The sequence below is a fragment of the Equus przewalskii genome, chromosome 2 (genome assembly GCF_037783145.1).
Source record: "Equus przewalskii isolate Varuska chromosome 2, EquPr2, whole genome shotgun sequence".
Lineage (NCBI taxonomy): Eukaryota > Metazoa > Chordata > Mammalia > Perissodactyla > Equidae > Equus > Equus przewalskii.
The window spans coordinates 30,446,930-30,734,062 of NC_091832.1; the positions used below are offsets into that span (position 1 = coordinate 30,446,930).

Genomic DNA, 287,133 nt, shown 5'->3' on the forward strand with positions numbered 1-287,133 from the left:
GCAGCCCCACCTTGCATAATCCTCCTTCACTTCCATCCTTCCTGCAAACCCTAATAACCCTCGGCGTCAAGTCCAAACTCCCTCCTCTGGGTTCTGTCCTTCACAAATCTGCCTCTGGCCCCATGTCCCCAGCCTTGTGTCCTTTATTTTGTAAAGTCAAGCCCTGGCCAATTCAGTGACTGCTCTTTGTTGCTGTTTAGGTCCTCCTCCTCTCTGCAGGATCCTTCCTCCGTCTCAACTTACCCGAGGCTCACCTCACTCTTTCCTCACAGCCCAACATGCTCTTCTCTCTCCTGAGGACTTTTCTTGCTGAGTTCATATCTCGGAGATCTTTCCACCTTCAGAATTTCCATGGCAACCATCCTTTCATCCATCCATCATCCATTCATCCATCCATCCACCCATTCATTCGTCATCCAGACCTGACTGACGTGAGGCACAGTCTAGACACTGGAGATAGAGACGTGGCTCTGACTCCAGAATTATGAGCAGTTAATTACAATCCAATTCAATAGCACTTGCAGATTTCAAGTGAAGACAGTGTGCCAAGCGCCACAGGAATGTGGTGATGAACGAGAGAAACATGATCCCTGTCCCAGTGGAGTTCACAGCCTGGTGGGGGAGGCCATTAAATGGGAGGGGCCCTAACCTGGACTTAGTTGGGGAGGGTCAAGTCGAGAGACCTCTTGGTGGGGAGAACCAGAGAACGTATCATCTAGCCCTGCCTGGATGGTTCTGGAAAGATTTCTCAGAGTATATAATATTTAAGCTGGGCACTAAAGAGGAGTTTGTTAGGAGAAAAGGGGTGCAGATGATCCGCATACAGGGGAGCGGGCATTGCACAGAGAGGGGCCGTGTTTGCAATGCGTGGGGTCAGGAAAGGGCTGGAAGTGTCCAAGGCCGGCCTAGCTGAGTGTGGCTGCGGTGAGGCATAAACAGGAGGCCAGGGTGAGAGATGGGGTGAGTTCAATTTACAGGGAGCCTCAACTAGCCTGCTAAAACACGTGGGCTTTACCTTGTAGGCCAGAGGGCTAGCGGAGGCCGTTTGAACCGGGAAGTGATTTTCCAGACTTGCCTTTGAGGAGAGCGACTTTGGTGGCAGGAGGGAAGATGCACAGGGGTGGAGGCAAGGAGAAGAGTGTGGAGACTGGACCTGGTTCCCAGGTAGTATCAACAGGGATCAGAGATGGTGCAGACAGCCAGGATTTTGACACAGAGAGAGAAGCCATAATGACTGACTCCCACAACACCTAGGTGTGGGTGGGTGGTATATTAGTTTTCTAGGGCTGCTGTAACAAAAAAACACAAACTGAGAGCTTAAACAACAGAAACTTATTGTCTCATGCTTCTGGAGGCTGGGAGTCCAAGATCAAAGCGCTGGCAGGGTTGGTTCCTGCGGAGGCTGAGAGGGAGAAGCTGCTCCATGCCTCTCTCCCGGCGCTCGCTGGTTTGCGACAATCTCTGGTGCTCTGTGGCCTATAGAAGTATCACCCCCATCTCTGCCTTCATCTTCTCATGTTGTTCTCCATGGGTGTGTGTGTCTGCATCTACATTTCTCCTTCTCCTAAGGACACCAGTCACATTGGATTAGGGCCACACCAATGACCTCATCTTAACTAATTACATCTGCAATGAGCCTGTTTCTAGATAAGGTCACAGTACGAGGTATTGAGAGTTAGGACTTCAGCTTAGGAATCTGGAGGGGACACAATTCAACCCATAACAGGTGGATAGTGATGACATTAAACAATATTGGAATTACAAAAGGAAATGGTTGATGGGTGGGAAAGTGGTGAATTTCTTTTTGGATAAGCAGAACATCTACTCCACATTCGTTGTATAGTTACTGCTAATGATCTGAAAGGATCTTAGATGTGAGAGATACACAGAATGTCAATGCGATGGAAATCGGGCGAAGTCGGTCCTCTGCTCTGGCATCTGCATTAGGAGGCAGATTCCTCATCTCAATTGCTTTCAGGAGACCAGTGGGGGCTTTGAAGCTGCTTTAAGACAAAATGAAATAAAGGCAGCAACTCTAGCAATTAAAAAACTTTGATCAGGTTTGTCTAAGGTATGACTACAATTCTTAAGTGCAATTTCTATAGAAATAGCTGTCATCTGGAAAATTACTCCAATGCTTTTAGAAAGTTCTTCCTGATGTACAGGGTTGGCTTTTGTTAAACTTATTCTATGGGGATGGAAGTCACCTTTTCAGGGACACACATGTGTTAACTCATTTAGCCACATGTGTGAATTCACTGAAGTAAACGTGTACCGGGAGCATCCAATGGGCAAGAAACCAAGCCAGCCACTGTGAGAGACGCCCGATTACATGTTCTCCGCGTGCCAGGAGTTAGTGTCTGGAAGTGATAATCGTTTATAAATGTGCAGTGCTTCACAAGTTATAAAATTTCTGCACATCTCTCTTCTCACTTGAGTCTAACAACATCTTGAGACACAGGGCAGAAGTTGCATCTCCATTTTAAACATCAGGAAACAGAGAGGTGAAGCCACGTGTTCAAGGTCACGTGGGAAGTAGCAGGTGTGATGGGGGTACTACGTTTTGAAGACTATTAATGTGCTTTTCTCTTGTGTATTTCCTTACCTGATCTCCCCCTATTCTGCCAGGTTATGTGTTTTTTCCGTGTGTTTCATCCCCCACGCTCATAGTTCCACTACATACTAGGATAGTTTTTCTGTCTTAAACTGGTTATACGAAAGCCATGTTTTTAAAGCGCTCCCTCCGTGAAAATTCTTTTAGTTAGATTGGTTTGTATTTTTACTTTTTGACTATGTTTTTTGGGTTTTTAAAAAAATTTTTAATTAAAAAAATTTTTTTTAAAGATTGGCACCTGAGCTAACAACTGTTGCCAATCTTTTTTTTTTTCCTGCTTTTTCTCCCTGAATCCCCCTAGTACCTAGTTGTATATTTTTAGTTGTGGGTCCTTCTAGTTGTGGTATGTGGGATGCTGCCTCAACGTGACCTGACGAGCAGTGCCATGTCTGTGCCCAGGATCCGAACCAGCAAAACCCTGGGCCGCCGAAGCGGAGCATGAGAACTTAACCACTAGGCCACGGGGCCAGCCCCCTATGTTTTTTGTTTTATGGCCAAATTATAATCAGAAAATATATAATGGCTAAATATCTTGCTTTGCCTGAAGCAAGACTCAAATTGGCGAGGCTGTCTTTTAGCCTCTTCAGATTCCAGAAATCCCTGCGTTTTCCATGGATGATCCAGAGTCAGCAGGCTAGTGATACCAGCCGATGGAGTCAGGCTGATACTAAAGGTCAAAAGAATAATTTGGTTTCAATTTGGTTTGGAGGATGTTCTTATCCAGGAAAAATGACATTTGTATTTTGGTCCTGCTCATGGGTAACAGCCAGCCTTGATGGTTGGGTGATTAAGATTCAGTGTGACCTGGTTCGCTTCCCAGTCAGGGAACCACAGCCCGCAGCTGTCGGTGGTCATATTGTGGAGGCTGCATGTTGCTGTGATGCTGAAAGTTTTGCCACCAGTGTTTCAAGTAACAGCAGGGTCACCCATGGTGGACAGGTTTCAGCAGAGCTTCCAGACTAAGACAGGCTAGGAAGAATGACCTGGCCACCCACTCTGAAAAAACTGGCCATGAAAACCCTATGCATAGCAGCAGAGCATTGTCTGATAGAGCACCAGAAGGTGAGAGGATGGTGCAAAGAACGGGCAGGGTTCCGCTCTGCTGGACACAGGGTCACTAGGAGTCAGAATCGACTCGATGGCACTAACAAAAAAAAGGGTAACTTAAGATAATTCTACTTTGTTTACAGATCAGGCTCTACTACTGAAAGGCAAACCTTTAAAAAAACTTTTTTTTAAGAGATTAGGCTTCCAGTACTAAAGAGAAAAACAGAAAAAGTGCAATAAAACTAGCTTTAGATTATAAAATATGTAAAGTATGATTTAATTTTTACCAGAGAAACAAGCCATATTTACACAGAGAGAAAAGACTGGAAGACTTTACATTGAGATTTTTATTATTACTATTATTATTCTTTTTTGGTGAGGAAGATTGTCCCTGAGCTAACATCTGTGCCAATCTTCCTCTGTTTTGTATGTGGGATGCCACCACAGCACGGCTTGATGAGTGGTGTGTAGGTCAATGCCTGGGATCCGAACCCGTGAACCCCAGGCTGCTGAAGCAGAGCGTGTGAACTTAACCACTACACCACCGGCCCAGCCCCTGAAATATTTTTAATAGTTATGTCTGAATAGGGGAATTACAGATAATCTTTATCTTCTTCTTTTTGTTGATACCTATTTTTTACAATGGACGTGTAGGTAATAAGAGTTTTAAAAGGTGTTAACAGTTAATAATAGGGGAAATGAGCAGAAGGAATGAAGGGAGATATGGAAATTTTCTGCTCATTTTTCTGTAAATATAAAAATGCTCTAAAAAAGTCTATTAATTTTTAAAAAGACTATTAAGACAACTACACTAGCTTTAAAGCTTAGTGTTGAATTCAACACACTAATTTTAGTGAAGGAATCTAGAAAGGGGAAAAGTAACTGTCTTAGTCCATTTGGGCTGCTTTAACACAATACCATAGACTGGTTGGCTTATAAACCACAGACATTTATTTCTCGTAGTTCTGGAGGCTAGAAGTCCAAGATCAAGGTGCCAGCGTATTGGTGTCTGGTGAGGACTAGCTTCCTGGTTGGTAGACGGCCATCTTTTCACTAAACTGCACATGGTGGAAGGGGCTAGGGAGCTCTGCGGGGCTTTCCTTTATAAGGGCGCTAATCCTATTCATGAGGGCTCCACCCTCAGGACCTAATCACCCACAAAGGCCTCATCTTCTAATGCCATCCCATGGGGTTAGGATTTCAACATAGGAATTTTGGGGGGACACGAACATTCAATCTATAGCAGTAACTAACTGTGAGTGACAGTGAAGCATCTGTTTCTAGGTCTGGTTTCCCCCACTAGAATACACACTCAAGGGCAGAGTCGATGCCTTTGTCATCTATTGAGAAGGCATGCCATAGATGCTTGTTGCATAAATGAATGAATGACTACGTGTGAGCCAAGAACAGAGTAAGGCATTGACTCAAAGGAGCTCAGCTACATGCATCCTCTCTGTCTTCTCTCTTACGTTTCCTGATAAATTGACTTTTCCTGACAAATATAAGAACATGTGCTTAAAGTCATTCCACGGATAGGAGACCAAGTGGGGAAAAAATAAACATTGAGAAATATGCACATATGTAGCCCTTTTAAAACCAAAATACAAAAATTCGCTTTTGAAGCTAGTGATATAAATCAGACTCTTGTTAAAAAATATAATTGTAAGGAAAGAATTTAGTCGTGCAGTACGTTCTGGCTATAAGTTGAGTTGTGAATAAAAAGACAACCCAATTTAACAATGGGCAAAGGAGCTTGTAGTAGTTTCTTAGGGCGGCCATAACAAAGTACCACAAACTGAGGGGCTTATAACAACAGAAATGTCTTCTCTCACAGTTCTGGAGGGGAGAAGTCTGAAATCAAGGTGTTGGCAGGCTTGGTTCCTACAGGGGGCTCTGAGGGACCATCTGTTCCACGCTTCTCTCCATGGCTGGCAATCCTGGGCATGCCTTGGCTTGCAGACACATCATGCCAATCCCTTGTCCTTCTTCAAGGGCTGTTCTCTTTGTGTATGTCCAAGTCCAATGTCCCTCTTCTTATAAGGACACCAAATTGGCCTTCAATTCATCTGGAGTCCATCTTTGCATGGGGTGTTTGATGGGAGACTGATTTTTATTTACTTACATACGTTAAGCCAGTTTCGCCAATCCCATCTACCAGACCGGCTAGCCTCTCTCCATTTATTTATGAGGGCACTTTATTGTATATTAAATTCTCATATAGACCTGGGTTGGTCTCTATTCTTTTTCTTTAGTTTGTCTGTTCTTGCACCAATCTCATTTGACTTGGAGGTTATCTTAATATTTGGTAGGGCATGTCCTCCATCCTTTTTCTTTTTTAAGGTCATCTCAACTATTTGTTTCATTCTTCCATCAAAGTTTTAGAATAAGTTTAGTGAGTTTATCATAAAAAATGCAACTGAAATTTTGAGAGATTTCATTGACTTTATAGATTCATTTGGAGAAAATTTGACATTCTCAAAAATACTGTTATCCCATTTAAGAGCACGTACTCAGGCAACGATCCGCGTCCTCACTAGAGTTGGAAAGTTTGAACTGACACTTTGTTGCAATTGAGTGGTATCTTACTGCTTATATTTTGATCATTGATGGCGTAAGGAAATGCTACTGATTTTTCTAAATTATACTTGTATTTGGCAACGTTCCTGAACTTTCTTACAGACTCTAATAGTTTAATCAACGTGGTTTTCGAGAAGCTCATTAAACCAAGAAGGCTCCTTCTGATGCCCCCAATCTAGTAAGACTCTTCTTAGAGGAATAAAGGAATTTTAATTCACAAACCTATCCTTTCATCAGATCCCAAATCAAGATTTTAGTAGAATGTTTCTCTGAATGTTCCTCGAGCATGAGGGCAATGAAACACTTCTGGGCAAAAGAGCATTGTAGTTTATTAGATTTGATAAACACACTATATCCTCTTGGAGACTCAGAATGCACAAATTAAGAAGTTCCTAGAAGTATTGCCATATAGAAACCGTTTAACTTTTCCAAATATTTCAGACCACAAAGCTTTCCCAAACAACATATTTAGAGACACCCTATTTAAACGTATAATCCACAAATTACTTATTTTACACCTTCCATGTCTCAGAAGATCAGGCGAAGTTTGGCAAGACTTGAGCTCTTTCCTATGTGCTTAAGAAATTAAATTTTCTCCTCCTTCTAGATTAGAACCGTATTTTGATGGGTTCAGCGAAGGCAGAGTGAGTGGCTGCTCACTCCTGTTATCTACTTTAAACATGTTTCTTGGTGATAATAGAACTCTGATACATACCTCGCTGAATTAACTTTTAAGTCAGTCTATTTTTATCAGGTAAATTCCTTAAACCTTTATTATTGTATTTTCCATTCTGCATTAAAGAAAATCGTTTCATCTTTAGGCTATCTGCAGTGGTTCTCCAACTTGCCGTTTTAGCCAAGGAATTCTTTGCTCAAGGGAAATCTTCTCCTAAGACCATTATGTCTAACAAATAAAAGTTGCGAAGAAGTGCAAGCCCCGGGAAGCTGGAAGCTCAGCTCCACCTGGAGGCGGCCCCACAGAACACAACCTGGGAAAGAGCTGTTAAAATGGAGATGTCCCCAGGGACTCTAAATCAGAGTTTAACAAACACATGAACAATTTTAAGAACCTTTGAATCCTAATACATTTTCTCGTGAAAAATTAAAGATTTCAGTGTAAGAGAGTAGTGGAATGTGGTAGAAAGAAACTGGGACAGCGGCAAGAAACTTAGATTCTACTCCCAGGTGAGCTACCGTCCAGACGCGTGAATCGGCACTGTCTCTCGGGCCATTGACTTGAAGGGTGTGACCGGGGAGGGGACGCTGCAGTGGATGGATCCCTGTGTTCTGCACTGTTCTGTGAGCTCTCACAGGGGTGGAGGTCGGAGGGGACTTCGGGGCCCCACTCCTCCCCGACCCCCTTCAAAAGGAGCAGCTGTTTCCTTTTTTTTGTATTCAGTTTTGCATAAGCTTTCATTTGAACAAAGAACAGACAGAGTTCTAGGGCTTAAAAAATGGCTCTACTAGATAACCTCTGCAGTCATTTCCTCAAAATTTTGGAGACTTTTTCTTTTTTTAACCAAGACAGAAAATAACCCTTTACCAGGAATAAATCACTTTTAACTGAGGAGCAAATCAGGGTAAAAACTTTTCTTGGTGAAGAACACGAACCAGATGGCTATTTCCAGAGGGGGCAGAGAGCCCGCACCTTTAAGTTGGGCACAACACAGCGCTAAATTTCCACTGGAAGCCAGTTAAAGGCACAAACATAATATTCCACTTTTCTGTCTTTTGTTTTGTTACCCAAATGTGATACTCACTGAAAATACTACACACAAAAAACTCAAGAGACTGATTAAAAAAAAACCTTACTTTATTTTTATTAGCTTTAAAAACAAAACTTGTTACAATTAATCACGAAAATTCCAAAAAAATTACATTCTGCTTTTGTCACCTTGATAGGACAAGGAATGTTTAAATGTCCTCAAAACAGAGAATAGCCAAAGTTGACAAATAACAAACTACTACAAACTATGGATTGCCACTTCAAGCACACTAAAATATGGAATGCATACATGTTAATTACTGACCAGTTTCTGGAAGTACAATGAATATTCACTACAGTTTATAGTACCAGAAAGGTAACATGCCCCAAATATAACGCAAGATCACAAACATGTTCAGATAACATAATAAGTTCAATTAAGATAGAAGAGAAATGATGGAGAAACTTTTCTTACTCGGAGGATACGCGCAGGACAACAGAGATGTAACTCTACACGCACTGGGCCCCCGCTTTGGGCTGAGCAGCAGTGGGAAGAGTATGGCACGACGACAGATGAGCCACCTTCTCTCTCCTCAGTCCCCAGTTCAAGTCAGGGAGATTGGGGACTAAATAGAAAACAATACAGAAAACACAGATTATCTGCATAGATAGAAATCTTCCATCACGACAAGAATGAACATTCAGTCAAAGCAATGCAGGAGGTTCAAGGGTTTGCAGGACACGATTTTGTTTCAAAAGGAAATGCAGATTTGCAAGACAGACCACACGGCGGACTTGGTAAAAGGTCTTCACACTGTTGATTAAGTGGGCAGAGACACTTTGACTCCGGCCCAAGGTTAGTTCCTCTTAACCTTGGCTGGAAACGTCTATTTTGAACACAACCCTTTTTATTACAATCTTTTTGGTCAGTGACCCTAGCAGCCGTTGCAATCCTCAGTGGCTTTGTTGCTTGTACATTTGGTAACAATAACAAGACTCTCCAAATGATTAACATTTCCCCTGATTCATGATTAAAGAAAACAACAGCATTCCACTGAAGACGTTCCGGCCGACCCACACTCCAAGGGGAGTTTAAAAAGCAAATGAGTATTTATCAAATTCTTGGGCAAGGTTCATAAATCTTAGTCTTTAAATTTATGTACCTGTTTAAAAGGTGAGCTTCTACGGCATGGACTCACCTCCCCAGCTGGGACACAACTATTTCCCTAAGTCTTTTGTTTTATGATGTTGTCACAGTAAGTCTTTCGTTCCGTTATGTTGTCACACTTATTATATAAGTAATTTGTTTCCTTTCATACAGGAAGATGTAAACACAAATGTGCAGAAAAGGAGCCCATGGGAAGGAAAAGGAGGGTGGACCAAGCTCGCCTGTCCAACAGGCACGGAGTACAGGGCACTGGAGAAGAGGGAGGGACCCAGCGCACGGCGAACCTGACGCACTGAAGAATCCCGCACATCTCCCGGTACTCAACGGCGTTTGACATTTTCCCTTGAGCAATAAAGCCATGGTCTGTGAGAGTCCATATAAAACTACGAAGCACAGGGCAGTCTTCGATCTTTAACAGGAGTCTGTCTCACAAGCACTGAGGGAGAGGGTCACTCCATCGTGAACTATTTCCAAACCGTATTAGATCTCACGCTGCTTCATTACAGTCCCATCTCAGGATGACCGTTTACATCTTACTCTCACTACTATTAAAATCTAGGACAGCCCATATAAAATGTCAACTCAATTGCTGGCTACCAAGATAACATTATTTAAGTGGATTCCAATCCCTATGGTACAATGATAAAAACACAAAACGTGGAACCTCAAATACATTAATTAAAATTACTAAATCACTGCCTTCATCAGATGAGATTTTCCTTACTCGTTATATCCCCATCAGGGTAAATGAATTTTTTCCCTCTTTTTTGTTTCTTTTCTTATTATAGGGATTCATTGCTTCTGACTGTCTTTTAGAGCCAGTGCAAGAAAAAGTAGACAAAGCACCAGCCTGGGAGTGGGGGGCACCAATTCTAGTCCTGGGGCAGCCTTTCTGTGGCTTCGAAACCAGTGGCATCACCGTAGTTTTCTAATTTGAGTAACATGAGGATTAAACACTATATGATTTCCAAAGTCGCCCTTGCCTCTGTAATTGAGATTGAGAAAATAAAATCTTTTCACTTTATATCACATTTTTAAAAGATGAAAGTAATGTGAATGGGAACCAAAAACAACTCTCCTAAAAGAATGAAAAGTGCTGTGCCTGACCTCTGCCTCCCGGTGTCTCTCATTCAAACGTGCCATAACCCACCATGTTCTATTTAAACCTTTATGTTGAACTTAAAGTTCCTAGCAGCTTCTCTTTGGCTCTTAATCACTGACAGGCTTTAGTATATAAAATTTTGAAGGAGAATGTGAAAAGACGACTTCGCTTCCCACCTGTTCTTCAGCTCTCCAAGCGAGGGGACTGCTCTCACCATGTCTGCCTCTTAGCACCTTAGGCTAGCAGATGCTCACACTTTGTAAATGGATTTATTTCTGGTTCCATCAGGTGAAAGAACCTGGAACACACGAGCCAATGCATCACAGGATCTGTCCACCATCCTTATTAAAGGTTATGGTTTTCCTATCCCTCACAAATGTTTTTTCCTAACACAAAGCACTGTTTTCTTTCCTCTCAATTTTCTAAATAATTTGATTCCCAAGAAGAGGCTATGATTTCTGAAGAAAAATGGCTACTATACTATCAGAGTTAAATCTACTAACACAATTCCAAAGAAGAAAAAAATATAAACTTATTAAAAGGAACTAAAAAACAAAAGATACACAACACTCATCTCTTGTAAGATGGGTACAAGAACTGGATATAAAATAGCCAAAAAGGACAGACCATAATACCTGCTGAGATCTTGGTTGATTTCACAATATTAAAAAGTTAATAGGCATTTGGTAGTTTTTCTTTTAGAGTTCACCTTTTGGAAATATTACACTAGAAAGAATGAAAATATTAATGTTCTCCATTCAAAAAAGTTATATATACATATACACATATATATGTGTATATATCTAATTTAATATATATTTAATTTTGGTTTAAGTTTGTCTTCAATACTCTCAAAAAAAAGAACAGAGAAAAAGAAAAACTTGGGTAATTTGCATTGTTTGACTGTAAAAAATAATTTTATGTTAGGGATAGAATATTATTCAATTGGAAGGCAGAGAATGAAAGCTAAGCCAAATAATAAAACATCATGAATTTTGATCACTTAGAAAATTATAGTGAATAAATATTACCTAAAAGGAAATTCAAAAATTCCCACCGAAATGCGTACACTGGAAAATGAATACATTTCCTGACTTACAGGGTCCATTCTGCAATGATAAGTTAGTGCAAACAGGTAAGATTAAAAACTGGCAAAATGCTGAATTTCAAACTGCAAAATAAATTTACTAAGTGGCTGTCAGTTAAACTGCCAAATGACGATCTGAATTCAATAAATTGCTTATGGAATGACAAATTTCAACTGAATTTACATGGAGACTTAGCAGTGGTGGGTACATATAAATAGAAGAGTTTACCACATCAGAGTATTTGAGGGCAAGGGAAACACAGAAAACTTTTTTTTGCAATATAGTTTAAGTCCTCCGAAGTAAATTCTACCATAATAAGAACATCTAAACCACAACATGTTATCAAAAATGTACAGGCCTCATGGCCTGAACTTCTGCATTTTTCTGTCTTTGTAGGGGCAGCCACAGTGGTTTCTTAGTCCAGATTCACGGGTAACCCCTTCCCAGACACAGCAAGGATCTCCAGAGACCTGCCAGCAAAGCAAGCAGAGAATCAGCGGAGTGGCCGGACCAAAAGCACAGTGCGCTCAGCTCTGAGGTGCTCCCATGAAAAGGACTTCAAAGTCTGACCAGACCATGAAGAGTTAAAAAGACCCTTGCTTCTACTTTACGCAGTTCAAATACACACTCTGAAACATAGGTGAGAAACAATTGTTTTAAGGAAAAATGCCACCTGGAAGGCAGAGTAAAATATTCCACCAAAAAGAAAGTCTGGATTGACTAAACGGTCTCCCCCATCTTTCCCTAATTCATAGAGGTAGACTATATGCGACTTTTCTTTCAAAGCAAGCTGACAAACGTTTAAATGGACAATCTTAAAACGGTCTTCAGAAAATCTTATCATCACCTTTCTAATTCAAAGTCTATAAATGATACACACAATTATGTATAGCGTAGAAAAACTCAACTGGCAGCTGAAGACAGTTTGGTACGCTCTAGGCTAGGACACGGTCACAAATGGCAGACTGCAGCAGCCACCTGAGATCGTAACCAGGCAAGCTTACCGGTGACAAGTCCCACTTCCAAAGTAGCAGTTCTTTCTCTAGGAGAGACAACAGCCTGCATTATTCTCCTCCAATTTCCAGGGAAGAAAGAGAAGGACATGCACACAGGTTTGCGCCACTTGATTCTGACAGTCAAAGGGAATTTGGCATTTCCTCCCCAAAGGTAAAGAAAAAAATACTTGAGAAACTTGATTTTCTACGAATTATTCTATATTTCAGGTTTCTTTTCATGCAAAAAATTTCATGTATACTGAATAACAATCAACCTTTCATCAAGAGATTAGTTAGAAGCTATTATACCAGTACAAAAATACCCACACTAAATTATTAAAATTGTGAGACTATTTTTAAATTCATAAAAACGGTGCTGCACTCAATGACTATAGCTGTAGTTTCTGGGTACCCCTGCTAGACGGAATCAGGAAAATTAACATTGCTGGAGGCAGCCATTTTCCTAATTTGTTACTGTTTAAAAATGGTCAAGAGTTGCTGCATGTTGGGGATAATTCTTTAAAGTGCTGTTCAGAATCTCAGTTACAACCGTGAACAGGCAAGATCAGCTGCTCCTCTACACAAGCACGTCCACAGTGCAGGCTTGGGGACAACACACCGCCCTTCCTTAGCCCCGGCCTCGCCACACTGTCCGCAGCGGCGCCCGGCAGGGAGGCCCGGCCTCCACCCCCGGCCTCCAGCCCCGCCTGCACCCCCGCAGACGCAGGCACCTGCCCGCCGCGCCGCCGCGGCCTCACAGCGCACGCGCGAGGGTCTGGGGCGCGCTCAGCGCCGCGGCTGGAGGGTCGGGGCGCCGCGTCTGGGTAATTTTCTGTTTGGGGTTTTTTGTTTCTTCTTCCTCTTCAGTCTCACTCTCACAGACGTGGACCACCACGCTTGGCGTCGACTCCGTTCCTGCGTGAAGTTCGTATTTCTCTCCTGTGGACATAAACGGCAAAAAGGAGGGTTTCGTCTCTTGAAACTTCTTGTTCTACGCATGTTTCAATCGCTGATTATCAGTTTTTAAGTCTTTAAATCCTATGTCAGAGTACTTTTCCTTGTATTGGCATTAGAGCTCTGATACTCTAAGGTTCTTAGAAAGTTTTACCATTTCGAGAAATTAGCTGCTGAGGACTACTGAGGTCTTGGGGGTTAAAATGGAAACGCTCATTACTGTTCCATGAACAACAGGCATGAACGTGCTTAACCTCCGAACGGTTTCAGTTTTCCCTGGGGAGACAGGTAACCTCCAGGCAGCAGGGGCGATCGCCTTAGTACAGGACCCCAGACATCCAGGATACAGCTCTGATGTCTAATGACACCACCAAGCCACTCCCCTCAAACGCCTCTTGTATCCCCCATAGGACACATAACGTTACCTTCAGTGGACAACTAGTCTGAACCAGCAACGGCACTGACTTCTTATATTATTTTAAAGGGAGGAGAGAGGGAAATTAAATAGCAGGAAAAAAGAAATGAAAAATAAATACATGAGAAAAATTTGGAAGGGTTGATGTGGTATCACCACCAATTTCTTGAAATACTGTTCAAGGCCGAGGGTGTTGGTCTGGTACTTACACGGGGTGAGGAGAAGGCAACTAGGACTCACTCAGCGCCTGTTCCGTGGGAGAACTTGTAGCAGTAAAAACTGGAGTACATTTATTGAATATCACATATCTATCATTTAACCCCTATAACCACACTGAAAGGTAGCTATTATCTTACAAATCCCTATTTTATAAATGAGAACCCAGAGGCTCAGAAAATTGAAGCTAAGTAACTTCCTCCAGATCACAAAGTCAGCAAATGCTAGAGTTTGAGCCTGGTCTGTGTGACGTCATCCTCCACGCTGCTCATGCTGCCACTAGGTGGCTAGAACACAAATTGCTGAATATGGTCTTGAATACAAAAGTTTCCTGGGGGAAATAACAGGAAAGACAGAAAAGTTTGTTACCTGGTCCGAGTTTGGAAACGGCGCAGAGTAAATCGTAATTGATAACAGGCATCGCGTCTTCGCCCTGCTTCCACCCCACCGGAGGGGACGCTGGGGGCGAGATGAGGAAGTGCTTGGCCGGCTGGGGCGGCAGTAAGTACGATTTGTCCCGTGTTTCACCGGACACCTGCACCTGAAGGGAAGGAGACACTCAAAATTTGGGACTGGGCTATTTCCTCCTTTTCCTCTTTATGTTAACTGTTACATCTCTTTGAAGAAAATCAGAAACTCCTCTTTAACCGTTTCCATCTCTCGGTGGCTGGGTTGGGGTCTGTTCGGTTCACCACTGGACACTCAGTGCGCAGCACAGAGCCCACACGGATTCGGTGCTCAGTAAATATTAGCTGAATAAAAAACCGAATCGATGAATGAACAACGAACAGTACTAAGCGCTAGATTCCAATTTTAGAAGAGATTAGGTTCTATCGTCTCCATCTCGATCGACCCCACAAGAAATGTCCAGACGTCTCTTACTCAGGTTTTCATTTGGAGTGTGAGACAACAAACCTCTTTTTTTCTTTTTTAATTTGAAAGCTAAGACCAAGAAAAAATGACTCTGTTGAAAATAAAACAGTGTACTTAATGCAAGAGTAGAGCTCTAATGCCTTTATTTCACCAATTCTTCCAAGAAGAAATCGGTTTCTGAGTCACACCAGTGCGGGATTCGAATAGTAAATACATCCCATCCTTGGGAACCCACAGGGTCCTCTGCAGTTTCAAAGTCCGAGAGAGCCTTTCTATACAGAGCTGTGGCACCCCGCTGGCCACCCCTCAGGCCAGCAGCCATTTTCTATGAGGTGTTTTAAATGAACCCAGAACACAGAAATGACTTCAGAGACTGTTTCCTCAATTCTCCCAAGGATGTTACAGCACCAGGGCCACTGCAGACGCACGGCAGGAAAGCTAACCCACTGAGCGTGAAGTGGTGGGGCTTCACCCGCACGGGATCCCAGCTGAGGAAAGCCGCCAGGAAAATGAATTCCTTTAACTAGTAGTCCAAGCAAAATGAAGTCAGGAGGGTAAATATGCTCAATAAATAAATTTATATAGCTGTAAAATAAAGAAAAAATGTTTTTACATTATTTGCTGATCAGGATTGTTCATTTCAAAGATCTCTGACATATAGAAAGTGGAGAACTGGTAAAATTTTTGGATGGGGAAAGGCAAGTTTAGAGAACAGAGCCCTTTGCACCAGAAATACCTGTGCAAAATACAGCTTCAGCTTCCTCCCGTTGAAGTCTGTCTCGTGGAGTTCTATCCGAGCCCTGGCTGCTGCTTCCGGTTTGCTGAAATTTATTCTGACTCTTCTAAAGCTTTTAAACAACTGAAATGTAACTTGGTCATCGTAGACGGTGAACAGTGCTTCGAATCTCTCCTGTAAATTGAGGAGCAGCAGGGCCGAGAAAATGGGGGGAAAAAGGAAAAATCTTTAACAAAAGGAAATTTAAACCCTTAAGCATAAGTTATGGGATAAGTAATTCCCTAATAATAAAGGATTAAACATAAACTCATTATGATTCCTCCTCCCTCCCGCCCCCCAACTCTGAAAAAGCATATTTTTCCTGCAGGTCTACAAGAACAGGCAACTTGTTATTCATATGCTAAATTTTGAAATTTGCACTTATTTTAAAAGCAATTAACTTTATTAAATATTATATAGATTTAAATTATAAAATAAATGTAATTATAAAATAAATGTAAAATACACAAAACGATACAAACATGCCCAAGTACAGAACAAGGACACTTCTACGGTTCTGAAGTCCCAGTGTGCCAGAGTTGTTTCTCCCCATCCCATTCCCTCCCTCCTTCAAAGAAACCATTTGAGATTTTGTGCTTATCATCCCCTTGCTTTTCTTTAGTTTTACATTTATTTGTATCCCTAAAGATTTAATCACGCTACATGTCTTCTTCTATAACTTGTTTTCCCTCCATTTTCTCTTTTTTTTTTTTTTTAAAGATTTTATTTTTTCCTTTTTCTCCCCAAAGCCCCCCGGTACATAGTTGTGTATTCTTCGTTGTGGGTTCTTCTAGTTGTGGCATGTGGGACGCTGCCTCAGCGTGGTCTGATGAGCAGTGTCATGTCCGCGCCCAGGATTCGAACCAACGAAACACTGGGCCGCCTGCAGCGGAGCGCGGGAACTTAACCACTCGGCCACGGGGCCAGCCCCTCCCTCCATTTTCTTCCTAAGATTCTCCGTTGTTGCTGTAACTCTTAGCCATCCTTTTTCACTACTGCATAGTATTCTATTGTAGAGTCGCAGCAGGATTTCCCTAAAGCTGTTGGGATTTGGAGCCTCCAGGTTTTTGCTACTACTGTGCTGCTATGAACATTCTTGGTACCCATGTGCATGAGTTCCTCTGGTGTACACACCACAAGTGGCTCTCCTGGCCTCAGTGTTGGCACATTTTTAACTTTAGAAGATAAGCCAAATAGTTTTCCAAAGTGTTTGTACCAATTTACTAAGAGCGGAAGCATGTTCCGGTTGCTTCCTACCTTTGCCAGCACTTGATATCGACTTTTACATTTTCATCAGTGTGAGGTAGGGAATATGAAATGGGCTCTAATTTTGGCTATAATTCCCGTTTCTCTGAATAATCACGAGGTTGAGCCTCTTTTCATATTTATTGGACATTTGGAGTGCCTCAAAACGTGATATCCCGTTCATATCATTTTTTGCTCCTTTTTCTATTGGGTTGTCTTTTTTTATTGAGTCATGGGAGTTCCACAGAGACACTAATTCTTTGTCAATAACATATGCCATAAATGTTTTTTCACAATTCTTCTCTCTGTAGTGGTTTTAGGTTTTTTTTTTTTTAACTGAGAAATGTCAGTCTTTTTATTTTATTTTATTGAGGTAACAGTGGTTTATAACATTACACAAATTTCAGGTGTATATCATTATATTTCGATTCCTGTGTAGGTTACATCATGTTCACCACCCAAAAACTAATTACCATCCATCACCACACACATGCCTAGTTACCCCTTTTGCCCTCCTCCCTGCCCCCTTCCCCTCTGGTAACCACCAATCCAATCTCTGTTTCTATGTGTTTGCTGTTTTTATCTTCTGTTTATGAGAGAGATCATATGGTATTTGACTTTCTCCCTCTGACTTATTTCACTCAGCATAATACCCTCAAGGTCCATCCATGTTGTCACAAATGGCAAGATTTCATCCTTTATTATGGCTGAGTAGTATTCCATTGTGTATATATGCCACATCTTCTTTATCCATTCGTCCCTAGCTTGCTTCCAAGTCTCGGCTATTGTGGATAATGCTGCAGTGAACATAGGGGTGCACGTACCTTTACGCATTTATGTTTTCATGTTTTTTGGATAAATACTAAGCAGTGGAGTAGCTGGATCATATGGCAGTTCTATTCTTAGAGAAATGTAAGTTTTAAATTTGAATGTTACTAAATATATCCATTTTTTCCTTTGGTGTTGTGTCTTAAGAAACCCTCTACACTCTGAGATCATAATGATGTTCTCCTAGTTTGCCTTCTTGAAGTTTTATGGTTTCATGTTTAAGTCTTTAGTCAACATAAAACAGATGTTTATATATGAGGTGGCCCCACCCGTAACCACTATCTCACTATCTTTTTTGCTATCACTTTAGATTAGATAGCATTTTCTAGAATTTTATATAAATGTACTTTTTCGGAGGGTGGGTCTAGCTTCTTTCACTGAGCATAAGTATTTTGAGATTCATCCTTGTTGTTGTGTTCCCTTTTTTGATCTTTTTTATTGTCAAGTAGATTTCACCGTATGGATGTTTATCCACTTGCCTGCTGATAGACATTTGGGTTGTTTCTAGTTTTTAACTATTCAAATAAAGGTGCTATGAACATTCATGTACAAGTTTTGTGTAGATATATGATTTTATTTCTTTTGGCTAAATACCTAAGAGTGAAATGGCTGAATTGTACGACAGGTATATGACCGATTTTCAGAAACTACTCAACTGTTTTCCAAAGTCATCATACCATTTAACATTTCCACCAACAGCGTATGAGCGTTCCAGCTGCTCCACATTCTCATCAACACTTGGCATGGCCAGTCTCTTAACTTTCAGGTGTGCAGATTATCTCACTGTAGTTGTAATTCACATTTCCCTAATAACTACTGATATTGGGCATCTTTTCACAGGCTTATATGCCATCTCTATAACTTCCTGGGTGAAGTGTCTCCTCAAATCTCTTCTCATTTTGTAACCTGGGCTGTCTTCTCATTAAGTTGTAAGAGTTCCTCTGTGTATTCTAGATATAAGTCCTTTGTCACACGTATGCTTTGCAAATACTGCCTCTTGCTTCCCTTTTTCATTTTGAAAGTGTCTTTTGAAAAGCAAAAAATTCTTTATTTTGACGAAGTCCAATTTGTTCACATTTAAAAAATACTTTGTACTTTTTGTGTCTTATTTAAGAATCTCTGTTATACCCAAGGTCACTAAAATTTTCTCCTATGTTTTCTTCTAGATGTTCTATAGCTTAGTTCCTACTTTTAGGTCTATGATCCACTTCAAGTTAATTTTTGTGTACAGTGAGACAAGGGCCAGAGTTCATTTTCCTCCCCATATGACTATCCCTTTGTTCCAGCACCACCTGTTGCAAATGTCCTTTCCCCTGAGCACTGAAAACGTAATACACAGTTGAGAGAAATTAAAGGTCCGTTAACTGGAGAGAGATACCTCTGTCTCCCCTGGGAGTCACTTTGAGACAATATTGGCTCTATGGATATTTATTCCCCATCTCATTAATTTCTGCTCTTACCTTTATTCTTTCTTTGAGTTTGTTCTCTATCTCCTTAGATGGATGCTTAGTCTATTAATCTTTCAGCTTTTCTTCTTTTTAATTTGATTTGTATTTTTGCTGAGGAAGATTAGCCCTGAGCTAACATCTGTGCCAATCTTCCTCTATCTTATATGCTGGTCGCCACCACAGCATGGCTGACAAGTGGTGTAGGTCTATGCCCAGGATCTGAAAAAGCAAACTCGTGCTGCTGAAGTGGAACGCACTGAACTTAACCACTAGGCCATGGGGCCAGTCCCATCAGCTTTTCTTCTTAATGTATGCACTTAAAGACCACACATTTCTAAGTATTATTTTAGCTGCTTCCCACAAGTTTTGATATTCATTATTTTCATTATCATTTGATTCTAAATACTTTGTAATTTCCATTATGACTTCTCCCTTGTGTCATGAATTGTTTAGATGTCTCCCAGTTCCAAAGAGATGGGAGTTTTTGTTTGCTATCTTTTTAATATCTAATTTATTTTCACCTTTATCAGAGGAGGTTATCGATAGTGATACCAATCCTTTGACATTTTTGAGACTTGCTTTTTGTCCAAGAGGTCACCGTAAATCTTCTATGTGTACTTGAAAAGCATGTGTTTCTGCAGCTGTCAGGCACTGTGTCGTAAATATGTCCAGTATGTCCAGCTTGTGTTCTTGAGAAGTTCCATATACTGATTTGGGTGTGGGTGGGGGGGTCTATTTGAACTGTGATTACCGAGAGAGGTCTGTTAAAACCTCCCACTGTTAGATGGCTTTATTTTTCCTTGTAATGGTTCATTTGTATTTTGTTCATTTTTTTCTTCATATATTTTAAGATTATGGTATGTTGTTGTGTGCATACAAACTAAGAATTGTTTTCTCTTCCTGGTGAACTGAACCTTTAATCATTAGGCAGTGGCCCTCTTTATCTTTCTCTCTCTAGGAATGCCGTTTGCCTTAAAGTCTATTTTGTCTGATATTAATACAGCTGGTGTAGCTTCCTTTTGGTTATATATTCCATGGAACTCAATTTCCATCCGTTACTTCTAACCTTTATGTATCCCATGTCTGAAATATACCTCATAAAAAGAACGTGTGTGTAAACAAGTCCAGTTTGACCATCATTGGTGTTTAATTGAAGGAATTAGTGCCTTGTTGTGATTACTGATATTTTTGAATATCTGCCTCTTATCTATTTGTCTCAGATTTTCTGTGTTCACTTCTCTTTTTGCCTTCTTTTCAATTGATTTTTTTCTTTCTCTATTCCCCCCGAATGAAATTTCTATGAAAGATGCTAATGTACATTTAGCACCTTCTTTAAAGATGCGTAATATCCTATAGCCATGGTTCCTCTTTTACAAAGGCAAAACAATAAAATCTTCTTCTCGAGGTTCATTTGGGAGTACGTAATTCCATAAAAATAGTATTTTTTTTGGTAAAAAGGAAAATATATGCCCTAAGTATTTTGAGATGGAATAGAACGGGAAAGAGTGAGAGCAATATTTGAGTCATTCCATGAGGCTGAGAAAAAAGTGGTTCTCTTCCCATTTGTTAATGAATTGGGATAATGAAAAACCTAACTTCAATTAGCAGAAGAATAGCAACACTAAATTTTCTTTACCGGTTACTTTCATGCAATAATTGAATAAATGAAATGTAACAAAACAGACGTAAGAAAATCTCAAGCCCTTTCGAAATATTCTTTAGGCTTGCCAATGGTAACACGATAAAAAGAACCTGTGAACTAGCTTTGTTTTTGGACTACGTGAAGATCTTTCAGTTACCTGTTGATAGTGAAGTGAAAATCACATATTCCTTCATTTATTAACTTCTCTTAATTTGAACATTTACCTACCACTTGGCAATATTTCTCCAACTTGATAAAATATACAATGATTTGTGCACCAGTATTTATTCTTCTGATGTTCAAATATCATCCTCATTATTTAGGAAATGTCATTTATCCTAAAAATTATATTATTTTTGTTTATTCATTTTAAAAAACTATATTAAGCAACCAGCTGCATGCCAGCCCTTGCGCTAAGTGCCAGATTTCCAATGTACTACAAAAGGAAGTGAACTTTAAGATCAATCCTGTTCTTATTTACTACAGTATTTCCACATATTAAAGTAATATGGACAAATAAATACTACAGCGATAGTGAGGATTTTAGTGCTTAAAAAGAAATACAAACACTTAAATATATTAAATACTAATAATTATTAATATTTCTAGGCACATTTCAGTTTCCTCAGCATTCACTTCAAAGATGGCTGGCTTCACTTTGGCAGCTGGGATTCGGTTCCCAGGAACCACATCGTGGAACCACACCACCTGTCTGTCAGTGGCCATGCTGTGGCGGCAGCTCACATAGAAGAACTATAAGGACTTAGAACCAGAATATACAACTATGTACTGGGGCTTTGGGGAAGGGGAAAAAACAGGGAAGACTGGCGACAGATGTTAGCTGACAGCTCAGGGCAAATCTCTCCCAGCAAAAAAAAAAAAAAAAGACAGCCGATTTTATCACTTTTAAATAAAACTGAAGTTGAGATTTTGTGAAATCACATTCCATTTAATTCTTGGTAGATGCTTACTTTAAACATATTTTGAATACTTAGTAAATATCCCCATATGAGATAATTAAGAAATATCAACACTGAACACAATGGAAATGGAAACTAAGGCAGAATTAATTATGGTTTACAAAATATTAGCGTTTTGGAATTCTGTACATTAAATGCTTTTCCTTGCCCAGGGTAAAAGGACCATGTATTTATTCCTAATTCCCCACGACGATGACTTGTCGTAGTAACAATAACACAAGCTATCTTGCAAACTAAACAGCTACTTGCTAAGCACATCCTTCTTTCCTTCAAAACGATTTTTTTCTCATTCCAGGAATACAGTGTAACTGAATGTAGCCTGCAGATGACAGCAATGGGGTGTACGGCTCTTTCTCTTCTAAATTCCAATACCTGTGAACTGATTAAGAATTATACAAAAACGAAGTCATGGAAGTTTACTAAGTAAGCTTTTTCTAAATTTTGTTAGTTCTTTCTCTCTTTTTCATACTGTTTCCCCCTTGATGTAGTATAAATACAATTTATTAAACGCGTGACTCCCAGCTGTGAGGTGCTGTAGAAAACACGAAAATTAATGTGGAGGCGAAACTATTGTTGTTTCCTACTTGAGGTAAAAGGCAGGACCCCTTAGCTGGCAGCTCTGCCCTTCTGTGAATCCACAATATCAACAGGTAGATTCCCGAGGCTGTGTCCCTGACAGCCTGGCTTTAGGACAGAAGGGATTTAGAAGACTGGAGACAGCCATAATCTACGACACGGATGGAAAATGGCTTGTGACAACTATTAGGGACGTGCAGCTGTTCAGAGTGCATTCAGAAATCAAATTATTATTTTTCTCCTTAGAACTGTTTTAGAAATAATTCACTTTTATACATTTCTGAATTCTCTAATAACATAAAAACTAACATCATCCTGTTAAAGGGTGATGGTTACACACTTACTTCTGGTAAGATAAGGGCGATCTCATCAAATCAGAATCGTCATTGACCACCCTACTCCTCCAGCGGTCACTTAGTATTCCCTTTTGGCAGTACAACATCTATGGGAATAATATGAATAATTTAGCCTCAAAACCAATCCATGAGGCTTTTCCTGTTATACAAGTTTTCCATCAAATACAGACCAGAGGCTGCCTTCATATGCTGAGACCACTGTGCAATCAATCAGCAGTAAAAATGACACAAATACCTAGCACCTGAAATGTTAGGATAATGTGTAACCAACAACTTTCTTGGGAATTCAAGAAGAGTACTTTGTAGCTGGGCAATAGACATACAAAAATCATAGAAGGAGGAGAGTGGAAACCACGCTGTAGGAAGGGAGGTTTCAAGGAGCACCAGGCGAGGATGGCAGCTAAGTGCATATTTCCTGACCTTTCCGGAACTACCCCTGCTCTACTCTGTTCCTCATCTCAAAACAGAGAAGGTGAGGTTTGTCAATTTCACTGAGGAACAAACGATGAAAATGATTTGGCCTTGGCCTTGGACTAAGGAATCCCGAGGGGCCCATCAATTCTGCACATTAGGAAGAAGAGGAACAATGTCACTGCTGATGAGAAGCAATACTCCAAACCATTCAGCAGTGAAATTATCTCCGGTGTCCTAAGGCAAGAGATTTTTTACATTCTATGTCTTCCTGTAGATCTGAAACAGAAAGTTCCATCTCTCCAGCATCCAGAGGCTGCAGGTTGACCATAATCAGAAGCATAATCAGAAGCAAGGCCCCCATTTCCGCCTGGGGTAGGCAAATGCCTCTGGTTCTCCTCAGTGTCCTGCTAACTACAGGCAGAGGGATGGACCTCACTGACCAGGATAAAGCACCCACACGCCTGGGCATGGCAAATTTAAAAACTTCACTGTGACAACCTGAGCACTTGTAAAAAGTTCTGGGACCTAAGTTTAGAAGGCTAGAGGGGAGCAGAACACATAAAAATTTAACACCTTCCATAACCTTGTTCTATAGCATTTATGTTGCCTTCAACACCTTTCCAGATCAGAAAGAAACATGAAACTGAATTAAAATTCAAGAAAATATGGAACATTATCTATTCAATATGGATTTTCATTTTAATGGTTACTATGTCTATAAATACATACTCTGCCTTATTGGAATATAAATCCTTAAAGGACTATGATTTTTTCCCCAAATCTCTACAAACCCCTATACCACATACAAGAAAAGTATCATACCAACGATAAGTCATTTTTGAGGGAAACTACGGATTGGTATTAGGGTGGGGCTGGAAATATTCTTGACTGGAGTGTTGGTTACACGGGTAGATACTGTCAAAACTCATCAAATGGCACACTTAAGACCAGTACATTTCACTGTAGGTGAGTTTTACCAAATTAAAAAAAAAGTATCAGGAAACAAGAGAAGGGATGAGATGAGGTGGCTACAGCAGCCAGCTGTGAAGACAGAGGTGGCACCTGCACCCCACCATCACTGCACACAGCCTGTGGGGGCTCACCAGAGCCCTGCAGGTGAGTGTCAGCCATGGACCTGGCCAGGATCACAGTGAGGCTGGCTTTGGTCAGCCACTGCTTTCCATCTTCAATTAGGACAACACTTCCTTACTAGTAATTCTGGTTATGAAAAGTCTCCCATTTTCTGTGGTTAAGTTGGAAAAGATCTATGACTGTGATACAGAAGATGGGTGCACAATGCAGAAGCCATTTACAAGCAGTTTGGTGGCCAACTGCTAACCTCAAAACACCTAAAAAACACAGCCTGCCACCTAAGGAGGGGAATGAGATCCACAACCACAGCCACATTAATACTTACGCTAACCAGGCAGCAGTCAGGATCTCCACCGGAAGAGTCTACACACACACACACACACACACACACACACACACACACACACACACACACACACCCCACTTAATTTTCAAGGTACAAAGGTACCGCCCTCCATCAGCGATACTCAAACTCCACAGGCCATTAATAAACAAAAGCACTTTTTATTTGGCTTTTCTGGGGAATATCTATTGGAGAGGCACCATCTGCAAGACCTTAACTGTGAGAACTTCTAATGACATCCCAGCTCTTGACAGTCCTTCAGCAGCAGCAATGGCTTTTGTCTTTTTTCTTTTTAGCCTGTTTGGTTGTTTACTGAAAAGAAAAGTGCAGAGAAGACAGAGGAGCAGATTACAAGGCCCCCTGGAGGAAAGAGAGGATGGAACAAAATTGGGGAGAGAGCAGACAAATGGTGAAAAGCAAAGAATTCTGTCTCCCACTCTACAAGGCCTCTGGCCATCCCGCCGAGCGATTCTGCGGTTGACAGGCATCTTGAAGAGGCGGTCAGATTAGCACGGGGCCACTGTCTATCCAAAGACTCAAGATGGCCTACGACACACTTCATGTTTGCAAATTCATCCTGGGCTCAAACATACGGTTTTGATCTAAGACATGAGAGGTGAGAAAGACCACAAAAGTGAGTTCTTCCCCTGAAAACCCTGTGAATTTTCCCCAGGAACAAGGAAAACGGCTTCAGTTGCCCAGACAGCTGTTCCGAGTACTCAGGCTTCAGTTGTCAAGGTCAGTATCGTATATCCATGCCAGCTGCAAGAGGAAACCATGACTCTGCTCTCCAGGATGTCCACTCGAATCTTTACTTCCCTTTTCTTGTGCTTCTCGAGCATGAAGTAGGAAAGTCCAGGTTCAGCCTGAACTTCATGTCCGGCCTCGGGCTTCTGTCAGTCAGGAGAATGGCATGTGCCAGCCTGCAGATGCTCTGATGGCCCAGCCAGAGACACTGCTGTCAACACAGCGGCTTCTCTCCTGTGACCTCAGTGACTAAGCACAGGCTTTGATGAACAAGTACCAAACCCACCTCCACATCTGAGAGGGGGACAGGAATAGATACTATCCACTCCTGAGGACCAGAAGCTCTCCGCTCCTTGGCCTTTTAGCATGGATAAAATATTACTTTCTGCATCCATTAACAGAGACTGCTCACTTCTTCAACATGAGACCATGGAAAGAAGACCCGAGGACTCCACAACCTGGACAGATAACTTTAGGAAGAGCGTATGGTTTCTACCAGCCACTTATCTTCTCAAATAACAGAACTCTGGAGCTAGAGTGCCTGGGTTTGACTCCTGGCTCTATCTTATAGCTGTGTGACCTTGGGCAAGTTACTTACTTTCGCTGTGCCTATAGTTTCCTCACCTGGTGAACGAGGACAACAAAAGTACCCACTTCACGGGGTTATGGTTGAGACAGAGTGAACACTTAAAGCTCTTAGAACAAAGTATAGGCAGTACCATTACTGTCACTAACAGAAATAGGGCAGAGCTTTCACACTAGCCCACCAGCCATTCTGTGGTTACAAAAAAATAGCTGCTCTTCTGGTATGATGTGGATTCCCCAGGAAGGAGGCGAATGCACAGTGCTAACACAACGTGAACTAGACAGCAGGTGCTATCATGGCTGCCAATGGAAAATTAGACTCTGCCCTTCCTAATAGTCCTTTAGTAATTTATATGCCTCTCACTGCTGGAGCAGTTGCCTAGGAGACACGCACTCCCAGGAGACTCGGTTGCAGTGGGTGATACAGAGCGCCACTGATTAATGAAATTAATGAAATCAGTGTCCATCCTCCCAGGATTCTTCAGATCCCTGACACTGGGGCAGAGAACACTGCTTCTCTGTTATGACACTGAGGACTCTGCTACTCTGCTATGAACCTGGGCTTGAACTGAGGGAGATCTTTCTTTATTGCAGCCACAAATTCGACATATTGAAAAAATACATTGTTTTCACTTCAGCAGCCTTTATCTTGCTATTAATTTTATCTTTTTTGTTTTGTTTTCTAGTTCTTAAAATAACTGCTGCTGATGGCCTTGAACATGCTTTACTAGGCATGTATTCAGGGTGCCGAGCTAGCACAGGAGAATGAAAAGCCACTTAGAGCGGAAACGGCTGATATGAAGTTATCAAAGTATATACAGAAAACATAGAGCGGTAAGACACGACTCTTCTTCACTAAGGTCAGTTATGCGCAAAGATCAAGGACTGCTTCATTCGTGGGCCTGCCCGTGTGCTTAGTGATTGACAGGAGCCTGCAGTCTATTTCTGTGGTCTCCATCCAGACCCGTGTGTGTCCTCACTGTTCATCCACACTCCCTAAGGCCAGCTACTATCCTAGGTCCAGAGGCGACAACAAGGAACAAACGTTGACTGTGCGTGTGATTTATTCCAGGGCAGAAGTCTGCCTTCCAGTGCGGTTTTCTCCATGGACCTTCGAGGATGAAGGTGATTTTTAAAGCCGGAGCCCCATCTTCCCAGACATGTACATCTGAAACAATGTCAGAAACCCAGGGAAGGACCTTAAGGGTATTATTTGTTCTTTTAAAAAGAATAAGGCGTCCTTCCTCTTCCTGAACATTCAGTGCAGACGCCTTGAGGTGAGGCCAAGGAAGGCAGGTGTGTCCACGCTGACAGAGAGCGGGGAGGTGCAGTGGCTTGGAGCACGGTGCTGGAGTCCAAGTGCGGTGAAGAAGGTGGTCACCCAGGAGGGAGGCCTGGCAGGGGGTGCTGGAGCCCAACAGGGATGAGGACAGTGTGCCGAGGGAGGGGCAGCCCAACACAGGGTGCTGAAGCTCAGCGGCGTCAGGGGAGTGTCCAGGTGGAAGACTGCCGAGAGCAGGCCAAGAGGGAGGGGATCCCACAAAGGGGCAGGGTGAGGGGGTGAGGGGGGTGAGGAGGGGGATGTGGGCAGGGAGGCAACCCGGTGAGGCACTGGAGCGAAGAGGGGTAAGGACGGCACTGTGGGAGTCTCAGAATCCAGGCGGGGTGAGGACTTTCGTTGGGTGGGTCCAGGTGAAGGGTGGGACCTGGCATGGGTGTTGGAGCACGGGTGGGGTAAGGAGGGTGTCCTCATGGGAAAGGAGGGGGTGGAGAGGGAGTGACTGGATAAGTAAATACAAGATAATGGAAGCTAGTTTCCTCTCAGTCAGAGTAAAGAGTTGCAAATCTGAAAACGGAGACAACTAGAAATAATTCTTTAGTGTTGCACTGGAGTTGGAAGTCTAAGGTAACATAAGCAGGTGTGCAAACATACGTATATATCTATATGTTTCCTGGTTCTGTCTGCTGCGAGGCCTGGAACAGTGACACTCCAAGAGCAGTGAGCACAGACAGCTAACTCTCATATCTCAGTTTCTAAACACTGTTCCCCATCGAAAGGAATCAGGGCTCCTTGGAGAAACGGCTGATTCCAGAGCTGGCGCAGAGAAAATACAAGATAATTCTGGAATACCTTGCACTAGAAAGTAAAGAGATATTCAAAGAATGATGGGCACATGTCAAAGGACAAGCTATCTTGAAGGGACAACCACAGGCCAAAACCAGGACAAATCAAAGCATCAAGATAATGATCAGACGACAACCAACAACAAAAAGAAGAAACCATGACTCCTAGTGATAGGAATAAATCAGTGAGTTAAAAATTTGATGGGGAAACAGGATATTTACAGTTTCAAAGTACCTTCCACAAAATACTTATAATTACGAGGAGAAGACTAACTTGACAGTGGAGAAACCTGCTGACGCCACCGTAGTGAAGAACTCAAAGTGAATTTCATCAGTAATAGGACAAATAAAAATCGCACCACTTGACAGGAGGCAGTGAGAAGAGAATGGTGTCACTTCTGTGACATTCCTGCCAAAGATGCATGGAGTCTCATCCTGAGGAAACATCAGACAAACCTAAACCGAGAGACATGCAACAAAGTAACCAGCCTGGAATCAGCAGGAGCGAGCATCGTGAAAAGCCAGCAAAGACTAGGATTCCTGCAGACTCAGAGAAACTACAGACACCTGACACTAAATGCAACACGCGATGAGGGATTTTTTGCTATAAAGGACATTAGAGCAGTCCCCCCTTATCCACGGGGAACACGGTCCAAGACCCCCAGGGGATGCCTGAAACCGTGGATGGAACTGAACCCTATACGTGCACGTCTTCTCCTATACATACGTATTTGAGGAGCGACAACAAAACCAGCATGAACTTCTTTTTCCTTCTTCACAATTTCACAGATAGAAGATTTGTGCTTACCATAGATCTTAGTAACCTCAGCATGTGACTTTTTTTTCTTAAGTTGAGAACTTTTACCTTTTTACTTAAAGGAGGCACTTCATGGCTTCTCTTTGGGATATCCGAATTGCCAGCATCACTACTCTTGCACTTTGGGGCCATTAGTAAGTAAAATAAGGGTTACTTGAACACAAGCACTGCCATCCCGTGGCAGTTGATCTGATAATGGAGACGGCGACTAAGTGCCTAACGGGTGGGAGTGTAAAGAGCGTGGATACACTGGACACGGGGATGATTCAGGTCCTGGGAAGGACAGAGCGAGACTTCATCATGCTACTCAGAACGGCGTACAATTTCAAACTTATGAATTGTTTATTTCTAGAATTTTCCATTTATTATTTTCAGACCATGGTTGACTGTGGGTAACTGAAACCACAGAAAGCAAAACCATGCATAAGGGGGCACTGCTGTACTGGAACAATGGGCAAATCTTGAATGGGGTCTGAGGATTAGAAGGGCGTAATGTATCAACATTAACTTCCTGAATTTTGTCTTTTTCTCCTAGAAGGCCCTTGTTTGTAGGAAACACATATTGAAGTATTAGGGGTGATAGCCATCATTGTTGGCAACTTACTCTTAAAATAGTTCAGGAAAAAACGAGTTCTTTGTTTTCTTGAATCAGTAAAAGTATTTTGATTTGCACTCCTATTTTATTTATGTACATATTTATTTATATACACACACATACAAACACACATGTACATACCACATTATGAACATGTTCTGCTGTCCTAATATGACCTACAAAACTTATGAAAATAGAAACGTAAATCAGATTAGTAAATAAAACAAACAGAAATGACACGGTCGTTGAAATTAATTTGAGGGTTCAAGATCCATGCTGGAAGTACCAGTGCCCTGCCCGGTGGATGATCTTCCCAGTCTTTCATTCAGCATGGAGTTAATGAGCAGCTGGGCTCTGTGCCAGGCGATGTGGAGGCGAGGCACCCACCTATTCTGAGCTCGCTGGCTCCTGAATTACCTCGTCCGCACCCATGGGAGCACCCTGCTTTGGACAGATTAGGCACATATGCTCATGGGTGATCTAGCTGTTTCTTAGAAATTAAGAGCTTTGACTCCTACCTTGATTTGGGGAGTAGCAGATCTTTTCCAATTGAAACTGAGATTATTGGGGAAAAAAAGCTTTGACGCAGGCTAGGTGCCATTATGCACTTTGACAAAGATAAAAAAATTATAAGCCATTTTGACTATATGCACACATTAGGGAAAAGTTATTTAAATTATTTTAGGATAAATTTCAATTAAATTATAGGAAGCTGAGGATTATTAAGTATTCTTCTGGTTCTTTCTCATTACTCAGGTCTAATCAAATGCTGCTTCTTCAGACAGGCCTTCCCTGACCTCTCTAAATAAAACTGCCACTCATCAAGTCGCTCTCTATCCCTCTACCATTTTCTTCACAGTACTTGTTATTATCTGAAATTCTTATTCATTTATTTGCATGTCAACTATCTTTCTCACTCTATGTTCTAGAAGGGCTGGCACTTCATCTTGTCCACCATGGTCTCCCTGGAACTTGTAACTGTGGCATAATGCTCACTATATCCTTACTGAACATGAATCAAGATGGGGCGTGTAATGTGTAAACCAAAGATCTCTAAGAACATGACTGCCAACCTTATTATTCAGTGATATCTCAATATTGCTGATAACTAGAATACCTACCTACCTAACTAAATGACCCAAAATCCTTTTTAACTCTTGTTTTTGAGACAAAATATTCACAATGGAAGCTACAATAGAATTGAAGGTAAGTGAAGATGGTTTTTTCATTTCAAAATCTTGTAAGATACTTGAAAATCCCTAAATGTTATATATACTGTGGTGTGGTCTGAGGACCCAGTGCTACTAGCCCATGAACTTTGATACCAGTCCATGACAAGGTTCGGTACAGAAAAGGAGAGGGAGTGTTTACAAGTGTTTTAGCAAGTTACATTGCTGTGACATTCCTATTGCGTTTGACAAAAGCATCAGTCTGTGACATGTGGGAGAAAAAGCTGGTCCTCCACCAAGTGATAAGTTTGCGAAGTGTTCACTGATAGTTTACCCAAAAGTGCATTAAAAAGTAATACAAATGTTAATGTTCACCAGACTGGCAAAAAATATAAATTCTGAAAATATACAGTGTTGATGATGCTATGGAGCAATGGGAACTCTCATAGACGGCTGAGAGGGATGCAAACAGGGGCAGCAGCCTCACGGACTCTTGGAGTTATCTGCCAAGATCGAAGAAGGGCAGCCTCACAAGCCAGCAGTATCATTCCTGGTTACATACTCTGAGACCCAACCTACCCCACGACATATACAGGACACGGACAGAACATTTACAGCATCACTGTTGCAACAGCGACGTATCAAAAATAACCTAAATGGGGGGGGCTGGCCCCGTGGCCGAGTGGTTAAGTTCGCGCGCTCCGCTGCAGGCGGCCCAGTGTTTCGTTGGTTCGAATCCTGGGCGCGGACATGGCACTGCTCATCGGACCACGCTGAGGCGGCGTCCCACATGCCACAGCTAGAAGAACCCACAACGAAGAATACACAACTATGTACCGGGAGGGCTTTGGGGAGAAAAAGGAAAAAATAAAATCTTAAAAAAAAAAAAAAAAAAAAACCTAAATGGGGGCCGGCCCCGTGGCCAAGTGGTTAAGTTCACGTGCTCCGCTGCATGCGGCCCAGTGTTTCGTCCGTTCGAATCCTGGGTGTGGACATGGCACCACTCATCAGGCCATGCTGAGGTGGCACCCCACATGCCACAACTAGAAGGACCTACAACTAAAAATACACAACTATGTACTGGGGGCTTTGGGAGAAAAAAAAGGAAAAAAAAAATCTTAAAAGAAAAAATAACGTGAACGTCCAATAACAAGAATGGGCAAATACATTATAGTATATATGTAAAATAGGATACCTTTTACAAGTGAAACTGAACACACATTTCAACATGGATTAGTCTTACAGATATAATGTGGAGCAAAAAAAGAACTTATACAATTATGCTATTTATATAAAATTTAAAATGATGTAAAATACTATCTACATATTTCATCAGCGCTTTACAGTTTTCAGTGTACAGATCCTACACATATTTTGTTAGATTTATACTTAAGTATTTCACAGTTTCTGGTACTAGTGTATAGACATACAGTTGACTTTGTATATTACCCGTGTCCCGTAACCTTCCTAAACTCACTTATTAGTTCTAACAGCTTTTATGTAGATTCCTTTCTAGATAGACAATCACGTCAACTGCAAATAGAGAAAAATTTTAAAAATGGTGTATGTACATACACACAGCACTAGGCTGAACCACAAGAAATGCCGATATTTGAAGATTTTGACCCACAAATACAGCAATTTCATATGGTTCAACCCAAAAAAAGTTAAAATTGCATGGGAAATGATAAACACTGAGTTCAGGATAATGGTTGTCTCTGGGAGGAGACTCAGGGGGTTCAACTGTATTAGTAACATTTTATTTGCTAAATTGGGTGGATACCTGAGCGTTCTGTATATTAGTCTCTCTCCTTTTCACATAACCTAAAAGTTCTTTCTTCTTGTTGAGAGCATGGGATAGTGTCTTCACACAAGAGGAATAACCAAACTTGGAAGTTATTCACCTGTCTCCCCGTGGGCTCCTTGGGAAAGCAGAAGCCAAGGCAAGGACACACACACAGGAAGTGACCCCACGGGGCAAGAGAGGGAACAGGGAAACAGGGAAACAGAGAAGGAAGGCAGGCCAGTCCTTCTTCCTTCCAGGTTCTGTCATCAAGCTGGTCACCTCTGTGGGCAACTGGGGTTTGGTCGTCCTAGGAACCCTAAGGAGCCAGTGAGAATCTGCCTCAGGATTGTGGGTTTCAGTGTCAGAAAAGGGGGACTTATTCTCTGGCTTTGGTCCCCCACTGGTCAAGGGTTGCCCTATGGAATGCTAACTCCCCCAGACTTCCACATCTGTGTCTCCACCAATATGGCCGAGCAACTTCACCAGGCAGCAAAGAAATGCTGGGACAAAAAGCGAGATATCCAAAGTGCAGTGGGGGCCAGCTGCTGTGAGGGTAGATCTGCCCACAGCTGGGCGCTCTAGCAACAGCTGGAGGGAAACGGTGGGCCAGGAGGATGGAAAGTGGGGCAAAAGAGGTGTCCAATACATATACACATCTATGTTTACAAATAATGCTAAACCCAAGAAAAATGGGTTCTTTTTTGGTATTTTTTCTATTGTGGCAAAATATACAAAACACAAAATTTACCATTTTAACCATTTTTAATTCAGTGGCATTAAGGATATTCATGCTGCTGTGCATCACCACTATCCATCTCCAGAACTTTTTCATCGTGCCAAATTAAAACTCTGCACCCATTAAACTCTAACTCTCCATTCTCCCTCCCCCAGCCCCTGGCAACCACCATTCTACCTTCTGTCTCTACGAATCCCACTACTCCAGGCACCTCTAAGTGGAGTCATACAGTATTTGTCCTCATGTCTGGCTTATTTTACTCAGCATAATATCTTCCAAGGTTCATCCATATTGTAGCACACATCAGAATTTCATTCCTTTTTAAGGCTGAATAATATTCCATTCTATGTTTACACCTCATTTTGTTTATGTACCCATAAACAGACACTTGGGTTGTTTCCACTTTTTGGCTACTGTGAATAATGCTGCTATGAATATTGGTGTACAATCTGAGTCCCTGCTTTCAATTCTTTTCTGTACATACCTAGAAGCAGAATTTCTGGATTTTATGTGTAATTTTTTGAGGAACTGTCATACTGTTTTCCACAGCAGTTGCACCATTTTATATTCCCACCAGCATTGCACAAACACTCCAATTTCTCTATATCCTTGTTAACGCTTGTTTTCTGTTTTTATAACAGCCACCCTAATGGGTGTGAGGTGGTATCTCACTGTGATTTTGATTTGTATTTCCTAATTATTAGTGATGTTGAGCATCTTCTCATGTGCTTATTGGCAATTTACATATCTTCTTTGGAGAAATATCTATTCAAGTCGTTTGCCCATTTTCAACTGGGTTGTTTGTTTCTATTGTTGTTGAGTTTTAGAAGTTATTTATATATTCTGTATATTAATCCCCTATCAGACATACGATTTAAAAACATTTCTCCCATTCGGTAGGTTGCCTTTTTTACTCTGTAGATATTGTCCTTTGATGCATACATTTTTATTATTGATGAAGTCCAATTTATCTATTTTTTCCTATTGTTACCTGTGCTTTTGGTGTCATATCCAAGAAATTATTGCCAAATCTAACGTCAAGAATTTTTTCGCTGTTTTTTATAGTTTTAGCTCTTACATTTAGGCCTTTGATCCATTTTGAAATAATTTTTGTATATGATGTCAAGTAAGGCTCCAACTTCATTCCCTTGCATGTTGATTTCCTGTTTTCAACCATTTGTTGAAAAGACTGTCCTTTGTCCACTGAATGGTCTTGGCACCTCTGTTGAAAATCACTGACCATATATGCAAGGGTTCATTTTTGGGCTCTCTGTTCTATTCCTTTGGTCAAAATGTCTGTCTTTATGCCAGTACCACATAGGGAGGTTCCTTTTTGTCATCATCGTTGTTTTTTACTGAGATATAATTGCCATATAAGTACCACATTGTTTTCATCACTGTAGCTTTGTATTAAATTTTGAAATCAGGAAGTGTGAGTTCTCCAACTTTCATCTTTTTCAGCATTGTTTTGGCTGGGTGGGGTCCCTTGAGATTCCATATGAATTTTAGGATGTTTTTTCTATTTCTGCAAGACACGCTATTGGGATTTTCGTAGGGATCTCACCGAATCTGTGGATCGTTTTCAGTAGTACTGACACCTTAACAATATTAGGTCTTCCATTCCATGGAAGACTTTCCACTAATTTGTGTCGTCTTTAATTTCTTCCAGCAATGTTTTGTAGTTTTCAGTGTACAAGTGAAAAATGGGTTCTAAAGCAAGCTCTATTACTCTGAGTCTACGGGACAAAATAGAGAGTTGACTAGGATTTCTTCTAGCTCTAAAGGTTTATGATTCTCCAGCATTTAATCTAGCCTTGAAGTTAACTAAATTTTACCAATTCTTGGCCAGAATGGCGCTATAGATTCAATTAAATAAATATTTACCGTAACATTATGTTCAAGGCACTGTTAAGAACAGTTCACCATAACAGAAACCTTCTTCCACTGAATCCCTTTGTTCAATTCCCAAATTTAAAACAAATCACATTCCTCAAAGGATTTCACTTCTTTTGGATTGAAGGTTGTGTCAGAACACCCCACAGCTGATTTAGTCTGGAAACCAGAGAATCAGCTCATTCAGTTAACTCCCAAATATCATCTGCTTTTCTTAAAAAATATTTCCTATTCTTCTTTAAATTGAGGGTGTAGAACGAAATCCTTGATAGGAAGATGTATATTGTGCATGTGATTACACAGACCCCGAAAGAATGTGGGCCAGTGTATCTGAGATCCTAATTTCAGATTAAATCTTCTATGCACTATTTCATCTCACTCAGCTCAGAATTCTGTTTCTGCATCACTAACCGTCAACAGCCATCTCAAAGAATCCAGTCATTCAACATTTAACAGGTGTTACGCTGTACTGGGAACTCTAGTAGATGCTAAGTGTCACTGACGGAAAAGCAGGACCAGGAGAGCAGGGAGAGATTTCTCACCATACCCCAACCATTATCATTAGAGAACAACTCAAACCAAATGTCGGATGGTGAGCGGGTGAGCAGAAACAGTTTTATATACAAAGGGCAGTACGTGAAGGGACTGTAATCCAAAAGCCATGTGCAGTCCTTTATAAAGTCAGTCCCACCCACGACACTGCTTTGCATTAACATTTACTGAGTTCCCACAGACACACAAACCTGAAGCAGAAAGAAGACACAGTCCTATTTCTTACACTATAAAACCCAGACTGTATTTTAAAAACCTCTCACGTTCAAATCAGAAGCCTGCTTAATTTTTCCTTATTTCAAGAAAGGGACAACTGGAGTTGAAAACAACAAACAAGTAAATAAAATCACACTAGGAGAAATGCAAATCTGCTATAGAAAAATTAGGTCCTAAGCCTGCAGTGTCCCTGAGGGAGCTTGGACCAGCTGGGCATGTGCAGAAAACTCGCAACCATGTGGGTGCAGACACGGAAACAAAAGATAAGCCTCTTCTTCGGTGTATTTTTCTTACAGTTTATTCTACTCTTCACTGCCCTCCGACCTCACACACACTATTTTCAAGAAATACTGATTTTGTAGAGCCAAAATCTAGAGATCGGAACTGACAATCCACCTTCACATGAAAACGGTGCCTGTGCTATTTAGTCCACTATTCAGAAGAGGGTAAAACTCCTGCAAGAATTATAAAGTTATAAAGACAAAAACCTTTTCAAGTCAAGAAATAAAACTAAAATTCTTTTGAAAATAAAACACTTAATTGCAATCAGGATTATTCTGTGTATAATCCATCAGAAATGGTTTGTTTTGCTTTGATTTTTGTACGCATGTGGATGGCCTGCATAAAGACGTTATTCCAGGAGAAACGAAAGCAAAATAAGACACTGATAGTGAGAATAAAAATGTAAAGGAAACATTTGAGTCTCCCCACATTTTATATCCAATTGATGAGCCACATATAATTTTATTACATAAACATTTTATACTTTACAGTTTTGGATACTACCTCTAAGGCTTTTATATAAAATTTACTATAACCAAGAATCCTATATAACGTGAGGTGCACTGAACTACTAGAATTTCTGCTGATATGATCTCCAATATAAATTTAGGCTAGACATAACCCCAAATGGTTTTTAAAATGAAAACCAACAAGAATTCACCACTTTGGCAAATTAAAAAAGAAAAAGTTGGAACAGATAAGATTGTGAGGTTTCTTAAAGAATTCTTATCAACATAATTTTAAGATAAACTAGTAATACATGCAGTTTCTCACAATAACAAAGTTACTGTAATTATTTATTATACGAAAACGTAGAGCTCTTATAAAGTCTAAGAAAGTTAGGAAGAATGAGTTCAAAATTTTTATATTACGACTGAATTTGGGAAAGAAAATAGTGTTTGTAAATGAAAAGAAACCCAAAAGATACAAAACTGGCACTGTCATCCCTCTCCCTTGCTCCACTTCTGGTCTTCAGCATCTCCAGGCAGGTTTACTGCAACAGCATCCGAACCAACGGGCTCCCTGCTTCTGGCTCTCCTTCCACCACTCTGTGCTTCCCACGTTGTCAGTTGATCACACGAACACGTAATTCTGATCGTCACTCCTGTGCTCAGAAGACGACCACAGAAGGGCAAGCTCTTGAGCTCTGCAGGACGCCCCACACTCACCTTCCCAGCCTCATTTCTTCTGACTTGGGCTACATTTCACCTATGTACCAGCCACACAGAACTGCAGGCTCCTCTCTGAAGTGGTCCACGCTCTCCTGATTCCGCTCTTTTGCTCATTCTGCTCCCTCTGGCTGTAAATCCTTCTCCCTTCCCTGCCGAACTCTTCCCCAACTCCACAGCTCTTCTCCAATGCCATTGCCCCGGAAGCTCTTCCATTCCAGCCGGCTGTGATCCTCTCTCCCCTTGACACCTCAATGTGTCTCCAGAGTCAGTAGTCTTCCATCTTCCATCAAATTACTTATCATCTCGACTGCAAACTGTCTGAGGCAGAAGCTGCTTAATTCCTGCTCTGTGCCTGAAGCAGCCGGCACGGTGCCTTACACACTGGAGGTGCTCAAGTATGTACTGAGTCAAACATACCAAGTTCTGCTCCACGAGAGGCAGTGGAAGGAAAATACTTTGAGTGCACGGACAGAAAATGAAAAGGCTGGTGATGGTATTTTGAGAAAAAGTCTCAGAACATGCAAAATTTATATCAATGGCAGCAATATTTTACTTCTTTAGGACTAAGACTTAGAGGCTTTTTTGAGGTCAGGATGGAAACAAAAACCACGCACACAAAACCTCTTTCTTTCCAGGTAAATAATAAATGAACCGAAGGAGAGTAACCTTTAAAAAATAAACTCAATCATTTTTCCCCAGTCAAGTTGTAGAAAGTAATACAAGAAATATTAACAATTCTGTTACAATGAAATCACAGATAGTCTAATTAGGTAACTAGCCCCAGAAAAAGGCTTACAATATTCCTTCTTTTGTGAATCTACCCAAGTCATAGGAAGCCAGGCTAAATAGCACCAGCTTTTTCTTTAATCTTGAAGAACAGGCTCTAAAAGTGAATGAACAAATAAAGGAATAGATTTAATAAGACTTGACTCAGAGTTCACCACAAACCAGAGCTTCTTGAAATATTTGTGGGAAAGAACTAGTTTTTAAATACTTTCTATCTGTTGCAGACTGATACCCTCATAAAACACCATAAAAATGCAGCAGCAACGTCTAAAGGTTGACGTGCATTTTCTGTACATGGACCAGCAACAAACTTTGCAAAAGAGCCATCTACCCTGTTTCCTCAAATCCACACACATTCAACACACCCCCAAAGGTCGGCAAAGGCGGGATGCGTGCCTACCTTCTGCTCTTGCACCTCAAACACTGCTTCATGGACGCTGCAAGCAAAAAGCGAGGTAGGCAGGTCACTTAAATCCATCATCTCCTCCAAATCATCTTCATTTTCACCAAAAACCATCTCTTCTTCCTCTTCTTGGTCACTGCTGCAGAGATCGGACTGGCTGTCATTCCAAGATTTCATAGTGTCCCTCAGAATTTTCCCCTAAAAGCAGGTCTTCTCTGTTTTTAAAGTTCTAAGATGTCTACCAGGCATCTACTGTTAAAAGAGAAAACAAGAGAGAGAAGACTGAAGCCACGTCCTGTTCCGATCAATTCTCGAGACAGCAGTTCACCAAATGAAGCAAGTTTACTCAGGAAAGATAAATCAGCATCCAAATCAACTCATTACAGTCCTCATACACCAGCTCTATATATACTAATTTGATTTGCTTAGCATACTTTATGTATTTCACTGGCAATGATGTATCACAAAAAAAGGCAGAAAGTTTTCTAGTAAAACTGGGGGGAGAAAAGGATAGTACAAAATGAGATAACATCAATATGTACACGAGTTTACAAGCAGTAGGAAGGAAAATGTGAACCAGAACTGCCTTCACAGATTTGTTTTGGGTTTTAGGTCCTCGACGCTGAAACTGGCAGAGCAGAATAAAACCCACACAGACTCAGTCACCATCTGCACTGTGAAATACGCCCTGCGAGGCGCTGACTCTACCTTTCTTAGCCAATTTGTTCTTTTAGAATATACCCATAAAGAATTAAGTTACCCAGAACCAAAAGCCCTCTACAAAGGCAGTCTTTGTTAATGCAGGAAATATTTACAGTAGGCAAAACTTGACATGTGACAATCAAAAAGATACCGTTTTTCTGAACTTTTAAAAATCAACAATTTTAACCCCAGTGCACAGAGCCGACAGCGTTCCTCTGTTAAATAAAGGAACCGAGGCTGTCTTATGGGGACAGTTTACGTGCATGTCTGTCTCCTCCGATGCACTGCACCCTACACCCACCAAGCATCATGCCTCGAGCAAGACATATTCCAAGATGCTGAAACAGGGTTTAAGAAATACCCATCAGGCACAGAAAAATTAAGTGACTGTGATTATTACTATCTAAATATTACCTAATTTGTGATTTCCCTTTTATTTCAAGGAACACAAGGCTGTGAATATACTGCTTATATATAGAATACATTGCAAAATGTTAATGGCAGGATAAAAATAGCAGGTTTTTTTTCATCGTTATTCTACTACATCAATCAGGAAAGACTCATTCTAAAAAGTAAAATCTTTACTCATTTTTACAAACATTTTCTTGCATGCCTATTGCCTGCCAGGTATTGGGGGATATTAGATGAATAAGAAATGCTTCCTACCCTCAAGGAGCTCCCACCAAAGCAAGCATGTCTTCTTCTCAACAATACTAACCATTCCAAGAGGATCTTGTCCCATTACCTGGGCTCCTATACTTTCAATTCCTCCTCCTCCACCTGTTCCTTCTCCTCAGTAAACGTACCTATTGGAAGATTCCCCGCCCCAATCGGGGGGAAAAAACCCAGAAAACTTCCATTTGGATTCTACCTTCCTCTCTCTGTCTCTCCTTACCTTTCCTACCAGCTTCCTGGAAAGAGTCATCTGTACTTGCTGTGTCCACTTCCTCAACGCTAGTCACTTCTGAACTCAGTGCGGCTGGCCTCCCGCCACTGTCTTTTGGCTGAAACTGCCCTCTGTGAACAGCAACGGCTTCCTCATACTCGAACCTCACTTCGGGCCTCAGCCTCCGTCTGCAGCACCAGACCCCGCCACACACCTGTTCACGCTTGGACCTCCCCGCCTTCTCGGTCTCCTTCCTCACCAACTGTCTTTGTCGCCAACTCCTTTCTCCACTCACGCTTTACAACTTCATCTATGAGGTTTCATCTCCACCCTCTTCCCCATCTTACTCTTACTGAGTGGTTTTCTCCACACCGAAGCATTTAACTACTTAACCACCAGTGCTTCTCAAATTTGTTTCCTGCTTCCCTGTGGTTTGCACGCACAACATGTGTGCATCAATACCGCTTCTCGTTTCACACAATGATTCTTAAGCTGGGAAGGACGTCACTAAATTTGAGGGGGAAGCAAGAACAGAATCCTGGGCAATGAAGGGGATGGGCAGTTTGGAAAAAGTACATGACCCCAAGAGATTCTGATCTGCGCTGGGTCTTTCCTGCCTACGCACACTGAAAATCACTGATCTCTCTGATTTCTATATCCAGACTCAACCTCTCCCTCCTGCATTCTAAATTTATATTTTTAGCTTTCTACTGTATATATCTATCTGGGTAGCCCAGAGGTACGACAATTGTTTTAAACTTATTCTTTTAATTAGATTATTGTGCTGGAAATCTCCAACCTGGAAGGGGCCTGGTAGGGGGAAATGGTATCTCACTGTGGCTTGTAACCTTTTCTTCAAAACTAAGTTGTCAGGTGGAGTTCACAGCTTTCACAGCAGTTTCTTCATTTCTCTGTTACATCCTTAGGCTTATTTGTTTACAAATCACTCCTAGCACCAGACCATGAGTGTCTTTGATTCCCCAGTCCCTGGTCGCTTCTAGCTCACAATACATGCTTAATAAAGATTGCTGAATGAAGGCAGATAGCATTGTGTTTACCCCACTGATATGGCAGCACAGACAAAGGAAAATTTAATTCTGCACGAGATTAGAGACAGCTTCCCAGAGGATGTTATGGTGAGACTTAAGGGATGAACAGAATTTCAGCAGGAAAAGAAGGGTGTATGTCCCGGGCAGAGCCAACAGTTCATGGACAAAGGCGGGAAGACACAAGGATCAGTATGCACAGAGGTCATGTGGTCTGTGTGGCAGGAGTGCTCGAGACAAAGTCAGAAAGGCAAGGACGGGCCACGCTGCCTTGAAAATAGCATTTCAGAGTTCTGACATAAAAACCAGTCAATATCAGCAGGCCCTTGAGGGTTTAGGCAGGGAAATGATATAATCAACCCAAATTAACTTTGAATATCACCTAAAGAGGATTGTCTTTCCACCTTATCTCTTAGAGGCACTAATGTTTTTAATATCTTCCCTCCCTCAACCTATTAAAAAGAGGTGAAGGAAATATTGTGCCTGGTTTTTTAGAGGTTGGAGAGTTGGGGAGCTCTCAATGGCTAGATTTTGAAATTTGAGAAAGTCAAGCTACTTTTGATAAGATTTTTTTGTTTGCTTCAAGTTCCTTCCTCCAACACCTAAAAAGAAAAAAAAAATCAGAGCACAGGAAACAATCCTTCACCTGACTTAAAAAAAAAATTCTTAGAATGTTACACCTTCATTTCCTGTTTTCTACCTTCATTTTTGGGTAACTTTTTCTTTTGACATAATTTCAAACAGTTGGATGCTAATTAGTCTTCGGGTGGTGAACACGATATAGTCTACTCAGAAGTCGAAATATAATGATGTACACTTGAAACTTATATAATGTTATAAATCAACGTTACTTCAATTAAAAAAAATTTCAAACAGAAAATTTGTAAGAATAGTACAAGGAATTTCTGTATACTCTCTACCCAGTTACCAATTACTTACATTTTTGCCCATTTTTAAATCATTCTCTCTTTATTTTTATACACATACTTTTTTCCCCTGAACCATTGAGAGTAAGTTGAGTGTGCCCCCTTTATTTCCAAATATGTCAACGTGTAAGAACAAGATCATTTTCTTACCTAACCCACAGGCTAATGACCAAAACCAGGAAATTTAACAGTGATAAACTATTGTCTAAATCAGAATCTATGTTCAAATTTTGTCATTTATCCCAATAAAGTCCTTTATAGCTATTTTCTCTTTAATTTCTTTAGATTATTGTTAAATTATTTGCCTTTGCCCCAAGATATTTCAATAATCTTTACAGTATTGCTACATTTTCTTCACTTATACAGTACTGTATCTTTGATACAGTTTATTTTTTTATTTTTTACTTATTTATTTTTTTTGAGGAAGATTAGCCCTGAGCTAACTGCTGCCAATCCTCCTCTTTTTGCTGAGGAAGACTGGCCCTGAGCTAACATCCATGCCCATCTTCCTCTACTTTATATGTGGGATGCCTACCCCAGCATGGCGTGCCAAGCAGTGCCATGTCCGCACCCGGGATCCAAACTAGCAAACCCCAGGCCACTGAAGTGGAACATGCGCACTTAACTGCTGTGCCACTGGGCTGGCCCCTTTGATACATTTTAAAAGGATGAATTAATGAAATATTACAGTAACTGCCAACAAGTCTGAACAGTCTTTAAGTATATCCCAGGAAGATTTAGGCTCCATAATCAGACTTTTCTAAATTTAAACTATGGCTCCCCCAGTTCTATATATTAGGTAACTTACTTTGCCTCCCTTTCTATTTCCTCAACTATAAAATGGGGATAATAATAATCCTTACCCAATAAGGATGTTACAAGGATTATAAAAATGAGAGAATATATGCTAAGTGCTTAGAATAATGCTTTGCATATAGTTAGTGCTCAATAACTAATTATTTTTACATAAGCACAATCTATGTTAATGCATTTTTGGGTAGAGAGGACCTCAATATCAGAACCATCAGTGGAATTGATAGTAAAACACTGGAAACATAAAACATTAAAACATAAGGAAACATTCACCTTAAACGACACATTAGACCAGATGGACTTAGGAGATACACACAGAATATTCCATTCCCAAACCACAGAATACACATTCTTTTCAAATGAACATGGAACATTCTCCAGGACAGATCACATATTAGGCCACAAAACAAGTCTCAATGAATTTAAGAAGACTGAAATAATACCAAGCATCTTTTCTGACCACAAAGGTATAAAACTAGAAATCAACTATGAGAAGAAAACTGGAAAAGCCACAAATATGTGGAGAGTAAACAAAATGCTACTGAACAACGATTGGGTCAACGAAGAAATCAAAGGAGAAATCAAAAATACCTGGAGACAAATGAAAATACAACATGCCAAAATTTATAGGATACAGCAAAAGTGGTTCTAAAAGGGAATTTTATAGCAATATAGGCCTACCTCAACAAATGAGAAAAATCTCAAATAAACAATCCAACAGTGTACCTAAAGGAACTAGAAAAAGAAGAACAAAGACCAAAATCAGTAGAAGGAAGGAAATAATAAAAATCAGAGAAGAAATAAATGAAATAGAGACTAAAAAAAATAATAGAAAAAAACCAATGAAACTAAGAGCTGGTTTTTTGAAAACGTAAACAAAACTGACAAACCTTTAGCTAGACTCACCAAGCAAAAAAGAGAGAAGGCTCAAATAAATAAAATCAGAACAAAAGAGGAGAAATTACAACAAACGCCTAAGAAATACAAAAGATTATAAGAGAATACTATGAAAAGCTATATGCCAACAAACTGGATAATCTATAAGAAATGGATGAATTCTTAGAACCATACAACCTTCCAAACTGAATCAAGAAGAAACAGAGAATTTCAATAGACCAATGATCAGTAAGGAGATCGAAACAGTAATCAAAAACCTCCCCAAAAATAAAAGTCCAGGACCAGACGGCTTCCCTGGTGAATTCTACGAACATTCAAAGAAGACTTAATACCCATCCTTCTCAAACTCTTCCGAAGAAGTGACGAGGAGGGAAAGCTTCCTAACTCCTTCTACAAAGCCAACATTACTGATACCAAAACCAGACAAGGACAACACAAGTCCTCAACAAAATACTAGCAAATCGAATGCAACAATACACTAAAACAATCATACACCATGATCATGTGGGGTTTTTTCCAAGGATGCAGAGATGTTCAACATCCAGAAATCAATCAATGTGATACACCACATTAACAAAATGAAGAATAAAAATCACATGTCATGTCTCAATAGATGCAGAGAAAGCATCTGACAAGATATGGCACCCATTTACAATAAAAACTCTGAATACAATGGGTATAGAAGGAAAGTACCTCAACATAATACAGGTCATATATGACAAACCCACACCTAATATCATTCTCAATGGAGGAAAGCTGAAAGCTATCCCTCTGAGAAGAGGAGCCAGACAAGGATGCCCACTTTACCACTCTTATTTAACACAGTATTAGAAGTCCTAGCCAGAGCAACCAGGCAAGAAAAGGAAATAAAACGGATCCAAACTGGAAAGGAAGAAGTGAAACTGTCACTATCTGCAGATGACATGATTTTATATATAGAAAACCCAAAAGAATCCACAAAAAAACTTCTAGAAATAATAAATGAATATGGTAAAGTTGCAGGATACAAAACCAACACACAAAAATCAGTTGCATGTCTATACACTAACAATGAAGTAGCAGAAAGAGAAATTAAGAATACAATCCCATTTACAACGGCAACAAAAAGAATAAAATACCTCGGAATAAATTTAACCAAAGAGGTGAAAAGTCTGTACAGTGAAAACTATAAAAAATTGCTGAAAGAAACAGAAGACGACACAAAGAAATGGAAAGATATTCCGTGCTCTTAGATTGGAAGAATTAACATAGTTAAAATGTCCATATTTCCTAAAGTAATCTACAGATTCAATGCAATCCTTATCAAAGTTCCAATGACATTTTTCACAGAAACAGAACAAAGAATCCTGAAATTTATATGGAACAAAAGACCCCAAATAACCAAAGGAACCTTGAGAAAAAAGAACAAAGCTGGAGGTATCACACTCCCTGATTTCAAAATATACTACAAAGCTATAGTAACCAAAACAGCATGCTACTGGCACAAAAACAGACACACAGATCAACGGGACAGAATCAAGAGCCCAGAAATAAACCCACACATCGATGGACAGCTAATTTTTGATAAGGGAGCCAAGAACATACAACGGAGAAAGGAAAGTCTCTTCAATAAATGGTGCTGGGAAAACTGGGCAGCCACATGCAAAAGAATGAAAGTAGACCATTGTCTTACACCATATACAAAAATTAACTCAAAATGGATTAAAGACGAATGTAAGACCTGAAACCATGAAACTTCCAGAAGAAAACATAGGTAGTATGCTCTTTGACATTGGTCTTAGCAGCATATTTTCAAGTACCATGTCTGACCGGGCAAGGGAAACAAGAGAAAAAATAAACAAATGGGACTATATCAAACTAAAAAGCTTCTGCACAGCAAAGGAAACCATTAACAAAATGAAAGACATCCTAACAATTGGGAGAAGATATTTGCAAACCATATATTAGATAAGGGGTTAATATCCAAAATATATAAAGAACTCATACATTTCAACAACAAAAAAACTAACAACGCAATTAAAAAATGGGCAAAAGATCTAAGCAGACATTTCTCCAAAGAAGATACAAAGATGGCCAACAGGCACCTGGGATGATGTTCAACATCATTAGCTATCAGGGAAATGCAAATCAAAACTACAATGAGGTATCACCTACTCCTGTCAGAATGGCTACAATTAACAAGACAGGACAAGTGCTGGAGAGGACGTGGAGAGAAGGGAACCCTCATACACTGCTGGCAGGAAATGCAAACTGGAGCAGCCACTATGGAACATAAACAGTACGGAGATTTCCTCAAAAAATTAGAACTACCATATGACCCAGCTATTCCACTGCTGGGTATTTACCCAAAGAACATGAAAATACGAATGTGTCAAAATACATGCAGCCCTATGTTCATCGCAGCATTATTCACAATAGCCAAGACTTGGAAGCAACCAAGGTGTCCATCTAGGGACAAATGGATAAAGAAGATGTACTATACATACATCATGGACTACTACTCAGCCATAAGAAATGAAGAAATCCAGCCATTTGTGACAACATGGATGGCCCTTGAGTGTATTATGCTAAGTGAAATAAGTCAGAGGGAGAAAGTCAAAGACCATATGATCTCACTCATAAATAGAAGATAAAAACAACAACAATCACAGAGAGACAGAGATTGGACTGGTGGTTACCAGAGGGGAAGGGGGAGGCAGGGGGGCAAAAGGGGTGCCTAGGCATGTGTATAGTGATGGATTGTAACTATTCTTTGGGAGGTGAACATGATGTAACCTATACAGGAATCGAAATATGATATACACCCAAAATTTATAACGTTATAAACCAATGTTACCACAATAAAAAATAAAATAAAATGAGAAAAATATATACTCAAATGATCTAATTCCAAGCAACAAAAAGGCTACAGAAATAAAACTAACAGTTTGTAACATTTCAAGAAAACTGTTCAACATCAGATGTATCAATAAAATGGGCAACCAGCAGCAGTAATAATATGGTCCCAGCATAGAAACATTTAAAGATCTAAAAACAGAAAGCTAGCTGAAGAAGGGCCTTTTTTATGGGCCTCACAGAATTTTATGCTGTAATGCAGTGCGCCCAGGCTCAGAGACATTACCATTCAGATGACGGTTCTCTCGCCAAAGGCAAAGCCACAAGATTTTTTGGATATAACTTACATCTACACTTGTCAACCATTTCATAATTTTCTGAGATCATAAATACAGTTAAATCTGAATAGAAAGAGGGATGATCAAAGTCAGCCAGTGGAAATGACAATCCTAGCACATGTGTAAGAAAATCATCTTATGAGGTAACATAGCTGGAACTTAAAAAACTAAATCAGTTTTACAAAGGCAAAGAAAAAAATTACAAAAGTACATTGTTTCTATGCTATTATTACTGGAATTGTTGCTAACTCTGTCCCACCCCAAGTGTTACCAAACTGAGCCGTCCCTCAGTTTACTAACCCGGGGGAATACTGACTGGTTCCACAGAAAGGGCTAACCAATATCCTCCAGCTTCTGTAAGCAACAGCCCATGCTAATCAGGATTTAGCATCATCTCCAGCACAATTGTAGCTGTGGCTGACTTCTGGCAAACTGTTTCTTCACGGAATCATCAAACGAGTGGAAAACTCCAAGTAGCACGACCATCTGCTCTGCTACAACAAGCCTTGTGACAAAACTGATCCTTCAAGGCAAAATGTCAAATGCGGGGATTTGATTTTGCATTTTAAGTTCTGATCAGAAAAAGGTAAATTCCCCCTCCTCTAGGATTTTTAAAAAAATAATTTTTCAAAGTAATGTGCTTTTCAACTTGGTGAATACTTTACACACCTTAGCTAGATGCACTTCATTATTTTTTGATGTGTTCAAAACGCTACTGAGCGATACTGGAAGCAAACAAGTGCCCCCTTTCCAGCTCGACAAGTGCCCTGCTGAATCACCTTGGAAAAGTCATGCGGCTTTTTGTTTTATGTTTGTTCTCATATATAAAATACGGAAAATACTCACAGATGCCGTCGAATTACTAAATTCTTTTTAAAAACTTCTAAATTATAAATTTGGACCCAATTTTTAGAAACCCTCAAGACTGTCAATGTGGGGGTTCTGATGAACTATCACGCAACCCTTGACCCTCCACTCTCTCCTCGCTCACCACTCAGGGGGAGAAGTTTACTACTTCTTAGTAGCTGTGGTAAAAAATAAAATAAAATTAGATTTTTGTATTTTGTATGTTTCAATGACCTGTGCCCTCTTTTCACAGATAATCTAGAATTGGTCCTGCTGTAATTATTGATATTTAGTTCTCCACCAGGAGGAGTGGTATTTGTTAGAGAGAGGACAGAAACAAACAACAAAAAACTCAACTGTCAGAACATATGAAAATAGTAAGTTTTAAAGACTAATTGAAGTAGAGATATTAAAGACTGATGCTATTTGTTTTGCTGTATATAATTCATTTTCCCTCACTATAACCTCAACATTCCAGGCGAAAAGCGGAAAGCCACTGTCTGACCTCCACCTTCTGCGGTTTTTTGGGATCTAAATAACAAACGGTATTGAACTTTAGAGCTTCCATTATGTCTCAGGCTACTGCCTAATGGATTTCCAAATCACACTATTTTTCAGGATGTTTTGCTTAAGTTTTTCAATCAACAACTCCTCTAGCACCATACGAAATCTGTTCTCATTTGTAACCTTTAACATCCACATGTTTACTAAAAGCTTTACAATTCGATAGTGGGAAAAATCTTGTTTTCCCTAAAAGCTTTGAAATGTCTTCCCAAACTAAAAAAGAAAAGGTGCTGCCCACGCAGTAAAATGCAAAGCTGATGGCACGGCTAAAGAAGGGGCGCTCCGTTTCCAGGCCTTTCACTGTCTTCCTGCATCAAAAGTCCGTTTCTAGAATACCAATATAAAATCTCCACCAAAAGGTACGAATTTGTGTGATGTGCAAACATCTATATCCTGAGTCTCAATATTGTGTTTTTATAATTTAATATATTGAACCAGAGCTAATGAAATAGTCTTCAATTATTTTAAATCATATGTAATCACAGCTACAAATAAGCCAGTTGCTTCTCTTACCACACAGTACATCCGAGACTTCAAGGAAATGCAGAGTTCTACGAAAAGTTCAAATCAATGTGGCGTGACAGGTCATTTTCAGTTAAGAGGGAGCAAATAATCCTCGTGCGTATCTGAAACACGGATCTCAACTGCTCCCTACGCTAGACTCCTAATCCCTGAAGGAGATGAGCAGATTTTGCACGGAGGCTGGAACAAAGCAACCTGCCACCAGACGCTGCCGCTCTGCCAGGCAGCGGATGAGAGCGGAGAGACAAGTTTGAAGAAGTTCGCGAGTAAGGACGGCGCCGGCTACCCGGGCATCGGGGAGACGGGGAGCAAGAAGGGGCTTCCACCTTCTGCGCGGCCCCGTTTGACCCACTGCACCTTTCCCGCCTTCAGGAGCAGGCTAGGCCTGTCACCTTTTCACAAAGCCAGAGAAAAGAGGGGAGAACAAGCGTCTTGGTTTTGTTTTCCAAAACATCACCCCAGAGCTGCCGGAGGAGGCGCCGGGCGGGGACGGGCTGGCCGCGGGGGGCGAGGACGCCAGAGCATCTCTAGGGTCTCGGGCACTGGAGCGCCCACCCTCCTGGGCGTCCGCAGCCCGGTTACTGATTTACTCGCTTCTCACTTCCCGCACCCCGCCCCAGCGCCGGCTGCAGCCTCGCTCGGAGAAGCCGGGCGCCGGCCCCGCCCCGCGGAGGGGAGACTCACCTGCGCGCTTGGCCGCGGCGGGCGGGCAGGGGAGAGGCCGCGCGGCCCGACGGGCTACGCGGAACCGGGCGCCGCGACGAGCAGAGCCGGGGAGACGCGCCGGGAGGCGGACGGCGGGCGACGGGGCGCGGGCGGGGCACGGTGGGAGCGGCGCCGGCCGCCCGCAGCCTGGCCGCCACGCCCTCGACGCCGGCGGGAGCGGCCGCGAGCGGCGACAGGGCCCAGCCCGGCTGCCGGCGTCGCGCGCGCGCTCCCGGGCCGCGCGGCCCCGCCCCACCCCACCCCGCCCCCTCCCCGGCGGAGCGCGCGGCGCAGGCGCCCGAGGCCGGCGGCCGGCGGCAGGAAGGCCCCGCCCCTCGCGCGCGGCGTTGGGGCGCGCGCACGTGGCCCGCCCAGCTGGGTTTCCGCGCTCCCAGCGCGTGCGGCGGGGCTCTTAGGCACCCCCGACGGCAGCACCCCTTGGCGTCTACCCACCGGGAACGGAGACAGCTTATCTCCTTTTCCTGCTGAGCCCGTTAATGTCGCCCACAAGAATAGTTAGTGGGAACGTCATGAACATTTCCTGGGGCCGGTGACTGTGTACACTGCGCCGCGTGCTTCACCTCGTTCGACCTCGCGGTTCCCGGCGAACCGGATGTTCTCCTCCTTTTATGGAGGACGAGGGCTTCCACGAGCTTAATGGCCGCAGGAGAGGCGGCTCGTCGGGAGCTGAGCTGGAGGCAGCGCGGGCTGCGCGACTGCTCATCCTGAGCTCTTAACCGGGATGCCTCCTCCTGCTGCTCGTCCTCCTCTCTCCCTCCACCTTCTCCTCCCTTCCTTTCTCTCCTCCTCTTCACCTTATGTACAATAGTGATATTTATATTTTTAGTGCTTTATTTTCCGTTTACAAAACACTCCTCACGCACCGTCTTGCTTGATTCTCTTAGAAGGCCCTGGCGACACGGGGGGCATAATTACGCTTATTTTACAAAGAGGAAGAGCAAGGGCCTGAGCTGTTCGATGAGTTTCCAAAGTTACAGCGGTAGGATTGGGGCTTTGAGGCGCAGATATTAATATTTATTTTATTATTATTATTTTTACAAGGCATCGGAGCCAAGCTTGGAATGGAGACTGTCTCTTCCCTTAGCTCACTGAGAGGGAAACAGAGGCAGAGAGCAGGAAAGGAATTTGTCTTCAGCGTGTGCAGCTGGAAGATCAGCTTTGTTCACCCGCGCGTGGCCCCCGAAGGCAAAGTGAAGCAAATTGAATGTGGAAACCAAGGAAGCAGTGTTGTCAGGCACTCAGCACCTGGGTCGCAGGCAGGAGAAGGATTCAAATGTGTGGAAGACACCCAATCTCCGTTAGATCTAAACTAAGGGAGCGGGGTTGGATCATGGCCGCCATCACTCTTTGACAGCTGGCACTGCGCCCATCGCAGAGACGCACCAGGTGGATCCCCGCCCCCTTGCTTCCTGCTCGTTGCTTCTGTAATGTGTGCTGCTTCTAACCCTGCTGTCCCTGCTCCCCACCTTGATCTAACCACGAGCTTCCCTTTCGTTCATTTAACAAATATTATGAAGAGTCACTTCTTTCAACAAGGTCACCCTAAGAACCTCAGTAAGTTTCTTCTCTAAATTCATCTAACACAGCAACTTGGGTAAAAAGTTGAGTTTTCAGGTCCGAGGAGTTTGGAATTGTTCACCCTGTAGCTCCGCTTGAGGATCCATAATGCGTGCTCCCACAGAAATGGCCCTCCAGGGTCCTAGCGTGAAAGACTGGCTTAGCCTTGTCTCACTCAGAGTTTCCCTGAGGTCTTAGGCCCTACGCCGGGCACTGGCTTGCGAGAGTAAGGCCCACACAAAGCTACCCCTCCAGGAGCTCACAGATAGGGGAGACGGATAAGCCAACAACTAATTGTGATACAGTTTTATACCTGCACAAATACAGGCATTTGCAAAATGCTGACAGAGCAGAGGAAAAGAGGGAGCAGTTCTACCTGGAAAACTGAGGGAAGGAGTCACAGTTAAGAGGCTATTTGAGTAGGAGTTTTCTAGGTAGAGAATATGGAAAGGGCATTCTGTAATAATAACAGCATATTAAGAGACATATAGGTATACCGTCGTGTTGATCTTTGGGCTAAGTATTAAATATCATTAGAGTCTTTTTTTTTTTTTTTGCATGCAATACATCAAACTGGGTTAAGAAACAAATGAACAGAAAAGTTGTGGGCTTCAGGCATGCCTGGATCCAGGGGCTTAAAACTATGACATCAGGATTTAGTCTTTCTTCTCCGTTTCCTAACTGTGTTTTCCTTTGTGTTGACTTTTCAGTCTCAGGCTGCCCTTCCCAGAGAGACGGCAGAATGACTGCTTACAGCTTGAAATCACATCCTTACTGACAGAGTTTCTTTCCCTGGATGCTGTCAACAAAAGTCGTGGGATTGCATCTTGTTGGTATGAGCTGGGTTACTTGTGCATCAGTGAACCACTCTCTTGAGAAGGGGCGTGGAATATTCGGACAGCCCAGGCCTGGGTCATGTGCCCCCTCCAGAGCTGAGGTGTGGTCGGCAGCTCTCAAATCTCATGGACTAAGAAGTGGGAAGAGGTGACTTCCCATGCAAGTTGTTTTCTGTTGGTTCATTGAGATCTATGCTCCACCCTTTTCCTTCCTAATCTGTGCCTCAGGAGGCCAACCTGCACGGACTGCTTCTGTGGGTCCCTTATCCTCTGGCTCACAGTTGAATTTATCCAATAGAAGACATTGGAAGGAGGTCAGAGGGTTGGAGGAGGATGGAGTCAGGGAATTATTCCACACGTCCCTTCCCTTCCAGGTCACTGCAGGTTGGCTGCATACATCCACTGAGCCTTCCGGCAAGGGACCCTCTTCATACAGGTCTCTGTCTGGTTATGTTAAAGTCTCCCTTCTCTTGGCCCAGATATGGTAATGGCTCCCTACCCTCACTCCTTCTGTGTCCCTCAACCCTAGCCACACATCTGTAAATAACCTTTCCCAAACTCACCTCAGGTTAGCCTTTTGCTGGAACCCCATGGTTGCATTCACCAAGAGCAATTCAAGTTTCTATTAGCAAAAGAAAGGGAAATGGTAAGGAGCAGGCAAGAGCAATAAGATAGCAATGCCGGTTTGGTAGAGCTGTTGCAATACTGAAGACTAGAGATGACAGTGGCTTGGGCAAGTGTCATAAGGGAGGAAGTTGTGAAAAATAGCATGATCCTGGCTCTGTTTTAAAGGCAAGGGTAACAAAATTTACTGATGAATCACATGTGAGTTATGAGCATTAGAGAGGAGTTGAGGGAGGAAGCAGTTGGAAGACAGATCTGGAGCCCAAGAGTGAGCTCAGATCAGGCAGTGATTCGGGAGGGAGGCATGGTGGGTAGTTGAAATCATGGGCTCAGAGGAGATGACCCTGTGGACTAGAACACAAAAAAGTGCAGAGGGCAGAATCCAGCACAACATCAGTCTTTCCATGGTGGACAGAGGAAGAGCTGCCATCTCATGTTCATCAACTAGGTTGTGAGCAACTGGAGAACACGAAGGGGACCTTCCACGTCTTTCCTCTTTACCATCATGTCCAGCAAGGCTCTGGGCACACAGTGTGTAAGAAACACTTGTTTGATGAACTTTATGCAGTTTCACATTTCTAACCCTCCCTTGCTCCTCACTGTGAGGTTTGAGTTACAGGCAGAGAGGAAAAGAGAGGGAGAAACTGATCTCTTGGGACTCAGTCCATTGAAAGTCGTGGCAAGGTTGACAAGCATTTTGCTCTGCTGGAAAACTCGGTAGAAACTGTGAGATGATGCTATGGATCCTGAGCCGCTCATCTCTTGCCTTTCAGGAGAATTTCCAGACAGATGATTTCATTTCAGATTTTGTTGTTTTTATTTGAGCGGACTTAAAAGTCAATACTTTAAAAAGTCTTTATTAGGTTTGTGCTATGGAAGTAAGGGAAGTGGTAAAAGATATCTTTCTCACACTCAAATGTTGCTGGTGGGAAAAAGGATACAACCATTTTTGGCGATTGTTTGCCACTTTATCAAGCTAAATGTACACCCACCCAGAAATTCCACTCCTAGATAGATTTCTCAAGAGAAATGTAAGCAAATGTATATACACACATACATAAAAGGCTCATGCAAGAATGCTCTTAACATCTTTATTCATAATATCCCCAAACTGGAAATGTTCTATATGTCCATCAAAAGAAGAATGGGTAAACTATGGCATATTCAGAGAAATACTACACAGTCATGAAAAAGAACGAACTACTGATACACCTAACAACATAAATAATTCTTGAAAGAAATTGTTGAGCAAGAGATGTCAGACACCACACAGCTGTAAATGTATGACTCCATTTATGTGAAGTTCAAGACAAGGCAAAACTAGTCTATGTTGACAAGCATCAGAATAGTGGCTGCTTCTGACTGGTGAGGTTGATTGGAAAGGGACACAGGGCACATTCAGGGGTTATGGAAATGTTCTTTCCATGTTGTACATTTGACACATATTTATTGGATGTTTGCTATTTGCCAGGCACTGTTCTAGGCACTGGGAATATAGCAGTGAACAGACCAAGGCCCTGCTCTTATACAGACCTACCTCGGTTCTTTTCATTGCCTGCATAGCATCAATGCTTTTAAATAGGAAAAAAGTGGCCTTTCTTTAAATATAGCCAATGACAAGTCTGAGGAACTTGCTTCTCACTCATTTTTTAGTTGCTGGTGGGAAGACAGCAAAATATACTGGAAAGAGCATGAGCTTTAGGGGGTCTGCTCCATAATTAACTGGTTGTGTGATCATCCAGCAAGTTCTTTAAACCCACTGGACCTTACTTTTCTTATCTGTTAAATGGCATTGATGATACCTGCTTTGCAGGGTTCTTTTATAAAGTGCCAGACACACTACAGATCTCAGTAAACATTAGTTGGTTTATAATCAGTTTACAAGTAAATTTTATTCAGGGCAGCAATGTGCTGCCTCCCTTGCAGCGAGATATGACTTAATTTTGCCTAGTGAGATGTGAGCAAAAGGAAGCTGACTTAGCTGAGAGAGGTACCCTTTGCCCTTCTACTGTTCCTACTTCTTCTAGCCTGCAATTAAATATGATGGCTGGAGCTCCAGCAGCCATTTTGGAGCAGGAGGTAACCTTAAAGATGGAAGCCACATGCTGGGATGGTGGATCAAAAAGATGAGAAACCTGGATCCCTTGTGACACTGGAGCTGCCATACCAGTCCTGGGTTGCCTATATCCAGACTGCCTTTACTTGGGAGAGAAATATTCTTCTATATTGTTAGATGTCTGTTGCAGCCAAACCTAATCTCAACTGATATACCCTGTTAAGTGATCCCACAGTTTCCTGTACTACTTTTCATAGCATATATCACAATTGTAATTAAGAGAATAAGTATGCAAATACTGTGTAATGCCTAAGTCCCCAACTAGAATATCAGTTCCATGGGGGCAATCTGTTCACTGATAGATCCCCAGCTCCTACAACAACATCTGGTTCTGATATACAGCAAGTACTCAATAAGTGTGGAAGAGAGGATGAAGGGGAGGAAACAGCTGCTTCTGATTGTGAGAGAGCGCGTGAGAAAGGAAGAGGGCTGCACATGGAAGCTTGCCTGCCAGTGATCCCTCCCCACCCCCACCCCGGCTCATTACTGTGCATCTGGGTGCACTAGATATTTTAATTCATGATCTGCCACATACTCTAGATCTCCTATGGGATTTGCCTCACAGATGACAGCCTTTTTTTAAGAGCCTTAAGTTAACCTGCCTCCCTGGTAACACCCTCATTTGTCTCCCACTCCTGGAAAATCAGTCTTCCCCCACAAGTGAGTTGCACATGATCCAATCCCTCGCTGGAGGAGTGACACTTCTTATCAGCACCACATTCAACATTGGTTGGGAGATGAGTGATGTCAATTTTTGATATTTTTTTATTTTATCATTATAAAAATTAGAGTTGGCCTATATAGGTCACTTGAAAACAAAAGGATAAATAAGAAAATTAAAATCACTTACAACCTCATGGTTTAGAGATAGTCACTATTCAATAATTTGATATATTTCCTTCCAATCTTTTTTATTCTTTTTTTTTTTTTTTTTTTTTTGGTGAGGAAGATTGGCCCTGAGCTAACATCTGTTGCCAATCTTCCTCTTTTTTTATTTCTCCCCAAAGTCCCAGTACATAGTTGTATATCCTAGTTGTAGGTCATTCTAGTTCTTCTATGTGGGATGCCACCACAGCATGGCCTGACGAGTGGTGTATAGGTCCGTGTCCAAGATCTGAACTGGCGAACCCTGGGCCACCAAAGCAAACTTAACCACTGCGCCACAGGGCCATCCCCCTTCCAATCTTTTTTTGTAAGATTAGGTATCATTGGAATCATTCAATTTGGATCTTCCATTTATTTTGGTTAACATTATATTGGAAGCATTTCCTTGTGTTTTAAAATACTATTTTAAAATATGCCTTTTAATGGCTACATAATATTGCATTGTGTGTATTCTATTATTAATGTAATCATTCATTGTTGGAATCAAGATTTCTTTGGAATTTTCTCTTATATAATTAACTATACAATGGATACCTTTATATAAAAACATATTGTTGCATTTATGGATATTTCCTTAGCATAGATTTCCAGAAGAGGTTACTAGGCAAAGAGGCATGAACATTTAAAAAAACCCTTATTGGAAATTGACAAAATGCATTTCAGAAAGGTTCTTCAAACCATACACTCCCACATCTTCAGTGTATGTCTTACCACATCCTCAATAATATTGGGTATTGTGTTTAATTTTAAAAGCCTTTCCTGTTTGATAGGCAAAAACAACCCCATGGCATCTTGATTACAGGAGAGGATGAACATGTTTCATGTGTACTTCATTTGAGAACTGCCAAAATTCTTTCTCCATTCTTCTATTGAGCTATGAACATTGTATGGTTGTAAGAACAGCTTATACATTGTAGATGGTAACCCTGTGATTATTATATTTGCTGAAATTTTCTCATTTTGTGATTTCCCTTTTGAATTTTTCTTTTTTTTGATATACAAGCATTTAAACATTTTTGTTTATGTAAATGTACCAATAATTTACTTCATAAATTTTTCACTTGCTTTTCCGCCTTGCTGACATTTAATTAATAGTGACCTTCATCTTTTTGATGACTTCTATCTTCTGCATTTACCACTTTAGTTTAATTGAAATTTATTTTAGTATAAAAATACGAGGTAAGACTCTAACTTAAATTCTTTTTCCAATGATTCTAACATCTAACATTCTAACAAGAATCCATTTAACCCACTGCTTTGTATATATACAATTTAGTATATATAGAGACAGTATATAGATATTTCTGGGTTATTTCTTTTGTTTCATTGATCTAGCTGTTCATAGAAACTGTTTTGATAATTTAGTTTTATTATCTGGAAAGGAATGTCAGGGTACACGTATTTCCAAACACTTTGCACAAAAGTTTTACCAATGTATGCTGCCTGCTCCCCACCTCCCCTTCCCACGACCCTCCACCTTGAGCAGTGGATGAGAGCGCCTCCCTCAGGGCTGCGGGCGCTTTACTTAAAAGTCTTCAAAAAACTGCAGGCTCACATCCTGGTTGTGCTACTGACTAGTTGTTTAACCGTGAGCGAATCTCACAGGCATTAAGCCTGGGTCCTTTTCGACTTAATGGAAATAACCGTGGTACGTCCCTCATAAGATGGTTTTGAGGCGCAAATGAATTATGTTTTGAAAGCTCCCGGAAAACTATAAAATCTTAATAAAAATGTGGACAATTAATAAGTATTACATTTTTATAAAGGGAAATATGTCTTTAAAAAACCCACTCCTGCATAGTTTTGAGGATTGGGTATGGATCTGTGTTCTGGAGCCTGGATGCTGCATTAGAGTTCGTCTTGCTGTGTTGCTCTGAGTTGCAAAGAATCACTTCTATTCGCTTGCACACTCCCAGGCTGCAGCACGAACAGCAGATCCGTTCGAGAGCAGCCGTGCCACTCCACGCTGGAACGAGCTGCTCTTTAAATGCTGCAGTCCTTGAATTTGTTAGGAGGAGATATTATTTCCTGATTAATTTGAGCTGCAGATGGGTCGGGAATAATAAGAGGGAGATGACCATAATCAGGAAGTGGGTGGGGCACAGAGAGCAAAGGAGAAAATGGAACATTAAAAACGGGCAGCTGCATGAACTGCCCAGGGATTCAAATGATTTTGATTTTTCTTGACTATTCATCAGGGCTTGATCAGGAGACAGAAATCACACCGGTGATTTGAACAGAAAGCATTATAAAAAAACGTTTCCTAGATATAAACTTGTTGACTAGTAACTGCACAGGGTAAAAAAAAGTCCAAGGGAGCATAGAGGCAGCATGCACAGGAGGCAGCTTCCATTCCTAGGGCGAAAGGAACCAAGGGCAGACATTGTGAGTATTAAAACATAGAAGATAGGATATTCAGCAATAAAAAGGGACGAAGTACTGATACATGCTGCCACTTGAACGAACTGTGAAAACATGCTGAATGAACGGAGCCAGCCGCACACGTCCGCAGGTTGTGTGACTCCATTCATATGAAAGGCCAGGAGAGGGAGATCTCTAGAGACAGAAAGCAGAGCAGTGGTCGCTGGGAGGGTCGGGATCGGGGATAGGGAGGTGACAGCTGAAGGGTATGGGGTTTCTTTTTTTTTTAAATTGTGGCAAAATATACATAACATAAAAGTTACCATTTTAGCCATTTTTAAGTGTGCAGTTTAGTGGCATTAAGTACACCTGCACTGAGGTGTGACCATCACCATCACCCACCTCTAGAACCATTTTCATCTCCCCAAATTGAAACCTGGTACCAATTAAACAATAACTCCCTCCCCCCGCCCCCCCCAAGCACCACTCTGCCTTCTGTCTCCGTGACTCTGACTACTCTAAGTGCCTCACACAAGTGGAATGACACAGTATTTGTCCTCTTGTGACTGGCTCTTTTCACTTAGCATGATGTCTTCCAGGCTCATCCCTGTTGTAGCATGTGTCAGAATTTCCTTCCTTTCGAGGCTGACTAATATTCCACTGTATGCATACAGCACGGTTTGTTTATCCATTCATCTGTTAATGGACGTCTGATTAGCTTCCACCTTTTGGCTGTTGTGAATAATGCTGCTATGAACACGAATATCCAAATATCTGAGTCCCTGCTTTGAATTCTTTTGCACATGTACCCAGAAGTAGAATTGCCGGATCATATGGTAATGCTGTTTTTAATTTTCTGAGGAATCTCCACACTGTTTTCCATAGCGCCAGCATCATTTTACATTCCCACTAGCACGAGGGTTCCGGTTTCTCCACAGCTTCACCAACACTTATTTTCTTTTCCAGGTTTCTTTTTGAGGTGATGAAAATGTTCTAAAATTGACTGTGGTGATGGTGCATGTATCCGTGGTTCTACCAAATCCATTGAATTATACACTTTAAAGGGGTGAATTGTATGGTATGTGAATTACGTCAATAGAACTGTTAAAACAAGAGATAAGAGGAGGGAGCCAGCCCTCTGAGGAGGGTGCTGATGTCTCTGAGGGGGCCTGTGAAGCTGGTTGTGCAAGAGCTGGAAAGAACTGGAAAACGAGACGGAGCTGCTGCTTGGCGAGAGTGAGGAGGTGCTGCTGGGTGACGTGCCTAGGACAGGACACAGACGGGAAGGAGCGAGTCCCTTCCTCCTCCTGCTGCCTCACAGTCTCCCTCACAGGCCCCGACCAGGGAGCAGCTGGCAAAGCAGGAGGGTGGTGTGCAGAGTCCGGCCCCGGCATCCCAGAGCCATCCCCTGGAAGGGCGGGGTTGGAGCTGAGAGAAAAGAGCTTAGTGACTCGCTGTCTTGATCAGTTCTGGCTGCTGTAACGAAATGCCGAAATGCCGTAAACTGGGTGGCTTATCAACAACAGACATTTACGTCTGGGTTCTGGAGGCTAGAAGTCTGAGATCTAGTGCCACGTGACTGGGTTCTGGCGGGTGTCCTCTGCCTGGCTGACAGCTGTCTTCTTGGGTGTCCTCACATGGTGGGGAGGGAGGGAGCCAGCTCTCTGGCCTCTCCTTTTAGGGCACTAATCCCGTTCATGGGGGCTCCACCCTCATGATCTAATTACCTCCCAGTGGCCTCACCTCCTAATACTGTCACATTGGGATTAGGGCTTCAACATAAGAATTTTGGGGGGACACCAACATTCAGTCCCTCACACTTGCTCACCTTGGTGACTAGAAGACATTCTCCTCCAGTATGACTAAGGCTAGCTTTACAATCTGAGACTGTCTGCAAGAGGGTCATCAAAAAGATACCCACAGGGGGCCAGCCCAGTGGCACAGCGGTTAAGAGCACACGTTCCACTTCTCGGCAGCCTAGGATTAGCCGGTTCTGATCCCAGGTGTGGATGTGGCACCACTTGGCAAAAGCCATGCTGTGGCAGGCATCCCACGTATAAAGCAGAGGAAGATGGGCATGTATGTTAGCTCAGGGCCAGTCTTCCTTAGCAAAAAGAGGAGGATTGGCAGTAGTTAGCTCAGGGCTAATCTTCCTCAAAAAAAAAAAAAGAAAAAAGATACCCACAAGCCTGGAGATAAGGTTAAACTCGTAAAATCCATTCCCAAGTAGAGGAGAGACATGTCTTTGGAATAGCAATCCCCCTTCCTCCCTGAAGTGACTGAAGTATGGCCTCAAGATCAGATGAGACGCAGGAAGCTAAAATCTAAGCACGAAGCTCTTTGACTTCGACCTCGTGGCTCTGTGCCCCCACTTAATACTGCTCCTTCGCTTACGGAAAAATAATAGCAACCACTAACATCGTTGAGACTTTATCGTGTGCCAGGCATTGTTCCATGCTACATCCTTACAGCAGCCTACAAGGGAGGCAATACTATTATCTCAACTTTACAGACGAGGAAACTGCGGCTCAGAGGGGTTATGTACTTTCCCAAGGTTGCAGGAGAGTAAGCCCCGGGGCCTGCGCTCTTAGCCCCGATGCTGTGCTGCCTCCCGGTGCCCTGCCTGGGCTTCTCTGTTCTTCCTGGACAGCCATGTGGTCTTCCTTCAATCAGGGGGCAGCATCACCAAAGATCTCGATGACATGAAAAACCCACCTAAGTGATCAAACCAGAGATCGTGGCGCGTGGTTGTGCTACAACATGCGTGGCCCCCTGAGTGGGTTTCAAATGCCACCAGCATTCACCTTGATGTTGCCAGCTGTCTGGACGACTAGGCTGACATCATCCTCTCACAGAGTGTAAGGGGATGCTTGGTGAAGACCTAAATAGACATTCTGAAGCCGGAAAAGTCTACCACTTGAAATATTTTCTGACTCCCAGGGTGGAGGCTTGAGTCGCCTCAGTTCCTGGAGGGCCCGCTGAGTTGGGCTTTTTGAGGAAGCAGATGTAAATCAAATCTTGAGGAAAGACTTGCTCTGTCTGGGCCTGGTGGGCTCAGTCAGGTCTGGACTCTCAAGTGCTCAGGGGTTCCTGGTGGAGGAGAAGCGGGTGGGGAGCTGGCCCGGGGTGGGGAGGCCCACCTGGACCCAGGTGACACTCCTGCTGATGAAGGGCCCCTGAGGTTCTGTCTGGCCCTGTGGGCACACAAGAAGCCTTTTCCAGGGGCTGCTGAGGGCCTGTCCCACGCTTTGAAGGGGAGGCCCGTGGGAAGGACTGCCTCCTCTCTAGGACCAGAGAGGGTGAGGGGTGTGTATATCAGCTGGAGGTCACCAGCAGGGGACAGCTGACCATGCTGAGTGCGGTCTCAAAGAGGCTACAAGAGCAGATCAGATGGGTCAGAGTGGAAACCCCAACAGACGTGGCAGAGCACACAGTACGCTGGAAACATTTTCTGAGAATCTCTCACAAAAGCAGAAGAGGGGGGTGGGGGAGGGAATGTCACATGGAAGGGAGTTAATTTCCAACTATTAGAAGCCTGGGCTAACATAATCTGGGTGTAAAAAGGAAAAGTACTGGTAGCCAAAGTCCTGATCTAGTGAAGCTGGGCTGTACGGGTTAAAATTGAAGCATCAATTAGATAAACACATTTATCCAAGGGGACCATTCCTCTGATCAAGCTGTGGGTTTTAGGTGATTTGGCTTAAGGTGGAATGACTCAGAATCCTGACGTCTCTCTTGCCTTTTTACTTCAAAAGTACCCCATGTCGCTTTGAGCCTTTTCTGAACATCCAAGTTTTCAGATTTTAAAATGGCAGCAGCAGGTTGGAGATGCCCACAGAGTCTGTTTTCTTTCTCCCTTTGAGTCACTGTGATTTATTTCGATCCGAATGGCCACCCACACCTTATAGGAGTTTGCTCTCTTTCACAATGTGAGGCACAGACTGAACTGGATTCGGAGCAGCTTTCACACCGAGAACCTATCGTTACTTTTAGCCCACCTGAGCGGGCACCACGTGGGGGCACCTGGAAAGGCCCCTCGGTGGCCAGGGCCTGCTTCCTGGGCACGTGCGAACTGTGCACTCGTGCAGGGCCCCACCCTCAGAAGGGCCTCACGCTTGGCTTAGTGCTCTGCTTTTGCCATCTTGAAATTCTTAATAATTCCATCTTTGAACATCTTTCTGTTTGTAAACGAAGTCTGATGGGACAGTGCCACCCGTGCATGAGCAGGGAAGGGAAACACAGTCTGAGTCCAGCATTTTTTGCTGCCACATTTGCATATAGCATTCTCGATGCCCCCATGAACACAGAATTCTGTTGGATCCACGAGACGTCCGCAAAGCCAATAGAAGGTAACTGTGATGTGTGTAAGTCAGCAGAGGGCGGGGGGTGGGAGTGGGGAAGGACTGACATTCTGCAGAGGCCGCACTTTCCATTCCAACCCAACCTTTCTTCAAACGCAGAAAGAAGGCAGCAAACAAGGATCCCCATCGTGTCCTTCTTACTTGTGTTACTTCCCTGTGTCGGCCAACCCCTTACACTGAAAATGACGATCTAGAAGGAAAGGGAAAGATGGGGGCCACCCACGATTCCTTCTCTTTTCAGTCCCTCTTTCCTCATCAGTAAGCTGAGGCAGAGACTGTGGGCAGAACGTGCTCGTATCAATAAAGAAAGAAAAACAGTTGAGTTAGTTTTGTGTAGGGTTTCCACTCTTCTGGTAGGAACAAAATACATATTCATGTACAAGCTACGAACTATGAATTGTATAATATTAGTGATTCCCATAGGAGTTAAGTGCCTTATATAAAGAAAATGAGTGGTAAAAAATTGTCACTTTAATGGCATTTTTTCCTGCTTTTTGAGCAAGGGGCCCCTGCATTTGCATTTTGCACTCGGTCCCAGAAATTAAGTAGCTGGTCCTGCAGATTTCCTAGTTTTGACTGAAAAGTCTTGTCTCTGTCTTCTCTTGAACTCTTTTCTTGCCTCGTGGGCACCTGGGGCACCGGGTCAGGCTAGGCCAGCCCTGGGGCAGAGAAACGTCTGTCCTCCGCCCCTTCCAGGGCCGCCTTCCATAGCTTCCATCTCTTTTTCTTGGTTCTCTTACTTCCTACTTAGTCCTGACACTGAAATTTCACCATCACTGCCTCACTTATAACATTCATCACACTTTGTATTGTTTGCTTCATTTTCTGACTCCTTTGTATGGGGTCTCTCTTTTGTTCATTGCTGTATATATAATAAGTGCTCAAAACCAGCTTTTTTTTCGCTTTTTATTATGAAAATTTCAAGCATACATAAAAATAACGATGATAATTTAATGAACCCTGTGGACCACTGCCTTCTTTGTCTACATTATCCTGCCATTCTTGTTTCATCTCATTAATTTTAGTCTTTCTCTTTTATGCTTTTGCGTTTCCTCAAATGCCTTGTGGTTCTTGGCAGACAACTCCCATTAATGAATGAAGAGCTGTGTTGCTTACTGTGGCTGGCTGGTTGGATTTCCTTTGCAATTGCCTGGGTTTGTTTACCCAAAAGCTTACCATCCCCCGAACAAGAGGGGTGCTTTTTGTCTCTGAGGAGGGTCTATCCATCATCCATCAGCTTCCCCTTAAGGCGTGCTAGGGACATGGGCAAAAGTGAGCAGGACTTGACTCTAGCGACAGAGTGTGTGAATGTTTATCACCCCCGCAGAGCTGTCTTTCCTTATTTTTCCTCCTGGTCATTATGGAGGTCCATTAGCTGCTTCAGCTCTGTCTTGCCTCCCTCTCTGCCCCAGTGTCCTTCCCATGGGCCCTTCACAGCCAAATCTCTCCCACTGTTCAGAGTAATCCTTAGGGCTCCACGTGGGGCAAATGCTGCTCTGAGTCTGTGGGGTGTATAAATAGTCTTCCAGTTCACCCCTCGGCGGCTGCCCAGAGCACACTTATTCTCGGTACCCAGCGACTCTGAGCCCAAAGCTGCTCTGGGATGAACGTGGGTGCTGAGGCTCCATGTTGAACACGAAGCTCTAACAGATATTTTTGGCATGACTAATTTTTTTTTTTTCTCTCCCACTTAAGTTCAGGGAGTGTGTCTTCTTCATCTCTGGTCTTCGGACTTACGCAGAGCCTCATGGATCTGAGTCCGTTTTATACGGCCTTGCCTCCAAACTCAGAGACACAGCATCAGCCTGTTTCAGAGCCTGAGCTTCAGCTCTGCAGGGTGCTCCTCCACCCAGTAACTCCAGCCTCTTCTCTGGCTTCCTCCAGCCCGCAGGTGGTAGCTACTTCTTACAATTGCGACCTGAGCGTTCTCTTTTGACCCTTTAAGTTGCCTAGCAAACCACTTTATACCTGGTTACCAATGCTTTCTATTCAGTTTTCTGTTCCAATAACCGGTGCGGTTTCTGTCTCCAGACTGGATCCTGAGTGATAAATAGCTGCCTGAGAAATTATATACTAAGTGTACTGAGGGAAAGAAAGATGGCTTGTCTCAGGGCGACTGCGAAGACTGACAAGCTAATGCTCCTAGGCTACCCCAGACTCAGAGAAACTTGCATTCCATGCTAAAAAATGCATTAAAAATTTAGAGGGAAAAGAATTATTGTCTGCTGATATAACAAAGGTCTAGATTTAAAAAACATACAGACTTTGGAGTCAGTTTTATCTGAGTTTGAATCCAGGCTCTGCTGCTTACAGACCAAATGGCTTTGGGCAAATGACTGAAATTTGAGTCTCAGTGTCTGTATTTGTAAAACAAGGATTGAACAGCTTCCTTGCAGGGCTGTTGTGAGAATGAAATGAGATAATGTGTGTAAAGTGCTTAGATAGCACCTGGCACGGAGGAAGAGCTCAGAGGATGTCGAATGCAGGATGTAGGAGCACTTCACGACGCGGTGGAAAGAGGATGAGACTAGAGATCATAAGACCCGAGTTCTAGTCCTGTGTCTGCAACTGGCCAGTGGCCTCCCCTTCCGTCACATGCGTAACACCAAGTTTGAGTTAAATCAAAACAAGTTTGGTTCCCTAACACTCGTCTCATCTTATGGGCCTGCAGCAAAATGAGGCAAATAATGACATTGTCCTAAATTTTTCATAAAGCTAAATTATCAGTTTAAAGAATTATCCTTTATTGTGAGATTTTGCCCTTCTCTCTATTTTGGTGTTAATGTCCTGTTTTAATGAAATGATGGTATAGTAGGGTATTGTTTTCTTTCAATGCCCTTATTTGACAAAATAAGAAGTTTGAGCAAGAGCAATGGGTGGAGACTTGCCCGACCACATATTAAAGCATAGCCTCAGTTAAAAGCCTCAATAATTTAAACAGTGTGCTACTGGTGAATGAATAGGCACACAGTCCTATGGAACGGAGTGGAAAGTCCAGAAAATACAGAAATTTAGCATATTATACAAGTGACATCTCAGTTCATTCAGGCCAAGCTGGACTATTCCACAGATGGAACTGGGATAATGTGGTAACTATCTGGACAAAATTAAGTTGGCTCCATCCTTTGCCTTGTACACCAGGACAAAGTCCAAGAGGCTCTCAATATAAATGTAAAACAAAACCATAAAAAGACTAGAAGACACAGGAGAATTCCTTTGTAACCTTGGCGTAAAGAAGACCTTTAGAACTATGATTCAAAATCCAGAAGCCATAAAAGAAAAGATTGATACATTCAACTATGTATATAAAAATGTTTGCATATATAAAGAACATAGTTATACAGAAATAATTGAATTATATGTAAAACAAAACAAACAGATTTTCTCAGAGCAAAAAAAAAATACCGTAAGCAAATAAAAAAGCAAACAACAAACTTCGGGGAAATATTTGCAGTTCATATCACAAAGGGTCAGTCAATGCAAAATACAAATAGCACCTTCAAATCAATGAGACACCAACAGAGCCATAGAATAATGGGAAAAGAATGTGGACAGTTCACAGAAAAGGAAACACAAATGGTACGCAAATACATGCAAAGATGCTTAGCATCATCCATATGGAGAGAAACATCTGTGACTTGAAAATTCTGATAGACGGTTATTTCAATAAGTAGAAAACAATACAAGACCAGTTTCCTGAATCATCCTGGGATGCTTACACAGCCGGGCTTTATGAGATCAGGGTGACGGACAGCTGCATAGCTGTATTTCTGGTGCTGTTTCTTTAAGGACAAACAGGCTTTTGGAGAGTTAAAGACAGACTTTGTGGGTTTTTCTTTTTTTAACTTATGAAGGAATCCTGAGAATTAAGTGCATAAAAGTTTCTAGGGTGCAATGTTGAAGATTCACAATTCAGGGTAAACAGGAGAAGGCAGAAGATAACGTTCTTTCTGCCACATGAACCTTCTCCCTTTATACCTGGTGTCTTGGTCCATTTAGGCTGCTAGAACAAAAATACGGTAGACTGGGGGCTTAAACAACATGCGTTTGTTTCTCACAGTTCTGGAGGCTGGGAAGTCCAAGATCAAGGTGCCAGCTGATTCGGTGTCTGGTGAAAACCTGCTCCCTGGTTCCTAGACTTTTCACTGTGTCCTCAGCTGATGGAAAGGGTGAGGGGGCCCTCTGGGGTGTCTGTGATCAGGGCACTAATCCCATTCATGGGGCTCCGTCCTCAAGACCCAATCACCTCCCGAAGGCCCACCTCCAAGTACCATCACACTGGGGATTCTGTTTCAGCGTATGCGTGTGGGAGACACAAACATTCAGTCTGTAGCAACTGGACAGTCTTCACAGAACTAACTGTGTTCTCACGTGAATATTTTACAGCATCACAAGGAGAAAATGTTTGTTTTGTGACTTGCATTTGTTTATAACTTTAATGCTTGGTCCATTGTTATATTTAATAAGGCTATAAAAAAACACTAGTGCTGCTGTTCCCAAGACAATCTTTCTCTTAAACTGGACTTGGACTTTGTTTTCCTCTTGTCTTTTGTTTGTTTAGACAAAGAAAGCTGAATTTATTTTTTGGTAAAGCTAATAAAAAATGAAAAATATTAAAAAGAACAAAATTAACTACAAAAAAAGTTAGTAACCCTTTGTCAATCTCTATTTAGAAATTTTACAATTCCATGAAATCAAAAAGTAAAAACAAGTAAACAGTAAAAACCATTAAATAACAAAAAAAATTGAGAACCATTTTTGTAGATTAACTACAAAGGGTTGGTAACCCTTTGTCAATCTCTATTTTTAAATTGAACTGTTTCATGAAATCAAAAAGGCTGAGACTCGTGGATGATTCTAAAACCCCCTCCAACTCTATGATAGCTGGAATTTTATTTCCTTGTCTGGTTAAGAGTTAGATGGTGGTGCCATTGCAAATGGGGCCCTTATAGTCTCGGTTGATGAGCTTCTGTTTTTCCGAGTCTGCCTTCTACCTCGACACGGTGCTTCCCTCTCCTTTTCAGACAAAGGTCACGCCCTAACGTGTGGTGGACCCTACCCCACTGAAATCCGACCACACCAGGAAAGGCCGCACAGCAGAGGGGTGACGAGCTCAGGTCTGGGAGTCAGGCAGATCTGGGCTCACATCCTGGGTCTGCTGTTTACCAGCTATGTGACCCGAGTCTCAGTGTCTTCATCTGCAAAATTGGGATAATATTAAAACTCACCTCATGGAGTCGTTATAAAGAATTGAGATGTACATGGGTCTAAATATAGTGTGTGGCATATAAGTGCGTTATTAAATGTATGAGTATATCTGTATGACTCTCTCTGTGCATGTGTGTATAAATAAATATTTAGGCACTATATCACACCTGCCTTTGTAGACTGGAAACCTAGAATGAGTGCTTAATTAAGGAAAATCACAAGTGTTCATTATATAATTTTAAAAAGTATTTTGAAAATAAATAAAGAGGGAAACCACTCCTTTGATATAATGTCCTGATGGGATGCTGGACTTCCAAGACTTTATATCTATTAACTCATCTGAGCCTCATATAATAACCCTTAGGTAGATACTGTTATTATTCCTATTTCCCAGATGAGGCACAGAGAGTTTAAGTGACTTGCCTAAGGCCACACAGCTAATAAGTGGTGGAGCCAGGAATCAAACCTAAGCAGTATGGTTAGAGTTTATGTTTTTAACCACTGTAGGAAAAAAAAAAAAACCTTAATTCAGTCTCCACTGCAATTATGGGCATCTCTAGATCTGTATCGTCACTACAGCACCCACAAGCTATGTGTGGATATTTAGATTTAAGTTAATTAAACTTAAATAAAACTAAAAATCCAGTTCCTAGGTTGCATTCACCACAGTGAAAGTGCTCAACAGCCGCAAGTGGATAGCGGCTGCCTTGTTGGGCAGCACAGACATACGACATTTCCATCATCGCAGAAAGTTCCATTGGACAGCCCTGTTCTAGATAACTCTAAAAAATATCAGCCAAACAAAGACTCAAACTCAGTAGGGGTCACATGGATTTTCTTTAATTAAATACCACTTCATAATGTTATTTACAACTAGCACACACATTTTTGGAAAAATAAGACATGCCGTATCAGTCATGGGGTTAATGAAATATAAGCATCCACACAGAATACATATTCTAAGGTGACTTCATTTACATAGCTTCTCACAAAAACAGTGAATTGCTCTGCCTCTCAGCCAGGACAGGACGAGATTTGGAACTCACAAGGCCGAGGAGTGGAGGGTCCCCAACACTACGCGGACGGACGTCTTGCATCTACACCGCACCGCCAAGCCGGCTGGTTCCCCCGGAAGAGCAATGGAGGCGTCAGTCCTGCCTTCCCGCCCAGCATTCATTCCACGCTGCAAACCCTCCCATGACCCGAAGCCGAATGCACCCGACGCATCATCAGACCTGCAGCTTCCCGGGAGGGCAAGGGGGCGCCGAACTTTCAACAAAGCCCGCAGGCACCAGTCTGCGAAGAACTGGTGCTGATGTCCGATTAGGGAACCCCAAGTCCCAGCCTCCCAAGAGGGGGACAGAGTGGGGTGCGGAGAGGGAGACCAGGGAACAACTGGAAAGTTTAAACGCAAGTTTGGTGACGCTGCTTTAGGTGCTGCTGCTGGGAAGGAGAGAGAGGCGGGTTATTAATGTTGCCCAGAGCATTCGTGAGGGCTTGTGGGGGGCAGTGAGAGCCACGAGGAAAAATAGACTCAGGGCTGTGAGTGGAAAGCTGATGCCCTCCCCCCCGGCCTAACAGCAAGTGCTGCTCACCCGCCACCAGCAGACAGTCCATCTACACCTGGCGGCAAAGACTGAGAAGCCAGTCCAAGACAGAGTCAGAATTCCGGAGACCGCAGCAGTCCTCCGAGTACCCAGGTGACCTGCCCCTGCCTTCCACTCGGGAAACCACCACGCAGCTCTCTGATCATCCTTCCTAAGTTTAGGTTCCTAGGACGACGCCACCGCCCCAAACCTGAAGCAGGGGGCTGCCCAGGCCCAGCCGCAGTTCCTGGTGGCATTGACCCCTGATGGTCAGCAGACCTGCACTCTTATCCCCTCCTATCCTCCTCCACTGGCTCGAGGCTGAAAGGCCCATCCCAAAAACAGGGGAAGAGGGCAGAGTAAGGTTGGGGCACGTAACATGCCAAATGATCACCCGGTTTGAACATTTAAATGGCCTCCCTGCTCACCTACCCTTTGTCCACTCTGCCCTGACACCCCCACCCCGCCCACCTTAGAAAAATCACTTCGCAAATCTGAATAGCAGTGCAACTGGATTTTAATTCCCCCTTTGCGTTTTGTTCTTGCAGACTTGCAGCTTGACCTTGAAAAGTGACTTATCCCTCAGATTCTTCCTCCACGCTGCATAAGGCCTCCTTTCAGATCAGGGCTGATCCTGTCATTCTCTTCCTCGTGAACCATCGATGGCTCCCGTGCCCTCTAGAATACACTTTAAACTCCTGGGCCAGGCATGCAGGGCCCTCCAGGATTCCGCCTCCACTGCTTATCTTTCCAGCCTCCTGTCCCACCACCCTCCCTGGCTCTCCTTTCTTTGCCATCTCCCCCTCCCTATCTCTGTGCCTTTGCAAATGCTGGCCCTTCTACCTGGCGGTGATCACTCTACTTTCTATGCTTTGCTCAAATCTTAGCTAGGTTTGCCACCTGTCAATGAGTGGGGCCAAAATCATCTTCAATTCCGAACACCCCATTCTGGGCTCAGGGCCTGACCTTAGCAGGGCCTCATAACTGTCACTTTCTGTGGTTGGCTAATGCACTCAGCCTGCCCTGCCATAGTTTCCTGGCTATTCACGTCGCCGCTGGAGGGCAGGAACCATGTCTTATTTTTGTAGCCCTCACCATCCAAATGCTTAACAAATGCCTCATAAATATGGTTGAACTGAGTTGATACCTGTCCTAAAGGAAAAAAAGCTCACTGTCTGTTGCCTTCTCAGGCATGTAAGACACAATACAGAAGTGGTCAAGACACAGTAAGGAAGTAGTTATCACAGGCGACAGACGTCAGTTTTTGAAGTCAAGGACTAAATCAGTCCTAAGCACAATCCACAAAAGTTAATGATCTATCAACACTGGCCTATTAACACTGTTATCCCGCCTATCAAAGGCTGCCTAGGGAAGCAGTTAGTGTGGTTTAAGTAGTAGTCGTTGGATGAGAAATGCCTCAGATCCTATGGGGATTATTCAACGCGCCCAAAGAACCGCAAAGAGGAAACAAGAAATAGGAATTCCAACTTTCCAGCAGGGGTGTGTGGGCCCCCGGGGGTTTAGCAGCCCATCTCTTTCCATTATTAGGTGTTCAAGGTGTGAGATCCTTAGATTATCTGACTCAGAATCACCTGTGCTGCCAGTTAAGCATGCAGACCCTTGGGCCCCGCCCCAGTCCCCCTTAATCAGAGTATCTGTGGTTGGGGTGTAGGCATTTGCATGTCACATAAACCCCCTAGGGGAGCCTTATGCTCATTAATGTCTGCAAACCTTTACCTGCCATTCTCAAGAGTATACAGTCAGTCTAGGGGAAGACAATCACGGACGCAGCTGAAAAGAAAGCAGCAGCCCCCTTTCTGAGAATGCTTGCTTCTCCCAGACACACGTGCACGGGGATGTGGACCCAGACTCTCCATCGACTCCAAGGACATTAAGCAATCACTCAGGCTTTGTTTGTTGCTCTGTACGGGAGAGGATGGAGAGATGAGCGAGACTGTCTCTGAAATGAGCACACCCAGTCTCCCCAGAGGGCACTGGGGTGCAGGAAAATACACAGAAAACAGGCAGGTCTTCTGTCTCTCCTCTTACAAGTGATGTAATCACCTTTTGGAAGATGAATAGGGAGTTTTTTTCCTTTATAGGCTGAAGTATCATCTCCCCTGCTTCTGTCCTTTTTATTCTCCCCTTCTCTTAACCTCCCAGTTCCTTTAGGGGGAAAAAAAGCAATCAAGCAGCTCAGAGAACCAAAAACAAGTTAGTTTTCAGAATAGATCCAATATAAACACATCAAGCACATTTTCACTGGGAGGGCACAGACAATTGGAAGACAGGAGTGTATTTCCCTACAGGCCAGTGACAGAATGTTCCACCAGGGCCAGCCCACTCTGCCATGAGAGGGTGACACAAAGGTTATCGCGAACACAGAATCAGGAGTAAGATGGGTAGACATCAGGCCTGCACGTGAGGTGGGGGAAGACTAGAGTTAGCAGTCTCCAGTCTTTCACTGGATTTGGAAAGGAAGAGCAGAATCTCTGCCTTGCTTTAGCTCTGAAGAATGTGGTACCCTTGGGTCATTGACTGACAAAGCTCAGTTACATCCTCAAGAATGATAAAGGCTTTCCAAATCCCGCTGGGCTAAACCAGGCAGAGGCTGCATTCGTACCACCCAACTGGAATACTGCTTTCATCCCCCACCCCGCAGCCTTAACATTTGAAATTTCCAAGACCAAGATAACACACCCTTCGCCAGAGACAAAGGCTTTTCAAGATCCCCGTCCATGGAGTTCTTGGTTTAAAAAAAATAAGACTTAAAAGGTGAGTTTTAGAATTAGGGGTTGAACCACGGTCAGCACGGCTTGAGCAGTTACAAATGGAGGAAGGTGAGTCTCCTTCACGCGGCTCACTCCTTCTTGGTGTGTTCCAGGACTCGGTAGGGAACCCCAGAGGCACTTCTGGAGCCATGTTCTTCTTGCATGATGGGCAGTGTGGCAGGAGCGTAGATCTCAGAAATGTTGTCGTTGTTTTCCAGGGCCCCATAGGAAAAAGAAGCTTTGAGGTCAGGCTGGACTGTCATCCCCTTGTCATGCATGTTTTGCATACCTGAAATGAAATCATTTTTCCCAAATCATTCTGTGGTAAGGGGGCCAAAGGAGCCCGCATCTTCCTCTATCCCACCACACACTAATTATAGTGCTTGGGAGCTAATCATGTGCATTGTCAATTTCCTGAATGCTTTAGATTGAAAAAAGCACACCCATAAATATACACTGGAACTATTACAGTTGCTAAGCAACAAGGGATGAATCTTCAGGAAATATGCAAACAGACCAGCCACTGTCAAGAGAACCATCGGCTGGCCTAGGAGGAGGTGAGGACGTCTGTTTGGGCCACAGGCGGAGGGGAACCAGCACTGTGCTTTGAACGTGGTAGATGCCAACGTTTTTCTCATGAATGAAATCAGGATCCAGAAAACTTCATTATACTGTTGAGAGATGAGGGTGACTTTGTGTCACAGACACGTGATGGTGACAGATGCACCATGATGCTCAGAGGGAGAGTCTTGACCCTTAACATTAACATCCCTGAGCCACGTAAAGGGTAAAGTGTGATTTTGCTTATTACTTCTGGGCACATTAATGCTGGATTTCTATCTACATTTGAGGGCAAAGAATTTCATCATTAATTCCTTCAACGTGATGCTACAATTCTCCTCATCAGGTGGGACCTGGCCTTCTCGGAGGCCAGCTCTTTTCCTGGCAGGGAATTAAGACCCTTCAAATTCTCTTGCCCCCAGGTTGAGTCATAAGACATCGAATGCAAAGTGTCTTCCATGAAACTATGATGATAACAGCAGCTGACGTCTGACTGCTTCATACGCCCTGGGCCCTGGGCTGAGTGCTTTAAATAGTAATAGTAACAATAACAGCAACAATGATAATAGCTCATGTGGACTGAATGTTCCGTTGGTGGCGGGCACTGTTCTGAACACTTATGAAGTCTTATCTCATTTGATGCTCACAACTGCCGATAAGGAGAATGAGGCAGTTGGAGGTTAAGTAACTTGCTTCAGGTCACAGAACTAGTAAGTGGCAGCGCCAGGGTTCAAACTCAGGTGGTTTAAACTCTGAAGCCCAGACTTTTAACCCGAATGCTGTGTGGCCTCCCATATACACTTGCATTTATGCCCAAAAATCCTATGGCAGAGATGCGCTACTATCTTCATTTTCTGGATAAGAAAGCAGATTCAGAGAGGTAAAGTTGTCCAAGGTCACACAGCTAACGGGAGACAGGGCTGGGATTTGACACCAAAGCCCATACTCTTATCTACTCTGCAAACGACCCAGCACGTGGAAGGCCCTTTGCTTCCACATTGCACAAGACTTAGCTGATGGTCCTTTGAAGGGTACAGTTTAAGAGTCTGTGGTTTGGACTTTTGGGGTGGGGGCTGGAAGAGGATGAGGGCTGCCTGCTCTTCAGGGAAGAGAGCTGGCTTTCCAGGCAGGACTGAGCTTTCGGATTTTGTCAATGTTCTCCAGCCACAGACCACCAGGAATGCAGCTACAGTCTAACAAATCTGGGTTCTGGACTCAACGCAACGAGGGAGACAGGCACCATGGAGCGCTGTGGGGGCCTCAGTAAGAGGGTGTTAGAAAGGCCTTAGAGAGGATCTGGGCTCATGGGAGGTGGCTCTGGGGAGGGCTTACGGAAGCAGGGCTTTGCTTTGAATCATATGCTGTCAGGAAGTGGGGGTCATTCTGTGACTGGGGATCCTGATACGTCTTATCTAGAAAGAGAGGAGACTGGAGGCCAAGGCTGCGACTGGTAAAGAGCAGCTGTCACTCGTGCCAGGGGCACGGCTGGCCCTTTTGTGGTTTGGACAATGTTCACATTTTGTCTGTGTTCACACGTGATCATGGAGTGGACCTGTTTGTCTTAATCCACCATGGTCGCAGAGTGGCCTTGTCTGAGGCTGAGGTCCTGTGAAACTGTGAATGGTCGGCAGGGAACACCAAGGCCTGGCTGTGAGTGCCAAGCCAGCTGCTAACCATCAGGGCCTGCTTTTCTCTTCCTCATTTTTTGGCAGTCTTTCAGGTGCCAGAATTATTTAAAGCCTCTTCGAATTGTGACAGGTAATGAAGTTTTGGATTTTGGATGCCTCTGAACAGCAGCTACTGGTCTGTTGTAAAGATAATCCAGGTAAACCACAAGCAAGGTCCCGACGCTGACGGGGAGGCCACGGAACTGGAAGAGACCTCTGTTCAAGCGGTTTTATCCTTCATGGTCTACCTGCCGTCAGGGCCAAGGAGTTTTTTCAATTTTCAAAGTTTTTAAAGAAAAGGGATGTGAAACCAAATGTAAGCAGGCATCTACCATGTCCTAGACACTGTGCAAGGGGTCTTGAACATACTAGCCCACTCCCCTGAAAGAAGGATTCCCAACTTACAAGTGAGGGTCAGAGGCCTGGGGAGGGCCAGGCACCTGCCCAAGGTCACACAGCAGGCAGGTGGTAGAGCTGGGATTTGAATCCAGGCCACCTGAACTCCAAGCCCGTGCTCTTCACAGTATAGGACGCGTGTCTACTCAGAAGAGCCCTGACACGCCACCGCAACAGGGTAGGGTCTCCTTTATCTGACCTCCCACCGGTCACAAGGTACAAAGAGGAAGCGAGAGCCACATCCACAAACAGACCACAGAATGTTGACATCTAAGATTACCTTGGGTTACCTTCTATTTTCTACCAGAAATTACAGCTATATATACGCATATAAAAATACTTATATAGATATATACACATACACAGTTCATAAACACACAAACACACATATACATACACATACTTGCACACACACAAGAGTTGACACCTCACCTATCTGGAATTCAGCTATCCAGCGCCCTCATCTATCCGGAACACAGCCGAGAAACAAGGAAGTAAGCAAAAAAGGCATCTGAGCAGCCAGATTAGATGTTTAAAAAGTCCATGCACTAAAGCTCATGCACTTAACTCCTAGCAGAAACCTTAAGGCCCCAACTCAGAGCTTATTTATGTTACTTTTACATACCATTCGAACAAGTTGGGTCAAATGAGAAGATGGACACAGGGTTGCTATACACAGGCAGGCTGGTGACAACAAGAATGACAGACAATAGCTTAACAGCAAGAGATGAGGAAATAATATAAAAAGTAGACACACAAACCCTGGGGCCATTTAAAGCAGGGGCACCTCAGTCAGCCCTGAGAACACACCTGCATCACAGAGCTATTAACAAAGTCACTGAGTAGCACTCTCCGCCATCAGTGGGATTCTATGTTGCTCATTAGACTGTCTCAATGAAGGGTGGGCGATCATGTTTTGAAGGGATTTCTATCTTACATATATAAAATAAAATTAACTCTGAGTTAAAGAGTGAAAGCTAGTGGTCACTGGCAATCTATAGCATTTAGGTCAGCAAACCTAGATAAGGCAGGTCCTGTGTCTTAACCTTTCTAATCTGAATCCCTTTAGGCTGGACAGGCATTCTCCAGTTCTCCACAGGCCCCACCATTCCCTAATGTGTAGCACTCGGCTGATTCACACATTTATGCTACTTCACGGCTTAAAGGCCTTTGAGCTCATGGCTTCTCAGTGTGAACCCTTAGCTCCCTGGGAAATTATGCTTTCCAGAACACTCCACTCCCTTGTGGATCTAGGGAATAAGGTTATAGTATTTGAATTTCATTCATCCTATTTTCCTTCCCCTCTCTGATCATTCCATTCCACCTGGATGAATTCCTCTTGCAGGCGTGAAGCCTGGTGCTGCAGACCGTCATCACGTCCAGCGTGAATCAGGGTCGTCTTTAAGAGGCCCCACAACAGACATGGGAACAGGCAAGATGTGCTCAAAACCAACTGAGGCGCTTCAGCCATTGCCTCCTCTTTTGCACACCGAGATTAAAAGAAAAAAAAAAGACAGTCACACCATAACGGCACAGCACACGTTCCCTGGACCAAACCCAGTGGCTGTCTCTTTTTAGACAGGAAGTAGCAGTCATTCTGTACAGATGGGCTGGCCAGCTGGACACGTGGGTTTAACGTTACCTGGCATGGCATCCATGGAAATATAGGGCTCGAATGGAATCGACTTCTTCCTGTTACGTGTAATTAAGAAGACGCCCAAGAATGCAATGAGGCACCTGAGGAACAGAGATAACGGGGGAAGAAAATAAGGCCAGAGTGAGGTCGCGAGGGGGATTTTTCAAAGCCAGGCAACAGGAAAAAGGTGAAGAGGGTTTCAGGCTGCAGCGGGGCTCGCTGGTGAGCGGCCCTGAGAAGCTGCTGGGCCTGGGGTCAGCAGGGAGCCGACTTGGGACAATAACAGGCTGTGCAGCCCACGCGTCCTCCGACACTCCACACAAGCCTTAATCAGGGTAAATTCGACTCTCCTGGGCGGAACTCTCACGGTTCTTTACTTCCACTTGGCCCGTATCTCAGAACCCTGCCTTTAAAAAGGTATTCTTTTAAGTTAAAAAATTCTGTATGGCCTAAATGCAATCGATAGAGGAGTAGAGAAAGTAACAATGAGAAGGTCCCTGTACTTCCCCCAGGTAGCAGTATAGTCTTCCAGAGTCTTTTTTGTTTTTTGTTTTCTTTTCCCCAGAGCTTAGATAAACAAGCACACTTTCTAAAAACTGAGGTATAATTTACATGCAGTAAAACGCCCAACCCTTCACTACAGAGCTCGATGAATTTTGCCTGTGTATACACCCGTGTGACCACCACCCAGGTCAACGGAGAAGACAATTCCATCCTCTTCATCCCACAAAGTTGCCTTGTGCCCCTTCCCAATTCACGCTCGCACTTCCCCAGAGGAAACCACAGGTTCGATTTGCCTGTTCTTGAACTTGTAAGCTCAGTCATACAATGTTTTTTCTTTTATGCCTGGTTTCTTCCACTTGAGAAATGTTTTCAAGGTTCATCCACTTTATTGTGTGTATCAGTAGTTTGTTATTTTTAATTGTTGTGCTGAATCCATTGTCTGAATATACTACCATTTGTTTTTCACTCTCCTGTTGAGAAGATATTTGGGTTGTAGCCAACTTGAGCATGTTATGATGAAAGCTACTATAAATATTCATGCACGAGTCATTTTATCAATATATGTACTCACTTCTTTTGGGTGTGTATCTGGATGTGGAACTCCTGGATCGTAGGGTAGACTATACATAAAACAAATGTCACTTTTTCCATTCAACGCATCCTCCACTTGGTTCCACGTCAGTACCTATCGACTGGCCTCAATTTTTCAAAATGGCAGCACGGTCCTTTATTATATGGAAATACCATCATTTATTTAACCTGTGTTCCACCGCTGGGCATTTAGGTTGCTTCCAATTATTCGCTTATAAAATTAATAAATAATCTCATACATGTGTCTCTGTGTCCCATTTCAATGAGTTTTCTAAGATAGATGATTAGAAATGGAATGCTGCATCAAAAAGTAGGCTCATTTAAAGTTTTTGCCGATATTGCCAAACTGTCCCCTGCATTAAAGAACTTCTCATGGTTGGCAGAGAGCTGCTCTCCTCATCCTCTTGCCACTTTGGAATATTATCAATATTATTAATCCTGTTTTTGCAAAATGATGGCATCTCATGTAGCTTCAATACGCATTTCTTTGATCTGAGGTGAGGTCGAGAATCTTTTCATGAGTCAAAATGTGCTATTTTAGAAATGACAAGGAGATTAAAGCTCAGAAGAAAAGAAAGGGGAAGGAGATGAAGCCCTTTGGAGGCTAAAATGCTCACCTCTGGGGACAAAACTGCAAATCTCAGATGCTCCACTGGCTCTAAAGGACTGCCCGGGAGGCTGAAGTAATAATGGGGAGAGAGTGGCAACTGCTGGAATTCTCCACGCAGTGCCGGGGCCAGAGAGCGGGCGGGGCGGAACTCACCCCAGCGCAAACATGCAGATGTGCAGCGCGTCCTCCCCGAGGAAGTCCAGGTAAAACACTGCGCCTGCAGCAGCAGATAAGAGGAAACAGGGTGAGCTGGCGTCACAGCTCCTGCTGGCCAGTCTGTCTAGGACCTGCCTAAGCTCTCTTTGCTGCAGGAAACCAAAGTGACCAAAAGTGCTATTATGCCTGTGCTTAGCAAAATATGAGAAGAATGGAATGAAAGCCATTTGGGGGAACAGATTGTCTTCTCTCTCCCACTCCTAGGTCCCTCATATCTTCATTTTTTTCCTTAACTTTTTATTTTGAGATAATATTAGACCCAGAAATGCAGTAGAGAATTCCCCTGTACCCTTCACCCAGCTTCCCCCAATGAAACAACGCTATGAACTAAACCACGGACCTTACTCGCCAGTTTTTACACATGCTCCTCCCCTCATCTTTCTTAAAGATGGATATACAGGGCTTCATGTTAAGCTGTCAGAGCTTTCTCACCTCACGTGGCCAGTGGATGTCAAGCCTGCAGGCCGACTCCTATGGCATGGGAGTGACCCGCGCCTGCCCCCCTCACCCTGCAGCCAGCCTCTGTCTCCATCATTTCACCTCCTTGGGCTTCATGCTGTATTTCTGAGCTGCTGACTCCTTGCCTCAACTTCTGTTTCTGAGGTGACCTTAGTGTCTGCTATTCCTGTCAACCTTGACTGGGCCAAAGTTCTTGACCACCACTCGAATCTTTGCATTAGGTTAGCTTTCTGGCTGCTCTGGGGTCAATGCCCCATTCGATTCCTGGTACTGCTCCTAGCACAGGCCTGGCAGGTTGTGTGCCCTACTTGTTCCCACCTCTGTGAGCAGGATTTGGGCAGCACTTGTTTAAAAGGCAGGACAAAGCAAACGGCTTTATGGCCAGACCTTCTTCAAAGGCAGGCACATTCGTCCCTATCGGCCTTTTTACTTTGAAGATGTTAGTCACCATTGCCACTCAAAAAACAAACAACAAACTGATATACTTGTGGCCCTTAAAGCCACATCGGAAAGAAAAAAAAAATTTAGGGGTGGGGTAGAAGAAAAGAAAAATATAATAATAACGGTGGCTTACTGAGCACATATTATGACACAGACACTCCATATGCTCGTGATCTCTAAAACTTATACAGAAGAAATTTGTGGTCACTTGGCCAATGGAGGCTGTGAAGCTAGCAGATGATGAACAAAAATCATTGAAGAACCCTTATAGCACAAAGTAGGGGACGTTTGGAGTGTACATATTTCAATTCTAGGAGGTAAGCGTTACTACTCCCATTTTATGAATGTGGAACTGAAGCTCAGAGAGGTTAAGAGATTTTCCCAGAGCCACTCAGCTCTGTGTCTGTGCTGGGATACAAACTCAGATCTCTCTGGTTCTAAAGCTTGTACTTTCTCCATAAAACCATACACAACTCTGATGGGCAGAACAAGTCAGCGGACTTGGCCTTCTGACAGACGCAGGGCCTCCTCCCTCCACGCTGGGGTAACGTCCCTGCTGCGAAGGTAGAAGACAGAAATCTGGTGATGGGCCACCCTTACCTGCTGTGATGGCAACAGTTGTGGAGAGAATGTAGCCCACGCTGGCAATCAAAGAGGAGTCGTACATTTGTGAGGCTTGACTTAAAAACCTTCAACACAAAAGCACTCTGGTCAGGGGGCTGTGGGGACGTTGGAAAGGCTGAGTGAAAGCTGATGACAGCAGACTTGGTCTGGAGTATGACGATAACGCACAAAGGAACATTCATCGCGTTTATAAAGATGCCATCCTTGTGTCTCTCTGGGTCTGGGGTCCACACTTTGCTCCCCTTCTTCCCTTAGACACACAGCCTGAGGCCCACGCCCATTCCCTGAGCGGGCCGTGCCTTCTTGCTCTCACACCTTTGCCCACATGACTGTCATCACCGGAAATCCCTTCTCCTTACCTCTGTGTCTCCTGCACTCCCAGCCCACTAAAAAGAGCCATTCCTGGTCTCTTAGACACTCAAGAAACTCTTAAAGCACTTATCACATTCTGCCTATTGCTGCCATTATTTTTTTAAACAAATTTTCTTCTTAAGTCAAAAATACTTGCTCACTGTAATAAATATAGGAAAAAGAGAGAAAATTAGAGTCATTCCTAATCACTCCATCTAGGATGAACACTCCATCATTTTGGAATATATTCTTTTTTTCTTTGTTTGTTTGTTTTGGTGAGGAGGATTTGCCCTGAGCTAACATCCATTGCCAATCCTCCTCCGTTCTTTTTTTTTTCTGGCTTGAAGAAGACCAGCCCTGAGCTAACGTCTGTGCCAGGGCTCCTCCACTTTGCATGTGGGATGCCTCTACAGCAGGACTGACGCGGGGAGTTAGGGCCGTGCCTGGGATCTGAACCCACGGACCCGGGCCGCTGAAGCTGAGCGCGCATAACTTTAACCACTCGGCCATGGGGCTGGCCCCTGGAATATAATCTTTGTCCACCTTCTGCGTGGTATTTTCGTTACTGCACAGTTGCTTATACCATAACGTATGGCCCACTGGGTCATAATCGTCTGCTTACCAGGCTGTCCCCCAACCAGGGCTGGGAGCGCCTGAAGACAGTGACTATTGTCATGTCTCTGTGCGCAGTAGGCCCCCAGTGGAGTGTGCTGAGTGGGTGAGCAAGAAGCTCCCCGGGAGGGGGCTGGCCATCTGATTCGTCCTCTCAGCCCCCGGAAGGCACAGCACCTTGCACACGGCAGATGCTCAGTGGCGACAACTGGACTTGTTGCAGTAGGACTAAGAATAGTGAGAATCGACACAGTAATGGCAATAATCATCACAAAGGCAGCTGCTGTTTCCTGGACGTTATCCTGGGCACTGCACTGAGAGCCTCATGTGATTCTCTTAGGCAGGGGCTGTTATTCTCATTGGCGGACCAAGAATCGCATCTTAGAGAAGCTGAGGGGGAGGCGTGGTGGGCTAGGGGGCCAGACGCCTGGGTTCAAGTCTCAGTTGACCCACTTCCTGGCCCCTGACCCTCGCTCTGCTGCAGGCCCCCACATGCACAATGAGGACAGCATCATCTGCCTCGAGGGGCTGCTGTGGGATGAAACGAATGCACCAGTTCCTGTGAAAGCAGCGAGAGCAGAGCCAGCTTGCACTGGGCACTCGGTGAGCAGTGGTCACTCCTTCGATCCCCCGAGGCCACTGCTGGTGGACGGTGAGCCCAGGCTGCTGGAGTCCGGGACCTGACCTGCCCAGGGGGTACGACATTGAACCCTGTGTGGTTCACCTCCCCTCCCCACACAGGACTGTCACACGCCCTCCCAGGCCCTCTGCGGGGCACCAAGTCCCAGATGGGAACAAGGCCCAGGCCCACCCTCAGTACTTCTGCTTTCGAGAGAGAAACAATGACCTCACTCTTCCACTTGGGAAGATTTCCTGAGGACAAGAAATGATAACTTTCTGTTTTCTATCTAGCAGACAAGTCGATCCCTCCTGGGGACACACAGCTTCGCGTGAAGTCCCTGAGACGGACGCCTGCCTTGAGCAGGTGGGAAGCGAGGCTGCCTCTGATTGCTTGTGCCTCTCGTTTTGAGGCCGAGGGAAAAAACACATCCACTTCAGGCTTCGTCTTTCAAGCGGCACAGAACCCTCCACGTGACAACTCAGCAAATTAGCAACCCCTCTCTCTCCACAGTGGATGCCAAACCCTGGTGACAGGCTGCATTTGCATGTTCTGCCTTCCCTACAGAACCAGATGCAATCGGGCCCAGAAAACAGAAGAGAGCCCCTGGCGAGGCCCAGCAGGAAAAGAATTTGCGACTCACGCGGCTTGATAGACGGCCGTTGCCACCATGCACACGAGCATCACGTAGAAGATGGGGTAGTGGAGCTGCAGGGTCCCCTGTATGGACAACATGAGCATCCCGGCCACAGCCTTCACCGTCACCACCGTCATCGAGCCTGCAGAAGGTGAATGAGGACGTGTGGGAGTCTCAGGGACCGGGAGGGATTCGGAACGGGAAGTCAGTTTATAACCCCCAAGGACTTGGCAAAGAAGATGGAGGGAACACTGGCAGAGCCAACCCAGTGGTTTTCAGACAGGAGATGCCCTTTACGTCAGATCTCTCGTGCTTCTCCCATGAAGGAGGAGAGGACAGAAAATCCCAGGAGGTATTTCCAAACGTCACTTCTAAACTCCACCAAGAAAGTGCACGGGGTTTGAGTCTCTGAACCCCAGAGTGGCAGTGCCATGCCTGGAACCTGGTGCGAGGTCAAAAAAACCTTTTTCGTGTATGTGAGTAAGATCGGCCCTGAGCTAACATCTGTGCCAATCTTCCTCTATTTTATGTGAGATGCTGCCACGGCGTGGATTGATGAGCAGTGTGTAGGTCCGTGCCTGGGATCCAAATCTGCAAACCCCAGGCTGCCGAAGCAGAGTGTGTGAACTTAACCACTGCACCACCAGGCTGGCCCCTAAAACAAGCTTTGAATGGATAAATTAACCTCTTGTGAGTATCGTTCTCATGGCAATCACAGGAAAAACGTGTGGTGTGTAAAGAGCTCAAGAGGTTTTTTTTTAATGCTTACTCATTTATATGTTTAAAAACATTTCTTTAGACTAGAGGTCTCCAAATGTTCAGAATGCATGCCCCTATGCATATGCACATACTTTTCAAATACATGTTTATTTTAAAATTACAGTCACGTAACACGGTACTTATATGGTATGTACATTATAAAATGTGCAGGAAATATCATTTAAAAGGTGGAGATAAAAATAAACATCGGTTCTCATATTTTCTTCCTGCACACCTGTGGACCATCTTGCCCGCCTCACTGTGGAGACCACTGCTTCACGGCAGAAACGACTTCTGACTCTAAACGGCCCGGTCCCCCTGCCTAAGCAGGAGTTAAAAGAACAACTCCCAAGGAAGGCACAAATGAAGCCCGTTGTTCTGGATGAGAAGCTCTGCTTTCCTGTTTTTCTCAGCTTCTTCTCATTTTGTCTTCTCCTGCCAACAGCCCATCACACTCAGGGGCATCTGGGTCCCTCGGCTACTTAGACGGCGGTTTTCAGACACGGCAGCCAGTGAACACAGCCGGTTCATCAGGCTGGCCTTGTTAGTGAGGAGCGGGCAGAGGGGGTTGGCCAGCATGCCTCAGGACCTTCTGGCCTTCCTACTCACCAGGAGGGAAGGCTTTGGGACTGTGCTCTTCCATTCCACTTTGAAAACAGCATCACCAAGGAATGGGCTGCTGATTCACGTGGCAGCATGCACAAACCTCTGAGACATTATGCTCGGTGAAAGCAGCCAGCCACGAAAGGCCACATATCCTGTGATTCCATTTATATCATAGGTCCAGAAAGGCAAATTCATAGAGATAGCAAGTAGACGAGTGGTTGGCCAAGAGCTGGGAGGAGGGAGGAATGCGGAGTGATGGCTAAGGGGCACAGGGTTTCTTTTTGGGGTGAAAAAATGTTCTAAAATTTGATTATGATGATGGCTGCATACTCTGTGAATATACTAAAAACCAGTGAATTGTACACTTTAAAGAAGAGAACTTTATGGTATGTAAATTACATCTCAATAAAGGTGTTTATAAAAACAAAATCATGGAACCCTGTCCTATGGTGACTCGTGTCTGTGTGGTTCACAGCCTCTTGCTGGAGTGGGGGCTCGAGGCGGGAAGGACAGAAGGGAAATAACACCGGTTGAGCCCCGTGCACGTCACATTGGACCCCTCTCCCCCTGAGGTCTGGGTGTTCTCTTCTGCCCACTTTGAGGACAGCGTGGCTTAACCAGGGAGAGACACTAGGATGCAGCAGTAGGGTTTCACCCGCACCCCCTCCACTTCTCCTTCAGGAAGAACACGTATTGCTCCCAGCTCTATTTAGTATACCAAACACTCTGCAGGCCAGAGCCTTGCCTGAATCTGATTTAGGAGCCACTTCCCCCATTGCACCCATATCTTTAAAAAGAAAGAAAACGAAAAGAGCAAAATCAGCTCTTGCCTTTGACTCCAGGATGAATTCCAAACCTCTGATAGGTTTTATGTGGACCCTGAAGGACTCGGGTGTTGGGACCTGCTCCACCTCTGACTTCTCTGGAACAACCTCTTAAGCCCCTCACACTTCTCTCCTCTTCTTCATTGTAGTTGTTACCACCTAAGCTTCTATCATCTGTGCATCTGTCCCCCTTTACTGCCGTCTCCTCCCTTGAGGATGGCGGCGCCCCGAGGCAGGGGTCTGGCCGTCTTGCTCATTGCACAGCAGTCTCCAGCACTGCTCCTGGCCCTCAGGAGACTTGGGATCGGAGCAAGAACGCGCAGTGCGGTCAGTGGCGTGACGTCACTGACGGGAGCCGCCTGCAGTCAGCAGGGACCCAGCTCCCGCAGCCACCACTGGGAACCGAACAACCTGAGCCGCCTCAAACGGCTTCTGGGTTCAGAGCCCACGGCTCTGTAAACTAAACCCACATTCCCTTGGGGTGCTACTTGGTGGTGGCAAAACTCCACCAGCCAGACCCCCGCTTACCAAGCAAGGCCACCAAGAGCAGAATCACGACGACGCTGTTGGCGTTCTTCTCCTTGTAGAAGTAGAGCAGCAGGCAGAACAGGACGATCTCCACCAGCTAGGAAAAGCAGCAAGGGGGCAGGTCAGCGGGGCGGCGGAGATACGCAGGGCCGGGAGACCCTGGCGGGCTGGCCCGGAGTTTATGCTGCTGATTTCATCAGTCGCAGACCCTCCGAGTTGAAAGGGAACTGAAACACCCAGCATTTCCCAAACTCCTGATAGATGTCCTGTGAAAAGGAGGGACCACAGAGCGAACCTCTCTAAACCCCGAACAACACTGAGAACAGTTCCCCTCATGGCAGGGCCGAGGGTGACGCGCTGGCCTCATCTCCACCCTGTCTTGGATGGTCAAGGTTTCTTCCCACCTCACTGCTCCCTGGGTAACCCCATTAAAACCGGGGGTCGGTCAAAGAGGGAGATGCTTGTCCACCGAGGAGAAGAGCTCTTTGTTTAAATCTACAAGAACACACGCCCCGTGTCCCCTATCCAAGCCTCCGATGCGTGGGGCTTGATAGAGCAGAAAGAAGAGAACGTCTGGAGTCAGGGAGGCCCAGGTTTGAGCTTGGGTCTGCTTCTCCACTGGTTGTGTGACCTTGGGCAAGTCACCTAACTTCTCTAAACCTCGGTTACCTACTCTGTGAAACAGGGATGGTAACTGTTCCCTTCCAGCGCCAGAAGCACAGCTCACGCTTCATGAGCTCATAAATATGCCAGGCACTGTTCTAAGCATTTTATCTATACCTGACTCATTGAAGCAGGACAATAATTCTAGGAAGCAGGCACCGTGGCAATCCTGAGCTAGCAAAGGGCAGAGCTGGGATCTGAATCTAGACAGTCTGGCTCCAGGGCCCATGTGTTTTCTGCTAGTCTACACTGCCTGAAGCCAGGGGGCACGGGGCATGGTGTATAGAAAGCGCTCGATCAGTAGAATCTTACTATCAGACAGTGGCAAGTCTCAAGTTTGAGAAGGTTCCCCAACTTGCACCAATGACTTGTCCTTCCCACTCCTGAAAGGCCCAGACACTTGGCAATACTGTCCCAAGAAGGGAAGCCAGCCCCAGCTCCCAGCAACACAAGGGCAGAAAAATCCGACAGTGGCTCTGCTCCATGTCCACCCCCGAACTTCCTCCCAAAGTTTATTTATTATAAAAACCAATTCTGAAACATTAATGGGCATTCTGAAAATTTTTAAAAATTCCTCATAATTAGAGACCATAAAACACAGCTGTTTTCATTTTCCTGTTTCTTCCTGTCTTTGTCACAGTGAATACATATTTTATCTACTTGTTATCATAGTCAACGCACAATTTTGTATTGGGCCGTTTTTAGCACCATAAACAATTTCCGTGTTTTACGAAGTTGTCATAATTATCTGTAATTGCTGAAGAATGCTCCATCAAGCAGCTGTAGACCTACTCATCAACATTCCCGACCAGCGTGCGCATTCGGGGGGCCCAAGTTTTTGGCCATTCTTCATGCTGCTTACGTCAGTGCTGGAATAGCACTCGACACTCTATCGCAAGATGGCCGTGTAGATGCTCGCGCCTCCTGAGAGACCGAGAGTTCTGCGAGCAGGTCTCATTTATGTTATATCCACAGTGTCTGGCACACAGCAGACACTCAAGAAATATCTATTGAATTTGATTTGGCCAGATCTCTCCAGCTGGCAGCATGGCCGCACAGTGACGATGAAGGAAGACAAACTGAGTCGGTCACTGAGCACCTGTCAACTGCTAGGTGGTTTCTGTGCCACCTTGTGTCTCTCCCAACAATCACTCCAGGTCCAGTGACTCTGCCAGTTTACAGAGGAGAAGGCAGAGATTCCAGTTAAGCAACTTGGCCAAGGCCACAGCATTGTACAGACTCGAACCCAGGATTCCCTGGGAGAAAAGTCTGTGTTCTGGGGTAAAGCATCTCCTGCCGACGTGGGTCTCTGGCTCTGTCCTGCGGACATCTCTCCGCCCCCACCCAGTGAACGCTGGGGCTGGCTGGGGGTAGGGAGATGGCATAACCACAGTTGGGGAGCTCTATCCTCTGCCTTGTGGGCAATCTGAGGAGAAAGGATGTTCTGGGGCTTCTAGATCAGCCCCAGGCTGCTCGCGTCAGAGGGAAAACAGAGCCCGCCTTTGTCAGCAGGCCGTGGTGAGGGAAGGTGGCTCCTGAGGACAGGCAGGCCAGGCTTCCAGTCCAGCTCTGCTCTCATGGGACTCGCAACAAGCTGGCTAACCTCCCTGAGGCCCAGGGTTCTCATCCATAAGATGGGGAGAAAAACTGACTTTGGAGCGTGGTTGAGAGAATCTGAGATGATACACAAAAAGGTGTTTAGCATGGCGCCAGGCATGAAACAGGAACATCCCAGCAGCTTTATCAAAGACCTCAGATGTCTTCCTTGATCAGTTTATTCGCAGACCTAACATGGGATATAACTGGGGATCTGGCTAGGGGTTTAGGGACAAAGTTTCCAGGGTCTCCCATGTTTCTATCAGCTGTGTGATCCTGGGCAAAAATAAATAAATACGATTCTATAATTATTTCAGATTTTAACTTTTTTTCTTACCATAACAGTTTGAAATGGTCACTGTAGGAGTTCTGGGTGATACATAAAGACAAAAACAAAATAAAAACTCTATCACAATTCCATCTCCCAGAGAAACTACTGATAGAATTTGAGTTTTTCCATCCAGGCCTTTATAGGTACATTATATGTGCACACCTACAAACACCTCTAAAAACTAAAGCTCTCATACTATATAGCAGTTTCCGGTCATAAAAAACACCATTTCCCCGTGAACTACATACTCTCCACAAGCAAGGTCCTCGGTGCTATGAAATACGCCACGATTCATGGGATCCCCTATTGCTGGCCATTTGGGTTTCTGATTTCTAGGACTCGATCCCCCCTCTCTCCATCTCAGGTGGAAGGACCAGAGGCTTCTCTTACCATGTACAAGAGAAAAGGCCAGCTCACGAGGTGCCTGGTGATGTTCTCGCCTGTCATCTTCTCGTGACTGTTGGGTGCGAATGTCACCAGCAGGTAGGTGCCCACGATGGCCAAACCGCAGCCAACAAAGGACAAGACGTAGCGCCCTGCGGGGGAGGGGAGGCTGTCACAGGGTGGGCCCCAGGCCAGGACGCTCTTCTGGAGCAACACATCATGGATGACCTCTTGGTGCCTGTATTTTTGGTTTTTCTTTACTTTAAAACATAGATTCGTTTCCTCAATGTTATTAAAAAAATAACATTTAATGTTAAAAAAATTTATAAGGAAGTGTAGCATGCATACAAAAAAGGGCTCCATGAATTCTTACAAAGTGAACACACCCATGTAACCAGCACCCTGATCAAGAAAGGGAACATGAGCAGGACATCAAAATCCCCCTTCCAATCACCAGACCCCCACCCCCAGGGCAACACTGTCTTGACTTCCACCAGTCCTGACAGCGTGCCTGGTTTTGTACTGTATTTAGGTGGGTTCATACAGTATGTTCTCATGTCGGTGTTCACACAACACGATGTGTGTCAGATTCACGTCTCCTGCGGCGTGCAGTGGGAGCTCCCGCATGCTCACTGCCTGCTGTACAGTGGGCCATGTGTGGCTATGACACAACTGATCCATTCTGCTGTTGACGGGCATTGCAGTGGTCTCCAGTCTTGGGTTGTAACAAACAATGCTGCCATGAGCATTCTTGTACACGTCATTTGGAAAACATACGTGTGTGTTTCTGCCGGCTATGAGCCCAGGAGTGGTGTCCCGCGTCACGGAATTTGTGGACGTTCACTTTTCTAGTTCCTGTCAATTGGTTTTCCAAGGTGGTTGGACCAACTTCCACTCCCACCAGGAGAGTCTCAGAGGAAAACCGCATATTTTTTCTTCTTCTTTTTAGCTATTCTGGTATTGCACTGTGGTTTTAATGTGTATTTTACAGGGACTATTTTAAAGCTAGAATCACTTTATGAGCAAGCTACAAAACCAAATTTAAAAAAGCTCAAAAGCAAACTTTCAGAGCCTACCTCTGTACCTTGTCAAAATGACCTCATCCTTTCCCAATTGGCTATTTAACTCACGCCCGAGGGAACTATCTAAATACCATCAATATTCTCCTCCCGAGACCTGTCAGGGACCGCTGGTGGCCCAGGAGGCACGTCCCTGGGTGAAGGACAAGAGTCCCCACTCCGGCTCAACCCTGTGGGGTTGGAGAAAAGCCTCTTGAGGTGCAGCCCAGGCCCGAGCAGGCTGAAAAGGGCTGTGAGATCTGAGCTGCATAGACGGTGACCACAGGCCTCTGGATTCTTCTAGGATAGAACTAACCACACCTCTTTCACTCCACTGACTCTAGAAAATGTGATATGATATAAAATGTGTTTTATTTTCACTACAGGCCTCACAAATGTAGGAGATGCTCAAAAACTGGCTGTTCAATTGTTCAATAAATGAACGAACCGTAGTTAAACTCGACACAGTAAATTCTGTGCTACACAAGTCTGCGTCTTAAGTTTTCTTCAGGCAGATATAGGTCTTCCTCATCTCTCTGCCTGCAGTGTCCAGCACAGGTCTAACAATGAGTGAATGGCTGCCGAATTTAATGGAACTTTAGGCATGGCAGCCATGTACAGCTGTGCAGGTTGTTCACTGCACAGGGCCCCTAGCTGGAGTGGTGAGGAGGCCTAACATCTAGCCCATGCTTTGCTCACCAAGGCATGTGCCCACTGAGCAACAGATGCCCAGAGGGGCCATCTTTTTCCAATTCATGGCTATCATTCAAGGACTACCTAGAGTGACCCTGGAAGGGACATAAACTTCTACACTGGTCTCAGAACCAGCCCAGGGACCAACCCCGCACGTCGCCATCAGGACTACTGCAAATCAGTCTGAGTCTTTGCTCTTCCTGGCATCTTTTGTTGGCATCGTCTGCGTTTTCAGCTAAGATTCTTTTCTTTTTCATTCTCCTGCCCCACCTTGCTTTTCTTCTACACCAATGATTCAGACCAGTGGTTCCCAAACCTGGCTGTGTGTCCACAGCATCTTGGGAGCTGCTTCTCCCTGACATTTTGTTTTAGAATTTTTCAGATGCACCGAAAAGCTGAAAGAGTTGTCCAGTGAGCACCACAGTGCCCCCAGCTACACGGTAAACATGTATGACACTTGCTGTATCACACATCCATCCACCCTCCCCATCTCTCCATCCATTCATCAAGCCATCTTATTTTTTTGATACACTTCAAAGCATGTTGCTGACATATATACTTCACCCTGGGGAGCTTTATAAAAATGCAAATGCTCAGGTCCCAGCTCAGACTTCAAAATCTCAGGGGACAGAGTCTGGGCCCCCCATCACGTCACTCCTTAACTCCTCAGCATGGCTTCTCAGGCCCTCCATCATCCAGTCCTCCACGCTGCTTTGCTCTCCTGCCCTCCTTCCCTTATCTATCACCCTCCAGCTACACTGGCCTTACTGATACTGGACACTCCAAGCTTATTCCTGCCTCAGGGCCTTTGCACCTGCTGCTCCTTCTACATGGAACATTCTGCCCACAGACCTTGGCATGGTAGTCTCCTTAGTGTCATTTAGGTCTGGGCTCTTCATCTCTTCAGAGTCTGATCCTGACCAGTCTAGGCAAATGATCCCCTTCTCTCTAGTGCTACACCAAGAAGTATTCCATTTTTCTGAAGCACTATGATCTAAATTATTTTGTTTTTAGTTGTTTACTTATTTATTGTACGCCTTCTCCCCCAACACACACATTAGACTATAATCTCCATGAGAGCAGCAACCCCATCTGTCCTGCTGCTATGTTCCCAGCACCTACAACAGAGTGTGGCCCCTGGGAGGCATCTTTGGGGAACACTTCTTCCCGCTCCCCAGGTTTCCATGTGGAGGGACCACCACTTCTGCCTCTTGCCCATTGGTCTGCATTTCTCAACTGAGTGGAGCTAATCTATCAAAAGAATTTAAACTCTGAGGCTTTGCTCTTTTTCCTTCCTTCTTCTCATAGCCCCAGACCATGTGAGGCAGCAGTTCTGGGTAAGTGTTCCAAGCTGCAGACTGAATTTTTCCCTGGGACACTGGCCCCAGGTCCAGCTGGGAGCTGGGGCATCCTGGTGGAGAGTGTGAGCTGTCCATTTGGCTGAACACCTGGGCTGCAAGCTCTAATCTAGCTTTTATTAGTAATAAAGCTAACTTCTGACTTCCATGTCTGACTTCCACGTTTACTCCCCACTGCTTTAGAACTTAGTTAGGGAAAGAAGGTGACTTTATTGGGGCTCTGAAAATCCCCTCAAGAGATGCTCAATAAACACCGATTGAAGAGAACGAAGGGAAGTCCATCCTAAAAAGCCCCACAGAGGATCCTGATGTGTAGCCAGGTGTGGGAACCGCTGATTTAAAAACCCAGCTCTCAGGAGCCTGGTGAGGGTGGAATCTAGAACCACAGAAGGGAGCAGGAGACAGAGGATGTCTACATTGGGCTGAGCTGGTTTTATAATGAAAAAAAGCACAAGCGCAAAGTTAAGGACAGGGCTCAGATCAGTGAACTTACTCAGGAAGTCTTTCGGTTTCCATTTTTCCTTGATGAATATGATTCCTATGATGGCGCTAGCTATAAAAAAAGCACAGGGAAGGGAAGTGAGGCTGCGCCAGTCAAATGGGTGGGTGCGTTCCTCCCCCATGCCCTCTGGGTTGGCTCATTTGCACTGGAGCTTGGTCCTTCCTAACCGCTCACTCCTGCTCCCAAAAGCTCAGTGCCTCCTGGTTTTCCACCTCCCTCAGCCTTCCTGAGGATTTCTTACAAGGCCAGGAGCACTGTGTGCTGGGGCCGTGCTGTGAACAGGTAATTTATATAAGTTATTTCTAGCATGTTCATCCTTTGAGGTGGGTGCTAGTACTATTCTCATTTGAAAAGTGGGGACACTGAGGCTAAAGAGGTCAAGGACCACTCGAGATCATGCAGCTGCTGAGGGAAGGCTGGACTTGCACGAGGACCGTCGGAGGCCAGGGCTCCTGCTCCTTCCACTGCAACACCGACCTCTGACATCTCCCCTGGTTCGTTTCTTCCCCTGACTCTTCCACGTTTGCTGATGTACCCAAACTTCCTTGCGACTGCCTAAAGGATGGGGCTGGCATTCACCGTGAACAGACCTGGACTACTGCCTCTGTTCTGCCTCTTCTGGCGTGTGTCCTGGGGTCAGTCACCTCACCTGGGTCTCAGTGTCCTAGTCTGTGAAATAGGGCCCTGGAACCAGCGTGCACCAGCTTGCTCACTGTAAAATATTCAGGAAACCACTGGTAGCCTGAAATCAGCCGCAGTGGGGGTGTTTACACCACACAGACCAGAAACACTACAAATCAGGTCTTCCTTCTCTCCTTTCTCAGTTTTCTGTCCCTTCCCGCCTTCCTTTCCTCCTGCCACCTCCTCTTCCTCTTTGTTTTCTTCTTCTCTCACTCTCTTTCTCTCTCTCTGAGTCAGTTTATCAGAACACCACTGAAAATACTGACCTCTCTGAATTACAGGGGCAATTAATGAGATGGTTTATGTAAATCATTTGTCACACAGTAAATGCTCAATAACTGAGCTGCTATTATTATTATTTAAGTAGTTGGGACAGTGACTGATAAGTAATAGGTACCCAATAAATGGTAGTTATTATTTTTAATATTAATTAATTATTTTTTAAGATTCACGCCTGAGCTAACATCTATTGTCAATCTTGGTTTTTTTGTTTTTTCGTTTTCTTCCTCTTCTCCCCAAAGCCCTCTAGTACATAGTTGTATATTCCAGTCGTAGGTCCTTCTGGCTCTGCTCTGTGGGACGCCGCCTCAACATGGCTTGATGAACAGTGCTAGGTCCGTGCCCAGGATCCGAACCCTGAAAACCCTGGGCTGCTGATGCAGAGTGTGTGAACTTAACCACTCGACCACGGGGCCAGCCTCTAATTTACTTTTAATATTAGTTTTCACTGGGTGACTTAAGAAGCTCTAAGAACCCCTTAATTTGCCGTAACTGATGCCTGAAGGCCCATCATTATAGTTCAGCCTCTTATTTTTAAGAATTTGATTATTTGATCCTTATTAAAATTCAAAGACTAACATTTACGTCACCCAGCCACTTACTCCTCACTGTGAATAAAGGTTCTGAGAGCCCTTTGCAGAGATCAGCAACGGGCAGGGGGCAGATCTAAACACCTACGGAAGCTGGGCAACAACACAAATGCAGACAGTGGGCCAGATGTGGACAACAGGGGCAAGTTGAGACGATGGCAGACGGCTTGCCTCAACTAACGGCATTCCAATTATATTTAAAAACCATACTGTGTGTGAAAGAACACAGCCTATTTTCGGACCTCACTCATCTTGTGGGCTGCCAGATTACCAACCATGGTCAAGGAAAGGAGGGGCTTTCAATACGATCAGGGAACACAAACAGGTGTCTGCTCCTTTGCCAACTCCTGGTAATCGGCAGTGACTACCTGAAGCTCTGGGAATTCTAAGGCCCCAGCTAGGCTAGCTAGGAAGAAATGCTGTGACTGATTAGTGATGTCTGCCTTGGGTACAGGAGGGGCACATAACTGCCACGCATATGCCAGCCCTGGTGTAGAAGAGGCCCTCCCTCTTAATTCTAAGAGAGTGAGACTTGAAATACGAGTTTCTCCCTTAATTGCAGAGAAGAGCCTCTAGGCAGTGGTGCCTGGCAGCAAGACGGGAGGAAGCATTTCACAGCAGTTCATTGTCCCTGCTCCTCTGTATAGAAAGTGATTGTTCGTTAATCTACTGACATCTTTTATTTAAGAAGAAAAGAACTGTTTTCTAATACTATTTTATTTATGACCTCATGGACATAAAGCTCCTTTGTCTTTTCGTTGGTTCAAATGATCTGAAACACTGGCTCAGTGATTACCAAAATCACAGAAAAATGGCAGATGTCTTTAAAATGGTATCTGTTGATGTAAAAAGATCAGAGAGGGGCCAGCCTGGTGGTGTATAGTGGTTAAGTTTGCGTGTTCTGCTTTGGCAGCCTGGGGTTCACGGGTTCAGATCCCAGACGTGGGCCTACACACTGCTCATTAAGCCATGTTATGGTGGCGTCCCACATACAAAATAGAGGCAGATTGGCACAGATGTTAACTCAGGAACCACCTTCCCCATCAAAAGAAAAAAAAAAGAATTAAAAAGATCAGAGACTAAGCTGAATGTGCATTTCTTAGAGGCATAAGATATCTCAACTCTATAAAAGCTTAGGTTATCTTGATGGTGTCAGGATGAATGGGTTAAGGTTTATCCTTCTTCTGCAGTAGAAATAAAAAGCAATTCTGATAAACTTCCTGAATCTTAAACAGATTCTGGAGCCTGACAGCCTGGTTTGTTTCCCAGCCCTGCACTCACTAGCTGTGTGATTTACGGCAGTAACTTCACCGCTCTGTGCCTCAGTTTCGTTATCTGTAAAATGGGGATATAACAGCATCTCCCTCAAAAGGCTGATGGGAGGGTGAGAAGAATTAAGATCCGTGAAGTGCTTAGAGCAGGGCCCAGTGTGTATGAAGCCCTGTGCAAGGGTTAGCTATCATTATCAAAGTAAAAGCTGCTTTAACGGATATCTTTGATCCTGGGGGTGACACTGTGGTCACACAGGGAAGCGAATCCTGGGGGAGGGGTGGGGGGCCCCAGTCTCACCTATCATGGAGACCGCGCTGAGGGGCACGATCAGCGAGAGCGGAGCGAAGGCGTAGGAGGCAAACACACCGAGCTCGCCCAGCAGCATCAGGAACAGGCCCAGCCACCACGTCTTGGTCTTGAAATAGGCCCGGGGGTCCTTGGAGCCTGCCAGGCGGATGTGGCAGTACTTCTAGAAATCCAAAAAAGAGTGCAATTTGCCCAGATGTTTGGGGAAAAGATGCTATGATGGATGTATGCTAAATCTACCCCACCTTTATTTGGGAAGATGTGTCAGGTTGTTGTGGCGTCCTTCCTCCGAGAAGAGGGAAGCAGTAGTGATCTAAATGCTAGAAGGCTATTCTAAGAGAGCAGTTCTCAAATGGCTGGGAAGCCTTAAAAATTCCCTGGGAAGCTTCAAAAAATACACGTGTCATCCTTAGAGTCGGTCTCAGGGGAGGTGCGGGTGAGGCCTGGAAACGTGCATTTCTAAAGCACATCTAATGCACTGCACAGGTGACGTGCAGTCTGGGGTGGGAGCCACGGTCTAAAGACCTGCACTTTAGCCTGGCCTTGGCTGACCTTCTCCCTCTTACTGCAATGCCCAGGGGTCCCCATTTTCGGGACGCCCACTCGGCCACACTGCCATCTGTGGAAGTGCTGGGAAGCCCTATGAGTATTCATGGATCCTGCTCTCCCTCAGGTGGATCCTTGGCCCAAGTATGGCCAATACTCTTTGTTTTGGAAATCTGAACTGGGGACACAGAACCTGAGGCAGTGACTAAGGAAAGCTAGAAAGTCATGCTGACTTAGACGACCAAGGCTGCCCTTTGGAGAGGATCCTGATGGGAGCTGCACAGAGGCAGAGATGCTGGTCTGGAGAAAGAAGAGCATGAACCAGACAAGCAGCTAAGAGACCACGTGGCCTCAGAAACACAGGAAACACTCCCACACACGTGTGTGCATGGCAGCCAAGATGAACCACATACACATGTGTTCATGCGTGTGCTCCAGGGAGGCAGAGCAGTCCACCCTTCTGGAAGCTGGGCAGCGCCCGCAGAGAGGAGCTGGTGAGCGTGCTTAGGATTTATCCTGTCCACAGGTGTCAAGTCGTAGTCTGGGTTTCCCAGAAGCAGCCCCTGAGACAAGGACCTGGGAGCAGGTAGTTGATTTGGGAGGTGATTGCAGGAAACACAGGTAAGAGAGTAGGAAAGTGAGACAGGAAAGGGAGAGGAACCAAGGGAGGCCATTAATGGGTGAGTTAAGGCCTTGGGCTTCTGGGCCTCCGTTCTACTGGGGACCCTCCGAGAAACCCTGTGAACTCACCTCAGAACATCCTGCCCAAGGACGGGAGCCTGGGACTTTTGTCCACTGACTCCCATCCCCCACTGGGTGAAGGCATTAACAACCACCCCCACCCCCCAATACACACGCCAAGCTTCCTAGTTCACCTGCACGCCAGGTGTGCTCTCAGGAGAAGCTCTCCAAGCTATCAGCTTGCTCCAGACCACAGCTGCTTGTGAACTCTTGGGCCAAGGGGATTTGGGGCAGGACCCCGGCAGCAGCTGCTCCAGGCACCCCCAGAGACTTTTAAGTAATGGAGAACACTGTCATCAGAGTTGTGGAGTGATGGGGGTTTAAGTGGAGGCAAAGAACCAAGGGAGATTCTGGAACAACCCACAAGGTAGTGTCTCAGGCCCAGCCCAGGGATGGGGTAGGCAACATCCCTCAGTGGGGAAGCAGCTGGGCCTGCACCCTGCACCCTAGCTTATTGGCTGTATCTCTGCCCCAGACAGAGCTGGTAACTGAAACTTACCTGGAGGTTAAGTGCAATGCTGACCACAAGATGTCCGAAAATCGCCAAAAGGGCGCCGATCAAGTTTTCCTGTAAGGAAAGTTCACAGGAGCAGATGTGAGCTGGGCCTCAGTTAAAGGGCCCCCAGACACAACTGAAACCCAATGGTTTGCTGTCCCAAAACAAAACCAGAGAAGCACCATCACAAAGCCACACCACAGACCCTCTGTTGGAATTTTACCGCCCAAGGTTGATCTGGCTGCCTTGACGGTTTACAAAACACGGCCTCGAATTAAACTCTTGCAGAAAACACTATCCTTCGTCTGCCGGTCAAAGGCCTAAATCTGCTGGGCTACTCCTCTTAATGTATGAACCGCTCATGGTCTTGCACAAGAAAGCAACATTCAGAAATCAGAATTTACAAGAGAAACACAGGCAGGGATACTATCTGCCATTTTATCAATGCCATCTTCACGTTCCCAGAGGGGTCCCAATGAGATTCTTTTGCTTTTTGTTGAGGAAGATTAGCCCTGAGTTAACTACTGCCAATCCTCCTCTTTTTGCTGGGGAAGACTGGCCCTGAGCTAACATCCGTGCCCATCTTGGGACGCCTGCCACAGCATGGCTTGACAAGCGGTGCCATGTCTGCACCCGGGATCCGAACCAGCGAACCCTGTGCCACCAAGAAGCGGAAGGTGCGAACTTAACCCCTGCGCCACCATTGCAGGCCAGCCCCCAATGAGATTCTTTTAACTCGCTAAGTTGCTTAGGGCATTTAAAATTATTTCATTTACAAAAATTTAATTTCCATCACCTTAAGAATAAGGTTCAGATTCCTTGGCATGGCATTTTTTTAACTCTAAAAAACAATTATCAAACATATATTTATTGCAGAATAGTTAGGAAACAGATAAATGAAAAGAACAATAACAACAAAATAGAAAAGCCCCCTGTAATTCTAAACCCCAGAGATAACTACTATAAACATTTTGGTTCTTGCTCTTGTCAACTTTTTTTTCTGTCCGTAAACTTAGATACGAACGGCAATGTTAATTTAATTTATAAAAATAAGATTACAATCTGTTTTATAACCTGTTCTTTACTTAAGATATTAGAAACACATTCCTCTGTCAGGCATATTTAATTCATCATTTCTAGCAAACGTCAAATAAGTGTCAAACTCATCGTTTGGATGCACCATGCTTTGTATCATTGCTTCTCTATTATTGGATACTTGGGCTGTGTCCTTGTTTTTAAACAACGCTGTGACTGAATATCCTAGTACACGCGTTTTTGTGCATTTGTGAGGATTATTCCCTCGGGATAAATTCCTAGCAGTGGGACTGCTGGGTCAAAGTGTACTTGGCTCAGCATTTAAATCACACTATATTATGTCCCCAACACACCCCCCAGCATTATTCCACCACTAAATGCCAAAGAAATGTTCTGTTCTAGCCAAATATCAAGCCTCCTTTCCCAGGACGGGCCTCTCCCGAGTCCCACTCTGGTCAAGCGGTTTCTCCCCGCTAGGTGCCCTCCCGTGTGAAACCTGCCCGTTCTTCAAGGCCTGGGCCAGGCCCTGGTGAGTCAAGCAAACAAGAAAAACACAGTCCATCTAGAAGCACAGATCATTAGCAAGCAATAAGGGATGAAGTCAACCTGTCTGTCCTCCCTTCCCTGTCCTGGAATGCTGAGTGCCTAGACAGCTGAGGGGCTTCCCCAGGAAGGGGCAGTTGGCTGAGGGACAGAGCTGGAGGAGGGGGCTGGAGAACTGGTGATGGAAACCGCCACAGCCGTCCTTGACTCTTCCCCACTAAGAGGGAGCACGGCAGCAGAAAGGAAAGATGCTGAGCTGGGAGCCAGGAGACCTGGGTTCCAGTTCCAGCTCTGCCGCCTTGTCACTGCATAACCTGAGACAAGTCCCTTCCCCTCCTCGGCTTGTGGGTCCCTGTCTGGAAAACGTAACTGCTGGCCCGGATAACCTCAAGGGTCTCTCCAGCCCTGACCTCAGCCTCTGATCAGGCCAGACTGCCAACAGAAACCAAGTGAATGATCAGGCCAGACAGGAAACCAGCTTTGATGCACTTCCCTTTATCAAACAGCTCCTTAATGGGAGGTCACTGGGGGCTTCCCATGGACCTGAGCGGGCTGGCTTCTACCTCTTCCCAAGGTGGCTCTCACAGCCTGAGCTGTGCTCCCTCAGCCCTTGTCCATCTCTGTTGTTTCATATATTTTTGCCTCTTCTTAGTTAGATAGAATTAAACAGACACTATGTCTTCTCTGTAGGATTACAGGATCTCAGAGCTAAAAGGGTCACTGGAGATCAACCAAGCCAGGGTTTCCCTAACTGGGTTCCCAGAGATGTCAATGGGATTCTGAGGAAAAAAGCATCACATGGTTAAACAAGTTTGGGAAACATTGCCTCCCTGACTCACTGCCTGGAGGCCCACCACGCACCGCATGTTAGAGGCCCTCCGTGGCACTTTCTCCTCGTCTAACTCAGACTTCCCAAACCCATTTGGCCCTAGAACTCTTGGAACCCATCCGTTGGCATCTATAGTGGTCATCTGTGATTCTCACCCGCCTCACATTTTAAACACTTTCCTTTTCTTCTGGTAATAGCATCCTGATTTGCTGTGGAGGACTCCCTCCTTCCCCTCGACTCCTCACTGGACAGTCTTGTTGGGACTGTCAGTCAAAGTGCTCCATCTTCCCCTGGACAAGGAGGCGTCAATGACCCAAGCTCGGTCCAAGCCAGGTAGGTCAGAAACTCTCTCTCTAGGATCCAAATCTTGGACTGAGAATCACAAAGGCTGAAAAAAGGCTGTGCTCACTCCTGCCCAAGGCCAGGCCTGGACAAGTCAGACCCCGGCAGCCATCCTGCTGCTTCTCCTTCCTGAAGCCTGCTTCGCCAGCTCTTCCTTCGATTCTGGGAACAGCCTCACAGTCCTTTTTGCTTAAGAGCTAGTTTCTGTTACTTGCAACCAAAAAGCCTAACAGAATCAATGCTTCATGGAACACAGTTTGGGAACATGTTGATTACTAATCCAGCTCCTAGTAAACGTAAGTGTTTTATCCTTCTTCCTTTTCTTAGGGGGGTGGCTTTTATAGAAAAAAAGGGCTATCTGCATTGTTTTGGTTTTTTTAAAAAAATTATTATTGCTATAAAAATAACAGATTCATGAATCTAGTATTTTAGAAACAAAATCTTACCAAGGAATTATAAGTAATTCTTATAAGTCTAATAAATTGCTCTTATGAACATAGGAATCAGAAGTTCTTTTAAATATTTCAATGCTGTTTACGTACAATAAAATTCTCTTATAACTTTCAAGATAAAAACTAACTTACAGGACCTGTGCTTCCAGCAAGACGGAGTAGACATAATTTTTCCTTTGCTTCCTGCTGTATACAACTAAAACCACTGGACATCATGTAGAAAGCAAACGTAAGAAGACTCCGAAAGGTGGAGAGAAGAAGGCAGCCAGGCCGGGGACCTGGGGGCCCGGGGAACCACACAGCGGTGAGTCCTCTGGGCTTTCTTTTTGCCTCATATAGCTCACACTTGTAAAACTGGCAACCTGGACATATCAATGGGTGTAGACAAAAAAAGTCCCCAGAAAAGCCCACTCTCTCCAGTAAAAGGAGCAGGAGATGAGCAGCCAAGCAAGACAGGAAACCTGTAGACAATAACTGCTGCATCCAAACACCACAAGAAAATAACGTGACCCCACCTCAACCACGCCAGCACAAGCCAAGTAGCGAGCTTAGATTTCCACCCGTGAGGGGCTGTCACGAGGCACCTCAGCTCTCCTGCCGGGAGCATCAGAGAAGGCCATGGAGGGAGCCGGGTCCAGTGATGAGCACTCCCCCCAACTCCTAGTGTCAGGAGAGGCTGGACTTCTACCCCCACCTCGCAATAATGAAGGACTCCCTCCCCTGCCCACTGGGTGGCATCAGTGGAGGCCCAGGGGAGAGGCAGGACATTTACCATTTTACTTTCACAATTATACTGTCCCAAAGTTGGGGGTACTATTTGTAGTAAATTGCAATGATGGCTGCCAACCATTTCTCCCATCCCTGTATGCAAGTGCCACCACTCCCATCAAGAGGTGGGGGCTTTCCCCCTACCACTTGAATCTGTGTTGGCCTTGTGTTCAACAGAAGGAGATAGACATGATGGTCTGGGACTTCTGAGCTCAGGTCTTATAGCTTCTACTTTTGCTCAGAGGGAAACCCAGCCACATGTAAAGAGGTCCAGCCTATTTACAAGAAGAGAAAGGGGCTCTGCAGAAGACCAAACACATATATGAGTGGGCCCGGTCAACACCAAGAGAGAGACCTAGCTATCTCAGCCAACTGCTAGTAGATTAAGCCATACCAGCCGAGGCTCCAGACATGAGCGAGGCCATCTTGGATTCTCCAGCCCTAACCCCAGCCCAGTAACCCAGATGATACTAAAAACAAACAAACTGTTGCCGGATCCAAGGTCACAAAAATTTGTACCTATGTTTCCTTCCAAGGGTTTTATAGTTTCAGCTCTAACATTTAGGTCTTTGATCCATTTTGAGTTAATTTTTATAAATGGTGTGAGGAAGGAGTCCAACTTCATTCATTTATATGTGAATATCTAGTTGTCCCAGTTTCATTTGTTGAAAAGACTATTCTTTCCCTATTGAGCGGTCTTAGCACCCTTGTTGAAAATCAAGTGACCATAGGTATATAGGTTTATATCTGGACTCTGTATTGATTTGTATGTCTATCGTTATGTCATTACCACATTGTTTTGATTATTGTAGCTTTGTAGTAATTTTTGAAATCAAGAAGTTGAAATCCTTCACCTTTGTCCTTTTTCCAAGATTGTTTTGGCTAGTTGGGGCTCCCCTGCATTTCCAGATAAATTTTAGGATGAGCTTGTCTCGATATATTTTCTAATTTCTCTTGTGATGTCTTAATAGACCCATTGGCTATTTAGAAGTGTGGTGTTTAATTTCCACATATTTGTACATTTTCCACTTTATTCTTGTGAATTTCCTTTGTTATTGATTCCTCGTTTTATTCCATTGTGATCAGAGAACATACTTTGTATGATTTCAATCTTTTAAATTTATTGACATTTGTTTTGTAGCCTAACATATGCTCTCTCCCAGAGAATGCTGCACGCGTACTTGAGAGGAATGGGTGTTTGCTCTCGTTACTCTGTGGATGTCTGTGAGGTCGAGTTGGTTTACAGTGTTGTTTGTGTCTTCTGTTTCTTTGCTGATCCTCTGCTAGCTGTTCTATCCATTAGCGAAAGAGGGGTTTGGAAGTCTCCAACTATTACTTCCGAACTATTTTGTCTTTCTATTCTGCCAATTTTTGCTTCATGTATTTTGGGGATCTGTTAGGTGCATATATTTTATAATTGTTCTATCTTCTCAATGATTGACTCTTTTACCATTATATAATGTCTTTCTTTGTCTCTTGTAACAACTTTTGTCTTACAGTCTATTTGGTCTGACATTAGTATAGACACTCCAGCTCTCTTTTAGTGACTGTTTGCATGGAATATCCTTTTTTTTTTTTTTAAGATTTTATTTTTTCCTTTTTCTCCCCAAAGCCCCCCAGTACATAGTTGTATATTCTTTGTTGTGGGTCCTTCTAGTTGTGACATGTGGGACGCTGCCTCAGTGTGGTTTGATGAGCAGTGCCATGTCCGCGCCAGGATTCGAACCAACAAAACACTGGGCCGCCGGCAGCGGAGTGCGCGAACTTAACCACTCGGCCATGGGGCCAGCCCCTGCATGGAATATCTTTTTACTTTCAGTCTATTTTTGTCCTTGAATCTAAAGTGAGTCTCTTGTAAATAGAATATACTTGGATCACATTTTTAAAAAATCTATTCTGCCAAACTATCCCTTTTAATTAGGGGAGTTTAATTTGTTTACATGTAATATAATTACTGATAAGAAAGGACTTCTACCATTTTACTATTTGTTTTCTGTATGTCTTATGTCCCTTTTGGTCCTCAGCTCCTCCATTACTGCCTGCTTTTGTGTTAAATAGATATATTTTCTAGTGTACCATCTTAATTCCCTTCTCACTTCTTTTACTATATGAGTTATTTTCTTAGTGATTGTCCTCAGGATTACAACTACTATCTTAATTTATAACAATCTAGTTTGGATTAACATTAATTTAATTTCAGTAGTATAGAAAACTTTGTTGCTATATGGCTCCATCTCTTTCCCCTCCCCTTATGCTATTATTGTTGCAAATCTCTTTATTACCTTTTAACACATAATCACCTGATATGGGTGGAACTCTGTATTCCTTTCACTTAAAAAGGATATTCAGTTGGGTTCTCCATATCTCTCTTGTTTTTGCCGATCAATAGAAGATACTCAGTTTATGTTTCCTGACTAAATGGCTTAATCTGAGCACAGAAAAATGGCCATAAGGGAAGAATGTGATACATGTCATTAGAGAGAAGTGTGGATAAAGTGGCAGAATTTCAAAGGAGGAATTCATTCTGGGCACGAGGTCTGAACTGCTTGGCTCAGTGTCATGTGGCAAAGGCTGTGACAGATCGGTAACTAAACTCTGCTCTCGGACTTCCAGCCTGAATTCTTTCCTCTTCCACCCTCCACAAGGCACCCAGCCTGAGGGTGAGCACACCCAACACACTCAACCAACATCTGTGGACTGCAGAGCTCTGCAGAAGGCAACCTGCAAGGGACAAGCTTTCTCGGAAACTTTGGGAAGACACCATGCTCCTAAGGAACGGCTCTAGAATCATAAGTGGGTGGGAGGGTGGTTATTCAGAGGTCAGGCTCTGGAGTCAGGTAGACCTCAGCTGAAATCCAGCGTCCGTCACTCATGACAGCATGACTTTGGTATATCTCTGAGCATCTGTTTCCTCAACCACAAAACGGAGTTACCAAGAGTACTTACCCTCAGGGTGGCTGCAAGAATGAAATGAGATAACTCCATGGAAATGATAAAGCACAGTTCCTGGCACAGCAGAGGGCTCAGGGAAACAGATTTCTCTATTGCAGGACTTCTCAGAGCCTTCAATAAATACTAGCTCTCATAGTTAGAAACATCCATCAGCCAACAACAGGACATCATGAGAACCTTCTGTGCCAGGCATGTGCTAGCGGGAGGAGTCAGGTCTACCAGAGAGAGCTCCGCCTTTGGAACTGACAGAGAGGACTTGTTGTAAAGATTAGAAATGATGATGACAATGAGAATGAGAAACATTTATTGAGCACTCACTATGTGCCAAGTACAATTCTAAGCACTTCATTCATATTAACTCATTTAATCCTTAGAACAACCCTATACGGTAGGTACTATTATTATCTAACTTCATAGTGAGGAAACTGAGGCACAGAGGCTAAGAGGCAAATGGTAAGTGGCTGAAGCAGGATTGGAACCCAGGAAGTCTGACACTAGAGCTCATGCTCTTAACTCTTCTGTCAAAGTACACAATATACAAAGCTCTAGGACAGCGCCTGACACAGGATGGGTATTCAACAGATAGCAGCTATTATCAGGGGCTGGGGAATTGGTTCTGGACCCAATGGCTCCCAGGCTGGTGCAGGATACAGACACCTAAAATATTACAATATATTAGAGAGGGGTACCGCAGCAGTGGAATACAGAGGAGGCAGGAACGCATTCCAGACACTGATTCCTTCGTTCGGTGCCTAGTGCCTACCATGCAGATTGTAAGCAAGCCATGCCCTGTCCCTGTCCTCACGGAGTGGACACTAAACAACTGATCATTCAATCACATGCCGTGGAGCTCCCTCAGAGAAGCACAGGGGCCTGATCCAGTGCGTGGGGAGGCACAGGACTGAAGGAGCTCGGGAAGACGTCTCGAGGAATGGTCTCAGAAGGGAGACCCGAAGAGGTTGAGTGGTGGGGCTGGGGTGGGAGAAGCCTTCGACAGCCCATGGGAAGCTCGGAGGTGGGAACGAGCAACGTGCCTTTGAGGAAGGGAAAGAAGGCGATGTGGAGGGATGAGACCCAGGGGGAAGAGGGCTCACAGGCCCCGAGAGGTAAGATGGGGACGTGTGTGTGACAGCTCAGGAGAGACCTAAGGTGAGGGCTTCTGTGTGGCCGGGGCAGGAGTCCAGGGAAGACGGAGGGAAACCAGAGTGTCCAGGGAGAAGGCTTGCGAGGTGGGCTGGCCGGATTGGGAGGGGGCACCTCTACCTCAAAGGGCTTGGAGACAATAGGGAGGCTCTGAGTGACGTGATTAGGACGCTGTTTCTAAACCAGAAACCAGGTGGCAAGCTCTAGAAGGCCACACTCTTCAGACTGGGGCCCAGAGACCTTCTTCTACAATGGCTTGCTGACCCTGCAGCTGTAAGGGGTTCGAGCACCGTATCCTCATTTCCTTCCATGCTCTTTGCTCCCGGCGGTTCCCCGCCTCACCTTTCACAACACTTTCTCCCACTTTATCAAAGAAAGCCTTGTCCTTCACTCACGTAGACTCACTCTGGCACACTGCCCCGAGCTGTAAAACCACCAAGAAACCATGGGGAATTTTGAAATTTGGTTTCCCAGGAGGTTTCTCTGGTGACAAATACTCATTCTAGAAATTACTTTCTTTCCCTCTCTCATACATATTCCTGTTAAGGCATGACATCAAAATGGGACACTTTGGCCTTTTTTGGGATTTTCTGAAATCAGAGTCTGATTTGACTGATGGCTGGACAGTAAGGACCAGCTTTGTTAATTAGGTTACATCGGCAGCTCAAGCATGTATACTGCGGTATACTAGCTTATATCAAGCACATGATAAAGCGTTACAATTAAATTTATGTTATAATATAGGTACCAATATTTGTAGTAAGTATTTGCATTATATACTATAATTAAAACATATGTATGACAATACAGTATAGGCAAAGGTATAATAAAATTAACAATATTTCAATTTCCCCAAACCTTTCCGGATATATCAGGTTAAGCCAACGTGATTCTAAGTGAAAAAAGTCACCAACATAACTGATAATAATGCCTTTTTGGCAAACTTCACAGAAATTGTGAAAACAAAACAAATCCTGTTGCAAATTAAGTGTGTCTAGTACTTTGCTTTGAACAAAAACAAAGAAGGCCCTAATCATATAGTTAGCTGATAGGCCAATAAAAATAGTTTATCACTATGTGATTTTTAGCACAAAACTTGGAAAGACTTGAAAGCACTGAGTGACACTGCTATAACAACGCTCCTCCCAGTACTTATGGGAATGAGGTTCTTGGCACATTCAGCTACAAAAACCAAAACTTGTAACAGAATTGATGCTAAACTCATTCTAGCAATCAGTAATATCTGTCTTGAACATTGAAAAAGAAAAAGCTCTGTTCTTCTCATTCAGATATTCGTTTCTAATACAATGTTATTTTTTATTTAATCATTGCCAAACATTATATTGCATTAATCAATTGCTTTTATTCAATTGCATCAACAGAAAAGCTTCTAGAATGAATCAATACTTATGAACCTATATCAAAGGAATTTTTTTTTGCTGAGGAAGATTCACCCTGAGCTAACATCTGTTGCGAATCTTCCTCTTTTTGCTTGAGGAAGATTAGCCCTGAGCTAACGTCTGTGCCAGTCTTCCTCTATTTTGTACGTGGGTCACCACCACAGCATGGCTGCCAATGAGTGGTGTAGGTCCATGCCCGGGAACTGAATGGGGCCACTGAAGTAGAACGTGCCAAACTCAGCCATGCGGCTGGCCCCAGAAATTTTTTTAAACACAATTTGATTACACACACTATGTTCTTTCTTGTAAAGAAGCACGACAGGTATCTTTAAAATTTTTAAGTGTTAAAAAATAGACACAATTTTGGTGACAAGGAGATCTGATCGGTGGTTACCAGGGAAAAGGGGGGGTGGGGGGAGGGCACAAAGGGGGAAGAGGTGTACCCACAACATGACTAACAATAATGTACAACTGAAATCTCACAAGGTTGCAATCTATCATAACATTAATAAAAAAAAAATAGACACAATTTTGGGATAAAATTCTGTGGGTGAAATGGAAAGGAAATACAAATTCCAGGGGGAAAAGGAATGAGGTTAAAGAAGAGCTTTCTCAGAAGGCTGATGGTGGGCATCGAGTGGTCTTTATATTCTAGGAGCTCCAGTTAAGTTTAAAAAGAAAAAAACAGTATTTAAATGTGCCAGGAATTCCATATTTTGCAAATGTTTTAACTTACAACGAAAAGTTTTAAGTTTTAGATGTCAGCTGAAAGAACGTGAGGAACCGTGTGGTGTTTCTTTAGAGGGCACAGGCCAGCAGGTGCTCTGCCCAGAGACTCATTTACCCACGCTAATGAGGAATTGTTAAAAAAAAAAGTTAACTGGCAGCAATTCTACAGAAACTGCAGATAGGAGACAAAAGGATTCTGGCTGCAGCAACACCTGAAAGCTGCTTTCTCACCTTTATAGGAGACAAAGGGGAGCTGGAAACAGCCTCCAGGGGTTGAGCAGAAACCCGAGACCAGAGCAAGGGCTGTTCAGAGGACACACGGGGGGGGCACACAGCTGCAGGTCCACGGGCAAGCGGCCTGGCTGAGATCTGCCTTGCTAAACCTACATTCCTTTCTCATGAGCAGGAGCAGCATTCACCACCCCAAAACGTGCCACTTTGGCATGTGGACTGTTTTGATCTGAAGGCAATTAACAGCAGACTCAGGAAAGCTTTTTGCTTCTCCCTTAAATGTCTAAAAGAATGTGGATAGGTGGCCTGTACTAGGAAGGGGGCCTGTACCAGGAAGAGAGCTATGATCCAAGATAAGCTTTTATAGCAGAAAGACTTATCTGCGTGGCAGGGCCAACATCTGTTTACCAAACGTTTCTCTTCTTGTCTTCCTATGAACTATCTTTCTCCCTTTTGAAGCCCCGGATCCCTGCCCTCTTCTCCTTAGCTCAGAATGGCATATAAGCCTCAACTGCCTGACTGCCTGTGTGTCTCATACTTTTTTTATGGGGCTCTGTACACATGAAATTAAATTTGTTTTTCTCTTGTTCATTTGTCTTATGTCAACTTAATTATTAGACCAGCCAAAGAACCTAGAAGCGGAGAAGGGAAAAGTTTTCCACCCCTACCCTCCTCTGCTGGCTGGGATGACAGGGGCCCTCTCTCAGGGCTGGTGCATGAACTTCCTGAGATAATTTGGAGAAAGGACTTATTATTAAGATGAAACATACGAAACTGCCAATATCTGACCATCTTTGACCTACGCAAGTGGTAGTTTCACATGGTTCAACCTGTAACTGGTAGCAGCTGTACTATTTTTACCCAGAGAGACCGCGCTGTCCTCTGATGAGATGCTGACTAAATGCACATGGCTGCCTGAGAATGTGTCGTTAACAACTTGCCAAGTGGAAGTAAAGAGATGAAGAAGAACAAAAAACACGCAACTGCAGTCATACAGACAAGCCGCTGCTGTCTCAGTGAGGCGGGTGGTGAGGAATGAAACCGAGAAATGAAAATTGTAAAACTCGCGAGAATTAACCAATTTAACCACCAAAAAGCACGGTTAAAAGGTTACTATGATAACAAAGGCTGATATTTACGGAGCATTTATATACATCAGGCGTGGCCCTAAGCCCTTTCTATGCATCCTTCAGGCCACAAACAACCCTGTGAAGGGGGTACTAACGACTGAGTCCTATTTTAGCACATAAGTTGGAAGGAGTTTACAGATGAACAAAGTAAGGCTCAGAGAAGTGAAGTCACCTGCCCAAGGTGAGGACGGGAAGATCAGAGCTGGAGGTCTGACTGCCAGTCTCCTGAGAATTACTGCTCCACATGTCTCCCACATGTTCTGAGGTGTCCTTCAAAGGCGGCAAAATAAATTAGGAAAAAATAAACCCCACCTGTAAGAGCCACATCCCCCCTCCCAACACAGACAGCAGAGGAGTTGTTACACAGCCATTTCCACAGCACATCACTCCCCACGCATAATGACCGGCTACAGACAGACACGGTCAGCAACAGCGCAAGGTCACTCAGGCCCTTTCATCCAAGCGTTTCAAAGGGCTTCATCAACACTGATTACGGCCACACCCTTGTGAAGTGGGGATCGGTCACTTTTCTGAGCATTTAAAGTCAAACGAAGAAGCTCCCCCCAGCCCAGGGGTTACAGTTTGAACTCACACCCATCTGCCGCCCTCAAGCGTCTGGCGAAGGGCAGCTCAGAGCTGAGGTGACAACCGGCAGGACTCCTGACGTGAAGCTCCTCCTCCAAACCGCAGAGCTTGAAAACTAAAAGGGGGTGTCCAGGTCTGTGGGCAGGGGGGAAGCGAAGGGCGGTGCCTGGGGGGCTTCCACCTCTGGACAACCCTCCCCACATGTTCTCACTGAAGTTATTGAAAGTGTTAAAAGGCAGTGAGGACACGTGGACGGCTAACCCAGAACAGGGATCCGACCTGGGAATCAGTGCCTCTGTCATTTAAGAAAAGAAAAGGTGTAGACAGAACCAAACAGTGTTTCCACTGAGGGGGCAGGCGGTGAGGACCGCCTTGGAGCGGCCTCAGGCCAGTGTCTTCACCTGCAACATCTTGGTTCTTGAGTTCCTTCACTTGCAATGTCACATGGGGAGCACTGTTCTGCGGTGACACCTAATCAGGTTCCCTACTGTCTCTCGACTTCAGTGGGCAGAGTCAATGGAGGGGGAAGGGAGGTGGGGGCAAGGGCTGCCCTCAGTCTGAAGGGAAATACCTCATGGGGGGGGGTGCTCTTGGTGGGGGAGCTCAGTTACCGGAAAAGGCCCAAGACTTGGCCAAAGTCACAGAGTGAGGAGGTGGCAGAGCCAGACCTGAACACAGGTCTCCCCAACACTTTGGTCCCCAGTATACTCCAGATGAGGGGGTAGCGAGGCCTCCCAACTATCAGGAACCTTATATTTAGGACATGCATTGTCTAAATCGGGCCATTTTGAGGAAGAAAGGGGGCTCTATGAATATGCCCATGGACATGAGGCACAAGCCGGGACTTCAGCTCACTGTACTCATGGTGCAGTCTCTGAAGGGGAAGTGTTACTGGTGAGGGAAGTGGGGTGAGGGCAAAACAATGTGCAGAAAACTGGATTTCAGACTCAGCCACGTCTAGCTGCAGCTTCAACAGACCCAAACACCAAGAGGAGGCGGCAGCAAAACCAGTCACTTCTCTCACTGCCCCACCTTCCCTGTGTGGACCTTGAAGACCAGCAGACCCGGGCTGGTGTCCTGCCTCTGCCACTTACTGCTGTGTGACTTCAGAGGAACTACCTTAACTCTCTGAGCCTCAGCTTTCCCATCTGAAAAGCAGAGCTGATGGTAAACCCCCACGGGACTGTCATGTTATATGAAACAAGGCCCCTGTTGAAACATCACCTGACACATAATAAATACTAAAACAATTCTAGCTTTTACTATTATTTTTACAATTTTCATTTTTATTATTATCATTATTACAAGCAACAGCTCAAAGGACCCTTCTGGCCCTGATCCAAAATTGATCTTTTACCAGCTACAACTCTGAAAGAAAATAAACTGTGCCCAGCAAAGCAGCCCAAGGTCACAAGGCAGGAAACCTCCCTTGGATACTGGTACCCCAGTGAGACCTCAGCTCAGATCCCCAGGTCCAAGGCTGCTTTACATGTGCCAACAGCAGCCTCGGTGAGAAGCCCGTTCGGCACTTGCTCTTCAGACTGACCTCCCACAATCCCTGGGATTCAAACGGCTCCCAGTGAAGGATCAGCTGCATTCTGGCTGCCCGAGGGTTACTCACATTCAAATACAAGGGACGCAGGAGAATGGTTAACCAGGCTCTGCTACACCTGTGAGCGGCTGCAGGCCAGCTCCCCGACGCTTACCTTCTCCAGCAGGTGAAGCATTACCTCCCGCACGACTGCCACTTCAACACTTAATAATCCATGTCGGGGAGAGAAGGGGCCTTGCAGAATGCCTGGCACAGGCGGGCAGCAGGAAGTGGTGGATAAAATCAAGGGCCTTGGCAGTGCACAGACCTGATCCGAATCCCAGTTTTATTACCTATTGACTATGTGGCCTTGGGCAAGTTAATTAACCTCTCTGTGCCATTTTCCTCATACGTAAAATGGGGTTATAATAGTACTTATCTTATGGGGCTTCTGTGAGGATTGGCACAGTCCCTGTCCCGTAGTAAACACTCAACAAAGGTTAGCTGCTATTATGATGATGATGATTACTATAGAAATTGTGAATTGGCAATAAAAGTGTGGATAAAGGGCCTATACTTTCCTGCCAGGAAGACTGACAAAGGCTGCATAAAAGGTGGTACTCGAGCTGGAGCTGGAAGGACGGGTAGGATTTCCATAGGCAGAACACAGGGGAGGCGCAGGCAGCTTCGGCTCCCGCCTCGGTAAACTCAGGTTGTTCTCATAACACCCTAGAGGATGGGTTTAGAACTGACCTGCAGAGGAGTGACACGGCTTTCCCCAAGTCATAACGCCACAAAGTGACAGAGCTGAGATTTCAAGGCAGGTCTCTCTGATTTCAAAGGCATGTTCTTAACACCCTGCCGAATCTCTGTTTTTTCACCAAATTCTGTCTTGAAGGGTAAATACTTAGGGAAACGGCTCTCCCACCTCCCTCCTAGACTGGAAGCTCCTTCAGGGAAGAGACATCTCAATTATCTACACAGCTCCCGGGCCACCCAGCACAGGCGCACAGAGAGGAGGTACACAGCTGAAATGCCTGTTTGAGAAACACAAGAACTGAGCCCTGACTCTTCCAGGCTGAAGCACAGCCACCAGCATCAGGGACCCGCTGGGATGCCGCCTCCTGGGCAGCTCAGCCTCTTGGCCTCTCTTTACAGACCACCCTCTCCCAACAACCAGAATCCACTCTCTGTTGTGTAGGGCAGAGCGCAGGGCTGCAACTCAAGCCAAATTGCTTGCTCCTGACTTCATCCCACTGATCAAGTTGGACTGGGGGCCTCTTAATGTTTTCTCTAAAGGTAAGAGATGACTTGGGGCAGCCTGTTTGGCCCACAGTGATGGAGCCCCAGAAACTGTGTTTGCTGGGTGACCCCACTCCCCTGGCCACCACTGATTGGACCAGTGTAGACACCTGACCCAAGCTGGGCCAATCAGATCTTCCCTCTTCTGAGGGTGGGAGTAAGAGTTCTAGCACCTTCCAAACCCCACTGCCCTTTCTGCTCCTGGGTTCCATGAGCTACCCTGTATCCTTATAATAATTTCCCTTTTGCCTCAGCTTCTCTGAAGTGTTTTTATTCCTTGCAACCAAAATAGGCTTAACAAAATCAAGGAGAAAGGAGACAGCTTCCCCTTAGAAACCCCTTCCCCAAACCCAGACAGAATTAACCACACCTTCCTCTGTTCTGTGCACCTGCCTCTGTTCCTCTTTATAACCAGAGGCAGTTTTTGGGTTTTTTTCGGTTTTTTTTGCTGAGGAAGATTCACCCTGAGCTAACATCTGTGCCAATCTTCCTCTATTTTGTATGTGGGTTGCTGACACAGCATGGCCACCGACAAGTGGTGTAGGTCCACACCCGGCAACCGAACCCAGGCCACTGAAGCGGAGCACACTGAACTTAACCCCTAGCCCACTAGGCTGGCCCCCAGAGACAGTTCTGAGTCAAGCACCTCCTACATGCCCAGCACTGGGCTAGGTGCCTTTTCACTGATCCACACAGTACAGAGGGATGCGGGCTGGAGAGAGGTATTACTACCACCGTTCTACCCCTAACAAGCTCTGAGGGGCTCACCCATGTGTCCAGGGCTTTGAACCCAAGTCTTCTTCCCTTTACCCCACCCTGTACTTCGTCAGCTCATAGCCCTTTGTTCACAAGCCTGTCTCCCACCTCAATTTTTAAACCCTCTGTTAGAGTCACCATGACCTGTTTAACTTTGCTCTGACACAAAAATATTTCCATAATTCAAGTACAGAATTAAATTTGTGATTAACATGGAAACTTATTAGAAATCTCATCACGGAGAGTATTCTGTGTTTTCTGATTCTGTATTTGTCTATTTGGCATCCATTTATCACAGGGCCAGTTGTATTAACTATATTTCCTTATTTTCTGTACTCTTGATGCTCCAGCATTCGTGACTGCCTTTCCCAGGGCTACCTGGTTCTTCAAGACAGCAAAGTAGCATGCACTCTGGGATACTCCTGGCAGTATTGTTTACAGTAACCCCAGATTAGCAACAACCTGAATGTCCAACAATAGGGGATCTGTCCAGCAAATTTGGATACAGCAGCTGAATAGATTATTGGGCAATCCTTCAAAAACCATGCTTTCAATCACTACTCAATGACCTTAGAAATATTCCAGAAACAAGGTTAAGTGAAACAACCAAAATACAAAACTTTATGTACAATATGATCACAAATGTGTAATATCAGAAAAAGTCAGGAAGGAAATATACTGAAATATGAACAAAGGTTTTCTCTGCATAATGGAGTGAGTGATTTTTAAAAAACAAATCTCCTAAGTGAATTGCATTCCTTTTAAAGTTCTCTACCTCTCTGTTTTTATGTATTTTAATGAGCATTTCTTTTCTTTTGATCACACATTCTCCTGCATGTGTGGAGGGCCCGCCTGTTTCTGCCAGTGATAAACCCTGGATCTATCTGTTAGCCAAAGCTGTACCGTGGTACTTTCTTGTTAGAAAAATACAAAATTCCAAAACCAAAAACAGCTCTTGCCTTGTAGGAGAAGGAAGCCTCGCTGGCAGAGTCGGCGCTGCTCGTGGGCGGGAGCTGCTGCAGCTGCAGGGCAGCACCGAGGGCTCCGTCCATGATGGTCTAATGGCACATCCCACCGGGCCGGGAGCGGGAGCGGGAGCGGGAGCTGCTGCTAAGCGGGATGGAAGCTGGAAGCCATCCTTCCTTGTGGCGTTCACCTCCTTCCAGCAGCCATGGCCTTCTCACGCGGAAGGAGTGCTTCAAGGCTCCTCTGGCTGGTTTACAGCCTTTTCCTCATCTTCACTCAGAGAAGTGCCAACTTCTGTCCTTCCCAAGCAGACAGACAACGGTGTGTTTCCGGCTTCTTGAGGGGCTCTGGGTGATGGGAAGGAACATTAAAAATGCATGCACAATGAAACGCTGAGCCCATCTTTGTTACCTGAGAAGACAGTACTATTAGGACAAAACACAGCTGCCAGGAGAAGGGAGGCCATTAAAAAAATTATATCATGCCTTTTGGCCCTTAATAAAGATAAGGCTCATCTATCTCAAAACTTATTTCCCAGCCCTTAAAAATCCCCTTTCCTCTCCGCCTTTGCTTCCTCCCACCCATCATATCCTAATTTAAATACGACTTTTTTCCATGGCTCCTCTACATAAGAAGTAGAATGCTGCCTACATCTCCTTCTCCAGGACTCCAAATAAAAAAATCCCACTGCCGTGCAAAGGGAACCACCTGGGTTCCAACATAGGAAAGAAAGAATGAGAAGAAAAGTTGTCTCCACGGCAGATGGAAGAACTGGGCTGCTACCGGGATCAGCCTAGCACAGGCAAGGTAGCGCTGGACTGGGAGAGGGAGGACATCTGTGTGCCCAGATCACTTCACCTCTGGGAGACTCAGTTGCCTCACCTGTAAAGTGGGGGCAATCATGCGGCTTCAAGTAAAACCAGCAATGACGGGAATTCCTGTTAACTTCATTGGACTGATATTTTCAGTGCATGTCAAACTTTTCTACCAAATAGAGAAAAAAAGAGAAAGAATGCCCCTCGTGTTCTGGGAGGCACAGCCAAAACATCCCACCACAAGTGCTAAGGGCTTCCTGGAGGTCTTCTTATATTTAAAAAAAGAAATCATACAGATTTGGTTTGTACTGCAAAGTCTATGTTTCTTTTAAAATAAAAATACTTTAAATTCATTTTGACCTGTCATGTGTTACCTGTTTTGCCTTGGCCAAGTCATTGAACTTTTCAGCCAGTTTCCTCTGCTGTAAAACACAGATTCCTCTCTCACAGGACTGTCGTGAGAATTTAATGCAACAATGTGTATAAAATGCATGCACAGAGAATGGTCAATGAATGGCAGCTATTATTAGTATTAATTTTATTCCTACCAGTTTAATTATTTAATTTACCCACGAACATTCCTTTCTTTCCCTCGTGCATTCAAGAAACAAATATTTATTGAGGGCTTACTATGTGCCAAACAGACGTAGTCTCTGCCATGCCTTGAGGCTTTGGAAGGCTGCCTCCTGTCTTTCCTGTAGCTTCCAGTTCCTTCTGCTATCTAACCCTAGGCGCAGGAATTCTGCTTCCCAGTGTGAAGAGTAAGTCATATTTTCTAGGGCTAACACTGTGTCCAGCACTGTGGCCAGGTCTCCCTTTGTCAAAAAGCCTCAGAATTAAATGATTGCTGCTGCCTCCATGTGAGGGTATACATTCCGGATATACATACATGAGGACACTCATCAGACAACTTTGTAACTCACATCCTATAACCAGACCTCCCTGACGGTAAAGCCCTATGAATATTTATTGCAACCTTGTGAAAAGCATAATTATTCTTCACTATACTTTTATGTGTGTGTGAAAAGCATCACTGTGTCAAATTTGTGTATCCCTGTTATAATGTTTTTAATAGAAGAGCCTTAGAAAGGAAGGGCGGCCCAGGGCTCTCTCCACCTCTGAGAGACCCTTGGGGGCTTTCAACCTGGAGCTGAAGGGGCAGTGGAGCACAAAGTGGGCAGGTCCTGAATCCCCTGTTCAGTTGCTCTTGCTGGAGATCTAGCCCAGAAGCTGGCAGAGGGACCTCCACACATGCCTACTGACTGGCTAAAGGCAGGCCTGTGAAGCACCTGGTGCACTGTGGCCACTTCACAGTCCAGAACAGAATGCCTTACTCACGCCTAATCTACCGCAAAACTAGATACCACAGATATACTCAGCCCCACCCATAGGGTGCCTGAGAAAGCATACGGGCATTGGAGACACGCCAAGGGGGTGACAGGAATCCAGGCCTCCTAGCCTTCTTTGGACCAGCTGGTGTGTCTAGGTGGGTTTCTGGTTTTGGTGGTGGTGGTCCCTTAATTCGCTTTTAAAAAGCAGCTTCCCTCTCTGCCTCAGGAACCCCCAGGCCTCTGAGGCATCAAAAGTAGAAGATTCTCCTTCAGCTGGGCAGCAGTTGGGACTAAAAGCCTTGGAAGAACTCTTTGCAAGTTGTCCTTCCTTATAAGTCACACATTCTTTGCCTAGTGACTCTCTTTTCCTGACTTCAAAGCACTTTTCCACGACTAACATATGCCCAAGAGGCAAGCAGCCAACTCTTTGTTGCCAACCACCCTTTAATTGTGAGGCCCTCGCATGCATCAGTGGGCACAGGATCTACTGACTTAAGAACAGAAAGATAACTCACTAGGTGCTGGCTTCCACTCCATTCCCCACCCCTTATCTCAATGAATTATTTCACCACCACAGAGCAGATTTTACAAATGAGAGAACCACAGCTCAAGGCTGCGAAAAGCAGGATCCCAATTAGAATTTGACTGTATCTGAAAAAATAAAACATGCCCTTTTCTACCCCTTGACGATTCAGCTTATGGCTGCTGAGTGGCAGTTACAGGCCAGGCGTTTTCCCTTTCCTGGGCTTTGGCTCACTAAAGGGTTACACTCCTCAGTCCCCTCCTGTTGGGCTGGAAACCACAACTTCCAGCAGCCAGCACAGATCGAGAACGCCTCCCCTCATCCACCTGCTGACTCCACCACATGCTACTGCCCGGAAGCCCGAGCCGGCGAGTCGAGGAATAATTTTGGCATTCACTTCCTGATTTGATAAAGCCTGGCATCACCTTTATTAAGGCAAACCCATGCCCTCTCTCCTCTCACCCTCGATGCAAAAATGGAAAAAACATGCTGAGGCAACGAGACCCAAACTGACAAGACTGGTGACAGCCAGAAGGAAGAGTATTTATATTTCGGGACTTTAGATGATTACAAATGCTTTCGCTTTTCCTGAAACGAAGGCTGAATTCAAGGCCTCCCTCCCTCCTTCTTAATCACTACTCACCAGCGGCGTTTCCTCTAAGGCCCACCTATCAGAGATTCCCGAGAAATGACTCGGATCTCCCCGCAACCCGGAGGCACAGCCTCCTGAATTCCTTCCCAACACCCAGCGGCCTGGACGCTGCAGTGTTTTGCTTTCAAAGGCTGCGATTTCATTTGTCAGATCGCCTGCCAGTCAAAAGCTGGCGGGCACTTCGCGCAGGCGAGTGGCTGCGAGGAGGAGGTGGGTGGGGTATCCCCCGGCTATTGGCTGCGCCGCAAAGCTTGCTTGAAGCGTAGGGGGAGAGCCCTGGGGAGCCTGCGCCCGGCGGGAGCTTTGCGCTCACCGGCAGGGGTCCCCTCTAGCGGCCGCCCGGGGGACGTTGGAACAAACCCCGCTTCCCTTCTCCGGCTGTGCTGGAGAGCTCAGGTGACTGCCCGACAGGTGGACAACCTGCCAGGTGTCCTTCCTTCTATCCTTAGGGCCACCTCCGGGCTTTGCTCCTGCTGGTCTCTGACCTCACGCTCTATGTATTCAAATCCTGTACATTCTTCAAGATCCAGTTCCCCCGAAAGCCTCGGGGCCATACATGTCTCTTCTTGTCTGCCTTCCCGTAACACCTGTTGGCTTCGCTATATTCCAACCCTCCCAGTACGTCCCCAGCTCAGCAAAGCTTACGGTCCTCCAGGGAGCCTGGCGCTTAGGAACGTTTCCGTCATGTACAAGTGTAATCATTAACACGTGCGTAGAGCTTACACTTTATCACGTGCGTTTCATTTCAGATCCGCACAACAACCCCAAGTGAGACATTGAGCTCCTGCCCATTGTACAGATGAAGAAGTGACATTTGGACAGAGACCCCAACGAGGAGAAAGCCGGTTTGGGTTCAGATCCTGAGGCGGGGCTCAGAGGGAACGCTTGAGAGCAGAACGAGGTTGGCATGTTGTAGGAACTGCCCAAAGGACAGCGTGGCTGGTCCGAGGTTATTCTGAGGGGGTGGGTGGTAGGAGCTGTGAGCAGAGGGACCGGTCAGGGACTGTTTATAATAAGATGTTTGGGTTTCATCCTAAGTTTAAAGGGGAGCTGTCGGAGGGTCCTAAGCAGGGGACAGGACCACCATGACTGCTGTGAAGCGGTTAAAGAGGAGCTCATGGGACACTATGTGGTTGCCCTGGTGTAGTTGTTCACATCACTCTTTTTTTCTTTTGCTATTATAAACAGGACTTGGATGAATGTTGGTTCACTCAGGTTTATCCTTGAGGTAGGATTTCTGGGTGAGCAAAATTCTAAGGCTTTTGGTCTATCACAAGAGTTTTGAGCGGTTGCCTAGATAAGCCCCTATTAAGTTTCCCCAGCGGTCCTGACGTAGTTCACCTGCACCCTAGAATTCTGGCAGCTTCCCTGCAGTTTTTGAAACGCCTCTAGCGATTGGCCAACAAGTTTTCACGCTAAAGAAACAGAGGACACCATTGGCTAGTGTTACTCAGGAGGCAGACAGAGGCAGGCTCCAGAATGTTAGGCCTTTGGTTGCCATAGCGACGGGGAGCTTGGCCAGGCCAGATTCAGCCCAGCGGACCAGACGAGGTAGGAGGCAGTCCAGTCGGAGGATGGGCCCCCCGGTCGTGGGGAGGAGGATCTGGCACATCCCATGGGACACCCACTGAGACCCCCGGCCTGCCGGGTGCGTGCCGAATTCCGGTGCCTCCTAGGCGGTGCCCTGAGGGCGGGAGGAGCCACCGTTGGAGGCGCCCCTCCCTGGAGGTGTGCCCTCAGAGTCCCCACTTGAAAAGTGGTGATAATAACCATGGTGCCTTCCCCCAGGGAGCCCCTGTGAGGGACGTGGGCGTCTGACTCCCCTGCCTCAGCCTTTGCGAGTGTCCAAATATTTGGGGGCTGGGGTGCTGGGCAATGGGTGGACGACAAAGAGCTGAGTTCTAATTCCAGACCCACTCCTGCTCCTTGAGTGTCCCCCTGCAAACATCTTCCCTGCTCTGGGCCTCAGTTTACCCATCTCTAAAACAAAAGGGTGAGATTGGAATCTCGTGGTCACTAGCCAGCTGCTAAAGTTTCCTCCAGCTCTCTCACACGTTTTCTGAGCTTATGAAAAATATCGAATGCATTGTTTACCTGAGAGTCCTTTGGAAATATGAAATACACTCAAGATGCAGTTGTGCATATAATCTCAGTTATGAGATTATAATTGAATCGATAAAAATCTCATATAGTCATAACTACTCATGCAAATCCCATAAAATTTCATGTAAAGTAACAGTATACATGACTTAGTATATATTGATATACTTTCCACAGTAATATATGTATATAAAGGTATAAAATATGATACTATAACATAAATAATAAAGACTTTTTTTAAACATAGAGATGGAGGAATGAAAACAGGCCTATAGTTTTAGTGACTTAAATCTTTATTGAATGTAACTCCTGAAGGAAAGAGTTGTATTATGAGCACATCTATACACATTACTGCTAAAATGATCCTTCCTGTAATATTCTTTCCTTCCTTCGTTCATTCCACAAATATTTATTGAGCATAGTGCCATTTTCCTGGCAGTATGGGCCAGGAAACAGACTGGGGATTCAGTGATGAACATTCTATTGGGGGAAGATCATAAAGAAATAAATACACATAAAACCTGATGTTGGGAAGTAAAAAATGTTCTGAGATAAATAAGGCAGGGCCAAGGCCTGGAGAAAGACGGGATGGTCCTTCTTAAGAGAGAGTGGTCAAGGAGGTCATCCCTAAGAAGGTTTGAACAGAGATGCAGATGAATCTGGTGACAGGGCTAGAGGATGATGCCCAGTATGGCGAGGGGAGAAATCTCCATGCTACAAGGAGGCTTATAGAAGCCAAAGAGGTCCCTTGTGGAGAAGAGGATCAGCCATTAGATGGTGGGACATGAGGGCTGCTTTCAAATACTTGGAGAATAGTCACATAGAACAGTGGCTTTCAAATTTTTGATGGTGACCCATGGCAAGAGATGCATTTTATATTGTGACCCAGCACATACACGTTAACTTAAACAGAACTTCGCAAAAGACTATGGGCTATGACCTGCATTTTGAAAATCACTGATGTGGAAGAGGAATGAGACTCATTTTGAGCTGATTCCAAGGGTTGGAATTAGAAGGAGTGAAGAGAGAGAGAGAAAGAATCAGCTTTGATACAGGCAGGAACTTTCTAGCCATTAGAACGACCAACAGTGAACTGCCTCAGAAATTTCCAAACGGAGTTCTAGGGAACCCCAGCATGTGCGAAAGTTCAAGACAGTCTCAAATATTTGCTTTATATTTTGAAAACTATATGCAATATCCTAATATTCAAAAACGAATCCTACCCACTCAGGGGTGCCCAGTGTCAAAATTTAGCATGTTAACATTTAGTGTGTGCTGCTTTTGAGGTTGTTATAGTGGTTAAGAGGGAGCAGAAGTCAGACTTCTGATGTGACCTTGAGCAAGTCACTTAACCCTTCCCTCTAAGCTTCAGTTTTCTCATCTGCAAACGGGATAATACCTCACTGGATTATTGTAAATATTGCATGAAGTATTCTCTATAAGGCATTTAGGACTGTACGGGCTCAATAAATGATAGCTATAATTTTAAGCTGTTAATACATTATCCCTGTGCATATATTAAAACCTAATGTTAATAAAAGCCTAGGCGGGGCAGCATGAACGACTTCGTGTGGATCATCATATTTGATCCTCACAAACACCTTGAGAGGAAGGTACTGTTATCGCTCTCAGTTTATGAAGGAGGAAACGGGCTTAAAAGGTTAAAGTCAGCACTCTGAAGTGGCAGAGCCTCACCTTGAACCCAGGCCTGGATGCTCTTGATCACTGCGCTGGCCCTCCCCTGGGAACTGCTTGCATATTTGCTGTGGATTAGGAAGGTGGCACATCCTCACTGCTCTTTCTTAGATTCCAGGCCCATGACGTCCTGTCATGAACAGTGGTAGAAGCAGGTGCACCGGTGAGGCACATCAGGGCAGTGCTCTCTTCACACCTGGGCTTCCCCTGCTCTCATTGTGGCTTCACAGGTATGCAGTACCGAGGCTGGAATGCATTATTAATAGTGTTGTCTTTAGGTGGTAGGATTATGGATTGTTTTAAAAAATCTTCTGAATGTCTTATATTTTCCAAAGATTTGACAATATGCACATATTACCATTGTAATAAGAAGCTTAAATTTTTTTCGAATCACCCGTAATTCTAGCAGATTAGGGCATTTTAAAAATAACAGCTGTGTTGCAGCTAGGAAAGTAGATGGTTCTTACCGAGATGCCAACTCAACACCGAAGAGCCGTAAGTGAATAGTGGCTGCTTTTCTAGACACTGAAAGACGTTCTTATACTGGAATAGTGGTTGTGCTATGATCGTTATTGATCCGTTTCTGTTGTTTTGAATCCCTTAATTTCTTTGAGTGTGTTGCCAATAATTCTATTAAATATTAATTTTTTTGTATAGATTGTCAACCAAAAAAGGTTGAGAATTTCTTTCTTTGTTTTTTTTTTTTAAAGATTCCATTTTTTTCCTTTTTCTCCCCAAAGCTCCCTGGTACATAGTTGTATATTCTTAGTTGTGGGTCCTTCCAGTTGTGGCATGTGGGATGCCGCCTCAGTGTGGCTCGATGAGTGGTGCCATGTCTGTGCCCAGGATTCGAGCCGATGAAACCCTGGGCCTCCAAAGCGGAGCATGCAAACTTAACCACTTGGCCACGGGGCCAGCCCAAGATTGAGAATTTCTGCTGTGAGGGTGACAGAATAAAGTGAGGAACAAATAACTGAAGGAGAAAAGTGTTGATAGAGCATAACATCATTTATTTAATCCTTAATTTGTTAGTATTTATAAATGGTGTAATTTCCTTAGGGGAAAAAAAAACTCTCAAGTCTGTCCATGAAAGATTAACTGCTATGGAAATTAAATCATACTCATGCTGTTAACGACTTACAAATAGACAAATATAGGAAACAACTGTTTTTAGACATTGGGCAACAAGCAGCTTAGTACTACAATCCCTGAGAGAAGAAAAACAAGGTGAGCCCTACAATTAGTGCTGGGGGTAGCTTCCAGGCCTCAGTTCAAGGAAGGAAGAACCCAAACAAAGCCCAGTATCCTGAGCTGGGGAGATAGAAATCAGATTTCAGGGAGATCAAAGTGGCTGGAATTTATAGGGTAGAACACCAGAGAGGAGGGACCTACACAAAAAAGTCTAGAAATAGGAAGAGAGTTCCCCTCAGGTCTTGGCTGAATAGTGATCTCCCCATGCATGAGAGGAATCTAAGACTAGGGAAAGAACTACCAGAAAGCAGCCTGAATAATTTCTGGGGCTTACACAGAACTGGGAATACTTTGTGCTGCCATAAACCAGGATGGAGAGACGCTGTATTAGATGGGGAGCAGATGGAGTCCACAGAAGCATCATGTCTTAGTAGTAGGGGTAAATTATTCCCAAAATAAAAGCTGCTCTGGATCCACTGTAACAAAGCTTATAAAACTCGAAAGCATCAAATGGGTCTCCAAGTTACAGGAAATGGTGCCAGAAAAAAATGGAACACTCCATAGGAATACTTCAAAACCCAGTACCCAACAGTGCAAAATTCACAATGTCCAGTGTCCAATACAAAATTACCAGACGTGAAAAGATACAGAAAAACATGACCCATATTCAAGAGAAAAATCAATCAACAGGAACAACCCCAGAGATCATAGAATTAGTAGAAAAGAACCTTAAAACAGGTATTATAAATCTTACAAATATGTTTAAATATTTAAAGGAAAACATGATGAAGATAGAAGTGGAAAATATAAAAAAAAGGACCCAAATGTAACTTCTAGAGATGAGAAATGCAATATTTGAGATGAAAAATCCAATAGATGGGATTAACAGCAGATTATACACTACGGATCAGTGGACTTGCAGACACAAGTTATAGACTATCCAAATGAAGCACAGAGAGAAAAAAGACAAAACAAAACAAAAACCCAAGAGCAGAATCTTAGTGACATGTGGGAAAATATTAAGTGATCTATACACGTATAACTGTAGTTTCAGGAAAGAAGGGGGTAAAAGGTGAAAAAAAAATTTTAAAATAATGGCCAAAGATGTTTCAAATTTGATGAAAACTATAACCTGCAGATTCAAGAATTTCAGCGAATCTCAAACAGTAAAAGCATAAAGAAAATGATGCCAACACATCATTGAAATCAAATTGCTGAATGAAAGCGATAAACAGAAAAGCTTAAAAGTAGATGGATAAAAAAAAGATATATTACTTACAAAAGAATCAAGATAATAATTACAGTGGACTTCTCGTCAGAAACTATGCAGGGCAGAAGACAATGAAATAATATACTTTGCAGTTGTAGGAAGGTGGGAACCTGTCAATCTAGAATTTTATGCCCAGTAAAAATAACTTTCAAAAAGTGAAAGAAAAATAAAGATCGTTTTAGACAAACAGAAACCTAGAGAATGTATTATCAGAAGCCTCCATTACAAGAAATGTTAAAATAAGTTTACAGACAGAAGGAATAGAATACTAGACAGAAGCTTGGATTTACACAAAGAATTGAAGAACGTTGAAAATGATAAATATAAACTAAATTTTTTCTTATTTCAATCTTGTTAAAAAATAATTGACTGTTTAAGTAAAAAAATAACATGAGATTCATAATATACTGTAGGCCCCCCATATCTGCAGTTTCTGCATTTGTGGATCAAAGGGCCTACACTGGTTGCATCTGTACTGAACATGTACAGACTTTTTCTTCTTGTCATTATTCCCTAAGCAATGCAGTATAATAACTATTTACATTGTATTAGGTATTATAAGTAATCTAGAGATGATTTAAAGTATATGGGAGGATGTCCATAGGTTATATGCGGATACTATGCCATTTTATATAAGGGACTTGAGCATCCGTGGGTTTTGGTATCTGTGGGGGCCCTGGAACCAATCCCCTGCAGATACCGAGGGATGGCTGTAGGTAGAACTAAAATGTACATGAAAAGGACGAAAAGGATGGAAAGTGGGAAATGGAAGTATACTATTGAAAAGTTCTTACACTATATGTGAAGCAGTATAATATTTGTGATAAAGATGTAAACTCTAAACCTTAAAGCAACTACTAACAATAAAATAAGTATAGCTAATAAATCAGCAATGAAGATAAAATGGAATCATAAGAAATACTCATTTAATCCAAAAGACTGCAGGAAAAAACTAACAAGCATCAGATGGAACAAGGAGGAAAGTGATAGATTTAAATCCAGCCATATCAATTACTACATTAAATGTAGAAGGTCTAAACACTCCAGTCAAAAGGCAGAGCTAAGAAGATTAGATTTAAAAAACCAAGACCCAGCTATGTGCTGTCTTTAAGAAACCCGCTTTACATGTGGAGACACAGATAGGTTAAAAGTAAAGGGATATAAGAAGATGTAGTATGCTACCAGTAATCAAAAGGAAACTGGAATGACTATATTAATATCAGAAAAAAACAGACTTCAGAACAAGGAAGACAGAGGCATTTCATAATGATAAAGGGATCAGTTCATCAAGAAGAGATAAAAATCCTAAGTATACATGCATCTAAAAATGCTTCAAAATACATGTAGAAAAACTGGGAAAACTTAAAAGAGAAATAAACAAATTCACAGTACTATTATATAGTAATATAATGTTATAACACTTCTCTCTCAGGATTGATAAAATGAAAAAAACAGAAAATCAGTAAGGATATAAAGACAACACTATCAACCAATTTGACCTGATTGACATTTATAAAAAAAACTTCCATCTAAAAACAGTGGAAAAACTTGAAATCAATAATAGAAAGATATCTGGAAAATCCCCCAGATACTTGGAAATTAAATAGCAGACTTACAAATAAACAAAGTATCAAAAGATATTACCAGGCTCATTTGCCACAACATGGATGGACCTTAAAGGTATTATGTTAAGCACACAGAGAAAGGCAAACACCAAATGATGTCACTCATATGTGGAAGATAAACAAACACATGGACACAGAGAACAGTTCAGTGGGTACCAGGGGACGGGGGTTACAGGGTAGGCACAAAGGGTGAAGGGGTGCACTCATATGGTGACTGACAAATAATAATGTACAACTGAAATTTCACAATGTTGTAAACTATTATGACCTCAATTAAAAAGTAAAAAGAAAAAAAAAGATAATACCAGGAAAAGCAGAAAATATTTTAAATGGAAAGAAAATGAAAACACAACGTTTGAACATATATGAGATACCACTAAAACAGTGCTTAGAGGAAAATTTACAATATTAAATGCTTATATTAAGAAAGAAGAGAGAAAGACAAATACTGCATGCTTTCACTCATATGTGGAAGATAACAAACACATGGACAAAGAGAACAGATTAGTGGTTACCAGAGGGGAAGGGAGTTGGGAGGGGTGGGCGAAAGGGATAAAGGGGCACATATGTATGGTGATGGATAAAAATTAGACTACTAAGGGTGAGCATGATGAAGTGTATTCAGGAATTGATAAACAATAATGTACACCCAAAATTACACAATGCTACAAACTATTATAATTCTGATAAAATTACTTGGAAAAAAAAGGAAGAACGAAGAAACGTCTAAATTCAGTGATTTAAGCCTCCACCTTAAAAAGCTAGAAAACTAAGAGCAAATGAAGCCTAACATAAATAGAAAGAAGGAGATGATAACGATGATAGAAGTAAATGAAATAGAAAACAGAAAAACAATAGAGAAAAATCAGTGAAACCACGTGCTGTTTTCTTTTGAAAGGATCAATAAACTTCTAGCTGGACTTATCAACAAAAACATATAAGATGCAAATTACCAATATCAGGAATGAAGGGGGGACATTAATACAGAACACGCAGATATAAAGGTTAAGAAGGGAATATTACGAACAACTTAAGGCCAATGACTTTCATGACATAAATGAAATGGAAAAATTTCCTTGAAAGACACAAAGTACCAAAGCTCACTAAAAAAGAAATACATAACCTGAAAAGCCCCATATCTATTAAGCAAATGGACTTTGTCTTTAAAAACCTTCCCACAAAGAAAACTCCTGGCCCAGACTGCTTTACTTGTAAGTTCTACCGAACATTTAAGGAAGAAAGAACACCAATACTACACAAACTCTTCTGAAAATAAAAGAGAAAAAAACACTTTTCAACTCATTTTATGAAGCCAGCATTACTCTAATACCAAAACCAAAGACGTTACAAACAAGAGACAACTACAGCTTAATGTCCTTCATGAACATAGATGTAAAAATCTTTTTAAAAATTCTAGTAAGTTGAATCCAGTAATATATAAAATTGATAATATAATCATGACCAAGTAACATTTATTCCAGGAATATTATGTTGTTTTAACATTTGAGAATCAATCACTATGATTCATTTAATATACTAAAAAAGAATAATTATATGATCATCTCCATAGATGCAGAAAAAGTATTTGATAAAATTCAACATCTACTCCTGTTAAAAACCCTCAAGAAACCAGGATTAGAAGTGATAAAAGGCTTCTGTAAAAAAACTACAACTAACATCCCCATACTTAATGTTGAAAGACTGAGTGCTTTCTTACTCATCAGTAATGAGACAAGGATGTCCACCATCACCACTTCTAGTCAACATTGTACTGGATGTCCTAGCCATTGCAATCTAGTAAGAAAAAGAAAAAACAGGTGCACAAATTGGAAAGGAAGAAATAAAACTCTTTTTATTTACATATGACATGATTATATATGTGTATAAATAAGTTCCTAATTTACAAAAAAGTTATTAGACTTAAAAAATGTTTATCAAGGATTTGCAGATATAAGATCAATGTACACAAATCAATTGTATTCCTGTATACTAGCAACAAACAATTGGAAATTGAAATAAAAAAATACCAGTTTCATGACATAAAAATAGAAATATCTAGGAATCAATTTAAGAAAATATGTGTAATATCTGTATACTAACTATAAAATATTGCCCCCAAATTAAAGAAAACCTAAATGAATGGCGAGGTATACCATGTTAATAGATCATAACACTCAACAAAGTTAAGGCATTAATTCTCCCTAAATGGTTTTATAGACTCAGTGCAATCCCAATCAAAATCCAAGGAGGTTTTTTGGTAGAAATTGACTTGCTGGTTCTACAAATTGCATGGTAACTTGAAAGAGCTAATCTAAGAGCAAGTACAATCAAAATAATTTTGAAAAAGAACTACTAAGTTGGAACTACCTGATTTCAAAACTTATTACAAAGATAGTGTGCTATTGGTATAAAGATATACATATAGGTCAAAAGAACAGAATATATATAAAATCTCAATGGATTTTTGATGAACGTGTCAACATAATTCAATGGAGAAAGGGATATTCCTTTCAACAAATGGTGCTGGAACAGTGGGCTATCCAAATGCAATAAAACGAACCTGACCAGTACCTCATGCCATATACAAAATTTAGTTCAGAATACATCTTAGACCTATGCTTAATAGCTAAAACTATAAAACTTCTAGAGGAAAACATAGGAGAAAATATTTGTGACCTTGAGTTAGGCAAAGATTCACAAACGATAAAAGAAAATAATTGATAAATTCAACCTGAAATTAAAATTTTTGCTTTTCAAAAGACACTGTTTAAGAAAATGAAAAGGCAAGCCTCAGACTGGGAGAAAATATTTCCAAAACATATATGTGGTAAAGGGCTTTTATCCAGAATATATCAAGAACTTTTACAACTCAATAACAGGATAACCCAATTGTTTAAAAAAATGGCAGAAGATTTGAACAGACAGTTCACCATAGAAGGTAAACAAATGGCAAAGACGCACATGAAAATACGCGAATTAAAATACAATGAGATACCACTATACAACCACTAGAATGCCTAAAATTAATGACTTACCATATTAATATTGGTGAGGATGTGTGGCAATTAGAACAAACTTGCATACTGATATATGCAACAGCATGGAAGAATCTCAAAGGCATTGTGGTAAGTGAAAAAGGACAGATACAAAACAGTATGTACTGTGATTGCTTATATGTGACCTTCTAGAAAAGGCAATTATTGTGACAGAAAGCAGGGCAGTGGTTGCCAGATGTCAGGGTTGGGAGGGTATTGACTGCAAAGCATAGGGAACTTTTTGGGTGATGTCTGTATTTATATCCTAATGGTGTTGGTATTTGACACCATTGCAAACATTTGCCAGAACTTAGAATTGTACACTTAGAACTGATGAATTATATTTTATGTAAATTATCTCGGTAAAGATGAATTTATAAAATTCAAGCCTTCCGTAGCTCTATAAGCAATGTCAAAAGTGAACACGTAGAGAGTTCCTGCTCCAGGCAGTGTGTGTGCTCGGGCCAGGGGGTCCCAGAACTTGGTACATCTCCGCCTCTACCCACAGGACTGTTCAGTCTATCCCGCAGACAGAACAGAACCCAATCAACGTGATTAACAAGAATGTGAAATGATCCCTGCAAATGCTGTATTTTTCTGTTTCAGGGGCTTAGAAGAACATGTAATACAGTTTTTCATCAAACAAATGGAACACATCACAGAACTTTGCTAAGATGGACAACGTCACACAAAAAGACCAAGACCCTGGCAAAAAATACCCCAGAAATGCCGGCAAACTGCAGAAAGGTCTAGTGAACTTAATAACAGATGTCTTTGTGGGGAGGAGAGAGAGCTCCTGACATACGTTCATTTTAGTACATAAGAACCAATTTTAGGGGAATATAGTAAATCCTGGCTCATACCGACAGGACCATCCTTAAGGCGTATCAGATAGATTGCTTTGCTTGTCCCTCACTGCTTCTACTGTGATGAGTGGGAATAAACTATGAAAAGAGAGGATGAGGGAGCGGGGAAGAAGGAGGAGGAAGTCTATTCAACCAAAAAAACAGACTTGTTATTGCCATGTATCTGGTAAGAATCCCCGTCTTCAAATTTAAGGTGTAAGAGATCTCACTTTATTTCCTAAAACTTAATGCAGGCTGCCAGTCTGCTGGGTTGTTGTAAAGTTTAACTCCAGCCTTTATTGGCACAGATCCTGTGTCCTTCTTGTTTCAGCTCTTGGATCTTTCTCGGTAGAAAGAAGTGATGGTAGGAGGCTGAGTGGGGGAGGGGAGGGGTGCTCAGAGCATTGGTCATCCATGTACCCAGTGAGGCTGCCCCTGTCCCAGTCTGCATGCTCCCTTTGGTTTGTTAGTATGTGCTAATTCTGGGCTACTCCTGGGTTAGGAATCATGGCTGAGACTGGAAACCTGATTCCCAGATCCTTACTCCACCGCTTTTTCTTTCAGGGATGTTACCACCTCCCTGGTGGGCTTCTAGAGTCCTTGCTGCTGTCAATCTCAGAGCTGGACCCCTCTTTCTTCCTCCCATCCTTTAATTCTGTGCTCTCTCTTTCTTTAATACTTTTTAAACTAAGGCATAATATATATTCAGAAAAAGTTCACAAATCAGAATTGTACAGAATTGTCCCAGAAGCCCTTGTCTTGTCCCTTCCCAGGCTTTATCCCCCTTCTCTGCAAAAGTAAACATCACAGCTGTCCTGACTTCTAATATAATTACTTTAGTCTGTTTTTGAACTTTATCTAAATTGGAATCATACAATATGAACTGTTTCCTCTTAGGGTTTTTTCTCTCATGTTATGTTTAAGAGATTTAACTTCATGTTTCACATATCCATAACTATTCATTTTTGTTGTTATAAAGTTTTCCTTTGTTTGAATCTACCACAATTTATTCATTCATTCTACTATTGAAGGACATTTGGGTTGTTTCCAGTTTGGGGCTAGTGTGACTAAGCTTTTATGACCATTCTTGTACATGCCTTGTGGGACATATATGTATGTATTCCTTTGATGTATACCTAGGAGTGGAATTGCTGAGTCATAGGGTAGGTTTCTGATCAGCTCAGTTGATACTGCCCATCAGTTTTCCAAAGTGGTTGTGTCAGTTGTACTTCCTGACAAGCAGTGTATGAGAATTCCAGTTGCTCCACATCCTCACCAACATTTTGCTCATAATGGTTTTGATTTGCATTGCCCTTTGATCAATGAGATTGAGTACTTTTTCGTATGTTGGCTCACCTTTGGATATTCTTTTTGGAGAAGTGATTGTTCAAGTTTTTTGGACTTTTTTTGCGGGGGGGGAGCGGGTGAGGAAGATTGGTCCTGAGCTAAAATGTGTTGCCAATCTTCCTCTTTTTGCTTGAGGAAGACTGTCTCTGAGCTAACATCTGTGCCAGTCTTCCTCTATTTTTTGTATATGGGATGCCACCACAGCTTGGCTTGATGAACGGTGTGTAGGTCTGTGCCCGGGATCCTAACCCACGAACCTTGAGCCACTGAAGTGGAGCATGTGAACTTAACCACTATGCCACTGGGCGAGCCCTTTGCCCATTTTTTTCTGTTGGGTTTTTCTTATTTATAGGCGTTCTTTAAAGCATTCCAGAAGTGAGCCCATTTGTTGGCTATAGGTAAAGTAAATATCCTCCCTTAGTCTGTGACTTTTCTTTCCACTCTCTTAATGGTATGCTAATAAACAGAAACTCTTAATTTTAATATAGCCCAATTTATCAATCTTTTCCTTTATAGTTAGTGCCTATGTCTCTCCTATTTAAGAAATCTTTGCCTACCCTGAAATAATTTCTTCTAGTAACTGTATTATTCTACCTTTCATGTCTAGACCTACAATTCACTTGGAATTATTTTTGTGGATGGTATGAGGTAGCTGTCCAAGTTTGTTGTGTTCAATACGTATATCCAGTTGACTCAGCTCCATCTTTTGAAAGGTCATTCATTTCCTACTGCTCTGCAAGGCTGTCCTTGTTGTCAATCAAGTGTCCATGTATATGCAGATCTGCTTCTGGCTTCTTTATTCTGTTCAAATACACACTGTCTGAATTACTGTAACTTTATAACAAGTCTTTTATCTAGGAGTATAAATCCTTCAACTTTGTACTTTGTTTATCTTCACTCTTCTTGGCCCCATTGCATTTCCATATAAATTTCAGAATCAGTTCATTAATGTCCCAAAGAAAGTCCCTCCTGTCATTTTTATTTGGATTGCATTGATTCTAGAAATCAATTGAGGGATAATTTACATCTTTACAATATCGAGTTCTCCAATTCAAGTTCTCCAATTTAGCTTCCTTTCTTTTATTTAAATCTTCTTACGTTTTTCTCAGTAATGTTTTATAGTTTTCTATGTAGAGGTCCTGCATATCTTCTTTATATCTATTGTAGGCATTTGATTTTTATGCTGTTATAAATGATAATATTTTAATTTCATTTTCTAATTCTTTGTTGCTGGTATAGAAATAAAATAAATTGATTTTTGTATATGGACCTTGATTCTAGTGACCTTGCTAAATTCAATTATTATCTCTAATAGGTTAACTGTAGATTCTTTTGGAATTTCTCCATATACAGTCTTGTCATCTGTGAATAATGACAGCTTTATTTCTTTCTTCTGATCCATATATTTTTATTTATTTTTCTTGACCTTTGTACTGGTTGGAGTCCTTCAGGACAATGTTGAATAGATTATGATGATACTCATCCTACTTTCATTCTCTATTTCAAGAGAAAGCTTTTAATATATCACTATTCAGTATCATGTTTGCTATAGGCTTTTGTCATAGATACTTTTTATCAGATTAAGGAAATTTGCTTATTTAGCTATTCCTAGTTTGTTAGGGTTTTTTTTTAAAATCATAAAAGGATATTGGATATTATGAAATTCTTTTTCACTATCTACTAAACAGAGACTTCACCCCCCAAAAAGATATAGATAGCAAATAGCATATGAAGAGATGTTCCACATTATTAGTCATTGGGGATATGCAAATTAAAAGCACAACGAGAAACCACTACATACCTAATGGGATGGCTGAAATTAAAGACTGCCCACTGTTGATGAGGATGTGAAGTAGCAGTAATTCTTATGCACTAATAATGGAGATGCACAAAGGTACTACAGCTTTGCTAAAGAGTTTGCAGTTTATTAAAAAGTTAAACATATGATCCAGTTGTCCTAGGTATTTACCCAAGAGAATGAAAACTTATGTCCATTCAAAGACTTGTAGTCAAATGTTGAGAAAAGGCTTATTTGTTTGTTTGGTATTTTTGGTGAGGAAGATTGGCCCTGAGCTAACATCTGTTGCCAATCATCCTCTTTTTGTTTGAGAAAGATTGTCCCTGAGCTAATAAGTGCCAGTCTTCCTCTATTTTGCACGTGGGACACTGCCACAGCATGGCTTGATGAACAGTGCTAGGTCTGCGCCTGGGATCTAAACCCATGAACCCTGGGCCCAGAAGCAGAGCGCACGAACTTAACCACCGTGCCACCAGGCCGGCCCAGTAACAGCCTTGTTTGTAATTTCCCCATGCTAGCAGCAATTCAAATTTCCATTACAATGGATAAACAGTTCTCACATTTCTATACAATGGAATACTACTCAGCAATAAAAAGCAATAAAGTATTGATATTTCAACAACATGGTTGAATCTCAAAATAATTATGCTGAATGAAAGAAGCCAGACAAAAAAGAGTACATACTATATGATTTCATTCTGCATTTATTGAGATGATCCTGTAGTTTTTCTTTGTTACTTTGTCAACATGGTGAATTACATCAATTTTCAAATGTTAACCTATCTTTGCAGTACTGGGGTAAACCTCACTTCGTCATGATGTATTATGTTTTTTATATATTGTTGGATTTAATTTACTAAAATTTTTCTAAGAATTTCTGCGTGTATGTTTATGACGATTATTGATCTGCACTGGTTCCTCCCCTCTGCCCGCCCTTGTAATGACGCTGTCTGTTTTTGTTATCAGGGTAATGCTAGCCTCTTAGAATGAGTTGGGAAATGTCTTTTCCTCTTCAGTTTTCTGGGATAGATTATATAGATAGGTGGAATGTTCTGTAATTGTCAATTAGGTCAAGTTAGGTAATAGTATTGTTCATGTCTTGCATGTCTTTACTGAGCTTCTATCTACGTGCTTAAATTATTGAGGGAGGAATTTTGAAATATCTGACAATAACTGTATAATTTTCTGGGTTTTTTTGCAGTTTCGTTAGTTTTTACTTTCTGTATTTTGAGTTTCTTGTTATCGGGTGTATCAGCATTTAGGACTGCTACGTTCTCTTGAAGAATTGACCCCTTTATGATTATGAAATCACCCTCTTTTATTGCAGGCAATATTTTTTGCTCTGAAAGCTGCTTTATCTGATATTAATATCTAGGTTTCTTTTGATTAGTATTAGCATAGTGTATCTTTTTTCGTTCTTTTAACCTATTGGCTGGGTTGATATTTAAAGTGTATTTCTTGTAGGCAGCATATAGGTAGGTCTTTTTCTCTTATCCAATCTGACCATCTGTCCTTTAACTGAGATGTTCAGACTATTGAAATTTAACGTGATTCTTGGTGTGTGAGTTTAAGTCCAGCATCTTGCAGTTTGCTTTCTTCAGTCTTCCAATTTGCAATTGCACCTGTAATTTGTCCCATCTGTTCTTTATTTACTTCTTCTGTCTTCTTTTGTGTTGAGTATTTTTTGTTTCTATTTTGTCTCCTTGGTTGACTTATTAGCAATAGGTCTTTGCGTTGTTTTCTTAGTGGTTGCTTTGGAATACGGTTGGTGACCTTTGGCCGTTGGGCCAAATCCGATCTGCTGCCTGTTTTTATCAACAAACTTTTATTGGAACACAGTTACCCCTATTTTTCTTTTTGAGGAAGATTAGCCTTGAGCTAATGTCTGTGCCCATCTTCCTCTATTTTATATGTGGGACGCCTGCCACCGCATTGCTTGATAAGCAGGGTCTGCACCCAGGATCCGAACAGGCAAACCTTGGGCCACTTGAAACGGAGTGTGCAAACTTAACCGCTGTGCCACCAGGCCAGCCCCACCTCTCTTTCGTTATGTATTGTCTATGGCAGCTCTCACTCCATAATGGCAGAGTTAAGTAGTTGCCACAGAGACTATGTTGCCTGCAAAGCCTAAAATATTTACTATCTGGCTCTTTATAGAAGAAATGTACTGATCTCTACTATAGAGTTGATAGTATACATCTTTAACTTATGACATTCTACTATCAAGTGATATCATAACACTTCACATATAGCAGGAGAACCTTACAATACTATATTTTCATTTTTCTCTTCCTTGCCTTTGTGCTATTGTCAAACACTTTACTTCTACATATATTATAAATCCCACAATAGTGTTATTGTTTTTGCTTTAATCCATTATTTTTTAAATGATTTAAATTTTATATTTATATCTAAATGTGTCAATTTATACTCATAATTCTCTATGTTATATTTATCCATGGATTTACTATTTCCAGAGCTCTTCATTGCTTTATGTAGACACAGGTTTCCAGCTGGTACCATTTTTCTTCTGTCTGAAGGACTTCCTTTAACATTTCTTGTAGTTCCAGTTTGCTGGAGATTAATCCTCCCAGCTGTGGTATATCTTTAAAAGTCTTTATTTTGCTTTTGTTTTTGAAAGATACTTTTACTGGGTACAGTATTCTAGGGTGACAGTTTTTTTCCTTCAATACCTTAAAGATGTTTCCAACAGCAGTCTGCTGTCATTCTTACATCGTTCCTTTGTATGTAACATGTCTTTTTTCTCTGCCTGATTTTAAGATTTTCTCATTATCACTTTTTAAAAGCAATTTTATTTTATGTGCCATAGTGTAGTTTTATTTATGTTTCATTTGCTTGAGGTTCATTGATTTTCTTGGATCTGTGGGTTGATAGGGTTTATCAGCTTTGGAAAATTTTCATTTTTTTCTCGAAATATTTTTTCTATTTCCTCTCTCCCCATATCTCTTCTTTGGAAAGTCCAATCACACGTATGTTAGGCTCCTTGAAGTTGTCACATAGCTCACTGATATTCTGTACTTTTTAGTCCTTTTTCTCCTATTTTGGATAGTTTCCATGTCTGTCAAGTTCACTAGTCTTTTTTTCTGCAGTATCTAGTCTATTGTTAATCTCATCTAGTGGGGTTTTTTTGTTGTTTTTTTTGTTTTTGCTGAGGAAGATTCGCCCTGAGCTAACATCCGTGCTAACATCCGTTTTTTAGTGTGTGGGCTGTCAGCACAGCATGGCCACTAACAGAGCAGTGTAGATCTGCACCTGGGAACTGAACCCAGGCTGCCGAAGCAGAGTGCCCTGCACTTAACCACGAGGCCACCAGACTGGCCCTTATCTAGTGTGTTTTTAATCTCAGACATCTTAGTTTTCATTTATAGAAGTTTGATTTGGATCTTTTTTAATATCTTCCATGTCTCTATTTAATATGTTCAGTCTTTTCTCTAGCTTCTTGAACGTATCAAATACAGTTATTATGGTGGGTAGAATGTTCTTGTGCACTAATTCTATGACCTGTGTAATTTCTGAGTTGGTTTTGATTCGACTGCAGTTTTTCCTTCTTGGCATCCCCATGAATATTTTATTGGATGCCAGATATTTTGAATTTCACCTATTGAGTCTGTATGTGTTTATAGTCCAATAAATTCTTGTGCTTTGTTCTAGAATGCAGTTAAGTTACTGGGAAACACTTTGATCTTTTCAAGTCTTGCTTTTAAACTTTGTTAGCCGGAACCAGAGCAGCATTTAGTCAAGGGATAACTTTGCCCTGTTTCTGAGGCAAAACCCTTCTGCGTACCCTACTTAATGTTCCATGAATTAGGAGGTTTTCCGTTGGACTCGTAGGAACATGAGCTGTTCCTGGCCCAGTGTAAGCATCAGCTATTGGTCACCCTCATTCTTTCAGGCGATTCTCTCCCCAGCTTTGGGTAGTTTTCCCACACGCGTGTGCCGATCGGTACTCAAAACTCCTAGAGGGGAACCCAGTGCAGGTCTCCCTACAGCTCTCTCGTCTGTGCTTCTCTGCTCTGGGAACTCTCCATGAGGCCCTCCTGGATGCCCACATCCATTTCTTCAATTTGAGAAGACCACCAGACTCCGCCTGGATTCCTCCTCCCTGTGCTACGGCCTGGAAACTTCTCCAGTAAGCCGTGAGCTGGGGGCAGTCTTACTGTGAACCTCATTTGTTTCGGTGTTCGGTGCTTGAAAACCATTGTTTCATATATTTTGTCCATTTTCAACTTTACTTTTTCAGTGAGGAGGGCAAATCCAATCTCATTTTGATTGGAAGTGGAAGGTCAGTTACCCAGAGTGTTTTCTTTAAAATCCTGGTTTTTTGGTAGTTCTCCTGAGAGTTGCCTTGATTCGTGCCATTCCACCACAGCCAGAAGCCAAAGCGTTGGATCTGCTTTCTGATCACAGGGAAACCTTCCTTTTACCTTTCTTCAGAAGCCTCCTTTCTTTACTGCCTTCTCTGCAAAATCTCTCGGTTGTTCTATGACTCAGACTTTTAGAAACAACAGCTAGGAAGCCTTGCATGTACTGCTTTCTGATTTGCTCTCTAGCTTCCTTAAAGCAAAAGATACATAGCCATCCACCTACTTTAACGAGGGTGAGGGAGAAGGGAGGAAAAGAATATACTGTGTATTGGTATCTCCAAGTGTTTTCTAACCAAACATACATATTCTGTTTTTTCACTTGCTTCATCCTCAGCCCGGGCAAATTAGGCGAGGTTGCTCCATCCCCATTGTTTCATTCACTTGTGTGTGGAGTCCTTACTGTGGGCCAGGCTCAGCAGGAGGAAGGACAGCTTAGAGTTCAAGAGCCTGGGCTCTTTAGACAAACGTTCAAACCCCAGCTGCTCACCTGCTGGCTGTGTGGTTAAGCCTCAGTTTCCTCCTCTGTTGAGCTGGTTCGTAAGTCCTGAGGGGCCCCCGATGACGTTGGGCTTCCCTCTTTGGAAAGTAGTTTTGTTTTTTCAAAAACTAAGAGACTAATAAATGGGCCTTAAAGACAGTTTCCATGCCACCTCGCCCCCACCCTAATAAATCCCTCCTTTCTTCTCTTGGCTGTCTTTTTTCCACTTCTGCACACATTCTGTCTCTGAGGAGGAGGACTCTGATGTTGAGATAATTTGGCTCCCTACTGGCACATCTTACAGAGTCAAGATGGACTCCCCCACCCAAAATTTGGCTTAAATGTCAAGACTGATGCTGCCGCACACACATCAAGAGGATATGAAAACGTTTGTTACTCATACAACGAGGCTTTCTGGGGAGAGCATGGCAGGCTTCCCAATCTGGTCCAAAAATGGCTTGAGAGAGCAGGGATAGGAGACTGACGTGGGTTTTATTGTGGTTGGGAGGAGGGGCTGGAGTGAGAGCAGGGGTTTGCGTGGTTTGGGCTTCCAGTTGGTACCAATGGAGGGAGCATCCTGGCCTCCTCATCGGCTTGCCCAGATGTGGGGTGGAAAGGGACGAGGGAGTGGTGAAGCTTAAAAGCTGTCAGCAGCCAAACATCAGAAAATGAGTCAGATTCTATGACACTCACAGGTCACAGTTTGTGATCAGCCTGCCGTGCAGATAGATAGATAGATGCTGCCGGTGGAATCTTAGCAATTGTGGACGTTCTCCCAGAGGTGGGGAGTGGGAGAGGGGAAAAGGGGAAGTTTATATAGCATTTATACATCACAACCCAGACATATAAACTGTTTTTTTTTTTAAAGATTGGCACTCAGCTGACATCTGTTGCCAATCCCCAAAGTCCCCCAGTACATAGTTGTATATTTTTTAGTTGTGGGTCCTTCTAGTTGTGGCATGTGGGACACCGCCTCAGCGTGGCCTGATGAGCGGTGCCATGTCCATGCCCAGGATCCGAACCAGCGAAACCCTGGGCCACCGAAGCAGAATGTGCAAACTTAACCACTCAGCCACAGGGCTGGCTCCCAAAATTTTAATTTGGTTTTCTATAACTGATCCCTTTCTGCTTTTTAACCCCACGTCTGCTCAAGCGGAAATCTAAACTTAGACTTGTCTTGCACAGCGCCCTGAAAAGTGAGAGCAAGCCCCACTCTGGGATTTCCCTCCCCGTCTGCGTCTTCATCGTTCTCGTTGATGTGTCACTCTGGGCTGAGGATGAGTGAGGATCTTGCTCTGTCCGCCTGCCTCCTCCAGGCTGCTCCAGGTGGTTCTGTGTCCCCTTCCTACTTGCCAAGAACATCTTCTCTGTCAGATCCTTTCTCTTACCTGGGACAATGTGCTTCAGCTATATATAGCTTAAGAGCTGGAGGGGAAAAAACCCAATAAATTACGAAGAGGGTAATTTACACTTGACAAAAATCCGGTTTCATGTTTCTCTCTTGTCAAAAGGCAAGTTTCTTTTCTATTCCATTTAAAGTAAAACATTAATATACAGCTCTGTGTTTTCTGCTTTTGCCAATTCTTTGTTCTTTGCTAATTTTTATTTTATTTTTGTTGTGTAGGTTTTACTGCTGCATACCCAACACAGTCCTCCGTTCCTTTTAAATATGAAGCTTCGATAATTCCAGAATCAGAAAAAAAAGGATTTAATAGTCAAGCCAAGAGATTTTATCGCAAAAAGGTAATGACGTTGTCTTTGAGATTCTTTACTTTTCGGCTGGATTTCAGCCTCACAGGCCGGGCACACGGGTCTGGCTGGTGCGTCTGTCCGTGTGACCAGTAGAGGGCAGTGTCCGCCAAGGAGCCGGGCGCCCTGCCCAGCTGTGCGCTGCCTGGACTGTAAGAATGAAAGATGTTAAATCCTGGGGAAAACAGCATGTCTGGACTTAAGGTGCCACACTGAGCCAAAACAAATTTCAAGAAGAAAGGTGTTTTTAAAAATTATTGCAAAAATGGAAAACTCAAAAATCCCAGGACTATGAAGTAAAAGGTAAAAATCCTTTCCTCTGCCTCCCCCAGCCTCACTCTTTATGAGAGGAAATAAGACTTTCTTCAAATAACATGAGGCAAAATAAGAGAGTCTAATAAATTTAAAAGTACCTTTGAGATGAAGGCCCCTCTTAAGTTTTAAACTTCCTTTAACAAGGTGTTGTTACTGTTCCTGTATTTCCGCCATCCTCAGCCTCTTCTCAAAATATCTCTGTGTCTCTTTTCCTCTTTGATCTGGAAAGTTCTGCTTGGCCTGATGGTCCTCACTTAACTTTTGGGATTTTGCCGCTGAAGGCCCAGGGGTCTGACCCTCCCCTCTCTCCCCAGCAGGGGGCGGAAGCAGCTTGAGCTGTCCTTAGAGTCTTTAAAAGTCTTATTTCCTTTATTCATTTATCCAGGACCTTTAGAATAACATTCTTTTGGAGGCGTCCTCGTCTCGCTTACCTTTTGCTGCATTCTGAAAATGCTTTTCGTCCCCCTCCTTGCCCAGATGGCGGCCAGGGAACCAGGAGATGTGGGTTCTGAGCGCAGGTGCGTCAGGAAGGAGTCGAGGGGCCTTGGCAGCACCTTTGCCCTCAGCTCTTCCTCATTTGTAAACAAGAACCCTGAACTAGAAGATGATTAAGTTCCTTTTCATTTCTGATATTTTAAGATTCTAAGAAAGCAAATAATAAAGAATATAGCACGTGTATATACACACTCACATACATACACAAACATATATATTTTTAATTACTTGTAGGTTTTCCCCAAAGATGATAAATAAGATATTTGATCAGGAGTTTTCTCTCTTCTCTCTCTAGTCTCTCTATGTTTAAACTGTCTGTCTGTCTGTCTCTTTTCTGTTTGGTGTCCTTTTTGTCAGTTTAGTGATAATATGTTGTCCATCTCTAGGATATTTGCAGCCCAGACTCTAATAAAAATAATAGCAACCATAATTTACTGATCCCTACTATGTGTGAAATCGTTTTTAGACCGTGTCTCTAATCCTTAAAGCTAAAAGGAAGGGTATATTACCTTAATTTAACAAAAGAAGAAACCAAGGCTGAGGGAAGTTAAATGATCCACCCAAGGTCACACAACACAGGGTTTAGCAGAGAAGAGGCCCTGCACAAATATTTGCTGAATCAACGCTGAAAGAATTAGACCTCAAACCCAGGCCTCACTCACTCCAAAGCCTCATGCTCTTCCCACACACTGCACCACACCTCCCTTTGTGGCTCTCAAAGCCGTAATTTGATCTATGAAAGTCAGTAAGCACATTCTGAAAAGGCTTTAGCAAAACAGACCCAGCTCCAGATAGAAGGTGTCAGGTAGTGTGTGTAGGCTCCATCCCTTCTACATGATCTGGTTCTGAAGATTCAAATCCAGAAACTGAATGGGCTGGCACTTTTTTTTTTTTTTTTTTTTGGTGAGGAAGATTGGCCCTGAGTGAACATCTGTGCCAATCTTCCCCTATTTTATGTGAGATGCTGCCACAGCATGGCTTGACTAGCTGTGCTAGGTCCACACCCAGCATCCAAACCTACCAACCCCAGGCCGCCAAAGCAGAGCACATGAACTTAACCACTAAAGCATGGGGATGTGAATGGGCTGGCTTTTAAAGTTAGCATTTTAAACTACTATTGCTTTTCAGAAAATGTTCTGCTGAAGGGACCAAGGTGACAGCTGGCAAAAGCTAGAGGCAGCGTCAGATATAGAAATAGCTCAGAAATTTGATTCGTACTTTTCAAATGTGGTCACATTGGTTTGACAATGTGAAAACTTTCATCTAAGTATTTGAAAACATTTTGTAAATAAGTCTGGAATTTTGTGGAAAGCACATCCATAAATGGGATCCATTAATGAGATTCCCTGTGTTCTGCTCAGTTACTAGCTGTGTGCCTTTAAACTAGTCACTTAACTTTTCTGGGCTTCAGTTTCCTTATCTGAAACATAAAATTTGGATTGTATAATTTTCTAGGTTCTTCAAGCTATAAAGACAAAACAAAATCTCTTCTTCCATGCTCATTAGTCTCCTTTTTCCTGAGGGGAATGGGCATTGAGAAGTTAAGACGCTTGTTTAAAATTACCTGATAATTTAGTGAGGCAATCCAAATTAAAAACAGATTTTTAAACTCTGGTGTCTCACTAGCCTTCTTAAAAGATTAATCGCACACACCCTGTGTCTGATCTCATGACTTGGTTGTGCCCTCGCATTAGTTCTGTGACCCATTTAGCACATCTTTAACCCAGAAGATCGGTGCCCTTTGAAATGTACACTCACCTTACCAGTCTGCCTTTGGAGGAATCATCCGGGCCCCGTGGCGCAGCTCACATTCCCCGTAAGTCTGACTGCCGGGTACAGAGCCTGGGGCCTGGCAGTTTGGGCTGCTAGAAATGAAGTCTTCTTCCCTGAGCATCTTACAGTTGTGTACAGATGTGCTGGCGAGTCTCCTACAGGAAGAGGCACGCCCGTCTGGGACAGAGCAGAGCCCAGCGCCTGGTGGACACTTTCTCCCCCACCTCCTTTCTGCCTCCATTTCACCCTGGGTTGTGGTCACAGTTTCCCAAGCTGGGTGACCCAAAGGATACCCACTCACTGTCTTCACATCTCTGTTTCCTCATCTTTAAAATAAGGATGTTGTAATAGGGAGGCCCTTGCTGGGAATTACTGCTTTGTGATTCTAAACCTGATTGATGGTACAGGCACCACATGCTCCAGATGGGCACGGTTGAAAAATCCACATTAATGTCACACGTAGCCTGACAGTGAATCCACCCTCCCAAACCGTAAGCAGGCCAGTGTTTAATTTGTGGTGGAACTGTACAAAGTTAATACTGTTCACTTGCAACTTGATAAGGTACTGGACCAGGGATGTTTTACATGTCAGAGATATTTAAATGAAAGGAGTTCGGTTTGCAGAGACCACGGTGTCCAAGGGGATAATTACCCTCAGTGTGTACTTGGCGGCATAATGAACCACAATAGGGTCTGCCCGACCTTCCTGCTCTGGAAACCTGACTTCTGGGCATCCGTCACCAGCACCCCTTTCTAAGGGGCCTGCAGGACATGTTCCTGGAATTAGCGAGCACTTGGCTGGCACTGACAGTGTGCCTGGAACCCCTAGAAGACCTTTGCATTTTCACCTCATTCAATCCCCATAACAACCCTGTGAGCTTGGTCCTGTCCTTATCCACACTTTTTGATAATGACCCTGAGACACGAAGAGCGTTAAGTAACTCGTGCAGCCAGGGTCAGGCAGAGCGAGGGCAACCTCAGGCAGCAGCTCCTGGCCCCCAGACACTGTTTCCCAGCGTCTCCCCAGGTGGAAGCAGGCACATCCTCCTCTGAACTCCTGCAGCCCGTCTCGTGCCCCTGACCACCTTCTGCTTAGCCTGAAGGGCGTGCATGTCCTATCTCCACCTGCCCGAGAGGTCCTGGGACAGCCATCATTGCTGTCCTTTCCAGACCCCGGAGCCCCACAAAAGTGGATTGAATGAATGGTCCCAACTCAAGTCTATGCATTTCTCATTGAGTCGCAGGAACACATCCCACCCATTTTGCACTGTTTGGCTGCATCTCCTCCATCCCGTTCCTGGAATTTGTGAGCAGCTAACATCTCGTGCCTGTATCCTTGCGCCTCAGCACAGGCCCTGGCCCACAGTTAGTTGCTTTCAATATGTTTGTCGAGTAGAGTTTTTGCCCACTTTCCACTCGGGAGACTTCAGGGGGCTGCTGACAAGCTGGTTCCAGGTTGAGAGAGAGGAGGGCTCTGAAGAAGAGCAGCGTGGCGCGCTCAGGGACAATCCCGATGCTAACGGATGCTTTGAAAATGCCGGTTTGACTTCTCTTTCTGACCGTTTCCAACCCAGCCAGGCCAGCGATGGGCAGAGACCTGCTCCCCATTGTCATCTGCCCAGGTGGCCAGTGTCCCCGCTGCTTCCCCCACACTGTTCTCCACCTGGGCGACTAAGAAACAGTCTCCTCGAGAAGCTCCCTTCGGGCTCCCGCGACTTTCCCTTTCTGACATCCTCCCCCATTCTGAACAAAAAAGGGATGTTTTCTTGCTTGTAGTGCACTCGCTGCCTCTCCCTGTTCACTGTGATCAGAGGCTTGTAAACTTTGATGCCAGGCATCAGTGTATGGAGCGGGCAGAGAAAACAGAAGGGGCATCGTATAAGGGGCAGATCTCAGAGTTGTGGACAGTTTGAACCAGAAGGACTTCGGCGACCTCAAAATCCACAGAGGGGCCCTTTCTGTGACAGCATCTCCTGCTGAAGCCCATCAGGGCAACTGCTGCTTGAAGCCGCTGCCAACTCTGGCCCCTTTCCCTGCCTTCCTCGTGGAGGCCTGGAGTGCCGTTTGAAAACCACGGATCTGGACACCTCCACTTGCTTCTTTGCAGGTTTACACATGGGGGAACTGAGGCCCAGTGAGGGGACGTGCCCTGGGGACAGATGCCAGCTCTCTTGCTTCTGGTCTATGTTCTCCTCACCACTTTGGCCACATCAATCTGAGTAAAGGCTTTCTAGCTTTCGATGAAGTCAACAGGGTGGATGCATGCATTGTCCCAAGACCCTAAGAAAAGAGGTGTTTGTAAAAGGAAGTTGTTCCCTCTGGAACCCCAAGTTCCTGTGTGGTTTTGCCGGTGGATTCACCACAGGACGAGGCTCCGTTTCCGCCTCAGGCGTGGTCGTCTTCCGCTCTATGCCTCTAGCCCTTCAGCAAACTCCTACTTTTTTGTTCATCTGTGCTTTCCTGAGAATCACCAGCTAGCCCCCCAAGAATAGACCGAAGCAGGGTGGAACATGTTTGAAGTGTCAGAAGGCAGGTCCAGTGTGGTCTTTAGCCAATGAGCCAACAGAGACCACGTTTTCCAAGCCAGGAAACAGTTTGACAGACCATTGATTTGACAAACCCAAGAGTATTAATTGGACAGAATCTATGAAATCAGGACTAGAAAATCCAGGCTGGGTGCAGATGGAACTGGCTCCAGGCTGTGGGAGATTAAGCCCTTCCACGACCTGTGGAGACACCTGGGATGATGAGGCGCATGCCCTGCTCCACTCTTCCCCTCCTCCTTACCTCTCTAAACCTATCCCAAGGTCAAGTGGGTGTAGAGCTGTGTTCCACCCTTGGCACATGCAGAGGCTGCCCATTTGGGAATTTAATCCTTCAAAAGAGCTCTCAAAGTGCGTTTTGACCAAATGTCACCCAGATGTGTTGGGTGGGAGCATATCAGCCAGTCAGCCCTTGCTCAGTCTCTCTCTGAAGGTCTTTAACCCCCAAAGGAGGGTCCTGGCTGCATTGAGGCTGTCGTGGGCAACTGAAGACTAGGAATGCTGCTGATGATGGCAGGCACACACTGGCACTGCTCTAGCCCCTGTGTGTGTACTGACTCACGCAGTCCTCTCCCTGTGGGGCAGGCACGGGAAGAAGACGGATAGCACCCAGAACAGTGCTCTCAACAGAGCACTCGGCAGGCAGTCAGTGGAGCTCCGATAAATGATTCTCTTCCCTTCTCCCTCCCACGCCTGTTTTTGTTTCGTTTGTTTGGCTTTTGACTTCTGGGGTGGTCTCGGCCAAGAAAGCAAGAGGTGGCTAAGTTCATACCAGTTGCAACCTGGATTGTTATTCTCTGGGGTGTGCTCTGAGAGGCCTAAACTCATCTGAGTCATGTGACATTAGTCACGTGGACTGTCACCCCAGAGGTGGAAGGTCTGGATTTTTATGGCCCTCCTGTAGAGCCATGCACCAGCCCGGGCAGTTGCAGGAGAAGGTTTGGATTCTCTGCAGCTGGACATTTCCCTCCAAGTAGCTTAGAAACCTACTTGGGTGCCACGTTGGGGTAGTGGTGTGCTGGCAAACCAGCTCTCCCCTCCACAAAGAAAAATTCTGGTTTCTAGCATTTGCCAATTCTTGTGATGTAAATACTCCCGCCCTGGCTGATTTCAAGCTACTGCTAGCAAAATTTCTTAATTTTTCACAGTCGCCCTCACAAGCTGCCACTGGCCGGCTGAGCCTGCTGCTGCTGAAGGACCCCGCTTGGACAGTAAGAGCCAGCAGGAGAGGTCACCTTCCCCCTCTTATTTGGCCTGGAGTCAAACCAGTTTGCAGTGGGGCAGAATTAAAACATGATTAAGGTCCCGTGGGGTTGCCAGATTTAGCAAGTGAAAATACAGGATTCTTAGTTAATTTAGAATTTCAGATAAATTCTAAACAACAGATAAACAACTGTTTTAGTATAAGTATGTCCCAAATATTGCATGGGGCGTACTTACGCTAAAATATCTCTTTGTCGTTTATCTGAAATTCAGATTTAACGGACAGGGTGGGGTGGAGCCTTGCAGGGCTTGTATTTTATATGGCAACCCTAGCTCCTCAGATACGTAATGGTGTCCAGAAAATTCTCGTGAACTGATGGCGGTGTTGAGAGTGTGGCGATGGGCCGGGCGCTAGAGATGTGCATCTTCACTGTTCACTGTTTAAGCCTAGAAAAGCCGCAGTTACGTTTCCTGCTTCAGCTTTCCCTCAATTGAGGGGCTCTGGAAGCTAAAAGACACCCGAAGGCATTTAGTCCAGCATCTTTGATTTACAGATGAGGAAACTGAGGCCCAGAGAGGTGACTTGCTCAAGGTCACTTAGCTAGTAGCAACACTAGAATTCCCGACTCATACCCCAGTGGGACTTTGTTTTTCTTTTATCTTACACATTCGCCTTTGAGAGTTAGTGTGGTTTAGTGGTTAAGAGTAGCCTCTGTACTCAGACTGCCTGGGTTCAAATTCTGGCTCTGACACTTCCTGGCTATGTGACCTTGGGCTGGATCTCCTTTGGCCTTGGCTTCTCATCTTTAAAATGGGGATTAAATGAGTTAGTGCATGTAGAGGACTCAGAACAGTGCCTGGCACTCAGAGCCCACTCATTAAGTATGTGCTGGCCCTGCAAACAGCCCCCTAGAAAAATCTCTTCCTTGTTTCCCTGTAGCCCCTCAAGTCTGCACCCACATGCCGGGGTCCTTTTGGCCTCGGCCTGGGGTGCGTGTGCACCAGGCTCTGTTGCATCTCCTTGGCCTGCCTCACTCTCCCAGGCAGTCAGGCCCCTCCGTCCACCAGGACCGTCACCACCTACAAAGCAGAAATCGGCTCCCCTGCCCCCACTGCTGCAGAGCCAGGCTCAGAGGACGCACTGCATCTGAATTCCGCGCGGAAGAACCTGTTAATAGCACTGCTGACCCTGTCCCTTATATTAAACCACAATCACACTCTGCTCAGGTCAGACTGGAAAGTCCTTGAAGGTCCTCAGGGTGCCTTAAGCTTGCTTTCTGCCCGGAGGAAGGTTGTGATGGTGGAAGTAGGACGAGCCTTGGTGGCAGAGGTTGGAGAGAGCAAGCGCTAGAGTCAGCCTGCCTGGTTTAAATCTTCGCCATTTACTAGCTGTGGACCCAGCATCTCTGGGCCTCACTTTCCTTAAAATGGGCCTGATGATACCCCCGCTGCACAGGGCTGTGTACACCATGCACTTAGCACCAAATTCAGGTACTGCCATGTACAGCAGTGGGACCTTGGGCAAATGCATCTCCACATGCCTCAGTGTCTCCATCTAGAAAATGGGGACAGTAATCTCTTCTTCACCCGGGGATTAAATGAGACAACCTTTGAGAAGGTCCTGGCGCCAAGTTGGCAGCCAGTAAACTCCTAAGACAGGGGAGCATCCTTACCATTTCATGCCACTTGCGTGGCCAACTTCTGTCAACATTGACTTCCCCCTGGTAACTAGCGTGGAAATGAGACAAAAGCCCAGTTCATTGCAGCAGCAGAAACGCGCTTGGAAGTCACACTTCTGTTTGTTCCTCTCTCACATCCCTGCATCATTTAGCACCTGAGCCCCAAGATCCTGCCTCTTTTTGTCTGAGAGTTAGAAATGGGCTTCTTTGGGAGGCAGGTTGTTTTTGTTTCATTTTGCTTTAGAAACAGAAACACTCCCTGATTTCTCTTCTGAAAGGCTGAGGAGGAAGCTGAGCCAGGTGGGGTGCGGTTGACATGAAATGAGTCGCCCTGCCCTCCCCGTGGGCTTGGCTCACCCAGTCATTACAGCCGACTGCCCATCAGCCACACTTGGTATCCCATTTTATGCTCATTTCTCTAAGGGCATGAGAAACAACAGCGTTCTTCTGGAATGCAGTACGGCATGGTGGAAAGAGCAAGGGCTTTGGGGGTCCCAGACCTGGGTTGGAATTGCAGCCCCAGCGCTTGATAACTGAGACGGTGACTGGGCAGGTTAGGCAACGGTGGAGCCAGGCCGTCATCCGTGAAGTGGCGGCGGTGCCTGTCCTGGAGGGTTACAGAGAGGCGTAGCGTTAATGGATGTAGAGCTTGCGGAAAAGCACAATGGAATTGAATGTATCCAGATGACGCCACATGCTCTTCCCTTTCAGGATGATCTCCCAGGTCCTGGGTTCTACAACGTCATTCACCAATCTCCAGTGTCCAACAGTGTCTCATTGTCTAAGAAAGGGACGGGCACTTTTCCCTCTATGGTGAGAAACCCTTCTTTGAGTAAGGCCATTAACTGATCAGTAATTTCCTTCATTCATTGCATAATCATGTATTGGACATCCAGTCCCTTTTCTCCAAACGCCCACGGTTCTAATTAGGAGAGTAACTGCCTCCTCAAATTTCATGCAGGTAGATTGGAGCCTGTGTCTTTATGAAATTTTTTCCCACTGCTACACGTTGCCAGAGTGGGAAGAGAAGCTAGAGGAATATTCAGACCCTCATCATCCAAAACCAATTTTGTCATCATGGACTGGCCTAGGCAAATGTTTTCCAGAGATTTTTAGGCATACTATGGAAAAAGTCATTATTATACATTTTGCCCTAATGTGATGTTTTACATTGCTTAGTCTAATTGGGTTACTCAAATTATTGAGAAATCTGATGGGACCAAAAAGAAAGCAGGCAGTGGGCCTAAAATCTACTGATCCTCTTCCCCTCTCCATTTCTCTTCTTTCTAAGATGTGGGTCCTGATCTTTGCGGAGGGCTCTGACAATCAGGTAGCTAGGTGAAGTGCCAACATCCCTGACCAGACCTGGGCCAGGAGAGTCTTTATTTGAATATTTATAAATTGGCAAGAAAAATAGATATAGCAAGGGAAATGAGTCAAACTAGGAAAGACTAGCTGAAGTAGGAAAGTGAAAAAGAAGGCAAAGCAAACCCAAACCCTGGCATCGATGAAACAAATATGCTGTCTGTTCCTTTAAAACTTACAATAATCTCTTGCAAAGATGTATTATGATGCCTGACGTTGGAATTGATTTTTTTTTTTTTTAAACCACACAAAGGGACAATTTAAGGCACACTGAATGCAGCCACTTATTGCAGCTCGAGTTTGGCAGCACTGAATACTCAAGGAGCAAACCGACCTTGGAGTTAACTCCTCCTGAGCACGGACGTTGAGGCTGCACAGGCTGCCAGCAAGAACACAGAACCAACACACGTCTACCTCTTTCTCTGCGAGGGAAGAGACTCCAAAGCAATTGGCAGAAGTGCCGTCTCACCAGGTCCTGGCACAGAAGACGAGACTTAAGATCTAATCCTGACTCAGCTGTGGATTCTTGATGTGACCTCAGGCACGTCACCCATGTGTGTCCCAGTTGCCTCATCGAGTGGAGACTCCCTGGAGGCACTAGGCAAATTAACGTTGCAATAGGTGAAATACTCTTTGAAACTGCAGAGCATTATAAACATGTTAAATGTTAGGATTGTTACCACCTGAGTCACAAACAATACTTCCTGCAACACCTAGGTTTTCTCTCTGAGAATTTCTTGGCCAAATAGTGGCACTGCCCATTCCTGCTCCGTGCCAAAGAAGGGATGAGTCAGGGCACACCATCAGTTCCCTACCGGGCTTTACACGCAGTAACTTTTCAAACAGCGAGGCTGGGCCGTCTGGAGGAGAACGGGCCCAGGGGAAGATCTGAGGACTACAGAATCTCTTCGGGCCTTTCAGGTCTTTAAAAAATTCAGACCAAACCCCGGAGAAAGCAGACATTAAGTTGTTCAGGCTGCCTCACCACGCTTTGATGGATATGAGAATTTACGTATAAACACTTAAGTTCCTGTATCCGTGGTTGATGGAGATCTGTCGGGAGAGCCCCACATCTTACCCAGTTCCTTTCTGAACAGGATGCGAATTTCATGCCTCCACCCCTCTTTTAGTGACTTTCACATTTAGCACCTCCTCCATTTCCGGATCCCAAGACTCTGAGAGCATTAAAAGTTGCCGTCATGGGGGAAAGGTCTGCCTGGCTGACACTGGTATGGCCAGGAGGAGTGTGATTGTGGGTGAGGCTAACCGAAAAACTCTGTGGGTCAATAAAGTTTAGAAACTTCCTGATGACTACTGGGGCAACTACGCCCAACCTTTTGAGAGCACCTGTCATCTCGCTAAGTCCAAATAATATACAGTCCTTTATGAATGCATTCCTAGTCTTTGCTGCAGAATTGTTCATGGGACTGACTAGGATGCTAAGTGAAGGTGCGGGAGGAAACTTTCATGGCCTTTCTGTATTCGCACGGTGGCAGGATGGTCCTGGAAAAGTTAGATGTGCTGGGGAGAGGTTCATCAATGCCAGCAGGCGGCCAGATTGGAGACCACGGGCTTGGCAATTAAAAGAAAGCCGAGGGGTGGGGAGGGTTGGTGAGTGAGTGTTATTTCAGCTAAACTCAGACTATTTCTATTACAATACTTTATGAAACTTTGCCTCCAATGGGAATTTTGAGAACAATTTTTCCCAAAAAAGTATGTTAACTGGTATTCTCAGCCAAAAAGACTCCATGATCCCGTAAGTTTGAGAAAGGCTGGTTAAACAAAGTCAGACAGGTTTCTTTACTGAAGACCTTCTCAGAGCATTTAATACGCCAATGTGTGTGACGAATCTTCAAGATGGGAACATGGTATGAAACTTCTCAAATGTATTTGGCTCTGGAACTCTCCCCGCTGCTGCTGCCGCCTACACAGCCTCATCTTATAGACCTGGTATGCTGAGGAACACACTTTGGGGAATAGCGCCTTAGAAAAACATGCTTGCCCACTCTGTTGGGTGACTCAGGATGGACACGCTACAGACGACACCACCAAGGAAGGCTTGACCTTGTCACCCTTCTTCTAAAAGGGAAAAGCAAAGGTTTGCCTTGGGCATACGAGGCACAGGGTAGTGAGTCTTCCTGAGCTGAAACCTCCCACAGTCATTTATCAGCCGCTCATCTTATAAATGAAAACACATGCTGCTATTACTCCTCTCGGCCCATGCCTCCTCAGAATGGGAAATCTGATCCATATCAGACAGTGGAGGCAGATTGCCTGGGTGAGAATGTTGGTTCCACCACTTAACTAGCTGAGGGAGTTCAGTTTCCTCATCTGTAAAGTGGGGTAATCATAATATCCACTACTCAAGGTTGCCATGAGGATTACATGCAACAACCCGTGAAAAGTACTTGGTTCACTATTGCCCAAAATACGAAGGCAAAGTGAGTACCAGGCTGGGGTGACCTTACTTCCGGGAACATCAATGAATCCTTACAATTAGGAGGAGGCAGAGTTGGGACTTGAACCCACGCTAGACTCTGAACAGCTGAGACTCTGGGCAAGAATGCTTCTGCCGCTAGTGGCACCCTACACACATACCATTGGGGGTCCATAAACCCGGGGTTGAGAACCGTTGCCTCCAAGCACAAAGTGAAGGGCCGGGGGGGCCCAGTGCCTTCCACAGCCTCCTCCACTCTCTGTGCTTGTGTAGTTATTGACCCCTATCAAGCGGAGGACACCCGGGGCAATGTTCTCAAGCTTTTAACCACAAAATAATGAGAATTTTTTTGTTTTATCAGACTCCGATACTTGCCATACTATCATCGGGTAAAGTGATGTTATCACCTAGTTTCTATGCCTTTTGGCCCTTTTCATTTGGCAAACATTGATTCTGTTTGTTTGTTTAACTGAAAATAGTTCATCCTGGCTTCCTGGAAGGAGGAGGATTGGTTCTGTTGAAACAGCAAAAATATTGTAGGGTTTTATGAAATCAGTAAGAAGGTGGGGGATAGGAGGCGTGGCTGGACAGCAAGCCCTACGGAGCCTCGCACCTTGCCGTTGTTGGAAGCAAACTTGTTATTTAGGCAATTTAGATTGTTTAACCTTAGCACCAAGATGTGAGGTTTCACTCAGGAAGAAAGCCTAGATTGGAGAAAGAACGCCCCATCGCCCCATCGTGTAAATTACCCCACAGCTGATGAGTCAGGCGCAAGTGGCCTGAAACGAGGTTGGGTGGAAATGCATTTATGGAAAAATTATTTTTGTGAAGTCCCAAACATAAGATGAATAATTTGAGTTAGTTTACAGAAGTTAAAACAGGTCTGAACTTGCATTTTCTGTGAGCAAATCCTTAAAGCCCGAGGTCAGTTTATCATTGAAACCTGCTAGAGTTTCACCTTTTATAAAGTACTTTTAGACCTGGTGTCGGGCACTGTCTTTTTGACGTTTGTCCTTCAGGGCCCCGAGATTATGTGACAATGCTGACTCCTTTGGTTTTCTCCTCACAGTGTGCCCGGTTGGACACCATCGTCTCTAAATATCCTGCAGCTAATGCGTACACCCTCCCATCACATTTTATTTCGAAGAAAGACTTCAGTAACTCCTGCTCCAGCATGTTCCAGCTGCCAAGCTTCGCGAAAGTTCTCAAATTTGAAACTCCTGCACCAAACCATTACAATGTAAGAACTTGCATCTGCTTACTAAAGATATATTGAATGAATGATTTACTAAAATAAAACAAAGGAAGCAGGAACTTTGGGAAATAGCATTTTAATGCAATTGGTAAACCAGGCAGTATTTGTTGATGGGTGTATGAGGCTGTGCGAGACTCTAACAGGGAATTTGCAGAACCCAGATAAAAATGTGAGCCACCTGGAGGTCAGTGTGGAGCAGTGAGAAGACCACTGCCCTGGAAAGTACTTATGGTCATCCCGCCCGTCATCTAATCTTTCTGGGACAGTTTTCTCATTTGTAACAATGAGTATGTTATTTACCACTTTATCTGCAGGCACTATTCATTTACTTTTTAGGTCCTTATAGAGAAAATAAGCTTCTGTCTTTCCATATCAGAAAATTGGTTTTTTAACAGTAGCATTCTGCCAGTTACGATCACTTTGTAGTCACCAAGGCAGAACGGTATAATTAATGGTTAAGAGAAGGAGTCAGGTTCAAATTTCAACTCACTTTCTAACTGTGTGGCTTTGGCTGAGCCCCTTAACCTTTCAGGATTCAGTTTGTTGATCTGTAAGATGGGGATATGCCACCACTTCATAATGTTAATGCAAATATTAAGTGAGGTACTGGCACCCAAGAATCCGTAACACACGGAGATCAGTAGAGCTGTCTATGGGGAAGTCGTGTTACCTCTGAGCCTCAGTTGTAAATGGAATTAATTATACTTGACCTACAGGGTTGTTATAAGAAGCAAATGAGACAACGCACGTGAAAGTGCTCTGAAATACATGACATGAATTGTACATAAAGTATTAATGTTATGCCGTATTTCAAAATATTTTGGTCTCAGAATACATTTTAAGTTTCCTTTTTCTTTTATATTATTATAAATAATATTTATATGGCTGAGGTATAAAGATGGAGAGTGGTCACCGTGTTCTAACCCAGCTGGGCTTCCCTTCATGGATCCTGTGGCTACTCTGTGCCAGACCAGTGATATGGCTTAGATTCCAATGGGGAACTCAAGACCAGAACTAGTAGATAGACAAACAAAATAGTTACAAACTGTGGTCAGCTTTAAGGGAGACAAACAGTTGAAGCCTGAGAGAGAGAATATGTGAGGGGTGTGGGGGTTGGCAGTACCATGTACTTTAGACTGGGTGCTCAGAGAAGTCTCTGAGGCTGAGACCCAAGGATTGAAGGAAGAGCCAGAGTTTGGGGAACAGTATGTGTAAAGGTCCTGGGACAGCAAACAGCTTAGCCCAAGGGGAACAACAAGAAGGTGGCTAGAGGAGCATGAGCTAGGAAGAGAGGGGATGAGGGGAAGCCAGACAGATAAGCAGGGGCCAGTTCCTTCAGGGTCCTAAAGATCCCAGGGGAGAGTTCAGATTTTGTTCTGTGTCCTGGGAAGCCCTTAAGGGGGATAGGAGGTGTAGGGCGATGTCATTTGATGTACTTTTTAAAATATCTCCCTCCACAACTAGAAGGACGTGCAACTAAGATACACAACTGTGTACTGGGCGGGGGGGGGGGGATTGGGGGAGATAAAGCAGAAAAAAAAAATAATATCTCCCTTGAGCAGCTGTATGGAGAATGGACTGCAGTGTGGGCTGAGGGTGGATTTTGGAAAACCAGTGAGGAGGCTGTTAGACTAACAGGAGAGAGATCGAGACCTTGTCTGAGAAAGTGATAATGAAGGTGCTTGGCTGTAGCGCCTTTGCCACTCCTGAGAGAGGCCCGGGTTACCTGGGAGACAAGCATAGGCTGACTGTCTCCATGTGCGTGCTGCTCTCTGTATCTTCCTGGTTGCAGCTGAAGGATGCTGTAGTTAGTGCCCAGCCCAGCGTGCTCCTTCACCCGGCTTCATATCTCCAATGCCTAGCTCAGCTGCTGGTATGCAGTAAGCATGCAATAAATGTTTGTGACATCAGAGGAATGACATCCCAGTAGTAGACAGTTGTTAATGTAGAAAAGACCATTTCCCAAGTCAGCACTCTGTCCTGCCAACAGATCAATTGTCGCTTGCATGCGTTTTGTTCATTATTGTTTTAACGTGGCTCTGAAAATAATACGTGTTCATCATGAAATATACTCAAGCATTAGAGAAACCCCTGAACTAGAAAGTGGAAGTCCCTGATAATTCTGCTCCGCAAAGCGAACCACCATCCACACCCAGGTGCAATTTCTTCCATACTCCCTTCCTCCCCTCGTCCCTCCCTCCAGTGTCAGGACTACACTGTCTGCAGTACACGTGCATTTTCTACTTAACTATATCTTGGATCTTTTTTTCCTGTGGCAATACAATAAGTCAGCTTCATTCTTTTTTAACCTGCCAGTGGAGCTATTTTCCTAGTCGAATGGTGGGATCTTCCAGTGACGCACACTCAGTGTGTACAAAAATGCCCCCTTTTCAGTAGCGTTTCCGTCTGGGTGAGGAAGAAAGCTGAGGTCGTGTTTTGTCTACAGGAGGCTTTTTCAGACCTGGAGAACAATGGTTGAGTCAACGGGCGAGGAGCAGAGAAGCGATAATCCTGTTAGCCACACTGTGCACGGAGGTCTGCCGGGGCCTTTCTTTGCCTCTGCGCACCAGGGTCCCCCACTTCTCTATTTGAATCCCTTTCCTCCGTACCGTGTTATTACTTCCTCTCTGGCTCTTCTCTGTGAGCCCAGTAATTAGCCTGTTCCATCTGATCTCGTTGTTTGCGCTCTCTGCATGCAGTCTGGCCTTTAGGACCCTGGGAAAGCAAAATTCCTCCGCCTTTGTCAACACAAAATCAAAATGCCCTCTGTGTTTCTTGAGAAACATTTTTTTGACAAAGGAATATCACCGAAAATCAAAGCATCCTGGTCCCAGCAAATAGTTTCGCTCATTCAGTAAATACTCCCAGCCATCGCAGACACAACTTTTATTGCCTCTTTTATCTAATGAATACAGGGGACAGACTGCAAATCGGCATTTAAAATATTTGTGATTCATGTGTAACGTAAGAATGAGCTCAGGTTTCCCTTTTCCCCTCTTAGTTTTAGAGTTCTGAACACTCTCAAGTGTATATTGCGTGGATCAGCCAAGATTCTTCATTTCTGGTCAGTCCAGAAAAGTCAAGACAAGGGTGCTTACAAATCTGATCTTAAATTACATGATTCCCTTGTATGCCCCCAACCCTGTGTTTATAGAAGGGCTGTTGAACGGTGAGGAGTCAGGTGGGCATGTGTAGGGCGAAGTGTTCTGAGGAGAATAAGAATCCTAGGAAAAGTAATGAAAATAATTTGCCTTTTGAAAAACACTTTCCTACAGATGATTTCCGTTGACCGCCTGCCTCCTCACCCCAGCAGCGCTCTGCATCAAGGAGCGCCTCTGATCCGTTTCACAGACAAGAAAAAGCTCAAGTTCAGAGAAATGGAACAATTGTGCAGGGTCGCACGTCCCGTGCACAGCAGAGGCCAGCCCAGAAGCCGAGTCTGTGGGCTGCCTCCTCCGGGCGCCGTCCTCCATGCCACGCTGGGTCACCAGCCATCTGTCTGCTGGTGACCACAAACTCATCGACCCCTCCGGCTGGGGTGATGGTGAAGGCACAGTTGGCGTGACCTTTTCCGCTCGTGTCTGCTCATTTTCTGAGGGGGACAGGTTTAAATGTGATGTTTTACCCAAATGTGCCTCTCGTCCAGGCACAGTGACAGAGACAAAGAAAGGGAAGGCATTGAGCACACCGTCTTTATTTTCTCCCCAGGCCTCTGTCTCTTGCTGCAAGCAGAAAAATAACGTCTGTGCCCGAGCCGGGTTTATGTCGAAGACTCAGAGAGGATTTTTCACAGTTCCTGAGACAGGACCTGCCCCAGGTGAGTGGCCTTGTGCTGGCCTTGACCTGAGGGCTGATGTACCAGGTCTCATCCATCAGCAGGGCCGGTCCCTCACAGGGAGTCTCTCTAGAAGGAGCTAGGCTTTGGGGGAGAGGGGGTGGAGGGAGATACTGAACAAAGAGGAGAAGACCGGCTTCCCCCTTCATGGGGAGGTTGGCTGGCTCTGGAAGTGGACCACAAAGCAGCCACGTGGTCCTCCCCTTTCACCTGCTCCAGGCAGGTAGGTGGGGAAGTGGCCTCTCTCTCAGAAGTATGCACCTTCCCCTACCCGCCCCCCCCCACTCCGTCACATGCCCTGGGGGGAGGAAGAGGGGGACACACAATGCTCTGGACCCTCCCACACTCAGCCCAGCATTCCTTGTCTCCTGTGCCTAGAGGCAACTTCATCATCCAGGCATCAAAGGATGGAAATATCTCTGTTTACTCCGCACTGTTTCCCATGCAGCCCTCACTCATCTGTCCTCCTAGGGCTGTGCTCTTAAGTCCTGTGTTTCAGGCGAGGAAATGGAGGCGCGGAGAGCTGAAGTGACTTGCTCAGTGTCGCAAAGCTAATCAAGGGCAGACCGAAGCCCAGAGGTGTGTGATGGAGGAGCCTCTTACCCCATCATTCCGTTGTGACTTCTGAAACCTCCAGGATTTGGCATGCACCGAGGCTGGCCTGAAAACGTTCTCCCCGCCGGGCTGGGGGAGGCCTTGCACCACTCCTGTGCTTTCAGATCTCCTCCCCCTGCCAGCCTTGGTGACGGCTTGCCAGAGAGGTCCGGGGAGGCTGCAGTCTGCGCTCCAGGAGCACACAATATATTAGAGCTTCCCAAATGGGTCCTGAAGGCCTTCAAGGAGCCTTGGGCCCCAGAGCCAAGACGAGGAACGGGGAGAGCTGGCCTCTGCAATCACGCCTCTTGGAGGGGGTGTGGGTAAAATTCCAGCACATGTCAGATTTCAGCAAATCCCAGTTAAAGGTGAGAAGATCAGTCTGAGCTGAAAAATCACACGAGCCCTAGTGAGGAGGCTCAGCCCCTGTGAAGCCCCAGCCTGCAGCATCCGAGGCAAACCCAGGTGACAAAGCCGGCCTCCCTGGGGTCTGGCCAGAGGTCCTGCCAGTGACCCCTGGGATGTGGGCACCCACTCCCCCCAGGAGGGTCCTGAGGGGCCCCTGGCCCCTTGTAACAGAGCAGGAGGGGTGGGAGGGGGGACACCAGTGTCTGTTAAGCTCCTACTGTGTGCCTGAGACTTTACATTCGTTATCCCATTGAATGCGCTCAAAACCCTGGAGCATTTGTCTGGTACATAATCACGTGCTCGGAAAGCATGAGCTATTATTATTATCATTGAAAAGGGCAAAAATTATACATAGCTAGAAGGTAACGAGCCCAGGGTCCCACACTGGGATTTTATCCAGGCCCATCTGGCTAGGTGCCTCGATGCCTGGTGCCTTCAGGACAAACACTCCATCCCCCACCCCCAAACTTGCCAGGGCCAGAGCCTGGGGGATCTCAGAAATAACGCTGTGGCTGTGGTGTCTGCTTCGCCCCCTGTGGGAAGAAACCAGGTGTGGAGCCGTGATTGGCATTCCTGCCGTGTGCCCACAGCTCTGAGGGCCCGGGCTGCGCCTGGCCCGCCTTCAGTCCTGAGCAAAGTGCTCCCCTGTGCACATTCACTGATCGGGTTTTCTCAGTTTGCATGTGCTGAGCACAAGTCAGGCACACCCCCAGTGTCCTCCTCCCTCTTTATTTTTCCTTTAATAAAAAAGGTTATAGAACTTGGGGACATACCTGCATCAAAGTGGCATGAGAAATGCGGGTTACAGAGGTGAATCCATAGGCAAGCTCGACACCCTGAGACAGTCCAGCCCCACTCAGGAAAAGATGGAAGTCGATACACCGGAGCCTTACCTCGGTTCTCTCTGGGCCGTGGGGGCGTGAAAGCCTTTTCTCCCTTGCTTCTGCTTTTTAGCATTTTATAATCAAGTATTGCTTTAAACTTGTTTTGGTGGGGAAAAAATTTAAAAATATATATATATGAAAAAGAAACAGAAAGATAATTTGAGAGATGTAAAGCTAACTGGATATCTATTTTTTTAACTTAAGCATATATTGAGAACATCTTTTCATGTTATAAAAATCCTCCCAGGGCACCTTTTTAGTGGTTGTATAGTATTCCATTGAATGGCAGGACAGTAAGTTAAGGAATAAATTCCCCCTTGTTGGAAATTTAGGTTGTTTTAAACTGATCGCTGATAGAGAGTGGCACAAATATCCTTGTAGCTCACACTTGTGTACAATCAAGATTATTTCCTTATGTAAATTGCCTCAAGTGAAATTGCCAAGTCAAAAAGTGTGTAAAATATTTAAGGTTTTTGATATTTGTGACCAAGTTACCCTTCAGCACAGCTTCTCCGAGGCACCTGTTGTCCTCACCTTTGCCCCCACTGGGTATGACCGTTTAAATAAAATCCTGCTAATATGTACCATATCGTTGTTTTCAGTACTTTTGCAAAGGAAAAGTAAAGTTTTACTTAAAGCAAAATCCACTTTACAAAGTTTAGAAAATTTGAAATATTTTCCCACCCACAATGCCATCGCTAATATAATTGTAATATAACTTTTATAGTTTATAATGTAACTTTTCTGGGTTCCAACCTGTTTTTACTCAGCCGTATCCATTTGTACATGGACGTCGTCTTCGTGTGTATAGACTTTTTGGCTTTCTTTTAGTTTTTTCATCCTTTCATTTTCAAAAACATTGCCGTGTGGCTTTATGACGATCTTCGTTTTCGTCACCGTCAGGGCTGCCATGCCACCAGGAGGGGCTGTCGTTCCCATGACCGCCCCTGGACCTGGCCATCCAGGCTGTTTCTCCTTTCTCACATTGTGGCCACTGCTGTTGTGCGCACCTTTATGCTTAGAGCTTTTCCATTAGGTTGAATAACTTCCTTAATTTCTGAGTAATGAGAAGCGGCCGTCAAAGTGTGCAGATGCCTTCAAAGCTGTGGCCTCCTGCTGCTGTTTTGCATTCCGAAACCCCTGCACCCATTCACAGGGCTGCAGACGATTTAGCGGGGAGACTGCTTCCTCTTCACCCCAGCTCAGATCATTCTCTTCTTCCTTAAAGCTTTGTGCACACTCACATTAATTGTATTCTGTCACAGTGTCTTGAGGTGGGGCATGGTGGGAAAGCATGGACTTTGGAAACAGGTGGCCCTGGGAACACAGAGTAGGTGCTCCATAAATGTTTGTTGATTGCATAATAGTTACTAAACAACTACTATGTGCCAAGAACCTAAAATGTCATTCAAAGATCATACCACCCTGTTGTTGGAAGAATTGCTATTCTTACTTTATAGAGGAGCAAGCTGAGCTTAGTCCCTGGTTAGATGAATGTCTTTCGGCAAATTAGTTAATCTCTCTGAGTCTTAGGTTCCTAGTGTTTAGGATGGAGGTGAGAATACCCATCTTGCTGGGCTGCCGGGAGGATTAAATGAGCTCAGGACGTGGTGCGTGTGGCACATGTTCCCTCTGTGGTATTATTTTTAGTTATTTCAGGCAGCCCCTTCCATTTGACCGTTCTGGAGTGATACCGCCTTGAGGTCATTCAATATCTTCTTAGGCGGAAAATACTGCTTTTTATTTATTTAAGAAAAGTTCTTTATTCTGTTTTAAAATTCCTTTCTGCTTAGGGCATTATAATGTCAACGAATCCCTTGTGAAGCAGTCGCCAAAGATATTAATGTCTTGTTTTAAATCGAAAACTGGCCGTGGATTGAAACTGACGTCAACAGGCCCGGGACCCGGTTATTACAACCCAAACGACCACAGCAAAATTCCGAAAAAGTCTCTTTTCCCGTGAGTCCTGATCATTCTGATCTTTCTTCTGGACGGTGGTTCTGGGGAAGGACCCAACATGGGTGGGGAAGCAGGAGGAGTCGCTGGCTGGGCAGACACAGCGCTGGGTTGCTCTCCAGGGACCCTCCCTGACATAGCAGGTGCTCAATAAATACTGTGGGATGCGTGATATTTACTGAGCAACTATGTTGTGCGGGGGCTTCACATCTTACTCAACTGTCACATTAACTCTCTTGTAAGGATTATCCCTCTGACTCCATAGAGGCAGAAGCTAGGCTCAGTGAGGCTGCGAGATTTGCCTGCGTCCTCAGAGCCAACTTGCCGTGCCACTGGCAATTAGGCCCGGGACAGCCGTGTTCCTCACAATGCTGTGCCCTCCTGGTGCTGACATTATTCTATTTTTATAACATAACATTTCCACTGGGGTGGGTGGCAGGAGATACAGAAGCAGTGCCGCTCTCTAGTTTGGTACTGATAGGATAGAAGCCCAGACTTTAGAGCTGGTCAGACCTGCTGGATTTGAACATCAGCTCTGCTGTTTTCATGCTGTGTAACCTTGGGCACTGTACTAACCCCTCTGGGCCTCTATGCTGAAAAGTAAAGTGGGGATGATTCATGCCTCACAGTGTTGCTTTCAGATTTAAAAATATCTATTTGGCATATAGGATGTGCAAATATGGTGACTGAATATTAACACAAATTTGAAAAGTGAAGACAGAGATTTTGTTACCATTTTAAGTTTAATTTGTGTTATATTTAATGTTACTTTCACCTAAGATGCTCCAAAATGCACAGGGCTTTTTTATTCCTTAGAATGTTCTAGAACTTCTAGAACTAACTGCAGTTAAGGTCAGTCATCCCGTCGCTATCTAAGACCTCACCCTGTACAGTCCTCTCCAGGCAGGACTGTGGCTGTTAGGAGGCTGACCAGCAGGGCTGGGACTGAGCCTGTAGCCACCTGGGCACCTCCAGAGAGGTCAGGCAGGGCGCCCACAGCCATGGTGGGCCGGAGGTCGGGGCAGCCCAGGGAGGTTGGCGACGTTGGGTGTCCTCTGCCCGTCAGCCCAGGGCCAGGAGACAGGGTTAGGGAGAAGAGCAAGACATGCCTGCCGGGTCAGACTTCGGATCTGGAGAGGGGATCCAGAGCTGGGATGGAGTCCTCGGGTAAGTCCCTTCTGCCCTCTGGTTCTGGGGTTCTGCAGTTGACCCTTCACAGGTGCCAGCGCTTGGGACGGGGGCAGGAAAGTCTCCAGGAAAGGCTGTCTCCAAACCTCAGGGACGCCCTGCTTCCACTGCCCACTGCTCTCCCCGACTCTGCAGGCAAACAGGGAGGGCGAGAGGCCGGGCTTCGGAGTCAGCAGACCTGGGGGCACTCCCGGCCCTTCTCGTGGAGACTTCTCTCTGAGCCTCAGCTTCCAGGTGACTAAGCAGAGATAAGGGTCTTCTCTCCCAGGGGCTCTGCGAGGGTTAGAGGAGAAAGTGCTTGAAAATAGAGTTGCTCTTCCTGTTAGAGCTGCTGTAACTCTGTATCCTGTAGGCATACAAGGGTATAGGTCGTAGCTGCTATTTGGCATGGCAGCTCAAGCCCCCAGCCTGACTCTGGAAGCTTCTTCAAGGAAATGGTGGAAGGAGAGTGGAGAATGCTCAGTGTTGCACTGCCTTCCCCAGAGAAGCGTCCTCTGGCCTTTGCTCAAGTTTCGACCAGCGGTTTGAGATACTCTCATTTTACGGCACGTGCTTCTGTCAGTCAGCAGGCTCTGGAGGTTTCCGGTTCTGTGCTGGAGGCTGTGGGGTGCTCAGGTGAGCAGAACACCATACACGCCTTCAGCCAAGCTCCCCTGGGAACAACTCCAAAGCAAGGCGGAGGAGCGTGCAACAAAAGGCTGCATGGTGTGGGTCCCAAGGCTGTGGGAAGGGCAGTGTTTCCAGCTGGGGCACTGCAGGAGTGCGGGCGTGTCTGGGGATGTCTGGGGCTCACTGTGATGCTTCGTGAATGACAGATCCTTGGTTAATAAGCTTCAGAAGCACGGCATACGATCCCTTTGCCCCTAGGAGCATCTCAGTGTCCATGAGCTCATTAAAGGCTCTGAGGAGGCCTGCAGTAAAGTATTTGTTACATCCAGTGTCTCAAACTTAGGTTCACCCTGCTGAGTGGATAGCTTCCCAGCCCTTGTCCACAAGCCTAGACATTTGTGTTAATTGGCTCTGTGGCCTGGGGCTGCTCTCAGAACCTCTCTGGGCCTTCATTTCTCCACGTGTGGAAAAAGGGGAGGTCTTTCCATTTCTGACACTCTATGACTCCAGGTTGGCTCGCCATGTCACTCAGGAGAGCATACAGGGGACAGTGGACATGGAGCCAGCCTGGACCCACAGGGGAGGTCCAAAATATATCTTTTCAAATTGAAGTGGAAAGGATGAAGCTGAGAAATTTGTAATTTCATTTCAAAAGCAAGAACATAAAACTGAAGTGTGCTTTGGGTTATTCTAAAAGAGTATCCATCTGTCCATGCTGAATGATGAAGAAAGTAACACAAGAGAAAGAAAAGATACAGCTGTTCGTTGTAGTGTTGAGAGAGTCTCAAGTCCTGGTCTCTCGGATTTGAGTTCTGTTTCCTTTGCCATGTCCCTGGAGGGAAGAGAGGGACAGGAGTGCCTGAGGCCATGTGCTGGGACTGTCAGGGCCCTGAGAAGATCTGTGTTATTTCTTCTCCGTCTATGGGTAACTTTCCATGAGCCCTTGTCCACAACAAGCCTAATCACATTTCCATCTCTGGGGCTGTGCAGGACAGTGGGGGACAATCCGAGAATTGTCACTGAGTTTCTTTTTCAGAGGCACACGCAGCCCAGGTTTCACTGGTGTGTGACGGATGCGAGGCCTGCCCTTATTTGTCTTGGGTTGGACATGCTTGGCTCACCATTCTTGGGTAGCATTCCAACTTGTAAAAAGCTATTTTGGCTCTGCTTTCTTTAGGATGCCAGGAGAAGCAGGGGAGATGTTAACGCTCCCTGGGGTTGCTAGTCCCATGTTACTGACCAACGTAAGGGGAGCCCAGAAAGGCTAGAGGCCGGGTGACAGGATGAGAGCCCTCAGGAGCCCTCAGGGGCCGAGAAAGGGCTGGTCTGTCTCCACTCCGCCTGCTGGCCTCCCGAGCTGGGAGTGGGCTGCAGAGGCTGTGTTGTCCGTGGGTGTAAGGCAGGCTGTGCTGAACCTCCGGTCCTCGCTCACCAGGGGCGGGAGTCACTTCACTCCCGGGAATTCCAGTCCGTCCTCCGTGAATCAGGACAAAAATACTTCCTAATGTGCTTGCAGGGGTAGAATGAGAAACTCACAGAACTCACCAGCTTGGGCGCACGGTTCCCTTTCGCTACGTGGAGCTGTGTTTTTGCTGAAGGGTGTGAGTGGGGCCTCCACACTCCCCTGATGTTTGTTGAGCGGCCCTATGGGGAGAGGCCGTGCTAGGGGCTGGCAGGGCGTTAGCGAGGGCGTTTCTGGGCTCCTTAGCTGAAAAACATGTCACAGGGTGTCTCTTTGCTCTGGCCACCGTGCTGACTGAAAAGCTAAGAGGATTTATTGGCTTCCAGAGGGTCTTAGAAGAGAAGTGAAGTGTCAGCCCGGGTTTCACTGCTTCTGGTCTTCAGCGTTTGTCACAGCGATGGCTCAGTGACTCAGGGTGAGTCAGGACCAGGGCTTTTAGAGATGAAAATGGTTCCTCCCAGGGCCTGCCTTTCAACTCAGCTCCCCAGCAAGGAGGGGAAACACCCACTGACACCTTCCTAACCCTTGATCTACTTCCTGGAGGTTTAAGCCACTGGTTTTGCACAGGCACGCTGTCCTGTCACAGCCAGAGCCCAAGAATCAAGCCCTGTTGGCTCCACTCCAATTTGGGTAATTGCGTTGGACCCACCTAAGATTCCCCTGGGATTTTCAATTAGATATGGGATGTGTCTTCCCAAGCGGCTGTCATCTGTCACCCCTGCCCTGTTAAACAGATCCTGCATTCCACCCCAGGGGCAATCGGCTGCCCTTTAATGATGAGAAGAAATTGCCCCTTTCTCCCTCCCGACCCTGGGAATCCCCGAAGCAGAGTGAATCTGTGCCTGGGAGTGTCCCCAGGGTCTCGCTGCCTTCCCCCAGTGACCTGCTGAGTGCTCTGAGACATTCATTATTCTTGGGCAATTTTCAAACGGCTCACGTTGGAAGCTGCTAACACACTTAATCCAGTTGTGGCCAACTCAGAGCCTTTGATAGATGTTTTCTTTCCACGGGGCAGGACCAGCTTGGCTTTTATAACTGAGCAATGAGGCTCATCAAAGTCCCGGTCACAACGCACCGTGGGCTGCCCTGGGCTCGGTCCAGCCTGACCTTTGTGATTTGCCCAGCCCCACAGGGACATGGAGGAACCAGCCCTGGATGTTGATAAATTGTCAGGGGGATTCAGATGTCTGGGCTCCCATGCTTGCTTGCTTCAACCCTCTCCTCTTCTCTGCAGTTCAGCAAATGTCCCGGGAATAGGGACGGGGGCCTTAACGATGAGTCAGACACCATCCCCCCTTTAAAGAGCTAGGCAAGTAAAGAGTGTAGTCAATCTAGCATGTTCTGTGCAGAGAAGAGAAGAATGAAGGGCTAGAATGTATTGAGGGGCCAGCTACACTGGGCTCAGAGATTTCATAGATATTATCTAGTGTCACGCTTCCAACCCACCAGCAGGTGGGTATTGTACACAGAGTTTACAGATGCAGTGCAGACTCGCCAACAGGGCAGGGCAGGGCTGGAATCCAGGGCATCTGACTCTGAAACCCAAACCCAGGCTCCTCTGCAGGCCCACAGGGAGGGATGTGAGGCAGGGGTGAAGGCAGTGGCCGGGGAAGTTTCTCTAAAGGAGTGAGAAGTGGAGAGTGAATCAGAGTTTGCAGGGATGTAGGTGCTCCTGGCAGAAGGAAGAGCATGACAAAGGCACCGGCTTGCTGGCAGTGCTGTGTTGGGTGTTTCTGGAAGGTAAATGGGGAGCCGGGGCCTGGGAGATGAGGCTGGATTGAGAGGCATGAATGGGAGCTTCTCCTTCAGCTTCTGATCAGGGTCAGTAAGGGGGATGGTCAGACACGTGGGTGGTTGGGGGCTGGAGGCAGTGTGGCAGGCCCAGCCTCTGCCTCCTCCTGTCCCCACTCTGCCCCATGGAGCTACAAGCTTGTCCCTCCTCTGGGCTTTTGCCCCGGCTGTTTCCCGCTGGCAATGCTTCCTCCTCCACCTTTTCTGCTCCGAGGATTCCTGCTCCCCTTTCAGGGCAAATGCTGTCCCTGCTAGGGTAGCTTTCTGGAGTCCCTCAGTTGGAATTTGTCTCTCTTTCTGTGCTCTCAAGGCAGAGTTTTACCTCTGTTCTAACATTTCGTGTTTGAAAGCAGTAATACCGGTAAAGCACTAGTTAATCTTCCTCTCAATCCTGGGGGCCGAATTGTTATCCACCGTTTCACAGATGGAGAAACAGAGGCTGAGGGAGGCTCAGAGACTTTTCTAAGGACACACAGCTGGTGAACGGGGACGAGGAGAGTCAGCCTCAGGTCTGTCCACCAGCAAGTCTGTACTGCCTTAAGTCACCGCCAGTCGGGATTGTCTCTAGCAAGGGGCTGCCAAGCCCTTGGGAGCATTCAGGGTCTGTGTCTGAGCACAGAACAGTCTGGACTCCCCAGAGTACCTGGCAGAGAGCCCCCCACGTGGCTGACGCTGGTCAAAGATCCAGAGAGGGGAGCTGACGGTGCCGAGCCTCTCCAGGGCATGTAGACGGAGTGGAGGGCGAGGAACCCCTCTAGCCCATTCTCACCATGAGTGCGGCCGAGACACTGACCCAGCCTGCTTGGCCTCCTGTAGGCCGTCCCTGCTTTGGAAAGGAGACACCTCATGATTTTCTTGGGGATGACCCAGACTGTGGGGTGACTTCATACAATGCTTGGCTCCTTCCACCTCTGCCTTCCAGGAATCAAGCCTGTCTCTCAGTGACGCCAGCCACACACTCATCCAATTTCTGGGGATGCTTTGAAGGGGTGGCACAAGCCAGAACGAGGAGAAGCCAGCTTTTCTTTATAAGGGGAGAGGCCATGGATCGCACGCTGGGGCGGTTCTTCCCTGCTGACTGGAGGGGAAGAAAGGAGGCAACGTTTTTTCTCCTTTTCCTGTGGGCACCTTTCTTCTAAATATAAGCATCCAAGCCAGCTGTGCCTCCATCATGCGATGTGAGCCTCCAGCACATTTACGATGGCCTTCCATAGTCTCCCCTGGCGGTGGGAGTGTCCACTCTGCCTCAGGGTGACTCTGGGTGAGGGACCCCCTAATCTCCCTGTCCTGAGGCTCGGTTGCTACTCTGTGACCAAGCAGCAGGCTGTGGTGCTGCAGGGGTCATAATAATGACTGCTTTTATTGAGCACCTACTGTGTGCTGGCACTATGCTAGGTGCCTGCATACCTTTTTTCCACTTATCAACTCACTTATAAAGAGTGAGTGTGGGTTGGTCCTTGCTGCAGGTCCAGAGAGGCCAGGGGACTTGTCTGAGGTCTCCCAGTCAGTAAGCGGCATGACTGGCATTCACACTCAGGTCTGTGTGGCTCCAAAACCTCGTCCCCTCTGCCATGAGGCCTTCCCCAAATTGCTGGGCACCTGAGACTTGACTTCTAGGCCTGGCATTACCACTAATGTGCTCGGTGACTTTGGGTGACTTACTTTTTCTCTCTGGGCACCAACTTTAGCAAAATAGGGAGAGTGGATAAGACACCTCTGGGTCCCCTCTAGTTCTCTGCTTAGGGAGGTGCTGGCCGAAGGGCAGTAGAGTTCCGGTGGCTGGGAATCCCGGTCCCCTCCTCTGTGTGGATGGCTTGGCTTTGGGCTGGGGTGAGGATCCTGTGGCCGTTTAGTGCTCTGAGAACCTTCTCTTCCCTTTTGGTGAGAGACCTTAGAAGAAGCTTCAGCGGTGAGGTGGGAGTAGGCAGCCCTTCTGTTGCACGGTCGGGAGAGTAACATGCCTCCCCGAACAGTCCCAGAATTCCCTGGGCAACCCAGTGAATCAAGGCCCGATGGGAGGGACCTCAGAGGTCATCGTGTCCAGCCCCCTCATTTTACAGTTGGGGAGACTGAGGCGCAGAGTGAACTAGTGACCTAGGGCTCAAGCACAGGTTCCATTTCTCTTTCACTTACTCTCAGTACCAGACGTAAAAGACCCGCTTTCCTGAAGGAGGGGAAGACAGATCTGAAAACAAACAGTTACAATGTAAGTGGTGAGTGTTATGCAGGTCTTTTAATTTTCAACCCAGTATTTTTCCACTCCTGCATCCTGCCTCACCAGGAAGATATTTCGTGGGATTCTGGAGTGTTAACACTGGAGTGGCCTCTAGGGGTCTGCTAGTCTTGGGCTGGCAAATCCCTGGAATTCGTGATGCCTCTCCCCCTTTCCTGGCCATGGCAGACATCACAAGTGGATCACCAGTGCTCTTGCCATGGAGCCCGTGGGAGGCCTCAGATCTTTCCACGGAGCTCTAGCCAGGCACTACTGATCGATCAGAGTTGGCACATGAGGTGATGCTATCTGCCATTCCTAATTAGCTTGACATCATCATCTGCAACAACGTGTACTGAGCTCTCCCTTTGTGCTGGGCCGTATCTTGAGTACCATGTTTTAGATATGTCGTCTCATTTAACACTGACAACAAGCCTACAAGGTAGGTACTGTTATGGTTGCCATTGTGCAGCCAAGGAAACTGAGGCCCGGGGGCCCCCAGCTCACTGGCAGTGGAGCCAGCAGAAACAGGTCTCGTGGTGCCACGTCCAGTCCTCCTGCAGACGACTGGTGCTGGGCAGGTCTTGGGTATGCCTAAAAACTACCATTTCCCCAATAGACTGCTTTGGTGACATCTTCACATTGTATCTTTTCTGAAGGAAAAACCCCATCCTGAACTTCTCTGCCCAGCCTTTGCCTCTGCCCCCAAAGCCACCTCTGCCGGGCCCTGGTCAGTATGAGATCGTGGACTACACGGGGCCCCCCAAGCATTTCATCTCGAGTGCGTCGTTCGTGTCCAACACCAGCCGGTGGACAGCGGCGCCATCCCAGCCAGGCCTGCCTGGCCCAGGTCAGAGGATTGTTTTAAATGATTGTAAAAGCCAAATCTGGAATTGTTTGTCATTCCTGGGCCATCAAATACCACTGATTTATAGGCTGTTTGCCAAACAGTTTACAGGGGTTAGAGTAGATCTGGAAGACTTTTCAGCTTACCCTTTCAGAGTGTTCCTTTTCTTTTTTTAAGGTGAAAGGGCTCTTAGAGATGATCCAGGCCAGGAATTCATAGCCAATGACCGTGAACGTCCAAGAGGCTCAAAGACAGGCTCCAGGGGGTCTGTGACCCTGAAATCATCTGCAGATTCAGAGCATGCAGACATTATTTTCTGGGGAAAGGGGCTGTAGCTTTTGTCAGATTGTCAAAAAAGTTCGTGTTCTTAAAAACGTCGAAATGACTGGTGTAGTCTAGCCGAGTCAGTTCGCAGACGGGGAAGGCCTGCAGAGCGGGGTGTGCACAGATCCACAGGGAGCGCCCCGCAGGGCAGAGTACAGGCGATTCCCCTCTCTGCCTCATTTGTCGTGAAATAAACCTGGGGTGCTCATGGGAGCAGTTCTTTAAACATGCAGTTCCATTCCCTGTCCGTGGATGAGCATAAGCCGGGATCCCCATACTGCTGGGGTCTCCATGAGAGCTGACAGCATGAGGGACTCGCTCTGGTGGGTAGTCTCTGTGCTCCCGACCTATCTGTTGCTCTCTATGCAGCCCCCTAGCTAATTCCCCCATTGACCGGAACTGGTGGCCTTGGGGACTCCCAGGTGGGCAGGTGGTGTGGGAGGAGGAAGGCAGAGCTGAGGTGGCTGCTGGCTCTGTTAAATTCAGTCTTTCAGTGAGCACTGATGATGCTCCAACCCTAGGGAGGCAAAGAACACTTGGGCCCCGTGCTTGCCCCCAGAGGCATCAGTCAGGTAGGAAGACACCTTCCTCTCCAACACACAGGTGAGGAAAATGTAAAGTAGACAGGACAAGGGAAAGCCATTCTTGTAGCTTCGGCCTTGGAAATGCAGCCATAATCAAGCCAACAAGACTGCAGAGGTTTGACCCTGGAGTCACCTGGTCAGTCCAGGCAGAACTCAGTTTGGTTCGGCAAATGCTTCCTATGAGCGGTGAGCTCCGGGCGGGAACCCATGCCTGACCCTGTTTGGTCCTGGCCTCTGGGAGCTTTTTCTGAGTCCTCTCCAGCCTGCGCACGGTGCGAGGCACCTGGCTCACGGGTGCAGGCCAGTTCCTGCTGCTGTGATCACCCCCGCCACGTGGGGCCTCCTGGGCTCACGCACACGCAAACATCTGCCTTCTCGGCTTCTAGTGGGCGCACATCTACCTGGACCGCCCTGTGCTCCCATCAGCCGCTTCCCAGGTACACCAAGAGCGCACCACCCCTCCTTAACCAAATCAGCGTCCACAGAGTTTCCAGTCACCCCCACTGGTGGTTCCCAAGCCCTCTGTGGTCCTGGCGGCTGATCTCCTGGGAACCATGCCTGCTCTTGTCATGGCTTCACTTCTCTGGAAATTTCTGAACTAAATCAATACAAAACCCCACCAAACTGACACCTTGCTTCTTTAAGTATATTGCTTTAACTCAATATTTGTTTCAAATTTCATAGAAAACTCTTTTGCAACTTTTCTCCTGTTAAAGAAGTTAAAATTAGTTAGAGAAGGTGGGACGCCGGAGTTCGAGTCCAGTTAAGAGCCGTGTAACCTCGGGCCAGTCCCTTCCTCTGTCTCCCCACGTGGAAGATGCAGGGGCCTTGCAGCTCCAACATAGAATACCAGAGACTGGAGCAGCTGGCCTGTGTCTCTTAATGCTGTCTCTCTCTCTCTTTCCTCACAGCTACATACAAGCCGGAATTCCCAGGAAAGCAATCCTTTCTCTACAACGAGGACAAGAAGTGGATCCCAGTGTTGTAGTGACCTCACATAAGCTCGGGGAGAACACTGGCCACCAGCTGCCCCACCCAGGTTCCCCAGGACGTTCATGCAGAGAACGCCTGTTTCGTGTGTGACAACTGATGACATGGGGGCAGCTCTACCACCCCAGCCTAGTGTTATGGCCTTGATCCTTGTCTTGAGCTGCCTCCTGGAGATTGGACACCACCCCTGCTGACTCCAGGGGTTTCCTGAGCAGAAATGAGGAGGGCACAGAGCCTCCCTTGGTTACTTCATCTTGCACCCATCCAGGCTGGCTTCTGCACCCCTCCTCTCAGACTTAAGGGACTCCTGAAGCTCAGACTCCAGGGAGAAGGCAGACAATGGCGGATGCCCGTCTAGAAGCCTGACACTCAGCTAGGGCTCTGGGGCCCAGAGAGTACCTGCAGGGCGAACAGCACAGGGCTGCGGCCCAGGCCTGCTCCCACCTCTGGCCTTGACTTCCAGACTCCTCCTGGAGTTCCTGGAGCCAGAAGGCCCAGAGGCGCTTGTGACAGAGACACGAAGGGGTTGCCTGGGCCCTTCCCCAGCTAAGCCTTCGTATCTCACCTTCAGGAAGAGCCTGGCAGCCAGTCACCATGGTCACTGTGCTCATTGCCCGCCTTCAGAGGCCGCCACGTCCGTGTATTGGCCCTGTGTTCAACAGCAGACATGGGCAGGACCGTGCTGAAGCCAGAGCCCTGGACACGGCTGTTCTGAGGGGCAGGGCGGCCCCGTGCTGGCAGGTGCTTACCTCCACCGGGGCTTTCTCCCTCCGGCCTGTCTCCATCCCTCCCCGACCTCCGGCTCAAGTGTAACACAATCTTTAATGGATCTTTTCTGGCCTGCCAGGTCGTTTCCTCTTAGCAAGAGGAAGAGATTCCCAAAGAACCAAGAGGAAATGGAAGTAACCACACATCTCCTCTTCCCCAAACATCGGTGTTGTCTGTCTCTTTTGTAATGGAAGGCTCTTGTGCAGTCTCCTCTCCCCTCTCCCCCGCATCCACATGGCCTCTCCCTTCCCCTCGGCTGCCTCCTGACTTTTCTCTGTGACACTTACATCCTGCGCCTTCCTGTCAGAACTGGCCGATGGGAGGGGTGGGTGAGGAAGAAGCAGGGAGAATGGAGTTACATATCCAATTAAACGGAATTCTCGCTTCTCACAAAAGCTGGCCTTTTTGTGAACCTCAGATTCCTGCAAGCGCCCGTTGCTTTGAGCTGGAGCACTGTGCGAAGAGCGAGGAAGTCTGGACCTAAAGGCAGAACGCTTCGTGCCTCCTTCCGTCCTCTCAGGTCCATAGCTTCTCCTCAAGGTTTAGAATTCAGGGGCTCAAGGTCAAGCACTTCCAGCGCCTGGGTGGGCAATGCGTGGAGCAAACAGGCAAGGCAGGGATGGGGATGCAGGAGCCCAGGCCACGCCCATCTCGAGGGACCTCCAGCATGGCTCCAGCTAACAGCTGCCAGGTCTGTGGATTCTTCAACAGAATCTGGGAGGCCTTTAAAATGTGAAATCTCTTGATTTGAGATGTTGACAACCATATTTCAATTTAAAATTTTTTGTTTGGGCTAGAGGACACTCTTCTGCAGGCCATTCGTTGTCCACTGCGTGCTAGAAGTTCTGGAAACTCTTTTTAAAGCTGACACTTGGAGCTGTACCTCTCTTTGGCCCCAGACTCTTGGTGGTGGGGCCAGATCCCAAGGCCTTGGTTTTTAGGTCCCTCTGGCCCTCGGGGGGCCACTGGGCTGGGAGTGGCTGGCTCTGGGGTCACTGTGGGCAGAGGCTGGGGGTGATGCATGGGAAAACAGAAAGGCCTCTCCTCCTCATGAGCAGCTGGGCTGAGCATCAGCAGTGAAGACTGTCTTTCCAGAAGGAGTCCCCTCTAAGGACCTCTAAGGGGTCAGGAAAGAGGGGACTCTGGGAAGAGACGGCAGGGCTGCCCTTGGCTCGTTGGAATCCATGTTCTGTGGAATACATGACGGGAGCTGAGGCGCTGAGCTCAGGTCTGTCTTGATTGTATCCAGTCTCTCTCAAGATGTCACAGGCCTCTCACAGCTCTGTCCTGCCCAGCGGTTCTCACGTCCCAGCTGTACATTGGGATCAGCTTGTGCGCTGTTACAGAGACAGCCTGCGCAGGCCCGGACCCTCAGAGTTCTCATTTAATTGATCTGAGGTGGGGTCTGGGCATCAGTGTCTTTATTAAAGTTCTCAGTGTGATTATGTGTCCTGTTAGGGTTAGGATACACTGATAGTTTAATAAAGTATTTTCCAAATTTTAACATGCATGCAGCTCACTTGGAGATGTCAAAAGGCAGAGTCTGTAGGTCTGGGGTGGGGTCTAAGGGTCTGCATTTCTGTTTCTTTTTTAAAAAATTGAGATATAATTGACATATAATGTTGTGTTAGTTTTGGGTATAAGCATTTCTAACAAGCTCTCAGACGATGCCGATGCTGCTGGTCCGTGGACCACACTTGGAGTAGCAGGGTCTCATAAGTGCACTAATTGCTGAACTCTTCATCTGGCCTTCGGGCTGCTTACTGACCTACTCATGCGTCCCCGCTCCCTCCTTTCTCCTTCCCTCCCTCACTTATTCATTCACTCTCGCTCTCCTGCTTTCCTCCTTCATCCCTTTCTCCCCTCATTCACTGCCGGGTCTACTAGGCACAGGCTGCCTGCAGGCAGGGGACGCCCTCTCCACCAGCCAGGAGCTGCCTGTGTGAAGTGACTCCCTGTTTGGAAGGGACTGACCATCACTCCTTCCACCTTTGTGGACTTTGGAGTGAAAGACAGTCCTGGATGACAGCTGTGGGGCTCAGGAGCGGCCCTCTCTCCTGCCCTTCTCTGAGGGCAGGCCTGACTCCTCCCGGCTTGCAGGGCTCTCCTGGACATCCAAATGGCCTTCTAGCGCAGTGACGGCTCTCTTGTCTTCACGTGGAGGGGAAGAGAAATGGGCCCTGGTGGCTTTGCGGGAGGCTGTGGGAGTATGGGGGCTCATTCTGGAGCGCTGCAGCGGGCGTGCCCGACACTGTAGCTCCTTGTGCGCATTAACCCAGCCAGATGCTGGCAGACCGGTGAGCCTTGGAGGCCTGCATAGCTACGGCCTCTTCAGAGCAGTGGTTCTGGACCTGGATTGCGCACTGTAATCACTTGGGGGCTTTAAAAAGTGCTGAGGCCTGGGTCCCACCCCCAGAAATTCTGATTTAATTCTCCAGGGTGGGTGGGGTCTGGGCAGCTGGGAGAGTGTGGGGTGACTCCGTGATTCCGGGATTCTGATATGCAGTCAAGGTTGAGACGCCTGCACCACCTTCCTGCTTCCCAGCCAGCTCTGGGGGAGGGAGCTGGCAGGAGGCTCAGGAGGCGGGAAATGAACAGATGCTGAGCGCCTCTGGTGGGCCTGGCGGTGTGCCGGTACCCTGCACCTGCTCCATCCTTTCATCCTCACACATCCCCCTGAGCTGACATCTGATGTCATGGTGGCGGTGTGGCCTGGAGGAGGCAGAGCAACTCTGGGTGCTCCACGGGTCCCTCGAGCAGTGCCAGGCAAGCCATGTGGGAGCCTGAGGCCAAGGAAACTTCAGTAATACTGATCCTGGCTTCAAAGTTTTGGTATTTTGTTCCTCATGGATTTTTTTTACCTTAATTTTAAAAAAAACATTGCATTGAACTATGATTTATCTTGATTGCCGAGCTCTTTGGCTTCCCCTAACTTTTGCACCTGGGCTAGCGTCTCCAGGCGGGGCCTTGGGAAACGGGAGCCTAGACTCTGACTGGCAGAGCTGGGAGACCCTGAGAGACATCCGTGGTTTTCAAACTTTTAAAAAAATTTTGTTCAGACAAAAGTTTACGAGAAACCCTAAAATTAAGTGAAGAAAAGCAGAGCTGCCAGGATTGAAGTCCGGGAGGATACTCAGGGGCTGCCTGCTGTCCCCTCCCCAACCTCGAGGTGGCCTTTGAGACCTGCCAGTGAACTCCGGGGCCCTAAGGGTGAGAGTTACAAACGACCCATGTAGACCATGCTCCTCAGTTTATGGCCGCAGAAACCAAAGCCTAGAGGTGGTGGCGTGCTCCTAAGCTGGGGAAGGAAGAAAGGGGTGTGGGGAGGGAGGGAGGGAGGGACAAAGGAAGGAAGGAGGGGAAGGAGGGAGGGAGGCAGGCGTGATTTGTGATTTGTTCTCCAGGGGAAATAAGACCTTGACTTGTAGCATTTGTCAATTCCCCTGGTGTAAATACTTCCCCACCAGCGCACCAACACGATGTCACTGACCACAGAGTTGGGAAGAGATGGGCACAGTCACCTGTGTGAGCCGGTAGGAGCCGGCTACAGGGAAAGTGACTCAGCTGAGTGTGGGGGCAGAGCTGACACAAGAACTCAGGTCACGTGGTTCCCAGCCCCGGGCTCTGCCCCCTGGCCCCAGCTGTGGGGTCCTCAGCAAGGTCATCCTGGACCCTTCCCAGGACTTCTTCATCTCCAGTCAGCGATCCTAAAGTCATAGCACTCAGCCTGTGGGACTGCACAGAACAGAGATCTGAACATCAGGTTCCTGCTGCCTGCCAGGCGGGCACCTCTGCTTCACCAGTGCCCAGCACTTACCATCGTCCTTCACATCCCGGGTGCACCGCTCACGGGATAGAGAGGAGAGAGGCCTGGTCTACTTTCACCCTCTCTCCCTGGAAGATTTTCACAAAAGACTTTCACAAGTGTAGCATCTGAAGTAATACATAGGTGGGATTTTATTACTAAATACCATATGTGTATATAAAATGCATAATTGAATAACACCTAAAAAAAATAGTCCAAGAAATGTGAAATACACATTTTTTGAAATGATAAAAATGTATCCATGAAAAATATAAAATGTGGCATATATATACAATATATACTTATATATATATATAACATAAATGAAAATTGTAAATAAGAAATGTATACAACAGGGAGCAGGCATGACGGTCAATTTACACAGCGGCCACTTCGTTCTAGTGGATCAGCTCCATTATTTCCATCTTGCACGGAAGAAGTCTGTGAGGAAGAGTGTTTCCACTAGAGTGTCCAAGTTATTTGCACTGAAAATCAAGAGATTTCAAGTTAACTGACCAAAGGGCAAGAAACCATAGGTCTGAAGTCGATGGGAGAATCAGGAGTGGGGCCAGACAGCAGTCAAGCGGCGCTGAGAGAGAGGCTCTGCTTCCGCCGTCTGCCGGGGCAGCCGCAGGAGGTCGACTGCAGAGGGCGGTCTGCTGAGGAGGAAACAGCATGTTGGGTATGTGAACCGAGGTGACACCGTCTCTGGCCGGACGGGCACTGGCAGGAAGTTCAGGGAGCAGAGTCAAGCAAGAGGAGGAGGTTCGGATCAGGACACCTCCCAGGTCTGTCCCCGGCCCCGACATCCACAGGCTTGCGACTGGAGGGCCTCTTCCCTCAGGGAGGGCGTTCAAGTAACGGCACTGAGGCGTGAGGAGAGGTTGTGTGTGGGGGGGCCGCTCCCCAGCTGGCTCCTTGCCTGGAGCCTACCCCCAGGGGTCTGAGGGGGTGCGCGCTGGCTCACTCGGGCCTTAGAGCTCCTTCAGGATGATCTGAATCTTCCCATCAAGCTCCCCCATGTCCAGCAGGAAGGCGACGTGGTTGCTGTAATGCTGAATGATGTTGTTGTCCATGTTGACCAGGATTCTGGAAGAGAAGAGGAGACGCGGCTAGAGTGTGGCAAGCCCCTGTTTTGGGCCCTCTGAGTGACAAGGATGATAGTAATGGTCACTACCTGCTGGGTGCCCACACATTTCAGGCAGCTCCCAGATTTTCTTGCCGACTCTCGTAACACCCTGCCAGGTGGGTGCTCCCCATCCTGCTCTACAGGGAAGGGCAGAGGCCCACGTGGTCGGGCCACAACTCAAACCCAGACCTGCTGGCTCCCGCACCCACCTACTGCACCAGATGGCCTCTCCTCACACACGAGGACGGACGCTTCTGAGCAACAGTACGGAGATCTGGGGGAGACGCAGTGCTCCCCAGTCGCCAGGCCAGGCTGAGGACTGGGACGTGGAGTGTGACTTCAAGTGCAGGAGGTGTGGTGGGAGGACCAGTGCGGTTTGGGTTCAGCAGGAGGCTGGGGCGTGTCACTCAGGGGCGCCTGGCCCTCTCGGCTCTGACTCCAGGAAGCTAGACCTCGGGGACGGTGCAATCGACTTGAGGGCCTGGGCTCGCTCTCCCCCCGTACTCTTCAGGTAAAGACCAGGGCCAACCAGAGAGGGACGGAGCCGCCCCAGCTGTGGCCCTCTGCAGGGGTCAAAGCCAGAGCGTGTGCCAAGGGCAGCCCTCGAAGGCAGCCTCCCTGAGGACAGACCCAGTGAGATGTGACCTGACCTGGCCACGTGGGTAGGATGGCCTTTGGAGTTGAGTATTTTCATCTATTCACCCCACCAGCATTTGCTGAGGCCTTTCCACACGCAGGGCCTTGCTCCAGCAAGAACAAGGGCCGTATAGAGATCCGACACCTGCCCTCCAGGGGTTCAGACTGGTAGGGACTGGCAGGACGAATCCTTACAACCATACGCCTCCAGGTCACAGATGGGGAAGCGGAGGCTCAAAGAATCCAAGCCACGTGCCTGGGGTCACACAGTTAGACGGCAGTGCTGGCATTTGAATCCAGCCTTTTGCCTCTTTTGACTGTATCACATTTTTTAGCAAGAAAAAGACAAACAAAAGCCCCTATAAATACAAGTTAGGAAGTGGCATAAATAAGGAAGGCAAAACCCAGGCCTGAGGGAGGGTTTGGATGAGGCGAGACAGTTTTAAGTCAGGAGGAGTTGGGGGGGCTGAGAATCCCAGACCACTGAGGACCCCACCGGGGAGGCGGTGGCCTTGTCCCCTCATCGCCCAGGGAGGGAGGGGCAGTGGAGACGGTGGCGAGCCAAAGCAGCCGCTGCTTTAGGAAGGAGGCCTGGGTGCTGACGGCAAGCGTCTAATTACAGGATCCCACCCCCTCGGCTCTGAGTGCACTTCCTTGGCGTCACACAGGGATCTTTGGGGGCTTCAGGCTGGGAACAGACCACAGGAGCCCAGGGCTGGGGCAGAGGGTGGGCGCTTTGTCGGCGTCGGGGTTTTTGTGTCTTTCACGTGGTGGCGTTACTGGGTGTTCCGAGGTGCCCGGCACTAGGCGAATGTCACACGCGCACCAACTTGCAGGCCGCCTCGCTCCACCCCCAGGCGTGGCCTTTCTGGGACCCAGCCCTGCCTACGCACAGGACCCCAGACAGGCCCAGGGAGTCCCTCCCTCAGAGGTCAGTGACAACCAGGCCCTAGAGGCAGGGGCCTGTCAGGAACCCCTGTCCCAGAATGTGGGCCTCTTGTCACTCGCCAGCTTCTCGCTGTCTTCTATCCTGGTTCGCATGACACCCCTGGCACGCGGCCAGTGAAAACAATGTCTTTGTTAATCTTTCAAGCACTCAGTGGTGCTTGGAAAGCTGATTGTATCTACCTTTGTCCACAGGAGGGTTCTGTGAAAATAAACTAGGCCACTGACGAGAACTTCCTGTGCCTCAGATGAGGGGAATCCGATGGAGGGAGGTGGCAAGGGAGTCTGGCCTCTCCTCTCCCAAAGGTTTTTTGGGGACCCTTCTCCTTTAGGCATTTCAGACACTCCTAGGCCTGAGGTTTTCCTGGTTGGGGGTGTGTATGGGGTGTGGGGTGCCTCTGAAGGGCCGCCGCGTGATGCCCTGGGCTACGAGGCTGCGTGATGCCCTGGGCTACGAGGCTGCGTGATGCCCTGGGCTACGAGGCTGCGTGATACCCTGGGCTAGGAGGCTGGGCAAACACATCACCGGCCTGGCCACAGCCTTTATTTGCACATTGCTTAGCGGTTAGAGGAACAAGCAGGAGGCAAGATAAAATAGTGGGTACACGCACAGGCTTTAGACAGGCCAGGGCTCCTTCTGCCAATTACTAACTCTGTGACCCTGGGACTACTCTGAACCTCAGTTTCCTCATCTGTAGAAATGGAGATAATTGCTCCAAACTCAAATGAGATGAGATGATGCCTGGGAGTTATTTAGCTCAGTGCCTGGCATGTAGGAAGTGCTCACAAATGGAAGTTATTATAATTATGTTTTAAATAGCTGGCTTGGGCTTAAGGGAGCGATTTGCAATTCTACCAGTGGGGCAGGCTTATATGCAGGCCCCCCTCCCCAGCCAAATCATACACGAGGCACTCCCACCCCCTGAGCCCAGCCCGTGGGGGGGGGTCCGTAAGGGAGGCCGGCTGCAGGTGGGGCTGCAGCTAGGGGCATGGGCACCGGCACCCAAGGGGAAGTGGGGCTGGGCTTGTCTGGGCAAAGCAGAGCCTGCCCTCCGCTATGAGGTGGATTCCGCTCCAGAGAGCGTGTGAGCCCCAGTTTGAAACCGAAACTTGGAAGGAAAAAAACACACAAAAAACCCTAGACACTCATACAACCAAAACCAAACGGATCCTTTCCCAGGGGCTACAGGGCCGCGTACCTCCCCTGCCCCACCCTTCTGTGAGAGGCTGGGTGGGAACCAGAGGAGGGAGGGAGGGAGGGAGGGAGGCAGGGCCGGGCTGTGAGGGAGGAGGCCGCCAGGGCTTGGCTGGAAGGGGCCTCAACCTGAGTATAAAACCTGCCTTACTTTGCAAAGTCTTCTAAAAAGGAAAGCGCAGACAGTAGCCACGGGGCAATGCCTGAGCACCTTCCAGGGGCAGCTAGAGAGTGCAGCTGGAGCTCGACTGTCCAGAGCAGGAGGATGGGGTCTGGGCTGTGGGCAGGGGGGCTGGGGTGTTTCCCAGAGTCCTGGTCCTAGTCCTCTGGGCAGGGAACGGCAGTGACAATTCCTCACTGCCCAGGGCCCCGTGCTGGGCTGGTGAAGGGAACTGGTTAGCAAGGGCTGCAGGGGTGCAGCTCACTGGCTCTAACTAGGGGACTGAAGCCTGGGAGGGCAGTCACCATGTGGCCCTCCGCCTCCCCACCCCCCACCAGCCAAGGGATCTCCTGGGCAGATAGAAAAGGTGCTGTGGTCCTCAGCACTAAGCCCCAGGAGCCCACAGTAGGCTTAGGCGGCAGGCCCTGCCTGGCCCCCTGGAGGATAAAGCTTAACTCCCTCTTGCCTGGGCCAGACCTGCGGGTGGAGGAGGCCTGCGGCACATGCATGGCGGGGCTCCCTCAAACCGGCCAGTCATAACTCCCTTTTCAGACCCATCGCCACCCACTCCCCTTTAGGCCCCCTGACTCAGCCAGAAGCATCGTTGCTGGGCTCTGCCTCTGTGCCTTTACTCTGCTGCTCCTGCCCCTGAACACTGCTTTTCACCCATGAGCCTCAGTTTCCCTATGTGTGAAGTGTAGGTAATGGTATCTACCTCTCGGTGTGGCTTAGGGTTAAATGAGATGTGCTTAGCCTGGTATCTGACACATAGTAGGTGGTCAAGTGAGTGTGAGTGACTAACGTCTTTATCATTATAATCAGATGACTTGGTTATCCAGTGGCCTTGGGACTTGAACCTGAGTCTTCTGCCATGGACCCCCTCCACCTGAGGAGGTCGTCTAGCAAGACCCTTCCATTGGTCTCCCACTCCTTTCCTTCCGGGTTGTGTCAATGTCTGGTCTCTGCTGGCGGCCCTGGCCTGTTGGGGGCTCTCCACCCAACTCCACATCCTCTCCATGAAGCCAAGGACAAACAGGGCTCAGCACGGAGCAGCAGGCCCCCGCAGGGCAGAGCCACCTGCCGGGAGCTCCCTGAGCCGCCGTGTTGGGGGCCGGGTGGGGGGAGCGGTCCTGGGCACTTACCCCCGCTTACACTTCTTGTAGACTTTGTAAATGTTCTCCTCCGGGAACCCATACTTCTCAGAGATCTGGAAGAGAATAGTAAAGGATTCACCGTCTGCTGCCAAAACCAGATCTGTACCTCTCTTTTATACCATGACTTCTTATTTCCTGATTATAAAGTTATATATATCTACACTGTGGCAAATACAATGACGAAAATTACAATCATCCCTAACGCTGCTTCCCAGAGATAAACCCCATTAATATCTGAGTGTATTCTTCCCCATCTTTTGGCCATGTGTATAGATTTTTTATATTCCACAGATAGTTTTATATAACTTTTTTACTTATCATCATATATTATAAATCTCCCCACATCACAACAGAATCTTGACAAGCAGTGTGCTTCATGGCTGTAAAACATCCCAAAGAACCCTGGCTGCAGGCAGACTCAGGTTGTGCCAGGGCTCAGGGTTCCCCATTCACCAGCTGCCGACTTTGTGCAAACGACTCGTGGCGACGGTAATAGTGCCTACGTCATAGGGTTGCTGGAAGAATTTAATGAATTGGTCCTCATGAAACACTTAGCACAGTTCCTGGCAAGTACTAAGACCTCAATAAATGGTCATGATTATTATTTAAGAAGTGGAGCAATGGGGATGCTCTTGCCTTGTTGTGAGGGGGGATAACCCAGACATTTCCCTCTTCTAGGCAGGAATTGATTCCACTTGATGGATGAGGATGCTGAGCTCGAAGAAGAAAAACCACATGCCCAAGGCCTAGCCTAGAACCCAGGCTTCCTGCTCATCACATCCCAGAACGGTGGTGCTTATTCTCCGGATGAGAAAACTGTAGCTCAGAGGCCTGTGAACGACCTGCCTGAGCTCCCACAGCCAGGGTCAGCCCGTTTCTCCCAGAACTCCTGACGTTTCCTCTGAGGCAGACAGATGGGGTCTGGTCCCAGCTCCACCACCTGGAGTGGCAGAACTCTGAACAAGTCGCCTTCTTTCACTGAGCCTCAGTTTCCTCATTTGTAAAATGGGTGGAAGAATGGGATGTACGCAGAGGGTGGCTCTGCACATGAACTGAGACGATGGGGTACAGGGCCCAGCCCAGTGCTGTCCCCAGGCGGGAGCTCACTCAAGTGTTGCTGTCTGCTGTCACTGACTGCCCTGAAGTGGCAGCAACCTCAGGCCGTGGGCTTCCGGCTGAGGTTTTCCTCTTTGGGCCTTTTAGGAAGAGGACCAGACTCAGCTCCTCGGTTATTCTCTGCCTTGACAGAGATCCCTCCAGGCAAGAAAACTCCTTAGACTATTTATCTGAATGGCAATGTGGCCAGAAGCTACCAGGAAGATCTCAAGTCAATCTAGGCAAGAATTTAGGAAATTTCTAACCACAGTAGTACAAAGACAGGATAGGCAGCCCATTAGGTAATGAGCTCTCCATTCCTGGAAGTATACAAGTTAGGAGCGGGCAGCCACTTGGAAGAGCTACTGGGGAGAGAGCTCAAGCACCAGATGGGGAGCTAACCTTTTAAGGTACTGTCCAACCCAAAGATTCTCAGTCTATATTCAAGTGACATAAACGCCTTTGTGAGTCCAACTTCCTGGGGCTGGTGCCAAGCAGGGCTGATGAGATGTGAAGAGAACAGGATAGCATAGCAGAGTGGAGAGAGCTCGGGCTGGAATCCCAGCTCTGTCACTTCCAGTAACCTTGGTAAGTCACCTGACCTCTGGGAGGCCGTTTCCCCACGGGAAATGAGGAGATAACAGTACCCACTTTTCAGGGTTGTTAGGAGAACATGATGAGCTAGCAAACGCGGCATGCCCGACAAAATGCCTGGCACATAGTGGGTCTTCAACAAAAGGTAGATGATATTATTTGATTCATTTTTCCCTTCCCCAGCCCAAGATCTTGGAATCATCTGGTTTTTCTGAGTCGCTTGGCTCGACCTTTAAGCCCAGCTGGCCCTGGTGGAGACTGTTTGCTCAGAGTTTAGTGGAGCCCAGAGCTGCTGTGGGTTTTGTTCAGGGCTGTTTCACCCGCTCTCTGGTGGTTTGGGGGGTTGGGGAAGGTCTCCTTGCCGCCCCAGCCAGTGCCCCCCAGCCAACCACAGGCTGGAGGAATGAGGCCCCCTGGGAAAGAAAAAAGAGTGTCTCTGGGGCCTGGCCTTTTTGGGTTTCATTCCCATTAAAACAGAAACAGGTTTGCAAAGCCAACAAAAAACTGGGCTGTCAGACAGCAGCCATCAGATTAAGGAGGATTTATGGCGTGAGTGACTCCCAGGGTGGAGCCAGGGTTCCGCTGGGGGAGATAACATCACAGAGGCACACCCCCAACAGCCGAGCCTGCAGGCCCCCCGAGACGGGGTGGGACAGGTGGGCCACCAGAGAGCCAAGGTTCCAGTATGTTCCTTCCCAGAGGCTTCCTGTGGGAAATCAGAACTGTGTGGTGAAGACTGAGGGGACAGGAGTGCGAGAGGGGGCTCTGGTCAGGGCAGGCGGGGCCCCACGGCCTCTTACCGCATTCCTCAGCCCCTTCAGGTCCGGAGTCTTCAACATGAGGGCATCGAACACCTCCTCAGTCTCCCTGCGCACGTACAGCAGAACTGAGAAACAGAGGCGGCGTTAGTGGGCCGAGGGGGATAAATGAACCCGGGAATAGCTCAGGGGACCGGGCAATCTTAAAAATATTGTCTTCAGTGTAAGATTGATTTCTGCAGAAAGGGCAAATCCTGGCTGAGGGTCTGCACCCAGCTGGGAAACACTCTACTCGCTCAGACTGGGCGGATCCTGGCGGGTTTGAGTCCCCCTGGCTGTGTGACCTCGAAGAAGTCATTTTAACATCACTGAGCCTCGCTTTATCAATATGGAAAATGGAGGCGGCTCCACTCCCGACTTCAGAGTTGTGAGAACTAATGACATGACGTTGGGAAACACCAAGTGTGGTGCAAGGCTCAAGTCAAGACTGCTGGAAGCTTTTGATCTTAGCTGTTGGTTGGTTTCTTCCTGATGGCCAGCTATAGCCCCCAGCAGTTTGGGCATGTCCCCCAGGCATTCACAGATTTGAGTGCCAAAGCCAGAAAGCCAGGTATGGAAACCCCCCCCCCACTCCCACCCCCATGAGAGAAAGCAGCTTGGGGGGGAACTTGCCCAACTTAATGAGCTTGTAGCCTTTACCAGGTGCCCCAGGATGCCCTGTCCAGCAAGGCCAGGCAAGACAGAAGCCCTCTCGCTCCATGGCTGTCTCCCTGGCACCCTGGTCACCCTCCTTACCCACACCCCACTTTGAGTCTTGGCCCAACCCAAGCTCCGAGGAGGAGGGCAGCCCTCATGCTCTCCCCGCTGGGTGGGTGCTGCCCTGGCTGCTGGGGCTGGATTGGTGTTCGAGGTGTTGGGGAAGGCCTCCTGGGGGCTGGGGGCTGGCGGTGGGCTCAGAGAACAGAAGAGGCGGGAGAGAGTACCTCTCTGCAGATCGTCTTCCTTGGCCTGTTTGGAGGGCAGAGGCTCAAACTCCTCGGTGAAGGGCGAGCAGGTGCGCTTCAGGGGCAGCCTGCAGGGGCAGGAGGGAGGGCTCGTGAGGAAGCCAGGGGCACCTCAGGGTCGAAGGGGCCCCAGCGGGGGAGAAGACCCCATAAGGGCTGGCATCAAGCAGTGGGACAGCGGTTAAAGGAACAGATTCTGGAGTTAGACTACCTGGGTTCAAATCCCAGCCCTGCCACTCCCTGCGTGACTCAAGGTGAGTCCCTTAGTCTCTCTGTGTCCCCATCTATAAAATGGGGTGGCAATAAAGTAATAATAACAATACTTCCTAAAGTCTGAGGCTGAAGAAGATAATGCATACTACTCTTAGAACAGTGTGTGATGCACAATAGAGCCTCAATAAATGTGGACTATTATTTCATCATCAATGTTATTCTCTTTTTTTTGGTGAGGAAGATTTGTCCTAAGCTAACATCTGTTGCAAATCTTCCTCTATTTTGTATGTGGGATGACTCCACAGCATGGCTGATGAGTGGCATAGGTCTGTGCCCAAGATCCAAACCTACAAACCCAGCCACTGAAATGGAGCATGTGGAACTTGAACCACTCGGCCACGGGGCTGGCCCCAACATTATTCTTTTCTGAAAGAATCAGGTAGGATGTGAGTCAGTGGGAGAAGGAAGGGCTGTGTGATTTGGAGTAGGCATTTTAGTTCCAGCCCACCTCTGCTCCTTAATAGCCGTGTAACCTTGGGCAAGTCACTTCACTTCTCTGAGCCTCAGTTTCCTCATCCATAAAGTAGAGCAATAACCCCTGCTTGCCTGACTCACTGGGGCTGTTGCGAGGTGCTAAGTGACATAATTTGGTGTGAAGCAGCTTATGAAAAGGACCTCTTGTTTACAGGGAAGAGACTGATATCAACTACAAATGATTCATAAAGTGCTTTCCCATTTACAAAGATTCCATTTACACGCCGCCCTCATATCTGCCTCATGCCCAGGAGGCCATTCTCATCAGACAGGCTTCTAGGCTGAGGCCAAGAGAGGTGAAGGGACTGTGGCTGAGAGAGGGAAGGGTGTCAAGGCCCTACCTGGGCTGAAGGGCCAAGGGTGCCCCCCCAGAGTCTGGCGGGTGTGCTGGGGGAGGAGGGGGTTGACCCCCTCAGTTCTCCAGCACAGCCTCCCCTCCTCACTCCCCGAACCTGCACCACCATCTCAGAGGCTTTTTCTTTCCCTTTTTACAAGCAGGTGTCTCGCCAGAGATTCGCCAACTTTTCACATAAAACAAACCCATAAAAACGCAGGCAGTTTCAGGGAGAAAGGAGTGTGACTCTAGCTTGGGGGTTGGGGCAGCGCCTCCCGGCTGCTTCCTGTGGGCCCAGCCTCTGGCTTGGGGGGCCACAGAGGCAGGGCAGCGGGGGCAGCACGGGCAGTGAAAGGGGGACAGCGGGGAGGCGAGGCCCGCGGCTGCTTCTCTCCGTACCTGTTGGAGCTGCCAGGTCCTGCCGAGGGCACTGCCTGCAAGAAGACAAAGGATATTTTCCATCACAGGCAGGAAGGAGGGGCTGGAGCCTTTCTGGAAGGGACAGTCTTTGGGGGAGGAAGGAGAAGAACGGAGTTTCAATGCCTTTCCAGCCCATGCTGCTCAGATAACTCCCCTAAAGTGAGCTGAGATCTTGAGTCGAAAGGAAACATCCAGCCCAAGCCGGCTGAGTCAGGGATGTGCTAAAGGAATGCTGGCAGAATCACTGAGTCCCACGGGGCCCCAGCACACCCAGCGCGGGGACTGCAGACTGTCTGCGGCTGGCAACCAGGTGGTCAGAGCCGAGGCAGCAGGGGGCGAGGGGAAGAGGCGGTGCTCTTTGAACCCTCCTGTGTGCCTGGCACCGCGCTGTCTGGTGCCGTCATCGCCAGGCCCACGAGCTGAGGCCCGGAGAGGGCAGAGAGGCTCCTAGGGTAACATCCCAGGCAGGAGGCAGAGTAAGGATGCAGACTCTGGCTCTCTGCTCTTTCTGCTTCCCGGGTGTCCCCTCGCTCAGGCTCACAGGTGCAAGGACTGGTCCCCACACTTCCCTCCACAGAATAGCCATCAACCTGGCCACAGGGCCTTAATCCCGAGTGGTCATCTCCCTCCTTGGGGCCTCTGGTTGGGGAAAAAGAGCAGGTTAATGCAGCTGCCGGTGCTATGGAGGCCACAGCACTGCTTCCGGGGCAGTGAAGGGAGGATGGTGGACATGCAGAGGACTTGACACGTGTGCCAAGGGTGACATCAGTACTGGCTGCTCTTTTAGCTCCATCACTTATCTTGTTCCAAGTCTTATAAACCAAGGGCGACCTCTGCAGACATTCCCACCTAAACAGTAGTGAGCTATGACCTCTACTATGGAAGTAAACTAGTAGACAGGCTCTGGGATCTGGATTCTGCCAATGACTTGCGTGACCTTGTCTGAAAAGTGGGAATTTTCATTGCGTCTCTACCCAAAAGGATGGCCGTGAGGGGGAAATGAGGCTCTGCAGCAAAGGGCTCGGCCTGGCACTCCTGGCACGTCCAAGGTGCTTGGTAAATGGCTCCCCGCTTGAGAGGTGGGGTACCTGGTGGTCACAGGCACTGTTTCTGAAGCCAGGCTGCCTGGCTCCAAATCCTAGCTCTGCCACTTCCTGTGTGATTGTGGGAGGTGTCTGCACCTCAACCCCACGGATGCAGGGAGGATCACATTATCAACCGCATGGGGAGGCAGTGAGGGTCAGAGGAGGTGGCACCTAAAGCTTGGGGAGCGGCCCCTGGCACCCAGCGGGGGCTCACAGCGCAGTGGCAATGCGGTGATGGCCCACCCAGCGGTGGGCAGCTGCAGTCTAATTTGAGGCTCAGAGGTCAAACCTCCTCCGAGTGAGCTCCAAGCACGAACCTTCTGACGGTTATGAAGGCCGTTTCCTTATTAACATTCTTCTCTCCAGTAGAAAAGGCCACTGAAGTTATGTGACGCTACATACATTTTTTAATCCCCTGGGATTCAATAAAGGTATTTTCATTTTGATGTACAATATCAGAACCCATAACCTCTAAATTGGCCTGTAGTAGCTGAGTGGCAGGTTGCTCGCAGCCAGGCTGTGCTAAGGCATGTCCCTCCCAGGGGCCAAGACCCTCTCTTGGCCTAAGACCCTCACCCCTCCAGGGCGCTGCAGGCTGGAGAAGTGCACATTGGGGATGAACAGCACCGGTGGGGTCTCCAGGTCAGCCTCAGGCCGCAGGTAGGTGGTCTCATTGCCCCTGAAGCCGGACAGCAGGCAGCCCTTGATGCCTGATGGGAAAAGGAAGGCATTGTGCCCTGAGGTCCCTCCATTCATGCCCCCAACCTCTGACCTCTAGTCTTCTTCTCCCCTTCACCCCAACCCAGCCCAGCCTCGTCCCTGGCCAATCCCCACTGACCATTGTTGCTGGAGTCTGGGCACTTGACCTTCCTCCGGAACTGCTTCCGCTCATCGTCCCGCATCTTCCTTTCTGCTCCCTGCAGAGGAAAAGAGGAAGGGGGTCACCAAGGGTCTTGGGAGGGGCTGGCTGCTTTGCATCTTAAATATGGGCCAGGCTTCTGGTGCTGCTTTCTTCCCAGACTGAGACCAGGAAACGGGAAGGTACCAGTGCCCAGCCCAGCCTGGCCCAGCCTAGGCCACCCTGACTGAGGTCAGTATAGGCCATGAGAGAAACAGACAGAAAGACAGTTCTTCGGAGAAAAAGAGAGACATGGAGAGAGATTTATAGAGATCTAAAAGGAGAAAGAGATGAGAGACAGAAATACAGAGAAAGAAGAAAATATGCATCGAGACCAAGACAGACAAATGACAAGCACACGGAGACAGACATTCGGTGAGCAAGAAGCAGAGCGAAACACCCCCAGGATGGCTGGGAGGATGCACGGGCAGGGGCTGGCCCTTCTCCCCCCGGGGCCCAGCAGAGGGGCCGTCCACCCCAGCCACCTTGTCACAAAAGATCTTGATCTGGCAGACAGCGCGGTGCACCAGGCGCTCAGGGCTGGAGCCACAGTCATAGGTGTCGATCTGCAGGTTCAGGGGGACACCCTTCACCCCCTTCTGTGAGGAGAAGTCTGTGCTGAGGCAGTTGACGCCAATGAACACCTGGGGACAGACGGGAAAGCTGGATAAACAGCCTGCCCAGGTTGCCAGCCCTGCTGTTCCATAACCACCCCGTTTCGTGAGCTTACTGCATGCCTGGTGAGCACCCTCAACCTCACAACGCCCCCGGAAGCAAACATTAGCACTTCTCTTTTACAGATGGGGAAACTGATGCTCAGAGAGGTGTGGCAACTGTCCCAAGGCAACACAGGGAGTGTCGGTGGAAGCTGGGGTTTGAGCCCAGGCTCTTTGCCACTGGGCTATGCAGCTCCCCCTAGACAGTCAAGGGCAGCCCAGAGGATCGAGGCCCTGGGGTGGAGATCAGGGGTCCTTTAGGGGTTTAAAATCCAGAGCCTCCCTTTTCTGCAACTGAGAGTGAGGAGGTAGAGAAGAGCTGAAGAGAGGAGGAAGAGAAGAGGAGGGCCTCGGCCCTGCTTCGGAAGACCACTTCCTGCTGGCCCCGGGCCACAGAGGGTGAAACCCTACGCCTCTGCACCACCAACCCCAGCCCCAGCCATCGCTGGGCCAGTCACCCCCATTTCCAGCCAAGGAAATGGAGATTCTGAGCAGGGACGAGACTTGCTAACATTTCCCCAGGGAAGTCAGGCAGTGGGGCATAGCAGAACGAGGCTGGAAGTGGGCCGCCATACCTGGGGTGGGAAGATGGCAGCCTGGGGTCAGTCTCAGCTGGGCACTTCCTGGCAAGCTCACCTGGTGACTGTCTACCTGCCAACTCCTCCACGGGGTGTGAGGGCCAGACCCCACTCCAGGCTGGCCACTGTTCTTTGGGACATTTCCCTTGGAAGTGACCCTGACCTGAACAGGTGGGGGTGGGGCCTGAGCAGACCCCCATCCTTCCCCAGCTGTGGGGGTCAGGCCCTGGGGTGCATGCCAGACATACTTCCCCCTCAACCAGCTCAGCCATAGTGCAGCCCCGGCCTCCACTCCCCTCCTCCCCACCCCCCCAGCTCACACTTGAGAAAGACAGGAGCCTGGGGGCTTAAGAAGCTGTGGGAAAATCCCCACCGAAACCCACCTCTCCCTCTCCCTTCCCATGAAACTCCTTCCCCGCCTGCCTGCACTGGAGGCCCCAGCTCCTCCGCCAGCCCCCCTCCTCAACGCCTGAGTCTGTTTGAATAATAATAATCCCCAGCCTTTGTGCCTCCCTTTGTGTCTGCAGAGCCCCTTCACCTCCAGTTTCTCCAGGCAGGAGACAGGGATTAACTCCCCAGCCCGTCCAGGCCAGAAATGCCCTTGCCTTGAGTGGGATCCAACCCCCGTCTCATGGGGTAAGCCCAGTCCAGGGAGGGGAAGGGACAGGCCCAAGGCCACGCAGCTCCCCGACTCTCAGACTAGTGCCCTTTGCACCATTCCAGCTCTCCAAACGGAAAACCAAGACACAGAGAGGCCCAGAAGCACACCGGCAGGTTCCAGCCAGGCCTTAAGCACTCAACGGCTGCTGGTAGGAAAAAAATCACCAGAGGCTCCATTTCTGGGGCCTCTCTGCTAGGTCTGGCACTGTGCCCGGCTCTTAGACACACACAATCTCGTGGCATCTTCACCACAACCCTAGGAGGCAGATTACTGTCCCCTTCCTGTGGGCTTGGGAAGTGAAGTAACTGGGATTCCGGCCCTCATCCAGCAGGCTCCAAAGCATTTCTCCTGCAGCACTGTGCACTGGCTGCAAGTCAGGAAGGCTGGTGGCATCAGCAGCTTGCTGAGCAACCTTGCACAGAGCTCAGTTTTCCCATCTGGTAAATGGGTAGATTGGATTAACAACAGCCACCACGTACAGGCCAGGTGGTGCTCCACCTTTTATCTCTCTCACTCCATCCTCACGTCGACCTATCGGTCAGTACTATGATTACACCCCGCTTTTACAGCCAAGGCGCTGGTCCAAGGTCACAGAGCTGGGACGTGCGCCCGGCCTTCCTGGCTTCAGAGCCTGTCCTTCTCCACCACTCTCCATCCTGCCTCCTCCACTGGTGCCCTGGTTGGAGCAGCTGCTGCCTTCCTAGATGCAGGCGAGCCCTTTCCCCAGGACAGGGGCTTCTGGGCAGCCCAGCCCCCGCCAGCACTGACCTTGGCCTCCTCGTTGACATTCCACACGAAGGACAGTGCGTTATAGGCCACCTCCTCGATGTGCTGCACGGTGTTGAAGTTTTCTTTGCAGTCGGCTGAAAGCACAGGAGATCAGAAGCACAGTCAGGAGGGAAGGGATCTGGGGACACCGTGGGAGGAGGCACTGGGGAGCTGGGCCTCATTCTGGGGAGGCCTTGCATCCTCTCCCCTGAGGACCATGCTTCAGTCCTGGGAGGAAGCTGTTGTGTCCTGGGTTACGGATGGGAAACTGAGGGCCAGCCTGGGGAGCAGATTTGCCCAAACTGCAGAGGGGACTACTAACTCTGCCAACAAGGCCAGGGCCCTGGTCATTTTGGGGTGGAGGTTCTATTCTCACTGGGATTGTGATTTAGGAGATCTCCCAGCTAAAGCAGCAGCAGCAGTAGTAACAGTGGTAGTAACTAGCAGTAACACTAGCAGTACCAGTACCACTAACGTTGAACTACTAATATTGAATAAATGGTAGTACCACTCCACTTACTGAACATTTACAACACGGCAAGCCCTCAGTTAATCCTCACAACGATGCTATTAATATTCAGCTTACACATGACGAAGATGAAGCTCAGAGAAGTCTGGTCACATGCCCAGGGTCACACAGCTAATAAAAAGCAGAGCAAGGACTGGAGCTCAGCTTTGTCTGGCTCCTGACCCAGGCTCCCAACCACTTTGCTCTCTAGCTTCTCAGGGAAGTCACTGCATTGTCCCCATTTGTATCACGCTGTCTAGTATATGTGGTTCCACAGCGGGAACAGCACACTGGGCAGGCAAGCAACCAGCCTCATTCCATTTGACAGTTGAAAACAACGGGGCCCAGGAAGGGGAGGTGACACAGGTCAGACAGCCAGGAAGAGAATGAAGGAGCCAGAACCTGGAGACCTGAGGATGGCTGTGCCTCCCACCCATCTCAGGGCCCGGGACAGCGACGAGGTGGCACACACAGAGGGCCATCCCTTGCCCCTACCTGCTGACAGAGTCGAGGGCCCAGCTCCTGGAGCAGGACCGCCCTGCACGGGGCTTCAGTGCTGCCTGCACTATTATCTCAATCGGCCAAACCCCCTCATGCGGACAGGCAGGCGAGCGTCCCAGGGGTCTATTTAGCCAACACTGCTGGCGTCCCAGGGCCCTGTTTATCCCAAAGCAGCACAGAAAAGAGGCCGCTGCTACCAGCCAACAGATGCAAATCCCTGCAAACCCACAGTGCACGACCTGGAGACAGGGGCCAGGTGGGCAGCTGGGGTCAGAACTAAGTCCTGCAGGGGTCAGAGAGAGCTGGGACAAGGGGGCACAGCAAGGGAAGCCTGATGGTGGCGGGGGGGTGCTCACGCATCTGCGTGTGTGTGTATGCACATGTGTGTGTGTGACAGAGAGACAGAGCACAAGAGAGAGAGACAGGGACGGGGGCTCGGGCGGGCACTCACCCACGTCGATGACGCGCTGCTTGGCGGTGGGCTGCCGGGAATGCCAGTGCTTCCAGAACCGCAGCTGCTCTACCGGGACCTTCTCATTGTCGAAGACGACCATCACCACACTCTGCGGGCACAGCAGTCACTGTGACCCCCAGCCTCGGGAGAGGCCCAGGCAGTCGTGGCCCCTTCCCAAAGCCTGGGTCCAGTGGCCCTGCCCTTTTGCCTCAGTTTCCCCCGCTACATGGCAATGGGCAGCTATCCAATAGCACTCTCTCCCTGGGGTCCCCGGCAGGCAGGGCCGTTCCAACCCCCCACCCCTCCCCCAGCTGCTCCAGGGCCAGCGTACCTTGACTTTGTTGGAGGACAAGGCAAGGCCTTGGCTGCCCGCGGGGGTGCGCAGGGTGACGGGGTAGAACTGGCCCTTGTTCAGGTAGGCCATGGGCGATTCGCCCGACTTGATGTGGATGGCTTTGGGGGAGCCCAGCGTGTATTCAAAGTCACTGCGGAGGCCGGGGGAGGACAGTGAGGCTGGGCTCCTGGGCAGGAGCGCCCCAGTGGGCGGCAGGGCAGGAAGCCTGAGGCTCTGCTATGGACTTGCTGCGGGACCCCAGTAAGTCACTCTACTTCCCTGGCCTCAGTTCCCACATTTTCAGAGTTTCTAGTTAATGGCTTTGTTGAGCCACAGTCCCGTGAAATAATGAATAATGGCAACCAGAGAGACCCCTGAGGGGTGACAAAGCCACAGGGGAGCCTAAGGGCAACAGAACCTCAGCTTCCTAAGAGCGTGCTGAGCTCTGAGCTTCCTGAGATCCAGGAGAGGGATGTGGAAACCCTCCTCGCGCCTTGCATATGCCCTCACTCCCCCGTCATCCGCTGGTGATGCCTGCTCTGGGGACAGTGTGAGGCTCTCACTGCAGCCTGCTGCCCACTGCCCAGGTGGCCAAGGGTCCAGAGGGGCTGAGTTACCTCTTGGGGCTGGGATAGTCCTCTGGACACGGGGGTTCCGGGGATGTTTTCAGGATATCTGGGAAGAGCAGTGACTGCAGAGAAACACAATCCAGAGAGAATAAATGGCCACATTCAGGCTGCCGGGGCCTCAGCCCATGGTTGCTACATACAGCTGTGCATGTTGTACGGGGCACAACCTGGACAACAGTACAAGGCAGCCCTGCCTCAGCTCTAGGACTCTTTCTCCCATGGATTCCAAAGCTCTGACCTCCTCACTGTCTTTTCTCCTTCTGCACATGCGTGCACATATCCAGGGATGCTGTGAAGGGTACAGGGGTGGACCCTCACCTCTTGTGGGTCATCTTTGAAGGTGCTGTCAGGCTGCCAGCGCTGTGTGGGTGGCACCCCATGAATGCTCTCAAACAAGGAGTTGAGGGAGCCGTTATCATACACATCACTGGTGGGCAGCAGGTAGCTGTCCACAGAGCCAGCTTCCAGCTTGCTGGGGCCTGGGGGGAGGAGGGCTGCCTTGCCCAGGGTGGGCACGGCTCCCTCCAAGCTCATCAGGTTATTCTTCTTGAGCACGTCTGGGTACTCGGGGATTCCGGACACGTTCTCTGTCAGGAATTTCACGAGATGCGTGGGGCTCTCAAGGGGGGCGAGGTCCATCTCACATTCCATGCCATGGTGGTACCTGGGGGGAGAGGAGGGTGAGTGAGTGCCCCTTGGCTTCGGAGGGGCGAGGGGTCCTTGGCTGGGCTGGAGGGTGACCGTCGTACTGACACACTGACCTTCTTTAATCCAATGTGACCTTAGGTCCTCCCAACATGCAGAAAGCGAGACACTGGAGGGGGCCACTTTGTCACAGGAAGGAGCAGGGAGGGGAGGGTCAACAGTGGAATCAAGTACAGGCTTAGGGTTGAGGGAAAAGAATGTCTGCTTCACCCTTTCTACTACTTAGTAACGTAAAAACCTGAAAGGTATGTATTTCTTACCCAGCCGCATGGAGTCATTCACGGGTATGGGGGGTAGTGAGGATATGTGAGTACAGTCAATACATGTTGAGAAAAAGGGCCGGAAGGATATACCCCAAACAGTTAAGGGGGGGCAGGGAAATAGGATTACAGGAAACTTTTACTTTTTACTTTATACCTTTCTATGGAATTTGAATATTTAATAACAAACAGGGATTACTTTTGTAATCAGAAAAGCGAACAACATTTTGAAAAATTAGTTCTGAGGGGCTGGCCCCGTGGCCGAGTGGTTAAGTTCGCGCGCTCCGCTGCAGGTGGCCCAGTGTTTCATTGGTTCGAATCCTGGGCGCAAACATGGCACTGCTCATCAAACCACGCTGAGGCAGCGTCCCACATGCCATAACGAGAAGGACCCACAACGAAGAATATACAACTATGTACCGGGGGGCTTTGGGGAGAAAAAGGAAAAAAATAAAATCTTTAAAAAAAAAAAAAAATTAGTTTTGAGGAAAGTCCCTTGCACCAAAACCCACTGTGCCCAGCAAGGCGGGGGGGCCCTGAGCCAGAGGCCAACCATAGTGCCTGCTGCAGCGGTTCAGATTTTTCCGGAAGGCAGAGAGGTGCGCAGGAGGCTTCCCAGCACAGGCCCTACATGGGGGGAAGGAAAAAGCGGAGAAAGAGGCGCAGGGTCCTTCCACGCCCATCTGGCCATGAGCATGGCCTGGCTGCTTTCTACATGGAAGGAACATAAGTGCCCCGAGGCTCTAATGCCAGGCAGAGGCCCAGAGAGCCAGGGTTGGAAAGAAGTCCTGGAACCCAGGTGTCCCCTCCCTCAGCCCAGGGCTCCCTGCCCTGAGGCCGCAGGGAGGAGGGTTTTGGAGCTGGGACAGAAAAGCTGCCTTCAGGGCTTTTCTTCACTAGGGCTATGGCTTTGAAGTCTGTTTTCAGTAAACCCCAGCCCACAGGGCCTGCAGGCATGGGGGTGGGGGTGGGAGGTCTGCATGTATGTCTGTGCATGTGTGTGCGCGCGCGCATGCATGCACATGTGTTCAAGCAGGGTCTCGTTATGACTTTGTGGGCCTGGGCCTGAGGTCTCTTTTGCCATCACAGGCCCCTTCCTTCACAAAAAATATTTAAAAATACTTTTTATAATTACATTGGTATAAAGACAAATGTAACCCAGGTTAGATTATATTAATTGTTTTCTTCTGCTTTTAAAATAAATGAAAATACTTTTGTGGGCCCCTAAGAGTACTGTGGGCCCTAGGCCCCGTGCCTCCTGCGTCCCAGGTGGAGGGGGAGGGGCAGGTGGGGGGAAGGGCGGGGGGCAGCGATGGTGGCGTTGGCGAGCCTCACCTCTTTCCCTGGTCGTTCCGGCCCCCAGTGCTGGAGGACAGTATCCGCTTCTCCTTGGGGCCCTGAGAAGAGAGGAAGGAAGGATTTATGCATGGCTCTTGGGCAAGATCTGGCTGTTGGGAGCCTCAACCCCCTCCTGCAGACTTGGCCAGGCAGGAGAGCTATCTTGGTCACTGGGAAAAAATCTGCCAGTCCTTCCAGTTGGCAGGAGCTCTGGCCATCATTTAGTCTGAGCCCCAGGTTAGAGAGTGGGAAGGGGTGACCCAGGATTAGCATTAGGAATCGTGGAATTTGGAGTCAGGCAGGACTGGCTTAAGTCCTGGCTTTACCATTTAAAAGTGCCGTGTGACTCTGGATAAATGACTGCACTTTTCTGAGACTCAGGTTCTTCATATGTCGAGTGGAGAATTATAACACCTCCTTCAAGGGAATTATGGAGATTTACAAATAACAATAATGCTTGCTGGTTTTTAATAGAGTGCTTCCTATGCACTAGGCCCTACGCTAAGTGTCTTCTAGGTGTTCTCTCATTTAATCCCTACCACCACTGTGATAGCTACTAACACTATCCCCACTAAATGGATGAGGAAACTGAGGCCTGGAGAGGCGCTGTTGTCTTAGTGGTTAGGAGCATGGACGCCGAATCCAGATTTCTTGGGTTCAGTTCCTAGATCTGCCACATACTAGCTGTGCAACCTTGGGCAAGTGGCTTAACCTCTCTGTACCTCATTGTCCCCCTCTGTATAACAGGGAAGATAATAGTAATACTAACCCCAGGGACTGTTGTGAGCACTCAGACCAGCACCCAGCACATGGAGAGCACTAGATGAGTGTTACTTTCATGATTATGATGATAATATTGTTGCATCTTGGAGCATCCAGGTCATTTCTCCCGAAGGCTAATAAAGCCAGGAGCAGGTCTCTGACCCAACCTTTTGATTCCACACCCGGGCTCTTAATCACACCCCACGGGAGAGCACAAGGAAGGTACCTGGCACGGTGCTCGGCATTCAGTAAGGAACAGTAAGTGGTCACCTTTAGGACTATATTGCCCAAAGCCGGATTGCCAGTTTGTGGCAGGATAGGTCTCAAGCCCCCAGCTTGGTGCTCTTTCCCCACCAGGAGACGTGTCCTTACTCACGGGGCTGCTCTGAATCCAGAGTGTTCTGGGACGGGGAGGGGAGGCAGGTGTGTCTCATCAAGACACTGTATTTCACTAAAAACGCTACGGGTGTCATCTTCAGAGCCTGTCCCCACCATCCGGGCCCCGGGAATGGCCTCTTGCCCAGGGGAGATGGCGCTGGACTTATTTTATGGCCCAACCTCAAGCCGTAAATTCGAGGCCGGAATTTAAACCCAGACCCAGGATTCTGGCTCCCACCACGTCCCCAGGCTGAGGCAGTCAATTCAAATTTCTTTTCCATTGGTGTGGGCCAAACGCTGTCAGGCCAGACAGCTCTCAGTCTGCTGGGGGGGCGGGAAGGTCAGGTGACCACACCACTCCAGGAGAAGAACCAAAGCCTGAGAAAGTCTGGGCCCTTCTCGTGTCTGGGACCACTTCTCACCCTTCGCTTCTGAATTTACACAGACAGGCTGCCTTCCTCCTTGGGGTAAAGAAGACAAAATACTTCTTGGACCAGTAATTTGAGGGCTTACTTAGAAGCTGGCTTTCAGTCTTCAAGTTCAGAGCCAGTTATTTCAGCCACTGGCTGTGTATGTCCCCCATTCTCAAATCTGGGACGGTCTCTTGGAGCAATCACCCAGGCTGGGAGAGCAGGAAAGTCTGCCATCCGGAGACGGTTCCCACAGAGCAGTAGGGATACTGGAATACTGGGCTGAAAAGGAATCTGCGGCTCCAGCCCCTCAGCGAGAATGCAGGCAGGCATCACCGGCAATGTCTGGTGCAGGCACTGGAGGGTGTGGTGATGTCACCTGTGTCATGTATCGCTGAGTGCTGACTGGTTCAAGCCCACTTGTCAGTTAGGGGAGGGCCTAATTCCTGTTCTCAGGAACTGACGGTCTCCTAGAGTCAAGGCCAAGGCCCTGGAAACAATTGGACAATAGTAAAAGACTGTCAGGGGGTGTGACAATGCCTAGAAGGACAGCAAGGGTAGGAAGGACAGAAAGACACCTAGGAGAGGGAGAGGTGATGGCCTCCAGGAGAAGGCAGCCTTGGGAAGGGCCCTGAAGGAAGACAATGGGTTCAAGAGCAGAAGGCGTGTTTTGGGTGATGAGGTTGGGTTGGGCAAGTGGGGACAACAGGGCAACTAGGATGACATAAGGGGCAGGGGCAGAAAAAAGAGGCAGGTTGAGGGTGTTGCTGTGACGAGTGTGCGTGGCTGAGGCATCACTCTGTTTAATCAGCACGTACTGAGCACTGCGTGGCAGGCAGTATGGAGTGCTGCGGACTCCGTAATGATCATGACATGGTTCCTGCCCTCCAGGAGCTTGGTCTCATGGGGGAGATGGAGAAACAAATGCACAAATAGCAAGTTTCTAAAGACAGAGTCAAGAATAATGATGGTGGCCGTGGAGGGTGCCCAGACGAGGCACAGAATGGGAGACCCAAGAAAGCCTTCCCATCTCAATGAATGAATGAGGTGATGTTGAAGCTGAGACTGCAAACTGAGAGTAGAGTTTAGCCAGGGGAAAGGGGAGGGTGCCAGGCAGAGGGAATAGCATGTGCAAAGGCCCGGAGGTGAGAAAGAACATTTGGAGGGGCTGCAGGTGGTCATGGTGGGCTGCTGAGCCATGAGGCCTGAAAGTGAAAACACACATTCAGCCAGAGGGGCCACACCAGAGGTGCGAACGTACCATGTAGTAATCATAGAGGAAGCTCAGGGCCGCCACGCTGTCATCGTCCCCATTGACTCTCATCATGGCCTTCGTGGCGGCCGTCAAGGGGTTTTCCAGGTAGGTCTTCCAGGCCTCATCCTCGCTAGTGTAGGGGAACTTCTGGAAGTTGACTGGGTCGTTCTTCAGCAGCCGCACAGTCCTGAAACTGAAAGGCAAGTAAGGAAGGTCAGATCGAGGCTGTTCCAGAGGAAGGTCCATGACTGGTCAGCGTCAGGCCAATGCCCGGGAACTCAGAGGGTTACCAGCCTTGAAAACTTGAAACCGCTTCTTCTGCCACCATTTGGCAGCATGGCACAGTAGAATGTACCCAAACTCTGGAGCTAGAGGCTTTGGATCAATACCAAATGTTGCCATGTAGAAGCTGCAGACCTGGCCCTCAATTCCCTCATCTACGACATCAGAACCATAACCCAACCTTGCAAGGCTTCAGAGAGGCTTCAGTACAACACTTCCATGGTAGATACTTATTTGAGGGGCACTAGTGTAACAAGGATGGGAAACAATGACGAGCTGCAAAGAATACAATTTCCAGATAAGCCAGAATGTGTTCTTCTGAAGAAGTTCACCGCGAGACCGTGAAAGACACAGAAAGCTGGAGATCATGTCAAGTTAGAGAGAGAGAGAGAGTGTGGCCAGGGACAGAGAGAACCCGGGCGAGGAAGCCCGTAGGCTGAACCCGGTCTTGGGAAACGGCATAAATAAATAATATTTATTGTGGAGTGCCCCAGCAGCTGCTCAGATGCCAGGAACTGGACTGGAATGCTGCAGGGCACATGGAAGCAGGCAGAACCTAGGCACTGAACTGAGAACTTGGACAAATACAAGGCATGCGGCCCAAGAGACAAGCCACATGGGCTCAAAGGAAAGAGATCAGGAAAGGCTCTTTGGAGCAGACAGATATTTTAGCTGGGGACATTCAGCACTAGGGGCTGGACCACTTAGAAATGTTGGGGGAGGGGCACATGGATGGGAGCATAATACAGAGCAATGATGATGATCAAATAATCTCTAATCTTTACTGAGCGGTGACCATGTTTTAGGCTCTGAGCTAAGCATTTTTCATGGATTATCTCATTTAATTCTCACAACAACCCTGTAAGGCAGGTACTGTTACTCTTCCTATTTTACAAATGAGGAAACTGAAGCTCAGAGGAGTTCAGGGAGTTGCCCAGAGGGGATTCAAGCTGGAGCAGGATGATGCTGTAATACAGAATAATGTTCTCAAACTTTAGCTGCATCAGGATGACCTGGAAGGCTTGTGAAAACACAGATTTCTGGACCCCACCCCTAGACTTTCTGATTCAGTAGGTCTGGGGTGGCTGAGAATTTGCATTTCTAACAGGTTCCCTGGTAATGCTGATGCTGGTCATCTGGGGACCACACTTGGAGAATCACTGGTGTAGAACACGCTCTTAATCGTGAGCAAAGCATAGAGGTAGGAAAGTTCTGGTTGTGTTCATTTTAGAGCGAAGAGTGTGAGAGGAACAGCGGGAGGTGAGAAGATGGGGACGGCCAGGCTGGAAGAGAGCCCCAGAGATGAAGCGGGCACTGATTGCTCTCCTGGTGCCCTGATGGCCCCCTTTCTAGGTGAGCCTCACAGACTCTCTTATGTTAGGGACACAGGAACGCCAGCTGCCATTTACCATCATATATATGAATGCTTTCCATGCATGAGCTCTGCTCCCTACAAGACACTACAAGGCAAGGATCATTTGGTTCATTTTACAAAAAGAAACCTGAGACTTGGGGAGGATAAGAAAATGCCCGAGATCACCCAGCGAGTCCACAACACGACCAGGATTTAAACCCAGGCTTGTCTAGTACCAAAGCCCCACACTTTCCACTAAGCCACACTGCTTTCCCACAATGCAAGAGGGCAATCCTTACCATAACAGAACACTAGTGGCGGAGTTGCAGGCGCTGCGGAAGACGGGTGGGCGGGCGAGGACCTTCACAAATCATGCCGCAGGAACTGCCCTCCTGCTGCCCCGCAGCTCAGGCCTATTTTCTCAGACACAGAGTGGGAATGGCAGCCAGGCCGCACCCAGGCAGGCCATGGGCAGCAGCTCTCCCAGGGGCTTTATCCAGAGTGCAGGGTCTCCCATCCCACGGGGCCCCAGGGTATGGGGGGTTGGGCTCTAAGAGGGAGGGAGTGGGAGCTGTCACACAGGAAAGAGAAATGACAGAAACCTTCCTGCTCCAGGGGCGCAGAGAGGGAGGCACACCCCGAGTTTTTCTGCTGCTATAAATCAAGCGTCTCAAGATGGAGAGTTGAGAAGAGGCCCCTCCTGAGCGCCTCCTGGGCCCGGAGTTAGAGGCATTTACAGAGCTAGCCCAGGGTGGCTGCCCCACCCACTCCCAGCCCCGGGCTAAAGGGAACTCCCAAACCAAGGGAGCTTGGGGGAAACAGAAAGACCTGGCTCAGGTCGGTTGGGACCCCCAGTGCTTAGCACTGTTTCTTACTTGTAAAATGAGTCTAATAAAAGCACCCACCACATAGGGTTATGAAGATTGAGTGCATGGCCACATGAAAAATGCTTCAAACTGTTCCTGGCACTTAATATGTGCTTAATACACACGAGCCATTATTGTGCTCAGCTTGGAGCTAGACATCCAGGGGTTGCCAAGTGGTACAAGACACGATCACCCTGCAAGTCAGTGGCACATCTGGGCCTAGAGCCCCAATTTGCTGACTCGGATAAAATGACCACGATCAGCATTGATGAGCTATTGGTTCTCCTACCCTATTTACAAATGAAACTTTAGAAGAAAACGATAAAGTCTCATCAGACACAAAGGAGCAGACAGTGCTTGCTGTTCATCTAGGAGGCTTTTCTGGCCTGCCAGGGTCTCTAGTCCATGCTGTTGGGATCCCCAAATCCAATTCCTTGATACACAGGAGCTACCGTACCTGAAGCATTTACCACAGGCAGACACTGTGCCAGGTGTTTTTCTGCGTCATCTTGTCTATTCCTTACAATAGCCCTGAGAGGTAGGTATTGGGGAAACTGAGACTCAAACACATGATATTACCTGCTCAAGGTCACTCAGCTAGTAAGTGGCGGATGCTCAACTTGAACCTGGACCTGTTAGACTCCAAGATGCAGCTCTTAATCCCATATAGTTTCCTTTCTAGATGGCTTTCCTATTCTAGAAATTCCCCTCCTCTGAAACATATGGAACCATTCCTTCACTGCAAGACAGAAAGGGATTTCCTACCCACACAAGGCAGGAGGGACTGAGCTGGCAAGCGAGATGACTGGAAGAGTTTCTGGCTGAGAGTGGGAGCCCTCATGTCCCGGTCCCCCATGCCTGCTCATGCTACCAATCAACTTCGTGTTCCAAGACTAAGCATTTGGCTTCTAGGAAGTCTCGACTATGGATAACGTTAGCATTGACATATGTGCCAAATCCTGAAATGGCAGAACTTTTGGCTCCCTGTTCTCTTAAAGACTGGAATGGAAGGTTGAGGGCCCAGTAGGTGAGAGACATGAAAAGCGTTGCAAGGAGGAACGAGCCCTACTCATGGAGGACAGAGCAGGGACAAGGAGGGGAGACTGGGCGACTCCACCCTCTGCAGTCACCTTCCCCAGGGCCTCCACATACTCTCTGTTGATGTCGGGTCCAAGGCAGAGCTCTTCAGCTCTCAGAAGGTGAAAGGGGAATACGGGAGGAGGGGACAGGGACGGGTCCAGGGACAGGACGTGGCCCTAGGCAGACTTCTTACAGCCTTCTTACAGATCTCCATTTGGTGTAAGAACACAGTGCAGAACCGGAGCACCATGGGAGGAAGCAGCACCAGGGGCACAGCCTGACAGACCCAACAACTGTGTGGCATTGGGTAAGGTGTTTAGCCCCTCTGAGCCTGTTTCCTCATCTGTTAAATGGGTCTATTGAGTGTCTTCTGTGTGCCAGTCAGGGACTCTTCTAGGCACTGGGGAATCAGCCAAAAAAAAGACAGATAAGGCTCTGCTCCCATGGAACTTACAGTCTAATTGGGGAAGACAGACCATAAACAAGTAGGTAAATGAGTTAATTTTAGTTAGCGATAAGTGCTGTGAAGACAATTAGAGCTCAGGCATGTGATGGAGTCACCAGGGCTGGCTACTTTAGAGTGGGGCGAATCTCATGGGTTGTTAGGAGAATTAAGTGCATTAACCTAAGAAATGTGCTTAGCCTAGAGCCTGCCAGAGAATAATGGCTCAGTAAATAATAGCCATCATCGCCACCATCGCCATCATCACCATCATCAGCATCTCAGAACTTTCAAATGAGAGTAAAGGGGAGACTCTGCCTGAGGTTCTTAAATTAATACTCTCCCCAAGCCTCCTGTCTGTGAACCAGGTTCTATGTCAAAAACAAGTGAGACAGTGTAATAACCTCTTGCCTTGACTTTCACATTTATTATCTTGTGGAGCCTCCCAAGATACATGAGGTGTTATTATCTCTATTTTATAGACCAGGAAATAGACAACAGAGACATTAGGTGACCCGTTCCAGGGGACTGGCCCAGAGAGCGACAAAGCCAGGCCTCCTGGGATCTAACTTCATGAGTAGTCACTTTTCCACCAACTACTAGTTTCCAAGAAGGCATGTAGAAGAGAGAAAAAAATAATCCAATAAATCTTAGTGGCATCCATTCATCTAACCATTCATCTCTCATTTTAACAAGTTTTTATCAAGTAACTACTATGTGCCAGGCCTTGTCCTAGGTGAATAGGACAAGGTCATCCCTGCTGTCACGGAGGTTGCATTTTAGTGACAGCAAGAGAAACGTGACCACAAAAAACAAACAGCTAATATCAGATAGGTAAGGAATGGGGAGGGACTGGATGCGGGTTGAGAAGAGGGGTGGAGGGGAAGAGGGAAATGGGTGGGGAGGACCATGGACCTTCCAGATGAGAGGAGAGGCAAGATCAAAGGCAGAAGCCTGGGACAGCTCCCAGAGCTTGGCCGCCTACTGTGTGCCAGGTGTGAACCAGATGCTTTGCATAAGCTGCCTTGTTTCCAGGAAGCCAGCCCCCTAAGGAGGAAACCTGAGTCTGAGATTTGATAATCCCTCCTATTTGCATAGCGTGTTATATTTTTCAACATGCTTCCCATACATTCGTCATCACCTCTGATCCTGCAATGCCTCTGTGAGGTAGGGAGGGAAGGTATGACTATCCCCATTTGATAGAAGGAAAAATCGAGCCACAGAGAGGGCCACTGGCTCACCTAAGGCCACCAGCTGGTATCTCACGGCATCAAGCCTAGACCAGAGGTCTCTGGCTTCCAGCTTGGAGACCCTTCACAAGGCTGCCTCCTCAGAGGCTGCCTGGTCTGGCTTCTCCTCCATTTGGGAGAGAGTTGGATACAAGACCAAGAGAAAGGGGCCTAGGCCTCTACCTGACAGGCCTCACTTCCAGAGGCCCCCTGTCCCTTGCCTGTGGGGATGTGCAAACTGCCCAGGCAGGGTGGCTCTGGTGTGGGTGGGGCCTTTCCCCAGCAGTTCACCCCAGGCCCACGGCATAGGAGGGGTATGGTACCAGCTGCTACAGGCCCTGTCAGACTCTTAGCCTCCTGACTCCAGCATGCATCATTCTGGCACCAGGATGGAGGAAGCCTGGAGAGGTGAAGCGGGGTTTCATCCCAAGTCCTTTCGGACTCTAAATGCCCACTGCTTTCTGGCTGAGCCTCTTAAAACTCCCAGTGAGATGAAGTCAATGTGTCTCAGGCATTGGCTGAGCCCTTTTGGGTTCAATTTAGAGTCCAGAGAGACTTTAGAAATCTGAGAGAAGGTGTGACCTGCCTAAGGACACGTGGCATAGAGCAGGATTGGGATTCAAGTCTCCTAGTTTCCTCTCCAGGACTTAGTTCAATCGCTGCTCCATCTCAAAGGCATTTCAATAATTCCGAGATGGAAAAGGACTCTTACTCAACTTCACAGAAGGGGGAAGAAAACTCACCACCAAGTGGGTAGCCTCGAACCCCAGCAAAGGAGATGCCTGGCTGAGGGCAGATCCAGGGAGCTGTGCCTCACCTCCCTCCAGCCTGAGGAGGAAGAGTCCCAGGGGCCCCCTGAGCTGGGTGTTGACACCCAGATACACCCAAGGACTTGCCAAACCCTGTTGTGAGCCACCCAGCTTCATGAGCAGTGATCAATCACACTCACTAATTATCCAGGGAGGCCCTGCCACAGCTGCTCAGGGAGGAATAATTTTTCAGTCAGCCCCATGCAAGGTGTTCCCTGGGCATGACAGGAGCACTCCAGGGTTCTTGAGCTTTCCAGTGGCCCATCTGGTTTCTGGATGCATGGGTTGTGAAATGTGCCTTGTCACATGCTGGGGGCTCATTTGGGGGCCTCAGTGGGAAAAGGGTAGAGCCTACGGCATGGTTCTACAGAGACTCCAGTTTGAACAAAGTAGTGTGAACTCATGGTTATGGGGTGGGCCCCAGAGGGACACAGACCTGGGTTCGTTTCAGCTCTGCTAGTTACCAGCTGTGTAACTTTATGCAACTTGACCTCTCTGTGCCTCAATTTTCTTACCCGTAAAATGGGAGAAGGTGAGAGTACTACCCTCACAGAATTATTATGATAGCTACTGTTCATTACAGGCTTACCAAGTGCCAGGTGCTGGCCCAACAATTTCTAGTCATTGTTTTATTTAATCATTACATCAACTTTGTGAGGTATTACTGTTGGAAAATGCAATGAGATAATGCAGCTAAAGTGATCTGCACGCTGCCTGCACATAATAACAGGAACTATTATTATTATTACTAATACTTATTATTTTTACTAATACTTGCTGGTAGCCCTCAGCAAACTGCATGACAACTCACAGCCTCACTTTCTCCCACCTGTAACAGGGGACATCTCTTCCTAGCAGCAGCAGGAGACCTGATGTTGGAGATTTCCAGATAAGAGGGGCAAGCGCTGCAGCTTCATCATCTGGATCCAGGTGGGCAAGCTGAGGGCAGTCAGGCTCCAGCCAACGCTTCTAGTTGCACGTAACTTAATCATGAGCCATTTTCTAATTATACCAGAAACTCACTTTCTCCCCTTTGAAAAATTCTTCCTTCTATGGGAATTTTTCTTTTATGCTCTATTCTTCTCTTGTTTTCCTGTCCAATTCTATGTTTTACTCTATGGTTCATGTGAAAGAAGCTGAAATCCACCTCTAAACCCAGGGTGCCACATCCTTTCATTCATTCACTCGCTGATTCATTCAACAAACACTCACTGAGGGTTGCTCTGTAATAGGCCCTGTGCTGGGTACTGGGACACAAAGGTAAACAGCACACTGTTCCTGCCCTCAAAAGTCGAAATTCTTGCTGACCTCCTATGAAGGCCCAGTGAAATAACACCGAATATTGGTAAGATAATCTCCCTTCAGAACCTTCACTAGATCAGTTGCTCTAACCCTTTCAGGAGGCCAAAGGAAAAGAGGGAGGGAGGCAGCCAGAATTATTTGCTCCCTTTTATAAATGGGAAAGCTGAGTTCCAGAGAGGGGAGGGAAGGGAAAGGAACCAAGTTATTTAATAGTGTCAGGCCCTGTGCCTTTTCTCATACATGCCCTGTGAGGTGGGTGTCATCATGGCCATTTTACACATGCAGAAACTGACACTTAGAGAAAGGAGCTCATCCAAAAGGAACCAAGTCCATATGTGGCAGAGCTGAGCTCAGACACACGTGTGACCCCAGAGCAACGATCTCAGCTGCTGACTCAGCACCTACACTGCAGGTCAGTGGTGGATCTGGGAACCTCTGCCTCCCAAGCCTCTGCTGGTCTTCAAGGCCCATGGTTCTCAAACTTGAACATGCCTCAGAATCACCTGGAGGGCCTGTTAAAACACATATTGCTGGGCCCCACCCCCACAGTTTCTGATTCAGTAGGTCTAGGGTGGGGCTGAGAATTTGCATTTCTAACAAGTTTCCAGGTGGTGATGGTGGTGATGGTGGTGATGATGATGATGATGATGGTCCAGGGACCACACTTTGAGAACACTGTTTTTGGGGAACCAATAATTCTCTCTTTTGAAAATAATGACTCCCTTTCCCACCCCCGCCCTTTTAAAAGTAACATAGGTTTGTAAAACACAATATATAAAATGTGGAACATATAGAAAAATTGGAAGCAGAGACTAGAATTCACCAGAGATAACCACTGGTAACAGTTTGGCAGATCTCCTCGTCTTTTTTCAATATCAGATCAGATGCAGAGAATATCAATATCAATGCAGAGAAGAAGTAGGGTGGCATATTGGTGTGAAGCATCCTTTTGGCGCTTCTATGAGGACCCGCTTAAGATCCCATTAAGATCCCAGCTCTTCCGTGAGATCTTGGGCAAGCTTCAGTCCCCTCCTCTACAAAATCGCATTTATACTCCCATCCCTTATTGGATTCTTGGGAAGGGTAAAGGAGATAACGTATTTATCAAGCACCGGACGCTGTCTGCTATGGAGTGAGCGCTCAATAAATGCTTGGCTGTTATTTTTGTTTTAACCAAAGGGAGAGCTTCCAGTATGCTACATCTCTGTTTCAGCCCTGCGGCCAGTCCGCCCCCTCCTCTTCCTCTGGGTGGACCCCTGAAGACCCCCTTGGCTCCAGGCACCCATCGGCCCCCACGCGAGCCGCCGGAACCTCGGAGCGTCCCGCCCCGGGCCGCCGTTAGGGTGTCTCAGCCTCTCGGCTGGTCCGCCTGTTTTACAGCGCGGGCTTAATGAGGGCTTTTAACTTTTCATTCACCAGCAGCGTACCTCCGACTTTTAATAACACACCTTGTGCACGACAAAAATTTGCTCCTGGCAATCATGGTTTCGACCACAAAACCACAGAGGGGAGGCGTTCCTGGTTAACTCTTGCAGCACCTCAGCCGGCTGGAGCCCAGCGCTCCGGGATCGCAGGGCCTGGGCGTCCCCGGGCTCCCGCAGCCTCGGCCGCGGGCCTCCACGGCTTCGGGAGGGAGCCGAGCCAGACGGCGGGGTGGGGGGGTCCGGCCTGCGCGCCTCGCGCTCTCCCCTCCGAAGCCCCTTCCAGACACCCACTAGGTGCGGGTAACCCCTCCTTCCCTCGAGGGGCGGGAGGAGGAGGCCCTCGGGCACCGCCACGCTGGAACCCCGAAGGGGCCATCCGGGCGCCCCAACACCCCAGCCGACCGACAGCCAACCACCCTTCTGGGTGCCCCGACGGCGGGCAGTGCGCAGGCGCCGGCTGTGACCCCGCGACGGGAGGGCGTCGGCCGCGACTTCCGGCGTCCCCCGCCGCCCCAGGCTGCCTTGCGGCGGCTCTAGCTCTAGGCCCCAAGGCTGCGGGCGGGAGGCACCGGGCGGCTGACGGAGGTCCGGAGGCCGGCGGGCCCGGCCCGACCACATGAAAGGCCCGCGCTCCACCCTCCAGCCGCCTCGAGCCGGCTTCTAACAACAGCGCCTTGGCCTCCGGGCTCTTCCAAACCGGGCCTTCCTCCGCAGGCCCGCCCTCCAGCCCAGGGAGGCCTCCTAGCCGGGCTCGCGGGTATGGGGCTCCTACTCCGGGCCCGTGGCCCACGTCCGGGAGCTCACTGTTTCCCCTGCCAGGGAGGTGCTTGTAGCCCTCACTGGACAGAGGAGGAAACGGAGGGTCAGGGAGGAGCAACCAATTCAGCGGGAGCCTGCAGTTGGTAAGTGGCAGAATTCAGAGTCCTGCGCAAGTCCGGCTTTTCCCACCGCACCAAGGCCTAGCAAGAGTGGGTCATTCTATCGGGGCTCGAGATGGACGCTGGAACCACTCCTCGTAACTCGGCACTTTTCAGGAGAATGCGGCAGCAAGACTGGCTGAGGCAGCGCCAACAGCAGCAGCTCAAAATTTGCAAGCCAAGCACCTGATGGGCCCCCCCCCCCAACCCCCACTTACCAGGAAGGGCAGCTGAGCCCCCAGGCACTGAGGCTCTGTCATTGTAATCTCAAATGGTGGCTTCAGAGTGGCCTGCAATTACTCTGCAGGCACGGGTTCCCCCCACCCCGCCCCAAACGAAGAAGCCTCAACTGTCAGCAGATCTGACTTCAAACCCAAATTATTAAGGAGGAGAAAAGCGAGAAACTTTCCTGTTAAAGTAACCCAGCTTCAGGACACTTACCCCCTAAGGGGCACCAATGAATAGATTCTCTCTGCAGTTTTAACCAGCGGATCTAAGTGGGATGGAGACACATCACCAGATTTTGTTTGTTTTCAAAGTGTGGAAAAATAGAAAGCAAGAGCTTCAGAACTGCTCAGTGATTGGTTATTTCTATATGAAGTAACCAAAAGTATTATTAGCTTGCTCCGTATCAGGTTTTAAACCAATCATTTTTCTAAAGTTGTTGGGTCCCCCAACAACTCCGTGAGGTGGGTACCACAATTTGCATCTGAGGAAAGTGAGACTCGGGCAGGTGAAGTGACATGCCCAGGGTCACACAGCTCTAATTAGTGGCAGAATTGGGACCTGAACCCAGGTGTTGGCTCCAGTGCCCCTGCTCTTATTTCAGCTGTCAACACATTGTCAACCCCAGGGAATTCATTCAAGAGGAAACTGATGCCCAGTGATTGTACTTTGAACATAGTTGGCTAACCCGGGAGAAGCTGAGAGCTAGCTGGTATGGAACCCTGTCTGCAGTCAGGACCCACCAACTGCTCTGCTCCCAGGTCTTCAAGTTCTTAAAACCATCTAGTAGGGCCAGCCCCGTAACCGAGTGGTTAAATTCATCTGCTCCACTTCGGCGGCCTGGGGTTTCGCCGGTTCGGATCCTGGCTGCGGACATGGCACTGCTCATTAGGCCATGCGGAGGCAGTGTCCCACATGCCATAACTAGAAGGACCCACAACTGAAATATACAACTATGTACCGGGGGGCTTTGGGGAGAAGGAAAAAAAAAGATTGGCAATAGTTGTTAGCTCAGGTGCCAATCTTTAAAAAAAAAAACCATCTATTGAGGAGTAGCTAGAAAAAAAGATGGTTCAACCCTTTTCTCTGCCCACTCACCTCCAAGGGTGGCAGGAAGAGGAGAGTCTGTGCCAGCTCCCTGATCCCAGGCTAAAGCAGCCCAGAATCTCAGCCTCATCCCACCTTTTCTAAGGTCTGGACCCAAAGCAGGGGGTCCATGCTGAAGGCCAGCATCAGCCCGTGGGGATTCTCAATCCCTGATGTGGGCAAGAAGGGACCTGCATCCTGCCGGGCAGTGGAGATGACCTCACTGAAACCCACATCGCAGCTTCCTCAGCTTTAGATCTGCCTCTGAATAAAGTCACCGCAGTGTATTGAATGCATCTTCAGACCTTGACTCTGGGCTAAGCATTTTACAGCCTTTGTCACACTTAACTCTCTCAAGAATCCTACCAAGCATTCTTGCACCCATTTTCTAGATGAGGAAAGTGAAGCTCAGATAAATTAAATGAGTTGTCCAAGATCATACAGCCCATGAGGAGCAGAGTGGATTTGAACCTAAGTCAAGCGGACTACAGAGTGCATGGGTTTAACCACCACACTGTAACCTTCCCACTTGAGACTGTTCCAACCCAACAAACAAGTCCCTTTAAAGAAACCTAACTCTTGCCTAAGAGAGCTTTTAGAACCACCTCTAAGAAGTTCCTTTTGGCAAGAAGATAGAAAGCCTCGATGGGGTTGGAGCTGTCTCTGATTTCCAAGCTCCCTTCAGAGTATCAGAAAGTGGTGCCGAAAGCCTTCACAGGTTCCATCCTGTGTTTCCGTACCTGGCTCGAAACTGCTCAGCAGAGAGAGAAGGAAAAAAACCCACAATTTTCCCAGGGAAACACTCAGCTCTAGCTTGAGACGGGGCTTGCCTCGACACGCCGAAGTGAGACCGGCAGCCCATTCATTTACCCTTACAAATTGTTCTGTGAATACTGGCGCCGGCCTCCCTGCTCTTCCCCCTGCTGGAAACCCCATCCAGCCTCCACGCTCAGAGAGCGCCAGGCATCCGCCGATGTTTACTCACTCAAGTTCATTCGACATCTTCCTGCTCCCAGGCTCCCAGGCTCGAGTGATCAGCACGGAGGCCCTGCTGACCGCTCGTCTCTAATTCTTGCCTGACACAGACATTCCCTGCCCAGGGAAGTGTTTGATTTATGTTGAGGTTTGAGTGTCGGGATTTTGCTGACAGGTAGGTTCCCGGCAGCGCTGGCGCTGATTGGCTGCGGGTACAGGTGCCGCGGACAGCAGGTATACCTCAACAGGTGCAGCTGTTAACTCTTGGCCTGCCAAGTTGGGGGCGGAGCTGTGGGGGGCCGGCTGGGTGGAGCTGGCCAATTCCTTCCTTGGTGAGTGGGTGGGGGGTGGAGATGAGGGAGGGAGAAAAAAATGTTGGAAAAAAGAGAGCTAGAGGAAAAGTACAGGCACAAACAGATACTTGGCTAAAGGAAATCTCGATTGTGTTTCTAGTTAGTGTGTTGGATACCCAGGAATATCCCTCCCAAATTCCTTTGCCCCCTCCTCTGCTGAGCATCAGATACTCACAGCCCCTGAGGAATTCTCAAAGGACAGAGCAGATCTTCTCCCAGTGGGTCTCTGTATAAGTTCCCCTTCTTTTTTTCCAGGACTTTCCACTTAAGACAGTAATATCTTCTTTCTGAATAATCTTTTACGGTTATTCCAGAGATTTCTTTTGATTCTCACAGTAACTCACTGTGGTAGATGTTATCACGCCCTCTTCCCTCCCCAACACACACGTTACAGGTCAGGAAATGGAGGCCAGGGAGGTAAGGCGACTCGCCCAAGGGCACAAGCTAGTGAGTGTCGGAGTCCACATCTGAATCTTCAGTCATCTCACTCTGGGTCTGGCTGTCCCTTTGAGCTGAAGTCAGTGGCCTCCATTCAGCAGGCATTCATTGAGCACCTGTTGTGTGTCAGACCCTACTCTGGTTTCTGGGGAGACAGAGGCCAAAAAGACAGGGTCACTGCTCTGGGGGAACCTTCTCTGTGTGTGTGTGTCGGGGGGGGGGTGGTGTTGGTGGCAGGGGGTAGGAGGGTAGGGTGAGAGGCAACCTTTTATTTGGTGTGATGTGATCTGAATGAGATGTGAGCAGACCACATACCTCTGGCCAGCACAGAAGGGATGGAAAAGTTGAAGTCGGCCACCTCCAAAGCCTTAGGTAGCTGGTCACTTGACAAACTCTAGTAAGTGCTTCCTTCCACCTTGGAAACACAGGAGAAATAGGACGCCTGTTAGACTAAGTCGTTGTGGGATGACTGCCCTGAGCTGTCCTCTGTAGAGAGAGGTGGATAAACCCAGAAGATCCACAAACACAAACAGAAGAATGCTAGAGATTTCTTTAGCGCTTCCATCAGGATTAATTTGAAATTAAATATAAGCCAAAGATCTTGGTATCTTTTTTTTTTCATTCTCTCTCTCCCACTCCCCTTTTGGCAAATTATCTCTTTGCTCTGTCTTCTTGGGAGCCTCCCCTTGGCCCACTCCTCTCTCTCAGGGAAAGGCGGGGTTTCAGCTGTTCCTGCCAATTTGATGGAGGTTTTCAGGGTAAAGTCAGAATCCAAAGGAGTCCTCTAAGGGTGGGGTCAGGCCTCTGGAGAGTGGGTACTGGGTTTGAGAACTGTCAGAAGTGGTTTTCTTACTGGAGGCTGTATTAGGGGCAGCTGTGAGGCCCCTGACAAATAATAGTAAATAGTAATCATAACTGTAAATAGCCACCTCCTCTGAGCAGCCGCCCTTGTTACAGCAGACATTCACTCACTGTATATCACCACTTTCTCTTGGTTCCCTGCAAAGCCCTTGGGACTTTTTGATATTTTCTAATTGTTTGTTGTCTGTCTCTCCTGGAATGTGAACTCCAGAAGAGCAAAGACCTTGTCTGCCTTCCTCCCTCTTGACTCTCCAGTGCCTGCTCCAGTGTCTGGCACACAGTAGGTGCTCAGTATGCTGAACACATCAGGCATGGTGCTGAGCCTTTACGTGCAGTGTCTCATCTCTTCCTTACAACAACCCTATGAGATCGGCACTTGTGTTCTTGTTTTAGAGATGAAGAAACTAAAGTTCAAAGTGATTTAATAAGTTTCTCAAGCTGCAAGTGGAAGAGTCAACTGGGATTTGATCCGAGAGCAGAGCCTGGGTGCCCAACCACTTTACAGAGGTCTTGGTGACAGGAGGGCCATTTGGTGTCGGCTGTAATTGCAAAGCTTACTGCGCCCAAAGGATGGCACGCTTGTCTGTGTACCTGTCTACCTGCCTCCTAGGAGGCTGTGGAGTTTCTGTCAGCCTTGTTGCAACTCACAGGTAAAGGGCTGTGGGGGTGACTCATGCTGGCTGGGCTCCGATGGAGGCTGTGATGCCAGGTGGCGTGTCTGTGCTCGCTGGGCTTTTTTAAATAGGTCCTCTCCCTCTGCCTCTGGATCTTACCTCTTTAATCGCCCACGCTCATCTGCAGAGATCAGCAGAAGCCTAAATCATGGGGCAGAGGATTTCTATAGAAGGCTCCAGAAGGCACCCTGGATGGGGTGGAGGGACTAGTGGTCTAGGATAGGTAGGCAGGGACACCATGAGCCAGTTTGCACGGTCACCAGACCCCTCCAGCAGGAGCTGTGCCTCCCAGTGAGGAGGCACAAGCTGTTAGGCGTTTGTTGAACAACTCAGAGATGCCAGGTTTTAGAGAGACACTACCCCAGCTCTGCTCCCTGCTCCCACCCCTTTCCTATCCTGTGTGGCATGAGTGTGGCCCAGGGCTAGGCAGGGCTGGCATTGCTTCCCCTTCTTGGATCGGCCCAGTTCTTGGTTTCTTGGCTGAGGAGGTTGAAAACAGAGACCAGCCAATCACCTGTGACATAATAATTGTATTAACAATAATAGTAAATAATGAGGGCTGCTGCTATTTATTTCGTGTTTGTATGTTGCAAGCACTGTGCTAAAAGGTACCTGTGTTATCTGATAGTGTTGCTCTGAGGCTGACAGACCTGGCTTCAAACCCCAGCTCAACCACTTACTCGCTATGTGATGCTGGCCAGTGACTTAAGCTCTTTGAGCCTCAGTTTCCTCACTTGTAAAATGGATAAAAAACAGTATCTCCCTCATAGGATTACTGTGAGGATTAAATGAGATAATGGACATGAAGTGTGTTGTGCAGTGCCTGACAAATAACACTCAAGAATTGTTAGGAAACTTTTTTTTCTCATTTTAATTCTCATTTAAACCTAATGAGGAAGCTGTTAGCTAATTTTACAGGTGAAGAAACTGAGACTCAGAGGGGTTGTGATTTGTCATAAGTGAAAGAGTTGAAATTTGAACTCAGATCTTTCTGCCTCCGTTCTTATAGAACTCGACTAAGTCAGGGATTGTCCTAGGTTCAATTTCTGTCTGCCCACTGGCCACTGACTAGCTGAGAAAGGTAAATCTCTTGTCTCAGAACCTCAGTTTCCCTCTCTGTAAGTCAAGGTTAGTGAATCACTGTAAGGTTGGAGTTCGGTGTTAAGTCACCTGGGATTCCCTCTAGATTACTTCTGGAAAAGAAGTGTTCCTTCTCTAGACACTAGGAGATGCCCCCAGAGGATGGCACCGTCCTTCACCCCTCCCTCTCTTTTCTAGGATTATGACTGCCCATGAGCCACTGTTCCAAGAGAGTGTGACATTCTTGGCATGTTGGGGAGGAGTAAAGGTTAGAACTACTGAGTTAAATAAGTGCTGAGAGCTAGGGCCGCTTCGTCTGTCTGTGAAGGTTGTGCACTGCACAGTCATAGTGCCATTTACAGTACGAGACTTGCACTATTGGACAAAATGGCCTTGCTAACACGACCACTTCATGGTTATTCAAAACTTCGTGAAAATCCGCTGACCTATATAAAAATACTGAGAGGACAGATCTGCAGATGCCAGCAGTGCTTCTCTATGGGTGCCGAAATGACAGCATTTTAGTTGTTTCCCTGTCCTCTCTCCCCCACCAAGTTTTCTGCATTGATCTTGCATCGTCGTTTTTGTATTTAGAAACTCTATACAAAACCTCATTTTAAATGTCATTAAACCAAAATAATCGCCCATGGACTAAATGGGCATCACCTCCCTCTTCTTCCTGGAGCAAAGGTAGAGATGAGAGTAGGAAGGACTGAGGGTCCTTGCTCAGCGCTTCCCTGTGCAGTGCGTCGGAGGAGGATGGGCGCTGCCCACTTGTGGGCTCTAAGCAGTGAGCTCAGGATCAGATCTGATCTTGACTTAATTAAAATTATTGCTTATTGAGCTCTTATTCTGTTATGTTTGCTTTAGATGCTTTATCTCATTCCTCCCTGTAAAATGGGGTCACAAAATCCACCCCAGCTAAACTTGACTCCTGGGGCACTGGCTGCATTACTAAAGGATGTAAGCTCTGGAGTTGACTGCCTAAGACCTTGGCCGAGCAACTTCATTTCCTCGTTACCTAAGTTTTCTTCTCGGTGATATGATTGCTGTGAGGATTAAAGGAGGTGACACAGTGTCCTTAGTGTGTGCCAGGCACAGTTCTAGGTGCTTTATGTGCATAGCATGTAATTCCTTTGAATCCTATGAAGTAGTTTTCGTAATTATCCCCAGTTTACGGGAGAGGAACAGGCTCAGAGAGGTGAGATAATGCATCTGAGGTCACCTGGCTGTCTGCTTAGTGACAGAGATAGAATCAAACCAAGGTCTGCCTGACCCCAAAGCCATGGAAACGGTCCTTTCAGCCTCATGAGTTCCTCTTTGGAACAAAGCCTGGGATGGATGGATGGGCAGAGGGAAAGAAGGACGGAGGGAAGAAAAGTAGATAGGCTGGTTGATAGAATTTGTAAGGTAGATAGTAAGTGTTTAATAAATATTTGTTGAATAAATGAAAAATGGATGAATGCATGTACTTTACACAAGATAATTGACATTCTAGGCAAATCAACTATTGCCTTCTACTCCCACACCCCAGGGAAGACCTCCCAAGTTTGAATTTCTAACTCCTTCTTATTAGCATTTACCTTTGGACCAGTTACTCAGTTCTGTAAGTTTCAGTTTCCCCATCATTCCTCAGTGGGGTAGACCTGAGAATTAAATTAAAGAAGATCTCACTGTGAAGCCAGTGGCAAGTAGTAGGTACCCAGTAAAAGATAGCTGGTGTTATAGGTGAGCACCCCGCTTAGAAAGGGGTCCTCGGCCACCAGCCATTTCCAGCCTCATTATACAGCTTAGTTCACAGCACTCAGCACTCAACCTCCATAAAAAAACAGCCCCTTCTATGTGTAAAGCTCTGTTTCGTTTACAAAGTGTTTTCCTATGCTTTATCTCCTCTGATAAAGCCACAGGGGCAGGGGAAAGAATGTATTATTGGCCCCCTTTGATAGATAAACTGAGGTTCAGAGAAAGTACCCTTACTTAAGCAAAGGAGTTTGGATTGGAACGTCAGATTTTGGATGAAGCCATGGCCCTAGATGCCATTATGAATCCTAATGGGTCCCAGAAGTACTATCCTAAAGCTCTGTAAATGTTCCATCACAGTATTCTTCTCTACCCCATCACTTGACTGAAGTGGAGAGAGTATGGCCCTAATTTGAAGGCATGGAAGGACCTGGAAGTTGTGCTTGTGGAGGGTCAGGACAAGGAGTAGGCAGCCTCCAGGCCCCTTTACACTCTGTACTTTAGATTTTTATCATAGTTCTGCCAATAACACCACCTACATTCCTTCCTGGAAGTTCCTTGAACGTGAAGAATCATTATGGGGTCTAAAGTCATCCTGAAAGCTCCCCTTAAAAAAAACAAGAGAACGTCAATGAATACCCTGGAAACAAGCAGTTATTTATTTATTTTTTTTCACTTATCAAGTTGATAAAGATGAAAGAAATCCTAAACTCCAGTCTTGGCAAGGATGAGGAACACAGGCTGTCTCCTTGTTGGAGGGGGAGTGAATCAGTCCAAACTTTGGCTTAAGATTCTAGCTCATCCTTAGATCTAGCAATTCTACTCATAGGAGTTTAGTCTAAGCAAATAATCTGTGTGCAAGGACTTATCTGCTAGGATATGCATCAGAGCACTGTTCATAATCCTGAAAAATTAGAGTTAATATAAATACCTTCAGCAGAGGCTCAGTAAGATAAAGTCAGACCCCTGAATGTAGTTGCATACCAAGCCACAGCTTAAAAGGACGCTGCAGAAGCCCCTTAGTACCTGGAAGTTACTTCTTGTGTTTCCAGCATAATTCTTCACATTTATGAGTCCTTACTACATGCGAGCACTGGGCTCAGTGTTTAATCTCGTTTAATCCACACAACAGCCCTGTGAGATAAGTACCATTATCCTTATTTTACAGATGAGAAGAGTGAGACCCACAGGTGCAACAACTCACCCAGGGTTCTTTCCGGGGGGTCTCTGAGCTGGATCTGGAACCTGAGTCTCATTCCCTACTTTTAAGTCTTTCACTTACTCTAGTAAATTAGTCCACTTCTGTTTTTAAAACCCGTTTATGTGAATAGAGACAGAACAGGAAAGATAGACACCAGTGAGTATCATGGATAATGGGATCAGGGTGATTTCTATTTGATTCTTTTTGCTTATCTCTTGACATTATTTCCTGTCAATAGAAAAACGAAACTGTTTGCAGTTATTAAAAAGTAACAAATCAGAGAAGGCTTATCCCTGAGCTGGGAAGGAAGACGCAGCCAGAGTGCTGCCTGGAGATTCTTTCTCTGTTGCCAAGAACCAGCCAAAACAGGAGGCAGCCAGAGAGAGGAGTGCCAGGAAGAATGCAGTCTCCATCCTGGAAGGAGAGGGCCCACTGGAAAGAACAGAACCCAGCTGGCTCAGCCCGGACCACTCTTTCCAGGGACCTGGCCTTGGGCCCTAGCCCCCGCCCCAGCCCACCTGCTCTTGTGGGCCATCACCAGCCTGCATATTAAAAGGGCCTCGCTGAGAAACAGGCTGTTAATCCCTACCACCACCATGGGAAACAGTGCTAAAAATGCATTTCCCCCTTTCTTTCGTCTATCTGCAGGGGTCAAAGGAGGGGCTTGGGGGTTCAGATGAGGGTTTCCTTGAGGAACCACCAAGGAAAAGTGTCTAAGGCCTCTAAGGCCTTGCTTGGGCAGAGAGGCTCCTGGCGCCCCAGTGCCGAAGGGAAGGAGTGAGTATCTGGGGTCAGTGCTGCCTTCCGGGTTAGAGTGAGGTGGAGCAGGATGGGGTGGGGTCTGCTCCAGGCTCAGAGAGGTTCAAGTAGGCACAATTAACCCGTGTAAAGTCCGTTGCTACTCCTTAAGAGTTTTCCTTCAAGGCTGCCCTTGGTGTTTAGATCTGATCTCACTGGAGAGGAGGTGGGGGAAGGATTTGCTAGGGCCTTCTGGGCCCCACACCTTCTCAGAAAGGCAGAGGCCATGTGGTCAGAGGTTAAGTGCTTGACCTTGGACCTTGGACATTCAGGTGAGGGTTCTTCTGAATCCACAGCTAGCCTGCCCGCAAGATTTTTTTTTTTTAGGAAGATTAGCCCTGAGCTAACTTCTGCTGCCAATCCTCCTCTTTTTGCTGAGAAAGATTGGCCCTGAGCTAACATCAGTGCCCGTCTTCCTCTACTTTCTATGTGGGACACCTAACACAGCATGGCTTGCCAAGTGGTGCCTTGTCCACACCCGGGGTCCGAACTGGTGAACCCCGGGCCGCTGAAGCGGAACATGCACACTTAACTGCTTTGCCACCGGGCCAGCCCTGTGCCCGGAAGATTTTTAAGGCCCTCAATTTGGGGGCAGGTGGTCAAGCAGTGGGGAATGGGAAGGACTTAGAAACTGTGGCCTGGAGGGACCTAAGAACCATGTCTTGCACCAAGTTCAGGCTCCTCCAACAGTTCCCTCAGGAAGGCTGCCACTCGAAAGTCACTGTCAACCTCACCACCTCTCCCTTCTCCCTGCTCACCCTTTCAGCCTGTGCTCTGGACAGGCTGCCCGCACTGCCTGGGCGCATGTTGTGCCATGGTCCCTGCTCACCCTTTCAGCCTGTGCTCTGGACAGGCTGCCCGCACTGCTTGGGCGCACACTGTGCTGTGGTCAGCTTTCCCTCCCAGACTGGGTTCATTTATTTGGTTCTATCACCGCCACCTCCCATTCCCCAGTTGCTCTGGAATCTCCTCCGCTTCAAGACCCAGCTATCTATATTCACGCATTATTCATTTATTCATCCAATGAATATGTAGATTTATTTATCATTAAAAATTATAGTGGTATCTCTCACTTTTTGAGCACTTTATATGCCAGACCGTGCTACGCATCTTCTCTGCCCCATGTCACTCAATCCTTGCAGCTGCCCAGGGATTTAGGTACAGTCAGCACCTCTACTTTATATATGTAGAGACCGAGGCCCAGAGAGCCTTAAAACTTGATCGGGTCACGCAGCACCACCGACCAAGCTGGAATTTGAACCCAGGCTGCGTGGCTCAAAAGCTCAAGCCTAGAACCATCATTTATGTTGCCTCAGCAAGCAGTCAGTCAGTGAACTGAGTGAGGACCTGCCCTGGCCGGGCTTCTGTACCCCAGGCTGAGACAGAAACAAATGAGGCATATTTCTGCCCGTGCAGAAGCCCACTGAGGGAACCTTCGTGCAACTCCTCTACTCGGGAAAACCTTTTCTCCTTTTTCTCTATCTACAACTGAATTTTTGTAAAGTCAGTTTTGTTACCGAATTTCATAGATGCTCATGTGTTGGAGGACTTTGTGAAAGTTCTCTGATCTCCCCCTCCAGGTGATGCAGGAAGCTGTATTGCAGAGCACCTGCCCAGCGTGCGTGGACACACACGCGCATGCACACATACACACACACACAGAGTGCATCTAGTTGAGAGCTTGGATTCTGGAACCACACTACTCGAGTTTAAATCTTGGCTCTCCCATTTACTACCTATGACCTTGGGCTAGTCCTTTGAACTCTCTGAGCCTCAGTTTCTTCATCTTTAACATAGGCATAACTTTTACATTGTAGGGTTTTTGCTAAGATTAAATGAGGTAACACATGCAAAGCATGTAGCACCCTAAGTCCTGATATTGTTGTTATCATTAGGGATGGGCATATCTTGCCTTCTTGGCAAAACAGTGAGTTCCTTGTCTTGTCGCTTTGTGCCTGCCGCCCAGGGCCCTCAGCCCAGGACAGATGTGCCTGGTAAGAGAGGTTAGTCACCAGCTTCCTCGGCCTCAGAGGGGGTGTGAGGGTGAGTATTCCTTTTGCCCAGGCTCCTTCGGAATCTTGAGTCACGCTCCACAGCTCTCCCTAAAGAGATGCTTCCTTCAGCCTCAGCCCTCTCCCCTTTCACAATAAGCTCAGTCATTCGCACCCTCCTGGGTCATGTGCAGACTTCCCCAGTATTACCTGTTGATGGGCCCTGGGGAAACCTCCAAGAAGATGAGAGTCTTGATAGGCAGATGACAGTGACTTGACTCTCTAGCCCATGGCTTTGGCTGTTGGGCCATATTTCGAATCCACTGGTGGCCTCTGAATTGACTAATGACCCACAGGGCCACGCTATTTCATTTGGCTGCCCTTGGACTAAGTGACAACTCATCTGGATGGGACAAGTTAGGGAGTCTTTTGTTTCAGTCTCTTCCACTCTCCAGTCCCTGGGGGTTCCCTGAAGCCTGTGAAGTGGTGGTGGTGGGTGGTGGGGGGGAGGTGGTGTTGAAGTTAAGGCCGTCAGCTTCAAGAAAAGACTTATTGTGTCTTCGATAGCTTTGTGTTAATGATGACAAGCTCCAGGTCTCTAGCAGACCTAGGTTTGAAACCCGGCTCAGCTTTTTGTTAGCTGTGACCCTGAACTTATAACTTGTTTCTCTGAGTCCATTTCTTCATCTGTAAAATGGGAATAATAATCGTATTTACTTCATAGGATGGTTGTGAGGATTAAATGCGTGTGAAGCAGTTAATATAATGCCTGCCACATAGTTGTTACCAGTACTATTGTTATGCAGTGGGAGAGAGAGCACTGGACCAAGAGTCAAGAGATTAGGGTTTGAGTTCCAACTCTGCTGCTCACTAGCTGTGCTGACCTTAGGCAAATTAACTCCCTTCTCTGAGCCACAGTTTCTTCAACTGTGAAATGAAAGGTTTGGGTTTGAAGATCACTCAGGTTCTTTCCAGCTGTCTAAGATCTGTGATCTGTGGCTTTGAAGGTGTCAAAAAAAAAAAAAAAAACAGAAAGGAAAAAAGAATTAGTACCAGATGCCTTTATCTGCCAGGATCACGTTTCACAAACCCCATGGCCTTGATGCCATCTTTAAAAGCCACTCCAGGGGGCTGGCCTGGTGGTGTATCGGTTAAGTGTGCACGTTCCGCTTCAGAGGCCCAGGGTTCACTGGTTCGGATCCCGGGTGCGGATCCGCTTGGCATGCTATGCTGTGGTAGGCGTCCGACATAGAAAGTAGAGGAAGATGGGCATGGATGTTAGCTCTGGGCCAGTCTTCCTCAGCAAAAAGAGGAGGATTGGTAGCAGATGTTAGCTCAGGGCTAATCTTCCTAAAAAAAAAAAAAAAGCCACTCCATCCAGCAGCCCCTAGATAAAGCTTCTCAACCAGGCAACTGTTTGCAAGACCCCAAGATGCTTTCTGGAGCCACAGCGAGGCCTCGGGGAAGGCAGAGGCTAGAAAGCAAAACCTGCATCACAATGGCCTGGCCAGCTCCAAACATCACACCCGGGGATTTCACCCTTTGGTGCCTTGGGCAAGAGTCACCCTTCACTTCACCAGAATGGATTAGTTTATGGCGAGGCAGGATGTTTCCCCTGGAGCCTAGGGATGTTCTGATCTATTGTAAAACAGGCCCCACCAGGGAAACGGAAGATTTTCTCTTTTTTGGGTCTAGTGACCTCTGACACCACCCCCCTTCCTCGCCCACCAAGCGGTCTGAGTCACTCCCAGCAGGAGACCAATGCTGGGAATGGAGGAGGCCTCCAACATCCCTGAGAATGAGAGTCCTTCCCACAAGAGTCCCCGTTAGTGCAGAGTCCCACTGAGTTATTCTTATGCCCTGTTCGAACCCGGAGGGGGAGAAGATGGGTGAGATTTACAGAAAATAAAAACCAATTGGCTTCAACTAGTTCTACCAGTTTTTACCCCCTACAGTAAAACATCACTTAACTATTTTAATGTAACAATTTCCCTTTACAGAGACCATGGGCTTTAGAGGAATTTATTGGTGGTAACTAACCAACAGAGGTACCTTTTATAAAGCCCTCAGTGTCCAGCCATGTGCCAAACATTTTATACCCATTATCTTATTACTTAAAAAAATTATTGGCTTCACCGTGGGGGAAAAAAGTGATGATTTTCATTTTTCAAGTGGGAAACGGAGCCCAGAAAAGTAGAGTGATTTGCTCCGGGTAAATGGTGAAGCTGGGTCTTGAACCCAGGCCTGGTATTACTCCAGAACATCGGCTGCATCTGTGACTTCAAGTGCAACCTTGCCTGAGCCTTGTTGGTGAAGCTCTGCCCAGAACACGAAAAGACGCAGATCTGCCCACCTTTCATGACGTCTCAGACTCTGTTTTCTGGAAGACCCACCTGATCATCTTCTAGTCCTTTGACGTGGGGGGAACCGAACAGCGGTGAGGGAAGGTGACTTGTCTGAGAAATACACGAAGGGGACAGAGCTCAGCGCTTCTCACTCCTCTGTCTGTGGGAAAGAGGCCAGTTCTAGGGGTAGAGATTGTGATAGGGGACCCTGTTTCCCGATCGCTGTCATGTCCAACCGCCAGTATCTATGGACTTTTTGTTCCTTTTCTTTCTGCTCAGCAAATGCAGGGTCCAGATGCAGCCAGTTTTGAACATAAAGTTTCTGTAGGAATTCTGCAATATGGGTATCCTTTCCAGCCCCCCTTTTCTACCTGGGAAGTTTCTTTTTTCTCCCTACTTCCATGCAACTGGTGGGCTCAGCTCAAGCTCATTTCCTTCCTCACCTTTCCCTCTACCTTCCTGAGGAAGAAGCTCCCTCCTCTTTATAGCTCCAGGCTCTACCCTGCTATGGCTCCGTCTTCCTGGGCAGTTTGCTCCATGACTCTCCTGGGCCCTTACCACTTCTGAATACTCCCCAGTCATGTCAGGGAATCCTGCAAATGCGTTCTGGGCAACACAAGAAAGCCCAAGATGCTCCAGGCAGAAAAGGTTCTGGAATCAAAACATTTGGGAAAAGCTTCATATCAGACTCTCTTCTTAGAAATTAACAATGCACAGTCATCAAGTCAAACCTCTGAAAAGTCCTGCAGTCAGGAAACCTGTTCTTGTTTTTTTGTTTGTTTGTGAAGAAGATTGACCCTGAGCTAACATCTGTTGGCAATCTTCCTCTTTTTTTTTTTCTTGCTAAAGCCCCAGTACATAGTTGTATATCCCAGTTCTAGGTCCTTCCAGCTCCTCCATGAGGAACGCTGCCCCAGCATGGCCTGAGGAGCAGTGTGCAAGTCCACACCCAGGATCCGAACCAGCGAACCCCGGGCCACCAAAGCGGAGCACATACACCCAACCACTATGCCACCAGGCCAGCCCTCTGTTTTGTTTGTTTGTTTAACCCAGAGTTTCCCAAACTGAGATGATCATGAAATCATCTCCCCCATCCCCACCATATACCTGTGTCAACCTGTAGAACCGGTGATCCACTGTGGAACACCCTTTGGGAAATGCTGCCCCCAGCCCTCCACCAAAGTATCAAGTTGACCTTGCTTTCATTGATTTAAGCCCTTCCTGTTTCTCTGGACTAATCTCACATACAAAATAATCCAAGGTGACGTCTGCTTGGTAGGGTCTTCAAGGAAGACATACTCAATGGGGATGAAGATTTTCTTAAGATTTGATGAGGATGCTACCAGAAAAGATGGATTTTCCCGTAATTTGGGAGGAAGGGGAATAGAATTTGAAACAATCAGCAGACAGGGTTTACCAAACTGCTCTTTGCTTCCTAGTCAAAGGACCAAAGCCAGGGATGGAATGTAATGGAGAGCAATCAAAGTCCAGAGCCCAGTACCAGACAAGTACTTTTTGGGTGAATGAATGAATGAACAGACTATTTGGTCAAAAAGTTGGGAGTCTGTGAATGGATGAATGAATGCATGCATACATGCATCAATGAATGATCAAATAACTGGTCTCCTGGCTGCCAGACTCTTCCTACTCCATTTTAGGCTACCCACTGTGGCAGATCTCATCAGTCTACTCTTCTGTTCACGAGTCCTAGGTGGCTTCCCACTGCCTTCAGGATAAGTCCACATGCTTTGACCTGGCATTTAAAACCCTGAACAAGAAAACTGCAGCCTACCTTTCCATCCTTCTTTCTCACTATTCTCCATTTGGCACCCCTTATTCTGATCACACTCACCATGCCCAAATATGCTTTATGTTTGTCTTTCTCACTTCCTGCTTTTTCTCAAAAAAGAGGAGCAAAAACGAGGAGGAATGGCAACAGATGTTAGCTCAGGGCTAATCTTCCTCAAAAAAAAAAAAAGATCCATGTATTTCTTTGTATTGTAAAGTTAATCTAAAAATAAAAATCTTACCACTTAGATCTCCCTGGCAAGAATTCACTCCTTTGTCTATTATTCTCTTAAAGCACCATGTCTACACTGGCAGCACACCACTTAACATAGACTGCCTTCCATGAGAATTATTCCTGTGCGTGTCTGTCTGCTTCGCCCTGCATGTGAGCTTTGCCCTAGGATCCTCACATAGCAGGCACTCAACAAACACTTGTGAGATTCAGTTGAGGCCAGAATCATAAAAATAAAGAATAACAAAAACAGCTATCATGTATTAAGCACCTACTGTGTGCCAGGCTATATGCTGAGTTCCTTACACATATTTAATTATATATATGCATGTGTTTATACTTACATGTACCTGTACACATATATACGTAAATATACACACACATACATACACGTGTATATGACCCCATGAGATAATCAGAGTAGCCGTTAAATCTGAAAACGGGCAAATACGCATAACAAATGTGAATGGTTTAGCTACATTACACAGGCAAAATAATAATGTCTATGTTTCCAAACTTTATGGTCACTGTGTGATTGTGTGCTTATGTGTGTGTGTATTGTTATCAGTCTCCATTTTACATTGAGAATACGGAGGCCCAAGGTCATAGAAACATGACGTGCTGAAAGTAGGATGAAACCCCAGACTGCCTGGTCCCTGAGTCAGTAAGCCGGACTGCCTCCCAAGTGGCCGTCACATAAATCCAGAAGAAATGTGAGATCTTTCTGGCCAGGAGACTTGAAAACAGCAGTTTCCCTGAAATTGAAAATTTTTGTGAAGTGTGTGTGTCTTTTGAGAAATGCACAGGCTGTCTGGGGTTCCCACAGCTCCAGGAAGGGGGTACTTAGCAAGAGGAGGACCTGGGTTTATAATCCTAGCTGCACCACTTCTCAGCTGCATGACGTGACCTCAGGCGAGTTGTTTAACATCACCTAGCCCGGGTTCTCCTACCTTCGAGATTGGTGTAATAGCAGAGCCTACCTCATGGCATTTTAAGGGAGGATTTGATGAGATAATGCACGTCAACCTCTCAGCATGTGTAAGTGCTCAGTAAACTTTTGTGGAGTTCGTTATTCTTATCATTCTGCCATTTTTACTGTGATTACAACTCCCTGCCCTCCTCCTTCTCCCACCCACCCCCACAACAGTTTTTGGCCTGTTCCCAACCCCTCCCTTTCCTCAGAGGGTAGAAACCCAGGAGATAGTCCTCTAAGAGCAGCTGTGACAGATCACTTTGTCACGAACACATCACAGCAGCCAGTCAGCCCAGAGAGTAAAAAGCGCCAGCTAACTCCCAGGTGGGTGGTGCCTCTAGGGGATCCTTGGCTGATATGGGACAAGAAAGACTCTTTCCTTTGTTTTCAAAGAATCTTTGCCACCTGCTTTGGGCTTCTTGCCTAACTCATCCTGAAATGAAGTAGTTGGAAGCCTTACAAGTGATGAACGAGGCTGCTGTGACCTGAGCGCCCACCTTTGCAGTGCAGGTGAAGTCCAGGCCTTGGAATTCCGGGGCTGGCGGGAAGACGGGGACTGCCCGCTGGCACCTTGCCCTTTGGGATTCTGCCTGACAGGCCAGTGGGGGACAAGGGTCCCCCCATTGTAATTCAAAAGACCCGACCCTAGGGGGTTCTGCCTCCGCCTAAAACACCCCCCTGGCAGGTAGAGGATTTACTGGGGAAAAACCGACAGTTCAAGCTTTTGGTTTTTTTGATTTGTAGAGTTGAACAGGTCAGTGTTATTTGAAATAAGATAATGATTTTTCCTGTTATTACAAAAGCAACCCATGCTCATTGAGAGAAAAGAATAATGAAAATGCAGATAGGGCTGGCCCCGTGACCGAGTGGTTAAGTTCGTGCGCTCTGCCTCGGCGGCCCAGGGTTTCACCGGTTTGGATCCTGGGCGCGGACATGGCACCGCTCATCAAGCCATGCTGAGGTGGCATTCCCACATACCACAACTGGAAGGACCCACAACTAAGAATGCACAACTATGTACCGGGGGGCTTTGGGGAGAAAAAGGAAAAATAAAATCTTTGGAAAAAAAAAAGAAAATGCAGCTAAATATAATGAAGAAAAAATTATATACCCATAATTTTCCTTCCAAAGAGCTTGTTCTTCGCTAGCTTTTTCTCTACTTAGAGAAAGGCCATTGCTCTGGGATTCAATCCACCAGCTCTCTGAGCTGGCCTCTCATCCCGGCTATGCACATGTGAGCTAGTCTCTTAAACCCTCTCAGCCTCATTTCCTCAATTGTAAAATGAAAATCAAAAGAGCATCTATGATGGGGCCGGCCCCGTGGCCGAGTGGTTAAGTTCGTGCGCTCTGCTGCAGGCAGCCCGGTGTTTTGTTGGTTCGGGTCCTGGGCGCGGACATGGCACTGCTCGTTGAGCCACGCTGGGGTGGTGTCCCACATGCCACAACTAGAAGGACCCACAACGAAGAATATACAACTATGTACCAGGGGGCTTTGGGGAGAAAAAGGAAAAAAAATAAAATCTTTAAAAAAAAAAAGAGCATCTATGATGTTAAAAAGTTTATTGAAAAAATTTTTTAAATGGAACGTCTATGGTATAGGGTTGAAATAATGCCTAAAAGTGACTCAACCAATGTGAGCTCTTATTATAGCAAATATGTATTCTTAGCAACAAAATGCTGTCACACTACAGATACTGTTTGTAACCTGCCCTTCCCCTCACTAGGCAACAATGTGACTCTCTTTCCAGCATTAATATTCCACGATGACCTTTGTGTGGAAGGTCGCCTTTACCAGTCCCCAGTGATGGACATACACGTTATATCCAGAATTTCATTCTTTTTTTTCAAAGATTGGTGCCTGAGCTAACAGCTCGTTGCCAATCTTTTTTTTTTCCTTAAAGATTGGCACCTGAGCTAACAACTGTTGCCAATTTTTTTTTCTGCTTTATCTCCCACAAATTCCCCCGGTATATAGTTGTATATTCTAGTTGTGAGTGCCTCTAGTTGTGGCATGTGGGACACCGCCTCAATGTGGCCTGACGAGCAGTGCCATATCCGCCCCCAGGATCCAAACCAGCGAAACCCTGGGCCCCCGCAGCGGAGCGTGCAAACTTAACCACTTGGCCCCGGGGCTGGCCCCCAGAATTTCATTCTTATAAACAATGCTGTATTAACATAACTATGGCTAAATCTTTGTGCCCAGCCATAATTATTTCCTTGGGGCCAATTTCAGGAAGTAGAATTGCAGGGTTTTAGGGAGAGACACAATTGTATGACTTTTGATACCTGTTACCCAACTGACCTCTGCAACTGTTAGGCCAAGTTCCTTTCCCACCGTCGGGGAAGGAGGGGGCCTGGCTCCCTCACCGTCACCAGCGCTGGCTTTTATCATTTGTGTCTATCTTTAAGCAATTATTCTTGAGCAAGGGAATGTCTTCTGTCTGTCTGATTCAACTGGCAACTCCCTGAGGGCAGGGCAGAGAGGCAGTTCCTTCATCTCGGTGTAGCTCCCGTGCCTGGTACCCGCTCCGCTCACAGTAAACACTCAAGAAATAGCTGAACCGAGTCTCAGAAGCCAAGAGCTACTTTTTAAGTTCCCTGGACAGCCAACTCTTATTAAATGCAAACCTAACAACTGAGAATTGTACCTGGATGAAATTTGGAGGCTATGCACAGAGTGGGGCAAAGGCATTTCCAGAAGCACTGCCCTGATATTCAGATTTAATCAGCTGAGTGATAAATCCTGAGATCAGCCTGGGCCGGGGCTGCTTATCTGCCAGCAGATTTGCATGTGTGACTCGAGATCCACTCCAGTTTCAAATACTTAGGAGAGCTCTGAGCCAGGATACACAAGTTTCGCTCTGTCACCGTTTTGGCAGTGGCCCAGGACACGTCACTTCATCCTTTGGGCTTGGTGTCCCCATCTGTTTAGTGGGGAGCTTAATAATATTTCCTCAGGAGGTATTTTAACAGTCATGGAACTTTGCTTCCCTCTCCCCTCCAACATTTACTGAGGATTCGTGACGTCTCCTTTCTGTGCTGGAGGCAGGTTAGCATGGTGGGTAAGGAAACAGGCTCTGGAGTGGGCAACCTGGGCTCAACACTGTTGCTCTGAGACATTCCATTGTGTGAACTCGGGCAATGGGACTAAGACGACCTGCCGTGGAGGGTTGATGGGAAGCTCTAACCAGCTCATCTGTGCAAAGCGCTCAGGACAGTGCTTGGTGCATAGGAAGCACTAAGTGTCGGCACCGATGATCTGATTTAAACCTCGCAGTCACCCTGTGAGGTAACTGTTGAGTATTTACTCCATTTGAAAGATAGGAGCGAGGAGTAGAGAACTTACACAGCCAGTAAGGATAAAACCAGGATTTGATCTCACGTCTGTCTGACTCAGAATTTTTTTTCAGGCCCAGAGAGCGGAAGGGACTTGCCAAGGACACATAGCAAGGTAGTGACAGAGCAGGCCCTGGCTGCAGCCTCCTGATGCCAACCACCTGGTGCCCAGAGGTAAGGAGCCCTCTCCTGTTGCTGCCCTTGCTCCTGGGGCAGGGAAAGGAGCCCAAAAGCGTGTGGGGACTCGAGCAACTCTGCGGCCGGGCACAGAGAAGGAGAAGCCATTGTTGTCATTGGCCGCTCCAATTACTCCTTTTGTCCGATAATTACAGTCCCCAGTCCCCTCCCAGGGGGGAAGTCACCTACCAGCTCCTGCCTGGACTTGTCCTTTCTGCAGCTCCCTGAGTGTCAAGGCAGGATGGCCTCCAAAATGGATCCTCCTGCTGCCGGCCTGACCCTGCTCCTATTTCAGGTCCACCGCTGGGCAGGGCAGCTGGAGGACGATTTCCTGAGAGGAAGGGCTCCTGCTCCCTCAACAACTCACACCTCCTCCGCCTTGTTTCTAGGCGAATCCTTTTTTAAAAAAAATGATATATTTCATTTAACCCAATATATGAAAAACATTATTTCAACGTGTAGTCAATATAAAATATTAACGAGGCATTTTACGTTCCTTGTTTGTACAAGTCTGAAATCTGGGACGCACTTCACACCTGCAGCACCTCTCAGTCTGGAGGCTGTGTTTTCCAGGGCTCGTAGCCAAAAAGGTGGAAACAACCTAAATGTCCATCAACTGGTGAATAGATAAACAAAAAGTACTATATTCATACAATGGAATATTATTCAGCCGTATAAAGGAAGAAAGTGCCACATGCAGGAAATCTTGAAAACAGGTGCTAAGTGAAAGGAACTGGACACAAACCACCATATATTGCATGATTCTATTTATATGAAAAGTCCAGAATAGGCAAATCCATAGAGACAGAAAGTAGATTATGGCTGCCAGGGGCTGGGGGAAGGGGGGAATGCAGAGTGACTACTAATAGGCACAGGGTTTCTTTTTGGGGTGATGAAATGTTCTGGAATTCATGGTGATGGTTGTATAGCCTTGTGAATATACTAACAGCCGCTGAGCTGTATGTTTCAAAATGGTGAATTTAATGGTATATGAATTATGTCTCAATAAAAAAAATTAATGATAGGGGGCTGGCTCTGTGGCCGAGTGGTTAAGTTCATGCGATCCACTGGGTGGCCCAGGGTTTGGATCCTGGGTGCGGACATGGCACCGCTCGTCAGGCCACGTTGAGGCGGCGTCCCACATCCCACAGCTAGAAGGACCTGCAACTAAGATATACAACTATGTATGGGGGGTTTGGGAAGATAAAAGCAGGAAAAAAAAAAAGAAGATTGGCAACAGTTGTTAGCTCAGGTGCCAATCTTAAAAAAAAAATTAATGATAAAATATATTAAAAATGAAATGTAGTCCCACCAGAACAATAAAGTTGTCTGTAATAGGAAAATATTATACACTGATTCAGTTTCCAAATTTAAATGTAAATTAATTAAAATTAAATAAAATTTAAAATTCAGTTCCTCAGCTCCAGGTGACCAAATGAGGCTCTGACTTGCCATCCCTGGGTAAATCCTCAAGGGACCGGAGGTAGTTGATTCTAGGACACTGGGGTGAATGAATGAAGCCGTAAGAGGACACTGACCCTTTCTTCCCACCATGATGCAAAATCACTTCAATTTTATCATTCCTTTCCAATGACTCATACATTGGCGAGGAAACCCATAGAATGTCAAAAAGAGAAGGAATCTTCAAGATAATCAATTTTTGGGACTGGCTCGGTGGTGCAGCGGTTAAGTTCACACGTTCGGCTTCAGTGGCCCGGGGTTCGCCCGTTCGGATCCCAGGGGCTGGTATGGCACCCGCTTGGCACGCCATGCTGTGGTAGGCGTCCCACATCTAAAGTAGAGGAAGATTGGCACAGATGTTAGCTCAGGGCCAGTCTTCCTCAGCAAAAAGAGGAGGATTGGCAGCAGATCTTAGCTCAGGGATCATCTTCCTCAAAAATAAATAAATAAATAAATAAATAAATAAATAAATAAATAAATGAATGAAACGAAAGAAAAATAAATACAAGCTTTAAACAAAAAAGATAACCTATTTTTTAAAGTTTACATAAAGTGCCATTCACTCTCTCTGTGGTGTACAGATCTGTGGGGTTTGACACATGCATGACATTGTGTGTCCTCCACCACAGTCTAGATACAGAACGGTTCTGTCGCTCCCCACGTCCCCTCGTGCCACCCAGCTGTTGTTTCATGCTTTCATTTCTTGACTGCCCCCTGCTCTGCACTACCGCCGAGCTTTCTCACCGAGTCCCCCCAGCTGCCCTAGGCAGTGGGCCCTTGGATCCTGTTTGCTCAAGGCCACACAGCTCTTAGTGGCAGCACTGGGATGCGACCCCGACCCACCAGCTCCAAAGTCCACGTTTTTTACGCTTTCCGAGATTCATTCACACCCTGAGTACCCACGGTGGGTCTGATAGTCATTCGAACATCCTGTTTGACCCTACCCTCTCCTCACACAGCCTTCCTTGGGGGAGGTCGCCTCCCCATGAAGCCGGCAGCCTCTCATCTGAAATGGCAGCAGGGCAGCAGGCCCCAGGGGGCGCGGCCCCTCAGAGGGCCCTCCTCTCAGGCCTTGAGGGGCAGAAAGGAGGGGCAGGAGAATGTCAGAGGAGCAGTGATCGCACTCAGCTGCCTCCTGCCTGGGCAGCTGGGTGTTTCTCCCCATCCTGTGGGAAGCTCCCTGTGGGGTTTCAAAATCAGTTTTCAGGCTTCAATAGCCAAAAATGTTGTTTTACTCCCAAACGACCTGTTGTCATCTTCCTGATCTTCTAGAACGTTTTTATAAACCCCTCTTCTTCCTCAGAGTGGGGCGATGCCTGACTCTGCAGGCTGAACGTCAGGTGCGGAGGAAGGGAGGCAGTCGGGCTCTGGGAGGGCCTGCGGGGCCCGGTCCTGCTGAGAACACAGCCCCAGGAGGGGGCTACGAGCCAGGGGCTCGGTCCACACTCCAGCTTCGGGTTGCCTCAACCCAAGTTTAACCAGCAAAGTTTTATAAACAAACCCCCTCTGAGAACTGTACAGTAGTTCTAATCCCCAGCCTTTCAGGATAGAGCGGAGGCAAGGGGAAACCAGACCTTGCAGGGCTGTGGAAAGACCGCCGCTCCCACTGTGTCCTTCAGTGACAGCTCTCCTTACAGGAAGGAGAAGGCCTAGAAACCAGCGCGCTCGGAGTCAGACACAGTTGCCGGACCATCGCTTCTCCTTAGCTTCAATTCCCCGGGCTTGGGGGTGGGGGTGGGGGTGGGGGCGGGAGGCCTCAACTGAGGAAGGTGGATGAAAGCGGACATTAGCTGTGACATCTAGATTTTTTTTTGCCTGAACCTGAGAGACAGTTTAAGCTAAGCTTAGATTTAATTTGCCAGAGATATCCTGGGGTTTACAGGTTTACCTTTTTTTTTGAGTCTCAAATGCAATGTAGATTTGTTGGAGAAATTTTTCAAAATTGCCAAAGGCAATAAATAACTACAAATTTAAAAACCACATTATTCTACCAATCAATGCTAGTGTTTTAGATGTTCCAAACTATTTTTCTGTCCATAAGTGGATTTTTTTTCACACAAAAATGGAATTGTACATAAGATACTATGTTTTATAAAGTTGCTTTTTTAAAAAAAGTGTCAGTGGTTTTTCTTTGTTGTTGTTTTTTTTTAAACAGCCACATCAATAGTTCTTAGGTGGCCCAGGTGAATGACTAATATAAGCAGAAACGATCCCCTCGGCCTCCTGGAGGTGAACGTGATTAAACACAGCAACTTCAGCGTGGCGTACGACGGACATAAACGTCTCCATGTCTCCTTGCTGAGCGTGGCTGTGAAACAGTCAGGCGCAAGATGAAAGGACAGTGACACAGCTGAGGCAGCACTTTGTCTCCACCGTGCCTGCAGCCCATTTTACTGAGTGTCAAACGCCACGGAATGAAAAGAAAGATGTTTTTGTTGACGAGGCCTCCATCCCCTCACCTCCAACCCCTCCTGGGAGAGCTCAAGGCTGAGTAAAGGGGCCTCTAGTGAAAGCGACCACTCACACCTTCTCAGAAACCAGGAAGCTCAAAAGAGCAGTGAAGAGGGTAGGCTAACTCTGCCGTCTTTGGAGAGCAATTTCTAGGCCTCTGAATTTTCAAAGGAATGTAGATACAGCATCTCCTCAGTTCCGTGCTCGTTGTGCGTGTCGTGTCTGCCCTTCCAGGGTGGGAAATGGCGCGCTCATAGCCCTTGGTGAGCAAGAGCCTGCCTCGGCCTGAGCTGCAGTAGCTCTCGTCTGTCCACCAGAATGAGCCGGGCATTACCCTTCCTCAGCTCGCCCCCTGTCCCTTCCAGTGAAGAGACCTAGTTGTCTGGTCCAATGTCAAACTTTGCAAGGCTGTAAACCACCTGTAACCCTCAAACAGAGGGCTCAGGAAGACGAAACACTGATGGAGGAAATCCTGACTGTCTTAAGCCTGCTCATTAATAAGAGGGACGTAATAACAGGCGAAGTGGAGAAGCTTATAAATCACGGGCAAAGCCGGGCATAGCGGGCAGGGAGGCCTGGCAGATGGGAGCCCAGGGTTCATTTCTGGGGTTAATGGAGCCCTGCCTGGTCCTTGGGATAGCCAAATGCCGGGCGCCGTGTTTCCTTCCTGCCTCGCTGGGGGAGGTGAGTAAGTTTGAGGGAGGGGATCACAGTATGGTCACCACAAAGCAGAATGATACTTGCTCTGGGCCCCAGAGGGAAGTGGGCTGGAGCTCGTGTTGTGTCTTGGAGAGGTGCTGCCAGCTCAGTGAATACCGTTCCCCTCCCTTCCCTCTCCCTGCTGTGCATCTTCCACTCCCAGTCATTTATCAGAGGAAAGGGGAACAAGGACGGGCCGACCTAGGACTTCTAAAGCCCCTTTTCCTCCGAGAGCTCCCAGCTCCACTCTGTAGGCCCCACGAGCCTCCTGGCAGAGAGAGCAACACGTTCAGCTAGAGAGAAACTCAGGAACCTGGAGGTTCTTTGACTGGATTCCACTCACATGGCAGATGGGGGGATCGGTTTCATTTGCTTTCCATTCAAGATCCTGTTGCTTACTCTAGGTCTCACAACTTGACGGCTTAACAGAAGCAAAATGGAAACCCCATGAGTCAATCTGAGTCTGCGTGACTCAGGGTCTGGATGAAATTGGAAATGTCACATGTGGCACGTCCAGAATGAAGGAGTTTCCTCGTGCTCTGATGTCTGTATCTATGTGGACAGTGATCTCAGGATGCTTCATCAATCAAGCCTGACAATAACAACAACAGTGAATGTGTGGTACCCGACCCTTACTGAACCCTCGTCTATCCCAGGTACTTAGAGAGTTTACATATAGTTTCTTGTCTAGTCCTCACAACAAACCTGGGAGGAAACCCGGGCTCAGAGAGGTGATGTGACCGCCCAGGATCACCCAGCATCAGAGCCAAGAATCACAGCCATGGCTGCTGGATTCCAGAGCCCAGTTTCCTCGCCGTACCATCACAACCAGATTCTGGTTCCGTTCAGGATGCAAACTGGAGTGGAGGTTAAGATCATGGGCCATGGAGCCAGGCAGACCCCGGAGCCTGTCTTGGCCGCTTAATTTAGGCTGAGTCACTCTGCCTCCTGGAGCCTCAGTTTCCTCGTCTGTAAAATGGAGGGAATACTGCTCTTTGTGAGAATTAAATGAGGCACTTCACATAAAGTGCTGAGCACCCGTAGGAAGTCAGTCACCGGGGTGGGGGCGCCTGCTTCTGGGGGCACCCAGGCAGGAGGGTTTGAGGAGGGCCCCAGCAGGGCCCTTAGAGGAGCTGCAGAAAGCAGTGCTGGTCACATCCACAATTTCGATGAAACCTGTAATTATAACCCCTCTTGCCACTCCCGGCCCTGGGGCAGTGATAGGATCTCTGCCGTTCTCCAGGGTCAGGTCTGATCACTGCGTGGCTGGGCAGACACAGATGGGTGGGGAACGGTTGGGGGGGCACTTTCTCTGAGTCAGGCAGCAGGACACACCCAGAACGCACCGTGGGGCACCCACCCAAAGGGAGAAGCTGTAGCAGCCCCTTTCACAGGAGACTCAATGAGATCGAAGGCCGTGGAGTTTCTGCCCAGCTTCTGTTTTTTACCCCCAAGAGCTCATATGTAATATGCTGAATTTGAGCTCAATTCATCTTAAATAACAGCTCCCGTCCATTGAATTCTTACCATACGCCAGGCTCTGGGCTGGGCACATTTTAAGCGCGATCTAATTTGATCCTCAAAACAGCCCCGTGGGGTGGTATCAATTGCTCATGTGTATACAGCAGTTCCTATGTGCCAGGCACTGTTCTAAGTACTTCACGTGTATTAATTTATGCAATCCTATCAGGTGAGTACTATCATTAACCCTTTTTTACAGATGGGAAAACTGAGGCTCAAAGAGGTTAAGTAACCTAACCTGCTCAAGGTCACAGGGCTAGAAAGTGAGGGAGCTAGGCTTCAAAGCAGGACAGTCTGGACCAGGCATCACACTTACCCCTACGCTGTAAGGCCTCTCCAACCTATGGACTGCTGTCACTGTCCCCATTTGGCAGATGAGAAAACTGAGGCTCAGAGACAATCCACAGCCAGCCAACGTCAGAGCTGGGATCTGGCACCAAAGCCCAGAATGGCCTGCGTCCTGACTGCAGTTGCTCAGCTGGTGTCCTCTCCGGTGGACACGAATGACAGGATTGGAGGAGCAGAGCGGGGCGATTGGCCTTGCCCCTAGGAATAATCACAACCCGTTGCCCTGGAGAAGTGCTATGAGTCTCCTCATTTTATGGATGAGAAAAATGAGGCCCAGAGAGGGGAGGTCTCTGCCCAGCCAGAGAGCGATGGGGCTGAGACTTGAACCCCTGACTCTGGACCGAAGCCCAGGCACGTCCCTCCTTCCAGTCAAGGTGTCTGAAATTCCACTCTAAGGAACTCATTCTTTTGGGCCCTGAAGGTGTCTGGTCTTCACATCAGTTAAAAAGTACTTGTTGAGCCATGACCTTGTTCTCGGCATCGCACTGAGTCAAGAGTTTTCAAACTTTTGTGGAGGCCCCGGAGCTCTAGGGAGGGTCCCAGGCAGGGTCTGAGATGACCACACATGCAGGGGTGTCCTGCCTCGTCCCCCGTCTCTGTCAAGAACAGCTTTCCTTGTATCTGTTTTATATTGAGAGGCACATAGATTTTCTTTTGGGGAAAGAAATCCACCCCTAAATATGCTTGAAAATTACCATGTTGGATCCTGGGGACATAGAGATGATATGACATGTCCCTGGCCTTGAAGAGCCATCAGAGGACAGACATACAAATCCATTGCAGCACAGCAGCAAGCTTAGCAACACCCAGGGAGGCAGAAGTGCAGAGACAACTTGAAAGAAGAAGTGGTTAGCTCTGGGGCAAAGGAGGGTGCTGAGCAGTCAGGGGGCGCTTCTGAGAGGAGGGGACATTGAACCAAGTTTGCAGAGACTGGATTCTCTGAGCAACCAAGATGGGAAAGATCATTCCAGATAGAGGGAACAGCATGGCAAAGGCACAGAGGTGTGATGAAAAATGATGCATACACTCGTCCCTCGGTATCCACGGGAGATTGGTTCCAGGACACTCCTCTGATACCAAAGTCCGAGGATGCTCTAGTCCCTTATATAAAATGGCTCAGCATTTTCATATAACCTACGCACATCCTCCCGTGTACTTTAAATCATCTCTAATTACTTATAATACAATGTAAATGCTATGCAAATAGTTGTTATACTGTATTGTTTACGGAACAACGACAAGGAAAAAAAGTCAGTACCTGTGCAGTACCATCCTAGGCCTTTTGATCTGAGCTTGGTTGAATCTGCAGATGTGGACCTTTGGGTACGGAGGGCCAACTGTATTGCTGGAGCCTTAAGCAGCCCTGGGACGGAAGACCTTGGGACATAAGCGTGCTATTATCAGCTAGTGGCTGATTGCATGGACTCATGGAGTCCATGGACTCGTGGAGCAGATGACTTTGAAACAATCACTGACTTTCACTATCAATGTGCTCATTGTATCCGAGAAGTCAGAAGTGCTTTCCTTTACTACGCCAGGTACTATGCTAGCTGTAGGGACAAGGATATGAGCTCTCTGCTCTCCAGTGTCCTAACACCTGGGATGAGAAGGGGTGTGAAGATGCAGCCCAGGCTGCTGGTCAACAAGAGTTTCTTAGGGTGGGGTGCAGTGGGGGTGCAGGGGCTGGGGGTGATCAAGAGTTAGCTGTTGAAGCCCAGAGGCGGGCAAGGGGCGATGGCTTCTGACAGGCACAATCGGGGAGGGCTTCACGGGCAAGATGGCATTGAAGTTTGACTTAGAGACGTGGGGATGATTGCGATAGACAGGGATGGGTGGATATATTCTGGGCTAAGGAAGGAACAGCAACGGGAAAGGCCTGAAGACAGGAACGCATGGGTGTGACGAGGGAGCAGCCGGGCTCAGCTGGAATGCAGCGTTTGGTGCACGGAAGGAAGGGGAAGGAGATAAAACTGGAAAGGTTTGTTGGAACAGACTTCAGAGAAATGGGAAAGAGGGAAGCCAAGGATCCAGACCCGGTGATTTGGGCCAGAGGACCTGGGCCCGAGCAGGGCACAGCCCCACCCTCGTGTTACCACCCCCTGTGGAGTGTCCACCCCCTGGAAGTGCCTCTGAGGGACAAGAGCAATCACAGCCCGGAGGGACAGTGTCTCATAGTGGCTAGGAGGGCCGCTTCTGGAGCCACCTGCATGGGTGGAGGCCAGCAGCCTTATGAAGCAGCCCTGTGACCTTGGGCAAGTCACTTTGCCTCTCGGAGCCCTGTTTGCTCATCTGTAAGATGGGGCCAGTAATACTTATCCCCGAGGATTGGTGTGGGGATTAAATTAGTTGATAGACTCAAAAGGCACAGCACAGAGCCAGTCACACAGCAAGGACGCCTGAGATGCTAGTCTGTTGCATATTTAGCTGCTTATTTCACTGCGCACCCTCTCCAGCTGTGGTCAGAGGAGGGGAGCCAAGTTTCATTTGTGTGTTGGTTTACTTGATTGTGGGAAGTTTAAGACTAAGGAAGACTAAGCTGAAAATATCAGTAACTTTAGGTGCCACTTATTAACAGATCCTGGTGACCAACTCTGTATCGTATCTGCTCTTCACGTGTCCATTTCCTTCTACGTGGTGTTGGGAGAAGTTTGGGGTGGGAAGCTCGATTCGCTCCTGGTCCCAATTTTTCCAGGTCAGCCATTCGCAAGGTGCCAATCTGTGCCAGGCCTTGTCCCCTGTCCCTTGTTCCCTGAGCACAGGGAATATTAATGAGTAAGCTGCAGCACTGCCCTAGGTGAGTGGCCATCCTGGCCCCGAGCCTGAGGTTCTTGACTGTTCACTATAACCCAGTGGGATCTGTGCTGAGGAGTCTCATGGGAATCCCAGAGAGAGAGCACACCAGAGGTGACAGGAGAGGAGAGGAGAGGGCTGTCATCTCAAAGGGGAAACATCCTGATTTGGCCTGTCTCATGAAGTCATTTTATTGACTACAATTTTCGACATTCAGATTGTCGTCTGGTTTTGTAGGTACAGCCAGAGGAAGGATGCGACAAAGAGTACGTGAAAAGGGCGCCAGCCTGGCGCCCTGGCGCAAACAACCCTTCCTCAAACCTCTGTTGAAATCCCCCAGTGCACAGAAGGAGGGGCGTGAGGCAATGGGATGATAATAATAATCGTGGCTGGTTTTTGAACACATACTATGTGTCAGGACTGTGTTAGGTATTTTACAGATTTTCGACTCTGCCACGGAGAGAAAACTGAGCTCAGATACCAACACATCCAGGATCACGCAGCCCACCGTGGCCTGGCGTGGGCACCAGGGAGCTCACAGAATGCCCACTGAACCTTAGAAGCCTAAGCTGAGACTTATCCTGCGAGGACGAGGAAGGCTGAAGTAGACTGTCAGTCCTCGTTGTTCTCGCATTCTATATTTGTGAACTTGCCTACTTGCTAAAGATTTATTTGTAATCCCCACATCAATCCTCGAGGTGCTTCTGTGGTCATTTCTAGACATGCACAGAGTGGCGAAAAAGTTGAGTTGCCCAACATGCATCTTCCCAGCCGAGGACGACAAGGCCACGCTCCGCCTTCTTGTCTCCGTTCTTATACCTTAAATAAAGGTCCTTTTCATGGTCTATTTAGTGCCACCCTTTTCACATTTTTGTGCGTTTTCTTGGTGATTTCACTGTTTAAAATGGCTCCCAAGCGTAGTGCTGAAGTGCTGCCCGGTGTTGCTAAGAGCAAGAAGAACAAGTGATGTGCTTTACACAGGAAAGACGTCTGTCGGAGGAGCTTCATTCGGTCATGAGTTACGGTGCTGTTGGCTGGGAGGTTAATGAATCGACAATTTATATGAAGTAAGGTGCATTTAAACAGAAACACATGCAACAAGGGTATATATTGATCACTTGATGAAAATGTTGTGATCAGAGGCTCGTACGAACTTAACCGTGTATTTCCCCAGGAGCAAGAGGTCAGCATTCGCTAATTCAGTGTTTGTGGTGACTTTATAAGGAACGTAATTATCTCAAATAACAAGACTTGACCGTGTATAACAACATCGGGGGCCAGCCCGGTGGCGTAGCGGTTGAATTTGCACGTTCCACTTCTGCGACCCAGGGTTCACCGGTTCTGATCCCTGGTGCGGACATGACACCACTTGGCAAGCCATGCTGTGCCAGGCATCCCACGTAGGAAGTAGGGGAAGATGGGCACAGATGTTAGCTCAGGGCCAGTCTTCCTCAGCCAAAAGAGGAGGATTGGCAGCAGATGTTGGCTCAGGGCTAATCTTCCTCAAAAAAAAAAGAAAAAAGAAAAAGAAAAAAAACAACATGGAAATTCTTCATCTAAACCACTTTCTCTCTCTCACACATACACACAGATACATACATTTATATATACACACACATATACATACATATATACGTACATATATACATACATACATACATACATATACATACACATAAATACATGTATATACATAAATACACACATATACATATATTCTCATTATTTAAAAAATTTTTAAGTAATTCAGAAGAAAATACAACAAAACATTGAAAGTCCACCTTCATTTTCCCCTCCCCCTCCTAGCCAATCACTCTTTCTCCATTAACAGTTTGATGGTTTCTTTTCAGACTCTTTTTTTAAAAAGAACATTTATAAGACATATTTATTATTTTTCTGAACAAAGTGCAATGATTTTTAAATCTTTTAAATCAGACTCTTATATATGTTTACAATCATATCAAAGGACATATGCACCTATTTAGGGTTGTTTTTTAATTAACCCCAATGGGATCCTACTAGATATTTATTTTGCAGTTTTCTTTTCTCACCTACCAGCAGGTAGTGTGGCCTTTTCTGTGTTTAGTACCTACAGACCTGCCTCACTATTTTTAAATAGCTGTATGGTATGAGTGTCCTCTCATGTATTTAACCATTTCCCCCTTTGTTGGACATTTAGGTTGTTTCCATTTTTCATTATTACAACATTTTTCATTTGTGACGATGGGAGTTCATAACTGAACCAAGGTCCAGTGGGCCCTTTTGCAGACGAGGCTTCCCTTCCTCCCCAGAGGGCTTTCTCTGGGAGAGAGTGGGGCAGAGCCTGGTTCATCTGTGGGAGCAGAGCCAGAAACGGAGGACCAGGAATCTCCGAGGATCTCCGGTTACATGAGAGAAACAGGTGCCTGGGAGGGCAGGGCGGGCAGAGGGCACAGGAACCTCGTTCCCGGCAGTGTGTGTGGTCCCATTCCGCAGGCCCTTGTGCAAACACTCGGCTTTGTCACTGGCTGAATAGGAAAGTCAGCCCCAAATTAGCACTAATGTGAGGGCGTTTAAGCCTCTTGTGAGGCCCTTTGAGAAAGCACAAAAGAACTTTTTCAGGGGCTGGGCTGTCCAGCCCAAACAGGTCTGACTTGGAGACGCATGCCCAGCAGGAACACCGGGCCCTGGGAGGCTCCCTGTCAGGTAACCCGGCAGATGGGATTTTGAACCCAGCTCCGGGTCCTGCAGGCCTGCCCTCCTGGGGGCATGGCAGGCGGGGCCGCAGGGCCAGGAGGCGGGATCTCGTGGCAGGTTAGCGTTTGGACACCAGGCAGGCCTGGGTTTAAATCCCCACTCTACCCTCTGAGGCTGAGAGGCCCTGAGCAAGTCCATTCCTCCTCTGAGCCTCAGTTTCCTCCTCCGCAAAATGGGGACGATAACGCTAATAACTTCAAGAGCTTGTTGAGAAGGTGACATGAGACAATGCAGGGTCACATTCTCAGGGAGGCCTCCCCTGCTCACGCTGTTTAGAATCTCAGTGGTCCCCTCCCCAGCTCCACACTTCTTCCCGATTTTGATTTCCTCCATAGCCCTTGTCACCTTCTAACCTGCTCTACAGGTTACTTATTTATTTCGTTTATTGTCTGTCTTCTCCCACCACAAGCTGCACAGGGCAGAGATTTTTACCTCTTGCTCGTTACTGCAACTCAAGAGCTGTACACGGTGCCTGGCACATAGGAAGTCCTTGATAAAAGGCAGCTTCGTCGCTGCTGCTGGCATTATTCTTATTCTCAGTGTCACTCCCCAGGGCACGCAGACAACCAGCTTCCTGTGGCCCTGGGCCCTGCTTTTGGGGATTCCCACCCTCTTCAGCTCACAGTCCAAGAAAGAGAAATATTTGGGCCCATGAAAAACCACAGCAGAGGGCTGGGCCTGTCCGGAAGTTTTCTGAGCAGTGTGTGTATGTGTGTGTGTATGTGTGTGTACACGCGCATTTATTAGCATGTGTCTGTGTGTTTTCCCTGGAGAAGCCTGATGGGGCCACACTCTCCGTTAGGGGCTCCCCTTTCTCTCAAAATGGAGCTGGGTGACCCTGCAGCAGGAGGCAGCCACCACAGTGCGCTGGGCGTGCAGCAGCCTGTGTGTGCTGGCGCGGGGCAGCTTGGGCGAGGCCTGGCGAGGCCCAGCGTTGCCCGCCCCAGCTGCCTGTGCTCAGAACAGGCCTGTCTGGGCCTGCCCACCTCTAATCTGACCACAGAATTGGGGAACCGACTGAACCCCAAGTTCTAGGGGAGCTCAGCCTGGGGCCCAGAGGCACGAGGTACCCCAGCCTGAGCTCCAAGGCTTCTGCCATGGTCTCCTTGGCCTTGGCCCCACCTTTATCCCACAAGATGCCAAGTCCAAGGGCCTCCAGTGGGGGCTGGAGGCTTCAGCACCAAAGGCCATCTCCTGATTCTGAAAGGGACGCTGACAGTTCTTGAATGCCAGCTAAGGGTCAGACTTGTGCGAGGAGCTGGGGAAGGAGGCATGAGCCACACAGACCCAGTCCTCCTCTGCTGAGCTCCCAGTCTGGGCTGGACAACTGAGAGTTACTTAAATCACAGCTCTGATGAAGCTGAGGAAGAAAAGTACTAGGAACTGTGGGTGCTTCTCACTGGGCGTCTGAGTTCTCTGGAGGCTGGAGGTGTTCTCTGAAGAAATAACATTTAAGCCATGGCCAGAAGGATTGTTGGTGTCAATCAGGTGGAGGGGCTAGGGTTGTGGTTGCTGGAGAATTGTGTCTCAGGAAGAGGGAACAGCATGTGCAAAGGCCCAGAAGCAAGCTTGACACACAAAGTCATTTCACTGAAACCCGGCAACACCCCAAGTGGAAATGTCTTATTTTGCAGATGAGTAAACTGAGGCTTGAGGAGGTTATATAACCTGCCCAGGGTGCCACAGGTGCGTCCTGAGCCTGTGAGGTTTCCCTGAGGACTCAACCTGAGTCACACATCCCTCCAAAAGACCAGTCCTGTTTACCTGTGGAAAATGTTCAGAAAGTCTCAGGGTTAATGAGGTTTCTGGAGAGGAAACTCATCACGTAGGAGAGAAAGAGTGAATGGGAAAGAGGAGAAGCCTGCTTCCAAGGTTACCGCGAAGGCGATTCCGAGATTCGAGCATCATTTCCCAGCCTGGGTCCTCCTTGGGTGCTGTCCCATCTGATCCACGTCTCCTGAAATGAATCACAATGCAAAGTAGGCCAGATGTGGGCAGGTAAGTAAATAAACCAACCATGTGGCCCAATTCCCTCCTCCCAGAGGAAGAAGCTCCATCAAGTCTCTAGACAAAACAGAGCATGTCTTGCGATTTTAGTTTAATTAATCGCAGTCGATTTTCCCTGTGTTGTTGAATAAGGTCACCTTGAAGAGGTAATGAGAACACCAGTGGGATTGGGCTCCTGGGGGAGAAAGCAGAGGCGGCATTTGGCAGTTCTTGGTGAAGACCTAATGAAGTGAGGGTCCTTCACTGTGACTTGCTCCACATTTATTTAAAAGTCCGGTGAGCTGTGCCCCTGTCCCACGGGGAACAGCCACAGCTTGACTCCCTGGGCTGGAGAAGGCGTTGTTTTTGAGGATGCTCTAAATGGTATCCCCGTGTTCCCCAACAGGGACAGGATGACTACGATTGGGGTCTCCAAGTGGTAAGTGAGGCCCCGGCACCCACCTGTCCCCAGGTAACCACACCTACCCGGGTGAGCACTGGGTAACTAGGCATCGCCATTGCACGGGCAAATGGTGCAATTCCCCCGGCTTGCCCAGGAGGATCAGGATCTACGTGCTGCACACCTCGGGGGCCCAACCTTGCCTGTGGGGCAGGGACCTCTGGGGAGAAGCTCGGCAGGGATGTCTGCCCCAAGGGGCTCACGTGACTCCCCAGCTTCAGGAGTGGGCTCACATCTGCTCTCCCGTATCCATTCAGGGTTGAGAAGGTTGAGGGCCCTGGAGACGTTTGAAAAGTCACTCCAGAAGCAACTGCCTGAGACCTTTTAAAACAGGGCGAGTGAGGCTAGATAGCTTGCCCAAGGTGGCACAGCTATTCATGGCAGAGTCAGGACTGGAACCCGCCTGGGGCAGGCTCCAGAGCCTCTCCCCGACCGCCCCTTCGCTTGGGTTAGTATCCTTATATCCGTGGTTGTGTACATATGGAAGAGAGGTCTGGAAGCATGTACATCAAAGGGATTGTCCTTTACTAGTGGGGTTATAAAGGGGGGGCTTTTACTTTCTACTTTTTCATGCTCACGTAGTGTCTCATTTTTTTCTTCACAAAACTTTTTTCATTTTTTATTGTCTTGTACTTTTGTGGTCAGGCAAAAGTGACAAGCTGAGTTTTAATATGGTGCTCCAACCTGGCAATGTGTATCAATGGCCTTAAAACTGTCGTAAGGAACTGTCCCTTATGGTCAAGGGGATCCAGGCCGCTTCCAGGGTCGTTGCCTCTGAACCCACTGCTTTGTCACCTTACACGTGCATGACACGTTCCACATGTGGAACAGCTATTGCTGGAACATTACGCAGCCTTTACGAGCAGAATATTCAAAGAATATACAATGACATGGGAAGCCGTTAAAGATGTAGAGTTAAACAGAGGAGAGAGGGTGGGAAACTGCATGTGGAGGATGATGCCAACTGTGCTTTTAGAAAATTCTACACAGGAAATACTAGAAAAGAATGCACCAACAATTAATAATAGTTATCTTTGAGTGGTGGGGTTATGGTGACTTTAAATTTCTTTCCACTTTTATTTATTTTCTAAATTTTTTACGATAATCACGTGTAACTTTTCTCATCTGACACAACAATAACAAAACAACTAACGATGACTAGTGTTTCCTGGGTGCCAGGCACAGTGCTAAGCATGTTATGTGTGTTATCTCATTAATCTTCTCAACAAGCCTATGGGTAGATTTGAGGCAACAAGGTAGAAATACGAAGTAATCAGCCCATCGTTACCCAGGTGGCGTGTGGTGAGTCTGGGCAGTCTGACTGACTACAGAGACCACTCTCAACCACTATAAATGCTGTTTTTCTTTAAAATAAAGACAGTACTTCAAGAGCTGGTTCTTGTTCATTGTGCCCATTAGACAAGAAGACCTAAAGCGGGGCCCCCATGTACAGTCGGGCAGGTTGTGGTCTGCACAAGAGAGCATGCACTCTGCTTAGTAAGCTGTGAGCTTCGGCAAGGAGCTGTATCTTCTTGAAGGAAGAGATGTCTTTTCATGGGAATACAAATTAAAACCACAATGAGACACCACTACATACCTACCAAACATTACAAAGACTGACAACACCAAATGTTGACAAGAGTGTGGAGCAACCGGAGCTCTCCTTCATTGTTGGTGGTAATATAAAGTGATATAACCACTTTGGAAAAGGATCAGTCAGTTTTTTGTGAAATAAGGTATCCACCTACTCTGTGACCCAGTCAATACATTCCTAAGCATTTACTCAAGAGAAATAAAGGCACATGCTCACAAAACGCCTTCTATAAGAGTGTCCATAGCATCTTTTCCACTGGAAAAGCATCAGCTTCAAGCTGGAAACAGGCTGGATGGCCATCAATAGGAGAATGGATAAACAAACTGCCATACCTTCCTACAATAGACCCCTCCCCAGCCACACAACAGAAACAAATTACTGATATGTATAACAACATGATGAATGAATTTTTCAAAAGTTACTCAGAGTGAAAGAAACCTTACACAAAAGAATACATACTGCGTGATTCCATTTACATGAACTTCTACAATAGGCACAACTAATCTATCGTAGAAAAATATCAGAACAGTGGTTGTCTAGGGGCATGGGGTGGGGGAGTGGGAGGAGGTGGGTGGCGAGCACTAAGCAGGAGGGGCAGGAGGGAACTTTCTGGGGTGATGGGAATGTGCCATATCTTGATAGGGTTTGGGGTTCCACGTGTCTGCGTTTATCAGAACACTAAATGTCCACTCAAGAATTGCACATTTCATCATATATAAATTTTACATCAAAAGGACAAAAATTGTGAACAATTATTAAACTTTTTAATGACCTGCATGCTGAAATATTTGGGGAAATGCACTGATGTCTGCAATTTAGCTTGAAATGCATAATCAAATAGACGTATTACTGAACAGATAGAGGGATGGCTTTATGTGAAAGAAGAGAAATGCAGGAAAATGTTCACAGTGGAATCTAGGTGCTAGATTTGCAGGACTTCACTGTAAAATTCTTTGCACTTTGCTGTAGTTTGAAATTTTTCAAAAACAATGTTGAAAAACACGCTTGCTACACATAAACCTAATGTCACGTGAAAGAAGCCGGACACAAAAGAATACATCGGGTGTGATTTCATTTAGCTAAAGAACAAGACCGCCGCGACCACTGATGGGACTAGAGTCAGGGGAATGGTCAGGACAGGGGGCTGAGGGCGTCTGGGCAGCTGGAAAGGTTCTGCTTCTTCATCCAGCTGCTGATAGGGGTGTTCAGTGCGTGAAAATTCATGACGGTTGGTATACTTTTCTATAATGTATATTGCTCTTTTCTCTGTGTTCGTATGTTGTCCTTTAATAAAATGGGTTTTAAAAAGACTTGCGATGTTACCAAACCTACTTCAATCAACACATGGTAGCAATTCACCACTTATCCTGCTTCTTCTGGCTTTTATTCTTATCCTCTTCCCCGGCACCCTCTTCCTCTCCCCTCAACCAGCGCAGCCGCCACCCCCAACTCTGAAATGCATTCTCCCAGGTTCTACAACACATAGAAGAGTATGGTAAAGTGGAAAGGAAAGATCCTGGCTTAGAGTCAGAGAAATTTGGGTCCAAGTTCTGATTCTGCCACGTACGAGCTGTGGGCTCTGAGACAGACAACCTCCATGGGTCTGGGTTTTCTCATCTGTTAAGAGGCATAATCATATACCGGCCTCAGGTCAGGGTGATGCTGCGATCTGATGAGACAACGCACACACACGGCCCCGCCCAGCGCCTGTCGCATAGCGATGCTCACTGACTCTTACGTGGAATGAAATGGTGGCATCAGTGCTCTCATTCTGCCCCTTCTTTCAACACCACCAGGGGCTCGTGGCTGGGCAGCAAGAAGGGCCTTGCGGCAGCTGGGTACCTCTGAACCACTCAGCTTCAACCTTCCTGAGCCTCATTTCCTCATCCACAAAGTGGAATCAGTTCCTGCCTGGCAGAGTTGCTGTGAGACTAGACAAACTTGAGGCTTGTCAGCTTGAGGACCGCGGGGGAGTTGAAGTTTCCACACCCCACCGTAGGGGTAACGGCTGCGGCCCGCCCCTTGTGCTGCCTCTGGCTCAACTCTCCTCGGGCTTTGTGGGCCAAGGACTGGACATCTTAGGGTGGAGCGGTCCAGAGCTGTGAGGTCCTGGGGTCCCCCCTCGGCGCAGTAATGGCCCCCGTGGTGCCTGCTCCTGGAGACCAGCGCAGTAGGCTCGCTGGCTCCGCCTGGCCATCGCTCCTGTTATTCAGTCGATGGCTGCCCTTTGGTGAGTAACTTGCCACCCAGGAGCAGTTATCTGCCGCTGTCATCGCACAAAGGACGCTCTGTTCAGGCTCCAAGCCGGTGCGTGCTCAGGGCGCCGGCAAGACCAAGGGCTTCCTCTGGGCCGCAGGCCAGGACCCAGCCCTGAAGGTGGGCCTCAGCTTCCAAAGGTGTCTGCCAAGCACAGGATCATCAGGATGTGCTCACTCCTGATCTCCAAGCCAGATTCTCTTCCACTCGCCCACGGGGCCAGGGCCCAGGCTGGCTTTCCTGGGGACAGCCGGCCATTCTGTTGTGGAGTGCGGCAGCCATGGACCAGGTGGTCTACAAGCCACGGACCCTCAGACGGAGAATCAGCCCAACTCCTGCCCCAGAGGGATGGGTGCTTAGGACCAAGTGGGCGCTCGGTAAACAAACATTAGAGAGTAGAGTAGCTAAGGGCTTAATTATAAGGCAGCGAGCCAAAGCATTACACACACTGTCACATTTGGAACTGTTATCACCCTATTTCTCAGATGAGGAAACCGAGGCTTAGAGAGATGAAGTAACTCGCTCTGAATCCAGGTGGGAAGACTCTGGAGAGCCCCTGCTCTTACCCGCCTTGTTATGCTAGTCCCACAGTGACAATGATGATACCTAACATTTATTAAGCACCTAGGGTGTACCAGGTACTATGCTAAGCACTGTACCTACATTATTGTGTTAAATTGCTAGAACTACCCTATGAAGTAGGTGTTGTGATTATTCCCCATTTTAAGGAAGAGGAAGCTGAATAAATGAATGGCTGCTGGAATTGCTCCTGGAAAAGAAGTGACTCTTATCGCATGCCTTCTACAGAGAGCTGCGTGCTGGAACAGGCACAATCTCACTGATGCTCTCATTTCATCTCCACAACCCCAACAAGAGGTAGGTGTGAGTCTTCTTATCTTTATTTTTATTTTTTGGTGAGGAAGATTGGCCCTGAGCTAACATCTGTGCCAATCTTCCTCTACTTTACATGTGGAAACACCGCCACAGCATGGATTGCCAAGAGGGGTGTAGGTCCGCTTCCAGGATCTGAACCTGCAAACCCTGGGCCACTGAAGTGGACCATGCGGCCTTAACCATTATGCCACCAGGCCAGCCCAGAGTCCTGCCATTTTCTAGATGGGGAAAGGTGCAGAGTAGTAAGTTGTGATGCTGCTAAAAGTGCTAGAATCGGGGTTCAAACCTTAGGCAACCTGTCCCCCAAACCCACCCTCCTACCATCCCACCCTCCTGTATCAGTGGTCTTCAGCCACGCTTAAATAAAGAGTGGTACCAGATGGAATAGAGCTGACTGCACTGATTAAAGCTGTTGAGCATCAAAATATCTGGGTGGACAAGAAGAGAAGAAATCAGGTGAGTCAAAAGGGAGGTGTACCTGCCCCAGAGGCCCCTGGTTCTTTGGGGGCAGTACTGCTTAGTGGTAAAGGACACAGGGTGCCAGTGCTAGCCTACCTGGGTTCCGATCCCAGCTTTACCATTACCTTAGGCGTGTTGCTGAACTCTTCAGTAAGATGGGAACAATGATAGCAGTCTACCGGTACTTATCTCAAGGGGTTGCTGTGAGGCTTAAAGCAGTGAACGTATGTAAAGTGCTTAGAACACAGCCTGGCACACTGTCAGCATATATGGGCCCTGAGAGGGTCATGACTCAGGCAATGTACCCAAGGTACTTTCGTTTTGCTACATCCAAAAATATCTTTGCTGAGCTCTGATTGGATGTTATATTTCGGTTTTTATACAGGGTGGATGTAACAAACAGCCATAGAAGAGTGTGTCGGTGTCATTGGTGAAACTGAGAATGCTATTCACTAAGCCGCACAACTTTCCTTATCTCAAGATTCGCATGCTTGTTCCTCCTACAGCCGAACGCCAGGAGAGAACGTGTGTCTCCAGACCAGCGCGCGTGCTGTCTTGGGGCAGCTCCACACCCCCGTGGATGTCAGGAATTTGGAAATGAAATGAACTATGATGTTCACTGGCATGAGCCCAGGCTCTGGGTAAAATGAGCCTTCCCCTTTTCCTGTTGGTTGCTTTCTTGTTAAAAACAAGAGGTTTCTTAACATTTTTTTTTTCAAATTGTTTTATAGGTTAATTCTGATTTTGAAATAAGTGCATCTTGATTGTAAACAAAAAACTCAACATTTGATGTACCTCCTTGTAGACTTTTATATGTAGATTTGGGTATGTATAGCGTGTATGTGTGTGAGGTTTTGGAAACAAAAGTTAGGAAAGTGAGAATCATGACATACTCTTTTGAAACCCACCTTTTTTTTCTCTTAGCCTACCATAGATATTTTAATATGTTAATAATAACAACAGTAACAATAGCTTCATTCATTCAACAAAATATTTGTGATATCCATAAATATTTTCTAGGCACTTTCTCTTGGCACTGAGACTATAGAAATGGACAAAATAGACAAGGTCTCCCCCTCACTAGAGCTATCAGGCCATAAACTACTAAATATAAAAATAAATTAAAATGTTCATTTCAAATAGTGCTGTGAAAAAACCAATGCAACATGTTGGGGGCAACATTTGGAAGGGTGGTCATAAAAGCCTTCTTTGAGGGGGTGACAATTTGAGCTGAGGCCTGAGTGATGAGAATGAACCAGGCTTGGACTAGATCTAGGCAGAGGAAACAGCACATGCAAAGGTCCTGAGGTGAGAACAGAGTTTGATCTGTTTCAGGAACAGCAAGAAGGCTAGCAGGCTGGAGCTGAGTGAGAGATCAAGGTGCAACTGGAGAGACAGGCGGGAGCCACATCTTACCAATCATGGGGAGACATTTGGATTTTGTTGCAAGTGTCATGATCTGATTTAAGCATTTGAAAAGCAAGATCACTGTGGCTGCTTGATGGGGGTTAGACTGTGTGGGGGCGGGGGGGGGGGTGGGAGATGACACCAAGTATGGAAGTAAGGGAACCAACTGCAGGAATCCTGGTGGCGTGCACTAGAGTTGTAGCAATAGACATGGCGAGCCCTGGATGGATTTAGACTTAATTATGAAGTCAGTAGATGGAAAAGGTCAGGAACAGAGAGCTCCAAGACAGCTTAGAGGCTGTTGGTAACAGCAGTCGTTCTCATTTACTGGGCACTGATTAATGCCAAGAGCTGTGCCAAGCTCCTTTACAAACCTCGACTCCACGGTTCCCCAAAGCAGGTCTGCGGTCCCCTGCGTTAGCTCTGCCTGGCGTGCTTGCTGGAAATACAGGAATTTGTCTTTGTATCCTTATTCCTGGGATTCTCATCCGATGCCAAGCTTGGGGACACCAGCACTCATGTAATCATTTGACAAGTCCACAGGCAGGACATTTCGCATTTTTTTACAGAGTGGGAAACTGAGGCTCTGGAAGTGTAAGTGACTCACCTAAGGTCACGAGTTCCCTTGACTTCCCTTGGACACTTAGGTGCTGCAGTAAAAATCCTGGCGATCAATACAGCGCCACACATGGTTTAACAGCTTCACGGAGCTCTGCTTAGTGGATGCCTGGCACCAAACTCAATCTTTCCTTTTTATTTTTATTTTCATCACTTTGGAGTGTGACGTGAACTCAATTTAAAACCATGGACTTTAAATCCTTTCTAGATGTAGCCAGAGTGAAGTGCCACCTATATAGCAGATTATCATTAATGATAACTGATAACACTAGTAATTGTGGCCCCCATTTGCTGAGTGCTTGTCATGGACAGGCCCCACGCTAAGTGCTCTGAGTGCATCATCTCCTGTATCCCTCCCGGGTGAGCGTGGGCTGGGCATATCCACGTCCCCCTTGGTTCTCTCCCTGCCTCCTGGGATACCTATTGTGGGAAGGCAGAGATGCTATCAGCTCAGCGAGCATCTCAGGTCTTTGCTACTATTTCAGTAATGAGACAGTGGCTTTTGACCCAGTTCCTGGGCCAAAGCCAGCCTTAGGGCTTCGCCCTCTCTTGGGGTTTGGTGGCTCTGGTGGCAAAATCTGACCTATGTCCTCTCTCCTTATGGTCAAAAATCGGGGTGGGGCACTGTGTGCGGGTGGAGGGAAAGAGGGAGGAAAGAGCTGAAGTGTGACTCAGGCTCTGGTCCCATGCTTAATGGGCACCTGAGAAGTCTACCTCACCATGGTGGCATCCAAGAGGCTGGCATGACTGCTGTGACTGGAATCTGACCACTGTTGCGTCCACCATGTGACACTTTGAGAGAGGCTTGGTGGTCATGTGGGGTGTGTTTTCTTCCCCACTTGTCTCCCACAGCATTTTCCACACTGAGCCTGGCCCTAAGGTTGTCCCTGGAGAAGGGGGCAGAGAGCTATTAAAGAGGAATGCTTGGCGTGAGAGCACTTCATCTGGGGACTCTTCTATTCATCCACTCATTGGTTCATCTGCCCGTCCATCTGTCTACCCATCCATCCATCCATTCATCCACCCATCCACCCACCCACCCATCCACTCACCCATCCATCCACCCATCTATCCATCTACCCATCCATCTATCCATCCACCCATCTCTCCATCCACTCACATATCCATTTATCCACCCCCCCCCCCCACCTATCCATCCACTCATCCATCCATCCACTCATCCATCCAGCAAACGCCCATGTCCAAGCACACCTGTAGAAACCTGGGAGTATCAGAGATACAAAGAGGACTAAGACACAGACCCTGCTCTCCAGGAGCTTACAGTCTTATAAGGAAAACAGAAGTGAATTGACAACTGGTATACACTTTGGGAGCAGTATCTAGGGGACCTACTAAGCTGTGCTGAACAACTGAGTTGAATCACTCAGAGCCAGTTTGGCCTCTGAAGACACCAAGTCTGGGCTCAGATTCCAGCTCTGCCAATTACTATCTGCATGGCCTTGGGGAAGTCACTTCACTTCCCTGAGCCACCATTCCTGCATCTGTAAGATGAAGATAATTATAATACCTACTTTATCCAGTCATTTTGAAGATTAAAGGAAATATGTATATATAACACAATACTGGCACGCAGTAGACATGCAATCATTGGTTGTTTCATTCCCTTTAAGATCTAGTTCCTGTCATAAAGGGACTTAGAGTGTAGTGGGGGCGGAAGGACTATGTGGTCAGCCTTACTGTTTTCCAGATGCTGTAAAATGTTTGTTGTTTATTTTCACATTTAGTTTGTACAAGACTGTGAAGAAAGCTTTATGATCCCCATTTCACAGATGAGGAAACTGAGGCTCAGAAAGTTAAGTGACTTGCCAAGTTTCCATAGGTAGTAAGTGGTAAAGCCAAGCTTTGAACCCTGGTTTATCTTACTTCAGAGCCCACACTCAAACACTAGCCTCCAGTGTCTGTACACAGCTGTATGTGGCAGAAGGTGATAAGTACCCTTATAAAGGTCCAAGCATATTATTCCAGAAACAGAGAATGAATTTCTTTGGAGAGAGTGGTATTTGAGCTCCATCTTGAAGGAAAGAAATCTAGAAAATGATCACATAGAAATCGCAGGTGGTGATTGTGGACGCTCTTAGCCAGAGAGCACAGCTTGGGCAAAAGCATGAAGTAGGAATGAGAACGGTGTATTTGGAAAGTAATCTCAGAATCATACCATTGAGAAAGCTTGAAGATCATTTTAGTCCAAACCCATCACTTCACAGATGACAAAACCAAGGCCCTGAGAGGAGCAGCTTCTAGCCTAGGCCACAGGGTAGACAATGGCACTGCTGGAGTCAGCCCAGCATTGTTGGGACAGATAAGGCTGGCCAGCAGGGCAGGGCCAGGTCACAGAAGACCATCTGGTTTAAGGAGTTTGGATGGTATCCTGTCAGAAGTGGTGAGCTGTTGAAGGTGTGTGAACAGAGGCGAGGCTTGGCCTATTGATGATGGAGCTGGAGGATCACAGCCCCAAGGGAAAGGAATCCTGGGTGGGGTCCAGGAGACCACTGGCCTCCTGGAATTTGAGCTGCTTCAACTGGTCTGGAGCTCTTGGCCACGGGGACCTCTATATGCTTGACCATCAAATAAATAAGTGTTGGTGAATGTCTGCCTCCATGGTTAGATGGAAGCTCCAGGGTGAGCTGTCATCTGTTTTGTTCAACACTGTATACCTGGCATCTAGCAAGGGCCTGGCATATAAGGGCTTAATCTACATTTTTTGAACAAATGAATGAATGAATGGATCAATCAATCATTAAGTTCTCCCCATCCCCTTCCAGGTAAGAAAAGCAAAACCCAGAGTAAAGTAATTCATTCGTTCAATTTGACGAATATTTCTTGATCACCGACTAGGTATCAGGCAATATAGTGAATATAGTGAACGAGACAGATGAGATCCCCATCCTCATAGAGGTAAATGAATAAAGAGATAAATAAAGAAGGCAGTTCTTTGCGACCACATGGATGGACCTTGAGGGTATTACGCTAAGTGAAATAAGTCAGACAGAGAAAGACACTGTATGATTTCACTTATATGTGGAAGATAAACAAACAAGAAACACATAGATAAGGAGAACAGATTGGTGGTTACCAGAGAGGAAGGGGTTGGCGGGAGGGTGAAAGGGGTAAAGGGGCCCATATGTGTGGGGACGGATGGAAACTAGACTATTGGTGGTGAGCAGCATGCAGTCGACACAGAAGTTGAACTATAATAATGTGCACCTGAAATTACGCAATGTTATAAACCAATGTGACCTCAATAAAATAATTAAAAACCTGAAAATAAAATTAGAAAAAAAAGAAGCCAGTTCTTTGGGCACAGGTTTCTCGTCTTCAGAACAAGGTTTCCCTTGGAAAGAGGCAGAATTGGCCGCACATGGCTTGTCCTCACCAACACTTCATCCCCCTACCCCCGCCATATATTCTGAAGATACTAGCTTAAATGAATTTGCAATATTAACTCTCAGGCATTTTCTGAGATCTTCTGGGGATGACCCGTTTGAAGCCATCAACAGAGTTAGTGGAACACACATCTGGTTCAGGATATGTGGGGCCGACCAAGAGAGGAAGTCTGGAGCCCACAGCACCCCCAAAGCAGAGCTCTGCGTGGTGAGGCAGAGAGAACTGAGGAGGTTCTCATTGTAGTTTAATTTGCATTTCCTCGATTATGAAGGAGGTTAAGCATCTTTCTATACATTTCTTGGCCACTTGGGTTTCCTCCTCTGTGAAATGCTTGCTCACAGCCTTCATTTTTTCTATGGCTCCCTCCTAGTTTCACACAAGAGGAAACTAAGGTTGGAAAAGCCAAATGATTTGCCTAAGGTCAGATAACGACTTTTACATAAAATTACAGGAAACCATGTTATCTATTGTATGGTGTCTTGCTCAAGACAGACACTCAAGACTTGCTTGTTGAGCTGAATTTAAATATAAATATAAACAGAGAACAACCTCTAGGGAGAGACACCGTTGGGTGGTGACAGGAGCCTGGTCTCTGGAGGCAGGCAGCCCCGGTGGGCTCAAACTCAGGCTCTGCCTGGTGTCCGCTGTGTGACCTTGGGTAAGCATGGAGCCTCTCTAAGCCTTGATTTCCTTATGGATGTATACACATGTCCCCAGGTAAATCGGGGCACCTGCCACAGGGCTAGCTCAGTAGTCGTCCATTTTTCCTTCTAGTCCCTTCCTGGAAGAATGCAAAACAGCCAATACACAGGGATGTAGGAGGCCAAATCAAGCAGGCCTGGATGGTACTGTAGGCTGGATAATGGCCCCCCCAAATGTCCAGTTCTAATCCCCAGGACTTGTGAATATATTACCCCACACGGTAAGATACTTTGCTGAAGTGATTAAACTCAGGATCTTGAGTTAGAAAGATTATCTGGACGGGCCCAGTGTATGCCCAAGTGTTCTTATACGGCAGAGGCAGGAAGGTGAGAGAGAGACGTGTGAGGGCAGAAGTCGAGGCTGGAGCGGTGCACTGGGAAGAGCGAGGAAGGGGGACGTGCCAAGGAGTGCAGGCGGCCTCGAGAAGCTGGAAAGGGAAGGAAACAGATTCTCTCCTGGAGCCTTTGGAGGGAGTGTGGCCCTGCTGACATCTTGATTTAGGCCCCGTGAGACCCATTTTGGACTTCTGACCTCCAAAACTAAGAGAATTCATTTGCATTGTTTTAAGACACCAAGTTTGTGGTAATTTGTCACAGCGGCCATCAGACACTAATACAGGTGGCATCTCAGAAAAATCAAGTTTTCTGAAGGAGGGGAGAGACATGAATTGATGGTGAAGAAATAATAATAATAGCTCCTTTGTTTTAAGTGTTTTTTTCTTTTTGAGAGACATCAGCCCTGAGCTAACATCTGCTGCCAATCCTCCTCTTTTTGCTGAGGAAGACTGGCCCTGAGCTAACGTCCGTGCCCATCTTCCTCTGCTTTCTATGTGGGACACCTACCACAGCATGACATGCCAAGTGATGCCATGTCAACACCCGGGATCCGAACCGATGAACCCTAGGCCGCCAAAGCGGAATGTGTGCATTTAACCGCTGCACCACCAGGCCGGCCCCCTAAGTGTTTATTTTGTACCAACTGTGTTCAAGACCCTTGTTTCAAATTACCTCATTTAATCCTCACATCACCAGGTAAGGTAAAAACCATTTTCCCATTTGCCAACAGAGACTCAGTGAGTGCAAGTAATTTAGGCATGTGAAGCCAGTGGAGGAGCTGGAATTCGAACCCAAGTCCGTCTGTCACCAAAACACCATGCTTTCCCGAAGTGGCAGCGTGGCCCTGCTGTAACACGGGCAGAAGCCAGAGGAAGTCTGGGAGTTTTAGAGCTGTTGGGTCTCTGCCAAGTCCATTCAACATGCATTTATTTGCACATCTTCGACATGCCCAGCATTGCACCAGTGCAGGGGAAACCCACGCTCCCTGGGGAGGGAAGAGGCAGTGAAACACTGGAGACCCACCCTGAACGATTCTGAAAACACAACCACACTGTGAAATACCTGATGGGGCTAAATGAAGTGGAAAGGGAGAGAAAAAGAAGAGACTGGAGCTCGCAAGATCGGCTATTGAGGAAAATGCGGCGACTTGACTGGGCCTTGAAGAATGTGCAGGAATCGGGAGAGGCCCCTCCAGGGTGGCTCAGGGCTGGAGAAGGGATGGTGCACACCTGACCCGTCAAAAGCTCCGTCCTGGAAGATCTCGTGCAACTCCATAAGAACTACTCAGAAGACTCCAGAAGCTTAAAGGGACAAAGGAAAGGAATGGTCTGCAGACAATGAACAATTCACAAACACATGTAAAGATGTTCCTTCTCATTAGGTATCAAAGGAATGAAAATTAAAACAAGATGCAAATATTTGCCTACCAAATCAACCCAGATTTGAGAAAATGATAACACCCAGTGTCACGGAGGGTGTGGTGAAACAGGCACTCTCATTCATTGCTAGCAGGAGTGGAAATTAGTACAACCCTTTTGGAAAACAATTTGGCAATGTTTATCAAAAGCCATGGTGTGTTTACATCCTTTGATCCTGCACCTTCTCTTTGGGGAGGCTAGCCCAGGGAATCTGAAATAAAGAAAATCTTTATACACGGGATTCTGACTACTTCTTTGCTTATGCAGTAAAGTAACAACCTAAATGTCCAAAAAGGGAATGGTAAGTAAATTATGGTATCTCTACCTAGTAATATTATGTATCCACTAAAAATAATGATAATAAAGAATTTGGATTTACTTTAATATTTTACATTGTTAAGTGAATAAGGCAGGATACAAAACTACATATAGAGTAGAGCAGTCATATAAAAACAAAGTGTTTTTTTAGAGTGGCAAAAAACACATAACATAAATTGGCCCTCAGTGATTTTTAAGAGTGCAGTAGAGCATTGTTACCCAGATGCACATTGTTGTACGGCAGGTCTCTAGAACTTTTTCATCTTGTACCACTGAAACTCTATTCTACCCATCAAACACCAACTCCCATTTCTCCCTCCTTCCAGCCCCTAGCAACCACTGGCTGACTCCAATACAGGCAGAAAAATGTTAAATCTCTCTCATTAAATCTTTCATTCTCAAGTCCCTCCTAAAGAAGCTACTATGTGACTAGCTTATATGAACCAATGCAAAAGAAAATACTTTAAATTGGACTGCACTTTTTTTTTTTTTGCTTCTCTAAGTTTTTTTTTTTTTATTTCTCTAAGTTTGGTCCTTTTAGACGCCTCATATAAGTGGGATCAGGCAGTATTCGTCTTTTCCTGATTGGCTTATTTCACTTAGCATAATGTCAAAGTATTTTTTAAATGATATATTTTTAAAGGATACAAATAAAATATACGAAAATGTGGTTGTCTTTGGGTGGTGGGTTTAAAAATTCTTTCTACATTTCCTTTTCCCCAAATTGTTTAGTCATGTATTACCCTTTTACTAACAAAATAAGACTCATTTCTTCTTAAGGTGAAAAAAAAAAGAAAGCGGGGCCAAGAGGCCTGGGAAATAACACAATCTCAAATTTGTCACATCCTCTAGAGATGATAACCAGGGACAAAGGAGACTCTAGGTTCAAGAAAAGACTCCAATATGAGATCAAAAGCATCTGAGCTTCTGCCTGACATCTTGCCCTCCCAGGATGCCAGCTGCCTTCCGGGTAGGGCCTGAGAGCCAGGGACGTGGAGGCTGTCATGTTCTCTTCTCCAAGAGTCTGCCACTTCTGGATATTGATTAGAGACAGAGGCAGTTGGCACTCACTACCCAAAACAACTGTGATTCATGCCTCCCTCTCCCAGGGAATGTTAAACAGCTGTCTGCTCTTGGCTGTCTCTAAACCCACCCAGCCAGACAGCCCGTGGGGACTAAAAGAAGCCGAACTCCACCCACTTTGTGCAGAGTTAAACAGAGGGACTGACACTGATTTAAAAAGAACCTTATTATGTGTGAACCAGGAAGTAGGTGGAGGGGACAGAAATACATCCACCCGGTGCTGCTTCCTGGGTCTACTGCTAGATCGGAAGATCCTTGCGGGCCCAGATCTTTTTTTGTTCAACCCCTCCACCTTCCAGCCCTGATTACAGGGTTGTCTGCCTTGTAGAGACTTCATAAATATTTATTCTTTGGATGAACCAAGAGCATCCTATCATTTAGGCAAACAGCTTATTTGAGGCGTGGTGCATTCATCTTAGGAAACCACCAAGAGACTGGAAATTTACAGCAACAGGCAGAGGACTGGCAGGCATGATGGGCACATCATAGAGGCAGCCTATTTGCTCCCATCCGCCCTGCTCCCACATTGCTGCCTCTGAGCGCTAGAATATTCCACAGCTTGATGCCCACTCCTATCCCAGAGAAGTGTGATAGGAACTCAGGGAAGCTGAAGGACAGCCTGAATCCTTTCTCTAATCCTGTTCAGATCAGCTGGAATATATAATAAGCACCTAGTGGTAACGTCCCGGAATCAAGGCCCAGAGAACTAAGTGTGAGGCCCCCAGCTCTGCTGCTTATGAGCTGAGTGGCCTTGGGTAAGTCATGTATCCAATAGGCAACAGACTATATAAAAACTGTGGAAGGCATACCTAATTTTTTAATATTCAGTTTTTGAGTTCTTCCAAATGTGACATAAATCATCTAATTCCCACAACACCCTGTGATGAAGGGACTATTATCCCCATTTTATAGACAAAAGAAGCCTCGATTCATGGAGGTTTAGTAAATTTCCCAAAGACATATATATAGTAAGTGGTGGAGCTGGGATCTGAGCCAGGTCTGGTGACTTTACAACCTGGGTATTGTCACCAGGCCAGGCTGCCCCCATCCATGCTGACCTGCAAAGCATTGCATGAGGCTCAAGAATGGGCTCATGTATGTGAAAGTGTGTTGTGAACTCCAACACATAGTATGATTGTTAGGCTGGCTCTGGAGGTGGCCACAGGACCAGGAGAGGGGAAGGCGGTGGTCAAGTTCACGACCACCTACCATGCCCGCCTCTCTCCCTATATCCTCCCCAACTCCTGTGAGGGTGTTTGGCCCTCGGGCAGCCCATCTCTCCCAAGGTGGGCAGGAAGGAATTTTCTCTGCTCTGGAACGAAGAGCAGTTTCACAACAAGGGCTGTGTCCCATGGGCTCTCTGCATCACCCAATTGCTCTGTCCATCAGCTGACAAAGTGATGCTCTCAGCATGATGCCAAGTTCCCTGCCCCCACTGGGGGACCAAGTCAGGCTAGAGGAGGTAGCTCTTGGCCCCACGAAAGCAGCCTGACTCCAGGGGCCTGGGAAGAGAGTCTGACTAGAGAAAGATCTCTTTCAAGTGCCATTGGAGGTAAAGAAGCACAGGTGACGCATCACACGCCACACTGGCTGCTGACTGACTCAGCTGCACAACTCAGCATTCATTCATCATGGTCACTGAACGACTTGTCAGCGAGGCTGGATGGCACAGTAGTCAAGCACGTGGGGTCCAGAATCAGGCAGATCTGGGTTGGAACCTTGTGCTTCTTCTTCCTCATTGGGTGACTTTAATTGAATCGCTTCAACTTTCTGATTCTCAGTTGCCACATCTGTAAAATGGGGCGAATGCGACCCACTCACAGGATTCCTGGGAGAAGTGGAGAGACGACGCATGTGGAGGGTTCAGCACAGCGCCTGGCACATGGGAGGTGCTTAGTAGATGTACCCATGTGTGATTGGTGCTATTGGGCAGGGGGATAGGATGAATAACAAAATACCCTGCCTTCGAGGATTATATACATTCAGTAGCAGAGGCAGAAAAGTACAGAGCTATCCTGTAATGACGACTGCACTTAACATATAGTTATTTCATTGAATCCTTGTCCAAGATCAGGCAGCAAAAAAGTTGCAGAGCCAGCATATGAACCCAGGTCTGGTTTACTAAAAGAGGGAATGTGTACACGTGTGTGTGAGAGAGAGAACGAGAGAGAGGTAGGTTGAAAAAGGTAGAGATTGATTTATTTGGAGAAAAAGGGTTGAATCCAGAGTCAGGAGACATAGGAATGAATCTCCTTTTTGGATTAATTTCCTTAGCTGTTATGTATTAACAAACAAACAAACAAGCATTCAGAAACTGACATGTGGATGCACTGTGCACTTACCATGTCGATAACAATGATTATACACAGTGGAAGAAACTGAAACCAGACATGGTCCCATAGACAGTAAATCACAGAGTCAAGATTTGAAACTTGGTCTGACCTTTTCTGTCTTATTTTATTTTTAAAATAATAATTGTATATTTAAGGTGTACAACATGAAGTTTTTATATACATAGTGAAATGACTACTACAGTCAAGCTAATTAACATATCCATCTTCTCACAGTTACTATTGGAGTGTGTGTGTTGAGAGCACCTGAGATCTACTCCCAGCAAACTTCCAGTGCACCATACAGCATTATCAACTACAGTCACCGTGCTGTACATTACGTCTCTAGAACTTGCTCGTCCTATCTAACTGCAGCTTTGTACCTTTGACCAACTTCTCCTCACCCGTGGTAACCACCATTCTACTCTCTGCTTCCATGAATTCGACTTTTTTAGATTCCGCACAAAAGGGAGATCATGCAGAAGTTTTCTTTGTGTGTCTGGCTTAATTCACTTAGCAAAATGTCCTCCAGGTCCATCCATGTTGTCATAAATGGCAAGATCTCCTTCCTTTTAAGGTTGACTAGTATCCCATTGTATATAATATATATTCACATATAATGGAATGGAAAATATATATTATATATATTTATATATAACATAAATATAAATATATAAAGAATGTACATATTTATCCACTCATCTGTTGACCCACATTTAGGTTGTTCCCATATCTCGGCTCTTGTGAATAACGCTGCAATGAACATGGGGATGCAGATGTCTCTTCAAGGTACCGACTTCATTTCCTTTGGACATATAACCAGAAGAAGGATTGCTGGATGGTACGGCAGTTCTAGTTTTAATTTTTTAAGGAATCTCCGTGCTGTTTTCCACAATGTCTGTACAAATTTACCTTCCCATCAATACTATGCAAGGGTTCCCTTTTCTCCACATCCTCACCAAAACTTATCTTTTGTCCTTTTGATAACGGCTATCCTAACAGGTGTGAAGTGATGCTCGCTGTAGTTTTGATTGGCATTTCTCTGATGACTAGTGATGTTAAGCACATTTTCATATACCTGGTGGCCATTTGTGTGTCTTCTTTGCATAAATGTCTATTTCTAACTCCTTTGCCCATTTAAAAATTGCCCAATAAAAATTTTTAAAATTGGGTGTTTTGTGGGGTTTTTTTTGCCACTGATTATATAAGTTCCTTATATATTTTTATATTAACCCCTTTACAGAAATATGGTTTGCAAATATTTTCTCCCAACCCGCAGGTTACCTTTTCTTTTGTTGGCTGTTTGCTTCGTTGTGTAGAAGCTTTCTAGTCTGCTCTCCCACTTGTTGATTTTTGCTTTGTTCCTGTGCAGATTTGATTTCTGAGCCTGTGCTCTCTCCCATGTGCTCTGCCACCCCACCAGCCTTGAAGGATGGGAAATTCACCACAGGCTTGCCCATGAAGCAATCGGTTGACCAATCCTTCATTGTTCCTCCCTCAACCACTCGTTTCGAGACATTAATGGATTTGTACAAGGGTGGCGTGACTCCTGGACTTAATCACGGCGCTAGGCAGTGAAGCTAAGAGTCAAGAGAAAACGCTTTCATCAAGCCAGCACATATTTATGACCTGCTGTGATCTCAGTCTCAGCTAAACCCTCTGCATACAAATACAGTGCCCTTCCTTTGCTTCCAGGCGTGTGAGGGGCCACGGCAAACGCCCAAGAAAGATCCAGAAGCACAAGACTAATCAGAAGCTAAGTTTTACTTTGAACTCTAATTATTAAGATCTTGGAATCATACAGACTGGGGTTCAAAACTGGCTTCTAATACTGAGTGTCTGTTGTAATTTTGAACAAGTCACTTCACCTTTCCAAGCCTGTGAAATGAAGCTAAGAGGAATCTACTCAGTATCGACGGCTGACGCCCTGGATGCTGGGTAGTGCGAGGCAGGATGGAGTTCAGGACTGTTTGAGGGGACACTACAGCCTCATGATGAAGAGCAGGCTACAGTAGCAGACAGACCAAGGACTGGCGCTAACTGTTCCATTCTAGCTATGTGATCCTGAGCCGGTTACTCAACTTCTCAGGGCACCTTGCTTCTTATAATAAGAGAAAGCGCAGACACAGGCTTCCCAGAGGAGGCAGGGCTTACAGAAGACCACAGGAAGGAGGGCCATGTCAGGGAACTGGAAGAGCAGACCTCTAGGGACAAGGCCGCCAAAAGGCACACCGTGAGCCTGCGTCAGACTAAAGAAAACAGACTGAGAGATGGCACCAGCTTTGCAACAACCATGTAACGGCCTCACGTGGGAGCAGGAGGAAGACGAGTGGGCCCTTCCTCCAGAGACAAAGGTGGAGGCCTAGTAGAACCAGGTTTAGGGGCCCCAGAGGTGAACTTCCGGTCCCAGGGTGCACCCCGTGGTGTGCGACAGGCCTGGCTCCAGACACGGCCGGGAAGAAGCCGTTTCCCAGGACGTTCTGGACTCCCCGAGCTCCCCGCTTGACCTGGCTCACGCGGGTGAGTTAACGTGCTGCTTCCTGACAGTCTTTTGACCTGCAGATGGACTCGAGTTCTTCCTTCGCTCCCACGTTTATGAGGTTCTGGCCAGAGGGGTGTCGTCCGTGGTCCTGGAATGGAATTCGCGTGCCCGGCAGTGTGACTCACCTCAGGACCGAGGTGGGGAAGTTACTTCCTTTGCTTATGAATTGGAAGCCTGGACAAGACCTTATTGATGGTGACGGGGCTTAAGCACCAAGAGGAACATCCAGATGATACAGACGTGGCCTCTTGTCTGCAAAATGCATCTGTTTCCTTGCAGAAAGAAAGAGATAACCATTTGCAGAAATAATAATACAAAGTAGAAAGGATCTGTGCCGCAAAAAAAGATGAAGACAGGGTGCTGTAGCGCTCTGGGAAAGCTTCACGGAGTAGCGCCGGAACTCAGGGGCGGGAAGGATGGAGCAGGTGGCTCCTTGGGATAATGCCACTTTAGCCGTCACTGAGTGTTGGGGACGAATGCTGCATGCTCACAAGATCTCTCTCTCAGCAGAAGGCAGGGGAGTATAGTGGTTAGCAGCACAGGCCTTGGAGTTAGTCCTCTTGGTTTCAAATTCTGTTCTTCACTTTGTTTGCTCTGTGACCTTACCCTGCCTACCTCCTGAGGTTATGAAGTTTAAATGAGATAATGAAAGTAGCTCAGTGCTTGGCATATAGGAAGAATAGTTACTGTTAATTCTCAAATGAATAATCCGATGCTCCCTAATCAACATAGGACAAACTATAGAAACCACAACGACAGGACTGGAACTGTGGACTCTCCCTTTCCCAGACACCGTCCCCTTTCTGAATGGCCTGCAATTCTCCTTGAATGGTGAGAAGAGAGGATGAAGTAGGCACACTGCACCCAGGCATGTACTCAAGTTCACAGCTCCTCACTGGTGGCCCCAGGTGAGGCAGGGAAGGCTCAGAGGAATCCCTGAGGCCAGAGCCCGTCCTCACTGTGAGATGTGCCAGGTCTGTGATGCTGTTGCTGAAGGCGCCCTGGCCTTCCTGCAGGCCTTGATCTGGGGCTGACCTTTCACCAGATGAGATGGACCCCTGTAAGTGGTGAAGAAGAGAGGCTGCCCTCTGCCCTCTGTGGCCCGTCACTAGGATGCAGTCAGCAGCCAAGGGACGTGCAAAGGTTTCCAGCCCTTTAGCTCTCCATGTTTCTCAACTGCTTCCTCCTCCAACTCTCTCACAGGCGTCTGAGGAGCAAGGCAGGCCTCCAATGTGACTCCAGCCCCTCCCCAGTTTAGGATAAAGTTTCCTCACTGGTTGGCACTCCTCTTCTGGTGGTGGTTGTCACCATTTTCTCATCCATAAGAGAGAAATTTTAAAGCCCCAGCAAGGAAAGAATTGTTGGGCCTTGCTCCACATTTTGCAATTGCCTTTATTTTAATACTAACCTCAAAGTAATTATCTGTGGCTGGGTCAGCCTCCACCATTGTCCCTATGGGCTCCTCAAGGGCCAGATCTATGTGTGATTCATCTCTGTGTTCCCAGAATTGAGTACAAGGCCTGGTACAAAGTAGATGCCAGGGAATCCTTGAGAAGCAGATGGTTGGATGACACGGCTCATTCGTTTGGCCTGTACACTTGAGATCTCACTTCCTAACAGGAAACCATCCCAATATCGCCTTCTCTGACTGGACCCAGGTCGTTGCCTGAAATCCCCCGCACTTGACAGTTCATCTTTTGGGGTTCATCATTGCCCTCTCTGGCCCCCTGGAGTTCTTAACCTGGGCCTGGAGGGTTTCGGGAGGTTCAAGAGTCCCCTGAAAGTGTATGCAAAATTTTCAGAAATGTGAGGGAGCAGTTTTCTGGCGGCAAGGGTTACCACTAGCTTTCATCAAATTTCACAAGGGGCTATGATGAGAAGTGATGAAATACCGTCAGGATAAGGGCACACCTGGAGACTTCCCCTCCCTGGGCCTCAGCTTCCCGAAGAAGGGGTATTGAGGGAGACGGTCCCTGAGGGTCTTCTCTAAGAACCATTCTCTTTCAAAACGAGGACTCAGTTCTGGATCTGCCACCTACTCCCTGTGTGGCCTCAGACAAGTCCCCTCACCTTTCTGAGACCTCAGTTTCTGCATCTGTAAATGGGGATAACAATCCCTCATTCAAAGAATTGTTCTGAGGCATAAATAAGTTGTAGAAGATGTGCTCCAAGGGGTCCCACTCCTGTGGGAGACATAAAACATACTCACTGAGTTTCCTGAAATGTGATATGGAAGACGGTTTTAGTTAGCTTTAGTTAACCAATATTTTTTACGTTAATAATTGCAATTTATGCATTTATTTTAAGGTGTCTCAGGAAAAAAGTAATAAGAAGCAATCCACACCCAAGAGTTCATGGATACTATTGCCAAGAATAACAATAAATTTTTTTAAAAGTGAATTGGTTAACACCCAAGTTAAAGAAAAATGTTCGGTAAATACAAATACAGATTACAAGGGAAATCTCAGAAGTGAAGCTTTGTTAATACTGAAATCAAAAGTCCTTCCCCAAATGGAGGCTCCTGGCTCCTTCCATTCCGCGGCTCTGGGATAACGGGTGGAAGCTGCGGGGTGGCAAACTTGGGCTTCATATATGGAAGACCTCACCAACAGTTCTACTTATCTACCAGGGAAGGGGGTGGGGGCTCCAGGACAGAGGGACTCCTGTAGACCTTGGCTGGCCATTTGCGGGGCTGTTCTAGAAGCCATCAGATCAGTTAGGGTGCTTTGGGCTGGAAGTAACAGAAATCTTGACTCAAAGTGGCTTAAACAAGGAGAGGCTCCATGGGCCCCTACCTGGAAGTCCGGATGCTGGGGAGGCTTCAGGGCCCGTTCTGAGCAGCCTCATGGTGTCTTGAGGGCCCGGTCCTCACTGTCTCTCCGCTCTGCCATGCACGGGGTTGGCACTACTTAAGCTTCCTCTCATAGCCACGGAAGGGGAGCGGCCTTCTGGATTCCGTGCTTCCTCGGGCCACATGCTCCCTTCTTCACAACTCGGGGGAGAGAGAGCCTCTTCCCAACTATGGAACAAAAGTTTCTCCCTTTCAGTCTGACTGAGACAACTTGGGTCACCTGCCCATCCTTGAGCCGCTAACTGTTGCCAGAGGAACGCCGTTCTCTGCATGGCTTAAGTCTGGGTCTCTGAACCAGTCACTGGAGATGAAATCACCAGGGACGTCTTGGACTAAACAGGGCTGAGGTCAACTCCCCTGACAGCATATTGCTGCTCTGGGGGAGGGACGGGACAGTTAGAGAAACAACCATAACGATCACCATGGTCGTCACTGTCGTCACCATTGTTGTGGCAGGGAGTGCCAGATGATCACCAAGCTCATTTCCTCTTCCTCCTTGGCACATGCTGGACTACATTTCCCAGAGTCCTGTGCAGTCAAGTACGGCCATGTGACAGCTCTAGACAGTAGAATGAGTGGAAGTGATGGGTACCACCCAGCTGTCTGGAATAGGAAATGTTTATAAGGCAAAGGCCCGCAAACTTTTTCTGTAAAGAGCCACATAATAAGTATTTTAGGCTTCACAAGCCACTTAGAGTCTCTGTTAAATAGTATTCTTTCTCCCCGCCCTTCCCTTCTCCCCTTCCCTCGCCCATCCTCTTCCTCGTCTTCTTCACAACTCTTTTAAAATTTAAATACACTCTTCGGTTTAAGGCCATTCAAAAACAGACTGCTGGCTGGATTTGCTTCACAGGCTACAGTTTGCAAACTCTGCTCCAGGGCGACACTGTGACCCGACCCACATGCTGAAGACGACAGAGGCACAACACAGAAGGAGCCTGGATCCCTACATCACTGCGTGGAGGAGAGGCCATGCCCCCGCGTTGACTATAACTGCAACGAAGAAAAAGCTTTCTTTTAACTCCCTTTTTAGCTGGATAAAATGCGCATAACATAAAACTTCCATTTTAACTGTTTTTAACTATACAGTTCAGTGACGCTAAGTAGATTCACATTCAACCCCCATCCCCACCCATCCACAAAACTCCTCATCTTGTAAAACGGAAACTCTGCCCTTTAAATAATAACTGCCCATTCCCCTCCCCCAGCCCTTGGCAACCACCATTCTGCTTCCTGTCTCTATGAATCTGACTACTCTAGGTGCCTCATATAAGTGGAATCATACATATTTGTCCTTTGGTATTTGGGTACACACATAGTGATAGGAAAGATGGTCAAAATATGTTAGAACTGAAATGTGTTATACTTAAAAAGCACCTTTCAGGATAGCAAATATAATATGATCCCGATTTTGTCAAGAAACACACACATGACTCGAGCAGAATGTTTTACTATTAAAAACGTACATGTGGGGCCGGCCCCGTGGCTGAGTGGTTAAGTTCGTGTGTTCTGCTTCAGTGGCCCAGGATTGCACGGGTTCGCATCCCGGGCGCACACATGGCACTGCTCATCAAGCCATGCTGAGGCGGTATCCCACATGCCACAACCAGACAGACCTATAACTAGAATATGCAACTATGTACTGGGGGGCTTTGGGGAGAAGAGGAAAGATTGGCAACAGATGTTAGCTCAGGTACCAATCTTTAAAAAAAAAATTAAAATGCACACATACCCTTTGTCCTAACAGTCTAACTTTTAGAGATCTATCCGACAGGGGGAAAAATAGTGTGTAAGGTAAGACTACCACATACAGATGTGCAGGTTGTTCACTGCACAAGGACACCAGGCTGAGGGGCATGGGAGGCTGGAATCCAGCCTACACTGCACTTGCCAAGCCTATTGCCTTGTTACAGGCCCATGTCTATCTGGAGGGGCGCCTTTTGGCTAATTTGCACAAAGGTATTATATGGTGTACTCACAGCCCAATTAAAGACCTATCAGGCTGATTATTGAAACATAGCAACATCCGCTCAACAAATCAGAAACAACCTGGATTTCTATACCTATACTGGAAGGAATAGTAATAATAATATATGCCAGTTTAGCATGTCAATCAATGCTGAAGGGCGGGAAGAAAGAGTTAATAGGCTTCCATTTCCCCTTCCAACACGTGGACCGTAAACCTTCTCTAAGCCCCTGAGAACATACATACGTGCATATGTGTTTATATGACTATGTTCCTTTTGCCTTTTTTAAAAAACCGTATTTTATACATAAGAATAGTCTTTATGTATGAGATTTATGACTTCTGTTAATCGACGGGCTAAATACAGTTATCCGGGGCTGGCTTAATGATTTCCACTCTCAATAGGGAAGATGTTCAGAGAAACATGAGGGAAAGTGAAAATACAAGCAGAGAATCAAGGGGGCAATTGAGCGACCCCCAAGGAGCACGTGTGGGGACCTCCGGCTGCCCAGCACAGCGCTCCACAATGCGCTTCTTTCATTTAACCTTCTTTCCGACGTCTCTCTACATTGACTCATGTCGACGATATTCTTCTTAATAACTTCATACTCTTTCATGGTATTGACGTGCTAAACTGACATATTATTTTTTTATTATTATTTATTTAGTAATTAACAAAAGAGAGCACCAGTCTCCCTCGCTCTCCGAAAGCTCATTTTACACCACTTTGCTTTTAGGAAAGACCTACATTAGTACCTGTTTTCGCTAACTACAAGAAATCCGAAGAGGATTTTCACTTTTAGAAAAAAAGGCAAAGAGCGAAACCAGCATCAGCATCTGTAGGGGCAGCGCGCACCGAGCTCCTTCTCCTTCCCGGGGCCTCCCCGCCTCTGGCATCAGCCGCTGGCGCTCGGAGCTGTCTGTGAGCGTCTGTGCTGTGTCTCCATTCCTTTTGGTAGGTTTTTTGGGGGGTCTGGAAACATTCAGAAGTTTTTCCCATATAAATTAATGGTAATTGCGTCTTCACTCTGTGCCGTTTCGGCTGATGAAAGGTTTTGCAGGAACGCTCTACCTTCGGATAGTAGGGGAAGCATGTGGCCAGGAGAGACTCGTACCCTTCCTGCTACTTTTCTCTAAGTTTGAAATTACATCACAATTAAAACCTAAACATTAAATAAAAACCAAAATAGAAACAATAACTATTTCTCTTTTTTTCAAGAAATGAAATACTAAATCAGTAGACACCCCCTCCTAAAATGCCAACTAAACAGAAATGACTCCCAAAAAAACATTCAGGTGAAAGAGGGCGGGGGAAGGGCTTCGAAGGCGTTGGGTGTGACCTTCCTTTGCAGCTGAGGGTGGGAGCGGGGGAGGGCGGGGCGGGGGGAGCCCTTCTTCGGCTGACCGTGCACGGAGAACCGCTTCAGAGTCTGCGGGCTCCCTGACGTTTCAGGAGGACGTCTAGGTGCATTTTTGTGTCTCCGTAGCTCTTATCAGATCCTCAAGAGAGTCTGTGACCTAAAGGAAGTTAAAATCCACAACTTTGTTTTATCTTTGAATTCTGTTTGCCTGGGTATATGATTTCAGTAAACCCTCAGACATGCTGAAAACCCTGGTAGGCGGGAGCGGTCTGGTGATTTTTATTAATGTATTCATTATAGCACAGTTCACAAGAAAAATGAGGAAAACCTAGATGGTCACACAAGCCAAGATCATCATTTTCTACTTTCTTCTTCTGTTCATTTCTGCTCTCCAAATGTTGTACAGAGAACACGTATTATTTTGGCAATATAAAGTGTTATTATGAATACATTTATTATTATAAATATAAATATGTATATAGATAGGTGCATAGACAAAAGACTGGAAAGAACCACACCCAAAATATTAACAGGGTTTATGCAGGAGTGATGGATTGTGGGTTTTTACACTTTCTTCTTTGGGCTTATTGGGAGTTCCTAAGTTTTCTTTATTACTTTTGGAATAAAGGGGAGAAGTTATTTTGAAGCAATCAGAAATCATTGCCCTCTTATTGATCAGTTTTAAGATCTTTTTATTCTACCCCCACAGCTGGTACCCACTACAGCCCCTCTTGCCCGCGGGTGACCCCACACTCATTGCTTTGTTGGGGCAAGGGAGGAAAACAGGGGGCTTGCCTGGGAACGCTGGGGCTGACTTTCTTTTGGGCCCAGCCCTGAGTCACTTGGGAAAACCTTGAACACTCACTCCAGACACTTTCCTCCCTCTCCCACCACTGTGCGCTCTTGGGGGAGAGGAAGCATTGAGAGCGATCCCAGAGATGGGCTAGCTGAAGCTCAGACAGGGTGAAGGGAGGGGCCTGCCCAGATTCAGCGATTTTTCTAGCACCGGAGAAGCAAAGTAAAGACTGGGAGGTTGGGTTCTGACGGCAGGCTTCCTGTGCTCCATTCCGGCTCCACCATCCACCTCCCTAAGCCTCAGTTTCCTCATCTGCAAAATGGCATAGTGATGGTGCCAGTAAGGAGGTTGTGCGATAGCAAGACATATTTATAAAACCTCACACAAAATATGAAACAGTACACATTCCCTCTTGCTAATGAAAAACCTATCAAAACCCACGTAATTTCACGGCAGGCCAACCAAGTGGCTTGTAACCCTTCACGCGATAGCGGCACGGTTGTACCACTTTGGCTGATAAATGTAAACACGAGATGCCTTTGTGGTCTTGTACCATGTAAGTCTGGAATTATGTAAGGTCTTCAGGGAAAAGATTCTCACATAAAAACAAATTCATCCTGAATCTCACAGGATTGTAAAGTTCTGATAAGATACCTTATGTCCACACCTGGGTTGCTGCCCTGCATGAAAAGAATACTTAAAAGAGCGTACAAACAGCTATTTCTAAAAGCAGCTTGTCCTCCTACCCCCCGGGGCCTGGAAGTCACCCTGGGCCCCCATATGCCACCGCAGGCCCCAGCTTCCACATAGGGGAAGAGGCTGCTGTTATGCTCCCAGCTAGCGCCCCATCTGATTCTCACCCCAGAAACAGAATGTAAATGGAGACGGGGCTTGTGGTAGAAATCCTGGGACTCCTCCTGGGCTGGGAAGTACTGTCCCAATGAGGAGTCAAAAAGGGGCGCAGAGACCCTGGGTGTGTGCCCCTAAGATGCTGTTGCTCCAGCTGGGATACTGCTTCTCCTCCTTCCTTGGGGAGCCCCCGACTTGTCTCTAGCTTACACATCACCTCCTCCAGGAAGTCGTCCTTGCCCACTCTCTCCCCGGTGTGAGTCAGGGGCCTCCTCTGGCTCCCTTGCCCCTGCTCACCCCATCAGAGCACTTGGCACCATCAGTTGTAATCGATGTTTGCTTGCTCAACCTTACGCTCCCCTGCAACTCCCCACCAGTGGACTGAGCTGGGAGGCAGGCAGGAGCGCGTTTTATTCCTCTCTGTCTCAGAGTGGGCCCTCAGTAATCTGGGACATTAGTAAATGCCTGACTCTTTGCAAAACCGTCTATAAGGGAGAGGCTACGGGTCTGGGCTGTGGATCCAGACGAACCTAGATCCAATTCCAGGCCAGTCTCCGTGGCTTGGACTGTGGACAAGTGATTTCCTCCTTGGTCCTTGCTGTCATTGTTGTGAGAGTTAAATACAACACACGCTGGAAGGAATTAGCTCAGAGCCCACTGCACACAGCAAGCACTCCATAAATGCCCTCTGTGTTCCTCTTTCTGTGGAGTGGCAGCTGGAGCCCTCACCCCCTCAGGGGCCTGAGGACAATGAAGGGTGCGGTCCAGAGGGGAACCCAGGGAGGCAGGCCTCCTGACCTGGATTCCTGGCTCCTTCTGAGAAAAGGGGTGAGACACCTGCCTCAGCCTGGCTCACCCCTCCTGGGCCTCAAAGGCTGGGGCCCCCTCTCTCCTTGTCAAAAATTAGCCTATTACATCCTGTGAAACGCAGGTGGGTGACTCAGAGACAAGGCGGGCCACCTCCATTGCTGCTCCCAGGGCCAAGCTCACAGGCAAGACCAAGGCGTGGGCCCTCCTCACATACCCATACCCCACTGGGACCCCAAATCAACTGAAGCACCCCATCCTCCCTCTCAGAACAGCCAGGGAAGCCCACCTCCCCCCACCCCACCCCCTTCTTCTCTTTCCTTGTAGTCTCCCTTGTCTGGCTGTTGCTTTCTCACTGCGGTGAAACGTGAGATCTGTCACTAGAAATTACCAAGGTTGTCTAGCAGGTGACAGCAATCATGCAGCGCGGAGAAGGGGGGCCGGGTTCTGGGCACCAACGCACATTTGGCTTTTCACCAATTCCTTCCCCTGCTGCCCTCCCACTGGGACAGCCGGGCCAGGTGGGTTCACACCAAGGACACAATGGTGTTTCTGGAAGTCGTCTGGACAGAACCTCCTAGCGGTTCTCAAAAGGTGAGACTCTTTGAGGGACCACAAGGTCAAAAGTGTTTTCCTAATAGTACTGAGATGCTGTGTCTTTTCCACTTTCATTCTCTGACAAAACTCCATTCTCTGGAGTTTTCCGGAAGTCACGTGACGTGTTATATTGCCAAAGACTGAGTGCAGCAGTGGATACAAGAATCCAGCCGTCTTTATTAAACCAGACATGGACGAGATCTGCAAAGATGTAAAACAATGCCACCTTCTTATTTTTTTATTTGGAAAATATTGCTATTTCCTATAAAAGTTTGTTTTCACGTCAGCATGTAATGAGTTTCTCATCCTTACTCTGAATCAGGGTTTCTCCATCTTGGCACTGTTGACTTTTGGGGCCAGGTAATTGTGTGTTGTGGGGGCCGTCCTGCGCGTGGTGGGATGTTGGGCAGCGTTGCTGGCCTCTAGCCACTAGATGCTATAGCGTCTTCCCCGTCCCCAGTTGTGACAAACGAAAATGTCTCCAGACATTGCCAAGTGCTCCTAGAAGGCAAAATTGCCCCCGGTTGAGAACCACTGCTTTGAATGAATTAATGGATGGATATTACCAAAATTTCTCAGGTTCGATTTCTAATATGAAAATTAGCAATATATAAAACCATCAACAATTTTTAAGAGTATAAAGTGGTCCTGAGACTAAGAATTTTGAGAATCACTGCCCTAAACAACACACCAGCCTCATGGGCTTGTGGATAAGGACAAAGGAGGTACCAGTCTCAGGTGGCTTTGAGGGGCCTCGTCCCTCAGAGGAAGTCGGGGCGCGATGCAGTCCCTTCTCACCGGGTCACCGTGGGAGATGGGAATCAGCCTCCCCAGGGGAGGGGACTAGTTTTTTCCCTTTTAAATAGCGTTTATTTTGCTTCTTCAGAAAACAAAATTAACACATACTCAGAGTGGAAAACACACCAAAACACAAGAGGGTAAGAAGGAATCCCCAATTATTCCACCTCCCAAGGAATAAGTCCTCATATTTCGGGAACTGAATCTTTATAAAGTTGTGGCACCAACATTACACCAGTGGGCACTGTGCGATGGCTTTCTCCCCCGCCTCGTCCCAGGAAGCCCCCCAAGATTTTCCAAGGTAACTTAAGTTGTTCTCGGACGGACCAGGCAGCGGGTGAATGACCGCATGGTGAGACTTCTGAAATACCCACAAAGCCAGCGGCCTCCATCATTCATGTCTGCCCCCAAAGGCTCTGGTTAGGGCTGGACCACTGGTTGGTGCCCGTAAACCCACCATCTGAGGGGCATTTCTTTAACTTTAGGGCTTTCCTCCCTGATGGACCTCCTAGAGGTATTTGCAGTTTCCAGCTAGAAACATCTAGGATCCACATTCTCTGCAAGTTGAAGTCCCAGCATGTTTGCATGTGTTAATAATGCTAGCTCCCAGTTACTGTGTGCTTACTACCTACAGCCTCCATGCTAGGTGCTTCACGTACCTTAACTCATTTAGGCTCCTGACCTACCATCAGGTGGGCATCATTACCTCATTTACAGATGAAGACAACAAGGCATGGAGAGGCTAACCAACTTGCCCAGAGCCACACCGCCGGTAGGGGCAGGTTTGAACCCACTTCTGATGACACTGAAGCCTGTGTTCCTAGATGCCACACTCTACATACACACATGCCCCTTACAGATCCCTTCCTGCTTCTTCAGCCTCTGCTCCCAGGAATGTCAACAGCACAGGCTTTGGACAAATGGATTCCAATATTGACTTCATCTGAAAGTAGCTGTGTGACTTGGGGGAAGTCACTCAGCTTCTCTGAGCCTCAGTTGCCTCATCTGCAGAACGAGAGTGATAATACTGACCTCAGGGTTGTTGTGAGGACTCAGTGATTCAAAGCATGTTAAACCCTTAGCACTGAGCCTGGCCACTAGTAAATGTTCAATAAAAGAAGAGAAAAAATTCCTTGACCTGACCACACCAAGATCCTTCTGGTTTCCCAAACACCCTGAGCTACTTGGAGCCCCTCTGCCTTTATATACACTGTTCCTTCCACCTGAAATGCCCTCTGCTCCTTCACTTTCAACTCCTACTCGTCCCTCAACACCCTGTTCAGGCTCCATCTCTTCTTCAAAATCTTCCTTCTCTTCCCCACCCTCTATCCAGCTAAGCACTCTTTCCTCTGACACCTACAGCTGGGATCCCAAACCTGGCTGGGTCTCAGAACCCCAGGCCTCATGTGAAACCCACGTATGTCCAGGCCCCACCTCCCACCAGCTGAATCAGAACTTCCCGGGGTTGGGGTGGGTCTGGAACCTGTATCATGACAGACTTCCCTATTGATGAGGACGTGCAGCCAGGGTACACCCTCTACGCCTGCGGCACTTCCTCCTGTAATTATCTGTTTCCAGGACGCTCCCCGCAGTCTCGCGCAGGAAGGTCTCCCCCAGAGGCTGGAGACGGCCTTGAAGGCCAGAAAGGTGCTCCTTGTTTTTCAGCTTCCAACCTGCTCCTGACATTTGCTGAGCGCTTACGCCACGGCGGGTACTGTTCTAAGTGCTTTACTTGTTTTATCTCATTAACCCTCAAACTGCCCTAGGAAACGGGTGTTGTTATTAGGGTGGGTTCTGTGGGTTGACTTGCTCGGCCTCCACCCCACCCTTCTGGGGCAGCCATGAGAACACGCTTCAGAAACTTCCGACCACAGGGCATGTAACTGCCAAGGGCCCCAGCAGCTGGGCTTCAAAATCCATCCCCATGGGATGCCTCCGTCTGGGATTGACCGTCACAGGGACTTGTTACACAGACCCCTTCCTTGGAGACACGGACTCCTTTTTTGACCAAGTTTGGTTCAAACCTTCTCAGATGGCTTTGCCAAAACTTCCTTAGATGCTTCCACCCAACTTTCTCTGCACATCCTCCTCACTTGGAGTCAGAGTTACTTTGCAATCTCCCAGCCATACCCAGCTCCTTCACCGTTTTCTCTGCTCAGACGTTTCCCCTAATAAAATCCTTGCGTGTTTAATTCTGTCTTGGCATCTGCTTCTTAGAGGACATAGATTATCTTACCTTTTGTGAAAAAGTTGGAAAGCGAAAAACTGCATTTCCCAGACTCCCTTTCACCCAGGGTTCTGGATATGAATTAGATTCTGCCAGTTCGATGCTCTAGTGTGATAGTTGCAGGAAGAAGAGTGACAGAACTCGCTTTTCCTCTTTTTAGTTGATGCTGCTGGCCAGCAAAGTTTGGGGAAATAATGAGGTTTTTCCACAGCAGATTCCAATGCCCCTTAAGCGTGGGTCCCAAGAGGCAGCCGCAGTAGTGGCTCCTAAATCTGCCTTCCTGTCCCGTGATTGGCATGAGGGGTATGTGTCTTGACGATGGCCTCAGAGGTCATAGCTCCTCTGGTAGGTCGTTTCTGGGCACCGTTCCCAGAGACCCAGCCTACAGCTTGATCCCTTAGCCCTTCCAATGATTCTGTAAGCCCCGGTTCCCTGTGTGAAATTCCTCCTGTTTAACACACCTTGAATGGCTTCTGTTTCCGGCACTAACACTGGCGTAACTAGTATTCTCTTTTTATGGATGAGAAAACTGAGCCTCAGGTGGTTAAGAAACCTGCCCGCAATGACAGAGTGGGAATGGGCAACAGGACCCGGCAGTCAGGACTCACAGCAGAGTCCTTAGCCGCTGCACCATGCTCTCTCCAGCACCCTGCACCCAGCTCAGCATTCCTGCCGCGCCAGGAACATCCGCAATAATTCAATTGGAGGAAAACATATTTCCTCTTTATAAGTGTACTCTACTTTGTATTTTTAACAGAATTATTTTTTACCACTTTGTTCCGTGAAAGACTTCAAGTGGTTTTTATTTACATGAAAAATCTTCCAAAGTACAAATCAAGTTGAATTTTGTGATGCGTTTAAGAATTTCCTTAAAATATAAGGGGAAATGCAAAACTCAGCAAAATATATACATTTTTAAAACTAAAAAGATATTTGGCATTTTTTTCTCATTCTAAAAGCAATGTGTGTTCATTGTGTTAACAGGCAAACACACAAACAAACAACAAAGAAGTAAAGACAAATTATTCAAAATTCTACTCCCAAGAGAAAAAAAACACTATTAATATCATGTGGCCTCTGTACCAAGAGGAAAATTCAAATTCCTCCCCATGCCCTGTAGACCCAACATGGCCTGGGCCTGTCACCTCCCTGCCCCCACCTCCTCCCACTCTCCTCCTCACTCATTCTGCTCCAGCTCCGAGATGCTCCGCATATGAGGCAGTCACATGCCCACCACAGGGCCTTTGCTCTTGCTGTCTCTTCTGTCTGGAAAGCTCTTCCCCTGATATCCCTTGGCTGGCACCCTCATTTCCTTCAGGCCTTTGTTCAACAATCTCCTGCTCATTGCCGCCTCCCCTGGCCACTCCATCTACAATTTTACTTTCTTGTTCATTATTGTCTCTCTTACCATAGTGCCACCCACGTGAGGGGCGGGAATTGTTGTCTGTTCTGCTCACTGTTATGCCTGATACTGTCCTGGTCACACAGATGTGCTCAATAATTATCTGTTGAATGGATTAATTCACATCAATGAAAGGTTCATGCTTACCACTGTTCTAAAACTTTTACCGTTTAATGGTTTGGAGTAAAAGACTTGACTATTTGAAAGCAACTGCCCTGAGGCTGCAGGGCCTGTGGCCACGGCACCCAGTGAGCCGTTACAAGTGTTCACCAGGCCTGTGACGCGTATATGGAGCCACACTTTCGGATGCTGGTGAAACCGTGTCAGCTGCTTCGCCGAGGCCGGCAGTTCAAGGCCTGAACCAGCCCCCAGCCTGGGGTGGAGGGGGCCTGTTTTAGGAGGGATCTGAGGCCACAGCCCCAGCCTCCGAGGTGGGCAGCTGAGGGGGCAGCTCCAGGTCCTGGCTCTGGTCTCGCCCCCTCGCTGACCCCTGCTGCACAGCACAGGGCTCCCTTTGGTGTTCTGCTTAAAAGTGGCCTCAGGGTTCTTGCCTTCATTCCCCACGGCACAGCCGAGACCCTTTACACAGGATGCGACTAAGGCCAGGGGGCGGGGTGGGGGGGGAGCACATCAGAGGAAAATAAGGACAGACAGCGTCACGCGGCTGCATTCTCTGAGTCACGTGCCATATCCCCTCAGCTTTGGGTTCAGGGACCTCTGCAAATGCCCGGCTCCCTGTCTACCTCTGTGTGCAAGAGGCACCCCCGCCTCCACCCCCTGAGAGACCGCTCGAACACCTAGACTCCTCCGGGTCCAGATCACAGGGAGCCCACAGGGATGCAGAGGCCCCATTCCTTTGTTGAAGGCCTCCCCTCTGAAGTCCTGTCTTCCTGATCCAGGCTCTACCTGGGAGATCCACTCCAGGCAGGTGACCCCCCTTGCCCTCTTTCAGGGAGAAGCAGCCCCCTCCAAACCCAAGGCAGGGATGGAAATGGCCTGGCACACCCCTTCCTCTCGTGCCCATGCCAGAGGTCACCGATCGGCACAACATCTTCCCCATTGAACCGAAATACGGCCTCAGAATCCTTCTCAACCCAGGGTCCTGCCAAATTTATTGGGGTTGTCAGATTCCATCCTTGACTTGTGGCCTCAGCAGGACAATAATAACCCTATGAACTCAGATGGGCATAGGGAGGGGTGGTATTATTTCTTCCTAGGAAATCACTCTAAAGAAACCAGGTGTCTAAAAAAAATAGAGTACGAGGGCCCCAGACCTGGCCCTTCCTTTCTGCCTCCCCCTTGTGGAGAGGAAGCCATCAAGGAGACAGAAGAGGAAAGGTCGTGGAGGCCAAGGCCAGTTCAGGGGAATTCGTCCCCAGGGGGCCTGGGGCAGTCACTGATGGCATAAAAACAGCTATTAGTGACGTTTATTCCAGGACGTGATCCCTTTTGAGCCTCACAGCAGTCTCCGCGGGGTGACTCGGACATAATCTTCAGGGGTTCAGAGCTTATGCTATGGTGCCCCACGGACTTGGGTGCAAATCCCAGCTCAGCCATTTCCAAGCTGTGTGACGCTGGAGACCCCTCAGTGTCTCTGAGCCTTGGTTTCTACCTCTCTAACAGAGGGCCTCAGCCAGGGGCGACTCAGCCCCAGGGGCCTTTGGCGATGTCTGGAGACATTTTTGGTTGTCACAACGAGGGAGGGAGGTGTTCCTGGCATCTAGCGGGCAGAGGCCAGGGCTGCTGCTAAACATCCTACGATGCACAGGACCGTCCCCACAACAAGGGATTATCCGTCCCCAATGTCAGTACTGCCGAGGCTGAGAAACTCTGCTCTCTAGGAACCTTGTGGGTTGGTTTGGGCAATTAAATGGGGAAGAGCACATAAGACACCAGGCATGCAGGAGACCCTCGGTAAGTGAGAGCCATTGCTGCAGTGAAGCCCCTCCACCTCCCTGGAAGAGGGGGCCCTGGGATGCCAGTCACAGAACATGCAAGATGGTGTATGCAAAGTGAGAGCAGCCCGTGGAGCTCGCTGGTCACAGCTTCCAGGGCACCAGGAGCCCATTGCCAGTCGTGGTTTACCAGGATTTGCTTTGTCTTAGGGTTTTATTGAATTCTGTTACCATTCCTCTTTTATGGATCTGAGGCCCAGTTTCCTATCGGAATCATTTCTGCCTGAGAACTTCTCCATCTTCGAAGGCTTCCCATCTCCAGCTCACTTCTCCCAGTCCGAGGCGGGCTTCAAAACCACCACGTGATGCTTTGGGTTTGTTTGTAAACCGAGAGTAACTGGGTTAAAAATGAGGCTCAGAGGGTACTGTGAGGAGAAACGTCGTCGGTATCGGTGTGTGAACTTTATACTGTCTGTTTCGTGTGTCCAGAGGTCTTTTTTGCTGACTTCCTGGTTCACAGATGAGGTTGTCCGATACGGGGTCTGAAGAGCGTAGGTGTTATCATCATCTGAATAAATTCTGTCAGCTTTGGAATGTATTGTATGATTTTTTATTGTGCCTGGAAATGACTCCCTCAGGTTGGTCTTAGAAGAATTATTTCAGCAAAAACATATCAGCTGCCTCCTCTGTGCTAGACACAGCGGGTGCAGACAACCAGCCAGCCAGCATGGACCCAGGCCTGACAACACACCTCAGCACAGTAAAGAGCCATCCAACTATTCATACATTCGTTCATTCATTCATTCACTCATTCATCAAGAAATACATAATAAGCACCCATGTGTGCCAAGCATTGTTCCAGGAATTCACACACATTAAATCCTTTTATCTTCAAAATTACTGTGCAAGGTGGGTCTGATAATCCCCACTTGACAGGTGAAAACACTGAGAGTCAGAATGGTGAGGTCACTTGCTCAAGATCGCACCTCCAGGGAGGGGTGGCGCTGGGCCTGAGCTCTGGACCCCTGCTCGTCCCTCTCCCCTGCCCCTGCCCCTCTCCCACCTCCCCCAACCCTGGGCTTCCGACTCCCTCAACACAGCTTTGTGTCACTGCTCTCCAAGAACCTCGCACGGGGCGCTCGCCCGGCTTGCCTGGCTGCGCAGCCGTGAAACGGGGATTTCATTAAGCTCTTTACAAACGTACGTGGTTCCACCCTTGAGAGATACCTAAGCGCCAGCCTCCCATGACAGATGGGGAAACCCAGCAGTTCTGGGGCCCTGGTGACGCTGGCGTACTGCCAGCTGTCCCCAGCCCAGAGTAAAGCCAGGCCTGGCTGTGAGGACTGAAGACTTGCAAACAGAGGCAGGGTGAGGGGTCAGCCATCAACCACGACAGAGGGGAGGTTTGAAAACCTGTGCTGGAGGAACGCTCTGCCTCTGGGGAAACGCCCGCATTCTTGCCTTGCTTAGGGAGAAAAGTGTGCACTTGGGACCCCCAGAACCTACTATGCCCCTTGTTAGCTGAATAAGCACTGGAAAACTATACGGCCTCTCTGTTCCTCAGTCTCCTTATTTATAAATGAGGATACTAAGCCCTACCTGTGAGGATTAAGTGAAGTCATGTCCTACTAGGTTCAACATACAATTCGCCAGGAATATGAAAATGCAGCACAAGTAACCCCATCTACCCTCCTGCACCCGTGGCAGACGTCACTAGTAGGTCACAGAACCCTTCGCCACCAAGCCCAGTCACGGTGTCGGACATGGCAGCGTCCTAGGCAGCCACCTCCAATGGAGTTGACATGTGTCCCCATAACCTATTACAGAGTTGGTGGCTTAACACAAACATTTAATTACAGCTCATGATTCTGTGGGTTAGGAATTCAGGCAGGGGTCAGCGGGGCAATTCTTGAGCTCCACACGCTGTTACTGTGGTTGCTTGATTCAGCCGGCAGCCCGGCTCATCTGAAGGGTCATCAGCTTTACCCACATTCCTGGCAGCATGGTGGGGACTGCCAGGGGCTGGGCTCAGCAGAGCCGCTCTCCCACTCCCACGGTCTTGGGGCCTCTGAGCGTGACTACACCAGCCGAGGTCGCAAGACCTTCCCACGCGGCAGCTCATGGCTCTGTGTGACAGCAAGTAGAAGCTGCAGGCCGAGCACAGCATCCCTTCTGCCGTATTCTGTCGGTCAAAGCAGGCGCAGGCCCACCCGGGTCAGGAGAAAGGGACACCGACCCCGCCTCTCATGGGAGGAACGTCAAAGAATTCGCAGCCCATTTGAGTCTGCCCCAATGTGAGAGATGAAATGTGTCTGCCAAGCCCCTGAAACAACTGGCAGATATGGGCCCCTCCCGGGGCCCCCACTGGCCCCATCTATTTATTCAGAGCTTTCTTTGTGCCGAGCTCTGTGGGGGATACAGAAACAGGCAGGCCCTGGTCCCTGCCCTCCAGGAGCTCACCGCGGTTTTGGGAAAACGGTCTGTGGCCCATAAAGAACGAAATAACATGGCCAAGTGACTCAGCCAAGGAAGAGACAGACAGGACCTCGGAGACTCAGAGAAAGGAAATAGGGCTTCCATCTGGGGTAAGCGTGGGGGCAGGTGGATCTGAGCCGCGTTTTAAAGATGGACAACATTTTACAGCTCCGTTCACGTATTCACCAAGCATCTATTGGATGCCTGCTGTGTGCATTAGCTCTGAGGACGCAGCAATGGACAGGACAGGCCCCTCTCCCAAGAAGCTGACCATTCAGGTTGGGGAAGACTATTAATAGTCAAGGTCGTAAATAAATAAAGAGCATAGTTTCTGATCACGATAAAGGCTGTGAAGAGAATAAAGTGGGATAAAGGGACCAAGAGCCACTGGGGTGGGGGAGGATGCTGTAGGTGGGGAGTCAGGAAAGGTTCCCCGTGGAGTGGGGACATGACTGGTGTGAAGGCACCAGCCAGGTCAGTGCCAAGGCCCCGCGTGCCAGGCAGGGCCTCCGCCAGCGTCAAGGCTGCGAGGTGGCAGTGGTCACAATTCTGTCTGAGGAACGGGAAAAGGCCAGTGAGGATGGTGCCTGCTGGGCGGGGAGGGGGGAGGCAGGGCTTGAGCAGTGAGGCCGCAGAGGCCCTGGTACAAAGTTTGTGTTTGACTCGAATTTAACTCGTGTTCATTTAAGAGGACCCCTCTGGCTGCTGTGTGGACGATGGATCAGGGGCAGAGTGGAATCGAGGGGCCAGTGAGGACGTTGATGTGATGTCCACAGGGGAGGTGTAGAGAGAGAGCAGCGGCAGTAGGGAGAAGGGCTGGGTTTGGGGTGTTTCGGAGATGCCAAAAGCATCTGCTGATGGACGGATGTGGGATGTCGAAATCAAAGGAGACTCCAGAGTCCGGGGCCTGACCGAGTTGGGCGGAGGGACAGGGATGCTGTTTCCTAAAACGAGGAAACAGGGGAGGAGGCCTCAAGCCCGGTTCAGCTGGCGTGGTTGTCATTTGGATTCCAGGTTCAATTTTGGAAGCACCTGTGACGGCACCTTACAGCAGTTATCCCTCTAAAACGCCGTCTGCAAGACATACTTTCTCGTGCCCACTCTGCAGCTGAGCAAACGGAGGCCCGGTAGCTCCTGCCCAGGAGCAGAGCCAGGGTGAACCCAAGTCCGGCCAACGCCAGCCCCTCACCGTGTGTTATACCCAGGGGTTCTCAACTTGGGCAAGGGTGGACCTCCCCCGCCCCACCTGGGGGCCATCTGGCCACGTCTGGGGACGGTTTCGGCTGCCACAACTGGAGAGGTGCCACTGGCTTCTAGGGGCAGAAGCCAGGGATGCTGCCAAACATCCCACAATGCACAGAACCATCTCCACGACAAAGACTCCTCCCGCCCCCAACGTCAGGAGCGCCGCGGCCGAGAAACCCTGACCCACCATCCGAGAGAGGCAAAGGACGGAGTGGCCGGGCCGCAGGGAGGGAGTGTAATTTTGGTGACAGGACTTGAAAGAGCAAAGGCACTGGGGCCAGAGAGCCCAAGCTGTGGGGGAGACGGAGCAGGCCAGGTTGGCCAAGGGGCCGTGCAGGATAAGCGCAGTGAGAGGGGGGTGGGGACCAGATCCCGACAGGGCTCAGGGGCCAGGTGGGAGGAGCCCGGAGCGCCCTCAGCAGGCAGCAGGAGGCCCAGGGGAGGCGCGTGATGGGAGAGCACACTTTCTTTATCCCTCTCAGGAAAACAGCTGAAAAACTCCTTCACACTAAGGGGTAAATGACAGACGACCCAACTGGTGACCCTTTCCCGGGCTGTCTGTTTTAACAATGGCAAAGTGTTAAGCTAAAGAAGTGAGGCAATAATGGTGGAATTTCAGGCATCATCAGGATGAGTCTGGGCAGAGAATTCTGCCAGTCACTCTCCGCCCGGGCTGAGGAGGGCAGAGGCTTGGGCTGGATTTCGGAAGCCCAGGCCAGGAAGTGCTCTGCCCGCCCATCAGTCAACATCCACAGAGCGCTCGGGACTCTGTGCCAGGTGCTGGGAGGGGCTCCCCTGGGTCACCAGCACAAGCCCCATAAGTTCGTGAGGGTGGTTCTGCCACAGCTGAGGACCAGGCATTCAGCGTAGGTGGTAGGCCATGGTGTGAACACAGGTGGCGCCCCTCTGGGGCCGGTGTTCTTTATCTGGACCAAGCCCAGGGAAATGGTAGTAATCGCCATCGCTTCGTGAGCACCTCCTATTCGCCAGGCGCTGTTCTCAGTTTTACGTGTGTTAGCTCATTCACTCTCATGACAAACCCGTCAGGTGTATTATGATCAGCCCCATTTCACAGGTTAGGAGACTGAGGCACAGAGCAGAAGTAACTTGCCTGAGGTCACACCGCTGCCAGGCTAGGACTCAGATGCAGGCAGTCTGGCTCCAGAGGCCACACTTCTTCCCATGGCTGCGCCAGGAGCCCAGGGCTCTGTGGGAGGAGGCCCCGGCCAGCTGCGCAGCTCCAGGCCATTTCCGAGGTTTCCCACTGTTGCGATGGGAGATTAACACTCTGGGAATCGCAGACACAGGGATGGGGTGGGTGGTGGGGAGGGACCAAGGAAGAAACTACGGGACACATTCTTGGCTTGAGGCCAGCTGAGAAAGTTAAAGAAAAGACCAAGAAAAATCCTCTTTTGGGGGCCTGGTGCCGTTCTGCAAGGTGTTGCCTTTCTCCTCGGCTGTATTTGCTTTGCCAAACTGGAACGCTTTTCTGAACTACAGCAGCCTAGGAGGCCCGGGGCTGTTTGCCAAGGGAGTGGGGCCAGGGTAGGCGGGGAAAGTGGAGGGCCAGGCTCTGCGTGGCCCCCGAGGCACCCCTCGGCTGCCTGCTCCTGGGGGGCTCTGCCGAGAGCTGAGATAAAAAGGGCAGGACGGAGAGAGACACGATGGAAAGAGCACTGGGCTGGGAGTCAGAAGGCAGGTGACCTCACTGGTCCCGTGTCTACATGGATGACTCCCAAATGGGTACCTCCCTGGATCCCTACCACAGGCTGGATTCCACCATATATCCACCTGCCGACTCTACTGGGCCACTTGGATGTCTTGTTAACATCTCAAACTTAACATGTCCGCAAACCAGAATCCCATCACACCCGTCATCCCCCAGGCTTCCCAGCCCAGAAAAGGTGCTCAGGTCAGAAAGCCAGGAGGCAACCTGGGTCCCTCTTCTTTCCCTCCTGCCCCACGGCCTCATCCATCAGCACTTCCTGTGGGTCTGCTGTCAGGTACATCCCGCTTCCAACCACTCCTCACCACCCTCAGCAGCCTGGTCCACATCACCAGTCTCTTCTAACCTGCCGCCCCGTCCACCTCTGCCCTTCCACAGTCCACCTGCACGCGGTGACCAGAGTGGTATTTTGAGAATGTAAATCAGTTGCACGACTCCCCTGCTCAGAACTTTCCACTGGCTTCTCATCCCACCAGGAAGAAAAGCCGCTTTTCTCACCATTGGCCTCAAGATCCCGTCTGATGTGGTCCCCGCTCACCTCTGCTTCCACATCCGCCCCCAGTGTCACCCTTGGTCACTGTGCTGTAGGTACTTGGGCCTGCTATCTGTGCCTTCTGCATTAATTGTCTCCTCTCCCTGGAATGCTGTCCCTGTGGAACTTCCCATGGCTCCCTCCTTCCCACCAGCCATGTCTCAGCTTAAATGTCATCTCCTCAGAGAGAACTTCTCTGACCACCATGGTCAATCGCTCCCTGTCCCTTTTTCCCTTAAAAAAATTTTTCTTTATAAAACATATCATATTCCGAAATGATGGGGTTTATGTATTGTCTTTCCTTGTAGAATGTCAGCAACTTGCAATCAAAGACTGAGCCTAGTTTGTTTTTTGCTGTGTCCTCAGTGCTGAGCACAGTGGCCGGCACGCGGCAGATACTCAGCGTGTATTTGTTGGCGAAGTGAATGCATACGCTTTGTGAGGGTCACCATAAGCAAGGTGGGGTGCTCTCTGCACCCTGTTTCTCTCGTGTGTAAAATGAGCCACCTGAGCTTTGCCTGCAAGGCTCCTTCCACCTCTGACATCGTCTGTGCCTCTCTTGTCGTTCAGAACCAGAAAAGGCCAGAAGATGTAGCAACAGAAGCAAAAGAAAAAATGATAAAGATGGAACTTTCTGTGGGTGGTAAAGGGAGGCTTGGGAGTCCCAGGAGGGTTCAGACATGAGCTGTGTTGGCAGGAGAGCTGGGGTCAAGTCCCACTCCCTGGTCAGTTACCTGCTGACTGATCTTAGATACAGCAAGTGGCTTCTTGAAGCCTCAGTTTCCTCCTCTGTAAAATGGCTACAATGCTCCAAGACCAGCTTACTTTGCAAGGTCACAGGGAGGGTCAAATAAGGACACATTGTCAGGATTTTATGAACAAGCACATAGTAAAAGAAAAAAAACACATTCAACAAATCTTTGAGTGTCTGGGAGCCAGACATTGTGCTAGGGCTTGGGGTGCCATGGGAAGCAGCCCTTGCCTTCAAGGAGGATAATCACAGAGATGAAAGTGTGCTCACCAATAGTGAGGAGTAGGGCATGAGAAGGATTCTGTGTCTATCCTAAGGGCAGTGTGACTTCAAAGGGGTTTTTTTTGGGAGGTAGTGGGTAATGACATGATCAGATTTGTATTTTGAAAAGGCAACTCTGACTATTGTAAGGAGAAAAGATTGGAAGATAGCAGGGTGGATGCGAGAAGACAGTTGACAGGCTACTGCACATGTCCTAGCAAAAACTGATGCAGCTGAGATTGAAGTATGAACTTGAATATACTGAATTCAGGAGGGTAATTTCTGAGGGGTTAATGGGCAATCGAGGCAAAATAGTAAATTGTAGACACCTCATTCAAGCAGCTCTCTTTTATAATCAGTCCTAAAGAAATGTTGGCACAAAAGTTCATCAAAGAGAAGTGTACAAGATAGTCATTGTCTCTCTGCTTAAAATAGTAAAAATCAAATGGACACTAATAGGGGGCTTGTTAAATAACTTTGACGGAACCATACAGTAGAATACTATATAGCTAGTAAAAAGAATGAATTCATATATACCGATGGAGAAAAATAGACACAATGCATTGCCAGGTTAAAAAAAGGAACAGGTTACAGAACAGCATCAATGTTATCAAACCATTTCTTTTCTAAGTTTATATCCTCCTCATGTTTCTGTATACACAAAAAAGCTGGAAGATTGCACCCCATTACACCAGTGGCAATCTCTGAAGTAAAAACATAAAGGAGATTTTTGCTTTCTCTGTGTTGTTTGATTATTTTGTACAACAGACCTGTATTTTTCAGAAAAACAGATGTTTAAAATATTAGATGCTACAAATGAAATGGCTTCATCTATTACCACCCTACTATCACCACCATCCCAGTGTCATTACCTCCTCCTCCACCATGACCATCATGACCAAAATCACCAATATCATCATCATCACGACCACTGTCACCAACACTGTCACCACCACCACTGTCACCGTTACCACCACTATCACCGTCACTACCACTGACACCATCACTACCATCACCCCATCGCCGCCACCATCACCGTCACTGCTAAAACCACCACCACAATCACCACAACTATCACTGTCACCACCAACATTACCATCACCACCAATACCACCCTCACCACCACCGCCAACACCATCGGCACCACCACTATCATCACAGCCATACACACCATCACCACCACCACCACTGTCACTACTGTCACCACCAGAACCGTTGCCACCACCACCACCACTGTTGCTGCCACAACCACCATCACTGTCACCACCACCATAACCACCAACAACACCACAACCACCACCGCCACCACTGTTGCCACCACCACCACCACAATCACCATAACCACCACCACCACCACCGTCACCCTCATCACCACCACCACCACTGTCACTGTCAACATCACCATCATAACCACCACCACCACCGTAACTACCACCCTCACCATCACCACCACCACTGCCACTGTCACCATTATCAACGTTTCCAGCAGCACCACCACCATCACCACCACCAGCACCATCACTACCACCTCCACCATTATCACCTACACCACCATCACCACCACTATCACCATCACCACCAGTACCATCACCACCACTACTGACGCCATCGCCATCACCATCATCACCACCATCCTTACCACTATCACCATTACTACCTTCAGCATCACCATCACTACCATTACCATCACCACCACCATCATCACCAACATTTTCACCATCAATATCACCAACATTTTCACCTTCACCATCACCGCCACCACCACTCTTATCACCTCCATCACTACCACCACCTCCTTCACCCTAGAAACAGGCTGTTCAGTGCAGTGCTATCTGGTTAAGAGAGAGGGTATTGGCTGAGGAGCAGAGGGATGAGTTGGGCAGTGCCAAACAGTGGGCATGAGACCAAAAAGCAGGCTGAGGGACCCCAACAATCATGTCCTTCAGCACCACCATCTGAAAGATGGGAATGCTGAGGCCAGAGAGGGAAAGTGACTTGCTCAGGGAGCCGTGGAGGCCCAGCTGGGGCTCGGCCACAAACACTGTCCTTTGTTCGCTCCCCAGGCACCCAGCCCATCCGTGCCTCTGCTTCTGAAGCTAGGTCGTGCCTCAAGCTGGCTGAGATGGGTGGGTGCTGCTTTTCTTCTCAGCCATACAGAAGTAACTGTGGCTCCTCAAGACTCCCATTCCAAGACAGCACATGCCGGAGAATTGAACACAACCCCCTCTTGCTGCAGTTAATGGTGAATGCACCTCTTTGCAAGGTGGGCAAAGAAACTGGCCTCCAGGCTGCAAGGACCACCCCCCCCAACCCCGGACCATTCAGAGGCAAGAGTTTACGCCAAGGATTCAGTGACCTCTGTTCTCTGGTCAGTAATTAACCAGGCCTCATCTGGACAGTGACGAGTATGCTGGGTCCATTAGCAGGGAGCACGCTGTGTATACCACTCATCTGGGGATCACCCCCAACTGTTTGCTCCAGGAAACAAGTCTGGACAGCCTGGCTCCCATCTCCAGGTGACTGGCCTTGAGGCAGGTATTGCTGTGGGTGGGGGACTCAGGCCTCCCCTGGACTGACTGGCAGTGAGCAGCCAGCTCATTCACCAGTGGCCCAGGCCATTTCCACCAAAAGGATAGTGGCCAAGGCCCCTCAGGGGGCAGAGGCAGTTCCTGGCTGGTGAGGCCCCCTGCATCCATGAGGAACGTCGCCTGCTTTGCCATCTAAACTATTCTGTTTCCAATTTTCTATTCTGTGCATGTTCCTTCCAGAGACCTTCTCACAATGGACATAGCCATTCTTAAAAGTGTTTTTTTGTTAATGAAATAATAAAACAAATAATATTTCTTATAAACAATGCAAACAATTTTATTGTTAATTTTAATTTATTATTAATTTGATTAGAATTCACTCTTTCAGATGGTCTTTGAGTCTTTTAAAGATTCCATAATAACTCAGCTCTGGCAGAGATCAAGCCAACAGGTCAGTATGTGTACCTGGCCAGCACACAACAGGTCCAAGTTCTCACTGGGCAGCCTGCACAAGCTCAGAACATCGCTAGATTCTAAGTGGATAAACAGCTGGGGATCTGGAGATTGACAAGTTCTGATTGGTAACAGCTAAGGATTAGAAAGTTGTTGAGTTCTGATTGGTTGATAAGTAGAGATGAGGACATTGATGAGCTTTAATTGGATGAAATGTACAGGAACAGTCCATTGCTAAATTCTGATTGGCTGAATGATTACTTATTGGATGCTTCTGTCCAGATATCCCCATAGGAGTTCATGAGGCACCTGCACAGGGTGGCGTGTTGCAGAAGCCAATCTGACAGCAACTGGAAGCTGTTCGCATTTATATTGCTCATGATACGTTCCAGTTTCATTGTTCTAATTAATGTCTGACAATGTCTAGAAAGATGGATTTTGCAGATGAAAAGTCTCAAACCTGTATTGTCTTCCTCAAAGAAAGGCTGAAAATAGCCCACGATTTCGTTGATAACGACCACTGCCCTTATTGATAAGGGCTCCCATGTGTGGGGCACTTACCACAGGCCAGAGGCTGTCCCTGACACGCATTACCTCATTCAGTCCTCACGACAACCCTGTGAGGTGGACAGTATGGTTATCCCCAGTTTAAAGATGAGGACACTGAGATTCAGAGAGGGTGCGAGACTTACCCAAAGATGAGTGTTGGCAAGAGTCTGAGTTGAGACTTATGCTCAGACCTGCCTGATTTAAAGTTCATGTTCTGACCTTTATCCTGGTCTGTTTCTCAGTTTGCAGATGAAACAAAAATGTGATCCTGGGCAGTGACCAGCATTCTGCTTCCTCCCAGTGGGCAGGAAGGATGTTTCTTGTGGCCCAGTTGGAATCTACACTCAACATGAGTGCATCCACAAAGTCGTCAAAATGGGAAAACACTCCCAATCTGGTGGGTAAACAGCTGCCATCTCAAGTCCCTCCTGGAGCCTCTCACCACCCTATTCAATACCCCAGAGATCCTAGCTTCTACCCTCGAAGCTTCCAGGCCTCCCCACAATCCACTCAGTAAAGGGCGAATGCCCAGCCCACCAGGAATCTCAATACATCCCGATCTCCAATATATTGGTCAGCGGCTGTGCCACGTGGGTTGATAAATATTTTGACTATCATTCCCAGTAATGCAGAATCCATGGCTTACAAGGTTATCGTGAATGAACCCACCAAATGACTTAGACATTCTTCCTTCCTTCCAGAATAATACTGTCTCCCACCAATTGTTTTGAGAACTTGCTGATCTCTAGCATGTAAAAGCTTAGCACAGAACCTAACATAAAGTAAGCCCTCAGCCCGTGGAAGTATGTTGTGATTATAAGTCATTGCTAAGCTGGATCTGCCCTTTCTAGAATGTTCTGTATCTTAGCATTTCCCAAAGGGTGCTCAGTAGCACTCTAGGCCCAGGAGAGGCTCCACCATAAAAAAAAATTCTAAGGTCAAGCAAATTTGGGAAACTGCAAATGCTTGGAGATTTACAACATGCGCTAACTATAAAGGATCTGAGAAGCCAGCAGCAAAGACATTAGATTAGCATTGTTTAACCCCTCAATCCCAGGGTCCCAAATCTATTTGACCACAGGACTCCCCTGTTCCAGTGGGAGAGTCAGGTGGATGGGTAAACATCGATAGGCACCCCCCAGAATTCACTTTGGAAACATCTACTGGTCCTGGCCCAAGACCAGATATGATGTCAAGTAATGATAGATGCATGTGTGTGCGTGTGTGTGTGTTTCACCCACAAGCTGGGTCTGAGGGCCATTTCCAAAGAAGGACCCAACATTTGAGCAAAGATTGGAAGAAAGGCAGAGCCTCCTGCGATGTGCAAGCTCATTTCCACAATGAGTGAGCTCGTGACTTGAGTCTACACCGTGCTTGGCTTTAGTCTGACCTCCTTCCCTCACGGAGGATGCAAAGCGATGCCTGGCAGTGTGGGGTGGGCCAACCCAGGAAGGCTTCCTGGAGGAAGGGAGAGTTGACCCAACTCTTTAGAAGGGGTGGGGCCCACATGGGCAGGGAGGAGGGTGGAGGTGAAAATGCCACACCTCTGGAACTCTTGGCACCTTCCAAACCATGCAGCACCCTGTCAAAGCCAGCTGTTGGCTCTCTGCCCTGGCTTCCAGCCCTCCTTCCTTCCCCTCCTCCCCTCCCAGGTCTAGAATCATCTCCTGAGTCAGCTCTGGGCTTCCTGCTGGCGGGTCAGACCTTTCCTGCTCAGGGAAAGGACGCTAGCTTTAGAACTCCAGGGTCCCCTCCTCCCTTCCTCTGGGGCAGGGACAATGCACAGCCAGTAAGGAACAGAGAGTGGGAGGCTGTGTGTCCGTTCCCCTGCACCAAGGAAAGCATGACTTCAGCGCTGCGATTGAACCTGAGGCTCAACCCTCACCCCCAACCTCTTCCTCCAGGGAAAAGTGCAGGAATCAGGTGCCCGGAGCTGAGGGGGGAGCCCCCGGAGCAGGACCCCGACTCAGACTGCAGGCAGGACCGGAGTTCTCGGCCCCACTGGAGGCCCCAGAGCTGAAGCCGGGGTGGGAGAGGCCCCGTGAGCACCGGCGCCGGCCAGGCTCCTCCACCCCAGCCCAGGGGAGCGGTCTGGATCCCTCCCTCCCTCTCAGCCGACAGGGCAGGGCCCAGCGAGCGTGCAGGAAC

General features: G+C 47.0%; 5 protein-coding genes and 2 long non-coding RNA genes across 34 annotated transcripts; 4 read left to right on the plus strand and 3 right to left on the minus strand.

The window, feature by feature from the left end:
- Nucleotides 1-8,033: 8,033 nt before the first annotated feature.
- RCAN3 (RCAN family member 3) lies at nt 8,034-49,645 on the minus strand. Of its 5 annotated transcripts, none has more exons than XM_008544573.2 (5): nt 49,376-49,645; nt 38,314-38,568; nt 15,491-15,664; nt 14,251-14,422; nt 8,034-13,235 (listed from the first exon to the last, which is right to left on the minus strand). In XM_008544573.2, the coding sequence occupies exons 2-5, from the start codon at nt 38,491-38,493 to the stop codon at nt 13,051-13,053; spliced, it is 711 nt and encodes a 236-aa protein (XP_008542795.1). In that variant the 5' UTR covers nt 38,494-38,568; nt 49,376-49,645; the 3' UTR covers nt 8,034-13,050. The 5 variants fall into 5 exon arrangements, with proteins under 5 accessions (XP_008542795.1, XP_070453802.1, XP_008542796.1 ...); XM_070597701.1 differs by having other exon boundaries at nt 38,314-38,565; nt 49,376-49,607; XM_008544574.2 differs by lacking the exon at nt 49,376-49,645 and adding an exon at nt 48,683-49,347.
- A 134-nt stretch (nt 49,646-49,779) lies between these two features.
- Nucleotides 49,780-56,500, plus strand: LOC139079922 (uncharacterized). Its single transcript, XR_011533963.1, has 2 exons — nt 49,780-50,803; nt 51,685-56,500. It is a non-coding gene; the product is annotated as an uncharacterized lncRNA (long non-coding RNA).
- An 11,689-nt stretch (nt 56,501-68,189) lies between these two features.
- NIPAL3 (NIPA like domain containing 3) lies at nt 68,190-116,225 on the minus strand. 4 transcript variants are annotated; one of them, XM_070597728.1, is made up of 13 exons: nt 115,866-116,007; nt 112,547-112,900; nt 95,863-95,931; nt 94,068-94,239; nt 90,940-90,999; nt 87,344-87,489; nt 84,364-84,460; nt 81,653-81,788; nt 79,404-79,492; nt 77,841-77,904; nt 75,989-76,083; nt 74,779-74,810; nt 68,190-72,011 (listed from the first exon to the last, which is right to left on the minus strand). In XM_070597728.1, the coding sequence occupies exons 2-12, from the start codon at nt 112,637-112,639 to the stop codon at nt 74,794-74,796; spliced, it is 1,038 nt and encodes a 345-aa protein (XP_070453829.1). In that variant the 5' UTR covers nt 112,640-112,900; nt 115,866-116,007; the 3' UTR covers nt 68,190-72,011; nt 74,779-74,793. The 4 variants fall into 4 exon arrangements, 3 of the variants coding, with proteins under 3 accessions (XP_070453829.1, XP_070453818.1, XP_070453814.1); XM_070597717.1 differs by lacking the exon at nt 74,779-74,810 and adding an exon at nt 74,972-75,030; XR_011533974.1 differs by lacking the exon at nt 74,779-74,810 and having other exon boundaries at nt 77,695-77,904.
- Nucleotides 116,103-169,304, plus strand: STPG1 (sperm tail PG-rich repeat containing 1). 18 transcript variants are annotated; one of them, XM_008507700.2, is made up of 11 exons: nt 116,103-116,270; nt 116,624-116,775; nt 119,781-119,899; nt 127,397-127,537; nt 137,268-137,386; nt 146,112-146,213; nt 150,272-150,442; nt 154,166-154,274; nt 157,972-158,137; nt 166,056-166,246; nt 168,063-169,304. In XM_008507700.2, exons 4-11 carry the CDS (start codon nt 127,465-127,467, stop codon nt 168,137-168,139), a joined length of 1,008 nt encoding a protein of 335 aa, XP_008505922.2. In that variant the 5' UTR covers nt 116,103-116,270; nt 116,624-116,775; nt 119,781-119,899; nt 127,397-127,464; the 3' UTR covers nt 168,140-169,304. The 18 variants fall into 18 exon arrangements, with proteins under 18 accessions (XP_008505922.2, XP_070453910.1, XP_070453953.1 ...); XM_070597809.1 differs by lacking the exon at nt 146,112-146,213 and having other exon boundaries at nt 116,114-116,270; XM_070597773.1 differs by lacking the exon at nt 119,781-119,899 and having other exon boundaries at nt 116,121-116,270.
- A 3,532-nt stretch (nt 169,305-172,836) lies between these two features.
- GRHL3 (grainyhead like transcription factor 3) lies at nt 172,837-207,272 on the minus strand. 2 transcript variants are annotated; one of them, XM_070597892.1, is made up of 16 exons: nt 207,127-207,272; nt 195,132-195,318; nt 192,318-192,379; nt 190,336-190,681; nt 190,006-190,079; nt 189,386-189,539; nt 189,052-189,163; nt 187,592-187,686; nt 185,354-185,512; nt 184,809-184,887; nt 184,547-184,680; nt 182,865-182,899; nt 181,364-181,452; nt 180,423-180,508; nt 177,922-177,986; nt 172,837-173,803 (listed from the first exon to the last, which is right to left on the minus strand). In XM_070597892.1, the coding sequence occupies exons 1-16, from the start codon at nt 207,141-207,143 to the stop codon at nt 173,689-173,691; spliced, it is 1,809 nt and encodes a 602-aa protein (XP_070453993.1). In that variant the 5' UTR covers nt 207,144-207,272; the 3' UTR covers nt 172,837-173,688. The 2 variants fall into 2 exon arrangements, with proteins under 2 accessions (XP_070453993.1, XP_070453985.1); XM_070597884.1 differs by lacking the exon at nt 207,127-207,272 and adding an exon at nt 203,938-204,350 and having other exon boundaries at nt 173,662-173,803.
- On the plus strand, nt 207,153-235,218 carry LOC139079956 (uncharacterized). Of its 3 annotated transcripts, XR_011534015.1 has the most exons (5): nt 207,153-207,291; nt 225,001-225,100; nt 228,720-229,130; nt 230,119-230,370; nt 234,611-235,218. It is a non-coding gene; the product is annotated as an uncharacterized lncRNA (long non-coding RNA). The 3 variants fall into 3 exon arrangements; XR_011534012.1 differs by lacking the exon at nt 228,720-229,130; XR_011534017.1 differs by lacking the exon at nt 228,720-229,130 and having other exon boundaries at nt 234,803-235,218.
- A 47,122-nt stretch (nt 235,219-282,340) lies between these two features.
- Nucleotides 282,341-283,314, plus strand: LOC139078972 (hepatitis A virus cellular receptor 1-like). The gene is made up of 2 exons (XM_070591518.1): nt 282,341-282,492; nt 282,666-283,314. Exons 1-2 carry the CDS (start codon nt 282,341-282,343, stop codon nt 283,312-283,314), a joined length of 801 nt encoding a protein of 266 aa, XP_070447619.1.
- The last annotated feature ends 3,819 nt before the right edge of the window (nt 283,315-287,133 follow it).

Coding starts and splice junctions, on each gene's coding strand:
- NIPAL3 (XM_070597713.1), bottom strand. CDS start 112,639: ATGGACGGAGCCCTCGGTGCTGCCCTGCAGCTGCAGCAGCTCCCGCCC. Junction 94,240..95,862: donor GCATTGCACTTAACCTCCAG/GTAAGTTTCAGT, acceptor TTGGATTTCTAG/AAGTACTGCCACATCCGCCT. Junction 87,490..90,939: donor GAAACCGAAAGACTTCCTGA/GTAAGTTCACTG, acceptor CCTCCCCCGCAG/GGCGCTACGTCTTGTCCTTT.
- LOC139078972 (XM_070591518.1), top strand. CDS start 282,341: ATGACCATCATGACCAAAATCACCAATATCATCATCATCACGACCACT. Junction 282,493..282,665: donor CCATCGCCGCCACCATCACC/GTCACTGCTAAA, acceptor TGTCACCACCAG/AACCGTTGCCACCACCACCA.
- RCAN3 (XM_008544573.2), bottom strand. CDS start 38,493: ATGAAATCTTGGAATGACAGCCAGTCCGATCTCTGCAGCAGTGACCAA. Junction 15,665..38,313: donor TTGAGGTGCAAGAGCAGAAG/GTAGGCACGCAT, acceptor CTCAATTTACAG/GAGAGATTCGAAGCACTGTT. Junction 13,236..14,250: donor CGTTTCCAAACTCGGACCAG/GTAACAAACTTT, acceptor TTATGTCCACAG/GAGAGAAATACGAACTTCAC.
- STPG1 (XM_008507700.2), top strand. CDS start 127,465: ATGGACAACGTCACACAAAAAGACCAAGACCCTGGCAAAAAATACCCC. Junction 137,387..146,111: donor AGAGATTTTATCGCAAAAAG/GTAATGACGTTG, acceptor CTTCCCTTTCAG/GATGATCTCCCAGGTCCTGG. Junction 158,138..166,055: donor CCGAAAAAGTCTCTTTTCCC/GTGAGTCCTGAT, acceptor TCTTTTCTGAAG/GAAAAACCCCATCCTGAACT.
- GRHL3 (XM_070597884.1), bottom strand. CDS start 203,972: ATGATTGCCAGGAGCAAATTTTTGTCGTGCACAAG. Junction 195,319..203,937: donor AAATTTTTGTCGTGCACAAG/GTGTGTTATTAA, acceptor CTTGCCTTTCAG/TTTCAGGACTGTGCGGCTGC. Junction 189,164..189,385: donor TGTCCTCCAACAAAGTCAAG/GTACGCTGGCCC, acceptor CTGTGCCCGCAG/AGTGTGGTGATGGTCGTCTT.